General features: G+C 42.2%; 6 protein-coding genes across 22 annotated transcripts; 2 read left to right on the top strand and 4 right to left on the bottom strand.

Moving 5' to 3' along the window:
• Window positions 1-38160: 38160 nt before the first annotated feature.
• On the bottom strand, window positions 38161-66182 carry LOC118387824 (M-phase phosphoprotein 9-like). 3 transcript variants are annotated; one of them, XM_035776581.2, is made up of 24 exons: window positions 66053-66167; window positions 65467-65671; window positions 65056-65348; window positions 64784-64931; window positions 63392-63481; window positions 59906-60715; window positions 59535-59607; window positions 59201-59304; window positions 58889-59008; window positions 51518-51996; window positions 50636-50785; window positions 50464-50551; window positions 50153-50368; window positions 49824-49871; window positions 49646-49710; window positions 48208-48309; window positions 47783-48007; window positions 47492-47667; window positions 46730-47032; window positions 46527-46647; window positions 46260-46333; window positions 44957-45150; window positions 41861-41929; window positions 38161-39507 (listed from the first exon to the last, which is right to left on the bottom strand). In XM_035776581.2, the coding sequence occupies exons 3-24, from the start codon at window positions 65310-65312 to the stop codon at window positions 39406-39408; spliced, it is 4014 nt and encodes a 1337-aa protein (XP_035632474.1). In that variant the 5' UTR covers window positions 65313-65348; window positions 65467-65671; window positions 66053-66167; the 3' UTR covers window positions 38161-39405. The 3 variants fall into 3 exon arrangements, with proteins under 3 accessions (XP_035632474.1, XP_052360603.1, XP_035632473.1); XM_052504643.1 differs by having other exon boundaries at window positions 47537-47667; XM_035776580.1 differs by lacking the exon at window positions 65467-65671 and having other exon boundaries at window positions 66053-66182.
• A 3579-nt stretch (window positions 66183-69761) lies between these two features.
• On the bottom strand, window positions 69762-71927 carry LOC118387823 (cyclin-dependent kinase 2-associated protein 1-like). The gene is made up of 4 exons (XM_035776579.2): window positions 71760-71927; window positions 71059-71174; window positions 70783-70909; window positions 69762-70628 (listed from the first exon to the last, which is right to left on the bottom strand). The coding sequence occupies exons 1-4, from the start codon at window positions 71824-71826 to the stop codon at window positions 70561-70563; spliced, it is 378 nt and encodes a 125-aa protein (XP_035632472.1). The 5' UTR covers window positions 71827-71927; the 3' UTR covers window positions 69762-70560.
• Window positions 71928-72984: 1057 nt separating this feature from the next.
• LOC118387822 (protein strawberry notch homolog 1-like) lies at window positions 72985-102370 on the bottom strand. 3 transcript variants are annotated; one of them, XM_035776577.2, is made up of 32 exons: window positions 102038-102370; window positions 100263-100379; window positions 99642-99719; window positions 99129-99365; window positions 98780-98906; window positions 97494-97594; window positions 96436-96526; window positions 95339-95499; window positions 95079-95212; window positions 94881-94971; window positions 94548-94709; window positions 94210-94345; window positions 93882-93987; window positions 93378-93531; window positions 93104-93286; window positions 92789-92886; window positions 89536-89681; window positions 86648-86848; window positions 86382-86570; window positions 85988-86157; window positions 83241-83372; window positions 82627-82762; window positions 82242-82354; window positions 82047-82118; window positions 81869-81968; window positions 77289-77363; window positions 77042-77188; window positions 76667-76761; window positions 76450-76536; window positions 75437-75651; window positions 75087-75280; window positions 72985-74884 (listed from the first exon to the last, which is right to left on the bottom strand). In XM_035776577.2, the coding sequence occupies exons 2-32, from the start codon at window positions 100377-100379 to the stop codon at window positions 74742-74744; spliced, it is 4191 nt and encodes a 1396-aa protein (XP_035632470.1). In that variant the 5' UTR covers window positions 102038-102370; the 3' UTR covers window positions 72985-74741. The 3 variants fall into 3 exon arrangements, with proteins under 3 accessions (XP_035632470.1, XP_035632471.1, XP_052360601.1); XM_035776578.2 differs by having other exon boundaries at window positions 86648-86845; XM_052504641.1 differs by lacking the exon at window positions 102038-102370 and adding an exon at window positions 100901-101141.
• A 756-nt stretch (window positions 102371-103126) lies between these two features.
• Window positions 103127-114224, top strand: LOC118387821 (N-lysine methyltransferase KMT5A-A-like). Of its 4 annotated transcripts, none has more exons than XM_035776572.2 (7): window positions 103127-103407; window positions 104061-104211; window positions 104743-105031; window positions 108264-108351; window positions 111226-111285; window positions 112871-113061; window positions 113226-113444. In XM_035776572.2, the coding sequence occupies exons 1-7, from the start codon at window positions 103399-103401 to the stop codon at window positions 113302-113304; spliced, it is 867 nt and encodes a 288-aa protein (XP_035632465.1). In that variant the 5' UTR covers window positions 103127-103398; the 3' UTR covers window positions 113305-113444. The 4 variants fall into 4 exon arrangements, with proteins under 4 accessions (XP_035632465.1, XP_052360602.1, XP_035632464.1 ...); XM_035776571.2 differs by having other exon boundaries at window positions 103132-103407; window positions 104746-105031; window positions 113264-114224; XM_035776570.2 differs by having other exon boundaries at window positions 103132-103407; window positions 113264-114224.
• Window positions 114225-135920: 21696 nt separating this feature from the next.
• LOC118387819 (mitogen-activated protein kinase 10) lies at window positions 135921-220762 on the bottom strand. 10 transcript variants are annotated; one of them, XM_035776559.2, is made up of 14 exons: window positions 220488-220762; window positions 202165-202236; window positions 189674-189843; window positions 186190-186319; window positions 185755-185813; window positions 183686-183824; window positions 183370-183535; window positions 169380-169451; window positions 166489-166671; window positions 156448-156572; window positions 148117-148143; window positions 146933-146996; window positions 146415-146492; window positions 135921-140052 (listed from the first exon to the last, which is right to left on the bottom strand). In XM_035776559.2, exons 1-14 carry the CDS (start codon window positions 220488-220490, stop codon window positions 139910-139912), a joined length of 1431 nt encoding a protein of 476 aa, XP_035632452.1. In that variant the 5' UTR covers window positions 220491-220762; the 3' UTR covers window positions 135921-139909. The 10 variants fall into 10 exon arrangements, with proteins under 10 accessions (XP_035632452.1, XP_035632456.1, XP_035632451.1 ...); XM_035776563.2 differs by lacking the exon at window positions 169380-169451 and adding an exon at window positions 181407-181478 and having other exon boundaries at window positions 202148-202236; window positions 220488-220761; XM_035776558.2 differs by lacking the exon at window positions 169380-169451 and adding an exon at window positions 181407-181478 and having other exon boundaries at window positions 220488-220761.
• A 37382-nt stretch (window positions 220763-258144) lies between these two features.
• On the top strand, window positions 258145-283076 carry LOC118387818 (kelch-like protein 8). The gene is made up of 10 exons (XM_035776557.2): window positions 258145-258221; window positions 265080-265308; window positions 265670-266218; window positions 266469-266655; window positions 266916-267059; window positions 272154-272265; window positions 272384-272552; window positions 278347-278506; window positions 280821-281022; window positions 281287-283076. The coding sequence occupies exons 2-10, from the start codon at window positions 265102-265104 to the stop codon at window positions 281408-281410; spliced, it is 1854 nt and encodes a 617-aa protein (XP_035632450.1). The 5' UTR covers window positions 258145-258221; window positions 265080-265101; the 3' UTR covers window positions 281411-283076.
• Window positions 283077-288358: the final 5282 nt, after the last annotated feature.

Here is a 288358-nt window from a genome sequence, read left to right as displayed (position 1 = left end):
AGTTAAAAGAATAGGATTACGCCAGTGAGTCAGATGAAACTATTCAAGAATTAGACATCCTTTAAATGCTTTTTGGTTGCGTCTTCAACCAAACACAATTCAATAATAATTTTGTAATACAATAAATAGCCTAAGTTAAGGCTCTTACAAACTAATATAACACTATTTATTGAACTTAAAATTAGTAACATTTCTCACCAGCCGTGATTTTGGGCAGCGCCATATTAAGACATGTGACTGTTCCTAGTGCAAAAACAATGTCCTATCCCGAGGCTTGAGCAAATGACATTACTAAGTTGCTCCCGAATGTACTATGTCAGGACATGGAAATCGATTCTATCGTAGTCCATGTGGGTTTTAATGACATTATGAAGGCAGCTCGTGAACAGTTGAAACTGGATGTTAAAGAGCTGATTGATTGATTCCCCGCTAGACACTAATAAAAGACCCATCATATCTGGCCCTGTGCCCTCTCTGAATCGTGGCATTGAGCGCTCTAGCAGGACTCTCTCTCTTCACATCTTGCTAAGTGATTATTGCAGTTCAAAGGGTGTTACTTGTTACTTTTGTTGACAATTCCGACACCTTTTGGAAACAAAACACGTTTTATAAAGAGGATGGGTTCCTGGATCATTTCACAGCATTATAAGGCTACGTTATGACAATGACTTATGAATGACCCAAGCCCAGCTCAGCTAATCCCTACCATTGTGACGCAGAGTTGTCATAATGCTTAGGCAAATGTACATTATACCAGGGGTGTTGGTAGACACAATGTAAGTAACCTAATTTATGTCCCTCTAACTACCCTGAATGCCTCTGCTGATCCTACCGCTATTGTATGCAGTAATCACGTGCCTACGGACCAACGTTACGCTGTTAGCACTGAGGTGGTGTTGCCCAAGCAGGGAGTCCACTGTGTGCAGCTCACCCTGCACTAACATGAATAACATGAGCATGTCTACTTCTCCTAAGCTTCCCAGTAAATCAATGAAATCAAGCAAGCATCCCAGAAAAGTGCTAAAAAATAGCCCACAGTAAAATATGTAGCTTAAGAAACAAGGTTCATGAAATGAATAACAAATAAGTCTAGCTGAACAGCCAATTGGCAAATGTACTGCAAATTGAAAAATTATGTGACTAAACTGAATAAAAAGAACAAACTATACTATGAAACAAAGATAAATTATATGAAGAATTGCAATAAAAAAAAGCTCTAGAGCACCTTAAATTACAATTTGTGCAAAAAGGCAAACTCAGCACCACCATTCACTGACTCAGATGGCTCATGATCACAAAACCCACTGATATTGCCAATTACTCTAATGATTTTTTTAATTGGCAAGAACTTAGGCATGACATGCCAGCAACAAACGCTGACACTGCACATCCAAGTATAACTTATCAAATAATGAAAGACAAGCATTGTAATTTCTAATTCTGTAAAGTGAGTGTGGAAGAGGTGAAATAATTATTGTTGTCGATCAACAATGACAAGCCACCAGGGTCTGACAACTTGGCTGGAAAATTACTGAGAATAATAGCGGACGATATTGCCACTCCTATTTGCCATATCTTCAATTTAAGCCTACTAGAATGTGTGTGCCCTCAAGCTTGGAGGGAAGCAAAAGTCATTCCGCTACCTAAAGAATAGTAAAGCCTCCTTTACTGGCTCAAATAGCCGACCAATCAGCCTGTTACCAACCCCTTAGTAAACCGTTTAGAGTTACCCTAGATTGTAAACTGTCATGGTCAAAACATATCGATACAACAGTAGCTAAGATGGGGAGAAGACTGTCCATAATAAAACGCTGCTTTGTCTTCTCAACAGCACTATCAACAAGTCTGGTCCTACAGGCCCTAGTTTTGTCAAACCTGGACTACTTTTCAGTCGAGTGGTCACGTGCTACAAAGAGAAAAGTACATTTGGCTCAGAAAAGGGCAGCACAGCTGGCTCTTAAATGTAAACGGAGAGCTAACATTAATGACATGCATGTCAATCTCTCATGGCTCAAAGTAGAGAAGAGATTGACTTCATCACTACTTGTTTTTATAAGAAGTGTTGACAAGCTGAATGCACCGAGCTGTCTGTTTAAACTACTAGCACACAGCTCAGACACCCCATGCATACCCCACAAGACATGCCACCAGAGGTCTCTTCACAATCCCCAAGTCCAAACCAGACTATGGGAGGCACACAGTACTACATAGAGCCATGGCTACATGGAACTCTATCCCACATCAGGTAACTGATGCAAGCAGTAGAATCAGATTAGGTAAAAACGGATAAAAAGACACCTTATGGAACAGCGGGAACTGTGAAGAGACACACACACACACACACACACACACACACACACACACACACACACACACACATACACACATACACACATACACACATACACACATACACACACATACATACATACATACATACACACATACACACATACACACATACACACATACATACACATACACGTACGCAGACTGTGTAACACCCAATCTACATACACGTACATTGTAATATTGTTGTATAGTGGTATCACTCATTTGGTATTGTAGATATGTAGTGGTGTAACGATATTACACGATACACTGTTTTATCTTTTGTTTTATGTGTGATCCAAGTGCCTTAATGTGTTTGGAACCCAGCAAGAGTAGCTGCTGCCTTGGCAGCATCTAATTGGGATTCTTAATAAATACAAATACATCGATGGCCACATTTTGATGTTAGCCTGATGTAACTACAAATGTATTATTATGTAATCATAGAATCATAAAATAGCATGCACAGATCGCAGGTCTGCGGAGATCTTCAGCATTGATCCTTGCACTGTACTTTGAATGAATGTAATTTCAACTGCAATCCGGTTCATTTGGTTGTGCTATGAGATGCAGCACAGTGATAAATATTTGACATTGTAGTCCCATTGGAATTTGGTTGTATATTTAGATGGTTGAAAGCATCGTGGTAACCCATTAGGATTTCAACAAGCTCCTGTCTTTTTGAGTGGGTGAATAAAGGTTGAAATCTCATTGATCAGCATCTCAACCAAATATGAACAAAATGTCCACGTTGAAATGACGTGGTGTGCCCAGTGGGGAGTGTCTTCTAAATGACTAAAAATGTAAATGTTTTAAAAAAAATACTCAAATGAACAGAACATTTGTATTTAAATAACAATTCATTAAATATGCATGTATTTGAACCCAGGTCTGTTCCTTTCCTCATCTCGCCTTTGAAAACGTGACATAGGTGGGGGAAAGCTACATGGTAGGAAGCCTACTAGGAGTCTGCTTTCACTTGTCCAGTGGTTTGACATTGACAGCAGTGCAGAGGGAGAAAAGGAGCCGTGGAGAGGAAGCCACTTTAAACTACTGAGATGCCCAAAGTACAAGAGTGAAGGACGGAGAAGTGTTGAAACGTGAGAAAAACAATGTCATGGACAGAAAAGTGGAAAAAGAGTGTTTCCAGGAATCTGCCTGAAGATTGAAAGTTTTGTGCTGAGAGAAACAGTAAAGCCCAGGCACCAAGGACAAATAGATAAGAAGTTGGGTTTTTTTAAGAAAAGAAAAAAATATCCCGGGAGCCAAAAGAGAGTTCCTTGGTTACAGTATCTGAGCCTGAAGACATGCATGGAGGGACAGGGAGCCCGGGAAAGATAGAAAGAGAGAAATATGGAGACAAATGAGTGTTAGTAAGTAATGGTTGCATGCTGTGCTGGGCTGGAAGCTGAGAGGGCAGGAGAGACCGAGAGTACCACAGGAATAGTAATGTCTTGGCTTTGCTGAGGTCTGATTTCTGCTGGGCCCCAGTTACCGCTGAATATTTTATATGATACCGCAAGGTTAGCAAAAAAGACACACAACACACACACACACACACACACACACACACACACACACACACACACACACACACACACACACACACACACACACACACACACACACACACGAAACAGGTCCTCAAGGTCTACACTGCAGAGTCAGTCTCTTCCAGCCATACAAATTATTACTTCAGCCAAAGGAAACCAGGTGTGTGTGTCGGCCTAGTATGTGACCAATAAGGGACAGTAATGTATCAATAAGTACCAATTATATACAGCTTATGAAGCACAGTCCACATTGCAGCTCTCCAGTCTTTCACATGGACATACTGAATAGGACCAACATAAGGTGGCTCTCCATCCTACTGTCTGTTGTCCTCGTTTCTCCCTGTGTTTAGTCTCTAAATTTGGCACACACACACACACACACACACACACACACACACACACACACACACACACACACACACACACACACACACACACACACACACACACACACACACACACACACACACACACACACACACACACACACACACACACACACACACACACACACACACACACACACACACACCACTACTACACCAATCGAGGAGATAAGTACTTTACACCAGTGTGATTTGGTTAAGTAAAAATACTTGAAAGTACTACTACTAGTTTTTTGGGGGTATTTTTTACTTTACTACATTCCTAAAGAAAAGTATGTACTTTTTACTCCATACATTTTCCCCGACACCCAAAAGTACTCGTTACATTTTGAATGCTTAGTAGGACAGAAACATATTTTAATTCACACATTTATCAAGAGAACATCTCTGGTCATCCCTACTGCCTCTGAACTGGCAGACTCACTAAAGACATGCTTAGTTTCTAAATTATGTCTGAGTGTTGTAGCATCCCCTGGCTATCTGTAAATATATTTTAAAAAACAAGAAAACGGTGCCATCTGGTTTTCTTAATATAAGGAATTTGAAATTATTTCAACTTTTACTTTTGATACTTAAGTATATTTGAGTAATTACATTTACCTTTGGTACTTAAGTGTATTTAAAACCATTTAAAAAAAACTTTTTCTCAAGTAGGATTTTATTGGGTGACTTTCACTTTTCACTTTTATCTCCCTCACCAACTTCAAACATCTGCTATCTGAGCAGCTAACCGATCGCTGCAGCTGTACATAGTCTATCGGCAAATAGCCCACCCATTTTTACCTACCTCATCCCCATACTGTTTTTATTTATTTACTTTTCTGCTCTTTTGCACACCAATATCTCTACCTGTACATGACCATCTGATCATTTATCACTCCAGTGTTAATCTGCAAAATTGTAATTATTCGCCTACCTCCTCATGCCTTTTGCACACAATGTATATAGACTCCCCCCCCCCCTTTTTTTTCCTACTGTGTTATTGACTTGTTAATTGTTTACTCCATGTGTAACTCTGTGTTGTCTGCTCACACTGCTATGCTTTATCTTGGCCAGGTCGCAGTTGCAAATGAGAACTTGTTCTCAACTAGCCTACCTGGTTAAATAAAGGTGAAATAAAATTTAAAAAATAAAAATAAAACAAGTCATTTTCTATTAAGGCATCTTTACTTTTACTCAAGTATGACAATCAGGTACCTTTTCCACCACCGCAAAATCAGCAGTGTAACATTGTCATGGAAACACTGGCTGGATCATTTGGACTTTTCTTTCTCCATTTCCCTCCATCTCTGCCTCCCTTTCTCTTTTTGACTCTTTCCATCAATCTCTGCCTCTCTCTTTCTCTTTTTGACTCTTTCCATCAGTCTCTGCCTCTCTCTTTCTCTTTTTGACTCTTTCCATCAGTCTCTGCCTCTCTCTTTCTCTTTTTGACTCTTTCCATCGGTCTCTGCCTCTCTCTTTCTCTTTTTGACTCTTTCCACTGCCTCTCTCTTTCTCTTTTTGATCAATCTCTGCCTCTCTCTTTCTCTTTTTGACTCTTTCCATCAGTCTCTGCCTCTCTCTTTCTCTTTTTGACTCTTTCCATCAGTCTCTGCCTCTCTCTTTCTCTTTTTGACTCTTTCCATCAGTCTCTGCCTCTCTCTTTCTCTTTTTGACTCTTTCCATCAGTCTCTGCCTCTCTCTTTCTCTTTTTGACTCTTTCCATCAGTCTCTGCCTCTCTCTTTCTCTTTTGACTCTTTCCATCAATCTCTGCCTCTCTCTTTCTCTTTTTCCATCAGTCTCTGACTCTTTCCATCAGTCTCTGCCTCTCTCTTTCTCTTTTTGACTCTTTCCATCAGTCTCTGCCTCTCTCTTTCTCTTTTTGACTCTTTCCATCAGTCTCTGCCTCTCTCTTTCTCTTTTTGACTCTTTCCATCAGTCTCTGCCTCTCTCTTTCTCTTTTTGACTCTTTCCATCAATCTCTGCCTCTCTCTTTCTCTTTTTGACTCTTTCCATCAGTCTCTGCCTCTCTCTTTCTCTTTTTGACTCTTTCCATCAGTCTCTGCCTCTCTCTTTCTCTTTTTGACTCTTTCCATCAGTCTCTGCCTCTCTCTTTCTCTTTTTGACTCTTTCCATCAGTCTCTGCCTCTCTCTTTCTCTTTTGACTCTTTCCATCAATCTCTGCCTCTCTCTTTCTCTTTTTGACTCTTTCCATCAGTCTCTGCCTCTCTCTTTCTCTTTTTGACTCTTTCCATCAGTCTCTGCCTCTCTCTTTCTCTTTTTGACTATTTCCATCAATCTCTGCCTCTGCTTTTTGACTCTTTCCATCAGTCTCTGCCTCTCTCTTTCTCTTTTTGACTCTTTCCATCAGTCTCTGCCTCTCTCTTTCTCTTTTTGACTCTTTCCATCAATCTCTGCCTCTCTCTTTCTCTTTTTGACTCTTTCCATCAGTCTCTGCCTCTCTCTTTCTCTTTTTGACTCTTTCCATCAGTCTCTGCCCGTTCCTCTGTAAGTCTCCCTCTTTCGCCTTTCTCCATCTGCTTACCCCAATCACCTTCCCTCTCTCTGTCTTTTATTCTCATTGCAAACAAATGACGGCAGCCACTGCCACGCTGCTGCTGATGTCACTGGTTACCATGGCTACCAACCTCTCAGCTGTGACGCTGCCCCAGAGGAGAGATGTGTTTGTGGGTAAGGTTTACAACGTTTACATTAACATTAAAACAGGCAGCACATGGAGCTCCATCAAGTGTTGGTCTAGCAGACCGTATTCCTTCAGGGGTCACCAGGTGACCTAATCACCCATAATCCTCTAGGATAATGTCCTGAAGTCACATCACTGGTTGGCTGCGACTGTCCTAGGAAAGATCTGCTCTTCAAAAGTAGCTACTGTACCGTGGGTTCGTATCCACAAAACCAACTAATATTTTGAACAGAACAGAGACTGTGTGCAAAACATTGGAGACAAGCATATGGAGAGCCAGCTGGCCTTAGAAAGCGCCCATTAAATTGGTGATCTGAACCATGAACACAACCAGACACCATGTTACACACACAAACACACACACACACACATGCGCAAGCAAGAACACACACAGCTCACATCACCACCTAACACCTGATCTAGGGTCAGTAGGGCTTCTGGGTCACAGCAACAATCTGATGACTCTCTGACCTAGACCACTGTTTTAGGATGATGGTATATTCCGTAAATGCTTCGTGAACATGTTGTATTCTGCATGCAGTATGTTAGCCATGCTATGCTAGGTATTGTATCCTGATTGATGCATGTTAGCCATGCTATGCTAGGTATTGTATCCTGATTGATGCATGTTAGCCATGCAATACTATGCTACATGATACAATTGAAGTCGGAAGTTTACATACACTTAGGTTGGAGTCATTAAAACTCGTTTTTCAACCACTCCACACATTTTTTGATAAAGTCGGATTGGACATCTACTTTGTGCATGACACAAGTAATCTTTCCAACAATTGTTTGCAGACAGATTATTTCACTTATAATTCACTGTATCACAATTCCAGTGGGTCAGACGTTTACATACACTAAGTTGACTGTGCCTTTAAACAGCTTGGAAAATTCCAGAAAATTATGTGATGGCTTTAGATGCTTCTGATAGGCTAATTGACATCATTTGAGTCAATTGGAGGTGTACTTGTGGATGTATTTCAAGGCCTACCTTCAAACTCAGTGCCTCTTTGCTTGACATCATGGGAAAATCAAATGAAATCAGCCAAGACCTCATGATAAAAAAGGGAAGCATGGGGGTGGCAACCTCATGTTGTGGAGGTGCTTTGCTGCAGGAGGGACTGGTGCACTTCACAAAATAGATGGTCACATGAGGTAGGAAACTTATGTGGATATATTGAAGCATCAGTCAGGAAGTTAAAGCTTGGTCGCAAATGGCTCTTCCAAATGAAAGTTGTGGCAAAATGGCTTAAGGACAACAACATCAAGTTATTGGAGTGGCCATCACAACACCCCGACCTCAATCCCATAGAAAATTTGTGGGCAGAACTGAAAAAGGGTGTGCGAGCAAGGAGGCCTACAAATCTGACTCAGTTACACCAGCTCTGTCAGGAGGAATGGGCCAAAATTCACCCAACTTATTGTGGGAAGCTTGTGGAAGGCTACCCGAAACATTTGACCCAAGTTAAACAATTTCAAGGCAATGCTACCAAATACTAATTGAGTGTACATAAACTTCTGACCCACTGGGAATGTGAAATAAAAGCGGAAATAAATCATTCTCTCTACTATTATTCTGACATTTCACATTCTTAAAATAAAGTGGTGATCCTAACAATCCTAATTTTTAGTAGGATTTAATGTCAGGAATTGTGAAAAAATAAGTTTAAATGTATTTGGCTAAGGTGTATGTAAACTTCCGACTTCAACTGTATATGTATTCTGTGTGCTGTATTTTCTATGCTAGCCAGTAACCACCCACCTGGATCATGTAGAGCTGGGCGATGCGGTACTCCTCCACGCTCATGGGCATGGGGATCCGGTACTCCTTGATCAACATGGTGGCTGGTGGTAACAGGGGGCTGGGGGGCAGAGAGTCGTCTCTACCCAAGCAGCAGCAGCATCAAACAGCCACGATGGAAAGCATCATGGTTCAGACCTGTAGGAGGAGGGAAAAGAGTTACACTGGGTGAGAGGAAACCTTGTAGTATTTGATTTGGTCAAGTCTATGTGGTGAGAACTATCAGTAGTCTCAGATGTCTGTGTGATGACACACACACACACACACACACACACACACACACAGGGTAAGAAGAGAATACTTGACACTGAATAACATAATCACATATAAATCCTTAATCCAATCAAGACAACACTTCCTCTTCACATCTTGTGTGTGTATATGTCCTCAGTCACCATTCAGCCCTGAATCAGATATATCAAAACATTTACCTACTAATCAAATATTGATATTTTTTACAAGTCCAAATTATATCCAATGTTCTAGCCACTTCCCAGTAACGTCCATAGTAAATGCCAAAAGTTATTCCTGAAAGTCAATGTCCCTATTCACCGTAGAGGTGCAGTAACAGCAGTCTGCTAACAATGCAATTCCACAATCGGCAAGGCCCAGGCATCAAGCATCAGCATCCAATCAGTGTCCAAGTAATGACAAAACAAAATATAAACAACGTTTCCTTCAGTAGAGGTCTGCCCAAGCCTCCCAAGAGACAAGGCAGCATGGCAACACACACAGATAGACAGGAACGAGTTAAGGGAGTCATATGACTGAGGTGGCTTAATGTAAGGCAGATTAAACACACAGCACCGCACTTCGTTACACAACTCTGTCTAATAGCAGAGGAGAGAGAGAATGGAGGGAGGGAGAGAGGGGAAAAGGGTAGAGTGAGAAAGAGAGGGGGGGTTGAGTGAGGAAAGTAGAGATTGGAGAGAGGGGTTGGAAGGCTGCTCGAGGGGTAGAGCATGTGTGGGAGGGAGGGAGAGAGAGAGAGAGAGGGAGGGGGGCATAATCACTCCAGCCCAACAGATTAATAGAGACAGAGGCTAGTGGAGTGTCACAGGGAAGCAGAGGCAGAGAGAGGCAGAGAGAGGCAGAGAGAGGCAGAGAGAGGCAGAGAGAGGAGAGAGAGAGAGAGAGAGAGAGAGAGAGAGAGAGAGAGAGAGAGAGAGAGAGAGAAACAGGTGGTCTTGGATTAAGATTGGGTTAGAGCATACTGGACACGAACAATGTGATACAGTATGTCAATGGCTTAAAGTTATTGCTGCCCAAATAACGCAACAATCTACGTCATTGGCTTAACAGGATTCCCCCTCCCCAAAATTGCTACATGTCATTGGCTTGAAACCATTCCGCACTAACGTCATTGGCTTAAAATGATTTCCATTATAGTTAACTACATTAATGTGAGCTGCTGTTCTAACGGAGGTTTAATTTGATCAAAACATGTAGCTAGCACACACACACACACGAAATCTGACCACAGCAGAAAAGTATTAGTCATATTATAACCAAGTGTCTCTTTGAAGTTTCACTATTTCCTCTATATGAGAGCACTGAAAATACTGAATGTATTGTATTTGCACTGCGGTAGGGTATTGTATTTGCACTATAGGTATTGTATTGCTGGACCAGAGACAGGACAAGCCAAGCTGTGATGTATCGTATTCAGTCTTCAGTAATACGCTGGAGCACTTAGGCTGGACACAAACACATTAAAACTGCTAGGGTCTGCCTTGGCAGTGAGCAGGCCACTTCCAATACATCTTATACCACAGCCAGTGTGTGTGTGTGTGTGTTTGTGCATTCGTGTGTGTCCCTGCGTGTGCCGATGTGCATGTCTCTGTGTGTGTGTGTGTGTATTGTTTTGGGGTCTGTTCCGGGCCAATTCCATTCCATCCTTCATGCCAACCAATGCAGGAGGGATTTTACTGTCAGCTGGTGAGGTAGCCTAATGCTTTTCTCCTCAGCGTCCGTCTGTCATATCCTCTCCCTATGGGGACTGAGGTGGCTGAGCTCCAGAATGGTGATTACTTTGGGGGATGTCCACTGCTGGGTCCAGCTGAGATTGTTGCAGTGCTGCCCAGTCTGAAAACCAAAACCTTATTCTATGGAACTCACTGGGAGTCTGGTTTTCACACTGGGGCAAGCCATATCAGCTCAATGTACTGGACATCTCATACATATTTTACTCAGTCAATGGGTTTAATATAATATATTAGAATGACTCTTGTGAGGTCAAAACACCATTTCACAAGGCCATGGGTCTATTATTCTGTCCTGTGGAACATTGCTAGGATGGCAGTACTGTCGGTCGCAGAATCATACTACCATAATGAACTATATACTGTATATATACTGTATATATATATATACAGTTGAAGTCGAAAGTTTACATACACTTAGGTTGGAGTCATCAAAACTCGTTTTTCAACCACTCCACAAATATATTGTTAACAAACTATAGTTTTGGCAAGTCGGTTAGGACATCTACTTTAGTTATTTTTCCAACAATTGTTGACAGAGAGATTATTTCACTGTATCACAATTCCAGTGGGTCAGAAGTTTACATACACTAAGTTGACTGTTGCCTTTAAAATTCCAGAAAATTATGTCATGGCTTTAGAAGCTTCTGATAGGCTATTTGACATCATTTGAGTCAATTGGTGGTGTACCTGTGGATGTATTTCAAGGCACACCTTCAAACTCAGTTCTTCTTTGCTTGACATCATGGCAAAATCTAAAGAAATCAGCCCCCTCAAAATTGTAGACCTCCACAAGTCTGGTTCATCCTTGGGAGCAATTTCCACATCCATGAAGGCACCACTTCATCTGTACGAATATTAGCACGCAAGTATAAACACCATGGATCCACGCAGCCGTCATACCGTTCAGGAAGGAGACGCGTTCTGTCTCCTAGAGATGAACGTACTTTGGTGCGAAAAGTGCAAATCAATCCCAGAACAACAGCAAAAGGACCTTGTGAAGATGCTGGAGGAAACGGGTAACAGTAAAACGAGACCTATATCAACATAACCTGTAAGGCCGCTCAGCAAGGAAGAAGCCATTGCTCCAAAACAGCTTACAGTTGGTAGGCAATTAAGGTCACAGTTATGAAAACTTAGGACACTAAAGAGGCCTTTCTACTGACCCTGGAAAAAACCTAAACAAAAGATGCCCAGGGTCCCTGCTCATCTGCGTGAACATAGGCATGCTGCAAGGAGGCATGAGGACTACAGATGTGGCCAGGGCAATAAATTGCAATGTCCGTACTGTGAGACGCCTAAGACAGAGTTACAGGTAGACAGTACGGACAGCTGATTGTCCTCGCAGTGGCAGATCACCTGTAACACCTGCACAGGATCGGTACGTCCGAACATCACACCATCACACACAGTGGGACAGGTACAGGTGAAACTGAAAACATAAAATCTCGTACAACGCTGTGTACTACTCCCTTCACAGAACAGCACAAAGTGGCTCTAACCAGAATAGAAAGAGGAGTGGGGGGCCCCAGTGCACAACTGAGCAAAATGACATTAGAGTGTCTAGTTTGAGAAACAGATGCCTCACAAGTCCTCAACTGGCAGCTTCATTAAATCGTACCCGCAAAACACCAGTCTCAATGTCAACAGTGAAGAGGCGACTCTGGGATGCTGGCCTTCTAGGCAGAGTTGCAAAGAAAAAGCTATATCTCAGACTGGCCAATAAAAGGAAAATATGAAGATGGGCAAAAGAACACAGACACTGACTTGACAGAGGAACTCTGCCTAGAAGGCCAGCATCCCGGAGTCTCCTCTTCACTGTTGATGTTGAGACTGGTGTTTTGCGGGTAGTGTTGAATGAAGCTGCCAGTTTTCTCCCCAATTTTGTGGTATCCAATTGGTAGTTACAGTCTTGTCTCGTACGGAGACGAAGATCGAGATCCATGCGTCCTCCAAAACCAAGCCACTCTGCTTCTTGGCACAATGCCTACTGAACCCAGAAGCCAGCCGCACCAATGTGTCGGAGGAAACACTGTACACCTGGCGACCGTGTCAGCGTGCACCGTCCCTGGCCAACCACAGGAGTCGCTAGTGCGCGATGGGACAAGAACATACCTGCCGGCCAAACCCTCCCCTAACCCAGCGACACTGGGCCAATTGTGCACCGCACAGTGGGTCTCCCGGTCGCGGCCGGCTGCGACAGAGCCTGGAATCGAACCCAGAATCTCTAGTGGCACAGCTAGCACTGCAGTGCCTTCGACCACTGTGCCATTTGGGAGGCCTTTGGGAAAATCTATTTCATCAATTTTAGAATAAGGCTGTAACGTAACAAAATGTGGAAAAAGTCAAGGAGTCTGAAAACTTTCCGAATGCACCATACATGAATTGATCTTCAATCTTTCTATTCTGTGAATATGGACGAAATCTAATCTATTACATAAAAAAATGTCATCTTTGACTGCAATATCTCTGCCGCAGAATGTCAGATCCTCACAAGGTAAAGTGCGTATTGTTCAGATGTGTCTTTCTGAATAGAGGGGATCTACACTGTCTAAGAAAGATATTTGGTCGCTAATGTCCACGTTTGACTGTCTGAGAAAGGTATTTATCAAACATGGGCATTAGGAAACATGTTTTTTTTCTGTGTATATGCATGAATTAAAGCATAATATTGATGACAAAAGTAAAGTTTATTCTATACTCCAAGTACGTGTGTATGATTCATTAGTCAGTTTATATTGATATGTTCAGGACATTTGGTTCAAATCTGTGACTGTCCTTTTTGGTTGCTAGTATATTTTACCTCTTTAAAATTACATTACACTTTTAATATCTCTGGCCCAGAAAGTCAGATTTTTACTAGATAAAGTTCTGGTTCAGTGGGGTCTCCTACAGTTTTCTCAGGGGTTCTATGTATTAATAGACTAGTACTTGGTGGTGCTATCGACCACAACTGTAGCAGAAAACACATTTTTATCCATTCTGTATTTCTGCATAGCATTATAACTTTATCAAACGTAACTATGAATTCCTCCATTCATTAGTGTAAGTGTCTATGTTTGATATTCCACTAAGGTTTTGATGAGAATTTCAGGAAATTTTACAAAAAAAATATATATTACTGATTCCATTATGCCCATTGAAAACCCATTGCAAATTGCCTAATATTATTATTATAAAAAAAAAAAAAGGAATCCAGCCTAACTTTGTGTACAACACATCCTTTTTGATCTAGCATGGATAACAACCTGTAACAAGCCAAACAAATGTAAACTTGTGTGAACCCCTAATAATAATAAAAAAACAGTACAGTAGAGATCAGTGATGGCTCCCACCACATCACAAGCCTCCATTCCACTGAAACACATCACTGCTGCCCCTGAAGCCAGACAGACAGACATGCCAGACTTTTATCAATGTTTAACAGCATGTGATCAATACAGGCTTCAGTGGCAGGATCACCAACAACAACACAACTCCGGCAGCACACACATTCACGCGCAACACAATCAGGCTCGGCTAAAACGTACAGTAGCTAACCTAAAGCGGACGTCCAGCCTCCACCTACAGCCTCACAAGTCAAGGTTCTAGCATGAAGAATGAATGTGATAATATGGTGTATGGCAACGCACTACGACTAGTACGCCACACACTCCACTTGTTTCCCCCTAAAAACAGTCATACTCCAGGGCTGCATGTATCAACAGTCTATAGTGGCATCCTCTCCTCCAGTCCTTTCCTCAGTCTGCATCTGACATACAAGAACACACACAGACATTGACACGGACCAAACCAAAAACAGATCAAACTGATAACAGAAGAGCAGTCTCAGAGCAATGCGTTTTACCTTTCAGAAGCAGGAAGGCAGTTCGACAGCTTGTCATAACCAGCAGATCCAATCAACAGTGACTGAAGGGCCATCTCATCTCCCGCACTCATCCCCATCAGCCAAGCAGCCTGACGTCCCTACAGTATCACCACCCCCGACTTGCCTTAGTCTGGTTCTCCTACGTTGTTGTTATTGTTATTGTCTCTGCTGTTGTTGTGTTGGTCTGTGGTCTCGTCAGCTGTGATGTGGCTAACGCAGCAGGACAGGAGCGCTTGGTGTGAAACCAGTCATCAGAGGGGGAAAAAACCCAGAAGACATCGATTCGCTCTCTCTCTTCCTCTTTTCCCCTTCCACACTTTATTTTTTTTATTTCCTCCCCGTCTCCACCTCCTCTGGAGCTAGGAAGCCCAGTTACCATGGAGATGCATGAGGCTGTGATGTGATTGGTCAGTGTTGTTATGATGCATCGAGTCAGGGATGGCCCACTGGTTATTCAGTGCGAATGCACTCCTTCATTCCTCAAACTCTCGCACACACTTACACTTCTTCCTGTCTCTCCCATCTCTCTCTCATCATTGCTCTTCCTCATTCGTCCTCTCTTCCCTTGTGAATGTCTACCTCTCGCCTGCTCTCCATACATCTCCTGCGATCTCTTGTGACTTGGTAATGGTATTCATAGGACTAGGAATTGGTGTTGTTAGCTGATCTAAACAGATTCAAGTCCTTTCCTGGAGAATGTGCCACACTCACACACAGAGTTTGGATTCCTCATAAACAGAGGTACACTGTCCAGCATCTCAAAAACCGAGGTCCGTTTTGAATAGGGTAAAGGCATGCAAACATACTGTAGCCTAAGTAGAAAGTACCCCTTTGATCAGTGGACCCAGAGGAAAATGACTTCACACATGCCGGGTGTCATAAACCATGTTCCTGGAATATTCGGCCTCCCTAGCCTGGTGTTGTATTGCATCATTTGAATGAGCCTCTGCCTTGAATCACCACGTGTCTCTCACTTTGACTACCAAATCTCTGAACCATGCATTACTTTTCACCTTACCCATCAATCACCCCCCAGTGATCTCACTCCAAATATTGTATGTAAATGCTCATAGGCCGTCATTGAAAATAAGAATTTGTTCTTAACCGACTTGCCTAGTTAAATAAAGGTTCAATCAAAAAAAAAAATGTATAATTGTAATTTATAATGCTTTCAAATGCATATAGATTATTATACAGTTGAAGTTGGAAGTTTACGTACACATTAGCCAAACACAGTTTTTCACAATTCCTGACATTCAAACCTAGTAAAAAGTCTAAAGTCAGTTAGGATCACCACTTTATTTTGTGAAATGTCAGAATAATAGTAGAGAGAATGATTTTGTCAACTATTATTTCTTTCATCACATTCCCAGTAGATCAGAAGTTTACAAACACTCAAGTAGATTTTTGGTAGCATTGCCTTTAAATTGTTTAACTTGGGTCAAACGTGTTGGGTGAATTTTGTCCCATTCCTCCTGACAGAGCTGGTGTAACGGAGTCAGGTTTGTAGGCCTCCTTGCTCGCACACACTTTTACAGTTCTGCCCACAAATCATCTATAGGATTGAGGTCAGGGCTTTGTGATGGCCACTCCAATACCTTGACTTTGTTGTCCTTAAGCCATTTTGCCACAAATTTGGAAGTATGCTTGGGGTCATTGTCCATTTGAAAGACCCATTTGCGACCAAGCTTTTGATGTTGCCATCTATTTTGTGAAGTGCCTCCAACAAAGCACTCCCACAGCATGATGCTGCCACCCCCGTGCTTCACGGTTGGGATGGTGCTCTTCGGCTTGCAAGCCTCCCCCTTTTTCCTCCGAACATAACGTTGGTCATTATGGCCAAACAGTTCTATTTTTGTTTCATCAGACCAGAGGACATTCCTCCAAAAAGTACAATCTTTGTCCCCATGTGAGGTTATAGTCTGGCTTTTTTAATGGCGGTTTTGGAGCTGTGGCTTCTTCTTTGCTGAGCGGCCTTTCAGCTTATGTCGATATAGGACGAATTTTACTGTGGATATAGATACTTTTGTACCTGTGTCCTCTAGCATCTTCATAAGGTCCTTTGCTGTTATTTTGGGATTAATTTGCACTTTTCGCACCAGAGACAGAATGCGTCTCTTTCCTGAGCGGTATGACGGCTGCATGGTCCCATGGGGTTTATACTTGCATTCGATTGTTTGTACAGATGAATGTGGTACCATCAGGGGTTTTGAAATTGCTCCCAAGGATGAACCAGACTTGGAGGTCTACAATGGTCTTAGCTGATTTCTTTTGATTTTCCCATGATGTCAAGCAAAGAGGCACTAAGTTTGAAGGTAGGCCTTGAAATACATCCACAGGTACACCTCCAATTGACTCAAATTATTTCAATTAGCCTATCAGAAGCTTCTAAAGCCATGACGTCATTTTCTGGAATTTTCCAAGTGACTTTCCAAGCTGTTTAAAGGCACAGTCAACTTAGTGTATGTAAACTTCTGACCCACTGGAATTGTGATACAGTTAATTATAAGTGAAATCATCTGTGTGTAAACAATTGTTGGAAAACTTACTTGTGTCATGCACAAAGTAGATGTCCTAACCGACTTGTCAAAACTATAGTTTGTTAACAAGAAATTTGTGGAATGGTTGGAAAACGAGTTTTAATGACTCCAACCTAAGTGTATGTAAACTTCCGACTTCAACTGTAAAGCAGCTAGCTAGCTGCTATCCGTGTGACTATTGGCTTACGTTGATCCCGGAGCAAACATAAATTATTCCAGAGCTGTTACTATTACCAGCCTGTTCAACCTCCCTTTCGTGTTTTCTGAAATTCCCAAAGATTGGAAAGCAGCTGCGGTCATCCCCCTCTTCAAAGGGGGGGTGGGGGGGGGGGGACACTCTTGACCCAAACTGCTACAGACCTATATCTATCCTACCCTGCCTTTCTAAGGTCTTTGAAAGCCAAGTCAACAAACAGATTACCGACCATTTCGAATCCCACCATACCTTCTCCGCTATGGAATCTGGTTTCAGAGCTGGTCATGGGTGCACCTCAGCCACGCTCAAGGTCCTAAACGATATCTTAACCGCCATCGATAATAAACAATACTGTGCAGCTGTATTCATTGACCTGGTCAAGGCTTTTGACTCAGTCAATCACCACATCCTCGTTGCTAGACTCAATAGCCTTGGTTTCTCAAATGATTGCCTCGCCTGGTTCACCAACTACTTCACTGATAGAGTTCAGTGCGTCAAATCGGAGGGCCTGTTGTCCGGGGCTCTGGCAGTCTATGGGGGTGCCACAGGGTTCAATTCTTGGACCGACTCTTTTTTCTGTATACATCAATGATGTCGCTCTTGCTGCTGGTGAGTCTCTGATCTACCTCTACACAGACGACACCATTCTGTATACTTCTGGCCCTTCTTTGGACACTGTGTTCACAACCCTCCAGACGAGCTTCAATGCCATACAACTATCCTTCCGTGGCCTCCAATTGCTCTTAAATACAAGTCAAACTAAATGTATGCTCTTCAACTGATCGCTGCCTGCACCTGCTAGCCCGTCCAACATCACTACTCTGGACGGTTCTGACTTAGAATATGTGGACAACTACAAATACCTAGGTGTCTGGTTAGACTGTAAACTCTCCTTCCAGACTCACATAAAACATCTTCAATCCAAAGTTTAATCTAGAATTGGCTTCCTATTTCGCAACAAAGCATCCTTCACTCATGCTGCCAAACATATCCTTGTAAAACTGACCATCCTACCGATCCTCGACTTCGGCGATGTCATTTACAATATAGCCTCCAATACCCTACTCAATAAATTGGATGCAGTCTATCACAGTGCCATCTGTTTTGTCACCAATGCCCCATATACTACCCACCACTGCGACCTGTAAGCTCTCCTTGGCTGGCCCTCGCTTCATACTCGTCGACAAACCCACTGGCTCCAGGTAATCTACAAGACCCTGCTAGGTTCGCGCCCAGGCTCTGTCGTAACCGGCCGCGACCGGGAGGTCTTGTGGGGCGACACACAATTGGCCTAACGTCGTCCGGGTTAGGGAGGGGTTGGCCGGTAGGGATATCCTTGTCTCATCGCGCACCAGCGACTCCTGTGGCGGGCCGGGCGCAGTGCGCGCTAACCAAGGTTGCCAGGTGCATGGTGTTTCCTCCGACACATTGGTGCAGCTGGCTTCCGGGTTGGATGCGCACTGTGTTAAGAAGCAGTGCGGCTTGGTTGGGTTGTGTATCGGAGGACGCATTACTTTCAACCTTCGTCTCTCCCGAGCCCGTACGGGAGTTGTAGCGATGAGACAAGATAGTAGCTACTAAACAATTGGATGAGAACTTGTTCTCAACTTGCCTACCTGGTTAAATAAAGGTGAAATAAATCAATAAAATAAAATGCTAGAAGTCACACGTGTCAATCAATCACGTTTGAATGCGTCCCTCTGTTACTTGCCTGACATGTCAAGGAGGGCCTGACAGATGAGTGGGCTAAATCACAACCAGATCTGGCAACCTGGCTAGAAAGGAAGGAGGACATTATAGATTGGAGAAGTGATTTCTCATTCATAGCAGCAGCCAACCTTAGTCACAGTCTCTCACAGTTTCTCTCTCTCACAGTCTCTCTCCCCTTGCTGACAGGTCTCCACCCAGCACACATAACCACAGTCTATCCAGCCACCCGGCAATGTCTGGTTAACCCAATCAGCCAGCCAGCTTGGACAGTCTACTGTAATATCCAGAGCTCAGGTCCAGATCACAAAGGCTGTGATGTTCTAGGCCCATCTCTGTCACCTTGTGACATACCTATGAATCACTCTGCACTTGCACTACTCTCCCAATGCAATGTCACCACCATCCGCTTGTTGACAAGGCAAAAGGTTTAAAGGTTCTCAATAAAAGGAATCTGTGGATAATGACACATCCATTATGTTTGAGTAAACAGATAGTAGACAGACACATACCGATAACTACAGTGTAATCTACTTGCTTAGGCACCTTAGTCAGCTGCCACCGTTGAAAACATACCAGGAAGGAGACAGTTGACAAGTGAACTAGTAGACAGTGGGCGGCGGTTCTCTTGTACACAGTTAGTTACAAAACACAGAAACCTAAAGGCACAAAGAGTAGTTCTGACACACGTCACATCTACATGATCTCAATCTCTTTTGACAAAACCTGGTATCAGCTCTGCCCAGATGCTAAAAGACACCTTCCTCTTTCTCAGTTTTGCAACACCCATGTTGAAGCTAAAGACTTAGTGTAGTATAGAGGGCTTCCTTCCTTCTCTATTTAGTAGAGAGAGGAGTCCAAATAAAAACAGTCCAACTAGAATAAAATAGAACACCTTAAATTTACCATTTCCTTCTCACGCACAGACAGCCAGGAAATGGATCCCAATTCGGCATACAATTCCGCAACAGTCCTCTCTCCTCTAGGAATTCTACCTTTTCCTCTCAGCCTGGCCTGAGTAATGAGCCTGGACCCACATACCTCTGATGTCATCGTCATACAAGCCCAACGTCACTATATCAGAGGGGGTGGGGTGGGGAGACACAGGGAGGTGAATGAGAAGGAACGTGCCCCTGGCGTGCGGTGTGTGTGTGAGAAACTGTATGTGTGAGGAGGGGTGGGAATAGATGATGAGTGAAGGCAGTCTATTTTTAGCTCAAGAGGAGGAGGGGGTTCAGTTGTGACGCGACATGCTCTGATGCGTCTGATCTCTCTCCCTCTCCCTTCCTCTCCACCGTTTATTTGAATGAGGCAATAAATCACTCTCTCTCTCTCTGGAAGGAGGGGAGCTGAGATAATCGTCAGACGCTCACTGTTCAGCCAACCATCCATTTGCCTCCCTTCACCCCTCTCTCCCTCCCTGCCTGCTTCTGCTCAGAGCTATTAAAAACGCTCCATTTGGGTCTCTGGTGGAGAGAGAGAGAGAAGCCAGTGAAAACTAAGGCATTCGATTTCCCATCCTGATGCAGTTTTTCATATCACCTCCACTGCTGGAGCGGGATTGGAAAAGCTTCTATTTCTTGGTGGCTATGGGGGAAGTGGTAGGTATTGTGCAAACACACCCACACACACAGAAACACACACACAAAGTTGTATTAGAACAGACTGTGTCAGTAGGCACATTGATGGTCAGTCAAACATATCAGCTATGATCATGGAGTTTCTCATCTCCTGCCAGGCTGTCACTCTAGTCTGATCTATCACCTTTACTGGGAAATATGCTTTCATCAACAAAGATTGGTGATTTCATCAACACCCTTCTCTCTACTGAACTCCCCTCTGGCTCGTCACGCCTTTGCTTCTGAAATCGTTTATGGAAACTAAGTGCAAATATTTGGAGCTGGTGGGAGAGAGTCAATCAATCAATCAAATGTATTTATAAAGCCCTTTTTACATCAGCTGATGTCACCAAGTGCTATACAGTAACCCAGCCTAAAGCCCAGAGTGTGGGGGTGTGAAGAGACTGTCACAAGACCTCTGTCTGTGTTGTATATATTCTATAATCCCAAAATGAAGACAAGAAAATGATGCAATCAACTCTGGACCAAATGACTTAGTCTGTCTGTACGTAGCAACCATCAGACAGACTTTTAAACATTCAACCTTTTAACGGCGTTAGACTAGGTGTTGTGTCAAGCCACCGAAGAGAACTAGTACATGGCTTACAGTCCTGACGTTAGCCAGTTTCTCCTGTCTACCCTATAAGGGCATTCAGAGACCTTTCGTCTGAATTTCAGAACTGCTGTGTGTTTGACAGTTTTTAAACAGCGGCCATTTAAGGAACTTTAATAAGCACAAAACACTAGAAACATCGGAGGTAAATTACTGTTGTGTTTGTATGGTAGAAAGTGGAGAAAGAAAGTTTGTGGCGTATTCATGCTAGCATCCCCCTCACACCGTCCTAGACGCCATAGTGGTTCTCTGTTAACCAAGTTGAGAGAGGGAGGAGAGAGTTTGTGTGTATATGTGAGAAAAAGAAATGGAGAGAGAAAGAGCGATAGAAAAAGAGAGCGAAATGAAGGCAGAGAGAGATGAATCAACCACAGAGAGTGGGAGCAACGCACGCGCACTATTAGCATTACTGTCTGGCCAGGGTCCAATGGTCTGAGCCTGGGTAATATACAACCTGGCCTGGCCGTAGCGTATGTGTGGATGTGTGTGTGTGTGTGTGTGTGTGCATGTGTGTGTGGCTGATGAAGCTTCTACTAAGACCAACGGCCCGTATCCTATTAAAGCGACCATTAATAACAACAGACAGGGAGAGAGTGTAGCCCGTGCGCGGTCACACACACACACACACACACACATTGCCCTACACATACACACACACACACACACACACACACACACACACACACACACACACACACACACACACACACACACACACACACACACACACACACACACACACACACACACAAAGGGAGAGGACAAGGGAAGATAACACCCTGGACTAACTTTTAACTAACGGACGGACGCTTCAACTGGGTATCCGGTATAAGAGTGTACGATAGGAGGCTGTACATATGTGTGCAGGTGTGCGTGTGGTGTGGTTTTACTATCCTTGTTAGGACCAGGAGGCTATTTTAGGCTTATGGATTAGGGTTAGAATCAAGGTTAAGGGTAGGCCTAAGGGAAATAGGATTTTGATTGGGAATAAATGTGTTGGTCCTCACAAGGATAGTAAAACATGTGTGTGGACGTGCATGCAGGAGGAGGGGGTTGGTTCTTGTGGGGACCTAAAATCCCCCAAAGTCCCCACAAGGGTAGTAAAAGAAGGAAAATTCTCCCTCGTGGGGACATTTCACACATCCCCATGAGGACAAAGGCTATTTTAAACTTAGGGGTTAGTGTTACAATTAGGGTAAGGGGTTAGTGGTTAAGTTTAGGATTAGTGGTTAATGTTATGGTAAGGGTTAGGTTTAGGGTTAGGGAGAATTGGAATTTGAATGGAAATTAATTTTAGGTGCCCATGAGGATAGAAGTACATAACATGTGTGTGTGTGTGTGTGCATGCAGTGTGTGTGTGCGTGAATGTTTGATGAGGGTGTGACACGCCTGGCTGGGTTTGAACAAAGTGAAGAGATTGGTCATTAGAGTGAGTGCTCAACAGAAGGTAGGCAACACACACACACACACACAGGTAGGTAATGAGAATGAGGGCTTTTGATGCGACCTACAGTTAATGTTACACTCCCATAACCTGCAAAATGGAGGCCAGGCAAACATCAGAAGAACACAAACAGTTCCTAAGTCATACCCTCACAATGATATGTAAGCCAGCAACAGCATTGTATTATTACAGACACATTATTCAGTACTCCAAAATCAATCAATCAATCAATCAAATTGTATTTATATAGCCCTTCGTACATCAGCTGATATCTCAAAGTGCTGTACAGAAACCCAGCCTAAAACCCCAAACAGCAAGCAATGCAGGTGTAGAAGCACGGTGGCTAGGAAAAACTCCCTAGAAAGAATGGCTGCATGATTGACATACAGGGCCTCCCGAGTGGCGCAGTGGTCTAAGGCACTGCATCGTATTGCGAGCTATGCCAATAGAGATTCTGGGTTCGAGTCCAGGCTCTGTTGCAGCCGGCTGCGACAGGAGGCCTATGGGGAAGCGCACTATTGGCCCAGCGTCGTCTGGGTTAGGGGAGGGTTTGGCCAGGCAGGGAAGTCCTAGTCCCATCGCTCACTAGAGACTCCTGTGGCGGGCTGGGCACAGTGCACGCTGACACAGTCGCCAGGTGCACGGTGTTTCCTCCGACACATTGGTGCGGCTGGCTTCCGGGTTAAGTAGGCATTGTGTCAAGAAGCAGTGCGGCTTGGTTGGGTTGTGTTTTGTAGGACACACGGCTCTCAACCGTCGCCTCTCCCATCTATGTTGCAGTGATGAGACAAGACTGTAACTACCAATTGGATACCACAAAATTGGGGTATCATTACAAAACCGGATGAGATTGCCAAATACTTTAATTATTTTTTAATTGGAAAGATAAAAAAATGTAGGCATGACATGCCATCAACAAACACTGACACTACACATCCAAGTATATCTGACCAAATTCTGAAAGACACAAATTGTAATTTTGAATTCCGTAAAGTGAGTGTGGAAGAGGTGAAAAATGTCATTGTTGATAGACGACAAAACAAGCCACCAGGGTCTGACAACTTGGATGGAAAGTTACTGAGTATAATAGAGGACGATATTGCCACTCCTATTTGTCAAATCTTACATTTAGCCTACTAGAAAGTGTGTGCCCTCAAGCCTGGAGGGAAGCAAAAGTCATTCCGCTACCTAAAGAATAGTAAAGCCTCGTTTAATGGCTCAAATAGTCGACCAATCAGCCTGTTACCAAAAAAAAAATGTTTGACCAGATACAATGCTACTTTACAGTAAACAAATTAAGAGACTTTCAGCATGCTTATGGGGAAGGACATTCAACAAGCACAGCACTTACACAAATAACTGATGATTGGCTGAGAGAAACTTATGATAGAAAGGAAGCTGTTTTGTTACGACTTCAGTGCGGCTTTTGACATTATCAGTCATAGTCTGCTGTTGGAAAAACGTATGCGTTATGGCTTTACACCCCATGCTACATTGTGGATAAAGAGTTACCTGTCTAACAGAACGCAGAGGGTGTTCTTCAAAGGAAGCCTCTCCAACATAATCCAGGTAGAATCAGGAATTCCACAGAGGCGGCAGCGTAGCCTAGTGGTTAGCGCGTTGGACTAGCTAGTAACCGGAAGGTTGCGAGTTCAAACCCCTGAGCTGACAAGGTACACAATCTGTCGTTCTCCCCCTGAACAGGCAGTTAACCCACTGTTCCCAGGCCGTCATTGAAAATAAGAATGTGTTCTTAACTGACTTGCCTGGTAAAATAAATATATATATTTTTTTAAAAGAGCAGCTCTAGGCCCCTTACAATTTTCAATCTTTACTAACGCCATGCCACTGGCTTTCAGTAAAGCGTGTCTATGTATGTGGATGAATCAACACGTCAGCTACTACAGAAACTGAAATGACTGCAACACTTAACAAAGAGCTGCAGTTAGTTTCAGAATGGGTGGCAAGGAATAAGTTAGCCCTAAATATTTCAAAAACTAAAAGCATTGTATTTGGGACCTCAACTAAATCTTGTAATAAGTCATGTGGAAATTGAGCAAGTTGAGGTGACTAAACTGCTTGGAGTAGCCCTGGATTGTAAAGTGTCATGGTCAAAACATATTGATACAACAGTAGCTAAGATGGGGAAAAGTCTGTCCATAATAAATATGGACAGACTGCTCTACCTTCTTACCAGCACGATCAACAAGGCAGGTCCTACAGGCCCTTGTTTTGTCACACCTGGACTACTGTTTAGTCGTGTGGTCAGGTGCCACAAAGTGGGACTGAGGAAAATTGACCTTGAACAGGGCTCAAAGTCGAGGAGAGATTGACTTCATCCATACTTGTATTTGTGAGAGGTGTTGACATGTTGAAAGCACTGAGCTGTCTGTTTAAATGACGAGCACACAGCTCAGACACCCATGTATACCCCACAGAGACATGCCACCAGAGGTCTCTTCACAGTCCCCAAGTCCAGGACAGACTATGGGAGGTGCACAGTACTACATAGAGTCATGACTACATGGAACTCTATTCCATATCAAGTAACTGATGCAAGCAGTAGAATCAGATTTTTCAAGACATAAAAATACACATTATGGAGCAGCTGGGACTGTGAAGCAACACAAACATAGGCACAGACACACACACACACACACACACACACACACACACACACACACACACACACACACACACACACACACACACACACACACACACACACACACACACACACACACACACACACACACACACACACACACACACACACACACACACACACACGTGGATTTTGTGTTGTAGATATGTGGTAGCAGCTAATGGGGATTCATAATAACTAAATAATAATTTTTTTTTTAAACGTAGTGGCGTGAAGTTTCCCCTAGACATAAAAAAAAAGCACGTCAATTTGGGTGGCGCATGCGGTGGTAAAACAGTTACAGGATGTTGCCAATGCCATCTTACTGAAAACGAGGCATTTTGGAGACGAGACGTGTTAAGCCAGTAAGCTGGTTGTGACGTAAAAGACAGGCGTATTTCAGTAATAATACCATTTATTTTATCTTCTTCAAAATAGTTCCCAGGAATAGCAGTTGTCAGAGTAGATTTTTATTTATTGACATTTTTTACAGTCTCTCCTGATGACAAAACTATTAACGCCTCTGTCATATACTTTCCCCCACATTCTCACCCATTTTGCTTCAGGACATGAGAGCCTAAAAGAAAGACATTTGTGGGGGGATATATGGAGAGAGAAATGCACAGGGTCTGATTAACAAATAGGTATAATTGTGGCACTTGGTAGGACAATGATGTGCTTTGACTAAGAGGAGAGGGTGTATTTTTGCAGTGTTAAGCCACAAATGTATGTTACTCACATACAAACACCCATGGGGTGGTGCAAATAGGGAACCAATGACTATTGAGTAAGTACACCGTTATATGACACCTATTTACGAAAGGGAAGCCCTGCATCATTTCATAAGGCATTCACACACACACACACACATCCACCCTCCCACAAACACACGCACACCCCACTCGTGTCTCTGTAACTAGCGCGGTCATTGTTGACTCGACTATACAATAACAAATAACTTACTTTTGGTTGACTATGCAATAAAATAAAAATCTTGCCCATGAAAAAAATCTATATTGTGATGGCTCCAGTAGAGAGCGGCTGCCACAGCTCTGTAATAAAAACAACCTAATGAGTGTGACTTAGAACCAGACAAGCTGAATGGAATAGTCATTCATTGGCTGGAAAGCCATGTTCAATGGTCTGGAATCCCCGTGTTTACCCAGCTATAAATAGCCTCTTGGTGGGGATGACATGGCATCCTGTGACAGCTTCTCTCTCCCTCTCCTCCCCCTCTGGCCTGGCTACAGCAATGGAGATCCTGCTGCCGCTGATGGAGTCCACAGTCTTATCGAAAGAGGGGAGGGATGGCAAGCGGGAGGGGGAGACGAAAGGCGGCAATCAATAGTATGACTCATTGTTTCTGCGCTGGCTGCTTCCTAACAGTATTCATAATACAAACCTAATTATTCTGCCTTGATAATCACACACAGCAGAGCTCTCTGTTCATCCAGACTCCGCATACATAATGCCAGTCATTCTGTCTGAGAGAGGAAGGAATAAGGGCCATTTCATAGAGCACGAAGGCATTTCTATGTATTGAAATAGGCCTGGGTTAACTGTAATTAGGTGTGTTAGGTGAAGCGGGGTGTAGAGGGGACTGGAGCGGAGAGGCGCCAGGTTCCCTTGAGCCCAAGATACAAATTAACACACACCCCTCAAGGCTGAAACAGGCAGTGTTCTCCTATGGGAAGGCTGCTCCCCACTGTCTGTAGAGTAATTACCTTAAAGGGGAAATCTGCAGTTTCCACATTCATTTTTCGATTGATAGATTCATCATATGCACCCATTGATTCTTGAAGAATATATCTTACAAATGCCTATCATTTTGATATCATGGATGGTCAGCCCTTGCACACATAGCTCTGTCTGTCAATTTGAGCGTGGTTAGATTTCTCCTGCCCCATCTTTACAGAAACATTGGTGGGGAGAACGCATTGACTATTATTGACTCAACTGCGGATTGCCCCATTAAACTCCCAGAGGAAGCAGGCCCCTGATCAATGTTCCCTCAAATGTTTGGGGGCACGGAGTAAATTTCAGGTCTGCTGAGCGCAAATTCTGTGCAACTTCCAGCGATGTTCACTCTGAACACGGAGGCTGTACCCGCTTTAAGTTACAGTTTTAACAGTGGCCAAGTAGGCTACTGTGGCGATTTGATCATAACGTAGGCCTACTGGAGTGACCTACCATTAAAAAAAAACAATGGAGAAAACACATCCCATAACATTTTAACACGGAAATAGCTGTTCTATCATATAACTTATTCAAGCCTGTTTCAAAATACAACACTGCCCCTTTAAGACATGAAAAAAAAATACTCTACCTGACTAGCTTCTCAAAGATGGCTAGAAATGTACATGTTTTGTGCTCTTGTAGGAAGCAACCACTCCCCCATTGCTAACTACAAATGATCTAACTGGGATAATAACTCACTAACTAGCAAAGGATATGAGCAAAATGTGCACAAGTGGCATATACTTTTTCTTTGATCTCAAAACAATCACATCTACTCATGACCACTGCTGTAAACACAGTCCAGTTGAAAGTAAACAGCACAGATCCATATATGGCAATGTTCTACTTGCATATAGGCCTACTGCAGCTCTGATTGGTTATGCCGCACCGGTCTGTGAAGAGTACGGGCTGAGTCTTGCTTGTCGATGCAATAGAATCCTACTCCGATGCGTTCTGCCTACAACAAAATCTATTGCATAGTTCACTTTGTTTCAGTATGTTTTATTGAAAGTGGCTAATATTGCGTTGATTCGAGGGACACGTTAACTAACAGGGAAAACTTTAGAAAGTTGAGTGAAGCTGCGCGGCAGTCTCCGGGCTACAGCGCGAAGCTTAGAGGGAACATTGCCCCTGACACACAGCTACTGTGTACCCTGCACACACACACACACACACGATACAAATAGGCGAATACACACACAGTCCCTCCTAAGAACGGTAACAGACATACGCTGATGCACGCACGCAGGTGCACAAATCTAACAACCCAATATTGTGTGACCTATAAGAAGTAGGTGGGGTAGAAAGGTGGGTCCCCACTGTCGATGCAGAAAAAGCTCAGTGTGTCCCCCAGTGATGTAGTGGTGTATTTGGTCATATGGTGAGATACAGAAAAAGAACACTATTCCAAAGTGTTACTTTTCTGTATCTGGTCCTGCTGTGGTGTGTGTATATATCATAGAGATAGATAGAGGACTCTAGTGCACAAAATCCTGCTTCAGAATGGGCAGCGCCATTGATGATTTTCAACATTTTGAAGTAGTCAACTGGATGAGACTTCCTATGGGTTAAGGAAGGATCACATAATTCCTATCTAGGTCATCAGGAGGGATCGGTTAATGAATTATACTCTTGAGCAAACCTTCCATAACTGCAGGTGGCAGTATGCACCCTTTCAGTTTGTTTACCAACTCATAGAAGTAGTGGAAGAAGAAAATGTACTACTTCAAATTGGAGATAGCCTCAATGGCGCTGCCCAAGCAGATGCCATAATGGGACAGATACAATGTTGCGTCCTCTAACTAACTCTATGGTGGACATTCAGTTCCTCATTGAAAGCAGTGACCACACCAAAAGAGAAATAATACATTGTCATGCCTTTTTTGGAGAAATGCACCATTTATGCTACAGAGACTGAGGATAAAGCTGTTAAGCTGTCCTGATATTTTTTTTAAACTACTACTGCACAGGCATGCACATACAATAAGCCTCTAACAGAATACCTTGTTATAGCTGACCGTGAGTGTTATCAAAGTTGCTTTAGTGTGAAGATATATAGAAACTGCTTCGCCAATGGAAATCTTAAGGTTAATTGCCTAACCTCAGTTCTCTGATATTATGAGTGAGATACATCATATGCGGGGGATTCGCTAAGGATCGCCTACTCTCAGAATTAGCCACCAAAAGCGTCTGTCAGAGACACCTTGCTTAAAAAGAGCCACTCTCCCGCCCTCTGGTTATTCTCAAGCATGGTTCACTTCCTCACGCTCTTGCGAGCAGGGGAATGAGGTGAGATATATCACTCATAATATCAGAGAACCGAGGTTATGCAAATTCTCTTTCAATTATTTGTTTACGATATCTCAGATGTGGGGATACGGCCAACTCCCATAATACAAAACATGCTCTCCAAAGCCAGGGTGGCCCCAACGTCAGCAACCCCCTGAGTTCCCGAAACTAAGGGAGTACGCACTGAGAAGGAGACGACATAAGGGACGTGCCCCCCTTAGAGATGACACAACAGTGAAGGGTAAACTATATCACTATCTGGGCCTTGGCAGCCTGAGAAAAACGGCTATTGGACCTTAACAATGATTAACCTTCCATCTGTCCCCCAAAAATCATGCAAGGAGCATTGAACCATTGAAAACAGAGCAGGGAGGAACAATCTGTTGACGCCTCGATTACCCCGACACTGCATTTTGGCACACCAGAAGTCCATTCATTTCAAATGGAGCGCTGCGTTTTCCTTCTAGCACTGTGTTGCAGAGGCAGTTGCCGTGCGTTCTGTGTGGTGCATATGTTGGATTTATCTAAACTATGCGTCAAGCTGAATGAGTAGATGACTTGACAAAAATGGTAGCAGAAGGTGAATGTTGAACTTTTGTTGCGCACATATCCAGATGATACTGCGTTACATTTTGCGCAATGACGCTGCCGGTGTGATCAAGGCAGTGGCTGGTACTCCTTTCCAAGAGTCGCGGGCCTGTCTCTTTCCTCTCATCGAGGAGGCTCAAAGATGAGGGGAAGGCCCTATTCCCTTGCTCCGTGTAGCTAGAAGAGGGAGGCTATGCAACATAGGAGAGAAAGAAAACACCGTCACCACATTTTTCCTGGATGTGTCTGCTCTTCTATCCCAAACGGTGTGGTCACTGTTTTGGGGATGCGGTCTCCTAGGGCCCTCAGAGGGTCATCGATTCTACCTGGCTGCAGCAAGTCAGTCTGGATAGTTGCGGGCGGCAGGCTCTCTCAGGACACGTCACTGACTCACCCAATGATGAAGACAGGGATATGGGCGATACTCTCTGCTAGTGCGAATAAGATATGCTATAGGCCTAGACTACTATTGAGTTGAGAGTTCTGATAACTAAAGAAAGTTTAGAGTTGTTTCTTTGTCTTTTCTCCTTTGTGTTGTTCCCGATTATATTTTGGAATATTGCGATAGGCCTTATTGACATAGGCCTAGGACTATTTTAGATGTGTTTCACTGACATTCCGCACCTCAACAATCAGCTAGGCCAGGGACAGGCAAATATCTGAACACTATCTTCAGGGGCCACAGTGGCTCCTGTTTTTAGTTTTCACATACAAACGGTATATATCCAAACTCAGAATAAAATATGCTGCACAAAACTAACATGGTAGAACGTTTATTTTGATTGCCAATTTTCTGCATTTATCAGAGTCCCATCACATGAATTGATTTGATATGTGTCCATGTAAAAAAAATTACTAGGGAAATTGTTATTCTTGCAAAGCATGCAAACTCGACATGGGTGAAAACACCATCAAATTAAAGCTGACAGTCTGCACTTTAACCTCATAGTTATTGTATCATTTTACATCCAAAGTGTTTGAGTACAGAGCCAAAATAACAACAAATGTGTCACTGTCCCAACACTTTTGGAGTTCACTGTATTTCAGCAGCGTTGCAGTTCTTGACATACTCAAACCGGGGCGCCTGGCACCTACTACCATACCCCGTAAAAAGGCACTTAAATCTTTTGTCTTGCTCAATTACCCTTACACAATCCATGTCTCAACTATCTCAAGGCTTAGAAATCCTTTGTTAACCTGTCTCCTCCCCTTCATCTACAGTGATTGAAGTGGATTTAACAGGTGACATGAGTAAGGGATCATAGCTTTCCTGAACAGCTTCTATTCCCAAGACATAATACTGCTAAATGGCTAACAAAATCTCTATGCACAATCACAGGACTCTACATACTCACACACACTGACACTCCAATACACTTAATTTACTCACACACACAACATGTACACACATTTATACTGACGCTACACACATGCGCACACATACACTACATTACCAAAAGTATGTGGTTACTTGCTCATCAAACATCTCATTCCAAAATGATGGGCATTAATATGGGGTTGGTCCCCCCCTTTGCTGCTATAACTGTCTCCACTCTTCTGGGAAGGCTTTCCACTAGACATTGTTGGAACATTACTGCAGGGCCTTGCTTCCATTCAGCCACAAGAGCATTAGTGAGGTTGGCCACTGATGTTGGGCGATTAGGCCTGGCTCACAGTTAGTGTTCCAATTCATCCCAAAGGTGGTGTTCGATGGGGTTGAGGTCAGGGCTCTGTTTAGGCCAGTCAAGCTCTTCCACACCGATCTCGACAAACCATTTCTGTATGGACATCGCTTTGTGCACGAGGGTATTGTCATGTTGGAACAGGAAAGGGCCTTCCCCAAACAAAGTTGGATGCACAAAATCATCTAGTATGCTGTAGCGTTAAGATTTCCCTTCACTGGAACTAAGGGGCCTAGCCTGAACCATGAAAAACAGCCCGAGACTATTATTCATCCTCCACCAAACTTTACAGTTTGCACTGTGCATTGGGGCAGGTAGCGTTCCAAACCCAAACCCAGATACGTCCGTCGGACTGCCAGATGGTGAAGCGTGATTCTACACTCCAGAGAACGCGTTTCCCTTGCTCCTGAGTACAATGGTGGCAAGCTTTACACCAGTCCAGCTGACGCTTGGCATTGCGCATGGTGATCTTAGGCTCGTCTGTGGCTGCTCGGCCATAGAAACCCATTTCATGAAGCTCCCGATGAACAGTTATTATGCTGACATTGCTTCCAGAGGCAGTTTGGAACTCGGTTGTGAGTGTTGCAACAGAGGACAGACGAACGCTACGCGCTTCAGCACTCGGCGGTCCCGTTCTGTGAGCTTGTGTGGCCTCCACTTCGCAGTTGAGCCGTTGTTGCTTCTAGGCGTTTCCACTTCACAATAACAGTTGACCTGGGCAGCTCTAGTAGGGCAGAAAATTGACGAACTGACTTGTTGAAAAGGTGGCATCCTATGATGATGCCACGTTGAAAGTCACTGAGCTCTTCAGTAAGGCCATTATACTGCCAATAATTGTCTATGGAGATTGCATGGCTGTGTATCCCTTGCACATTGTAAATATGGTATTGAAACTGACCCTGTATATAGTATGCTACTTACTTCTCATGTTCTTATTTCTATTTCTTGTTTGTTATTGTTCTACCTTATGTTATTTTTAGCACTACATTGATATTGATTACTGCATTGTTAGGTTTAGAGCTTGCAAAAAACACATTTCACTGTAGGCCTACTTATGCGTGTGACATTAAAACTTAACTTTAACCTAACAAGACCATGGTCTCCTAAGCCTGTACCTCCAGGCTCTGAAACACCCAAACAAGTCAATTCTGGAAAAAGCTGGATCTCTGCTAGCCATGACCCTATAACTCTGATTAAGGGGAAGATTGCTCAGAAAATCGGCGTACGTTTACTTCGACTATGACCTTACGCTAATTGTGACCAACAGAGTAAAGTGTTTACTTGACTAAATGTCATAACCGGCCAACTCCCATAATCAGTTTAATATCGAATTATTATTTCAAAGTTTAAATCATGCTCTCTGGTGTAGTAATTGAATTATTTCTGTAGACAGGAGCAATTATATAATTTGAATATTCAATTCAATGTACTTTTAAGTAGCCTAATGCACGCGCCTCCTACACTTTTTGCTATTGTTTCAAGTCAAATGTCAGCACCCAGCCACCCAGCCAGTGAAGGTAACAATGTAAACCGGTTTCCTAGCAACATCTGTCGCTACCTGGCCATTTTTCATCCTCACCATTCCATGCCTTACTGTTCGAGCGGCTGTACTCAACCAAACACCAAATCAAGATGATAAGAACACTCACCTGCAATATGATAGAAATTCGTTACTGCAATTCTCCCAACGCGCTGTTGGATTTCCTGGAATTTGTCAAAATACACGTAACACAACGTACACGTTGGCTATGAAATTGCTTTACGATAACCAATAACACCTTACATCAAATGACAGGCTACCCCAGTAAATGTGTAAATAATTCTGCATCTATCCACGTATTTTCCTCCCATAGCGGCAGTGCTGTCAAATCATCGAGAGTCCTGTCGGTTCACTGTCTTGCCTGATCACGACTCGCACCGAAAAGAGGAACACAATTATATATCCCCAAGACCTATCTGCATCATGTTCGGTTGACATAGCCTATTTGTCCGGCCATTCTAGTCTGAAAACCGCGAATAAAGCCAGCCTAGCTACATTCTTCAACGGACATCGCGATGCTTTCATGACATTCCACTTATTTGGATGTGCACTTGCTGTTTCCCCTTTGAGAATAAAGCTGACAGCGAATGTTCATTCTGTCTCTCTGTGCTTTTCAATGACAAAGACATCGGACTCGAAACATTCTCCTTCTGGAAAATTACGTAACAAATTACCCGTTGTGGTCGTAGGCTACAGGTTATGTTCCTTGCCCATCCACATCATATGCCACTGACTTCATATGTCTTGTAGTAGGCTAGACAGAAAGCGCCCCACAGTGGCTATATACTGTAATCGCAGACCTGGACTGTGCCTCTACTACGTACAGTGTGCAATTATGTGTACAATCAAACATTATGGATATACTGACAACATTACATGTCTCTCCGCCCTAACAATGGGAGTCGTTGTCCCCAAAGCGACACAGTGTGATGTCTCGCTCCCGCCTATGCTTTCTTTGGTGGACACGTCTCATTATTTACAAATTTGATGGAAGGTTGTTGACGTCAAGCGCCTGTATTCAATGGAGTGCGATGCTATGCTACTAGCCTCATGCCATGAATAGGCTTTGCATAGCGATTTCGAGAAAACTCCGGTATAAAGTGTTTTTATCTAAGTTGCCGGGATGTCACTTTTCTTATTTATATCAGTACACTCTTAACTTAAACATTACGAAACTTCTAAATAAGCCAATATTAGTTGTTGTTGACCAAATTAGACGCTCTCATTGACCTCCGCCGAGTTGGGACTCTATTTTCATTTCCCTCTCTGAAATAAAATCTGGATTGCTGGTGCTATGTATTGGCCATTGAGTCATTAAGGCCACCGGTAGGACATATTGGCACTCCACAGTAGGATCAGTCCGCAATATAGGAATTCATGGAATTCTACAGTATTTCAATGAAAGGACAAAATTACACCAATTATTGTTGAAGTGGGGACAGCAACATTAATCATTTAAAAAAACGATACTTTAGGGATTTAATTTGTATTTATTTATATATTTGTATGTTTAGCTCACATAATATAATTGAAAATGATGCATCAAGGTGTCTGTAATAGAGTAAACGTAGCAGAAAGCAATGTAGACATTAATAAAAAAACATTTATATAGCTTCCACCGGTGAGGGAGGCTTGGTGGCTACAACACAGCACCACCTATCAGTCATTTAGTCTAAGAGTGAAATGCCTACTTACATACAGTCCTTCCCAACAATGCAGAGAGATTTTTTTTTAAATAAATAATATACAAATTAAAGAATAAAACTAGGAATACATACAAAATGAGTAATGATAATTTGGCTATATACACAGGGCACCAGTACCTAGTTGATGTGCCGGGGTACGAGGTAATTGAGGTATGTACATACAGTGCATTTGGAAAGTATTCAGACCCCTCCCCCTTTTCCAAATTTTGTTACATTACAGCCTTATTCTAAAATTGATAGAATTATACACTACATGCTCGTCAAACATCTCATTACAAAATGATGGGCATTAAGAGGAAGTTGGTCCCCCTTTTGCTGCTATAATAGCCTCCATTGATCATCCTTGAGATGTTTCTACAACTTGAATGGAGTCCATCTGTGGTAAATTCAATTGATTGGACATCATTTGGAAAGGCACACACCTTTCTATATAAGGTCCCACAGTTGACAGTGCATGTCAGAGAAAATACCAGCCATGAGGTTGAAGGAATTTCCCATAGAGTTCCGAGACAGGATTGTGTTGAGGCACAGATACGGGGAAGGGTATCAAAAATATCTGCAGCATTGAAGGTCCTCAAGAACACAGTGGCCTTCATCATTATTCAATGGAAGAAGTTTGGAACCACCAAGACTGTTCCTAGAGCTGTCCGCCAGGCCAAACTGAGCAATCATCGGAGAAAGGTCTTGGTCAGGGAGGTGACCAGGAACCCGATGGTCGCTCTGAATCAAAATGAATGACTGCCCAGAATTAGCCCAAGTACATCGGGCCATTTCCGTCTACCGGAATTCAACAGACTTTGCAGGAATCATACTCGAATCCCCCCCAGAAGTAGCCCGGTGCAAATATTTATAAATGTATACACAATTACCCGATTTAGTCATTTTAAATATTATTATTACACATACAAATTATACCCATCCACCCAAAAAATACTTGTGTCGGAGGAAACACCATAGACCTGGTGACCGTGTCAGCGTGCATGCGTCTGGCCTGCCACAGGAGTTGCTACAGCGCGATGGGACAAGGACATCCCGGCCAGCCAAACCCTCCACTCACTCGGACGACGCTCATGGGTCTCTCCCTCCACTAACCCATGTGCGTCGCCTCATGGGTCTCCCGGTTGCGGCCGGCCTGGGTATCGAACCAGCATCTGAAGCAACGCAGTTCGCACTGCTATACAGTGTCTTGGAGTGCTGCGCCACTCGGGAGGCTCCATCCTGTTTTTAATTCTTATCAATTGCCTTGCACAAAGTATCAAAATACAAAAATTAAAATTCTACTTAACAGGACTCTTAAAGAATTGAATTGAAATGTTAATTGTATTTTTTGATCACAGAATCAATGAGAAAAAAATGAGAAAATAATGTTAAGTGTTAATTATATAAAGCAGCCCATGTAATCATCTGCCAGAGAGTAGCTACAATCAGCCAGAGCCCCAAGTAATACATTTGGGCCAGATAACTCACACCGGAATCAGCCTGAGCTCAATCCCCGCATCCTAGCCATAAGTAATAGTGCAGAAGGCGGCCCAGACTCGAGCCACATGACGTCGGCCAAGTCTGACTTTCAGCTGGCTGAGTCTGACTGTGCTAGCTGGGCAGATGGAAGCCACTCCTCACTAAAAGGCACAAGACAGCTTGCTTGGAGTTTGCCAAAAGGCAACTAACCAGAAAGAGTCTCTGGTCTGATGAAACCAAAATTGAACTCTTTGGCCTGAATGCCAAGTGTCTCATGTCGTGGAATATTCTAATCAAGTGAGAGACTGTCATTTCTTCAAACAATCATCTTTATTCAATATCGATCAATTATTGCAATAATGAGGCTGGTTGACCCCACACCCTTGGGTGTTGGACCGAGAAACCCAACCTTAACACAAATGCAAAGTACTATAAAGCTCACACTAAAAAATGCTTAGTCATGATTGGGTCCAACCATCCCATGCAGATTGGGGCATCATAAACAACTCTAGGTTAATCCGGTCATTATCTGCATAGGGTTGTTGTCGTCATAACCCAATCCTGGTTTAGTTTCCAGATGCAAGGATGATTTTGAGACAATGAGGGATTGTTCTACTCCTAAGCTATCCCTAGCTAACACATTATTGTCTATGTAATGCAGTCTTTAACTCATTTGTCAGCTCAAGCCATCTCTGGTGCCAATACGCCAAGATTAGCTGCAGGGATCTAGAGCGACCATAAAAACACAGACATTAGCATTAGCATAGAAAACACATACATTAGCATAAGAAATGTCTTACTGTTAGTCAAATTTAAAATGTTAACCATTAATATCAAATAAATTAGGTAAATGCATCTTTCCCTCACACAAGTCTGGAGGAAACCTGGCACCATCCCATTTTTCTAACCTTTATTTTACTAGGCAAGTCAGTTAAGAACAAATTCTTATTTTCAATGACGGCCTAGGAACAGTGGGTTAACTGCCTGTTCAGGGGCAGTTAGACAGATTTGTACCTTGTCAGCTCGGGGACTTGAACTAGCAACCTTTCGGTTACTAGTCCAACGCTCTAACCACTAGGCTACCCTGCCGCCCCAACGGTGAAGCATGGTGGCAGCATCACGCAACGGGGATGTTTTTCAGCGGCAGGGACTGGGAGACTCGTCAGGATCAAGGGAAAGGAGATTCTTGATGAAAACCTGCTCCAGAGTTATGGGTTAATGTGTGCAGATTGATTTAGGGGAGAGAAAAAAATAGAATAAGGCTGCAATGTAACAAAATGTGGAAAAAGTCAAGGGGTCTGAATACTTTCTGAATGCACTGTATATAGTCTTGATAACCCACAGAGACCCAGGTGTTGTAATAAAGTAAGCGTTATTTATTGAAAGAACAGTACATTTTAGTTCCAGTGAAGTTCATGTCATGTCATTCATTGCCAACTGCAAAAAAACACTACATGGCCAAAAAAACTGAAACAGTGCAAATACTGTAGAAATGCATTACAATAAGACGTTGCTTCAAGCAATGTCCATTTGTGGAGCAGTGTACTTGTGTGTAATATTTCAAATGTGTGCTGGTTTCAATTTGTGCAGGAAGTCCATAGTATACTAGGAAGAGAAGGGGGTTAGGTACTGATGTAATCCTTCCCTTCACAACAGAATTAACACAAAATAATGTTCAAAGGAGATAAAATATATAAAAATGGAAAAAGGCAAGCAACTTCAAATTTTCTAATATACAAGGTTTTTGTAAAAGACTTTCATGTAATGATGGAACTGGGAAAAACAATGGCTTGGGCAAACTTTTTTTATTGAACGTTTTAGGCTATCAAGATTATTATATTTTTAATGCACCAGGAATAAACATAGTAATGAACACAATTAAATGTAATAAATACAATTTTATGCAGTGTACAAGGAATAAAAACATATCAAAACGATGCATAAAAATGTATACCTAGACGGAGATGGCAGTGGACCATTCCAGATGGGTTAAATGTCTCTACTGGATATTAGGATGTTCTGCCGTTCATATTGATCCATAGATGGCTGATAAAAATAAAAATCGACATAATTTACCTGAATATGGAAAGTAAAGCATATATTATCTCTTTATAACGTCTAAAAAATTAAACGACTTTACAAATCTGTGCATTTCTAAAAATATACTCCTCAAAGTTGTGAGCTCTTCCAAACATATAGAAAAATATCCCAGAGTTTTGTGTGTAAAAAAGACTGTGGGTCATGTACAAGTGATCTGTGATACAGAGTTAAGAGCAGGTTGACCTTTATTGTCATGAGTTTTGCCCCGGAGGCAGAACTGAACGGTTTCCGCTAGATGGGCCAGCTGCAAAGTCAAATTTGGCAAAATAATAAAAATGTATGAAAACAAAAATGTGCTTTTTGGTCTTCATTTAAAAAAAATGTTCAACTTTATAATCATCATCTCCAGCACCACCTCAACATCAACATATGTGAAAATGGCACATTTATATGTTTTGTATTAAAAAACCTAGAGGAAGATGTGTTTCCAATGACATCATCAACCAATTAGTAGACAATTGGTAGGCAACGCCTACTCACAATTGGTTAAAGTCCCACGATGCACACCGATGTCGTCATCGGAAACACTTATCTTCCTCTATATTTTTTACTACAAAACATAGAAACGCATACATTTCATATATGTTGATGTTGGGGGTAGTGCAGACGATGAATACGAAGTTGAAAAATGTTGAAATGTCCCTTTAACGTTAGGCATTAGGGTGAGCAGTATGGTTAAGTTTTAAATCAGATTTTATGACATTGTGACTGTGCCAGCTAGTGTGACCACTGCAGAGCTGCTTGAGTCATCTCAATAAAATGCCAACCTGCGAGTTAAGAGAGAACAATCAGGGTTCTTTATCCAACGACATCACAGAAAACGGTGATATTTATTCATCTATAACTAGGAACAGGAGTTTTTCCTGACCATGCGGTCTGACCAGGAAAAGCCCTAGACCCTACCTATGGGCGTCATCTAATAAAAACATTGCTATATGTTGGCAGAGGAGCGTAGAACGTGGAACCTCTTCAGGGTCATGCGGATGGAACCCAGGTCACGGTTTACGCTCTCTAGACGCTTCTCTAAGGCCACCTGAGGAGTAGGGGAAACAGTCATTTAGCTGGAATAGCATAAACATTCACACATAGGGTACACAAAGATGTTTGTTTTAAAGTAATATCCCCATCTATACTATTCAATTACCTCAATTAGTCCATTTCATCAAACAAACACGTTCATGACAAAATAAAAGATCACATTTAGTCTAGGGATGCACAAACTATCGGGAAGTATATCGGAAGATATTAGCTAAAAATGCAAACATAGGTGTGCACGTCAGCTTTGACTTCGGTTCTTCACGTCGGCGTTAAACTAGACATCAAGCCGACGCCGATGTGAAAAACCGAAGTCAAAGCTGACGTGCACATCTATATATACAGTTGAAGTCGGAAGTTTACATACACCTTAGCCAACTACATTTAAACTCAGTTCTATTTCACCAGACCAGAGGACATTTCTCCAAAGAGTACGATCTTTGTCCCCTTGTGAAGTTGCAAACCATAGTCTGGCTTTTTTTATGGCGGTTTTGGAGCAGTGGCTTCTTCCTTGCTGAGCGGCCTTTCAGGTTATGTCGACATAGGACTCATTTCACTGTGGATATAGATACTTTTGTACCCGTTTCCTGCAGAATCTTCAGAAGGTCCTTTGCTGTTGTTCTGGGATTGATATGCACTTTTCGCACCAAAGTACATTCATCTCTAGGAGACCGAACAAGTCTCCTTCCTGTGCGGTATGACAGCTGCGTGGTCACATGGTGTTTATACAGATGAACGTGGTACCATCAGGCATTTGGAAATTGTTCCCAAGGATGAACCAGACTTGCGGAGGACTACAATTTGTTTTTGAGATCTTGGCTGATTTCTTTAGATTTTCCCATGATGTAAAGCAAAGAGGCACTGAGTTTGAAGGTAGGCCTTGAAATACATCCACAGGTACACCTCCAATTGACTCAAATTATGTCAATTTGCCTATTTTCTGGAATTTTCCAAGCTGTTTAAACGCACAGTCAACTTAGTGTCTATAAACAATTGTTAGAAAAATGACTTGTGTTATGCAAAAAGTAGATGTCCTAACCAACTTGCCAAAACTATAGTTTGTTAACAAGAAATGTGTGAATTGGTTGAAAAACTAGTTTTAATGACGCCAACCTAAGTGTATGTAAACTTCTGACTTCAACTGTAGGTAGATGACGTAATGACGCCACGAAAAATACAGCGCTACACAGAACAAAAGCAGAAAAATACTAAGCGCGCACTTCCAACAACTAAACAAGTTCAAGTCGAGCAGTCCGAAAATTTCAGCGAGACAACTCAAAAGGCAAAATCCATTAACGCCAAGATAATGGAATTCATTGCCCTTGACAATCAACCGTTCTCTGTCGTGGATGATGTTGGCTTTTGCCGACTGATCGAGCACCTTGAGCCCCGGTACACACTACCAAGTAGGCGCTATTTTTTGGATGTTGCCCTACCGGAGTTACACAGTATTGTTGAAATGCACATCTATGATCTACTGCTATTAGCTTCACGACTGACATTTGGACCAGCGATGTCAGCCCCATGAGCATGCTGAGTCTGACAGCACGGTGGGCCGACGAGGATTTCATACTGAGGTATTGTATGCTCAAGAATGTGCTGGTTCTCATACCGCTGCTGCCATTTCAATGGCATTTGAGAACATCTTGGAAACGTGAACACACTCCTCGCGCTATTCTAATAACTGACTGGAGAAATAAGCTCATCAACTGCGTCTGCAGCAGACGTGATACCCTATGTCATGGCATTGAAACGCCTGCTCAACAAAACTGCCGACACAGACCGTGGGGGTAGCCTAATGGGGCGACAGGCATTCTCTCTCTGAGCCTCTTTACTGTGTCACCACCATGCTCGATGCTAGGTACTAGGACCGCCATTTCGATGCAGACAAGAAACAGGGTTTACGTGAAATGTTAGACACAGCTGGACAAGATGAAAATGGACAGTGACAGTGTGCACCGAGGAAGAGGAGCCATGACAGAAGAGGCCACGGACAGACAGAGCTGAAACTTCACTGCTTGACATGTATGATAAAATCCTGGTTGAGACTGAACAAATTAACAACGAAACAGCACAGCAAGTAAAATAAATAGGTTTTGATTATGTTTTACTGGTAATGGGGACATACGTAAATGCCAACAAAATAACTTTGTTGTCAGTGTTTAAACTATTTAACTGTACTAGAATGCTTAAAAGGCCGCTACAATTTTAAGTATCTGTATAGTTTATTTTTTTGGCATATCGGATATCGGCCAAAAGTTTCATATCAGTGCCCTAATTTAGACCCAATCACGCCTCACTAATATGTAACGAGGCCCTGCATCGTTTGGTGCGTGTGACTGTGACCTTACCTCATCTAACCTGGTCTGCAGGCTCACCCTCCCACCAGATCCAGGCATCCGGCTCAACGCTGACTCAATCTGCACAAAACACACCCAAATGAATTAATTACATAAATAAATATATATATAAACTAACCAACAATTTCACAGCACTAAGATTAAATCAGATGAACCAAGCAGGCAGGCAGGCCGCGCTGCACTGTGTGTGTTGCCCTAGGCAGAGGCGGGAGGATACTTAAGGCTGCTGAAGGGTAAAGGGAAGGAGAAAGGAGTTTGCACCCCTCAGTCATAACAGAGCAGGAGAGGCAGGACAGGGCTGGAAAGGATAGAGTAGGACAGGAAAGAAGTTATAAATAGACATCATTGAGAGAGGAGTGGTTATAAAATCATAAAGCCAGGTAATACTGTAGAACTGTAGAACAGATCCAATAGAGATTAGTGAAGTGTGATGTCAAAGGACTGCCTTGGTCATTGATAGATATACGGCATCAATAAAATAGGACTACATCATCGACAACAGCTCAGCCTTCAACACCGTAGTACCCTCCAAGCTCATCATTAAGCTTGGGGCCCTGGGTCTGAACCCCACCCTGAGCAACAGGGTCCTGGACTTCCTGACAGGCCGCCCCCGGGTGGTGAAGGTAGGAAACAACACCTCCACTACACTGATCCTCAACACAGGTGCCCCACAAGGGTGCGTGCTCAGTCCCCTCCTGTACTCCCTGTTCACCCATGACCGCTGCGCCACGCAAGCCTCCAACTCAATCATCAAGTTTGTAGACGTCACAAAAGTGGTAGGCCTGATCACCAACAATGACGAGACAGCCAACAGGGAGGTGGGGGCCCTGGTGGATTGGTGCCAGGAAAATAACCTCTCAATCAAGCTCAACAAACCCAGGAGCTGATCGTGGACTTCAGGGGGAGCACGCCCCCATCCACAAGAGATTGAAAAACAGCTTCTATCTCAAGGCCATCAGACTGTTAAATAGCCATCACTAGCCGGCCTCCTACTCATTTCATTTGTACATATCGTATTCTAGTCAAATCAATCCTATTCAACTATTGCTGTAATTATACACTGTACTATCCTAAAGATATACTAAATATTCTATCCACATACTCTCCATATATCCCACCACATACATACAGTGCCATGCGAAAGTATTCGGCCCCCTTGAACTTTGCGGCCTTTTGCCACATTTCAGGCTTCAAACATAAAGATATAAAACTGTATTTTTTTTGTGAAGAATCAACAACAAGTGGGACACAATCATGAAGTGGAACAACATTTATTGGATATTTCAAACTTTTTTAACAAATCAAAAACTGAAAAATTGGGCGTGCAAAATTATTCAGCCCCCTTAAGTTAATACTTTGTAGCGCCACCTTTTGCTGTGATTACAGCTGTAAGTCACTTGCGGTTTGTCTCTATCTGCACATCGAGAGACTGAAATTTTTTCCCATTTCTCCTTGCAAAACAGCTCGAGCTCAGTGAGGTTGGATGGAGAGCATTTGTGAACAGCAGTTTTCAGTTCTTTCCACAGATTCGATTGGATTCAGGTCTTTTAATTTAATTACATTTTTTTTATTTTTAATTTTACCTTTATTTAACCAGGCAAGTCAGTTAAGAACATATTCTTATTTTCAATGACGGCCTGGGAACAGTGGGTTAACTGCCTGTTCAGGGGCAGAACGACAGATTTGTACCTTGTCAGCTCGGGGGTTTCAACTCGCAACCTTCCGGTTACAGTCCAACGCTCTAACCACTAGGCTACGCTGCCGCCCCACGGACAATGACTTGGCCATTCTAACACCTGGATACGTTTATTTTTGAACCATTCTATTGTAGATTTTGCTTTATGTTTTGGATCATTGTCTTTGGGACGGAGATTTGTCTTCCAACGTCTCAGGTCTTTTGCAGACTCCATCAGGTTTTCTTCCAGAATGGTCCTGTATTTGGCTCCATCCATCTTCCCATCAATTTTAACCATCTTCCCTGTCCCTGCTGAAGAAAAGCAGGCCCAAACCATGATGCTGCCACCACCATGTTTGACAGTGGGGATGATGTGTTCAGGGTGATGCGCTGTGTTGCTTTTACGCCAAACATAACGTTTTGCATTGTTGCCAAAAAGTTCAATTTTGGTTTCATCTGACCAGAGCACCTTCTTCCACATGTTTGGTGTGTCTCCCAGGTGGCTTGTGGCAAACTTTAAACAACACTTTTTATGGATATCTTTAAGAAATGGCTTTCTTCTTGCCACTCTTCCATAAAGCCCAGATTTGTGCAATATACGACTGATTGTTGTCCTATGGACAGTGTCCCACCTCAGCTGTAGATCTCTGCAGTTCATCCAGAGTGATCATGGGCCTCTTGGCTGCATCTCTGATCAGTCTTCTCCTTGTATGAGCTGAAAGTTTAGAGGGACGGCCAGGTCTTGGTAGATTTGCAGTGGTCTGATACTCCTTCCATTTCAATATTATCGCTTGCACAGTGCCCCTTGGGATGTTTAAAGCTTGGGAAATCTTTTTGTATCCAAATCCGGCTTTAAACTTCTTCACAACAGTATCTCGGACCTGCCTGGTGTGTTCCTTGTTCTTCATGATGCTCTCTGCGCTTTTAACAGACCTCTGAGCCTATCACAGTGCAGGTGCATTTATACAGAGACTTGATTACACACAGGTGGATTGTATTTATCATCATTAGTCATTTAGGTCAACATTGGATCATTCAGAGATCCTCACTGAACTTCTGGAGAGAGTTTGCTGCGCTGAAAGTAAAGGGGCTGAATAATTTTGCACGCCCAATTTTTCAGTTTTTGATTTGTTAAAAAAGTTTGAAGTCCATTGGAACTCCCAGTAGATTTGAAAGGGTTTGGATGGATATGATAATAATGGTCTGGTAGGCCAATTCCATTACATTGCTTATGGTCATGCAATCTTTACAGATCTACTGGGCTGTGGGTTTAGGGGCTAGGGGTTTAGGTATGGGTAAAAAAGCATTTTGTGCTTGGTCTTGTCGATATTGTACATCGCTCGTGAGCGGCATGTCCTCTCTATTGTGAGGGTTTAGATTAATAACAAGAGCCTTGTAACAGTCTGTCTCACCTGTTGTTTCTCCATAGTGAGCTCGTCAAACAGCCTCTCAGCGTCGGCCAGGGAGTGGAGGTCTGTCCCGGGGTCCTGGAGGTCTGAGCCTAACCCCCCAGCCCCCTGCTCCTCCCAGCCCAGCCCACACACCCCCTCCTGGGGCTCAACACTGCCCGATGACTCAACTGAACCACCAGATGACCGCTGGGTGGCTGGAGGAGAGAGAGAGAAAGAGGGTAGTAGTGTCCCCCTTAGCATTTTTCCTATTTTGTTGCATTACAATGTGTAATTTAAATAGATTTATTTGGATTAGTGAAGTGAAGTTTAAAAATGACTTGTTTCAAAAAATTCTAAACAAAATACAAAACGGAAAAGTGGTGCATGCATATGTATTCACCCCCTTTGCTATGAAGCCCTTAAATAAGATCTGGTGCAACCAATTACCTTCAGAAGTCACATAATTAGTTAAATGAAGTCCACCTGTGTGTCACATGATCTCAATAGATATATGCCTGTTCTGAAAGGCCCCAGAGTCTGCAACACCACTAAGCAAGGGGCACCACCAAGCAAGCAGCACCATGAAGACCAAGGAGCTCTCCAAACAGGTCAGGGACAAAGTTGTGGAGAAGTACAGATCAGGGTTGGATTATAAAAAAAAGATCAGAAACTTTGAACATCCCACGGAGCACCATTAAATGCATTATTCATATATATATATATATATAAAGAAATAAAAATATATCCGCCGATTGATCGGTATCGGCTCTTTTTGGTCCTCCAGTAATCGGTTTCGGTGTTGAAAAATCATAATCAGTCTACCTCTAATTTAAATGTCTTGGAATGGCCTAGTCAAAGCCCAGACCTCAATCCAACTGAGAATTTGTAGTATGACTTAAAGAAAGATCGGTGTACACTAGCGGAACCCATCCAATTTGAAGGAGCTGGAGCACTTTTGCCTTTAAGAATGGGCAAAAATCTCAGTGGCTATATGTGCCAAGCTTATAGAGACATACCCCAAGAGACTTACAGCTGTAATTGCTGCAAAAGGTGGCGCTACAAAGTATTGACTTTGGGGGGGAGTGAATAGTTATGCACGCTCAAGTTATTTCTTGTTTGTTTCACACCCCAAAATATTTTGCATCTTCAAAGCAGTAGGGATGTTGTGTAAATCAAACAATACAACACCCCCAAAAAAGTATATTCTAATTCCAGGTTGTAAATCAACAAAATAGGACAAATGCCAAGGGGGGTGAATACTTTTGCAAGCCACTGAACACACTAACCAGGTGTCAAGAGTGTAAAACAACATTGCTTCTTTTACCTTCTGAAAACAGTCTCTTCCTGGGGCTGGAGTTGTGGAAGGAGTGGTGTCTCTGGTCTGGTGCCACGTCAAACCTGAAACAGACAATCACAAACCTGAACTCTGAGGCTAAAACATATCAAACACGGTAGGGAAAATGCGTCAGGAATAATGAGACACAATAGCTGGAGAAGACACACCTGTAATGAACAGGATGAAAACAAAATCAAGGGTGCACAGATTCAGCTTAGGACCGGTCCTGTCGTCCAGGGGTACTTAACCTCGTACCTGTTGTGTAGCTGCTGTTGTCGTGGTGGTGGGTTGCCAAAGGCGGTGGAGTAGTTCTCTGTAGGACAGCGTTTGGGGCTGGATTTAGCCGACTGAGGCGTCATCAGGGTCTCTCTCTTAGCTAGAACATAACACTAGATAAGTTCAAGAACCCTACACAATGAACTACACAAGGAAATAGCAGTGAAAATGACATGACGCACTGGGTGTGGTAGGGGGGAATGTGGTCCTCTGGGCACGGGGGGGCAGAGAGGAGGACCTGTGGCCTTCTGGAGACAGACTTCTCTGGGCTCTCAGCAGACACACTCCCCTGAATGTCCCAGGCGCAGCCCTTCCAGGAGAAGCCACACCCTGGGGAGGTCCATCCCTGCCTCCATTCAGACAGACCATGCCTCTTTCAGATCCGGACGCACCACTCTCCTGTCCAGTCCCGCCCCTGTCCTGAGTTGGTGGTTCTCTGTGGTTTCTCTCTACGAAGCCAACAGTGGGCCTCCGGCTGCCCAGCCCTGCAATAGACAGATACATAGAGACAGCTAGTTAATAATAATCGTGTCCCCTTCGGGGAAATCTGTCTTGCATCTCAACAAACACCACCACAGCATCATCACATAAGTTAAAGTATACAGCTCAAAAACAGACTAACAATTTAAAAGACTTCAGAGTAGACTAGAGAATCAAACACGTCCTCTAGCTTTTAGAGAACTTTCTTAGAACTGACAAGATCATGTTAGTTTGCAAAAATCACTCAAATTTCACGAGACAGAAAAGCTTAAAATGCTGGTTTCAGATTAACTAAAAAAAAACATATCCAAAAGGCTGAGGGGAGAATACAACCTCCAACTTTATGACTGGAGCCAATGACTGAGTTATGCTATACTGTTCTAGCACCGTGCTGAGGACGGAGTGAAGAGAATGAGTTGGTGAGTAAGCGGAGGGCCTACTGTGGGATGAGGAGTGTGTCTTACTGGAGGCCAGTGAGAGTGAGTCAGAGGTACAGTGGCTGGTCTTACAGGGGGCCCGGTCCTCAGTGGTTCTGGTCTCATCCAGCTCTATCAGGGCCCTCATCAGTGGGGTCAGAGGCCCCCGAGTCTCCTTCACAACCTCACCCCTTTCCTGCTCACGCTCTGGAGGGGACAAACACCTACAGGACAAAACAGGACCCGGGTGAGTTAAACTGGTCTGATTTTTAATCAGGGTTAAATCAAGGGGAAAGGGGATTAAAAGGAGGTATTCCAAAGTTAACACTGCAACCATACCTCCTGCTGCCAGTGTGGTCTGTAAAGTGGCCCGAGCTGCCTGATTGGTCAGTTTGAGGGCAAGGGGACATCCTGTAACTCTGTGATTGGTCAGTTTGAGGACTGGGAGTCTTCCTGGTGCTGTGTGATTGGTCGGTTTGAGGGCAAGGAGAAATTCTATCGGTGGATTCTGGTTGCCACGGGTGTTTGCTGGGCGAAAGCAACAGGTCCGGATGGTGGTACAGACTGGAGAGGGATAACAGTAACAACAAATACAGTCAGACAAACAGACAGACAGGAGAGGGTTAACAACAGTGACAACAGCTAGAGTCAGTCAGAGAGACAGGAGAGGGTTAAAAATAATAATAACAGCTATAGGTCAGACCTGCTTTGGGACCTAACGGAAGCACAACATGTATGCATACGTGGAGGAGAGGAGACCGTACCCAGCTCCAGAAGGCTGTGTGTGGTTGTGGACAGCCTGGCGACTCCTGACCTGGTTCTCATGCTCCAGCTGATTCACCTGGCTCTCCAGCTTACAGACCACCCTGAGGAGGCGGGCCACAGACAGATACAGGAAAGAGAGTGTGGGTGATCGAGACATGTCAATTACAGGATCGCCACCGGTGCTGGGACAAAACACACTGATAAAGAAAAGCTGGCACATGATACATCTATTCTTTGTTTGCCAAAATAGATAAGTCACACCGAAAGAGAATAACTCCTCTCTCAGTCAAAAGGGATTCTTCAATCTGTCACTCTTGGCCCGTATTCACAAAACATCAGGGAAAATGTCCTAGGAATCATGTTAAAAGCTGTTTTAAGACGACAACAAAAGCTCCCAGCTCAGAGGTTTTAGGATCATTTTAAGACTGTCACACAGGGTTATCGTCTGTAGACGGCTGTGCAAAGAAAATCTATTAAATCCTTTTAAATCTCAGGCTGTAACAACAAACTGTGGAATTAAGTCAAGGGGTTCGAATACTTTCTGAAGGCACTGTAGGGAATTCAATAATCAAAAAGAAAAACATGTTTATTTATTCGCCTCGTGGTTCTAAGTATTTAGGCATGTCATATTATTATATAAAATATAGGCTACATGTGAAATAATTTTGAAAAGCGCAAGAGATACTGTTGCATGTAGGTCCAGATTATTTATGGAGTGATCATATAAAAATATCAAAACATTTTAACACCACCAAAGCAATTGCTTGTGGCACGGGAACCACTGACTCACTGCATTTCTCCATTGTTAAAAACCCTTTCTGGTAACTTAACAGGTTAAGACAGCTCATGAGCTCTCCTAAATATCTGTCGACGAGGTGGAACTGGAACTTAAGACTAAAGAGGCTTCATGCATAGCTTTTATTTTGAGCCATAAGAGTAATAATAATAATAATATATGCCATTTAGCAGACGCTTTTATCCAAAGCGACTTACAGTCATAGGAGTGAAGTCTCTATTCTCAGCACTTACGACACATTTCAAAAAACACTCAACAACTGGATGTCCGATTCGGACAAATTACATAACTCTGAAAAGGAATTGAAATACCCCAAAATAGTATTTGAACCCAGGTCTGATCATGACAAAGACATTTCAAAGTAAATATCTTCACATTTTCTCTTTGAAAATACAAGTAGCTGAATATTGGAATGTGTTTGGAAATACACTTGGAAAGTATTGGCATCTATTTGAAAACACTCAAATACACAAGACGCTTGTATTTGAAAACACCTTCAAATAGAACTAGATTTTCGACCACGTTATTTGAAAATACTCAAATAGGGCTATTTTTTAACCCAGGTCTAGTTATGATTTGTCTAGCATATCTACCTTGTAGATGTTGGTTTTCAGGTCTTGGTGTTGGATGCTTGATGTTACCTTTTTAGTTCAGAAACCTGCTCGTTGGCATCAAACAGCTTGTTCTCTGTAGACACCAGGTTGTCCTGTTGATATAGAACAAAAAGGTTAGAACCAGAACAACGTGTCACCTGTTATTCTTGAGGTGGAATAACAGCGAAAAGGACAATAGATTATACTAATAGAATAGTTCCGTTACCTTAACCCCCCCGTGGTCTTTCTTCAGAGAGTCATACTCTCCCAGAAGCTAGGGAGACAAAAACCCACAACCCCTGAGTCATCATGACCACACACACACACACATTGGAGTGTGTCTATTAAACCTTTGTGCTACAGCCAAATAGCTTATGACAAGGTCCCTTGCACACATCCAGCGGGTACTGAAAGAGCTGCTCAAATAAGAGACTGGTGTAAGAGACGTAGAGGTAATGTTCCCCAGAAGTTCTGTAGGTCATCTCCCAAACTACAACACCTAGAAAGTAGTCTTTCCCAGAGGGTCAGCTAGTCTGGTATAACATCAGAACTCACGTCCTGCAGCATCTTGTACTCCCTCTCCCTCCTGGCCTCCTTATCTTGCGTTTCTCTGCAGGCGTTCTCCAAAGCCTCCTCTAGCTGCCGGACCCGGGTTCTGAGGCGGCCGGCCGAGGAGTCCTTCTCCCTGCCTGACTGCCTGCTTTCGTCCAATCGCTGCTGCAGGGACGTTGCCGTGGAGCAGGCTGTGTCGTAGCGCTCTGGCCAGTCAGCCTGAAAGAGACAGCAGAGCTCGTCACACACACACACACACACACACACACACACACACACACACACACACCTCTAAGGGTATAACAGTATCCTACCAGTTGTTTCTCTAGGATGGTGTTCTTGTTCTCCAGCCCCTGGATACGGCTGCTTGCTTCAGATAGAGCTCGCTCTAGCTGAGCACACCTGGTAATACAACATCCACGACTTAGATCTCACACACACACCAACCTTCCCCCAAACACACCCACCCACACTCTCCGCCACTACCTCTGTCTGAGTGTGTGGTTGCTCTGCTCCAGGTCGTGAGGCAAGTCTCTCAGGTCCAGTTTGTCCCGGAGGACTTTGATCTCTGCCTCGTAGTAAGCCTTCAGATCAGCTACATGACGAGTGTGTTTCTCCCTCAGCTTCTCTCTCAGCCTGGAGAAAGAGGGGAGAAGAGAAAGAAGGGTAAAGAGGAGGAATGGGAGGAGAAAGAAGATTAGTAGTACTCAGTATGTATCAATTACCTTAGTTATTCTACTACTTGTTCCTCTGATTTATGCCCTAAATAATATTAGTGTGGCCCCAGAGGAGTCATGCCCATAGGGGGCACAGGGGCATGTGCCCCCTCTGATTTCCCAGAATTTTAAAAAAGGGTTTAATTTGTTGGTTCTATGTAATACTACAGTGGTCTACAGTGGTTTACAGTAATACATAGCAATTTTATGAAGTTGGCTTTAGCTAGCCCAGATAGGTTCCCAATCACATCACCAGCTGCCAAGAAGCCATTTCAGGCAATCAAGTTAGTTAGACAAGCTAGCTACTCTATCTTAGCTAGCATGCCTGCTGGCAAGGTTGGTAGACTTTAGAAAAGCGAGCAATTACTAAATGTACTGAAAAAGACACTCCTTTCAATCTTTTACCCAGATTTTAGTCATAAAAAATAACCACCAGTCAGGATACACACAGCTCAAGAAGTATGCTTAGATATGCAGAAAACAAAACATTTTTTTAACGTAGAATTAAGTATAATTATGGCTCTTGATTGCAGAACAAAAATTATTTCAAATTTATGAAAAATTATAACTTGTCGACCTCTCAGCTATCCTCAGGGACTTTTGCCCCTCAGATAAGATATATAAAAACATAACCAGCCCTCTGGCCACTCACAGAGAGACGATCACAGGGTCTTCCAGTGACGCCGCTTTCTCCATACGAGGGCCGCTCCGGGAGTGTGTGTGAGAGTGCGTCTGCCTCCCAGACACAGCCAGTTGCTTCAGGGTGCTGGTGTGTGTGTGACTCCCCTCCTCCTCGCTGGCCTGAGTGACTAAGGCCTTGCGTTGCTGGCTGCTGGGGAGCATCAAGGGCTTGGAGGTAGAGGGGGGCGACGGGGCTGGTTTTATCCGAGGAGAGGCCACTCTGGCTAGGGTAGGTGCAACGGCGGAGAGGCTGGAGGCGTTGGAGGCGCAGTCTGTGTCCCCGGGGTTGGCACTGCCCTCAGCCATGCTGTCTGGGCTGACAGGGGTGTCAACGCGGGGGTAGAGCTGCGGCTGGGTGGGGTAGGAGGGGCTGCTGAAGTGGGAGGGCGAGGTGAAGCCGGAGGTTCGATCTGATTGACGGAGCTGAATAGTGGGATCGAGAGTTAACACCTAGAACAAAGAGAAGGGTTAGAGCAGGTGTCTGTGTGTGTTAGACGATATATTGTTTATATTGTATACCGGGGTATTTTGAAATACCGACAGTATGATTTTCAATACTGTGGGTTGGGGACAGGGCACGTGCTACGCCACTGCTTATAACTGCAAGTAGAACTATAAGAAAAGTAAGATATGTCAAATTAATTATATCCAGCTCAGAGCTCCAGCTATGAATTTGGTTTACTAAACGTCAAGATCAAGCTTCTTGGGTACAGAAGAGACATTCAAATCTACTCCTGGATCAAGATACCTGTTAACTAAATTGTTTTGTGAAAAAAAAAAAATTATACAATTCTGGAAAAAATTTAAAAGACCACTGCAAAATTACGAGTTTCTCTGGTTTGACTATTTATAGGTATGTGTTTGGGTAAAATTAACATTTTTGTTTTATTCTATAAACTAAACTACTGACAACATTTCTCCCAAATAAAAATATGGTCAATAAGAGCATTTCTTTGCAGAAAATGACAACTGGTCAAAATAACCCCCAAAAATGCAGACCTTGAAGAATGCAAAGAAAATAAGTTCATATTCATTTTTAGACAACACAATACTAATGTTTTAACTTAAGAAGAATTCAGAAATGAATATCTGGAAGAATAACCCTGATTTTCAATCACAGCTTTCATGCATCTTGGCATGCTCTCCACCAGTCTTTCACATTGATGTTGGGTGACTTTATGCCACTGCTGGCGCAAAAATTCAAGCAGCTCGGCTTTGTTTGATGGCTTGTGACCATCAATCTTCCTCTTGATCACATTCCAGAGGTTTTCAATGGGGTTCAGGTCTGGAGATTGGGCTTGTCATGACAGGGTCTTGATCTGGTGGTCCTCCATCCACACCTTGATTGACCTGGCTGTGGGGCATGGAGCATTGTCCTGCTGGAAAAACCAATCCTCAAAGTTCTTACAGGACAACCTTCAACCGTGCCTTGATTCATGTGTCCTTCACAAAGACAAATCTTCCCGATTCCAGCCTTGCTGAAGCACCCCCAGATCATCACCCATCCTCCAACAAATTGCACAGTGGGTGCGAGACCTGGAGTGGCCTACAAGCCACAGTGTCTCGCACCCACTGTGAAATGTTACAGTCCTGGAATTTTGCTTAAATCTTTTAGCTTATAACAGTGAACCTTTTTGTGGGATACACATAAGGCAATTCTAGGTCTTGTGGCATACTTGGTTAAACTATTCCCAAATCAATGGAATTGCAACCCTCTGCATGAACAGTGCATTCTTCCATCACATGTACAGCTGAATCTCAAGATCTTGCACACTAATGAGATGCTATTGCGCTCACACTACTACACTGTCTGGGCCAAGGACTTCATGCTTTCTGGTAAGTTTTGATTACAATACTGGGTGGGGTGAATAAATATATGTTGTATGACATTCATGATCTTTTGTTAACTAGCCTACAGGAAAGTGTGTTTAAATAATTTCTAACTTGTTAACAATTTCTGCTAGTTAGTTTTTGCTACCATGTGGGTTTTAGCTTGCTTGAGCCTGTTAACTTCTTTGGGGTAGGGGGCAATATTTTCACATCCAGATGAAAAGCATGCCCAGAGTAAACTGCCTGCTATTCAGGCCCAGATGCTAGGATATGCATATTATTAGTAGATTTTGATAGAAAACACTGAAGTATCTAAAACTGTTTGAACGATGTCTAAGTATAACAGAACCCATATGGCAGGCAAGAGCCTGAGAAAATATCCAACCAGGACGTGGGAAATCTGAGGTTTGTAGGTTTTCAAGTCTTAGCCTATCCAATATAGTCTGTGGGGTCATATTGCACTTCCTACGGCTTCCACTAGATGTCAACAGTATTTAGAACCTTGTTTCAGGCTTCTACTGTGAAGTGGGAGAGAATGAAAGCTGATTGAGTCATGTGTCTGCCAGAAGGCCATGTGCTCAGTCAGGCGCGCGCCCGTGAGAGTTAGCTCCATTCCCTTTCATTTCTAAAGACAAAGGAGTTCTCCGGTTGAAACATTATTGAAGATTTATGATTAAAACATTCTAAAGATTATATACATTGTTTGACATGTTTCTATGAACTGTAATAAAACTTTTTTGACTTTGTCTGGACCTAGTGCCTGCGCATTTGAATGTACTAAATGCAAACAAAAAGGAGGTATTTGGACAAAAATGGACTTTATCTAACATTTATTGTGGAACTGGGATTCCTGGGAGTGCATTCTGATGTAGATCAAAGGTTAGTGATTCATTTTATCTCCATTTCTACTTTTTGTGACTCCTCTCTTTGGCTGGAAAAATGGCTGTTTTTTTTTGTGTCGTAAAGCCTTTTTGAAATCAGACACTGTGGTGGGATTAACAACAAGTTTATCTTTAAAATGGTGTATAATACATGTCTGTTTGAGGAATTTTAATTATGAGATTTCTGTTGTTTGAATTTGGCGCCCTGCACTGTCACTGGATGTTGGTCAGGTGGGACGTCAGCGTCCCACATACCCTAGAGAGGTTATCTAAGGAGTGTTAATTCACCTCTGTCCATACATGTCACTTTAAAGCATTTATCTTACAAAGGAGATGTTTAATCTAACTGCTTAACTTTTATCTGTACATCGAATTGTATTTTATTTTTCCCTCATCTTTACAGGAAAATGCCACCGGCAGCATCGGATGTGTGGAGACATTTAACTGCAGCTAATGTAGAAGGAAAAGCTGTGTACATTTGCAAATACTGTGCCAAATCATATGTGAAGAATGCAACAAAGAGGCAGAATCATCTGGCCAAGTGCATAAAGTTCCCTCAGCGCTCACAACAAGCAACCTCTGACAAAAGTCCCTCAACTTCTATTTGAGATAGAAAATGATGCACATTGGTGCGGCTGGCTTCCGGGTTGGATGTGCGCTGTGTTAAGAAGCAGTGCGGATTGGTTGGCTTGTGACAACAGCTCATGGTCCTCCTGGAATCAGAAGTTTCATTTTTATTAGATTTTTTTTACCACCTTTTTCTCCCCAATTTCTTAGTATCCAATTGTTAGTAGTTACTGTCTTGTCTCATCGCGACAACTCCCGTACAGGCTCGGGAGAGAAGAAGGTCGAGAGCCATGCATCACAACCCAACCAAGTCGGAGGAAACACCATACACCTAGCGACCTGGTCAGCGTGCACTGCGCCCGGCCCGCCACAGGAGTCACTAGTGCGCGATGAGACAAGGACATCCCTACCGGCCAAACCCTCCCTAACCCGGACGACGCTAGGCCAATTGTGCGTCGCCCCATGGACCTTCCGGTCGCGGACGGCTGTAGCCTGGGCTCGAACCCAGAGTCTCTGGTGGCACAGCTAGCACTGCGATGCAGTGCCTTAAGAGCACTGTTCCACCCGGGAGGCCCCGGAATCAGAAGTTTTTTGACTCAATGGAGGAACGTAGTCAGAGAAATGCTGATGAATGTCTTGCTCGAGTTGTGTATGCAACTGGTTCACCTCTGATACTCACAGGCAATGTGTATTGTATTGGAAGATATTTCTGAATGTTCTTCACTCAGCATACACCCACCCCTCCAACCAGACATGCTTTATCTACTCATTTGCTGGATGCAGAGTTCAGAGCTCAAGTGAAGGTCACGCAAACCATAGAGAAACCAGACTGTATTGCAATCATCTCTAATGGGTGGTAGAATTTTTGTGTGCAAAGAATAATTAACTACATCTCCACCCCTCAACCAGTATTCTACAAGAGCACAGACACAAGGGACAACAGACACACCGGTCTCTAGATTGCAGATGAGCTGAAGACAGTCAATGACCTTGGATCACAGAAGATAATTGCACTGGTAACAGACAATGCTGCGAACATGAAGGCTGCTTGGTCTGAAGTGGAGGAGTCCTACCCTCACATCACACCCATTGGCTGTGCTGCTTATGCATCGAATCTGCTCCTCGAGGACATCATGGCACTGAAAACAATGGATACACTCTACAAGAGAGCCAAGTAAATGGTTAGGTATGTGAAGTGTCATCAAGTTATAGCAGCAATCTACCTCACCAAGCAAAGTGAGAAGAATAAGAGCACCACATTGAAGCTGCCCAGCAACACCCGTTGGGGTGGTGTTGTCATCATATTTGACTGTCCTCCAGTGCCCTGCCCACTTCACTATTTCTCCAGGCAGAGGTAACTGCAGTTCTGAAATACATACAAAGCATGAAGACTTCTGCCTGAAGCCCATACACGCCGCAGCGTACATGTTGGACACCAAGTATGCTGGCAAGAGCATCCTGTCTGGTGCAGAGATCAACAAGGCCTATTGTGCCTCACCACTTTGGCCTGGATGAGGGCAAGGTTCTTGGCAGTCTGGCGAAGTGCACTTCCAAGCAAGGGCTTTAGGATGGAGATGCAACATGGTAGTCGTGCAAACATATCTAATCAGCCACCTGGTGGAAGGGACTTTGTGGATCTGAGACTCTTTCCCCTGTTGCCTCATACATCCTCCAAATCCCACCAACATCAGCCGCCTCAGAGCGCAACTGGTCCTCGTTTGGGAACACACACACACCAAAGCACACAACAGGGTGACCAATACAAGGGTTGAAAAATTGGTGGCTATCCGGGCAAATTTGAGGCTTTTTGAGCCTGACAATAAGCCGTCCTCAGTAAGGTTGGAAAGTGAAGATGAGGCCTCAGAATCTGATGTTCAAGAGGTGAACATTGAGGTTGTCCAGGGAGAAGACATGGAAACCTGAGAGGAAGACAACCAAAACTTTAGTTTCTAGTCTATCATTTAACAGATGTATGTTGAAAAGTTTTTGGGGGAGATGCGATGGATCATTGGGAATCATTCGGGATCATTCAAAATGTCCTTTTTGTTGTTCAGTAAAATCATCCCATATGAAAAGTAAATTCATTTAATTAAAGTTAAATTCGTAAATAAATAGTTATTTTTATATTTCTATTGGAAGGACTTAATCATTTGCAATTATGTCTCCTTATGATAAGGTAAAAAGTTTGTTTCTGTCACCATATGATAAGCTAAATATATCCAATGCAATGAACATTACATTTAAATGGTATTAATTTGCAAATCAATCTCACAACAACAGCAAAGGACGTTGTGAAGAGGCTGCAGGAAACAGGTACAAAATTATCTATATCCATAGTAAAAACAAGTCCTATATCGACATAACCTGAAAGGCCGCTCAGCAAGGAAGCCCACGGTTTGCACATGGGGACAAAGATCGTACTTTTTGGAGTAATGTCCTCTGGTCTGATGAAACAAAAATAGAACTGTCTGGACATAATGACCATCGTTATGTTTGGAGGAAAAAGGGGGAGGCTTGCAAGCTGAAGAGCACCATCACAACTGTGAAGCACAGGGGTGGCAGCATCATGTTGTGGGGGTGCTATGCTGCAAGAGGGACTGGTGCACTTCACAAAATAGATGGCGTCATGAGGCGGGAAAATTATGTGGATATATTGAAGCAACATCTCAAGACATCAGTCAGGAAGTTAAAGCTTGGTTGCAAATGGGTCTTCCAAATGGACAATGACCCCAAGCATACTTCCAAAGTTGTGGCAAATTGGCAAAGTCAAGGTATTGGAGTGGCCATCACAAAGCCAATCCAATAGAAAATTAGTGGGCAGAACTGAAAAAGTGTGCGCGAGCAAGTAGGCCTACAAACCTCACTCAGTTACACCAGCTCTGTCAGGAGGAATGGGCCAAAATTCACCCAACTTATTGTGGGAAGTTTGTGGAAGGCTACCTGAAACATTTGACCCAAGTTAAACAATTTAAAGGCAAAGCTATCAAATATTAATTGAGTGTATGTAAACTTCTGACCCACTGGGAATGTGATGAAAGAAATAAAAGCTGAAATAAAATCACTACTGTTATTCTGACATTTCACATTCATAAAATAAAGTGGTGATCATAACTGACCTAAAACAGGGAATTTTTACTTGGATTAAATGTCAGAAATGGTGAAAAACTGAGTTTAAATCTATTTGGCTAAGGTGTAAGTAAACTTCCTACTTTACCAGTATGTATATAAATGTATGTGTATACACACACACACATCAAAACTAGAAACACAACATGTATGCCAAAAGCTGATTAAACAGCACGATCATTACACAGGTGCACCTTGTGCTGGGGACAATAAAAGGCCACTAAAATGTACAGTTTTGTCACATAACACAATGTCACAGATGTCTCAAGTTTTGAGGGAGTGTGCAATTGTCATGATGACTGCAGGAATGTCCACCACAGCTGTTACCAGAGAATTCAATGTTCATTGATGTACCATAAAAACACTGTTTTCGAGAATTTGGCAGTACGTCCAACCGGCCATACGTGTAACCACGCCAGCTCACATCCGAGTACTTCTGTCTGTAATAAAGCCCTTTTGTAGGGAAAAACTAATTATCATTGGCTGGGCCTGGATCTCCATTGAGTGGGCCTGGCTCCCAAGTGGGTGAGTCTATGCCTACCCATGGCTACGCCCCTGCCCAGTCATGTAAAATCCATAGAAAAGGGCCGAAACTATTTATTTAAATTGACTGATTTCCTTATATGAACTGTAACTCAGCAAAAAAAAAAAATATATATATATATATATATATACACACTTATTTATTAAATGTTTTTAATTAGAAGCACAAAACCAGTTAGGCAACAGGGATCTTGATCCAGGATGGGCTTGAACGTCTCTGCTGTAAACAAGAAGATAGCTCAACTCTTTTTTTTATAGGACCCCTTGTGTGCACTTCTGGTAATACAGTATACCTCGGTATGGTACAGAAACGGTATGAACATCTGGATACCGCCCAACCTTAGTGTGTGTGTGTGTGTGTGTGTGTGTGTGTGTGTGTGTGTGTGTGTGTATACCTGTGGTGACGTGGGGCTGCAGGTGAGAGAGCGGTCCCAGTCAGTGTGTTTAGACTCAGTAGTTCTCTGCTTGCTGTGGTAGATCTCTCTGAGAGACCGCTTCTGGTCCTCTGGAGAGGTCTGGGAGACACAGAGAGAGACGCACAACAAACTAATACAACGGAGGGAGGTGGTGTCATTTGTTTTCATTTACTTGGGATTGAGGTCTGAAAACGATTTCCCTAAGAAGAGACTAACTTTTTCAGCACAATGAAAACAAACACAGTATTTAAGGTGGAACAAGTTTGGGTTGTCCTTTTGACCTTCACCTACCAGACTGATAGAGGCCTCCTGCAGCAGCAGGTAGGCTCCACTGTCGAAGCTGTCAGGTAGAGGGCGGTAGAGCTCACTCTCATCCAGGCGCCAGTACGTCAGACCTGAAGGACAAGAAGCAGACATGTATCACTACATTTTAACAACCTCTATACTAGACTGCTTTATAACTATGTTACTACAAGCACTTAGCATTATTGCTTTGACCGCATTCCAGAACTGCTGCTCAAGCAAAGGCAACAGTGTTATTCAACAAGGTAACAAGACCGCGCAGGATGTAGGCCAATGTTTAGAGCGGATACAAAAAGAGGCCTGTGTCTGTGTGTGTGGTTACCTGAGGCCTCAGACATGAGGCTGTCACTTCTCCTCAGAGGGAAGGAGTTGGTGAAGGTAGCAGCCGACCCATGCTGAAAACAGAGAGAAGAGAAATGAACATAGGAGAAGGAGAGAGAATGAGACCCAAAGCTAACTCCAGTGTTTTACTGTTTCCTTTTCATAATGCTTCCCCACAAGGAATCCTGTTTCAACTGACTGTGACGCATATAAAGCAGGGCAGACACAGTGACAAACAGACAAAATTCAAAGTGATATAACAAAACGCCAGCGCATTTTACTGACTCCAGTAATCCAAATAGTTTTACCTCATTTTATCCAGCTACTAAAAATTCAAAAGGAACCGGGTGCGTCGACTGGAGTTAGGTGTACCTTGTCCTGGAGGTCAGTGTTCTCCAGGGGGCTGTCTCTAGGGCTCTGCCTGGGGCTGGGCTGCTGATCATGGGAGGAAGAGGTCTGAGGGCCGCTCTGGCCCGGGAATGGGGCCTGGAGGGGTGGGGGGGAAGCCAGGGGAGGTTGGGCCTGCCCCGCTGTGCTCTTTTTGGGTTTGCTGCGTCTCTGTCTTTGAGCCCAGGAGGTCAGCGATTGGCTGGAGGTTCTCTGCTGCTCAGGTGGACTAGGATTGTCTCTAGGAGCCACCTCATTGGCCGAGGCACTCCTCTTCTGACCCTCCTGGCCAATCAGAATGGTCTCTGTGTAGTCCTGGAGGTGAAGGGACCAACCACACTCCTCTTTCCCCCGGCCTCGCTCCTCTACTCCCCCCGGAGTCTTTGTCGCCTCGAGCCCTGACCCCCAGGCTGACAGGGTCCCATACCCACTGCTCAGCACCGTCCCTGCCCCCTCAGCCCACCTCTCTCTTGGGGTGACCAGCCCTGGCCGAGGGGATGGGGGTAGAGGGAAGGTGGAGCTCAGAAAGGGTTGTGGGACAGAGAGGGAGGTGGGGGGAGCAGAGAGAGGCGGGTTCCCATTGGGAAGGTCCGTGGAGGGTGAGGGGTGGATGGTGGCAACAGCAGGGGAAGAGGAGTAGTCTGGGTGTGTCTGTGTGACAGTAAACAGCGTAGATTGGTAATCGTGATGTGTCTGTGTATTGGTGGTAGCAGTATATGGGTAATTGTTGTGGGTCTGTGTGCTGGTCTGGCGGTTCTGGAGCTGAACCAAGGCTTTGATCTCATCCTGAATCAGCTGGAAGAGGAAAATAATCACAGTGTAAACAGGCATCAGAACATGCATCTTTATGGATTCTAGAACAGGCCATGTATAGTTCAGAGCTGTACTTGGCAATAGTCAAATCAATTTTTTCTGGTCACATACACATATTTAGCGAATGTTATTGCGGGTGTAGTGAAATGCTTGTGTTCCTAGCTCCAACAGTCCAGTAGTATCTAACAATTCACAACAATACACACTAATATAAACGTAAACAAATAGAATTAAGAAATACTAAAATATTAGATTGAGCAATGTCGGAGTGGCATTGACTAAAATACAGTAGAATAGAATACAGTATATAAATATGACGTGTAAAGCAGTAGGCAAACATTGAAGTGACTAGTGTTCCACTATTAAAGTGGCCAGCGATTACAAGTCTATGTATACAGGGCAGCAGCCTCCAACTTGCAGGGTTGCGTAACCGGGTGGAAGCCGGCTATTTAACAGTCTGATGGCCATGAGTTAGAAGCTGTTTTTCAGTCTCTCGGTCCCAGCTTTGTTGCATCTGTATTGACCTCGCCTTCTGGATGATAGCGGGGTGAACAAGGCAGTGGCTCGGGTGGTTGATGTCCTTGATGATCTTTTTGGCCTTCCTGTGCCATCGGGTGCTGTAGGTGTCCTGGAGGGCAGGTAGTTGCCTCCGGTGACGCATTGGGCAGCCTCTGATGCACCACCCTCTGAAGAGCCCTGCGGTTGCGGGCGGTGCAGTTGCCGTACCAGGCGGGGATACAGCCCGACAGGATGCTCTGAATTGTGCATCTGTAAAAGTTTAGGGTTTTAGGGACCAAGCCAAATTTCTTCAGCCTCGTGAGGTTGAAGAGGCGCTGTCGCGCCTTCATCACCACACTGTCTGTGGCCCGTCAGGAAGTCCAGGACCCAGTTGCACAGGGCGTGGTTCAGACCCAGGGCCGCGAGCTTACTGATAAGCTTGGAGGGTACTATGGTGTTGAATGCTGAGCTATAGTCAATTCCTCTTGACCATGTGGGATAGGGCAGTGTGAAGTGCGATGGCGATTACATCGTCTGTGGATCTATTGAGGCGGTAAGCAAATTGAATTCGGTCTAGGGTGTCAGGTTAAAAGCCCACAGTCCTTGGTAGCGGGCCACGTCGGTGGCACGGTGTTATCCTCAAAGCGGGCGAAGAAGGTGTTTAGCTTGTCCGGAAGCAAGACGTCAGTGTCCGCAACATGGCTGGTTTTCTGTTTGTAGTTCGTGATTGTCTGTAGACACTGCCACATACATTGTGTCTGAGCCGTTGAATTGCGACTCCTTTGTCTCTGTACTGACGTTTTGCCTGTTTGCCTTACGGAGGGAATAACTACATTGTTTTTATTCGGCCATATAACCAGTCACCTTGCCATGGTTAAATGTGGTGGTTCGCACTTTCAGTTTTGCGTGAATGCTGCCATCTATCCACAGTTTCTGGTTTGGGTAGGTTTTAATAGTCACAGTGGGTAAAACATATCCTATACACTTCCTGATGAACTCAGTCACCCTATCCGTGCATTCGATGATGTTACACTCAGAGGCTACCTGAAACATATCCCAGTCCGCGAGATCAAAATAATCTTGAAGAATGGATTCCGATTGGTCAGACCATCGTTGAATAGACCTTTGCACGGGTACTTCCTGTTTGAGTTTCTGCCTATAGGAAGGGAGGGGCAAAATGGAGTAGTGATCAGATTTGTCGAAACGAGAGCGGGCCTTGTAGGCATTTTGAAAAGTTGAGTAGCAGCGGTCCAATGATTTTCCAGAACAAGTACTACAGTCAATGTGTTGGTAGAACTATGGTTGCATTTTCCTCACATTCTCTTTGTTAAAATCCCCAGATACAATAAATGCAGTCTCAAGATATGTGGTTTCCAGTTGCATAAAGTCCAGTGTAATTCTTTGAGGGTCGTCCTGGTATCGGCTTGAGGAGAAATATACTCGGCTGTGACTATAACCGAAGATAATTATTTTTGGAGGTAATACAGTCGGCATTTGATTGTGAAGTATTCTAGGACAGCTGAAGAAAAGGACTTGAGTTTGTGTTATCACAATCACCCGATGAGCAGTTAATCGTGAATCATACACCCCTGCCTTTCTTCTTCCCGGAGAGTTCTTTATTCCTGTCTGCGCGATGTACTGAGAACCCAGCTGGCTGTATGGACGGGGACAGTATATTCCGAGACAGCCAGAGTATGTTACAATGCCTGATGTCTCTCTGGAAGGAGATCCTTGCCCTGAGCTCATCTACTTTATTGTCCAGAGACTGAACATTAGCAAGTAATATACTCTGAAGCGGTGGATGGTGGGCACACCTCCTGAGTCGGACTAGAAGTCCACTCTGAATACCTCTTCTCCGCCGGCGGTGTTTCGAAGCAGCCTCTGGAATAAGTTCAATTGCCCTGGGAGGTACGAACAAAGGACCCAATTCCAGAAAGTCGTATTCCTGGTCATAATGTTAGCAAGTTACCACCGCTCTGATATACAAAAGTTATTTCCGGGCTGTATGTAATACCAACAACAAATCTGTGCTAATAATGTAAGAAATAACACAAAAAAAACAAAATACTGCAAAGTTTCTTAGGAGCTAGAAGTGGAGCTGCCATACCCGTCGGTGCCATCTTCCGTGAAAATCACACACACTTAAATAGTAGTACAAACCTGTATTTGGCACTGGTACTGTTCTTGCTGAGCCAGGATCTGCTCTTGGTACTGTTTCTCTACTAGCTGGAACAGATGCAGCCATCGACCCTGTTGAACAAACACATGTACACATCTTCAACATTAGGTCTGTACAGTACCATACAGAAAGTATTGGAAAAGATTTCCTCTTAAAGTTATGGGCACGTTTCCAGTGTGAATATAAATATGGCAAATAGTAAAATGTTCTGATTGGGGGGGAAGAAGTGTGACAGCTGTGAGTTAGGCTCGCAGAAGGGGTCTGTGTGTGTGGGGGGCATCCGGAAGCAGCTGTGCTCCAGTTATGATGTGAGAAAAGTGAATTAGTGGTACTATGCCATGCACCCAGGGAGGTGAGATGGTGGGGGAGGGGGTATGGCACCTGATATTACAGTCCATAAGAAACTAACTGATTCCCTTTTAGCGAGTCAGTTATTTGCACATTTTCAAACATAGGTTAAATGTTAATATTTTCTGGGCACAATAACAGACTTGGGTATGGGTTGCATCTCAAAAGTAATCAAGCCTGTGTTTTCAGATCAGGAAAGCTGTATGAGAGGAGAGGGCAGGAGGTCATTAAGACAATTGGGATAGATCCCATGTAGAGCTGGGAAGCAGGCATTTTGCTGACATCGTTCATTACGACAAGTTGCCTATACAAGTGAAATGTGGAGTTAGACATGAAATAAGTTTGTTAATATTGGTGATTGTTCATGGAACAATTGATGGCATACAACAATCAAACTAGACGTAGTAGTTTATAGGATAATAAAACTAAACAAAGTGGTGCACATTAATGTTATAAACTTACCATTCGATTTATTGTTATCAGATTAGTTCAGGCAATTTATCACAATATGGATTTTTGTCCATATCGCCCAGCTCTAGATCCTTGTATTTAAAGCTGGGGAATACAGTACTCTTTCCAGTGTGTTTTCCTCTGTGTGAGATGAGGTGGCATTGCTGCCAGCATCACAGTTGTCTATTCCCCACAAATCATGTCCTGTCTGAAGAGATCAGCTGCAGTTGCATGATGTGTGCAGTCTAGGGACCAAGTGTGTGTGTGCTGTCAGCTAAGATCCACAGGGACAGCAGAAGCGACAGAGGAGGGATAAGACTGCCGGCTGCCCAACGTGCTACAGGAGAATAATGACCACACCAGCTAACCCCAGTATCACCCTTTCCAGGGAGAAGTTTAGAGAACACACACAATCACACTTCCCTGACATACTAACTGCCACAGACATTTCTCTATCAGTGGCTGTATTACTACTTGGCAGTCGTTCCACACTAAATATATGGTATCCTATATATCAGTTTGTCTGTTGTCCATCCTACCCTTGCAGTTACACAATAGTCCAGACTCTTTCCTACCTCACAGTCCTTCCACATCTCCGGGTCAGTCTCCCCACTACTCTGGATCTCTTGGACCAGAGCTCTGAGGGTCTCCAGGGAGGAGGGGTTGATGAAGGGGAGACTCTTGCCAGGCCCAAAGGCCTCCTCCGTACTCAGACACAGGCTCCTGGGGAACACAGTACACAGGAGTCAGGAAAAGGGACTAGGTTGGATTACTCAATGCAGCACACGTATTTCAAAACCTCCTAATACACTGCCACCTCTAGTCAGAATCCACAGTCTCCACACACCTGATCTTGTGGGGGAGGCTGCATGCTGGTGTGACGTCTTCAGCTCTCCCATCTACGGTTCCCACTTCAGTCTTGGAGTTGGCGTTGGGTTCCTCTGTCCCAGACAGCCCCAACCCAAGTCCAAGTCCCAGCCCCAGGCCAGAGGCTGCTGAGGTTCCCTCTGAAGACTCGCTTTCCTTGCCCCCTTCCCCGGCATGGCAGTGGCTCAGGGCCCCCAGGCTGGACACATCCTCAGAGATACTGTCATCTGTGGACATGCTTATGGGCCCACAACCTGGGGGAGAGTCTGATACCTACAAGGGAGATAGAGGGAGACAGCTCTCCCTTAACCTACATGCTGGGTGGGGTGGGGGGGTTGACACTTGCAGGAGATCGAGGGGAAAGGTCTGAAGTTACGTATGACAAACTCACTTTTCATTGTGAACAGTCCTTTTAAACTCCAGAGTACAGACACGGACCAGGACTGTGATGTGAGATGAAATACAAGCAGGTGGCTAGGCCCTTTGGTGATGGTGACCGTAATCAAACTTTCACTTTAACTGGGGCAGTTTCATTCAAATAGTAACTTGCATACACTTGTTGGATAAGATTATAGCAGAAGCCTTGCAAGATATACCTGACAGGGGCATAAACCAGCAGTAAACATATGAGATCATCAAGCAGACGTATCTAACTACATTGCAAGCTAAATATAACTACCTGGATATCGTAGCTAGTCTCCTTCTGCTTGTTAGTACAGTATTAATCTTGCTATTGATTGACTGGCCAGTTGTTCGCTGGCTGTATCCTGCTGGCTAGCTAACTAACGTTGGTTAATCATGCTAACTGACAGGTTTGCAAGCATCAACGTTTACGGTTAGCTAGCTAAGAGTAATGTTACATCTTGAAAATGATTGAAACTAGCGCCTTCGTTAGGCTCAATAAGCACACAGTCGATTCATAGTTAATATGTAAAGTAGATTAATAAGACTTTTTAATAAAGCTCGCTTTAACTTACCAGTTAACTTGTAAAGTAACTTCACCCATATTTTACCTTCAACAATACTAGCCAGCTAGCTAGTCTACTGCAGCTAACGCTAGCTCGCTAGCAGTGCTGCAGCATAACGTTCAACAGCAAAACATTACGCAATATCTAACTGGCCGAATGAAATCGAAAACGAGTTATCTGATTGGCTGTCTCTCTCATTCAGCCATTATGATTTGCTGTGATGCACAGTGCAGTGTACATGATTGGTAGAACTTGTGGGAAATTATTCATTCGCTGCAGGGGTAGAGCAATTCAATTTAACACGCGGGAGACAAAATTGTTGTTACTACAACCTAACAAATATGCGATTGCTAAATTGTTATCTGCAATCAGGTTTGGGGTAGGTTACTTTCTAAATGTAATCCGTTACAGTTACTAGTTAGTTACCTGTCCAAATGATCATCAGTAACGTGATTTTGAGATTAACATACCGATTTTACGAGTTTGGATACTAGATCCAACAGTGCAGTAGAATATCACATAAACACAAATAATCTACAAATGAGAGAACGAGTCCAATTAACAATCCAATGAAGATAGGAGGGAGCACATGTCCGAATATAAATACGTGGTGTGTACAGACAGTATATAATTTGGAAAGAAAATGATATGTACAGTAGTAGCTATATTAGTTATTTCGAGAATACAGTATATACTGTAATGACCTGACTAGATCATAAATGAACAATTGTCCAGACAGAGGCTTGAGTTTGCGAATTGACGGTTTATTAAACCAACTTTACACAGGCTACTGTTTGGGCCGTAGCACACGCCAAATAGATGACAGATAACCCACAAGCCAATCGTGACCTTCTCTTGTGAAGCCCAGACGTAAAGAGAGAGAGAACAAAGGCTGAACCTGGTCTTAACTTCCAATGCTCCACCCCCCTGCCCAACCCCCTCCCCGCCACTCCGCCAACCACCAGGATGCCCGGCATCAGAACATTATTTAAAATGTTCTTGTGAGGAAAATCCACAACATGGATTCACAATCATAACGATTGGGAACTAATTTCACTCTGGGACGATTTTTCCAAGACATGTACCCTGCACATTCAGACTAATGCCCCATATGTAAGTCATTGAACGTCACCTCATAGGCTATTTTATGTACTGCTGCTAGCATAATTAGCTGTCAGGTGGTCAAGATAGCTTGCTCTCAGAGGTGTGCAGTTTTAACTTGCTTGTATAGCTAAATAAACGAATATAAAAGCTAGGTTTTAGCCAAAGTATAAACAACTTTCACATCTCCACTAGTTACTTTGACATTGTTCCAAGATGTTACAGGGCAGGTGAACTGGCAAGTAGCCAGCTAGTGATGGCTGTTCAACAGTCTGAATGCCTGGAGATAGAAACGGTTTCTGTCTCTGTCCCAGCTCTGCACCTGTACCGTCTCTGTCTGCTAGATGGTAGCAGAGTGAACAGACAGTTGCTTGGGGCCTTGCCAAATTTCTTCAGCCACCTGAGGTTGAAGTGGTGCTGTTGTGCCTTCTTCACCACAGTGTCAGTGTGGTGGGACCATTTCAGGTCATCAGTGATGTGCACGCCAAGGAACTTTAAGCTTTTGACCTTCTCCACTGTGCCCGTTGATGGGGGTGTGCTCCCTCTTCTGTCCCCTGTTGTCCACGATCAACTCCTTTGCGTTTTTTAGGTTGAGTGAGAGGTTATTTTCCTGGCACCAGTCCGCCAGGGTTATAACCTCCTCCCAGTAGGCTGTCTTATCGTTGTTGGTAAACAGGCTGTCATCAGTACATTTGAAAATCGAGATGGTGTCGTGCGTAGCCACGCATTCATGGGTGAACAGGGAGTACAGGAGAGGGCTGATCATACAGCCCTGGGTCACCCCCTATTTGAGGGTCAGTGTGATGGATGTGTTGTTTCCTACTCTCACCACCTGGGTTTGACCTTCAGGAAATCTAGGACCCAGTTACACAGGGAGCAAGCATTCTCACATAGGTATTCCTCTTGTCCAGGTGTGATAGGGCGGTGTGCAGTGCAACAGCGATTGCATCGTCCGTGGATCTGTTGGTAAGGTATGCAAATTGTAGTGTGTCTTTGGTGTTGGGCAAGGTGGAGATAATATGGTCCTTGAATACTCTCTCAAAGCACTTTATGATGACAGAGGTGAGTGCTACGGGGCGATAGTCATTTAGTTCCGATACCTTAGCTTGCTTGGGTACAGGAAAAATGGTGGACATTTTGAAGCAAGTAGGGACAACAGACTGGGATAGGGAGAGGTTGAATATGTCCGTAAACACCCCAGACAGCTGGTCTGCACATGTCGAAAGGCTCAAAACAGCTGTTTTTATATCATTTCTGGGTAACAATTAAGTACATAACTGTAATAGATTTTCATTAAAATGGACAAAAATAACTTTTTAGCAAAAAACTATTTCTCAAGCAAGAATTATGTTGAGACTGTCTGGGAGTGGTCTGAGTGGGGAGGGAAAAACAGAAAATGAGTTATTGGTTTAGGTTTGTAACTCTCTTTGTTATTTGTTGATTAACCAATTTACTGCACGGTGATGTCACCATGGAAAGCCGAAACTCCCGCCCATGCAAACCGGCTGATTACAAGGTCCTGCATATAGATTGTATTTCCCTGTATTATCAGGAAATAACACTGATCAATTTTCACACGTTTACAGTGTTACTTTCATCAGCTGTTGTACCATATGATATATAACAAAATAAAAAATATTTCTTAAAGAGGCATTAGACAAAAAGGATCCATCAAATGCATTTGGTGTGTCATCATAGTGGTCTCTGACTTGTGGTCATATAATTGCTTAAATGGAACAAACTTAAACTTGGCCTTTTTTCAATGATAAATTGAATGTCATTGAGAAAACGGAAAGGTGTCAATGTATTTTTTTTTCGACAAACACCCTTTCTGAATTTAAAAGTAATCCAATAAGTAATCATCTAGTTTTTCAAAAGTATCTAATGTGATTACAATATTTTTGCTGGTAACGTAACTGATTATGTAACCGATGTGAAATGGCTTGCTAGTTAGCGGTGGTGCGCGCTAATAGCGTTTCAATCGGTGACGTTACTTGCTCTGAGACCTTGAAGTAGTGGTTTCCGTACTCAGCAAGGGCCACGGCTTTTGTGGAGCGATGGGTAACGATGCTTTGTGGGTGTCAGTTGTTTATGTGTGCAGAGGGTCCCTGGTTGAGCCCGGGTAGGGACAAGGGTGACGGACTAAAGTTAAACTGTTACAATTAGTTAGTAAAAAATAAAATATCAGATTACATGTAACCAGTTACTCCCCAACCCAGTCTGCGATTGTAACATTGATAGCTATTGAATGTGTCTTACCTAGTTAAATCCTGTATTTATGGTAAATACTCAAATGTCTCTCGGACCCATTATCCTAGACTACATCATGTATTTGTTCGTCAACAGTTCAAATAGTGCTTGTTTTAGTCTTGCTGTAGGGGTTACGCAATGTTCAAGGAATGAATCACTGTAGATAAGACTAAATTAGTGGGTCTACTGTACTACTATTGCCCAGCTATCTCAATCATATTCCCTGTTTTCAACCAAGACTAGCTTTAACCTTAACCTAATCTATTCAACTGGGGACATAGAACCTTAACTCTCAGGAGAAAAATATTGATTATGAGACCACTTGGATGATTTTAACACATTTTCACATTCATTTCAAAACAATACAATTTGTATTGAAAATTCATTTTATTACACTGAGTAATAAATACATACAAAGATGCAAGTGTAACAGAGGTCAGTGTGCTGCTAACAGCTTAGCTTCCTCCACTGTCCGATTGCCCCGTATTGGGCTAGAACCAGTGATCATCTGCTTCTCAACGCACGTGACTGCCCTCCTTGTAAACGTGCAAACCGATTATTGAGCCATTACAAAAAGGTACACCTTGGATGGCTCCCATCAGCGACAATTCCAGCTAGCTGTGGAGTGAGTTTACGGTATGTTCTTAACTCCTACATAAGTAAGAGCATTTATCATTAATATCAAAAAAGAACCTCAACATGAATGAACCATCGTATTTGGCACTTTTCTGTCCTTCACTTGCTCACCCATGTGTTAAAAGGGTCTGGAATTAAGACCAAAGTCTATCAAAAAAAGAGTTCATCTCCTAGTCTAACCCTGTACAAGCCATGCAATGTCTACAATTAAACAAAGGCCATGGTTGACCTGTACATTTGCATGCAAAAATCACTATTTGTTATAAATATGAAGACAGGAAACTGTGACCCCAAAATGGGGCATAAGAAAAAAACAAATCCTTCTAATTCTGAATTCTATTCTGGTGTCCCCTCTCTCTCCCTTTCTCTAATTTTAACCTTTCAGAAACATTTTCTTGACCTTTTTAACCATCCCTCGTTTTTAATTTGTATTCCTATTTTTAGAGGATGTGCCATGCAGCAGTCTTTTACATGGTGAGTGCGAGTGTTGGGTGTTGGTTCTTCTGCAGGAGAGCGTAATATTTCTGTAGCTAGGACCTGGCATTTCTCTCAGTCTCTGCCAAGCACTCCCGCACCAGTCCCCTGGCATGGATGATACCTTTGGCGAAGAGGACACACCAAAATTAACAGTCATTCACTGACTGATAACTCTCTAACCAAGTTAAGAAGCGGACTATTGTATAGTCTAGAATATGCAGTTTGTTTCAACACACAATATAAGTATTGTATTAGTACAGAGGTTTCCACATTACCCCGTTTTAGTCTCTCCATGGCGCTCTTGCTGCCGGCGTAGGTGGGACGGATCTCCTTCCCCAGCTCCTCGATGATGGCCAGCAGCTCTGAATACTTACTCTGGGGCACCTGGTTGCCGCTGGATCCCTGCACACGGGGACAAGAGAGAGACAGATTACCAAAGGGAGATACATATGATGTAACAATTCATTTCTAATAACATGGCAATTTTATTTCCTGCATTGTAGAAGTAGCAGACGCAATGTGGGTGTCTTTCGGTCTGTGAATTCCTGTACCTGTGAGAAGCCCAAGGAGGGCGGTGCGTAAACATCATTCACCAGCGGCCTGTAGGACTGCAAAGTGGCCAAGTTGGCTGCAGACGGAGACTGGATGTTTCCTAGGATGTTTCCAACTGTTGGGAGACAAATACATCTAGGGTCAAATGTGATATTACAGATAACAGATAGTATAAAACAGGAGGAAAATAAGTTAATACAAATTCTACATATTGCATGTTCACATCGCCAACAATGCCCACAGTTGTCGTGGGCATGTTCTTCCCAATGCAATAAGCGTGGTCAAACACTAGATGTCCTCGAAGGGTCATAAAATAATACCCTAGTAGATCAATCAACAGCTCCGCGAGAGAATATCATGGAGGAAGCGGAAAAGGGCTGACTTAAGAAGCCAAAGTGATACATTTTTGTCACAATGTAACGATACCCTCCAGGACAGAATAGGACACAGAACGGGTATTATTTTTCGAAACAAGGGATTTCACACCTCTGCCCTTGTTTAGCCGATGCATATGAGGATGGGGCTTTTTTTTACATTAGTAATAATGGCGGATATGAATTAGCCTAGCGCTCAGGATCTGACCCTATATATATAACTGGACAAAAACTACAGTCTTTCTGCAGGTATTCTCCGAAACCCCGGTTTTAACACTCGATTTAGCGGTTGGATGGTTGGATTTTAACCGATATTTTTCCCTTACCCTGGTTCCCGGAAGTTCCTGGAATGTGCTGGTGGACATTGGGTTTGTAAGACATTCCGAGAGACATAGTAAATTAAAGAAATAAATTTGACCCGAAATTCGGTGAAGCGTCTGTCTCACTTTTTGTTTACAGCAACGGCACCCGGCAAATATGGCCGTCACTTTATATTGACACCCACAATGCACATATTCTATCACCACAATAATCAATTTGGGATAATCTGCCCTAAAATGTTTCAAACAGATTTCAGTACATTTTAAAATATTCCTAAATGTTATATTTAAAATTACTTTATGTAATAATTCACGTTGATCCCCCCCTACTTTTTATTGAAATGCACTGTAAATCCTCCTGCTCCACAGAACACATGAGCAACTTTGTTGCCATATCTCTGGACCACGTGGAACTTACATTTTAGACGAATTTGAAGCGTAATGGATGGACCATGCAACTATTTCATGAACTTCTTGAACATTTATTAATTCGTCTCAATTCCATTACTCCGAAAAAACAAATTGTCAGGTTTAAAACAATATAATGTGCCTATAAAAGCTCCTACATGTGATACTGGTGTGTGTAAAGTTTAGCCTATATAGACGCAGCCAGTTAAACTGTTCTTTAGACGATGACTCATGCAACAGTATTGCTTTTGCTCGGCAACACCAATTGGTAGTAGACCACCACAGCAGAACGGAAGAGGATATGAAACAGAAAACCAACTACATTGAAGGTAACCCGTCTTTGTCTGGGGAATGCATCCATTGTTCACACTTTTCCCTCCCAGAATGCCCCTCTGCTCTAATTATTAACAGCAGACATCTCCACTACAAGGCATGTGCGCACTGGAAGCCCCTCTTCTGAACTTTCTCCCGTCCTCTTGACCACGGTGTTATTTGGCCCGTGCTGACACGATGTAACGCCTCTCCAATTCGAGATGACGCGGTCAGGCTTGACCATTGGTGGACCGGCAGCGGCCAAGTTCTATGCCCCAATCATAACTTTCAGCCTCATTATCTATAGGAAGTTGTGGGAAAGTACAGACACAAAGTGATGGCCTGAGCTCTAAACACAAAAAAAGTAGTGGTGACATCATTGGCACAGAGTGATGCTTCTTTCATTAATAGCTCAAAATCCCGTTATGACTACAGAGTACATACAGCACATAAAACATTTAACAATAAGTATATACAAATATCAGGAATAAAAAAATAAAGTGAAACTGGATTCAAACTTTCTCCTTGGATTTATTGGTCATATGCAAGAGGTAGAAATCTTGCACTCAGTTAAATCATTTAATACAGATTATTTGTACAAATCAGTCCGAAGTGCAACTCGTGCAAGGATGAAACACTGTCCAAGTGTTTAACAAACGACTATGTAAGCAAAAAACGTCTTATTTCCAGATATGACAATATACACATTGGTATACCAAAAGGAGTATCCTCAACTCAACAGGCTGACCGTCATAACTAATTACAGCACTCCAAACCAAGAAAAGCTTTTAGAAATTCTTCAGCCCCCCCCTGTGCATCATGTCTCAAGTGATGAAAAACTGAAATCAGATGTCAAATTACCAGGGGCCAAGCAGTAATGTTACTGACTGGTGGAGAATGGAGGTTAGGTTCCAGTTCAGAATCAGTGAGGGAACAAGTGCCCAACCCCCAAAAACTCAATACCGCTGACTCCTAGGTACTTCATGGATATCTAAAGGATCAGATAGATATGAGTGAATATGCTAATGAGATCCACCTCACCCTCCAAGGTGCTATCGTTACCACATTGCATACACCTATCCAATCCACGCCAGCACATACAGGAGGTAGAAAGAAGCAAGTGGTCGGTTTGGAATTCAGCAACAAACTCTTTCTTGAATACTAACTTTTACTGTAGCAGTATTAAACAGCTTGTATCGACAAACAAGATCTATGACCTTCACAGTACAGTTGTATAATACCACTCCAGGATTGTTATCTGCTGTAGTTTGCCGTAGAGTTTGACAGTACAAGATGTTGAATCTGACGCCACATATTAAAACAGCCCGTGCCCGGAAATCTTTTGAATGCAGAGGAATTAATTTAGGAAAATAAACAGGTATTTTAAACCATACACGGTCACAGTTCTTAATAGTCAAGCTGTAAAAACAACTGCAGGTTTACGGGATACACCCATGTTTGATACACTTGTTAGTCAATGAAATAACACCCTATTAGCTATATGGTGCACAACGTACAGGTAGTGCGCTATCTAGGGAATAGGGTGGCATTTTAAGACTTGAGTCATGAGAGTAATTACTAAAATGAGGAAAGAAAGCAGTTGATGTGTCATGCATCTCAGGTAGACCGATTAGAAAATGTCAGTTGGCATGAAAAAAAAAAAAAAAAGGGTCACTAAAGCTTAACGAACCCCTGAGCACTGACCGGTCACCAGAAGAAAACAAAAACCTAGGTGACGCCCACTCCAGCTTTCAGTACAGAAGGCAGTGGTAGGAAGTCACCAACAGAAAGCACAGGGCACATTTACACAGAGCTTAGAGGGGGAGGAAAGAAAACAGAAACAGTCAGGCGTTATAATTATGCCTCTCTTCTCCACTGACATGCGTCCTCTCCCCCCTTCATCACCACAGCCTCTTCTAAATCTTCAGCTCTGAATCTCAGAGGAATAATAGTAGTCAAGCCAACTCCTCGAGCGAGACAGTCTCTTCTTTGGACATAAACCCTGAAATCTTAACACTGCCACCGCGGTTAAGCTACAGGGAGAACCACAACTCAGCGCTCGCAGCACCTCAGGTTCCTCAGGAGGAACGGAGAAGGAGCTAGGGAGAAGAGGGGTGGGGGTGGTGCTGCTGCTGTCGTGCCACAGTGCGGAGGTGGAGATCCAGATTGAAATATGGTCGTATCCCATCAGGTCGGGTCAAGAACCCAGGGCTTAGAGGCAGAGATGGGGTCGGAGCCCATCAGGTCGGACTGGGTGATGAACCCATGCTATGTGTTGTGTACGTGGCTGAGGCTCTGAGGGTGCAGCTGCTGCCACTTCTGCTGCTGCTGAACAGCCAGTTGCTGAGACTGGTCAGATGACGACAGGATGTTGGTCAGAGGAGAGACGCAGTTCGCTGGAATGATCAGGCCTGGACACAAGAGACGGAAAGATATAACCACATTCGCTAGCGTCCACATAGTTTAACCTCATTTTAACTTCATTTAAAATTTCAATTGTTGGGGAGGAGAGCAGCTTCTACTTTGGTAGATCACATTAAAGTGAACATTTTCAAAAGGGCAAAAGAAAATATTCTTCCCAAAACTCTTCAAAGACTTCCAGCATCAACTTACCCACAATCCTCTGCCCGTCCTCTGTTCTGAGGCGGACGATTTGCATCTTGACATTAGTTCCGCTGACGGAGGCCAGGACCCCCTCCACCTTGGTCCACACGCTGAGCACAGAGCCACACAGCACATAGTACGTCCTGCAGCGCAGACCCACCTCACACTGCAGACCCACTGACGCCTTCTTACAGTTACCACGCCTGGAGGGAGGAGAAAGGGTTTATAAACACACGATTCACTTCTTTCTTGACTAGTTCATACCACTATACTAGTAAAAGCTTAAAGCCGGATAGTGAACTTGATGACTCTGCCAAAACCACCACTACAACGCCAGTCATTGGAGAAACAGCACCTACCAGTATGCATGAGCGCAGATCTCAGCTGAAGACTTGTACTGGTCAATCCAGTGCTGTTTGGCATCATCTGAGAGCACCTTTTTACACTTCTTCTTGATGTCAGCGTAGGCTTCCAGTTTAAGCTGTTTTCCCGTATTAGGTCTATAGACCAGGAACAGCCTCTTCTTACTGTTCACCTCCTGCACCAAGATGGCCGTCTTCTTGTTGTTCCTTACCTAGGAATCAGCCAAATACAGCAGTGTTACAACTAGAGTTTTTTTGTTTTACAATGTTCTTAGATACATTTTATGGCACAAAACAAATATACAAACGTAAGCAAGGTTTGAAATGATTATGCTTTCGTCAAATATTATATTAGTTTGGGCTTCTTGCGTCCAATTCGCAGCCTACAATTTGTATTTATTTTTTGTAATTCTTACTCCCTTTTTTCTCTCCAATTTCATGATTACGATCTTGTCTCATCGCTGCAATGCCCCAACATGCTCGAGAAAGGCAAAGGTCGAGTCAAGCGTCCTCCGAAACATGACCCGCCAAGCTGCGCTTCTTAACACCCGCTTGCTTAACCCAGAAGCAAGCTGCACCAATGTGTCGGAGGAAACACCATTCACCTGACGACCGATGTCAGCCTGCAGGCACTCGGCATGCCACAAGGACTTGCTAGAGCACAATGAGCCAAGTAAAGCGCGCCACACCCCCCCTCCCCGGCCAAACCCTTGCCTAACCCGGGCGACGCTGGGCCAATTGTGCGCCGCCCTATGGGACTCGCAGTCACAGCCGGTTGTGTGGGATTGGACCCTAGTCTGTAGTGCCGCCGCAACACTGCGATGCAGTGCTTTAGACTGCTGAGGCACTCAGGAAGCCCTACAAATTTCAAATTACGTTCCGGCCACCTGACCAGCAGTTCAAGAAAAAAATAAATCTTCCCGTGGCTGAATCTAGTTGATGATCCCTGATGTATGTAAAGTTTGCCAAACTCAGTTGAGAAGACATGAAAGTTGTTGGTCTTTTGGTACCTGTACATAGAAGCCATCATCTGGTCCACTCTGCTCGGCCCAGGCATGGGTAGCATCCTCCCAGGACATGCCTCTCTCCACACTCACCTGAAAGACATTAGAGACAGTATTTACAACATGGAAAATGGCTACCAGTCCATTGGTGATATAAGATAAGAATTCCAGGTTAAACCAGTTTCTGTTGTCGCCTAGTGGGAAAAACAACAGTCAGTCGTACAGTGTAGAGCTCTACATGTCCTGAGGTGGAGTAGCCTGGAGTCAGGAACTTCTTGGCTTCAATCTTCTTCACCTTCTCATCCCCAGAACCCAGGTCTACAAGACAAGATAAACACCATTCTAATCAGTTGTATAATACTGCAGGTGTCATGCCCAGTAGAGTCCCTCATTCCCAGTAGAGTCCCTCATTCCCAGTAGAGTCCCTCATTCCCAGTAGAGTCCCTCATTCCCAGTAGAGTCCCTCATTCCCAGTAGAGTCCCTCATTCCCAGTAGAGTCCCTCATTCCCAGTAGAGTCCCTCATTCCCAGTAGAGTCCCTCATTCATCTGATTTAACAGGAGAAAAAAAGGAAAAAAAAGTTCCTCTCCAGTCTTACCCAGGATGCCCATGTCGTAGCGTCCGTTCTTCTTGGCGTTCTGTATGACAGCTGCCAGAGTGTCAGAGAAGTACTGGAACAGAGCGTTCTGCTCCTGCACTGCCATCCCTAGGATACGGTTCAGGAACTTCCCTATGTTGTTGTAGTCTGGGAAGGAGAGAGGAAAAGTGTTATGTACAGCAAGAAGCATACAATCTTAGACTTCCTATTGTAATCTGACAAGGCTTAAAGTTCAAGCCAGTCTCACCTTTGTCCAGAGACAGAATCCCTGATCGGTCCTCCACATTGATCAGACCCACTCCGATCAACCCATGACGGATCTCTGCCAGAGAACAGGATGAAGACCAGATCACGCCAGATGAAAGTAAGACCACAGCCACACACCAGAAAGGTTAAGTCAGTTTTTGGGCTGAGTCATTCAAGTGTGGATAGACACTATGAAAGAATCCCCAGTATCAAGCAGGAGAATGCAAATTCCCCTGGCTCAAAATAGGGATGGGCAAATCCACAATAACAGAATGATGCCGAGACTCAGCATCAAGGAATACCTTTAACAATTTCCACTGGAAAAACGTACAAAAAGAAACGCACTTTAAGTAGTGTTGTCACGATACAAACGTTTGACTATTGATATGATACCAGGCCAAGTATCACAATACCGAGTTGTATCGCGATTCCCCGGACGCTTGTTCTTATTTTTTCAACATTATGTGCATTTGCCACAACACTCCTGGCAATGATAGTCACACAATACAACACATATTGAATTAACTTCACACGGTATAATAGAATACGGCAAAGAATCGCTGATTTGCTCATATTTGCAAAGGCCTACCTATGATTTGGCTGGAGGATTATACATAACGATCTGCATGTGATTGTGGCAATAAGGGGAAAACACTGCATGAGCCCTTCTTTACTCTTCAGTTGACAGACACTCAAGTCTCCCTCTCTCACACACTGCTCTCGACCAAATGTCAAAAGTCACCAAAACAGAATTTAAGGCGCACCAGAAATACACAGAACAAAAATGCAACAATTTCAAAGATTTTTGTGAGTTACTCGGAAAATCAGTCAAATTGAAATAAATTCATTAGAACCTAAATCTATGGATTTCACATGACTGGGAATACAGTCATGTTGCTCACAGAAAAAGAAAAATCAGTCAGTATCTGGTGTGACCACCATCTGCCTCATGCAGCACGACATTTCCTTTGCATAGTTGATTAGGGTGTTGATTGTGGCCTATGGAATGTTGTCCCACTCTTCAATAGCTGTGCGAAGTTGCTGGATATTGGTGGAAACTGGAACACAGTCGTAGACATTGACCCAGAGCATCCAAAACATGCTCAACTGATGACATATTTGGTGAGTATGCAGGCCACGGAAGAACTGGTAAATTTCCAGCTACCAGGAATTGTGTACAGATCCTTTGCAACATGGGGCCGTGCATTATGTGCCAACATGGGGATTGCAACGGCACGACAGTGGGCCTCAGGATCTCGTCATGGTATCTCTGTGCAATAAAATTGCCATCAATAAAATGCAATTGTGTTCATTGTTTTTGTAGCTTATGCCTTGACCCATGGTGGCAGTGGAGCTCTCTGTTCACAACGTTGACGTCAGCAAACCACTCGCCCACACGACGCAGTACATGCTGTCTGCCATCTGCCCGGTATAGTTCAAACTGGGACACATCCTCAAAGAGCACAAACTGGAGAAGGTGAGAATTCTCTCTCTGAAGTCGGTTACGACGCCGAACTGCAGTCAGACGACGAGCACGCAGATGAGCTTCCCTGATTTGGTTTGACAGTTTTTGCATAAATTATTTTGGTTGTACAAACTGACAGTTTCATCATCTGTCCGGGTGCCTGGTCTCAGAAAATCCACCAGAAGAAGCCAGATGTGAAGCTCCTGGGCTGGTGTGGTTACATGTGGTCTACAGTTGAGGCCGGTTGGACGCACTGCCAACTTCTCTAAAATGACGTTGGAGGCGGCTGATGATAGATAAATTAGCATTAAATTATCTGGCAACAGCTCCGGTGGACATTCCTGCCAATTGTACGCTCCCTCAACTGGAGACCTCTGTAGCATTGCGTTGTGTGACAAAACCGCACATTTTAGTGGCTTTTTATTGTCCCCAACACAGGTGCACCTGTGTAATGACCATACTGTTTAAAAAAAATCCTCACTAAACAAAATTGGGATCTTTTATTTCAGTCGATGAAAAAACAAAAAAACAAAACACTTTACATGGTGCGCTTATATTTTTGGTCAGTATAGTTTAGGCTTACCTTCGGCCTATACTAATCCTACCTTTGAAACACATCTCATGACTAGCAGACCCTTCTCCTTTATTCCTGTGCAAATCAAATTTGCCTAGACCTACTGTCAAGTAAGCAGATTGGCTGGCTAGCTAGCAAACAACATGACTGAATTGTCTATCAAACCAGTAATTAACGACCTGGGATTAGTTGAACTGCCCACGATATAAAATGCAGGCGAAATCACTCAGAAAGAACAAAGGTACGTGCAGTAATATGGATCATATTTCTTCTACAGACATGCTTGTAACTTAACTATAAAGCTGCAAGCATGTCTGTCGCGAACCTGTGCTATATTTATCCTCTCGGTCACTCAGGCTGTGTGACAGCAAACTTGCAAAGCATACTCAGACTGGCCTATGCGATTGGTTATACCAGGTGATGAAATTATACAAATGTATCAACTTAGATTGGTGCAGCATGCAGAGTGATCTATCAAATGCACATGTATCCCCACCCGCCATCACAGCGAAATTACAGTACCAGTCAAAAGTTTACACACCTACTCATTCAAGGGTTTTTCTACATTGTAGAATAATAAAGACATCAAAACTGAAAAAAGACATGGAATACAGAAGCGCAAAGCAGAAGGGATGGCATATCGCTGCAGAATGCTGTGGTAGCCAAACTGGTTAAGTGTGCCTTGAATTCTAAATAAATTCAGACTGTCACCAGTATAGCACTTCCACAGCATCATACCTCCATGCTTTACGGTGGGAAACACACATGCGGAGATCATCCGTTCACCTTCTCTGGGTCTCACAAAGACATGGCGGTTGGAACCAAAAATCTCAAATTTGGACTCATCAGTCCAAAAGGCCAGATTTACACTGGTCTAATGTCCATTGTTCGTGTTTCTTAGCCCAAGCAAGTCTTCTTACTGGCATCCTTTCGTGGTTTCTTTGCAGCAAGTCGACCATGAAGGCCTGATTCACAGTCTCCTCTGAACAGTTGATGTTGAGATGCGTCTTGTTACTTGAACTCTGTGAAACATTTATTTGGGCTGCAATCTGAGGTGCAGTTTACTCTAATGAACTTATCCTCTGCTGCAGAGGTAACTCTGGGTCTTTCTTACTTGTGGCGGTCCTCATGAGAGCCAGTTTCATCATAGTGCTTGATGCTTTTTGCGACTGCACTTGAAGAAACTTTCAAAGTTCCGTATTGACTGACCTTCATGTCTTATAGTAATGATGGACTGTCATTTCTCTTTGCTTATTTGAGCTGTTCTTGCCACAATATGGACTTGGTCTTTTACCAAATAGGACGATCTTCTGTATACCACCCCTACCTTGTCACAACACAAGTGATTGGCTCAAATGCATTAAGGAAAACATTTCTACAAATTTAACAAGGCACACTTGTTAATTGAAATGCATTCAAGGTAACTACCTCATTAACTGGTTGAGAGAATGCCAAGAGTGTGCAAAGCTGTCATCAAGGCCAAGGGTGGCTACTTTGAAGAAACTTAAGTATAAAATATAAAGTTTGTTGAACACTTCTTTGGTTACTACATGATGTCATGTGTTATTTCATAGTTTTGTTGTCTTCACTATTATTCTACAATGTAGAACAGAAAAAAACCTAGAATGAGTAGGTGTCCAAACGTTTGACTGGTACTGTATATTTTAAAGACTGATGGAGGAATAGATGCACAAGAAGTGCAGACAAAGAGAAACAGGTGAGTGATGGCTGGTAGGGGATGTGGCTGGCTCATTACACAGGAGATGTGCATGAACTTGAAATACATTATTGGACTTGCGCATACAAGAGACTGGATGCTGTTGCTTAAAATGTATAAACCAAAAAATGGACTACATAAACCTTAATATAACCGGCGCTAGAGTCCAGGTTAGATCAGTATCATATGAAACGGTACTACAGTATTCTAAAATGTTGTTATCATAACGTTTTGGTACCGTGATATGTGGCATCTGTAGACAAAGGTCTCTCAATGCAATATTTTCCAGACTAGGTAGCTATTGTCCAATAAACATTCACGTGGGCGTGTTCTGGCAAATAAATGCATATAAAACAGTCAAGGATATTCGTATTGTAACAAAACTTGGTAAACATGTTGCAAACACTGTCAAGACTACATATGCAAGAACATTCATATCGACCAGAGTGGCGCTATAACGGGCACATGTCTATGTCTCGTGATCTGTTTGACTCAGTGATATAATTTGGCACACATGCTCAGGGATATGAGTCTAGCTAACCCATGCAATCTCAGACAACATTGGCCTGACTGACTAAAACTTGGGTGAATGACGCATCTTGCCATAGAGATCCTTCAATTATAATTTTTTTTTCTTATTGCCCCAAGGCTGCATCATAAGTGAGGGACAGCATTTTTACTGTTGCCTTGTTCAACTTGGCAATTATTGAGTTTTGTTTGGTAAACATTGTAAAGTTAACATCTGAGCCTTAGCATCATTCTGTTACCAAGGAATTGCCCGGACATAAATCCTATGACTGTATTACAAGATCTGTCCAGACACACCTTTGTAGAAATCCCCTTCGAAGTCCGAAGGAGGATTCACTAACGGAGAGTCCAGGTTGACAATAGACTTCATCACGATCTCCAGTGCATTTCTGCCATACTGTGGAGTGGAGCAGAAAGTTAGAAACTGAACCCTACACACACACACAGCGTGTTCCTATGTGGTGTATCTACTTACTTTGTTGTCAAAGTTGAACCTGCTGAGATCTCTTGTCTCTGTTGCTCTTCTGTCTCCATGCGTGAGGGCACCCTGTGGAATACACAGATCACATGTAGCGTCAGCAGCCAAACTTCAAGAATTCAAAAAGGGGGGATAATATCCATATTTTCAACTGGTCAGCTCAATTGAACCACTGATAGGACAGGTTCTTACCAGGCTCTCCAGTCTCTTGGCCACAATGGAGGCAAACCTCTGTTCCCCAGCCAGCTCAGAGATGAGGAACACATACTCTGGAGCTGTCACCTGGTTAGACCTGTGGGTCCTCCCTGAGAGAGGGAACGAGATGTCAGACAATGGTAGCATTGAGCAGAACACACATTTCATTAATTCTACATACCTACTAGTCCCATAGTAACAGAGTGGAAACCCCCAGACATGCCAGGTAAATTAAGTAAAATAAGCAACATTATTGAGAGGCAAGTAAATCCCACAAGACTAGAGTGAAGAATTTTATTTCTATAGCATTTTTCACAAAAAAGTCTCAGTGCTTCAGATTGTATGCGAGTAATGAAACTACAGCAAGAGCAAGATTTCTAACCAAACTGCTGTATGGCTCTGTCTGCACTCCAGGGCAGCTCCAGGGTCATGTGGACCCTCCTCCTCTGGTTCTTCACCCGCCGGTCAGCCTGCAGGGAGATACCGGAGCTAGCCGCCTCCGAGATGATGGCTATGTTCTGGAGAGAACAAGGTTAGGAATGATTCTGTGCTAATGGTTTGTGAACAATATATTCAACTGATGCTATACATTTGTGACTCAAACAAGGAGACTGCGCCACAACCTACATTTCTCAAGTCATTGTGCTTGTACACCTCGCCTAAGACAGAATCATGGTGTATTACTTTTCCCTCCTCTCAGGTAGCTAAACATATAGAGAAGTTGGCTCTGGGCTCTACCTCTTATAGTAGTACGGCGTCCCTGGAGCAAATTAGGGTTAAGTGCCTTGCCCAAGGGCACAGAGATTGTTCACCAGTAATTGAAAGGTCAATGGTTAAAAAACCCCAGAGCAAACAGGGTAAAAAAACATTGTAAAAATCTGCCAATGTGCCCTTGAGCAAGGCACTTAACACTAATTTGCAACACATTTCACTGCACCTACACATTGTGACAATTAAACATTTGTTTCTCCGATTTCTCTCCCAGTCCTCCCTTACTTTCTCTCCGTCCATGAACCTCTGTTTCTCTGTGAGGTTGAGGATCTCCACAGGAACATCCAATTCAGAGCGGGACTCGTAAGAGATGCTGCCGTCGTCGTTACTGACCACCCGACCTTTACGGCCTGTCATCTGGAATACAGCAGAGACAATGTGGGAACAAAACAAAAAAGGATAAAAAGAGACGTAAAGATAGTGAAAAAGGTCCAAATGTTGCTACCTACATTGTGGTTAGCGTTGTGAAGCATAAACAAAATAAAAATGGAACACGTTGACACACACCAAAAGCTGGGACTCCGATCTTGAGGATATATTATTTGCCTGCCTGTTATTCATCACCAGCCCCAAGTGTCAACATTTCTATTTTACACAACGTTTACACCAAACATCTTACAAGGTAAGCTTCTATTTGGACTGTGTTGGAGCAAATGCTAGATGGGGCGTATCAAATTAATCCTTACTAGCCTGTTGCCAATGTCATCTGATGATGTAGGACTTAATGGCAACATCGAGTGACTATCTTTGCGCATCAAAAATATGACGGCACCTGCTTTCGCGCTGTAGGCATCTATTACACAGGGGATTGGCTACTATGGCACCTTGACAGTCTTGTAGCAAATTATAAACTTGCCAGGGGTATTCCGTTGACCTGGGTGGGACAAAGCAAGGCCTAGAAACTTTTACGCGCAATGCAAACTATTGCTACCTGGCTCAGAGACGAGACGCACCCAGCACGCTACATTGTAAACAGATTTCATCTCTTTAGCATACTGGATTCACTTTAAGACTTTTTATAGCTAATTTACTATATGCATTTATTTTTTAGAAGTAGTCTGCTATTTGTGCTTTGGATTTAGTTTACATAGGCCCATGTAACAAGTCATTTCAATGTTAGACTACTTTGGAATTATATATTTTTCATAGTAGTTCACCGTTTGCTGTTCTAACTTTAATCCTTGTAACTTGAGGGGCCACTTAACTCATGGCCATTTGTGGTTCGCACCTCTGCCTTGGTCTCCAAAGTGTTTATGTTTGCATCTTGAGTGTGCTTCACACCTATGTGAGTCGCTTGGGGTTTGTTTTTTTAGTTTAAAGTAGTCGTTTTGTAAATTTAGTCAACTATAATTCTGTGTGTCTTACAACAATACAGACTTTTATTTTATTCACCACAGAGCAGAGGATGCAGAGGATTTGGATGACAACGTTTGGGAGCCACCCCTTCCCAGCGAGCAAGGTCTTCCCAGCGGTCAAGGTCTTCACCCCCCCACTGCCATGTCAATCACCCTGTCTGATGGTTCTACAGCCACTTTTCATAGACCTCTTGAAAAAGGATCTAGGGGCTTGTGGCACCATTCATCCTAACAGAATCGATTTCCCAAAGACCAAGGTAAACGACATGACAAAGACAGTGGAGAGGGGGACCATACGTTAGATCAAGACTAACAAACTGCTTTTTGTGAAATGGAAGGACACTAGGGAAGTAACCATGCTCACCTCACAGCATAAGGCATTCAATAACGACCATGTCTCAAGGAGGGTGAAAATTGCCAATGGGGCACGGGTGAGGACAAATGTCCCTATTCCTGTTTCTGTGAAGGACTACAATGCCAGCATGGGGGGTGTCAACCTATCTGATGCTCTGATAGAGGACCTGATAGTAGCCTTCAAGACCAGAAAGTGGGTTAAAACTTTATTTTTACCACAAGAGTATACAAAGCTGTCATGAAGGAAAGGGCAGGCTACTTGGAAGAATCTAAATCTAATTTTGATTATTTTTAACACTTTTTTGGTGAATACATGATTACGTGTGTGTTATTTCATAGTTGTCTTCACTATTATTCCACAATGCAGAAAATAGTACAAATAAAGAAACACTTGAATGAGTAAGTGTCTCCAAACTTTTGATTGGTACTGTCCATCTGTTGCTTTTATATTGTTCATTCAGTTCATTGTATGTGGGACTAATACATTGGATATGCCTAGGCTAAACGTTCAGGCACTTGAGGAACTTTTTTTTTCTTTCTTTCTTTACACACATGGATATCCCCTGTATGTCCCCGACACCACCACAATGTTTGAGGTTGGCGTTGTAGAAATTACACTGTTCATAGTGAACAATAACGTTTAGGCACATCCAGTGTGCAAAAACAGTGCAATTACCACATTTGGACACTTTGGAGAGGTTGAAAGGACACTAGAATGTACCCTGGACACCCCATAACACCACCACGTTAGAATGAGGTTGATACGGTAGAGATTGTGTTTTTATACTAAACAAGTAGAATTTAGGGATTGCAAATGTGTAATAGCACTGAAATTATCTAATTTACAGACATATGCCACTTTGGAGAGGTTTAGGGACACTTGGAAATGTCCTGTGACCACACCTGACTTACTAAAACATCTGCCCATTTCTAGTTTGGTTTATCAATCCCATTTTTTCCCCCTGCCATTGTTCACATGTTGTGGAAGCCATCCGATATGTATCCAGCTCTATAATTCACATATAGCTTGTCAATGTAAGATGAAATATAAAGTTTGTGTGCTTCATCTTGTGTATTCTGAACTATAACCCCTATCTATCTTCTGATCATTTACTCAATCCCCCAGACGTCTTCCTTCCAAATACACCATGTTTTTGCATGTCAGAATCATGTAATTACACAGGAATAGCAGTTAGTTTTGGGTATGTCAATTGAGGTGAAAATCTACATTTTGCCTTTACATCTAAGAGGTCAACCCGTTACCTCCGCCACATTGTCCGGTCCTCCCAGCTCGTCTATGAGTTCATCCAGAGTGTTGGGGGGTAGATCCTGAGCCAGCTTCTCCAGCTGGTCCAACAGATCTCTCTTCATCTGCTGAGCATCTTCCACAGCATCCTGACTGGTCATACAGCTGTCATCTGCCTCTACCTTGGCTGATGGAGGGATTAGAGGGAGAGAAGGTAAAAATAAAAATAAAAAGTTTTTTAAAAACGTAAATATTTTTTTTACCAAGTGTTGAATATCTTCATCTGCTCATCCTGGACTGGTTATACAACCCTAACTCATGCTTTGGAAAATACATAGATGGCAAAAGGGGATTTGCACAGACGTTCGACACGACACACCTATGGCAGGTGCGTTGTTGCTACTAACTCACCTATGGCAGGTGTGCTGGAGGTCTTGACTATGGGGGTGGTAAAAGCAGGCCTGATGGAGCCCAGACCAGAGGCTAACAAGGCACTGTGGATAGAGTCTGGGTCAATGCTCTTCTTCTTCTTTTTCTTCTTTTTATTCATCTTCTCCTTGCCTTTCTTCGCCTCTTTCCTCTTTCCAGACAGCCAGGGGTCTAAAAGAGGCAGAAAGTATAAGACAATGTTCGGTAGCAGTCAAACGTCTTCAATATCATCAATCTCCCTCGCTCACCATCCTCCTCATCCTCGCTGGAATCATCCTTGAAGGGGTTGAAGTCATCATCATCTTCTCCTGAGCTGACCGACTTGAAGCTGTCGTCACTCTCCGCATCATCCTTATCAGACTCCTCCGATTCGCTGTCGTCAGAGCTGCTCCCTGACAGACCACCAGACTTTCTCTTCCGCTTCTCTGGTTTCTTTATCTCAGCACCTGCTGGGAGAGAGGGAACATTAATTGGTAAACAGCCAAAACACTTTGTCTCCCACAATAAGGCCTTTTTAAAGATTCACTTCTCATCTGTGGAACAATAGGCCAGAACATTACATAACACCTAGGATGAGTCACAGGTTCACACAAAAACACTACTGGATAGGCGGGCCTCCCGAGTGGCGCAGCGGTCGAAGGCACTGCGTCGCAGTGCTAGAGGCTTCACTACAGATCCGGGTTCGATCCTTGCGACGACTTCGATCCTTACGCCGACTTCGGTCACCAGCTGTACAGTGTTGACACATTGGTGCGGCTGGCTTCCGGGCTAAGCGAGCAGTGTGTCAAGAAGCAGTGCGGCTTGGTGGGGTCAAGTTTCGGTGGATGCATGGCTCTCGACCTTCGCCTCTCCCAAGTCCGTACGGGACAAGACTAACTACCAATTGGATATCACAAAATTGGGGAGAAGGGAAAATATATATATATACAAAAGAAAAATGTCAAAAGAACACCAGATAGGCAAGTAGAGATCTGCTGAAGTAACCAGCTTTTTTCACAAATGTGCTTGTTAAAATCATCACCCATTGGCGAAGTAGGCTGTAATTCGATGATAAATTAACAGGCACCGCATTGATTATATGCAACACAGAACAAGCTAGATAAACCACCATGTGTAGTTAACTAGTGATTATATTAAGATTGATTGTTTTTTATAAGATCAATTTAAATGCTAGCTAGCAACTTACCTTGGCTCCTTGCTGCACTCACGTAACAGGTGGTCAAGCCTGCCACGCAGTCTCTTCATGGAGTGCAATGTAATCGGCGACAATTACCGATTGTTAGGAAAACTTGAAATCGGCCCTTCCGATTAAATCGGTCGACCTCTAGTGTATGTAGGCATCTGAGCTGAACCATAAGGGAAACTGGACAGCTACCACCCCACACACACTATTGATCTGAAAACACTCCAAATTAGCTTATTTTCTCCCGCGTCGACCATGCAAAGTGGGTAGCAAAAGTGATTCATGTCCTCGTTATGAAATTATCAACTTTACCCTGTATATCTAAAAATGACCATATACAATGATTGTTTCAAGAAAAAAAACTTTCAAAACTATTGCAGATGAACTTAAACAATTGAAGTCTCATGTAAGCCCTGATCAGCATGTAACCCACCTACAGCCAGATGAGAGTTGACTTGGGTGGTAGCTTAGGCGAGTTATATTCCGGTAAAACACCATTTTTCAACAGCGCATTTCATAAAAATAACCTAGCGAATTACATTGGTTGTCACTTAACTAATAAAGCCTTCTATTGCGCAAGCCATATTGCAAATATTTGAATGCTGAAGGTGACACGCAGATGTGCCAGATCAGGAATAGGCCTACCTCTCGTTGGACAGCGCACAATTGCGCACAGTTTGACAAGGCTACTGGTGTTGTTCGGCATGCAAAATGACTTGAAGATCAATGACTGTCAACCTAATTCCAGTGCCTTCAGAAAGTATTCACACCCCTTGACGATTTCCACATTTAGTTTTGTTGAACGGAATTTTAAACGGTTCACATTTGGATTTTGTCGTCGCTGGCCTACACAGAATAACCCATAATGTCAAAGTGGAATCACGTTTTTGGAAATGTAAAGCTGAAATGTATTGAGTCAATAAGTATTCAACCCCTTTATTATGGCAAGCCTAAATAAGTTCAGGAGTAAAAATGTGCTTCACACGTCACACGGACTCAGTGTCTGCATTAATAGTGTTTAACAGGATTTTTGAATGACCTTCTCTGTACCCCACACAATTATCTTTAAGGTCCCTCAGCCGAGCAGTGAATTCAAACAGATTCACCTACAAAGACCAGGGAGGTTTTCCAATGCCTCAGAGAAGATCACCTATTGGTAGATACATTTTTTTTTATTTAAAACATACATTGGATATCCAGATTTTTCAAGCAGTGGTTGCTGAATCATGTTATGGGTATGCTTGGAAGCGCTAGGGACTGGGGAGCTTTTCCAGGATAATTTTTTTTTAACGAACCGGAGCTAAGCACAGAAAATCGTAGAGCAAAACCTGGTTCAGTCTGCTTTCCACCAGACACTGGGCGATGATTTCACCTTCAGAAGGACAATAACCTAAAACAAATCTACACTGCCGTTGCTTACCAAGAAGACATTAAAAGTTCTTGAGTGGCCGAGATACAGTTGACTTAAGTCTACAGCAAGACCTGAAAATGGTTGTCGAGCAAAGATCAACAACCAATTTGACAGAGCTTGAAGAATTTTAAAAATAATAAAGATGGGCAAATGCTGCACAATCCAGGTGAGTTATTGACTCAAGGGGGTGTGTATACTAACCTAAATAAGATATTTGTGCATTTCATTTAATACATCTGCAACAACAAAAAAAAAATAAAAAAATATGTTTTCACTTAGTCATTATGGGCTATTGTGAATAGATGGGTAAGAAGGCATTTTGAATTCAGGCTGTAACAAAATGTGGAATAACTCAAGGGGTATGAATACTTTCTGAAGGCATGGTACAAAGTTTGTCAACCTGCGATTCGTAACCTTTGAATCGATTTTGGGTCCCGCGGACCAATGCAGTCATATCTTAAACATTTGAAACCAGGACCAATGAGTATTGAGTGAATCATTACAACCCTACTGCCTTCCCTCCAGTGCCTTCCCTCCAGTACCTTTCCTCTTCTTGCCCTTTTGCTCTGCGGCGGCCTCGCTGGGCGATGGCGTCTTCTTGACCGACAGGTCGATGCCCAGCAGACTGAACAGCTTTTGTCTGTCTGGAGCAGGAAAGTGCTTCTCTATCAAGGACTGCAGAACACCTCTGGGAGCGGAGAGGGCAAACACTTTGTTAGAGATAGTACTAGCATGCAGCTAGCTAGCATTACAGATGTACAATACTAGCCTCAATGTCACCAATAAGAAAAGTATCACAATAACAATCAACAATACATGTTAAATATAATGTCCTAATAGAGTCCAAGTTGTTTCTCAGTATGTTCTCTTCATACAGGGTATCTGCAGGTTGCAAGAAGTTTAACTTGGACTGCAATTTAATACAAATGTCAGCGTGCATCACACAGACGATAATATTCCCCATCAGAAACTAGCTGAGGAGCGGTCAACGCCGTTCTCATATTAGTCAGAGTTGAGTATTGATAACTGGTCATGCGATTTGCTCGCAACATTGAGGAGCCACCAGTCGATACTTGTAAAAATGTCAATTCAAAAAAACACTTTCATGTACCTCTTTGGCCTGTACAACTGCGCTCCTTCTGTGGGGTGATGACATTTTATTGAATAGACTTTTTCCGGATTTGTGTTGCTCAACTGGAGACGTAGCGGCCTTGACGTACTACGTAATCTGAGATTCAATTGACACAAGCGCATTCGTGCTGAGTGAGCATCACAAATGAGGAAACGGTCTGTGGTTGTATTCGATAAAAGTTTATTTAAAAGTATGAATTTCAGCACTGCAGTTAAGCAAACAGTTACAGGTAAGCATTTCCAGAATAGACATTTGTGCAAGTATCGACTGATGTTGACTTGATGGTGCTGCTAGGAAATCATGCAACCAGTTATCAATAGCAGCTATAATGATATAACCATGTAACCTATAACCACTGGAAAGAAATGCCTTTAAGTCAAACATAACCCGGTTTTACACAGTAAAATTGGGCTAACTCTCCATCTGGAGGACTAGGCCACTGGGTGTGCAGGCTTTCGAACCAGCACTGCTCAAGCACACAGTCAGCTTAAGTTCTTGGTGACAGGGGGGCAGAATTGAGTATCTTGGATGAATAAGGTGCCCAGAGTAAACTGCCTGCTACTCTGTCCCAGATGCTAATATATGCATATTATTAGTAGTATTGGATAGAAAACACTGAAGTTTCTAAAACTGTTTGAATGATGTCTGTGAGTATAACAGAACTCATATGGCAGGCAAAAACTATAGTTTTTCAACTCTTTGCCATTCCAATATAGTGTAAATGGGGTCATTTTGCACTTCCTAAGGCTTCCACTAGATGTCAACAGTCTTTAGAACCTTGTTTCAGGCTTCTACTGTGAGGTGGGGGCAAATGAGAGCTGGTGTGTCTGGCAGAGTGCCTAAGGCTCTGAGGCGAGGTCACGAGAGAGTTAGCTCTCGTTCCACTGCTTTCTACAGACATAGGAATTCTCCGGTTGGAACACTATTGAACATTTATGATAAAAACATCCTAAAGATCGATTCTATACTTAGAAACTTGTAAAACGAACTACGGGCTGTAATAACTTTTTGAACTTTGTCCGACGTTCGGCTGGACCTGAACGCACGTTTGGATTTGTTTACCAAACACGCTAACAAAAGAAGCTATTTGGACATAAATGGACAGTATCGAACAAATCAAACATTTATCGTGGAACTGGGATTCCTGGGAGTGCATTCTGATGAAGATCAAAGGTAAGTGAATATTTATAATGCTATTTCTGACTAATGTCGACTACACAATATGGCAGATATCTTTTTGGCTACTTTGTTGTCTGAACGCTGTACTCTGAATATTGCATGGTTTGCCTTTTCTGTAATTTTTTTAATTTTTTATTTATTTATTTAACACAGCGGTTGCATTAAGGAGAAGTGTATCTATATTTCCATGTCTAATAATTGTACTTTCATCGACATTTTTAATTAGTATTTCTGAAAAATGTGTGGCTCTGCAATATCACCGGATGTTTTTGGAACTAGTGAATGTAATGCACCAATGTATACTGAGATTTCTTTATATAAATATGCACTTTATCGAACAAAACATATGTATTGTGTAACATGAAGTCATCTGATGAAGAACATCAAAGTTTAGTGATTAATTTTATCTCCATTTGTGCTTTTTGTGACTGGAAAAATGGCTGAATTTCTCTGTGACCTAACATAATCATTTGTGGTGCTCTCGCTGTAACGCCTATTTGAAATCGGACACTGTGGTGGGATTAACAACAAGATGACCTTTAAAATGGTATATGATACATGTATGTTTGAGGAATTTTATTTATGAGACTTCTGTTTGAATTTGGCGCTCTGCACTTTCACTAGCTGTTGTCATATCAATCCCGTTAACGGGATTGCAGCCCTAATAATTAAGGAGAAGTATATCTCTAATTCCATGTATAACACTTGTAATTTCATCAACATTTATGATGAGTATTTCTGTAAATTGATGTGGCTCTCCGCACAATCACTGCATGTTTTAGAACTACTGAACGTATCTCACCAATATAAAAATTTGATTTTGATATAAATTTGCACTTTATCGAACAAAACATACATGTATTGTGTAACATGAAGTCCTATGAGTGTCATCTGATGAAGATCAAATGTTAGTGATTAGTTCTCTGTTTGTGACTCCTCTCTTTGGCTGGAAAAATGGCTGTGTTTTTATGCGAGTTGGTGGTGACCTAACAATCATTTGTGGTGCTTTCACTGTAAAGAGAGGTTAACATGGTCAAAGTCTACACACCCTGTATAGCTCTCCTGGCAGTATTATGCGATAAGATTATTACATTAGCTTACAACCAAAAAGTCTAATAAAATAATTCACTCATTCAGTGAATCGGGTATCAAACAGCTACCTTTTTGAAGTATAGCTAAGTTGGAGGGCTCTAGACAGACCTTTACCAGCACAAAGTAAGACCTAGTTAGCTATTTCATCTAACATGTTCAGGGAATGTATAATGGCACACACACACACACACACACACACACACACACAATTTGGATAGCTCACTAAAATCTTGAAAGCACACCCCCAGTATTATTTTGTGTTTCTTTTTGTTTAACGGAAACACTGCAGTCCTCTCCATTCGCAAAAAAGAACACCTAAAAGCCTTTATATCAGATTAATTCATTTTAAGACATTAAGGACTAGCGGACTCCCTGCCTGGGTGAAAACTTACTTTGCGGTGGAAACAAAGTCGTTCAGCTCTCCTCCTCCTTCCTCCAGGGCCTCCAGTGTTCTGGCCTCTCCTGTCGACTGAAGACCAATCACGACACACTACAGAGAGAGACATAGGCCTCTAGTCACACAGTCTGGGTTCACAGAAAACCATACAGGAGAACACCAGTCACCTCTCAAACCAACCACAATACACTAAAACCAATATGCATGTGGCAGTATTCCTAAACTTCTTACATCTGATGTAAAAAAGAATTATCTAGATTACTGCAATGACACTATCTCGTCTTTTTATCTTCTGAAATATCCCACCCACCTTTCCGTTTTTGACCTCCTCCCTGGCAAGCTGCACCACCCTGCGGACCTTGGAGGCAATGCAGAGGTACTTGAAGAACCTCTGGTGGGCCGACCAGAACTGACCCCACATGGACTTCTTCATCCGCTGCTCTGCCTCCATCAGGTTAGCAGCCGCCTGGAACTTCTCCCGCGCAGCCACCCACTGAAAGACAGGACAGGGTTAAAACAGAGTTTGTTTCTGAAAAGATCCTAGGGAAAATGGTAAAGGTTAGGATTAGGTCAAGGCTCCTTACCAGGCGTACAGACTTGTTGTACATCTTGATGTAGTGGGTTGTCAAGGGAACCTCTTCAATCTTGAACGTGACACCTGTGAAACTCAGCTGCCTGGCAATGTACATCCCCCTCAGCTTCATATCCATGGCAACTATCTCCATGGCACCAACACCTCTGAGGAAAAGGTAATGCAAGGGAGGAAAAGGTTTATTTGGAATAGATATTTCTTAAAGTAGAAAGTATTTTGTGATACACTAGACACCATATCAGTAGACACCATATCAGTAGAGATGGACAAGGGGAAGTATAACACGACTTCAGCAGAAGTTTCTCTACAAAACAGATGTATCTGCATATACATGTTTTGTATCAGTTTAAGGGTTGAAGACATTCTGCCTCTACAGACTCCACCTGCCAAGAGTCATAACTTCAAGATCCCTTGCTGCCTCCATTCTGTGGCCGTTTTTAAACCACAAATACGCTGCACCACTATGACGAGTTACTAGTGTGTCCGTCTCCCTCACCTGCGCTCTACAGCCTGGATAAAGTTGCTGAACTCTCTGAAAGGTGTCCCCTCTCCCCAGATTCCCAGCCGGTTCATGTAGGCCATGTTACGGGGCTCAGACGCACCTGAAAGAAACGTATCAAATAATGATAAAATACCACACACACAGATGGAGAACACTTCTGTTCATTTAGGTTATCATGTCTTGTACTATATTTCCCACCATCTTTTCCATATAGCGCACTTAGGCGCTACACAACAGATGGTTCAGGTAGAATAATGACTCTGCTCATCATTTGAAGCATGAAAACGCCAGCAGACTCCTCTCTAGGTGGTTAGTATCTTACCAGTGGCACTAGCGTACACCACCCGTGCCTTGGGCAGTTTGTTCTGCAGCTCCAGGACTGCCAGTCCAGTCTTGGTGGGTTTGGATGACCCGATGGGACAGACATTTTTGGCTTTGTGACACTCGTCATATACAATCTAAAAGGGGCTTGGATTAAGGAAAGGTGTTATTGTCACTAAACAACAGACACTTCCATCTACCGGTTACAACAACTCCTACTAAGGGCAGTTACAGATTACAAACTCATAAAGCATAAATGTGGACAAGTTGTATTAAGGGCAATTATGTTTTCTATGATTTGCTTTTACAGTAGTCATCTGTTGGTCAATGAAAGGATACGACTCCGTCAAAGTCCTCTCCACACCAGTGGAGCAGCTGTTTGAAGCGGGTCTTGTACTTCCCTCCAGACTGGCTCTCTCCGATCAGAGAGGAGTACGTAGCGAAGACCACCCCCTTCTTCACACTGCCATTGTGTTTGGACGAGATCTTACCATACTTAAACTGGGACAGACAAAATAGAATGGGTTTTGAGTGAAGGCGAACAACTCCTTGACATGTATGGAAACACGTCATTTTGGAAGGCAGATATGAAAAGCATATCCAGTGTGAAGGATCCTCTTGTAAGAAAAAAGCATGGAGAAGTACATCTGCACAAAGCGGGCAACCTCTTACCTTGTTTAGTGAATGGACCTGAATGTTCTTGGCTCCTATGTCTTTCAGATCCCTCTCCGCATCATACTTGAGGTCATTAGAAACACTGAACCTGTGAAGACGGAATAGCCTTTAAGAAATGGGTGTGTGTGAGTGTGTGTGTAGTTTCATCTTGTTTCATTGATGGGATGTATCAGGTAACCCTAGTTACAGTTTTACCAGAGTGACCTCTTTCTACCGAGGAGGTAGTTCTCGTAGATGATCCCAGCGATGGTCCGGCCCTTGCCTACTCCGGCCCCGTCTCCTATCAGATAGGACGCTCTGTCGCCATTAGGGAGGAATGTCTCATGTTGCTATGGAGACAAGAAACATTTCAGTATGTGAATGCTCATCTACACTAGTACATAAAGCAGTGCCAAGCTGTAGTAAGGTCTTTATCTGGCCATGTGAGCAGTGGCGTAAATGTGTAGGCTCTTTACCTGGGCAGCGTATGTGATGGCCTCCAGCTGCAGAGCAGACAGCCAGCCGCGGTCGACAGTCTCCTCTGGTATGGACATTCTGTACCAAACGTTTGGAGGCTTCACACTGGACAGGGAGCTGGTCTCCACCACTGGGTCTGGGTGACGCAGCCCGATCCTCACTGGAACCATCAATCAACAAATCAGCCAACTAACCAATCAAATATTTTTTTTCCCATTAAGCCCTCTGCACCCTCAAAGCAAACACTCAGTGTGCAACTCTGCATGGGCTCCACCCATCTTTCATCAGTCAATATTATTTGACTATGATAAGTATTAAGCCTTGTTCACACTTCAGGATTCAAAAGTGCAAAATCAGGTTTGTTTTTAAAAATCAATTTTGGAATACTGTCTGTCCAAACAGCAAGTGACCACATCGGATGTGTGCTTGCTCAGACTGTAGTCATTTTTTGACCTGGCTATGCTAGTTGCCATGGCAATAGCAGGTTTGTGTGCAGAGGCGTAGGCTGATTAGTGGTGCTCGTGCTCCCTCAATCCATCAGAAGTTGTTGTATAGCAAGCTACGGTGACAACGATGGAAGTCTCCGATTTGCATTGAAACCATAGTGGAAGAACACTTACAGCCTCAAAGGATAAACAAGATTATTTTCGGCTAGCCACAGCAGTCATCTAAGCTAGCTAGACATTTAGTTTGCTAGCAGATTCACTAATTTGCTGGTAAAGAATTAAGTTAATTAGCTACCACATACTTGTCAAACACTCAGAGTAGCTACCAAACAACAAGATATGCCAAATAACCGACTAAAAATCACACGAGGGGAAATTCAATTTGACCATTCAGACAAGTTCCATGGACAGGAATCAGATTTGTCTCCGATTTTAAACCACCTATGAAGGTGACTTGAAATATGGGATTCGATGCGATTTTTGGCTGTTCAGGTTACAGGAAAAATATCAGATTCAAAAACAGATATGTCCACCCCCCCCCAAAAAGTGGTTTGAGTCCCTTCAAACTGCCAGTGTGAACAAGGCTTAACAGCTTCAGTAAACGTGAAAGGAAACAAAATAGTTGTGAGCACTCAGCCAGTAAAGCTTACATTTCATAGGCATGTACTCAGCATATGTCTCAGCATGACCCAACTCTTCATCCTCCTCTTCCTCAGCCTCCTCCTCCATTCCTGGGAGTTTCTACACAAAGACATAATCACTTGTTACTAAGCTGTCTAAAGCATTTCACAGAAACTCAGCAGGCTATTAAATTAAATTCTCAGAAGGCTCTGTTGAATCCTAAAGAAAATAGTGATTATTAGGGAACCATTGTGTTGTTGCAGTTTATCGATCAGGGGGCTTCCACACCAAATTGGCTTGGAGATTTTTAATTTACCAAACGCCGGTGCTTTTTCCACCTTAGTTTGGACTGGTATGAACACTACCCGCGGTTGTGAGCAAACAAAACAGAGCACAGTGTTTCGCTCAAAAAGGGTGGTTTTGGTCCGATTCCATTAGTACCATGGTACAGTTCTCTGCAGGTGAGAATGCAGTCCGAACCAAACACAGGAAAAGAACCAGAGGAGTATTATTGCTTGTTTGACTACAAGCATTTGATGAAACGCACGCAATACCACAACTTGATATCTCTGAAACATTCTGTGAGTAGCAGGTTATTTATTAGCGCATCTGGGGGAGACGGGGGTTTATACCAGGGATGTGGCCACTGAATATAGCCTATTCATACCGCAGTTATAGCAGCTATTGCGCTGTTTCCTCCCACATTGTTGTTGGAAGACCAAAGCGAAAGTAATATGAAGTTTGGGGACGCGCAAGTTACACTTAATTGACAATCATAAACGGATTTAAAGCAAGCATTTTTCTCCAATAAACAAATGACTTGCATGAATGAACACATGGTTTTGTTAAGGCATTTTAGCTTGTCAGACATTTGGCAATGTGAAACCAACTCGAACAAATTAAGAAAAGAAAAAAAAAATACAGTAACAAAAATCTAACTCTGATTCGAACTATAGCTCAGAACTGTGTGTGAAAACTCCTTGAGACGACTAGTGTCTGTCATTGAACAGGGAGAACGGATTTTACTAGGACTGCTACGCCGTTCGCCTTTTTGGTCAAGAGTCAGCGATTGGACGACACCACTCACTAGTGTAGGTGAGAAGCTCCGCACTTTCATGTCGTCGTTCACCCAGATCCGAGCGACATCTTTACTTGACGCCTCCTTCTTTATCCCGTTGTTCAGTTCCGCTGTGAGAAGAGATACAGAAAGAATACAGAAATCATTAGTGGAAATAGAGACACGTCTAGTGACCACGTCCATTAGAAACAAAGACTTTCAGACATGTAGGCATGATTCACTTGAACAGCCCTTGCGCAAGGTCACTTCTAAAGACACCGGACTGCTTTCAGTTTCACACACTATAGAAGTCTAAACCAACCGCATACAACTGAAATCAAGTGGTTGAAAGTGCTTTGAAGGACTTTTTTATAACAACCCTTTTCAACGCTGTTACACGATAACACTAGAATCAGATGACACCAGATCTTGACCATACCTGGTTTATGGATCATCTTTGTCGAGACCAGTATAATTTCTGCGAGGATGAAAGCATTGAACACTCATTGAGCATGGACATGGTTGGTACACATTAATGATCCTGTGAGTGAAGTTAATCTGTACAGGGGAAGGGTTTTGAAATGGCTGTTATATCCTGATCAGCGCTTTCCAAACTTAAAGAGCAACAATTTGACAAAAACCGATACGGATAGGAAAGAGGTGAATGGATTGCACCCTGGGGCTCAAAATAACATGGCCTGAAAATGTATTCGACCAATGCGGTTGAACGTTCCGAGTGCCACTTCTCCCTCCATAGCAATTGCTAAGTAATGAAATTAACGCTTATGAGTAGTGCTGTTCGCATCTGATAGGTTTTAAAACCACGAAAAATGTCCGGTGAAAGCAGATATGCAGTTAGCTGACACTAATATACAGTCTTGGACAGACATTACCCCGAATGATAATCAGTAAAAACTGCTGAAATTCACTGCTCCGTTTTGCTTTGTTTAAAGCCGGTCATTTCACAGGGAAATGTCAGAGCGTCTCTCGTATTGTTACGTCGCCAACATTTCAAGAATAAATTCTATACGGGAGCTAACATGGCGACTCTTCTAAAAACATGGCCTAACTCTCTCTCTCTCTATATATATATATATATGGCTCTGGCCTCTACCCCAAGATTTGCACCTCTAAATATGAGCAGTTTTTCCCTCCACGGTGTCACCTCTGCTCTTAGAAAATGGTACAGAATATGTGAGAAAAAAATGGTAGTGAAGTGTTCATGTTCTCTCAGACACCAAAAGACGAATGGGAAAAAATAAACAATTTTGGAGTCATTGGAACCCAGCCAGGGTTCTATGAGGACCATGACTCACTGGTGCCTGTGGCTGTTGCCGTGGCGACCGGCTGGGCGATGTCTGGCGGTGGCTTGAGCCTCATGAGTTCCACCAGACTACTGCTCTTCATGGTGCTGCCGGTCCTCAACAGGTCCTTCAGCTGGATCTGACACAGAAGGAAATATACATGTTATTTCAAGAAAAGTTCTCGAGTTTTCCCTCTTTTTGTTGCCATTTTGCAGATGGCAGCATCGGAACTGAAAGGCATCTTAGCCCTTGTGACACCTACTAAAATCAGAGCATGCACACACACTTGTTTATTTCATATTTTCAGCTGCATTTTTGTACCCAATGCCACTCCCAGGGTAAAAGTGTTTCCTCCACTGACCTGCTCTCTGTTGGAAGGAACCACTGTGGAGACTGGGGAGGGGAGAGCAGTGGAGTAGGTAAGTGTGGAAGAGGATCCCCGCAGGGCTGAGGGAGCTGAATGGACCACCTTAGTGACTGTGATGGTGTGTCTGGCCGTGCCTCCAGTTGAGGGCTTGGTCACAACAATTGTTCCCAGTGATGGCAACTGATTCAGTTGATTTAAGACAAATGTGGTAGTTGAGGGCTGAGGCTTGTGCTGGTGGACCAGTGAGGAGGGACAGGGAGGAGAGGTTGAGATGTTATCACAGAAATTATACTGCAGTACAACACGCTAGATATTCCAATTCATTATGCAACTGGGTAGTTTAACACAAGGCATGTGTTTTTTTACGAAATATGTAGACGCAGCACAAATATTCTGTGTCCTTTTTAAGTGGAAACCAACAGGAGAAAACATTTTCAAACTGTTGACTGACTAGGTTTCTTGGTAAAAGCACACTGTAACCCATATTTTGTTGAAGAGAGTTCCTACCCTGATTGAGACTGCAGGTGTGGGTGGAGCCATTGCCTCCATCCCTGAGCCAACACCCAGGGCACTGATGGAGATGGACTGGAGGAGAGAAACAAAACTCACATCAGCACCAGAGAACACTAAACATCTGAAGCAGCAGCACCCGGAGTGACTTTTTTAAATTTATTTTTTACAAGGAGCATGTGTGCGCGCGCCTAAGTTGAAAAATGAAGACACACAAAGACATATTTGAGAATACAGGCCCTTTTCTTTGTAGTAATGGCGCAAGTGTGACAGTCATGAATCGGCACTCAGTGTATTCTCCATGGCACTCAGGGGCTGCAGTACAGTGAGGTAATCATTGCAAAAATTATCTGGACTATTTTTTTTTACACAGCAAACTATTTAGGCGCATACACAAGTAAAACGGTTTCACTGTAGAGCCCTGCCCAGGCTGTCCTTTAGTTATGTATTTATACAGATCAGAGGAGAGAATGCAACTACTGAGATGCTGGGAGGTCACTAAACTACTGAGATAACTATATTAGTTAAATGCTTTTCCATTCATTAAACTCAAAAGATGCAGAAGAGCTAGAAGCCACTTTGGACAATTGGGAAGATGCCTCCCTGTGTTTTACTTACCTGTGGGGTGGGAGAGGGAAGAGCAGCATCCTGAGGGTCAAAGTCGAACAGGTCGTTAGGGCAGATTCCGCTCTCGCTCAGGGCTGCCAAGAGCAAATCCTGTCCTGGATCCATCATCTGCAAAACAAATTGGTAAGTGACATAAGCAGGGGCCGAATAGGAAAACACAATCCACTGTTAGAGATCTAACCAAAATTGTTTTTGTCTGTAGTTAACTGTATTTTTCAACACTACTTGGTCTGTTATGTCGTACAGACAGTGGGCTGTGACAGCTTTTATTTAACAGTAAGCTGTCTAACACACCCTGATACAGCACACAAGTTCACACCAACAAATACAAGTATAAGAGCTCAAAGATCATTAAAAACTACACTATGAAAAAAAATACAAATAGTTACGAGTTTTGAATCAACTGCTTTCATGTAAAATAAGTAGCAACAGATATTTCTAAAACATACAATAGGACCTAATGCACAGCTCCATGTGGCAGACATGTGACCACTGAGAGACTGTTTACCTTGGTAATCCAACAGTTCATTCAATCATCAGACCATACATCTTCACTCAGCTGTGCACTAATAAAGTATGATGTTGGTTGCTGCTGCTACTAGTAATTAAAATAAATAAAAACTTCCCACCCAGAGCAGATGATAGCAACAGAATGTTGACTGGCATGTGGCACCGGCCAGGAAGCGTCAAGGATGTTTAGAAATGTTCGACAGTGGGTCCCAACTCTTAAAACACATCGATCAAGGTAGACTGCAAGAATATTCAGCAGTTACACACTTAAATACAAGGTGTACATCCAGGTGTGTGATATTGAGAATTTGTCTGGTTACAATGTGACCCGGACCCTGGCACGTGTTTGCACTTGAATTGCTCCCTACTCCGTAGTCTCAATTTCCTGGAGTGACGTCGTCGTTCGCAAGACTAGCTAACAGTAGCTAGCTAATGTCAAATCTAACATGTTCTATATATGCTTGCTGTTTAGATCAGGCTAAGACATTTAGAAGATTCATGTGGCTTGTACACATACATAGCTAGGAAACCACACACCCTCTAAAGTCAATAGCACTGCAGTATATTAGCTATATTACGTTAGCTACTTGAAACTCACCTGACCATTAACTAGCTAACGTTAACTTGGCTGAGCTGTCCACTGATTTGATCAATGAAGTTACTAACTAACTATGGTATCAATTTACATCGATATGCAACTGTTATGTGTGTGAAAAGCAACCTTACTATTCACGCGACAGCGGCGTAAACAAGTCCCATTCACCTTGGCATTTAAGCTAGTTAGCTTGCTGGATAACTTAACTATGTAGCTATGCCATTAGCTACTGCATTATAACGTTACTGAAACTGGCTAACCCCTACTGCCCGTTCTGAATTCTACTGCACTAAGAAAACAATGTACTAAAATACAACCCAAATAACACATTAGCTAACTAGCATCACTACTATTAGTAAGGTAATTATATCTACAGTAATAGTTAATGTTACAAAAGGAATTTCGCTAACGTTACTCTGGTTCGCTTTAAGTTATCTGGCTTGTTAGCTAATAGCGTACTAAGCCGTGTTGGTGTTATGCTCTGTCACGCCGTTAGCTAACAGCTAACGTTGCCGTTGCCGCGTTAGTTGCAATGCGAAGAGGACAATAAAATACAATTTCACGAAAACAACATGTCACAGCCTCACTATAAACACTTCACCGTGATCCTGGGGAAATCACCAACCATTTACAAATATTTGTGCCAGGCAACAACACTCACTTGGCAGTCAACGGGTGTCCAGTTTATCGCGGCGGTTACAGGGGCTGTTACCCTCTTCGCTCCGCTGTTTTCTAACCACCTTTCGCCATCTTTACCAAACGACCAGAGTCGCGTATTGGTCACGTGACGTTTAGCCCGAGAGCTGGAATTTTCAGGCGCGAATTCCTAGCACTCCGTCGATAAAAAATGATATCCAAGTGGCCGCGGGGCGTCCGTTGGCGATCAGCAATCGATAAAGAAAAGAATGTTGACATTTCAAGCATAATTTTAAACCTTACAGATTCCAGAAACAGAGTGCTAAACCCTCATCACGTGACCGCGTGAAGTCTTTGAAGGAAGTGACGTCCAGTCGACGTTTCCTCATTATGCAAAATATGTCATTGGGAACCCCCATTTTGGTAAGGTCAGGGTAAAACACTTGCTACGTTATTAGAGGTCTGTGTGACATGATTTCAAATCATGACGGCGTTAAGGTCTCATCCTTTGTGCTGCATGTTTATATATTGCACAAATCAATCAATCAGTAGTAACCCAATCTAAATCATAAAGAGACCCAAAAAGAAAACAGCAGCATAGAGGCAAGGAAAATCTCACTGGAAAGTCGAAACCTTGAGAAGGACCACTCGGATGGTGACCTCCCCGGCTGCATTACTTCATGCTTTTAATAGAATCAATAATAAACAGAAAATATATATGACATATAATAAAATATTTTACACAATCATTCAATGTTATACCGTGCAGTGTCAAAAGTATTGTAAAAATAATACAGAGAAACGATGAGGAAGACATACATTTTTGCAAAATCATGAGGTCTAGATAAAAAGGCAGTGTGAAAAGTTTGTTGACAAAATATAAAACAGCCACAAACGAAACCTGACACACCAACACCAAAGTACAGAGAGAGAGTTTAGACTGTTTTTCAATTTGTTGTTTACTCCGATTCTGTAATATACTTATTTTCAGACGGTAATTCTTTATTGAGGATGATGATAATGATTCATGTTGATTAATAAACTCCCCAAAACAATGTTAGACAGCGCCGCCTGCTGGCTCTGCTTTAGAACTACCGTCCCTTTAAATGTTACATGGCTCCCTCCCTTGAATGAGTTACATTAAAACATGGCGGAGGGGAGGAACTGTGGAAACTGCCTGGGCTGAATCATTTCAAAGGAAAACATACAAAAGTGACCTTTGTGGAGACGGAGGATAGTGTACGAAGGCAGCAGAGAGGTGGGATGACTGTTGTATGACGCTGGGGACATACGGGGAGACACGGCTTCTGGATATTGTTTTACTGCAACAGAAGAGTGGACCCGAAGCCTTTTTCGCATAAATACAAAAAACAAAACAATCCAGAAATGAACGGGGTAAGTTGGCTGTAACAATTCGTCAAATGTGTACTTTGTTATTTTACAAAAAAAATTGGTTACATTAATGTAGGACAATAGAGGGGAGTGGATTGTTATTTCTATGCTAGTTAGGTATTTGTTTTTAACGTTACTTGATCAATGTCCAACATTGTTGCATGATGTTAGCTAGCATGGTTAGCTAGCTAACTATACGTTATTCTCCCTACTCCAGCTAGCTACTCCTATCGGTTGAATAAGCAAATGGTCGAAATAAAAAGTTATTCGCTTTTAGTGGGCGAGGCATTTGTAACTCAAATATACAGCCACGTTTGCATGTTCTCGAAAACATGTTTGTCAGAAATAATGTGAATAAGCGAACGGTCGAGCTAACAACCAGGAGGCCCGTATGTTGTGCGGGTGTATTTAGTCATAGTTAGCCAAATTAGGTTGCTGGCTGGCGTCACTGCTAGTGTATTGACACGGGTCTCCTCATTTTCATGAGACCAGGTCAGGTGACTGCCAGACATTACTCAACAGTTGTTATAGTCGAATGTCCTCGACATTAACCTTTTTGGAAAATTAATTTCAACGTTGTGTTATTTACATTGTTGACGTCTCCACACACACAGCAACAGCAAATGATTGATGGTTTCCACCTCTTCCTTTGACAGGATATGGTACTAAACAGCCACTCCATCACTCTCCTGGGCCACAGCAAGTCCAAATCACCTGTCCGTGATGAGATGACCATCAAACTCATTCAGGAGGGAAAGTACGCTGGATGCTGCTCTATACAGAATGAAACACAGAGGCAAGCGGATGGTATGTAGTGTATTCATTGAACTACTGCAGTGCATGTCCTGTTCTTTCTATTTGCCTCTTTCCTGCAAGTCTACACATTCTGCCATCGGGTGGAGAGAAATGTTTGCAGTTTTAATATGATATCTGAGTGAGAGTGACTAACAAAATCAATGGGGCCATGTGGGTGGTAATTTGACCATGATTAGGCATTGCATGCCACCAGTTGCCCATACCTGGCCTAGATCAATGTGTATAGACATTTTGTGGCTTAGTGAATACTGAGTCAAATGTGTGTTTACATGAAACCTTAAACATGGCTGCATGATGAGGTTGGCTTCATGGTCCATCACTTCACCCCTCATTCAAAAATAACATTCTCATCACATCTGAGGCGCTGTGGGTTTAGTCTGTGGCATCTCGATATTATTTTTTTCCTCAGTTTTTGATAGCCCATTTTACATGAAATGTACAAAGCAATGTGAATGAGATGAAGCCATTGACATCAACGCTGTTATATCCTCATCTGACTTCCTCTTTGCTTGCCCCACCCAGCAGCCAGGAGACTGAACTCTGAGGCGGCATGCGTCCTGAAGCTGGCAGACATGGAAGAGAGCCACAGCCAGTGGACCAGCAGGACAGATGAGAACCAGCATCAGTCCTCCCAGCAGCTTCTCCACTTCTCCCCAGTCTCCTGCCTCCGTTCCCCAGCTGATGTCTCCTCCCCTCCTGCCCCCAGTAACATCACCCACACCCTACTCGCCAACAACACCGCTGCTCACCTCGCCAACCAGAGGAGGGACATCCGACGCAAGGCCAAAGGGAAGAAGTCAGCACTACGAATGTAAGCTCTCACTGGATGTCACACACAATCACATTTTGTCAGGTGTTTTTATAGCTAAAAAACACTTGTTACAATAGCTAGGGACTGTCAAATGCATGCACTAAACTGAAGCATGTGAATAATTATGTAAAAAGTGTGTATTAGAATTGGTGAACTGCAGAGTTTGTGCGTCTCCCATGTGCACATATTCGGAGTGAACTGAACTTGAGGTAGTGGTGGCTTTGTGAGAATTGTTATTTCAATCAAAATACTACTCATTAATAATATAATATATAATATATATATGCCATTTAGCAGACGCTTTTATCCAAAGCGACTTACAGTCATGTGTGCATACATTCTACGTATGGGTGGTCCCGGGGATCGAACCCACTACCCTGGCGTTACAAGCGCCATGCTCTACCAACTGAGCTACCGAGTAAGCCATAAAGCTTCATATGATGCCATTTTTTTTCTTCTCCCTTTTGTTTCATCACAAAACCAGAGAGCAACCTCTGTCTGAAGTCCATAAAGCATATTGCATGGAACAAACAGTTACATGGTCAAGCAAGTTAATGTTTCCTATGTTTTCGGACCGCTAAACAGCTATTGACTTAGAACCAAAAAGAGTTACCGCAAGTCACAAAGAAAACCGGAGCTGCCTCTATTCCAGCACCATTTCAACATCAAATCACCTATGCTTACAGTGACAACTAAAAGATAGCAAAAACAATAGTCTAATCAATGTAAAATTGTGATATGATGTGGCTGTCCATGCTTCTGATTTCTGTGTGAGTGCACGTACGTGCACGTTCGTGCAAGTAGAAAAAAACGGGCTAAAAATGCTTGCTCACAAGCCAAACTTCCTTTCATGAGCAACGTTAGCTAGTTAACGTTAGCCTTCTACATCTAGTTACATATTGAACTTCTATTCTCTCAGGCCAGGGGTAGGGCTGTGGCGGTCACGAGATTTCATAAGCCGGTGATTGTCAAGCAAATAACTGTCAGTCTCGCGGTAATTGACAGTTAACATAAACACAACATTAGCATCTCATGGCTTCCACACATAGCCTACAAGCCATTTTAAAAGTCTAATAAAGCCATGCAATATATCCTACACATCACAATAAACATGATTTATTTTAGACTGTTCCAAAGAAGCACGATATGAAGAAAATGTAGTCTATTTCAGAAGAACATAATAGCATACTCTTGAGTTGTCCTGATCTGGCTATGCCAAATGGCTGTGGGCTACACGAGTTCATTTAGCAGACAAGATTTGCATAAAATTCTGTGGCATTATTTTCTAATATGAATTAAACAAAGCTGAATAAAATATAAATTTCTCCAAATGATTTGAGTGAGTGTGCACATGTGGCTTTTCTGTGAGCTGTTAACAAATAAATAGTTACTCGTGTCTGGTTCATTTTGAGTTATTAATATAACTTCAGTTGTTTTACAAAAGTTGGGCTGTATGTTTTGATGTTTGATACATTGTAAGGCTGCATGATGAGACTAATGATGATGATTTGAAAAAAAGTATCTTGAAAGGCTTGAGCTCTGCTTTGTTTTTGTTTTTTTGCGCTGGCTGTACACACCATCAGTCTCATTCACAATTTGACAAGCACTTGATAATGAATTTCACGGCGGCATAATGCACCTAAAAAAATCCATACCTTTTGCGGCCCGGAGTGCTGCGTTGTGCCCTTCTCTGTGAGTGTGCAGCGCCTCTTACTCACATGGCTCAAATGGTGATAATTTATAATTCACAAGTGATAGGCTAATATTGTCACCCATCAGACAATTCTTGATTTAATCTTGTCTTTACTAAATAGTAAAGACGGCGACGGTGGGTTTGTGCCATTAGACAACGTTTTTGCCTGTGATGTCTGGTGAGGACCTGCCTTACAACAGGCCTACAAGCCCTCAGTCCAGCCTCTCTCAGCCTATTGCAGACAGTCTGAGCACTGGTGGAGGGATTGTGCGTTCCTGGTGTAACTCGTGCAGTTGTTGCCATCCTGTACCTGTCCCGAGGGTGTGATGTTCAGATGTACTGATCCTGTGCAGGTGTTGTTACACGTGGTCTGCCACTGCTCGGATGACCAGCTGTCTGTCCTGTCTCCCTGTAGCGCTGTCTTAGGTGTCTCACAGTACGGACATTGCAATTTATTGCCCTGGCCACATCTGCAGTCCTCATGCCTCCTTGCAGCACGCAAGGAACGTTCACACAAATGAGCAGGGACCTTGGGCATCTTTCTTTTGGTGTTTTTCAGAGTCAGTAGAAGGGCCTCTTTAGTGTCCTAAGTTTTCATAACTTTGACCTTAAATGCCAACAGTCTGTAAGCTGTTAGTGTCTTAACAAACTTTCCACAGGTGTATGTTCATTGATTGTTTATGGTTCATTGAACAAGCATGGGAAACGGTGTTTAAACCCTTTACAATGGTCTGTGACGTTAATTTGTAAAAATCCAAATCTCTTTGAAAGACAGGGTCCTGAAAAAGGGCTTTTTATTTAAATGTTTTAGTTCAGTTAATACAATATTTTAAAGTTCCTTGTAGACCGGCCATGTGTAGCCAATGCGGTTTTAAAGGACATTTATTTTGATCATGTTATTCTCTACCTACAGGCTGCAATGGTTTTTATTTGTTGACTTTATGTAGGTTATTTTTACATAGATGGCAATACAAGTTACTTTTAGGATTTTGAAATATGACTATTATAAATTAAATCTTTCCACAAATGTGCATATGAAAATCATAACTGGCATGCAGATTGGTAGAAATAGTAAGATAAATTGGCACTCCAAATGGAAAAGGTTTCTGACTCCTGGTGTAGCCTATTACCTACCGGCAACGTCAGGAGCATAACAGCCTAATCTGCCAAGGCCAGCAGCAGCGGGGAGGAAGAGGGTCAGGAACGTTGTATTTATTTTCATTTTTGTAAAAAATTCTCGTCTTGGTTTCTGGATCCCTCTTCAGTCATTTGTGTTTTAATGATTTAATCTGTGTGCTTAAAGCATCAAGCAAGCTCAGTAGCCTACATGTATAAAATACAGTTTTTTTTTTTTAAAACGTCAATTTCTAAAGAACAGACCACTGTAGGTCGGGGACAGATATATAATTGATGTACCACAAAGGGCTGCGATGTCTGTCTGTTGGACAATTTCATAAGAACATGGCTCATATGTGCCCGTATATGTAAAAAATGGTGTTTGTTAATTAATGCTAGTTCATACATTTTTTTTTTAAACAGAGCAGTGAGCAGGAATTCCCAAAACCGCAAAGTAACCGACTACTATCCCATAAGGAGAAGCTCCAGGAAAAGCAAAGCGGAGTTGAAGGTGAGCGCAAAGTACATTTATTACCTTGTAATATTTAAAGCATTGACCACTTCCATGCTGTTATATACCAAATATTTGGTGGTGTACTGTGCATATTATTGAGAGATAAACAGACCTAGTGTGAAATGAGGGCCATGTGTGGAATGGGTGCAACTCAATATTAGGTGTTCCTAATGTTTGTTTTACCCAGTGTATATTCCCAGTTCATCCAGTAGATCAGGGTTCCCCTCCCCCCGGGTGAACGTTTTGGGTTTTGCCCTAGCACTACACAGCTGGTTCAAATAACCAATTCATAAAGCTTTGTTTGATTCAGCTGTGTAGTGCTAGGGCAAAAGCCAAAACGTGCACCTGGGGTGGACACTTGAAACCAGTTGTGTTTGGGTAGTGATGGACTGTGCCAAAATTGCTGAATGTTTTTTGTTTGCAATAAGGCTGGACCTCTATGATTGTTTCAGATGAGGTCTGTGTTTCACAAGTTTGGCCAGTAGAGCAGGGGGTTCCCAAACCCTCTCACTCGGGCGGGGGGGCTGCTTCCTGCATTATCCCACGTCCCCATGCACACGCCATGTATATTTCTATGGGCTCAAGCACTGTTCATGATGAACTATTCACACCCTTTTTGTTGGTGGAGAGAATTTTTCAAGTTTTAATGCTTACTTCCTGCAATTCTGTACATTTTTCCATGTCTAATGTGTATTGATGTGATATTTGAGTGACAAATTACAACAATATCTATGGGCTAAAAAATAAATTAAAAAACACATTAGCTGACATGGGCTAGTTGATTTGGACATTTGACAAGTTCTAATATAGAGCTGGGATGATAAACCAGAAATGACAGACACTGACATTGCATTCCTCTTATGTTGGTGATTTTGCTCCACAACGTTCCTGTAGATTTGTTCTAAAACCATTATTTGGTCGACAGTAATGGCCCATGCATTATGTTGATTCCTGCTATGGAAGTGTCTGCCTGTCCCTGTTTTGCTGTCGGCTGCTGACTCAATCCCACTGCACACAGAGGAGGGAGTGATTCATTCTGAGAAGCACCGTTGCATAAAATACTATTGCGACAAATACATTTTCAAAGCAACTAATGTTTTAGTTACAGAGGAGAGTCACAGCTTTCTGTGAGTGTATATAATGTGTTTCTCACAACTTAATATTGGGTTCATGGCATCACTTTACAACTTGAGTAGGCTATGCAGTATGGGTTTTGAAGCGCCTACGGAGCCGAGTGGAGCGTGCCATTTTCACTTAATAGGCTTACATCTAGTGGCCTAGCACTGGACTGTTTTTGTAGGACGTTAGCCAGTAAATGTAATCTATCTATCAACAATATCATATTCAGAGTTAGCAATCTAGCTAAGTGTTTTGAGTTCCCACTTCCTCAAGTGGTAAATAATATAGCCTAAATGCCAATATGCACAAATTCTCTTATGAGCCCAAAATGAATCTGATCGTATTTGGATAGGTTACACATCAAAATACAATCATGCATTTTTCCTATATATATTATCATAGGCTACCATCTTTCTTACTTGGCACTGGAAATAATTGTCTAGAGCCCTGCCACCATTTAAAAAAAAAAAAAAATATTTTGTCGTATGTTATTGAGCAAAATAGTTAATTTATCACAGACTTTTTGTCCATATCCCCCAGCTCTAGCACCTCCCCGGGAAGAAAAAAAAATATTTATCTGAAGTTATCGTTTTAACATTGCACATTTTTTGCCCCTTCAATTTATGGATTTTTGTCCACATGGCCCAACTCTAGTACAGTAAATAAAGGTAGTGTAGTTCAGTGTTCAGAAAAGAGTACAGTACAAGAGCACACGAGTTGAGTACATTATACTGTACTGAACTATACTCTAATTTACTGTACTGAGCTCTACTATGTTGTACTTTGTTGCCCAAACTTGTGAAACATGGATGTCTATGATTTGGTCTGGACCAACCAAAATTGGTCTTGTTTGGTGAAAAATGTATTTATTTTTTGCATTTCTGTGTAGTACAGATCAGGGACCTATGATGAAGTTCTGTTACCGGGTGTAAATCCACCTCACTTAATGCAGTTAAATAACCAAAATATGTTTTTCAAAGTTGAGGTGTCATGTCATAGCTGACACTATTTCTGTAGACATCTTTTGAATCTTAATTTGGAGCAGATATGTAATTATTTTAAACTGAGGGAGATTTTACCTCAATTCTGTTACCAAACTTTGCATCTGCACAGTTCTTCTAGTAAGTGTTTGAAATGTTCAGTGTAAATTGTTAAAAGTTGTCCTTGTACAGAGTTGTATGATTTTGTTCAACTTTTTAAATCAATGGTTTTAGTTTGGCCATACATTTTAAGTGAAAAATTGGTGGAATTGCCCCAATACAGTATGGGGAGTATAGAGATACTGTTAACTGGTTCTCTGGCTGACTGCTATTGCCTGAACAGAGATTAGATGATGACTTTAAGGAATTAAGAATATTGGTCATCAAATAAATACTAATTCATGACTGAAATAATGTATTTCATATCAATAGAAAAAGAGGAAATGGCTGTTTACCCAATGGGGACCTGACAGTGTTCATTGTTTTTGTCTTTGGAATTTCCATTTAAAAAGCTAATTTTAATGTCATTTCATAATGCATTTGAAGGTTTTCAAAAATATTATCGAACGGAAATAACCAACACTGAACCAACCTCCAAGCACTAATCGCTCAGCACTAGTAACTTTGCAGTTTAACTTTTTTATTTAGAAAGGAGAAAGGTTCATAACATTTGAGATTAGCTATACTGCCATTAGCAACTGTGAATAAGGACTTGTGGAGCCAAATTTTACATTTCTTATTACATGTCCTCTCTGCTTGGATTCTCTTACAGTGTGAACAAAAGAAACACATCGACGATCTGATCATAAATGGGATTGAGGAAGGAATGGAGGTACACTCATTGGCTAAGCGCTGTGATCAATCTTAGAGGCCCTGTATTTGAAAACCTTGTTGCTATGTTCATACTGACATATCATGAAATGCATCTCTCACAGCTTTCAGAGAAATAGTGTGTGATACTAAGTTCATTTTATTATTTCAATAGACTATTGTATTCCATGAGTGAAAATACAGTACATTTGGAAAATATTCAGACCAAATGGTTGTTACATCACAACAGTTATTCTAAAATTGATTAAATCATTGTTTTAACTCAATCTACACACCAATGCACACTTGTATTAAGTAAATTGCAGATGTATTAAAGTATTCAGACCCTTTGCTATGAGACTAAATTGAGCTCAAGTGCATCTTGTTTCCATTGATCATCCTTGATGTTTCTACAACTTGATTTACCACAGTCCACCTGTGGTAAATTCAATTGATTGGACATGATTAGGAAAGGCACACACCTGTCTCTAAGGTCCCAAAGTTGACAGTGCATGTCAGAGCAAAAGCCAAGCCATGAGGTCGAAGGAATTGTCCATAGAGCTCAGAGACAAGATTGTGTCGAGGCACAGATCTGGGGAAGAGTACCCCAAAATGCCTGCAATCGGGGGAGAAGGGCCTTGGTCAGGGAGGTGATCAAGAACTTGATGGGCACTCTGACAGAGCTCAAGAGTTCCTCTGTTTAGATGGGAGAACCTTCCAGAAGGACAACCATCTCTGCAGCACTCCACAAATCAGGCCTTTAGTAGAGTGGCCAGATGGAAGCCGCTCCTCAGTAAAAGGCCCATGAGAGCCCACTTGGAGTTTGCCAAAAGGCACCTAAAGGACTCCCAGACCATGAGAAACAAGATTCTCTGGTCTGACGAAACCAAGATTGAGCTTTTTGGCCTGAATGCCAAATGTCACGTCTGGAGGAAAGCTGTCACCATCCCTACGGTGAAGCGTGGTGGCAGCAGCATGCTGTGAGGAGGTTTTTCAGTGGCAGGAACGGGGAGACTAGTCAGTATTGAGGGAATGATCAACAGAACAAAGTACAGAGATCCTTGATGACAACCTACTCCAGAGCACTCAGGACCTCAGACTGGGGAGAAGGTTCACCTTCCAGCAGGACAACGACCCCAAGCACACAGCAAAGACAATGCGTGAGTGGTCTCTGAATGTCCTTGAGTTCCCAGCCAGAGCTGAGACTTGAACCTGATCGAAACATCTCTGGAGAAACCTGAAAATAGCTGTGCAGTGACACTCTCCATTCAACCTCACAGAGCTTAAGAGGATCTGCAGAGAAGAATGGGAGAAACTCCCCAAATACAGGTGTGCCAAGCTTGTAGCGTCATACCCAAGAGGACTCTAGGCTGTAATTGTTGCCTAAGGTGCTTCAACAAAGTACTGAGCAATCTGTATGAATACCTATGTAAATGTGGTGATTTTAAGAACCTGTTTTTGTGTCGTCATTATGGGCTATTGTGTGTAGATTGAGGGGGGGGGACATTCGAATCCATTTTAGAATGTCTAACGTAATAATGTGGAAAAAGTCGAGGGGTCTGAATACTTTCCTAATGCGCTGTATATTTATTCCCCAAATGGTACAGGTGCAGCATATAGAGGGGAAGGGTCGAGGAGTGTTTGCCACCCAGTGTTTCGATAAGGGCCAGTATGTGGTGGAGTACCATGGTGACCTGCTGCAGGTCACTGATGCCAAAATGAGGGAGGCCGAGTATGCTCTTAACCCTGCCACTGGCTGCTACATGTACTACTTTCAGTATCTCTGCAAAACATACTGGTATGTCAAACCACTCTCTCTTATGTGTGTGGCATCTCTGGTATAGCCGCAAAACTATTTCAGCGTTCTCACTGCTGGCTGCTCACTAATGCAGTATTTGTTTTAAGTTTCATGATGTAATAACTTTTCAACCATAACAAACTGTTAGATTAACCTAATATCAGCGGCGGGGGGGGGTTTTCTCAACTGCATCTCCCTCTAGTGTGGACGCCACGAAAGAAACGGGTCGCATGGGTCGTCTGATCAACCACAGTAAGAACGGCAACTGTCAAACCAAACTCCATGACATCAACGGGATGCCTCACCTCATCCTGGTGGCATCGCGAGACGTCGATGAGGGCGAGGAGCTGCTCTACGACTACGGTGACCGCAGCAAAGCTTCCATCGCAGCCCACCCCTGGCTCAAACATTGATGGAGACATGATCCAGCTCAAAGAAAAGGGAAAATGCTAACAACACCTTGGTTTCTTAATAGATTGTTTTTTTTTTAATGTAAAAAATTGCCTTAGCAACAGAATGTGTCATCACATTTTTTTTCTTTTTTTTTTTGAAAGGGGGGGGTAGTTTGTGCGCTTAGTGGGGAGGGAGTTTTTGAGGAGGGTGGGTTAGGTTACAGTGACTTAAACACACATTTAGATTGAGGTACACCTTCTAAATGTCTGGTGACATCAATACTTTTAATATATTTATCAGTCTATGAAACATGCTAGTTTTTTCCAGCACATTTCTTTTTGTATATTTTGTATTACCGGTAGACCAGTGCTTCCACGGCATGCAGGTTGTAGTTCAGTGTTCTGCATTTTTATACAAAGTTTTTCTTAATTGGTTGTATGGTAGTTAGTTGCTAAGCAATAATTATATTTATGGTACCAGAACCCTTTCTGGTTGATGCAGAAAACAGAACTATTAGATGCAAACTTACGAGCCGTCTTTAAAAGTTTCCAAAAACTGGAATAGGATTCCAACCATTGAAACTCACACTTCATTTGAAATATCAACTTTATGCTATGTTATGTATAGTTGTTTTTATGAACTTGAACAAATCTGTACCTCTAACACACAAAGCTGTCAATGTCCACAAACAAATGCTCCATGAGGAAGTATTTAAATATGTATGCTGGGGTGGAGGCATCATTGAATAAACAGGTTTTATGCAAATTATACCCCAGCTTGCTTTTGTCATGAAGTCGGACTCTTCTTTTTGCATTTAAACACCTTGCTGAATTTGAGGACAATGGATTGATGATTTGTATAACTACTGTTCAGAGGGCGTCAGATCCCCTCTAATATTTAATGTTGATTGCATGAGGTTGGCTTAGTGAGATGCATTCCCGAACAGAACGTTCTAAATTAAACATTTCCCATGCGGACTGTTTTAGTGATGAAAAACATAGTTCCATTAGAAGTGGCCATCCAAGAAGGCTCAAGGTCATTGGCCACAGATAAAATGACATCAAATCACACATCTACAGTTGCTTTAATTAGACTGATCATGACATACTTTCACAAGTAGGCAAGTCCTTTTTAATCATTGTCATATGAAGAGAATGAGGAATTATAGATAAAACGTAGCAGTGCTCATCGGCCATTGGACATAGACATTACACAAGTTGGAATTCGCAAATTCAACAATGAGTTGTTTGGAAGGAGTCAGTGGCTAACTGCAAGTACTGCAAAGCAATCACTAGCCTACTTATTCAGTGGAGTGGGTGTGTGGTCCCATGTCTGGGTTTAAGGGTCTCTTTTCCAAGTTTAAAAAGGTAAACATTCAACATTGGCCATGCTGTCAATCCAGCATGACTTCTACCACGCTCAACACAACTGAAAACTCGGAACTGGGGAATCTGACTCTTGTGAGTTCAAGACCACTGGGAACTCTGGAAAAAATTTGCTCTGACTGGGAAAATACTTTTGAACAGTAATCCATCTCTGAATTGTAAATCAGGAACTCGGACCTGAAGATCACTGACATTCAACCTTGTTTTTTTTCAGTGTTCCCAGTTGTCTTGAAAACACCATAAATCCAGAGAATTCCAGACTTTGATGACAAAATTTGCCCACAAAAGGACTGCCTCGCCACCTTCCTGTTCAAGTAAGCACAGCACAAGGTGACTCCAAAAATGTATTGTATGCTGCGGCATAAATGATGTAATATGCCAGGGAGATATGTTACTGTAGTTAAGAAAGTAATACTAAGTGCATGTTGTGTAGTAAGCTGTTAGTAGCCCATGTACCTCACCCTAATTTGTTCCCTTCTCCCCTCATAATTTAGCCTATAACCTGTTTTAGAGCAACGTAATCATTGAATATTGTAAGAGCAACATCCATCAATGTCTTAATCGAAATCACGGAGTCCCTCTTGTCCGCTCGTCGTCCCCTTATACCATAGTTTGTACATCTCATCTCGAAAACACATTTGTTTAAGCAAATCAGCCATATCAGCTATGTTTTTTTTTTAAAGGCAGTAAATGAGGCTGAATGAACTGTTTCGCTGCCAAGACTCTGCTGATAGCCAGGTGTAGCAGTGGTAAGGTGTTGGGACAGTTTTATGTAGGCCCTAACAGTTTGTGGGCACTGTTTTTCACCGTTATAGTGTAATTTTTGTATTGTTTAGTGTTGTTTTTTGGCATAACAACCCCCCAAAAATTAAGTTTGCTCCACCAAGATTTACATCCTAAAATCGCCACTTTCAGCGTGACGCTTTGTGGATGACTCCCAATGTTAGGGTGGAGAGACAAGTATCTTGTTTGTACATCGATCATTTTTGCTTGCAACAATGACTTATGAGTAATGACCATGGCCCATCTCAATATAATATGCATCTCTAAACAAATATAAATGGTCAGATACGTGACTACATTCTGTGAGCTGTTTTTTAAATTTTTTTTTTTTTTTACTAACACTTTGTTTCTGCCACCACATTGCTTAGTGTCAGGGAGAGTAATGAACAACTGGAGTCCAGTGGCAAAAGTCTACGACCGTCACCCTCGCAAAGGCGGGCAGCATCAATGGCACCGACGTGGAGTCGCATGACCAGGCCGTCTGGAGGGTCTTGGTCTCCCGCTACAAACCCAACAAAGCCTTGGTGTGGGACCTGCTCTATTCATGGCCTGCTTGAACCCTCAAACAACGGAGGACAAGCTGATTTAAGTGTTCTCCAAATACGGGGACATCCGCCGGCTGCGCCTGGTGAGGGACCGAGTGACTAGGACTAGCTGCAGTTCAGTGGGAAGGACAGACTCTTCCGCAAACCCATCAACCTTCCTGCCACCATGAACCAGGAATTGGGTGGGAGAGAGAAGGAAGAGAGAGGGAGGAGCGCTATACAGAGAGAGGGACAGAGATATTGAGCTGTGATATTGAGCAGCTCCTTGAGCTGTGAGAGAGATTGCCGGAACTGGACAAGAAGCCGACATTCTCAGCTCACAGGGGGACAAACATCTACCTGGAGGTGAAAACATTCCCTACCAAATATGCCCCCTTAGGCACAACTATGACAAAACAGATACACCTACTGCTCATCCCTTACAGTAGTACTGTAGATTACATTATCACAAACCTCAACCCAGAGTCTCTCAGAATGTTCACAGTCAGCCCACTGACACCCTTATTAGATCACAGCAAAATCACAGCCTACTTGAACAGAGCAATACTCAATCATGAGGCATCAAAGCTGAACAAACTGTATACTACTGAGAAACGCTATAGACAGAAGGAAAGTAGTTCAGAAACATACCAACAACAAATCCAATCCCTTTTAGACAACTTCCTGGACAAAACATTTCACTGCAATAGCGAAGGTGTAAGCTTTATATTTGACCTTTCAACTTCCCTATCACATCCTAGAAATGTCAAGCAGACAACCTAAACAAATTAACAACAATGACATGGTTTGATAAAAAATGCAATACCCTAAGAAGGAAATTGAGAAACATATCCAACCAAAAACACAGAGACCCAGAAAACCCGAGTCTTCGCTATGGTGGAACAATACAGAAATACAATAAGAAAAAAGAACAAACAGCACGTCAGAAATCAGCTCAATGTAATTGAAGAATCCATAGAATCTAACCACTTCTGGGAAAATTAGAACACACGAAACAAACAACACAAATAGCTACAGTTGAAGTCGGAAGTTTACATACACTCAGGTAAGAGTAGTTAAAACTAGTTTTTCAACCACTCCACAAATTTCTTGTTAACAAACAATAGTTTTGGCTAGTCGGTTAGGACATCTACTTTGTGCATGACAAGTCATTTTTCCAACAATTGTTTACAGACAGATTATTTCATGTATAATTCACTGTATCACAATTACAGTGGTTTCAGAAGTTTACGAACACTAAGTTGACTGTGCCTTTAAACAGCTTGGAAAATTACAGAAAACTATGTCATGGCTTTAGAAGGTTCTGATAGGCTAATTGACATCATGTGAGTCAATTGGAGGTGTACCTGTGGATGTATTTCAAGGCCTACTTTCAAACTCAGTGCCTCTTTGCTTGACATCATGGGAAAATCAAAAGAAATCAGCCAAGACCTCAGAAAACAATTGTAGATTTCCACAAGTCTTTAAGCATCAGCTACCAGAGCAGCTTACAGATCATTGCACCTGTACATAGCCCATCTGTAAATAGCCCATCCAACTACCTCATCCCCATATTGTTATTATTATTTTTTCTCCTTTGTACCCCAGTATCTCTACTTGCACATTAATCTTCTGCACATCTATCACTCCAGTGTTTATTTGCTAAATTGTAATTATTTCGCCACTACGGCCTATTTATTGCCTTACCTCCCTAATCTCACTTCATTTGCACACACTGTATATAGACTTTCTATTGTGTTATTGACTGTACGTTTGTTTATTCCATGTGTAACTCTGTGTTGTTGTTTGTGTCACACTGCTTTGCTTTATCTTGGCCAGGTCGCAGTTGTAAATGAGAACTTGTTCTCAACTGGCCTACCTGGTTAAATAAAGGTAAAATAAAATAATACATTGGGTTTTTATCCAATTTTCTGAATTGTTGGTTGTTGAGTGGAACCCAGGACTCACAACCATAGAGGGCAATGTGTTCTATAACCAATTGAAGTACTTTTAGCCAGATCCTAATTGGGATGTTGAGTTTTATGTTCCTTTTGATGCCATAGAAGGCCCTTCTTGTCATGTCTCTTAGATCGTTCACAGCCTTGTGGAAGTTACCTGTGGTGTTGATGTTTAGGCCGAGGTAGGTATGGTTCTTTGTGTGCTCTAGGGCAATGGTGTCTAGATATCATTTTATTTGATGTCCTGGCTACTGGACCTTTTTTTGGAACACAATTATTTTTTGTCTTACTAAGATTCACTGCCAGGCCCCAAGTCAGAATATTAGTAGAGAGAATGATTTATTTCAGCTTTTATTTCTTTCATCACATTCCCAGTGGGTCAGAAGTTTAAATACGCTCAATTAGTATTTGGTAGCATTGCCTTTAAATTGTTAAACTTGGGTCAAATGTTTTGGATAGCCTTCCACAAGCTTCCCACAATAAGTTGGGTGAATTTTGGCCCATTCCTCCTGACAGAGCTGGTGTAATAATAATAATAATAATAATAATAATATATGCCATTTAGCAGACGCTTTTATCCAAAGCGACTTACAGTCATGTGTGCATACATTCTACGTATGGGTGGTCCCGGGAATCAGAACCCACTACCCTGGCGTTACAAGCGCCATGCTCTACCAACTGAGCTACTGAGTCAGGTTTGTAGGCCTCCTTGCTCGCACACGCTTTTCAGTTCTGCCCACAAATGTTCTATAGGATTGAGGTCAGGGCTTTGTGATGGCCACTCCAGTACCTTGACTTTGTTGTCCTTAAGCCATTTTGCCACAACTTTGGAAGTATGCTTGGGGTCATTGTCCATTTGGAAGATCCATTTGCAACCAAGCTTTAACTTCCTGACTGATTGATGTCTTGAGATGTTGCTTCAATATATCCACATACATTTCCTCCCTCATGTGGCCATCTATTTTGTGAAGTGAACCAGTCCCTCCTGCAGCAAAGTGCTGCCACCCCCGTGCTTCAGGGTTGGGATGGTGTTCTTCGGCTTGCAAGCCTCCCCTTTTTCCTCCAAACATAACGATGGTCATTATGATCAAATAGTTATATTTTTGTTTCATCAGACCAGAGGACATTTCTCAAAAAAGAATGATCTTTGTCCCCATGTGCAGTTTCAAACCTTAGTCTGGCTTTTTCATGGCGGTTTTGGATCAGTGGCTTCTAACTTTCTAAGCGGCCTTTCAGGTTATGCAGATATAGGACTCGTTTTACTGTAGATACTTTTGTACCTGTTTCCTCCAGCATCTTCACAAGGTTTGTTTGCTGTTGTTCTGGGATTGATTTGCACTTTTCGCACCAAAGTACGTTCATCTCTAGGAGACAGAACACGTCTCCTTCCTGAGTGTTATGACAGCTGCGTGGTCCTATGATGTTTATACTTGCGTACTATTGTTTCTACAGATGAACATGGTGTGTGGAAATTTCTCCCAAGGATGAACCCGACTGTTTTTTAAAAATGTCACCTTTATTTAACCAGGCAAGTCAGTTAAGAACAAATTCTTATTTTCATTGACGGCCTAGGAACAGTGGGTTAACTGCTTGTTCAGGGGCAGAACAACAGATTTGTACCTTGTCAGCTCGGGGGTTTGATCTTGCAACCTTCCGGTTACTAGTCCGACGCTCTAGGCTACCCTGCCCCCCCAATTGAGACTCAGCATGCAGAATTCTGCAAAAATATACTTAGTGTACAAAGCAAAACCTCAAACAATGCATGCAGAGCAGAATTAAGACTATTACCACGTGTTTTTCAACCTTCCCAACCAACGGTCGTTTTGACCACTTTCTGAGCTTTTTTGAGGAAAAAAGTTTGCATATTCGCATCAAAAGTTACAGGAGTTTAAGTAACATCACCAACATCAGTTTCTGTAACATTTTGGCAAGCAGTGTCTATTTTGACCAATACTGCAACAAGTTAGACAAGAAGTTAGAGTGAATGGGATATTTGTCTACTTCTCTGATATTCATAGCTGTGTGCAGAATCAAAATATTCCATACGGAACTTACGGTACAGCTGTTTTTGTTACTGCATTACCACGTGTTTTTCAACCTTCCCAACCAACGGTCGTTTTGACCACTTTCGGAGCATTTTTGAGGAAAAATGCTCTTCATAGAAAAAGGCGGATTTCAAATCGGGGCTACCAATCTGTAACTATAGCCGTTTTCGTAACCCATCGCCTCACTTTCAAGTGTCTGTAAATCATGCCAGCAGCAAGGAAATGTATTACTTTCCCAAACAACTATCGTTTTGACCATTAAACAAACAGTTACGCAAACATAGTTTGGCATATAATCTTCCTCTACTTCTCTGCTTCTCAAGGGCGGAAATGCTTTTAAAATTGGGTCTACCGTTCTCGAGGGAGAGCGATTTAAGAAACCCCTCACCTGCTCTTCACAAACAGCTCTCTGTGTCAATACTGATATTCCAAAACGGAACCGTTGGCTGGGATACACGCAGACGTTGCAGGGTTAAAATCATGAGGAGACACTCCTCCTTTTAACATAGTGCTATATATCATTTTGGCAGTATAAATGCCTTTTGTACATGGTTCACTGACTTTTGGGTTTGTAAACCGACTTCCATTGATCGTACATGACAAATGGACATAACATCCTGATATTGCAAATGAACAAAACATATGCCTTATTGACAAGTGAAAAAAAAATATATATATATATGATATTAAAATTTGACAAAAGTATGTTCATACAGTTCTTATATATGTGTAATTGACAAAATAATTGAAAGAATTTCGAAAAATGGTCCAGAAAGCACTTTAACCTCTTGGCATGCAGGCGTCTCATCTAGAGCACTGTAAATGCAAATGCGCTACGCTAAATGCTAATAGTATTAGTTAAAACTCAAACGTTCATTAAAATACACATGCAGGGTATTGAATTAAAGCTACACTCGTTGTGAATCCAGGCAACAAGTCAGATTTTTAAAATGCTTTTCGGCGAAAGCATGAGAAGCTATTATCTGATAGCATGTAACACCCCAAAAGACCCGCAGGGGACGTAAACAAAATAATTAGCATAGTCGTCGCTACACAAACCGCACAAATAAAATATAAAACATTCATTACCTTTGACCATCTTCTTTGTTGGCACTCCTAGATGTCCCATAATCACTATTGGGTCTTTTTTCGATTAAATCGGTCCATATATAGCCTAGATATCGATCTATGAAGACTGTGTGATAAACGGAAAAAAATAGCGTTTCATAACGTAACGTCATTTTTTTAAATTCAAAAAGTCGACGATAAACTTTCACAAAACACTTTGAAATACTTTTGTAATGCAACTTTAGGTATTAGTACACGTTAATAAGCGATAAAATTCATCAGGAGGCGATGTCAATTCTATAGCTGTCCGTCTCGAAAAAATGTCTTGGAGAGAGCTCGACCAAAACATCCGGTCGGAGACCGGAGGGAATCGATTCCCTTGATTCGGTTAGACCAAGAATCAAAGCTGAATCAAATGACAAGACTCTAGACAACGTGTGGAAGCTGTAGGCACTGCAACCTCGGCCTCATTTAATTCGGTTCACTTTGAACAATTCCTGGAAGTAGCGCAAGGATATTTATTTCCATTTTCACTGATCAGATTTTCCTGCACTTTTCGATTAAACGCACGTTCTGTTATAGTCACAGCCTTGATTTAACCAGTTTTATAAACGTCTGAGTGTTTTCTATCCACACATACTAATCATATGCATATACTATATTCCTGGCCTGAGTAGCAGGGCGCTGAAATGTTGCGCGATTTTTAACAGAATGTTCGAAAAAGTAGAGGGTCGACTTAACAGGTTAAGGGCTGATAAGTTGCAATCAACTTTGAATGAAACAACATCCAGTTGAGTGGTATTGGACACCGTGTATATGTTTTGTACGGTGCCAATATGTTCCCATTCATTTTTGTCCATTTCAGGGGGGGTGTTTTGTCCATTTCACACGTGACTCACAATTTTGAAACTCAATTTTGTACCTCATGGCCAGTACAGGGATCTAACCCACGACCATGGAGTTATTAGCACAACCGTCGAACAAACTGAGCTAAGTGGCCGCTGGCTAGGGAACACAATTGTTGAGATACTTACTTTCAGAGGAGCAGCGTAGCACACACCATTGAGGCCCACAAACAAAACTGTGGGCAGTTTCCTTGAAGGCAAAGCAGAGCATAAAGAAAGAACAACTACTAATACCAAAACACAGGATCGAACCAGGGATCTTTAGATCTTCAGTCTAACACTTGACGATACACACGCATGTGACTCACAATTTTGACAATCAAAATGTACCTTGCCAGTACAGGGATCGAACCCACGACCTTGCAGTTATTAGCACCACGCTCTAACCAACTGAGCTATAGCACACACTTGTTGAGGTAAACCGAGCCTCTGCAAGTGCTGGCGCGTAAACTAACAAGTCCACCAACAGATTAGCCTGACAAGACTTGACCCTCTTGGTTGCTCCTTGCGGCCCAAACGGCTAGGGAATTATCTCAAGTGGTAGAGTGCCTGCTTAGCATGCGAGAGGTAGTGCGATCAATGCCCACATTCTCCAAAAGCACATTTCTTTGTGGATCCAAGAAAGCTCCAGTTCAAACTTCATGCAGCCTTACTTTCAGAGGAGCAGCATAGCACACACTCTAACCAACTGAGCTAATCGGCCACTGGGTGCGGAGCACAATTGTTGAGATGAACCGAGCCTCTGCAAGTGCTGGAGCGCAAACAAACAAGTCCACCAACAGCATAGCCTGACAAGACTGGACACTCTTGGTTGCTCCTTGTGGCAATTCCAAACAACTGGGCAATTAGCTCAAATGGTAGTGCTTGCTTTGCATGCAAGAGGTAGTGCGATCGATGCCACAGTTCTCCAAAAACACATAGTTTTTGTGGATCCAAGAATGCTCCAGTTCACACTTCATGCAGCCTTGTCTTACCACAACCTACTGTCATGTAACAATGACAAGCAACTTTCATGTAACACTGATGTCACAATGTCAGATGAAAAAGACAGACATTACTTGCTTTCAGAGGAGCAGCGAAGCACACACCATTGAGGCCCACAAACAAAGCTGTGGGCAGTTTCCTTGACGACAAAGCAGAGCATAATGAAAGAATAACAACTAATGCCGAAACACGGGATCAAACCAGGGACCTTAAAATCTTCAGGATAACTCTCCCAACTGAGATATTTCTGCAAGTAGATGAAGTTATTTCTGTGGCACTCCTGACAATACACAAGCATGTGAGTCACAATTTGACACTTAAAATCTACCTCATGGCCAGTACGGGGATCTTGGGGTTATTAGCACCACGCTCAAACCGACTGAGATAACCTGCCACTGGCTACGGTGCACAATTGTTGAGATGTACCGAGCCTCTGCAAGTGCTGGCGCGTAGTAAACTAACAAGTCCACCAACAGAATAGCCTGACAAGACTGGACCCTATTGGTTGCTCCTTGTGGCAATTCCAACCTTGCTGGGGTATTTGATCAGATGGTAGGGTGCTTGCTTAGCATGCGAGAGGTAGTGTAATCGATGCCCGCATTCTCCAAAAGCACATTCTTTTGTGGATCCAAGAAAGCTCCAGATCACACTTCATGAAGCCTTGTCTTACGACAACCTACTGGCATGTAACAATGACAAGCAACTTTCATGTAACAATGTCAAATGAAAAAGAAAGAAAGACATCAAATCAAATTTATATAGCCCTTCGTACATCAGCTGATATCTCAAAGTGCTGTACAGAAACCCAGCCTAAAACCCCAAACAGCAAGCAATGCAGGTGTAGAAGCACGGTGGCTAGGAAAAGCTCCCTAGAAAGGCCAAAATCCAGGAAGAAACCTAGAGAGGAACCAGGCTGTATGGGGTGGCCAGTCCTCTTTTGGCTGTGCCGGGTGGAGATTATAACAGAACGTGGCCAAGATGTTCAAATGTTCATAAATGACCAGCATGGTCAAATAATAATAATCACAGGCAGAACAGTTGAAACTGGAGCAGCAGCACAGCCAGGTGGATTGGGGACAGCAAGGAGTCATCATGTCAGGTAGTCCTGAGGCATGGCCCTAGGGCTCAGGTCCTCAGAGAGAGAAAGAAAGAGAAACTTAGAGAGAGCATACTTAAATTCACACAGGACACCGGATAGGACAGGAGAAGTACTCCAGATATAACAAACTGACCCTAGTCCCCCAACACAAACTATTTCAGCATAAATACTGGAGGCTGAGACAGGAGGGGTCAGGAGACACTGTGGCCCCATCCGATGACATCCCCGGACAGGGCCAAACAGGAAGGATATAACCCCACCCACTTTGCCAAAGCACAGCCCCCACACCACTAGCGGGATTTCTTCAACCACCAACTTACCATCCTGAGACAAGGCCGAGTATAGTCCACAAAGATCTCCGCCACGGCACAACCCAAGGGGAGGCGCCAACCCAGACAGGAAGTTCACGTCAGTGACTCAACCCATTCAAGTGACGCACCCCAAATTGGGACGGTATGAAAGAGCCAGTGACTCAGCCCCTGTAATAGGGTTATAGGCAGAGAATCCCAGTGGAAAGAATGGAATCGGCCAGGCAGAGACAGCAAGGGCTGTTCGTTGCTCCAGAGCTTTTCCGTTCACCTTTACACTACTGGACCAGACTACACTCAATCATATGACCCACTGAAGAGATGAGTCTTCAGTAAAGACTTAAAGGTTGAGACAAAGTGTGCGTCTCTCACCTGGGTAGGCAGACCATTCCATAAAATGGAGCTCTATAGGAGAAAGCCCTGCCTCCAGCTGTTTGCTTAGAAATTCTAGGGACAATTAGGAGGCCTGCGTCTTGTGCCGTAGCGTACGTGTAGGTATGTACGGCAGGACCAAATCAGAAAGATAGGTAGGAGCAAGCCCATGTAATGCTTTGTAGGTTAGTAGTAAAACCTTGAAATCAGCCTTTGCCTTAACAGGAAGCCAGTGTAGGGAGGCTAGCACTGGAATAAGATGATCACATTTTTTGGTTCTAGTCAGGATTCTAGCAGCCGTATTTAGCGCTAATTGAATTTTATTTAGTTCTTTATCCGGGTAGCCGGAAAGTAAAGCATTGCAGTAGTCTAACCTAGAAGTAACAAAAGCATGGATTAATTTTTCTGCATCATTTGTGGACAGAAAGTTTCTGATTTTTGCAATGTTACGTAGATGGAAAAAAGCTGTCCTTGAAACAGTCTTGATATGTTCATCAAAAGAAAGATTAGGGTCCAGAGTAAAGCTGAGGTCCTTCACAGTTTTATTTGAGACGACTGTTCAACCATCAAGATTAATTGTCAGATTCAACAGAAGATCTCTTTGTTTCTTGGGACCTAAAACAAGCATCTCTGTTTTGTCCGAGTTTAAAAGTAGAACGTTTGCAGCCATCCATTTCCTTATGTCTGAAACACAGGCTTCAAGCGAGGGCAATTTTGGGGCTTCACCATATTTCATTGAAATGTACAGCTGTGTGTCATCTGCATAGCAGTGAATGTTAACAATGTTTTCGAATGACATCCCCAATAGGTAAAATATATAGTGAATACAATAGTGGTCCTAAAATGGGTTAAGTGCGGAAGACACATTTCAGTCGAATGCATTGTTGTACAAATTACTAGGTAACCCCCTTTCCTTTCCATACCTTAAGGGAACATTTTGACATTCGCCATATGGTTAGTGAGAAAGTCCATATTGCAAATGTACGGTCCCTTACCAGACGTCCGAAAACATTTGTAAAATTTGCGGACGGCGTCGGGCCGTGCGGCAGGGCCAGATCTACCGGGAAGTCATCAAACGAACTCTCTCGGACATTCGGTTTCCGTTTTATAAAATAATCAAATTTTGGTCATTTTTCCGCTGTCCCAATAAATCCCACAAGAGGGTGAATGGATTGCAAATGTACAAAACATCACGAATCAGGACGTGGCCTTATCTCCAAAACGGAAAAGACTTCAAAGACGAAACTTGGTGAGCGTAGGTTTGGCATAATGGGCAGTTGGCCCCAAACAAGATGGTGTCTAGACCTCAACGGTTTTTGAGTTATGGCCATTTTTCTGGGATTAAAGGTCCAAAATGAAAATAGAGCAATAATTTTTCCGCTTCATGTCAAAGTCAAGGAGCCTCTGGTGTCAATAAAAAAAGAACCAGCCATTTATCTATCGTCATTTAAGAGAAATCATACAATGTCAAATTGGTGATGTTCAAAAATATATATATATTTTTAAACAGTTACAGATCCAGTTGCAGCGTGTTCATACGAATCTTTTTAAAGTGTGCTTCGGAGCTCTGCGAGATTTCTGGGATTTTCTGAAATAACACACACTCACTAAACCCTCCGTAAATAAGTCAGTTCTTAAAATAAAGACTTAATCTCTTCAACCTATGGGGGCGCTATGTCATTATTGGATAAAAAAACGTGCCTGTGTTAAGCGCAATATTTTGTCACGAAAAGATGCTCGACTATACATATAATTGCCAGATTTGGAAAGAAAACACTCTGACGTTTTCAAAACTGCATAGATATTATCTGTGAGTGCCCCAGAACTGATTTTACAGGCGAAACCAAGATGAAACTTCAAACAGGAAATGAGCAGGATTTTTGACGCTCTGTTTTACTATCGTCTCCTTATATGGCTGTGAATATGCTGTGAACGAGCTTATGCGCTCTGCCGTTCGTCCAAGATGTCTGCAGCATTGTGACGTATTTGTAGGCATATCATTGGAAGATTGGCCATAAGAGACAACATTTGCAAGGGGGCCGTCCGGTGTGCTTTGTCTAAATTGCTCCGCAACTCCCAGTGGCACTCATTTCACCATGCGATACAGAGGGAGAAGCAGACTTCCAGGAATGATACATCATTGAAGATATATGTAGAAAAACACCTTGAGGATTGATTCTAAACAACGTTTGCCATGTTTCAGTCGATATTATGGAGTTATTTTGAAAAAAGTTTGGCGTTTTTATAACTGAATTTTCGTTTTTTTTTTGGTAGCCAAACATGACGCAGAAAACGGATCGATTTCTCCTGAACAAATAATCTTTCAGGAAAACTGAACATTTGCTATCTAACTGAGAGTCTCCTCATTGAAAACATCCAAAGTTCTTCAAAGGTAAATGATTTATTGAATGTTTTTGCTGGTTTTTGTGAAAATGTTGCCTGCTAATGCTAACGCTAAATGCTAATGCTAAATGCTAACGCTAAATGCTAAATGCTAGTTTGCTATGGTTGAGAAGCATATTTTTGAAAATCTGAGATGACAGTGTTGTTAACAAAAGGCTAAGCTTGAGAGCTAGCATGTTTGATTTAATTTAATTTGTGATTTTCATGAATAGTTAACGTTGCGTTATGGTAATGGGCTTGAGGCTGTAGTCATGATTCCGGATCCGGGTTGGCTCGACGCAAGAACTCAAAATTCTATAATTGCCTACCCCAAGGAGGATATGTGTTCACTTTCAGTGCCTTAAAATGGTGTCATGGGTGCTGTTTCCAAGGGTTCCCAAGGGTTAAAAAGGTCAGATCTTTTCAAAACTTCATGTGCGAGATTAGGCAACCCCCATGAACTGTAAATCAGTCATTTTTCCCCCAAAAATTCAAAGAAAAATTAAATCACAGACACATACAGCTTGGAAGGAGGGACATATTGGGGTGTCAGACTTAGAGTTCCGAAACTTTAGAAACCTGTTCTAGACCTCAGGTTGATAGTGCGTGGTGAGTTACGTGGCTCTAGAAGGTTCTCGGACCGAGAAACAGCCTTGTACATTTGCAATAACTTCAATTCATTTTTGCATCATGAAAATGACAACATTTAGAAATGTCCCAGAGTCACAAGACTAGGTGCATTATGACCGCCTTGGCCCATATAGAGGGACACCAACGTTTCTGTCCGATTGCTCATTCAAGGACCCCGTAGCAAGGCATGGAAAAAAGTGGATTTTCAGCACCAATTAGGGTCTTGCTCGGGCACCAAATGACCTATCGAGTCGAAACTTGGCATTCGGGGTCGCCTCACATAGGCCTACACATAATGTCAGGACTGGACCCGCAGCTAGAACGTAACTATGTGTTTTACATTTTTATTATGGTTTGAACAGAAGGCGTTGTGAATTTTGGGCCAGCTCTGAAGTATGTGATAGTTGGCTACTAAACGAGTTGGAAAAAGTGGGTTTGGTGTCAGTTTGTATCAGTTTGGTGTCAGAATGATATCTAATTGACTGATGGACGGTGACTTGCTGGTGACTATTGTCCATTTGCAATATGTTTAAACAGTGAGGTACCATCACCAAAGTGACATTCTGAAAGCAACCCTGACGAGTGATGGGGGAACCAGAATCAGTGCCCAGCCACCCCGAGTTCATCGGGCCAGTCAATTTTGCATTTCTGCAGGATTTTTGAGCATGACAAATTCGTGATGGTAAATGCCCATTCAAACATATTGCAAATGCACATGCACTTGCAAAATGATTCAACAGTGAAAAAAACATCACCAATTGGACACAACGAGCGATGGAAAGGAGCAACTATCACTGCCCGGCCATCCTGTGTTCCTCAGGCCAGTCAATTTTGCATTCCTGCAGGATTTTTGAGCATGTCAAATTCGTGATGGTACATGGCAAATGGACATAACATCCTGATTTGGCATTTTCAAATCTTTCATATTGCATTTGGATATTTCTTATGGCATTTGGCAAAAAAAAAGTGACTTTTGACTTCCTATGAAATCATATTGCAAATGGACAAAACATATGCCTTATGCACAAGTAAAACAACAACAAAAAAATATGATAATAAAAGTTGACAAAAGTATATTCTACAACTCTTACACATGATTAATTGACAAAAACTGAAAGAATTTCGAAAAACGGTCCAGAAAGTACTTTTTAAGGGGGTGATAAGTTTTTGAAAAAAAGTTCACATTTTCGACTATTGACTTCCTTATGAAATCATATTGCAAATGGACAAAACATATGCCTTATGCACAAGTTAATAAAAAAAAATATGATAATAAAATTGGACAAAAGTATATTCATACAGTTCTTACACATGTGTAATTGACAAAAGAAAACGAAAGAATTTCGAAAAACGGTCCAGAAAGCACTTTTTGAAGGGTTAGGTTTTTGATTTTTTAAAACTTTTTCAAAATTTTGCTTTTGGATGTTGACTTGTGTTGCATTTGCAATATGAAAAACTACGGTGGAGCACGCTCGCCACCTGTTGGATTTTTAAAGTGTTACACCTGGCATTTGCCATATGGCATTTGCAATCAACTTTGAACCATGCGACGCCGTATTGAGTGGTATTGGACACTGTGTATATGGTTTGTCCAGTGCCAATGACTTCCCATTCATTTTTGTCCATTTCAGGGGGGTGTTCCCTTACTATTTGGATGCCTCCATCTAGTTCCCAAGAGCAACAGATCGGTAAGTGAACTTTGCTTTCGAACTTTGTAATCATCTGTAAAGTTGTTTTATATGCAATCATACTAGCTAGCTAGTGATACAGGCTTTTTAACAAAATATGTATCTAGCTAGCTAGATGGTTAATGTGGTGTACAGTAAGGAACATTACCATTACAGTATTACTGAATGACAACTATATAGCCTTGTCACTACTAGTTGGTAAGTTGGTTGATATGGGGTGCAGTAGGCTACAATACAGCGACAATAGCCTTCCTACTCTTCTGTTATTCGTTGGGTCTGGAAATTGTTAAATTAGCTAATATTATAGAAAGATCACACATCCATGCAGCTGTGGTGGTGTCCAATTGTATTTATCCATACCATAGGTGCTCCAATGGATATGCCTTTTACTTGAGAGCTCTGACCTCTTTGCCAGGTCTGATGTTATTGATGTTATATTTGACCTGGTAAAATAAGCGAACGGTTGTGTGCACTGTCACTAGATAGAATTGTGTGGTTCGGTGGCATATAAAAAAATAGACATACAGTATATCATCAGCAATTCTCAATCAGATGAGATACACACCAACCCAAATGGAATTTCATTCATTCATAAATGTGGGCACTAATTATTGTTAATATTCCAATTCTCTAGGCCCTCCATTGCCAAACCTGAAGCTCCCTGTCCCCAGCAGGAAAGACCAGGAAAAAGTGTTGGCTTAAGGTACAACTTCCTATTGAGGAAATGTAAGATATCATATTTAGATTTAGAGTTACTGACATGAATAGAAGCATATACAAGAACTCTTTTAAATGTATTTATAAAGCCCCTTTTACATCAGCAGTTGTCACAAAGTGCTTTTACCGATACCCAACCTAAAACCCCAACGAGCAAGCAATGCATGTGTAGGAGCAAAGTGGCTAGGAAAAACTCCCTAAGAAAGGCAGGAACCTAGGAAGAACCAGTCTCTGAGGGGTGGCCAATCCTCTTCTGGCTGTGCTGATGGAGATTATAAAAGAGTACAGCCATTTAGGGTAGATTGTTCTTCAAGATGTGAAGAACTTTCATAGATGACCAGCAGTGTTAACTAATAATCAGTGGTTATATAGAGGGTGCAATAGTTCAGCACCTTAGGAGTAAATGCCAGTTGGCTCTTCATAGCTGAGCATTTAGGGGTTGAGACGTGTAGGTCCGGTAGAAGGAGACAGGATCAAACAGCAGGTCTGGGACAAGGTGGCACCTCAGGTGAGCCCTGAGCAGGTCAGGGTTCCAATAGCTGCAGACAGAAACAGCAGAGACTGGATCAGCAGCAAGACCGGGTAGACTGGGGACAGGGACAGCCAGGAGTCGTCAGGCCAGGTAGTCCTGAGGCATGGTCCTAGAGCTCATGTCCTGCATCCTTTATTTAACTTGAGTGTAGACAAAGCCTAGATTTGTAACTTCTCATGATTTAGCCTATTTTTCAATCCAGATCTGAGTATTTGATATCCTTTACACTGTACACTGTTGATAGTATTTTTTTCCAAAGCCAATCACTGAATGTCCTACTAGAAGGATTTGATCAGGTTGACACTTCTAAGTCATAATAACACAGAACACACACACACATTCTTTTTATCATCAATTTCTCTCAGTCAACCATTGGTCATTTGTGCTATGTGCTGTGCTTGTTAAATGTCCCTCCCTATAGGCATGCTGAAAGTAAAAAGTTTACTAAGGGTTGATAACAGGCTGCTTGGTCAGCTATTTGAGCCAGTAAAGGGGGCTTTTGTCACAGATCCCTCTGGAACTTTCATTGCGCACACCTGGCCCCTATTCCCACAGATTGTATTTGTAAAAATGTGACCTTTGTTCATGATGGTGGGGTCGATTATTGTTCCCATGTCCGTTGGTGGTGTGAGTACCTATGCGTTGGTGCAGCTGTTATGCTACGTGCTATATATACTGTGTATTATGGGTATCTTCAAGTGTCGGTCAACAAGATTTACCCTCGCTCTTTTGTTTGGGTACAGCCCAGTGTTTTTGTATACATGTTTGTTTTGGGTGTATTCCTGCGCCTGTCCTGCGCCTGTCTCCAAAAATTTATTTATACCAGCATGACAACTTTACTATTCTTAAGTAGAGGAATGACTTTTGCTTCGCTCCAGGCCTGAGGGCACACACTTTCTAAATCAAATCAAATGTTATTTGTTACATACACGTGTTTAGCAGATGTTATTTCGGGTGTAGCAGAGAGCTTGTGCTTCAACTTTGGTTGAGAGAATGCCAAGAGTGTGCAAAGCTGTCATCAAGGGAAAGGGTGGCTACTTTGAAGAATCTCAAATATAAAATATATTTTGGTTACTACAGGATTCCATATGTGCTATTTCATAGTTTAGATGTCTTCACTATTATTCTACAATGTAGAAAATAGTAAAAGTAAGAAAAAGCCTTGAATGAGAAGGTGTCCAAACTTTTGACTGGTACTGAAGTTCAGCTTTGCAGCAAGATTGAAATTTAATGGCCCCATTATAGCGGAGACCGCATTCAAGGTACTAAGCGTTGCATATGCAGTCTCAGTCAGAAATTACCTTTACATTTCTATTGCACAATCTGTAACGCTTCAGCAATACAGATTGAATAGAGAGAGCCCTATCACTCCTCACTTGGCCACATGTTAATGGGCTAAACACTCCCAACACTCCTAGGTTGGTTCTATTAAGGATAACAAAGGTTGAAAAGGCTTTGGCGGTATGCCATTTTGTCAGCCTGTTATTGTCATGCAAAAGACTTCTGGTCTCACAGGAATTGACCATTAATGAACATAACCACGTTCTCTAGGCCTCCAAGCATACAAGTAGCATACAAGTAGCATACAAGTAGCATACAAGCCACTGATGCACGCCTTTGGAACATCTACTTTTAAAAAAGTTTAATAAATCAATTGAATAAACACCATCACCATAAAACCATTATTTATTTTAGGCAGGTCTAAAGAAAAAACTATATTTCAGAAGAACAGAATATGAGTTGGCCTACTGCATGTTATCTGGCTACGCAGCATGCCATAAGCTTGTTCATTTAGCAAATACGATATGCTTAAGTCTCGTGCCATTATTTTATATTATATGATTTTAAAGTAAGAAGGATATAACTGAATTTAACTGAATAAAATAGAGAGGATATTTTTCCCATTCCGGAGAAAGAGTACGCATATGAATTGGCTATACTGAGTATTTGAAACAGGTCCTATATGCTAGATTTAGAGTTATTTGGCAACTTTAGCCATGAATGATACAAACTCTAGAATGCCTTAGAAATTAAAAGATATATGGGCTGCATGATGCATCTATCGGCTATTGATGATTTGGGAAAGTTGCAAATAAAGCTTGCACTCTGTTCCTTGTCTCAGGTTGCACACACTGTTCAAGTGATCATATGTTCAAGCATCAGACTTTTCTCAATTTAATCTCATCTTTAAGTCAAATCTTATTGGTCACATACACGTGTTTAGCAGATTTTATTGCGGGTGTAGCGAAATGCTTGTGTGTCTAGCTCCGACAGCGCAGTAATATCTAACAAGTAATTTCTAACAGTTTCATAACATATACAGAATACACACAAATCTAAGTAAAGAAATGGAATTAAGAATATATAAATATATGGACGAGCAATGTCAGAGGGGCATGGACTGAGATACAGTGGAATAGTATGGAATACAGCATATATGTACATATGAGATGAGTAATGCAAGATATGTAAACATTATTAAACTGACTAGTGATCCATTTATTAAAGTGGCCAGTCTATGTATATAGGCAGCAGCCTCTAATGTGCTCGTGATGACTATTTAACAGTCTGATGGCCTTAATGTTTTTCAGTCGCTCGGCCCCAGCTTGGATGCACCTGTACTGACCTCGCCTTCTGGATGATAGCGGGGTGAACAGGCAGTGGCTTGGGTGGTTGTTGTCCTTGATGACATTTTTGGCCTTCCTATGACATCAGGTGCTGTAGGTGTCCTGGAGGGAAGGTAGTTTGCCCCCAGTGACGCGTTGGGCAGACCGCACCACCCACCCACGACAATAGTGTGCACACACACACACAGATAGAAACATTCTCAATATAAAAAAAGCATACTCATTCCCAAGTTCAAAGTTAGTTTATTTTCAATTATATAATGTTTTTTTAATTTTTTTTTTTTACATACACTGCTTTTAAAATGTTAAGTGTTTTAAACAGGTTTCAGTTATTTTTTTCTCAGTTATTTATTTTCTTTGTTTGTTTTATTTGATTGGAATGCTAGCCTTTGGAGCTTGAGATCGATCGTCAACAAGATAAATTATTTTCAAAGTGATAACTATCATGTCAACTAAATGGTTCACTAACTTACATCAGAAAAAGAGAAGGAATGGGGAAAAAAATGGGAAACGCCCTGATTCAGATGAACCAAATCATCTGTTTAGATTTCAACTTCACATAACAACTCTCAACATCTACTATAATCTGTTCTGTTCCTAACATTATTAGCTATTCACAACATCAGCCCCTTGGTTTAACTATAATAATTGTTTCTTGCGCTGTTATAGTATGAACATCGAGAAGTAATAATGGACACTAGCATTGTTGTTTCAATGACTAGGATAGACTCATTTGAAATTAGTCAAAGATATTTTGGATGAATGTTATGCCAGATATCTTATGGCATAAATGCAATGGTTGAGCAATGCAGACAGGCCTCGTGGACAATTAATGAACTGTAAAGGCAAAATTTAATTTAGTCAAAGCTTTTGTGTGGTAGGTCTTTCACACACACTTTCAGTTCAAATGACAGAAATTATCATTCTGTATTGATACCCCTTCCCCAACCATAATGTACCAAACAAGTCTAGTTTTAATGTGACTGTACACAAATACACTGTATATACCCCTCATCATATTTCCAATGACATACTCTAAATAACAAGAACACACAACAGTTTAAAGAAAACCCTGACATTGACTCCTCTGCCCTGAGGGTCCTCATAACGTAGTGTACAAAGTTAAGGCCCAAAACATCTGAGAACATTGTTAAAATAACGCCCTTTGTCCACATGCCTTTTCCCATTAAATTCAGCTGACAAATTATGATTTATTTGAAGTCATAGGTATAGTAGGAAACCACATCGTTTACATTCATTTCTGACACCTACAGTACACACTGATGTGCTGGCTGTCTAAAAGAAGCAGTTGGAATAAAATAGGCCCACTTCCAGCACTTTAGAATATGTACTTTTCTGATTTAATGTGGTATTTCGTTTCCTGACACAAGAACAAGCCAGTTGATCAGAATATATCATGGAGTATGAGAAATTGCCATCTGTCTAGACAGAAAACTACTTTGAAGTCAGATTTTGCAGTAAAAAAATGGTGTAGATACAGCATTTTGACTTTGTAGAGCAGTATGGTGGAAATGAGTTAATACTACACACAAATCAGACAGAAGCTTGATGTGCTGTTGTACATTTTCCACTGGATGTTTTTAAATATAAGAACCCACGCGTTTATCATTATTATTACTGAAGTGAAGCGGGTCCTTGTTTTGAAAGACTGAATCTCTCACTAACAACTAAAACTGTACAGGGACGATCATTAAATGCAAAAATGTGTATTTGTTGTGAACTTTTTATCCTACACATACAAGAACAAAAACATCTTAAAATTTCTTCAGATAATATACCTGGCCATTTCAACAGATCAAAGATTTTTGACCAAATTTGTAGTTACTGAGTTTTGCCTTTGTAGGGCAAGCATAAACCAGTGGTAAGAAAATTGTTGTTAATTGATCTAAAATACTATATACATTAAAGTTCTACCCCGTTCTAAAACATTTCTTAGAGCCTGTGAACGGGAAGCCGAGCTCTATCCTGGATACATCTCAGAACCCCCTTTTAGCACTTTATTAGCTCTTTAAAGTGTATGCTTAGCTCTTTGAAGTGTACTGTACTGTATACAGTACTTACAAGTAATTGGCCACTTATTTACAGTATGGAGACATTAGAAATAAGGGTGTAATTCTAATTGAAACGTGACTATCAATATTACTTCTATAGGTTTTTATTAATTATGACATACTATCTATTTACAGTATTTATATGGTATTGTCCATGCAAGCAAGAAAGTTATACATGTTTGCTAATGCACTGGCTTGCAACAAACATGCAGGAATCCTTAACTATTTGAATGTCATAATAACAAGACAAATGCACACAATGAAACATTGCTGCTATCCCAACCAATCTCCCAATGTTTCCGTAAACTGTGCTTAATCTAGAAGTGTAGTAGATTAAACTACTACGTATGGATCTCATGCTTATATACAGTATACAAACAAAAGTAAAACTGATTATTTCATCCCTTTATTGAAATGTAAGGACACTGATCAAATAAGACATTTACAGATACAAAACAAAACCATACAAATTAGGAGGTATTCTGCTCAGTTGCTAGGTAACTATATAGGTCAGAAGAACATTTATATGATGATGACTATCTGATAACAAGTCCATTGTGTTTTAAAAAGTAGGTTTAAATTCTACATGATTTAGTTATTCAAAGATGCAACAATAACATGGTAATGGTCGTAGTATAGTTCCAATAGGGCATGGGCATTGGTCAGTAGTGGTGACTATGTGCATCTACATTATGTGCAGACAATGGGTGTGACATCATGCGGAATCAGATTGAACAGGACACGCTAGACACTCGGGTTTCAACATTTCTGGTAACTTTCCAAAAAATGTCCAGGTTTTCCAGAAAATCCTGGTTGGACAAGGGAATAATCAATGAGGGAATCTTCCAACTGGGAATCTTCCAACTGATATTTACGGAAAAACCCAGAATTTTGGGAAAGTTACCATAAATATTGCAATCCTAACAGACACCAACTTCAGATTCTACTTCAAATAATACCTAAATTCAGCATCTCAGTAATGGGGTCCGTCAATCTTTAGCTTAATTTCAGTGCACGCATCGTTGTATATCTAAGCTGAGGAAATGGCATCATTCCAAACAAGGCACTTCCCATTATTCTGATTCAGTCAATGAAAATAATAAATAAATCAATAATAAATAAACTTCCAGTTAAAAATTATATTTAACATGACTGGTTTTATAGGTAGTCGGTATATCATCGGATTCCCTTTTGACAAAATATGGCATTAAGGTAGTACTCATTCAATGTAAATTGAAATGGATGTAATTTGAGGAACAAAACTTTAAAAAATTAGGTAACCCCCCCCCCCCTCCAAACTGTTCTGTGCTTCTGACAGTAATACACATATAAGGGGCGACTGTCTCCTGAACTACTCTCCTTCACACCACAGTAGTGACACAGAAACAGAATGAGTGACCTTCCTGGTTGTGGTGAGGTGACATTGGGAATGACATGCAAGGCTGTGGGTGGGACTGTCTACAGACAGTGGAGTGGTGCAGGGATGCAGTCAGAAAAGATTTCATTTCACAAAAACACAAACCAACTACGAGAACTTAAGGTTCCAGCTCAGCAACAGGGTTTGGGTGAATTTACATGTCAATTCAGTTAATTCTAGTTCTTATTCCAATTTTCCTAGCCTAGTGGTTAGAGCCTTGGACCAATAACCGAAATGTTGCAAGATCGAATCCCCGAGCTGACAAGGTCAAATCTATCGTTCTGCCCTTGAACAAGGCAGTTAACCCACTGTTCCTAGGCCGTCATTGAAAATAAGAATTTGTTGTTAACTGACTTGCCTAGGTAAATAAAGGTAAAATAAAAAATGCATTTCAATGAGAAATGTGGAATTGGAATTTCAGTTGACATTCAGAATTGAATTGAAATGGAATTGAACCCAAACCTGCAGAAGATCACACACTGTATGTATATTTATATATCCATCATCAACCGAAGCTCCCCATCCACAGGTTTCGTTACCAATATGGTTGAAAAGAAGTTCAATTACATTAAATGGTATTAGAAACAAAAGTATTTATAGTTGTAATTTATCATATAATTAGTGTTAGCTTTTGTAATCATGCAGCAGGACTAAAAGGCAACGGGTCAAACTAAGGTGAAAGTTTAGGGGTCAAATGTCAGGGGTCAAGGTGGTGATGTCATGTGGCAAGGTGTGCTACAGAAGAACATCCAGTACTGACTGACTGCCTGCCTGCCTGCCTGTCTGTCTGTCTCTCTCTGTCTCTGTCTGTGTCTCACAGCTGTACAGAATTACATATTTACAAAGGGCGGGGGTGCTATGCAGTGTCGAGCACTAGCACTAACACCTGTGGAAATAATCACATGAAAACACACCAATCTGTGACCCACACAGGAGACAAACCCAAGGACCAAACCTAGAGGTTATTAAAACATAGCAATACAGTCACATAAGGGAAAGTGAATGGAGGTTTATACACTGCTCAAAACAATTAAGGCAACACTTAAACAACACAATGTATCTCCAAGTCAATCACACTTCTGTGAAATCAAACTGTCCACTTAGGAAGCAACACTGATTGACAATACATTTCACATGCTGTTGTGCAAATGGAATAGACAACAGGTGGAAATTATAGGCATTTAGCAAGACACCCCCAATAAAGGAGTGGTTCTGCAGGTGGGGACCACAGACCACTTCTCAGTTCCTATGCTTCCTGGCTGATGTTTTGGTCATTTTTGAATGCTGGCGGTGCTTTCACTCTAGTGGTAGCATGAGACGGAGTCTACAACCGACACAAGTGGCTCAGGTAGTGCAGCTCATCCAGGATGGCACATCAATGCGAGATGTGGCAAGAAGGTTTGCTGTGTCTTTCAGCATAGTGTCCAGAGCATGGAGGCACTACCAGGAGACAGGCCAGTACATCAGGAGACGTGGAGAAGGCCGTAGGAGAGCAACAACCCAGCAGCAGGACCGCTACCTCCGCCTTTGTGCAAGGAGGAGCAGGAGGAGCACTGCCAGAGCCCTGCAAAATGACCTCCAGCAGGCCACAAATGTGCATGTGTCTGCTCAAACGGTCAGAAACAGACCCCATGAGGGTGGTATGATGGCCGACGTCCACAGGTCGGGGTTGTGCTTACAGCCCAACACCGTGCAGGACGTTTGGCATTTGCCAGAGAACACCAAGATTGGCAAATTCGCCTCTGGCGCCCTGTGCTCTTCACAGATGAAAGCAGGTTCACACTGAGCACGTGATAGACGTGACAGTCTGGAGACGCCGTGGAGAACGTTCTGCTGCCTACAACATCCTCCAGCATGACCGGTTTGGCGGTGGGTCAGTCATGGTGTGGGGTGGCATTTCTTTGGGGGGCCGCACAGCCCTCCATGTGCTCGCCAGAGGTAGCCTGACTGCCATTAGGTAACGAGATGAGATCCTCAGACCCCTTGTGAGACCATATGCTGGTGCGGTTGGCCCTGGGTTCCTCCTAATGCAAGACAATGCTAGACCTCATGTGGCTGGAGTGTGTCAGCAGTTCCTGCAAGAGGAAGGCATTGATGCTATGGACTGGCCCACCCGTTCCCCGGACCTGAATCCAATTGAGCACATCTGGGACATCATGTTGGAGGATGCTTTAGTCCAGGTCTGGGAGGAGATCCCTCAGGAGACCATCCGCCACCTCATCAGGAGCATGCCCAGGCGTTGTAGGGAGGTCATACAGGCACGTGGAGGCCACACACACTACTGAGCCTCATTTGGACTTGTTTTAAGGACATTACATCAACATTGGATCAGCCTGTAGTGTGGTTTCCCACTTTAATTTTGAGTGTGACTCCAAATTCAGAGCTCCATGGGTTGATAAATTTGATTTCCATTGATAATTTTTGTGTGATTTTGTTGTCAGCACATTCAACTATGTAAAGAAAAAAGTATTTAATAAGAATATTTCATTCATTCAGATCTAGGATGTGTTATTTTAGTGTTCCCTTTATTTTTTTGAGCAGTGTGTATTGCTGTACAGTAATGTATGAAAAGGGCCCACTTTGCCACATCGACTGAAGAACATGCGCCTGCAAGGAATTTGGGTTACCAGCAGCCGGTCAATTTACACTTCACAGAAAGATGACTGTCTCAGTGTTTTTTTTGTGTTTTTTTTAATGGTGCCATATTTTCTGGGGAGGATGGGGTGTATAAGTAAAGTAACAAGAAGTTCATATTTCATTGTTTTTTCTTTTTGAATGAAAATGCAAGCTTAACTTTCATAATCATTATTCTTTACGTTTTCTTAAATCCCTTTTAAGATTATACTTTTTTTTTTTTTAATAATCTTTGTTCTTTTTCAGGTTTTGGTGGGTTGGTTGGTTGTTTGGACATTGCGTTTCACCTTCTGAAGAACATTGGGTTGCGCAGGCAGGCTGCTAGTCACCTGCAACACCCCAGTGGTCCTGCGGAGGTCTCCAGGCTGCTGTCAGTGTCTGAGGCCAGTGTCTGGTCGGTGGACATGGAGGAGATATCGTTGACGGAGGGGGAAGGGAGGCTCTCACCACTGCTGTTCACGGCTGCACCTGTGCTGAGGGAATCAACAGACAGCCGGGTTACAACGAACTAAGAGCCCCACAGACCAGGGTTGGGTTCATTTCCATTTAAATTCCAGTCAATTAAGGAAGTACATGGAAATTCAAATTCCAATTTACTTCAGTGCTTTTCAATTAGAAAAATGTGGAATTGGAATTCCGTTTGCCTTCTGAATTGACTGTAATTTTAATGGAATTGACCCCAGCCCTGCCACAGACACTACTGGACATTCTCAGTCAGTCACAAGCCTTATTGTGACACATAACCCCACACAGAAACTCGACACTCGGTCACAACACAACCAAATAGTAAACCCAGAAGCCCACATACAAACACATCACAGTGTGTCACCAGACAGGTGAGAGGCGAGTTAAGGCTGGGGTACTCTGTCGGCTATCTCCTTAAATACAATAATATCACATTAGTGTAATAAGAAGAATGTAATACTTTTATGTTAAGATGTAGTTCCCTATCTACCTACCTGTCTTTGGAAACATTACAGATCAGGGTGACATTTCAGCATTCACGTGCAACTTTTTACCACTAGATGGTGATACATTTCTGCAAACATACAGACATGCTTAGGCTACAGGACAGTATAGTACAGTACAGTATTTTAATGCACTGTAGGTACACAGTATGGATAGTAGCCAGACCATTTCTAATACAATATAAATATATTTGAGGCAAATGTCTTTCAATAGGCAGTCCTGTTTGTCTTAAGTTTCATCTTGGAAGCAAGAGTTTGGTGAGTGGACAGTTATGCTTTTAAGATGAATAAACGTTTGCCGGTGTTCTGGCTTGTTAGGATGTTTAACCGAGGGTTACATTTATACAAATGTTGAATTATACTGGGTTTGTTTTCCAATTATTTTTTTTAAATATATTTTTTTAAGTCATCCCAAGTGGATGGGGTTGGTCACGGGGGATATACATATATATATTTTTTATTATCCTTAAAATATGCATATTGCATAAGATACATAAGGTAACCGAGGTGGTTCCCTCCAGAATCCCTTCCCTATGTGTAAACTTGATTGTGTTCACCCTAGATAGAGCTCTACTGAGGTTCGGTTTAACATGGTAGTATTTTGCTCTAGTCTAGGAGAGGTAGATGCAGCCTTCCAACAGAGGTAAGGCCAGCATGGGGTTCCAAGGTTTTCTTCTGGGTATTTTGTAGTTTTTAGCAGTTTTTTAATTTTATTTATACAATGCTCAAAAAAATAAAGGGAACACTAAAATAACACATCCTAGATCTGAATTAATTAAATATTCTTATTAAATACTTTTTTCTTTACATAGTTGAATGTGCTGACAACAAAATCACACAAAAATTATCAATGGAAATCAAATTTATCAACCCATGGAGGTCTGGACATGGAGTCACACTAAAAATTAAAGTGGAAAACCACACTACAGGCTGATCCAACTTTGATGTAATGTCCTTAAAACAAGTCAAAATGAGGCTCAGTAGTGTGTGTGGCCTCCACATGCCTGTATGACCTCCCTACGACGCATGGGCATGTTCCTGATGAGGTGGCGGATGGTCTCCTGAGGGATCTCCTCCCAGACCTGGACTAAAGCATCCACCAACTCGTGGCGTTGGTGGATGGAGCGAGGTATGATGTCCCAGATGTGCTCAATTGGATTCAGGTCTGGCGAACGGGTGGGCCAGTCCATAGCATCAATGCCTTCCTCTTGCAAGAACTGCTGACACACTCCAGCCACATGAGGTCTAGCATTGTCTTACATTAGGAGGAACCCAGGGCCAACCGCACCAGCATATGGTCTCACAAGGGGTCTGAGGATCTCATCTCGTTACCTAATGGCAGTCAGGCTACCTCTGGCGAGCACATGGAGGCCCCCCAAAGAAATGCCACCCCACACCATGACTGACCCACCGCCAAACCGGTCATGCTGGAGGATGTTGCAGGCAGCAGAACGTTCTCCACGGTGGCTCCAGACTCTGTCACGTCTGTCACATGTGCTCAGTGTGAACCTGCTTTCATCTGTGAAGAGCACAGGGCGCCAGTGGCGAATTTGCCAATCTTGGTGTTCTCTGGCAAATGCCAAACGTCCTGCACGGTGTTGGGCTGTAAGCACAACCCCCACCTGTGGACATCGGGCCCTCAAACCACCCTCATGGAGTCTGTTTCTGACCGTTTGAGCAGACACATGCACATTTGTGACCTGCTGGAGGTCATTTTGCAGGGCTCTGGCAGCGTTCCTCCTGCTCCTCCTTGCACAAAGGCGGAGGTAGCGGTCCTGCTGCTGGGTTGTTGGCCTCCTCCATGTCTCCTGATGTACTGGCCTGTCTCCTGGTAGCGCCTCTATGCTCTGGACACTACGCTGACAGACACAGCGAACCTTCTTGCCACATCTCGCATTGATGTGCCATCCTGGATGAGCTGCACTACCTGAGCCACTTGTGTGGGTTGTAGACTCCGTCTCATGCTACCACGAGAGTGAAAGCACCGCCAGCATTCAAAAGTGACCAAAACATCAGCCAGGAAGCATAGGAACTGAGAAGTGGTCTGTGGTCACCACCTGCAGAACCACTCCTTTATTTGGGGGTGTCTTGCTAATTGCCTATAATTTCCACCTGTTGTCTATTCCATTTGCACAACAGCATGTGAAATCAGTGTTGCTTCCCAAGTGGACAGTTTGATTTCACAGAAGTGTTATTGACTTACATTACATTGTGTTGTTTAAGTGTTCCCTTTATTTTTTTGAGCAGTGTATTATAGTGATGGGGAAATATTTTAACACACAGGTTGTTCTGGCTAACCTCTATGGTCCTAATTGGGATGACGCTGAATTTTTCTCAGACCTCATTGCAACACTTCCTGACCTTAACTCTCATCATTTGATACTGAGTGGAGATTTCAATTGTGTATTACATCCAAGTCTCGGCAGATCTAGACCAAAGCCCAACAATGTCATTTCAAAATCAGGTGCAGTAATCAAATAATTTCTAGAATCCTATAATTTGTTTTATCCATGAAGCAGGAGCAATCGCACTGCTAAACAGTACTCCTTTTTTTTATCCAGTCCACCACTCATACACTATGATTGACTTTTTCCTGCTGGATAATATAATTATTCATTTTGTAACTAATAGCCAATATCACAGCATCATTTTCTCAGACCATAGCCCTGTCCAGCTAGATATCCGCTTTCCGGACAGTACTGCATCACAAAGCGCATGGCGACTTGACCCACTACTACTATACTGTAGTGCCTTTAACAAATACATATCAACTCACATTGATGTCTTTTTACAGATCAACTGCACTCCTGACGTGTCTCACTCTATCTACTGTGTGGGAGTCGTTAAAAGAATATCTAAGGGGCCAAATTATTTCATACACAGCGTATGACAATAAACAGCGCACTAAACTCTTATCGGAGCTAACTCAACTCATTCTAGATGTGGACAACAGATATGCCTCTTCTCCAATTCCTGAACTCTACAAAGAGACTGCTACACCAATCGGAATTTGACAATCTTTCCACTGAACAAACGGAGCAGCTTCTGTTTAAGTCGAGGCAGACATTTTATGAACACGGAGAGAAAGGTGGCAAGTTGTTCTCTCATCAGCTTCGCCAATCCGCTGCTAGCAGCACCATACCTGAAATGTGTGTTGCAGCTGATTTAACTTCTACCAATCCCAAATAAATCAACAATCAATTTAAGCAATTCTACTCTGCTCTTTACTTGTCGGTGGCTCTTCTTGACACATCTCGTATGCATGCATTTCTAGACAATCTGGACATCCCCTGTCTCATCTCAGATGAACAAACTAACATGGATGCCTCAATAAATGATGATGAAGCTACTCTGGCAATCCAGTCCATGCAGAGCAGTAAAGCTCCTGGGCCTAATTGCTTCCCAATTTAATTTTATAAAGCATTCTCCTCTAAACTATCCCCTAGGCTCAGCTCAATATACAATGAAATCCTTTCCAGTCAGAAACTGCCCCAGACATTTAACCAGGAGACCCATTCTGTTTTTCTTAAAAAGGACAAGAACCCCCTAGACTGTGGCTCATACCGCCCCATAAGCCTTTTGTGCTGCGATTATAAAATTCTCACTAAGGTCCTCTCATGCCGTTTAAAGACAGTGATGCTTAATATAATTAACTCTGACCAAACCAGATTTTTATCAGGTAGGCAATATTTCTATAATATGCGGCGGATATTTAAAGTTCTTTATTCTGCCCACTCAACTCGACAGCCAGAGGTCGTCATCTCTCTTTATGCTGAGAAGGCTTTCGACCGGGTTGAGTGGGAATATCTATTTACAGTACTAGAGAGATTTGGGTTTGGCCCGTCATTCCTTTCCTGGATTAAGATTTTGTACTCGTCCCCAGTGGCTTCTGTTCGCACCAAGAATGTGACCTCAAGCTACTTCCCTCTCCCACAGGGTTACGAATTGATTCATTTGAAATGACTCGTTCAGACATCTTACTGTAATATGCAGAACTCAAGAGGTCCTCATTAATCTTTCCTTTAGAGGATTAGATAGGGCTATTTCATTTAACTTCAGAGCAAATGGCTCTATATATAATTTCCTGTAGATTAAAATCTGATTGAGCTCGTTCTGTTTTCCCGGGCTGGAATTGACACCAGCATAACATGGTATGGCAGAATGGGTAACCCCTTGTCCCCTATGACATGGTTGTCTAAAAACATTAGCAGAAAACAAATAGATGAGGGGTCACCTTGTTCATGGTGTCCCACACAGCTGATTCAAAAACCAAGACCTGCACCCACGGGGGCCCCAGGACCGAGTTTGGGAAACTGACCAAGTTAAAGAGCAGAATTTTAAACTAAAGATACAAATATTTAAGCAAGTAGGAAGACAAAAGGTGTTTGGTTCTTGTAAAAGCCCTATGCTCCCATAGCGATAGAACAGTTTTATTTATTTGTATACTCCTATCTTCCTGGAGCAGACATTTAAGCTTCCTGTTGAATCTGTGGCGTTAAACTATCGTAGGTAGCGAGCAAACCTCAAGTCTTTGTCCTAGACAAAGCATCAGACTACGAAAGATGACCAGATACAAAAGATCTACTCTACCTGGTCTTGTGTGGCTCAATTGGTAAAGCATGACACTTGCAACACCAGAGTTGTGGGTTCGATTCCCAATGGGGGACAAGTATGAAAAATGAATGCACTAAGTCGCTCTGTATCTGTCTACTAAAATGTAAATGTAACAAGCCAGTTAAGAGAAAAGTGAGTTTGCTAAGGCTTGCTAAAACGATCCCTCTCGGTCCAGAGCATGCCAATGGTGGGGTGATCTGTAGGCAGACCAGTAATCTCCTGTTTGTGTCTGTAGCAGTGGGAGGCAGGTGATTAAAGGACAGTGGAATACATTTCATCTGACCTCCAATAAAACAGGGAGGCAAAAATCACCATTTATGGGTTCATACATAGATTGTGTCCAATAACAGAATAACATGCTTACTCTAATGCTATCCATCTATGTAAGCCCTGAGCCAAGTGGTGCTGAAAGGCAGGGCTTTAGAGCCTGGTACTGCTACTGCTGTGAAATATTGCCATCTGGGACTCTTCAGCTGCACTTTGGTAAACACTCCAATATTTAATTTTTTACTGAAAATGAGATGAGTTCTAGTGCTATTCTAGAATTGTATGGACCAAGGACCCCAGCCTTAAATCATGATATGTGACAGTGCATACACAGATGTGAAAAAAACATAGCCTACATGATATTTGCAGAGAGTAGGTGGATAGCAACCTTTTTAATCAATCCATATTAACACTGCTCTGTTACTCAACATAGAGTGGAGTCACATATATCTTTTTTAACACTTAATTGCATACAGTAATACCATTCAAATAAAGATTAATCACTAAACATACACAAAACATGCAAGTTTGGTCAAAAATGACCAAATCTACAGTTTAGATCAGGTGTGGGCAATTCCAGTCCCCGAGGGCCTGATTGGTGTCACAGTTTTGCCCCAGCTAACACACCTGACTCTAATAATCACCTAATTATGATCTTCACTTTAGAATGCAATTGAAAATCAGCTGTGTTGGATAGGGATGGAGAAAAAGTGTGACACTAATCACACCCTCTAGTACTGGAGTTGCCCACCCCTGGTTTAGATGGATACTTTAACATACAGATATAATTACTCATCTACAAATTCCTACAGATATAACACTTATGTAGCCTATCAATTATATTTGTCTCGGGAAAACAAGATGGGAGACAAAGACGCATGGGTCAACGCACAGATGGATTTCTGTTACAAGAAGACCCCAGTGATTATACAGTATTATTAAATCAACTTACAGAGGGACTAGGTTATGCACTGAGAGTACCTGAGGGAGAGGGTTGTCCCTTCACCACCCCGTTCTTCGTCCTCTCCTCAAAGTTCATCACCTCTTTGTAGATTAGTTCTGAAAAGAGAGAGAGAGCGAGCATGAGAGAGAGAAAGGAGAGGGAGAGACCAAAAGAAAAGGGGAGGAAAAAACATTAAAATACCAGCAGAGAAATCTATTCTCTGCTTTAGCTGTCTCTTGTTGTAAGTCTAATTACCATGGGAAGGCTACAAGGTCATTGGAAATGTTAATATACAAAGTTAGTAAACAGAAACAAGTAGAAAACAGATAGGAATACTTAATTGTTGACAAGCTTCTACAGTAGGTAACTAGATACACAAGAGAATAGAGAAAAGCAGTGAATGTAAGTTGGGAATTGTCTCCCTAGAGACCACAAACGTTACGACTTACAAATAATTTAGCTTTTATTCAGAGATCCTACCTTATTCAGAGATACTCCCAAAAGAGGCATCCATAGCAATATAATTAGTAACTATAAAGGAATATGACATGTTTACCTTTCCATTCATCGATAGAGTGTTCTCTCTCATCCAGCTGTTTGTCGTAGATAGCAGGAGGAGGCTGGAGGGAGAAAGATACATCGACTGTTTGCTGAACCTGGCTAACAGATTGGTGATATCTAAGAACTGCCAGTATCATGGCAGCATTTAAATTATCCCTTGAAAAGAATACAATTTAAAGTTTCAACTATAAATTAAATGACACGAGCTCTAAATATGTGCAACACTAGCCAAAATATGTAGTAGCCGCAGGCACGCACGCATGCATCCACACAATGCATGAGAGTTCTGTAAAATCATCAGAGGGGACATAATATACACTCTCAGCATCAGTTGCATGAGGTGTTTGAACAGCCAAACCCATTCACTGCACAGAACAAGTGTAAAGGTCAAGTAAAAGTAGAACAGAGATCATGATGAGAACAAAGAATGGTAAGACACAGAGGTGGGTTGGGATGACAATAGGCTACCGAATTGAGATGAAGAATGAAAGAAACGGAAGATATTTCTTACAATCTCTGAACAACTAAGAGAATCTTCTCTAGTTTTCCTTTATGATTAGATGATTGACAGGACGAAGGACAACACCTCTGGGGATGTAGTAATAATAATAATAATAATAATAATATTTAACTTGTAGAGCCTACAGACCAGGCCCTTCAAATATTTCCATATGAATATGTTGTTGTCTAACATCCAATAGGCATGCCAGCCTATATTGCTTTCCATTAGTGAGGAGAAAGCCACACAGACACAGCACAGCACATATACATTCTGCCGTGTCATCTAAAAGAAGTGTTATAATGCACAATAAAATGTAATATAACTTATAAATTCCCTTAGAAGTCATTATGTATGTGCCTTATAGAACATGTTACTGAGGGGTTTCTTTGGATGGTGCAACTTTGGTCATATTATATTGACCTATGACATATTATTTGTAAAGCTCTATATGCTGTACAGTTTTTATATGCTGTCCTATATACTGTACACTTACAACCAAAAAGGTAGCACCATTTTTCTAAGAGGTCATTGAAAAAGAGCTGAAGATTGGGTTTTGGACAGCCGCCCCAAAATATATGTAGTACAGTTTTGTACAGTCATATCTGGTCATATCATGTTTGCAATGCTCTATATGTTGTATGATATATTTCTCTTGAGGTAATATAGTTTTTATTTACCATTGATATTTGGACGAGATCCCTGGCCTTCATCAGCATGAAATGACAATAGAGAGGGGGAAAAAACAGTACAACATTGGTTTCAGGGAAATGGTAATGTCATAGATGGCCAATATAATATATATACAGTATATATACTGTATTTCACATCTATACATCCTCATATATGCTACATCAACTAGCATCGTCATGTAGGGTATCACTTTTTGGTAATATTTGCTATGATAAACTAAAATGTATGTTTTAACAAAAGAATGAGGCATGCTACAAATTAAATATATACATTAACATAGTCATAATACTTTAAAATGCATATTTCTATTTTCAAAGAAAGATATTATAGTGAAGTGGTGTGATTCGCTCTCAAATAAGGAAGTAACAATAAACTTGATCAATTTATTCATTGATCTTGTTGAGAGGCACTTCTTTTTATATAAAGTCGTAGCCTGAAATCCAAACTAATATACACTGCATTCAGAAAGTATTCTATTTCTACAGCCTTATTCTAAAATGGATTCAATATTTTTTTGTCCTCAGTCTAAACACAATAACCCATAATGATGAAGTGAAAACAGGTTTCTTGATATTTTTGCTGATGTATTAAAAATAAAAAACAGAAATACCTAATTTACATAAGTATTCAGACCCTTTGCTATGAGCATTGAAATTGAGCTCAGGTGCATCCTGTTTCAATTGATCATCCTTGAGATGTTTCTACAACTTGATTGGAGTCCAACTGTGGTAAAATCAATTGATTGGACATGATTTGGAAAGGCACACACCTGTCTATATAAGGTCCCACAGTTAACAGTGCATGTCAGAGCAAAAACCAAGCCATGAGGTAGAAGGAATTGTCCATAGAGCTCCGAGACAGGGACAGATCTGGGGAAGGGTAACAAAACATTTATGCAGCATTGAAGGTCCCTGAAGAACACAGTGGCCTCCATCATTCTTAAATGGAAGAACTTTGGAACCACCAAGACTCTTCCTAGAGTTGGGCCTTAGTCAGGAAGGTGACCAAGAACCTGATGGTCACTCTGACAGAGCTCCAGAGTTCCTCTGTGGAGATGGGAGAAACTTCCAGAAGGATAACCATCTCTGCAGCACTCCACCAATCAGGCCTTTATGGTAGAGTGGCTAGACGGAAGCCACTCCTCAGTAACAGGCACATGACAGCCCGGCTGAGGTTTGCCAAAAGGCACCTAAAGGACTCTGACCATGAGAAACAAGATTTTCTGGTCTGGTGCAACCAAAGCATCACTTCTGGAGGAAACCTGGCACCATCCCTACAGTGAATCATGGTGGTGACAGCATCATGCTGTGTTGTGGGGATGGTTTGCAGCGACATGGACTGGGATACTAGTCAGGATCGAGGGAAAGATGAACGGAGCAATGTGCAGAGAGATCCTTGATGAACATCTGATCCAGACTGCTCAGGATCTCAGACTGGGGCGAAAGTTCACCTTCCAACAGGACAACGACCCTAAGCACACAGCCTAGAAAACACAGGAGTGGTTTCAGGACAAGTCTCTGAATGTCAGAGAATCGCCAAGGCAGAGCCCGGACTTGAAACCGATCGAACATCTCTGATGAGACCAGAAAATAGCTATGCAGCGACACTCCCCAATCCAACCCGACAGAGCTTGAGAGGATTTGCAGAGAAGAATGGGAGAAACTTCCCAAATACAGGTGTGCCAAGGTTGTAGCGTCATACCCAAGAAGACTCGAGGCTGTAATCGCTGCCAAAGGTGCTTCAACAAAGTACTGAGTAAAGGGTCTGAATATTTATGTAAATGTGATACATTTTTATTTTATTTTATTTTTTTCACCTTTATTTAACCAGGAAGGCAAGTTGAGAACAAGTTTTCATTTACAATTGCGACATGGCCAAGATAAAGCAAAGCAGTTCAACACATAAAACAACACAGAGTTACACATGGAGTAAAACGAACATACAGTCAATAAATAATACAGCAGAAAAATAAGTCTATATACAATGTGTGGAAGGACCACTAGAGGGCAGGCTGGGCTCATGGATAGTAGCCCAACAAAGCATGGGAGACAAGGTAACCAGAGTCAATTAAGCACAGCTGACGGTACTAATGAGATACTCTCCTTCCCCTATAAAAGAGAGAATGGAAACAGCAGAGGGGGGAAACTATCTCTGGAAGATGGCCACCGAGAGAGAAGCTGTGCTGAAAGAACCACTAAGACGGTGACAAACCCGTGATTTATGTTTGTTGTAGTTTAAAGATTATCCTATTGTGTTCTTGTTTCATCTGGAGAAGAAGATGTGTGTTTTTCCTTGGAAGATTTTTCATTGATTATGTTAGAATGTTTTTGTTGACAAAATACCCTCAATAGAGAACCGTGTTCAATCAGAAAAATCTACTCCTGACTCGTTTATTCCACCTTCCCGCTTTATAGTGACGCCTAATTACTTGGTACACTCACAAATGTCAGCAAGTGAGGTGAGATAAGGGAGGTAAAGGAAAAAAAGGCCATGGTGGCGAAGTAAATACAATATAACAAGTAAAACACTGGAATGGTTGATTTGCAGTGGATAAATGTGCAAAGTAGAGATAGAAATAATGGGGTGCAAAATAAAATAAATACAGTAGGGAAAGAGGTAGTTGTTTGGGCTAAATTATAGATGGGCTATGTACAGGTGCAGTAATCTGTGAGCTGCTCCGACAGCTGGTGCTTAAAGGTAGTGAGGGAGATAAGTGTTTCCAGTTTCAAAGATTTTTGTAGTTCGTTCCAGTCATTGGCAGCAGAGAACTGGAAGGAGAGGCGGCCAAAGGAGGAATTGGTTTGGGGGGTGTCCAGAGAGATATACCTGCTGGAGCGCGTGCTACAGGTTGGTGCTGCAATGGTGACCAGCGAGCTGAGATAAGGGGGGACTTTACCTAGCAGGGTCTTGTAGATGACCTGGAGCCAGTGGATTTTGCGACGAGTATGAAGCGAGGGCCAGTCAACGAGAGCGTACAGGTCGCAGTGGTGGGTAGTATATGGGGCTTTGGTGACAAAACGGATGGCACTGTGATAGACTGCATCCAATTTATTGAGTAGGGTATTGGAGGCTATTTTATAAGGTGAATGCACCAATTTGTAAGTCGCTCTGGATAAGAGCGTCTGCTAAATGACTTAAATGTAAATGTTGTAAATGACATCGCCGAAGTCGACGATTGGTAGGATGGTCAGTTTTACAAGGGTATGTTTGGCAGCATGAGTGAAGGATGAGTGTTGCAAAATAGGAAGCCAATTCTAGATTTAACTTTGGATTGGAGATGTTTGATGTGAGTCTGGAAGGACAGTTTACAGTCTAACCAGACACCTAGGTATTTGTAGTTGTCCACATATTCAAGTCAGAGCCGTCCAGAGTAGTGATGTTGGACAGGCGGGCAGGTGCCGACAGCGATCGGTTGAAGAGCATGCATTTAGTTGTACTTGTATTTAAGAGCAATTGGAGGCCACGGAAGGAGAGTTGTATGGCATTGAAGCTCGCTTGGAGGGTTGTTAACAGTGTCCAAAGAAGAGACAGAAGTATACAGAATGGTGTCGTCTGCTTAGAGGTGGATCAGAGATTCACCAGCAGCAAGAACGACATCATTGATGTATACAGAGAAGAGAGTCGGTCCAAGAATTGAACCCTGTGGCACCCCCATAGAGACTGCCAGAGGCCCGGACAACAGACCCTCCGATTTGACACACTGAACTCTATCAGAGAAGTAGTTGGTGAACCAGATGAGGCAATCATTTGAGAAACCAAGGCTGTCGAGTCTGCCGATGAGGATGTGGTGATTGACAGAGTCGAAATATCAATTTTTATTTTAAATTCATTTGCAAAAAAATCGCAACCTGTTTTTGCTTTGTGATTATGGGGTATTGTCTGTAGATTGATGAGGGGGGAAAACAATTTAATACATTTTAGAATAAGGCTGTAATGTAACAAAATGTGAAAAAAGTCAAGGAGTCTGAATACTTTTTGAATGCACTGTACTACATTTAATTATTGGGAACATATATACATGTGCTTATCATGCACCATGCCAGTCCTTATGTACTGTATGTTTCACTGTATTACAGTTCAGGGAAAGCCATTCCTACTGTATTGCATTATGCATAGGCAAATAGGCCTACTTTGTGTGTGATGCATCTAAATAATTAATCAAGCAAGAGACAGCCTGCATATGGATTTTTCCCAATCTCACTATCATCTCATAATGACAAAGATCTTTAAGAGGGAATGACTATACTTAATACATAAGCACATAACCAGTGGACCTCAACAAATGCCTGCGATTATGCCTATTACGTTCCAGTAAGATCTGTCCTTATCACACAACTACCATCAATCACAACCCTTGGAGGAGAATGTAGTGTATTCTCCAAAAGTATCGACACTGTGTGTATGTGTCCTATTTGAGGAATCATGCACATTCCAGAAGGCAAAACAATCAGTTTAGCCTGTTGGGATGTATCTACAGTACATGATGGTCAGTAACATGCAAACATGTTTCTATGATTACACAATACCAGATAAGCCTAAGTGGGTCAGTGATGGCATTTAAAGGTCAAACCATGAAGACAAGCAGGGGTGACCAAAAAAGAAATATTATGAGATGTGGAAAAAAAAGAAGAAAAAAAAGGCACTCTCTCTGGACAGTTCCCATAGAAACCATTATGAGTGGGGAACTTAACATACAAAGAAAGCTGTCCATGTACCTACATTATATACACTGCTCAAAAAAATAAAGGGAACACTAAAAAACACATCCTAGATCTAAATGAATGAAATATTATTATTAAATACTTTTTCTTTACATAGTTGAATGTGCTGACAACAAAATCACACAAAAATGATCAATGGAAATCAAATTTATCAACCCATGGAGGTCTAGACATGGAGTCACACTCAAAATTAAAGTGGAAAACCACACTACAGGCTGATCCAACTTTGATGTAATTTCCTTAAAACAAGTCAAAAATGAGGTTCAGTAGTGTGTGTGGCCTCCACGTGCCTGTATGACCTCCCTACAACGCCTGGGCATGCTCCTGATGAGGTGGCGGATGGTCTCCTGAGGGATCTCCTCCCAGACTTGGACTAAAGCACCCGCCAACTCCTGGACAGTCTGTGGTGCAACACAGACGGAGGATGGATGGATGGAGCGAGACATGATGTGCTCAATTGGATTCAGGTCTGGAAAACGGGCGGGCCAGTCCATAGCATCAATGCCTTCCTCTTGCAGGAACTGCTGACACACTCCAGCCACATGAGGTCTAGCATTGTCTTGTATTAGGAGGAACCCAGGGCCAACTGCACCAGCATATGGTCTCACAAGGGGTCTGAGGATCTCATCGGTACCTAATGGCAGTCAGGCTACCTCTGGCGAGCACATGGAGGGCTGTGCGGCCCCCCAAATAAATGCCACCCCACACCATGACTGACCCACCGCCAAACCGGTCATGCTGGAGGATGTTGCAGGCAGCAGAACGTTCTCCACGGTGTCTCCAGACTCTGTCACATGTGCTCAGTGTGAACCTGCTTTCATCTGTGAAGAGCACAGGGCGCCAGAGGCGAATTTGCCAATCTTGGTGTTCTCTGGCAAATGCCAAACATCCTGCACGGTGTTGGGCTGTAAGCACAACCCCCACCTGTGGATGTCGGGCCCTCATACCACCCTCATGGAGTCTGTTTCTGACCGTTTGAGCAGACACATGCACATTTGTGGCCTGCTGGAGGTCATTTTGCAGGGCTCTGGCAGTGCTCCTCCTGCTACTCCTTGCACAAAGGCGGAGGTAGCGGTCCTGCTGCTGGGTTGTTGCCCTCCTACGGCCTCCTCCACATCTGCTGATGTACTGGCCTGTCTCCTGGTAGCGCCTCCATGCTCTGGACACTACGCTGACAGACACAGCAAACCTTCTTGCCACATCTCGCATTGATGTGCCATCCTGGATGAGCTGCACTAACTGAGCCACTTGTGTGGGTTGTAGACTCAGTCTCATGCTACCACTAGAGTGAAAGCACCGCCAGCATTCAAAAGTGACCAAAACATCAGCCAGGAAGCATAGGAACTGAGAAGTGGTCTGTGGTCCCCACCTGCAGAACCACTCCTTTATTGGGGGTGTCTTGCTAAATGCCTATAATTTCCACCTGTTCTCTATTCCATTTGCACAACAGCATGTGAAATTATTTTAAATCAGTGTTTCTTCCTAAGTGGACAGTTTGATTTCACAGAAGTGTGATTGACTTGGAGTTACATTGTGTTGTTTAAGTTCCCTTTATTTTTTTGAGCAGTGTATATCTTCACACCTCTAATACAAACAAGGCAAATGGAAACAGGCTTAAGGCACTGAGCTATAGGATTGAGCAAGGGCTACTAATCTTGGGCTCCCGAGTGGCGCAGTGATCTAAGGCACTGCATGTCAGTGCTAGAGGTATCACTGCAGACCTTGGTTTGATTCCAGGCTGTATCACAACCACCCATAGGGCGGCGCACAATTGGCCCAGCATTGTCCGGGTTAGGGTTTGGCCCGGGGTAGGCCATCATTGTAAATAAGAATTTGCTCTTAACTGACTTGCCTAGTTAAATGAAGGTCAAATAAAATAAATAAAATAATCTATAAGGCTGCCACTCTCATCCTGGCTACCCAGCTAGCACATTTGGTGCCTTGGGAATGTGGGAATGTATGTTTTTGGTTTCACATTGGTTATGGGAACAAAGCCATACCTTTCCTGACAGGTAAAACAGAACATTTTGATTTCCTGGGAATGTTTATTTTTAGGTTGCAGGGATGTTCTGAGAATGATCCTGTGAAATTGTATTAATTGAATAACTTCCTTAAAACTTGTATTTAATATTTCAATATGTTTTGCTGATGCTAAGAACAGAATGTTTTTAAATAACTGTTAGTAATGAAATACCATGAATATACATTTGTTTTTGTCAAGTTCCTTAAATGTGCTGAGAATTGTCCAATGCCAAACAACTATCCTGCACCATTCCCAAAAAGTTGTGGGAAGGTTGTATGCAAAATACAACCATGCCATCACCAAGCTCTAAGAAACATATGGTTCTCAAAACATTACAGTACCAGTCAAAAGTTTGGACACACCTATTCACACATATGGAATCATGTAGTAACCAAAAAAGTGTTAAACAAATCAAAATATATTTAATATTTGAGATTCACACTCTTGGCATTCTCTCAGCCAGCTTCATGAGGTAGTCACCTGGAATGCATTTCAATTAACAGGTGTGCCTAGTGTTATGGGATTATTAAATTCCTCTAACACCTAGTTATAAGTTAATTTGTGGAATGTCTTTCCTTATTAATGTGTTTGAGACAAGAGGGGGTATGCAGAAGATAGCCCTATTTGGTCAAAGATCAAGTCCATATTATGGCAAGAACAGCTCAAATAAGCAAAGAGAAATGACAGCCCATCATTACTTTAAGACATGAAGGTCAGTCAATCAGGAAAATTTCAAGAACCTTGAAAGTTTCTTCAAGTGCAGTCGCAAAAACCATCAAGCGCTATGATGAAACTGGCTCTCATGAGGACCACCACAGGAAAGGAAGACCCAGAGTTACCTCTGCTGCAGAGGATAAGTTCATTGAGTTAACTGCACCTCAGATGTGAACAGATGATCTCTGCATGTGTGGTTACCACCGTGAAGCATGGAGGAGGAGGTGTGATGGTGTGATTTCCTGGTGACGCTGTCTGTGATTTATTTAGAATTCAAAGCACACTTAACTAGCATGGCTACCACAGCATTCGGCAGTGATATGCCATCCCATCTGGTTTGCGCTTAGTGGGACTATCATTTCATTTTTAACAGCCCAATGACCCAAAACACACGGTGTAAGGGCTATTTGACCAAGAAGAGTGATGGAGTGCTGCATTAGATGACTTGGCCTCCACGATCACCCGACCTCAACCCAAATGAGATAGTTTGGGACGAGTTGGACCGCAGAGTAAAGGAAAAGCAGCCAACAAGTGCTCAGCATACGTGGGAACTCCTTCAAAACTGCTGGAAAAGCATTCCTTATGAAACTGGTTGAGAGAATGCCAAGCAAGAGTGTGCAAAGCTGTGATCAAGGCAAAGGGTGGCTACTTTGAAAAATCTAAAATTGTTTAACACTTTTGTGGTTACTACATGATGTGTGTTATTTCATAATTTTGTAGAAAATGGTAAAAATAATGAAAGACCCTGGAATGAGTAGGTGTGTCCAAACATTTGACTGGTACTGTATATGCTAGCTGGGTACAAACTCATCCACATAGAATGACGTCATTCGAATTCCTTCATTGCTTTTCCTACTCACCGCCTCCACCTCGGCTGGGTCGTACCAAACGTTGATGTAGGGGTGCTGTAAGGCTTCGTCCACTTGTATCCGCTTGGCTGGATCAATAATCAACATCTTAGACAACAGATCTCTGGCCTGGCTAGCTGTGGAGACAGAAATATAAGCAGATTCAGGTTCCATACAGGGTTCAGAGTCAAGGGAAAGGACATGAGAGAAGAAGAAAATCAATCAGCAATAACACACTGTATCAAACAGTCTGCATCTGAAATGGCACCTTATACTATGTAGTGCACTAAATTCGAATAGGGCTCTGATCAAAAGAGGTATGCGATATAGGGAATAGGGTGCCATTTCAGACACAGCCAAGGTGTGATACAATAGTTTACAGTGCCTTTAAGATTATCCCTCTGTTTGCACCACAGTCAAGGCTTAAAGGGGAATGGAAACACTTTAGGAAGTAAATCTAAGCAAAGAGATGTATTCAATTCACTAATACTAAACGTGCATTTAACATTAAAAAACATCTCTATATTCAGTATTTTGATCGTCAACAAGGTTTATTTGTGCTATGGTCAGCGCCCTTTTTTAATTGCCATAGTAACGACTGACGCCAGTGCGTCACTGGCAGGAATCAGCAAATTGTCTGTGGTATTGAGTCTTCGATCGAAGAGAGTGAGGTTAGGTGCAGACAACGAAGATGGCAACAACAAGTAGTAATTGAAACATGAACTGTATAGCGCCAGGCTGTATGAATTGGCAACAAAAAAATCCCTTGGTAAATTACCATCCTGCCCAAGGACCGACAACTTTTGAAGAAGTGGCTCCATGTCCTGAAGAGGAAGGACGTGCCAGCTTGAGCTAGAAGGATCTGCAGACAGCACTTTGCGGAGGCAGACTTCGCAATGAAGGGCACTTTCAATGCAGCAACCGGGAGTTTCCGAAAAGTGCAGGTTAGTGTGGTTACTGTGCAGGTTAGTACAGCATGCCAAACTGACCCCTAGGTGCCAGAGTGTTCCTGTGCTGCGGTGGAGAAGAGGTCCACCATCACTAAAGAGCTTGGAGCCCAGAAGGATTGCGCTCACGACCATCAGTATACAACCGAGTCCTGCCCCTATCGGCCATAGATGGAGCTGACGTAGAGTGAGATCAGTGAAGACCAGAACTCAGAGCGAATTAAAAAATACACATCGGAGTGGAATTGTTTTTCTACATCAACGGATGTGCGACCTTGTCCCAGTTCTGCTGTTTCGATTCTCTCTCTCAACCTGTGAATACTCAGCTATGAAAAGCCAATTGACATTTATTATTTTGATGTAAAAAGGGCTTTTGTAAAATACATTTGAGTGATTGATTGTTTGCTGTGCTGGATGCTGTCTGAGTAATGGGACGTTTTTATAGTATATGTAACATATTTTGGTATCTATTTAATCTGCATCTTAATTTCTTAAATGGCAATCAGTAGTAGAAACAATTACACAGTGTCTCCCTGCTCCTCTTGCGGTAAAAAGCTGAGGGATTGGGCTGGAGAAATGTAACAACTTTCAAATTCATAGACAGAGCTATAGATGCAAGGACTATGATCTGTACCCAGTTTGCTTTGGATACAGGCGTCTGCTAAATGGCATATATTATAGTCTACTTTGATTCTGCCAACTAGCTGCCCATAGTTACCATTCCTTTATTTGTTTATTTTTTGAATTTTTATCGCCAATTTCGTAGTATACATTTAGTAGTAGTTACTATCTTGTCTCATCGCTACAACTCCCGTACGGGCTCGGGAGAGACGAAGGTCGAAAGTTATGCATCCTCTGAAACACAACCCAACCAAGCCGCACTGCTTCTTAACACAGCGCGCATCCAACCCGGAAGCCAGCCGCACCAATGTATTGGAGAAAACACCTGGCGACCTTGGTTAGCGTACACTGCGCCCGGCCCACCACAGGAGTCGCTGGTGCACGATGAGACAAGGATATCCCTACCGGCCAAACCCTCCCTAGCACAGCGCTAACTGTGCCACCAGAGAGTTTGGGTTCGCGCCCAGGCTCTGTCGCAGGCCGCCGCGACTGGGAGGTCCGTGGGGCGATGCACAATGGCCAACCTCCCAATGGCCAATTGTGTGTTGCCCCACGGACCTCCCAGTCGCGGCCGGCTGCGACAGAGCCTGGGCGCGAACCCAGGGTCTCTGGTGGCACAACTAGCACTGCAATGCAGTGCCCTAGACCACTGCACCACCTGGGTGGTGGGGCTCGTATAAACACGGATGACGGCGCTGGCTGGGGTGATTGATCTCACAACCTATGCATTTTTCTCTTCAATACTCTCCAATCACCACGTCTAAAAGTGTGGCTACAGAGGCCTTGATGGTGTCCACAAAAATAGTACTGACCACACCATCAAACACATCCTCAGGCTGTGTACATGTAGGGTGTGTCAGGGGTCTTGCCAGTGGGGAGTAGAATGGTGTGCTGCGAGGCATAGAGTCCTTAGGGGCTGGCACCCATGACATATCGGAGTCGTGGTATGTTGTATGAATATCCATGGTATATGCTGAAATGAAGAACCGGAGGATTTATGGGCAGTCCTTTTATTGTTGAACCAGTCCTTTGGTATCAGGGCGTGGTTAACGCAGCTACATACTTAGTTTTCTTCGGGGGCTGACCCTTCTGAGGATGTCCCTTCTTGGGATTCCTTTGAATCTAAATCCTCAGGATTTGTATATATTATGCACTACCTTAGCCCAACAATGCTCTGCCGCTGTTGGCTCTGTACAAAGAGCGTCCATCAACTAACATTTTCAATTCTATTAGTTCCCAACTTTTAAAAAGAATAAGCATGCACAACCTAAAATCCCCGGTCAGGCCACCATCACAAATATTTTGGTTGCGGACTTCCTCGTTGCTGATATAGATCTCCACGCACCCACATGGAAGTCCAATCTTTCTTTGTATTTTCACCCTGTGAAATACTCTCTCTGAGGAGTCAGGGGCACCTTCCCAACGGGTCTGGTACCCCGTGAACACGCTATACCCCTTTGTGATAACTCTCAGTTTGGGACACACCACCTTGCGAAAAACCTGCCAGTCTTCAAGCCCGTAGTCCACTCCTAAAGTCTGGTCTGTATTTTCTTCTCCTTCGGCTAGGGTATAGAGTTTCACTCTACAGGCATGATAATCAAACTGATAATCCCATTGCTGTCCGTTAGACATCATCACTTGATCTTTCAGCAACGTTGCAGGCGGTATTTGGGTTCTGTACACATTTAGAAACCGCTGTTTTGGTGAAACGTATATTGTTGCTTTATACGCGGACCTTTTCTCTATGTTTCAACCGCGGTCCTGCTTCCGTTGTTAGTCATCACTGCTTCGCCGCTGATCACAGAATCCATGTTTACTATCTTTAGTGGTTTATCATGGTCGCTTGTGTTGTTCTGGGTCTTATTTATAATACGTCTTCCCCCAACACAATACCCCAGGACATTCCTGCTTCATAGACAACAGCCCTGAGGGCAATAAAATAGGGGGTGTGGGGCCATCCTCTTTGAAATGATTCAAACACCCCCCAGTTCAACGAGGTCCCTACACATCAATCATCATGACAACTTCAAAGGAATAGATGCAATATATGCATAAATTAACACACACTCTAACACGTGACAACAGGAACAAGATGCACTTATATGGGCATAACCAAGTGATAACTTCCCGCCAGGATGCCCTGACAGGATGCCCATATTTGGGCACGCCCTAGAGCACATGATAACTTCCCGCCAGGATGTCCTGACCGGATGTCCTGAGCATATTTTGGCATGCACACATTATCCGGACATAGGGTGCCGTCTACTGTATTCCGGACATAGGGTGCCATCTACTGTATACTGCGTGCCGTCTTCTGTATTCTCTCTCACCTCATCCAATTATCCCTTGTGCCCATAGGGTGAACTGGCAATAAACTGCTAGCCTGTATGCTCTGCAAACAAAATCATTAGAAATGTTAGCCTAATACCGAAACTAAATCACAATGTGTAATGGAGCACGCCCCATTATTGGTTAGAATGAGATTTCATGAATCATGATGCTGTCTGCAATTCGAACTCCGGTCGTCTAATCTAAAATGTAAATGTCATACCATCGCGCTGAACAGCGCTGGGGATAAACATCATTATAGGATGCTGATTGTATGTAATGAGCACCTATCCACTACGGATATTAACCTTAAACAATTTATAACCAAGCAACGTTTCACCAATTATTTAACTGGCATATCGCCTGCTGACTGGTTGAGTAACCTCTTCTGTGAGGAAGTCCTTCATAAGAACACGTCCAATAAATACATTGCCATCCAGACAGACTTACAGGAACCTCTGACTGGATGTAATACAGCCATCCTTCCGCTGGAATTTTGTAGAGAAATGGTGGTGATACAGCACAACACACACACTCCTCCTCAAGCCATTATCTGGCAGCATCCCCACTCACACCTGTTTGTGTTTGGTTACGCAGACCCTCTAGCTGAGGTGTTTCAGGCGGCATATCTGTGTTGTTACTACTACGAGAATTAAGTATTTGTTCTGGGGCACGATTGGCTCAAACATGAACGGCTTCAGTAGGTTTATTGTTTCCCTAACTAACATGATTTAATTCTCTGTAATAAACTAATTCTCAGACTTGGAGCTACTTGTGTTTACGGACATATTCAATCAATCCCTATCCCAGTCTGCTGTTCCCACATGCTTCAAGAGGGACACCATTGTTCCTGTTCCCAAGAAAGCTAAGATAACTGAGCTAAACGACTACCGCCCCGTAGCACTCACTTCAGTCATCATGAAGTGCTTTGAGAGACTAGTCAAGGGCCATAATCACCTCCACTCTACCTGACACCCTAGACCCACTCCAATTTTCTTACCGCCCAAATAGGTCCACAGACGATGCAAACTCAACCACACTGCACACTGCCCTAACCCATCTGGACAAGAGGAATACCTATGTGAGAATGCTGTTCATCGACTACAGCTCAGCATTTAACACCATAGTACCCTCCAAACTCATCATCAAGCTCGAGAACCTGGGTCTCGACCCCGCCCTGTGCAACTGGGTACTGTGCTGATCCTCAACACTGGGGCCCCACAAGGGTGCGTTCTGAGCCCTCTCCCGTACTCCCTGTTCACCCATGACTGCGTGGCCACGCACGACTCCAACTCAATCATCAAGTTTGCGGACGACACAACAGTGGTAGGCTTGATTACCAACAACAACGAGACGGCCTACAGGGAGGAGGTGAGGGCCCTCGAAGTGTGGTGTCAGGAAAATAACCTCACACTCAACGTCAACAAAACTAAGGAGATGATTGTGGACTTCAGGAAACAACAGAGGGAACACCCCCCTATCCACATCAATGGAACAGTAGTGGAGAGGGTAGTAAGTTTTAAGTTCCTCGGCGTACACATCACAGACAAACTGAATTGGTCCACCCACACAGTCAGCACCGTGAAGAAGGCGCAGCAGTGCCTCTTCAACCTCAGGAGGCTGAAGAAATTTGGCTTGTTACCAAAAGCACTCACAAACTTCTACAGATGCACAATCGAGAGCATCCTGTCGGGCTGTATCACCGCCTTGTACGGCAACTGCTCCGCCCACAACCGTAAGGCTCTCCAGAGGGTAGTGAGGTCTGCACAACGCATCACCGGGGGCAAACTACCTGCCCTCCAGGACACCTACACCACCCGATGTCACAGGAAGGCCTAAAGATCATCAAGGACAAAAACCACCCGAACCACTGCCTGTTCACCCCGCTATCGTCCAGAAGGCGAGGTCAGTACAGGTGCATCAAAGCTGGCACTGAGAGACTGAAAAACAGCTTCTATCTCAAGGCCATCAGACTGTTAAACAGCCACCACTAACATTGAGTGGCTGCTTCCAACACACTGACTCAACTCCAGCCACTTTAATAATGGGAATTTATGTCAAATATATCACTAGCCACTTTAAACAATGCTACCTAATATAATGTTTACATACCCTACATTATTTATCTCATATGTATACGTATATACTGTACTCTATATCATCTACTGCATCTTTATGTAATACATGTATCACTAGCCACTTTAAACTATGCCACTTTGTTTACATACTCATCTCATATGTATATACTGTACTCGATACCATCTACTGCATCTTGCCTATGCCGCTCTGTACCATCACTCATTCATATATCTTTATGTACATATTCTTTATCCCTTTACACTTATGTGTATAAGGTAGTAGTTTTGGAATTGTTAGCTAGATTACTCGTTGGTTATTACTGCATTGTCGGAACTAGAAGCACATGCATTTCGCTACACTCGCATTAACATCTGCTAACCATGTGTATGTGACAAATAACATTTGATTTGATTTGGTAAATTCAGCCATTTTTGGGAGTTCCAGCCTCCACTGACCGCTACGTACACATTACTCTTTTCACACTTTCATGCTGACCTGAACCGTAATGTGCTAGCTCAGATATGTTATTTTAATTTTGTCTATGGTGGATGCGTAACCAGGCCAGCTCGGCTAAGTAGTGTAAAAATGGTTTACCATAATTTTTGTAACACAGTTGGTGTAACACAGTAGCTCTAAAACAGTGTCTAACACACTCCCTCTCAAATACAATCTCTTTAACTCTTACGCTTCCTTACATCTCTACTGTGTCTCTGGCTGTGACAGCGTCCATTACAGCCTCTATGACACAGTGGGTGATTCCTCTTATCGCCCCTTTCCTGTGCCATGTATCTGCAGAGATCAGGCAGGCAGCAGGAAGCAGGAGGAATATAGAGTGATTCCTGTGAATTTCCTTCCCAAACATACAACATTAGCAGCAGCACAAGGCAACAACAACACACCAGAGCAGCAGATTTAATTATACTGTATTTAGGGAATTTGTCTTCCTTTGATATATCCTTCTAGGATATTCTCTGGTAGCCTAACGTAGGAATACTTCTTGGGAATATTTTTTTTAAAGATTTCTTTCTCAGGAAATGTAGAGGGAAATGTAGTGCATTACATCTTGGTTTTAAACATCTTCCTCTGAATTTATTTTATTTTTTAATATATATATATATTTGTGTTTACATTTGTGGGACTAACCTATTTGTATTATTTAAAATGTTAATTTTTTATTCCAAATATTTTTAAAATGTATTTTTTTTGCAAAGAGAAGTATTTTTTTATCTATATTTTTTTCTTCTTCATTTTTTGGTATTTCTGTCCTTAATTTTATTTTCAATCATTGGCATGTATTACCATTGACGTGACCACCAGACTACCCTCCACGCCTACCCAAGAACACCCCATCCTCTTCATCCCAAAACCTCAATGTGGTGGACACACAAAAACAAACAAGCAATTACTCTAACTACAAAAGCGCATAAAATAAAAACACCACAATAAAAAAAAATATAATATTATATATAATATAATTATAATATTATAATATAATATAACTGTCGATCAGGAGCACATTTCCTTTGTCTATGAAATCAGGCCCATCTCTCATGACGTGTTATTTGGTCCCACTTACCAGTAAAATCTTGTGAAAATCCCAGTTTCTTTTGAAATGAATCCTTCTAGTGTATAAAAGTGTTTGACAGTTATTTTGAAGTTTAAAAAGGAAAGCTTTCCCCAGCAGAATTAAGAGATGGTATATCATGTTGCTTCTATCCCTTAAGTCACCCAATATAACTGTAGGTGGCGATATAACAAAATTGTTTAGAACAGGAAGTAACCACTGTTTTACTTTTACCCAAAAGTTAGCAACTATTGGCCTCCCGAGTGGCACAGCGGTCTTGGGCACTGCATCGCAGTGTTGTGGTGTCACTACAGCCTGGAGTTTGATCCGGACATGACCGGGAGACCCATAGGGGGGCGCACAATTGGCCCAGTGTCGTCCGGGATTAGGGGAGGGTTTGGCCGGGGGGGCTTTCCTTTGCTCATCGCGCTCTAGCGTCTCCTTGTGGCAGGCCGGGGACCTGCAAGCTGACCTCAATCGTCAGTTGAACAGTGTTTCCTCATTGATGCAGCTGGCTTCCAGGTTAAGCGAGCGGCTGTTAAGGAGCAGCGCAGCTTGGCGGGTCATGTTTCGGAGGACGCATGGCTCGATTGTAAATGGATCGCAATTGGATATTACAAAATTGGGAAGAAAAGGGGATTAAAATTACAAACAAAACAAATGTTAATGTAAAAAAAAGGAATAATAAAGTTATGGGGCAATACCAGATTTGTATCAAATCCTCCACACCACTAAAATGGCACAAATGGGATTCTTTGATGCACCATCATCTTGTTAGTAGCCAGATATTTTTACAATATCTTCAACTGAAGATGGAGTGTAATGTTGTTTTATAAATAAAACCAAAAACCTGGTGTTTTCAAGGGATGGGAGTATCAAACTGCTCTTCCTAGAAAGAGTGGAATTTGTGTGTCAAGTCAACCAAAATGAAAATGGTATGGCTTCATTGATTTTAACTATAGTTTCCCATCTGTGAGATTTAATATGAGGTCTACAAACAAACAGTTTCTCTTTTCTTTCCCTTAACTTTTTCCCCCATTCTGTTGAAATTGCTGCCAGTAACTGATTGTTATTATAATTTGTACATATAAAGCAGGCAGACAGGCATCAAGGAATTCAGTCAATGTTCGATTGAATGTTAAAATTGGCAAAACGAGTGACCTAAGCGACTGAGCGTGGTATGATCGTCAGTGCCTGGCACGCCGGATCCAGTATCTCAGAAACTTCCTCCTGGCCTTTTCACACACAACAGCAAATAGGGTTTACAGAGGATGGTGCGACAAACAAAATGGTGGGCAAACACATCTTGATGTGGATGGTGGGCAAGACGGATGGTGGGCAAAAACATATTGTTGGTTAGAGAGGTCGAAGGAGAATGGCAAGAATCGTACAAGCTAACAAGCGGGTCACATAAAGACAAATAACAGAGCAGTACAACAGTGGTGTGCAGAACTGCATCTCGGAATGAAAAACTCGTTGATTTACTCCTAGAATTTAAAAACAAGAAGAAGCGGCTCCAGTGGGCATGCGATCACCAACACTGGACAATTGAGGAGTGGAAAAACATTGCCTGGTCTGAGTCCCATTTCCTGTGGCATCATGCTGATAACAGTGTCGGGATTTGGCATAAACAGCATGAGTCCATGGACCCAACCTGCCTGGTGTCAACGGTATAGACTGGTGGCGGTGGTTTAGGGACTGTTTGTCTGGAACACGTTAGGTCTCTTGATACCAAGTGAGCAACAATTGAATGCCACAGTGTATTTGAACATTGTTGCTGACCATAGAGCATCGAACGGGCTGTTTTCAGCATGAATGTACCGTGGTCCAATCTGCAACAACTGCATGATGTAATTGCGTCAACATGAACCAACATTCCTGTGGAACGTTTTCGACACACTGTATCCATGCCTCAAAGAACTCCGGCTGTTCTGGGGGGTCCGACCCCGTACTAGATGGTTGTACCTAATAAACTGCCTATTCCTATACAGCCTATGCCTATTCCACAGTGATTGATATTAAAATTCCCATTACTGTCAATTATATAATTTTTAAATCAAATAAAATGTTCCATCATCTGCATATAAGGACATTTTGGTTTCAAGCACAATAAAGTGAGTGGTCTCCAGTTTTTGAGGTGTACATGGCTTTTATATTGACCATTTGCCTCCTGCTACAATAGTAATGTAATCATCCCACCTCTTTAGGTGGTTGATAGTTACCCCGTTGAAATGAAAAATGTAAGCAGGCGAGAAAAGTTCATTTAACTTCTGTAAAAAAAAAAAAAAATGTAATTTTTAAAAATCAATTGGTATAACATCAAAAGCAGGAGATTTGCCTGAATTAATCTAACCAATTTAAGTGAAGCTATATTACTTAAATTAGGCTGGCACCTCGCGAGCCACATTGCCTCAAACTACACAACCTCCACACACATACTCTAAGGGCTGTAAAAGCATAGAATGAGAAATACCAGAATTATTAGGCTATAGAATACTTTATTGTCTCACTTACCTTTAAGTTTGTTGTGCTCTGAGTCTGCAGGGAAGAGGCAGTCGGGGAAAAGCTTGGGAAAGGTGAGGCCTGCGTATTTGGGTCTGTTCTCTACATAGTTACGGACAGTGGGCTGCAGCTTCTTCATAAACTCTGGTGAGGGTGTGCCCAGCTGCTCAATCACTTTATTCCATTGGTCGATATCTGATAGGGGGGGGTGGGGTTAAGAAAAACACACAACAAACCTGGACAGGACAGCACTCTGGCTGTCTCAAATAAAAAACATATAGGCTTTAATACACTAACCAATTGAAGGGGACAATTGCATAGGCCTACAATAGTCCTACAAGCAGATGCGTAAGAGCCACATTGGGACATATCACTAAATGGAGGGACATGAGCAAAGTTTAACAGTAACAGACAACTTTTCTATAATCTGCCATTTCTTAAACAAATTCTCTCTTCCATATTTAATTAGTTCAATCATAGTAAACAAACAGATTTCTTCCTATTCTGACAGTCAAACAGATGTTGATCAACATTGTGCAGTTGCGGTATGGACTGTGAGTGGGTTCACAAACGAACAAGTCCTTTTAAATCCTATAAATCACTGCAAAAAGGTGTCAACTTGTAGGGAGGGATTTCCAATGGAATGGAGTTGTGCATGGTCCTTGACAAATAAACAAATTAAATAGATAATAAAATATCTACATTGTCGACAATAAACACTAGTATAATATCTATACTGACGCAAAACTCTCCAGATGTACGTGTCAGAACAATGTATAGAGAGTCCTGTCTGAATGTACTATTGGTCAGAGACTTCACCCACCTCTCCTCATCTCATCTGCAATGGTAATTCCACTGCTTTAGTCTGCTATAAGAAAGATCCTATTAATACTAAAGCTTTTGTTATTACGTTATAGCCCTCCCCATTTCCCATAGCCTTAAAGGGGTTCCAAATGGCAGCCTATTCCCTATATAGTGCACTACTTTTGACCAGGGCCACTATATATGTAAGGACACACGCTGGAGACGAGAAGCAGGTACAGAGAATGAACATTTAATGGAAAACGGACTTCAAACAAAACAAGAACAGCGTCTGGACAGGGTGAACAAAACAACATTACAACAATAATGCTGACACAGAGAACAAAACTGAGGAACAGACAGATATAGAGAGAGCAATCAACAACGTGAATGAGTCCAGGTGAGTCCAATGAGCACAGATGCGCTTAATGATGGTGAAAGGTGTGCGTAATGGAGGGCAGCCTGGCGAGGGGAAGTGTGAGCAGGTGTGACAGTACCCCCCTCTAGGGGCACCACCCACCTGAGGCACCCCCGGTTCCATCAGCGGCAGCACCCAGACCCAACGTCACCACCAAAAACAAAAAACAATGCTTTGCATCAAATAGTGGTGTCAGCATTCTATAAGGACAGACCCTGGAGACAAAGAAGCAGGTACAGGGAGTGAACATCTAATAGAAAACGGACATCAAACATTACAAGAACAGAGTCTGGACGGGGGGAACAAAATCGACAAAAACGCTGACACGTGGAACAAAACTGAGGAACAGACATGTATAGAGGGGTCAATTAACAACGTGAAGGAGTCCAGGTGAGTCCAATGAGCGCCGATGTGCATAATGATGGTGTCAGGAGTGCGTAATGGAGGGCAGCCTAGTGCCCGAGGGGAAGCGGGAGCAGGCGTGAGAATATAGGGAATAGGGTGCCATTCGGGACATCGTCACAGTGCTAGTGAGCGGAGCCAACACTTCACTGGTGGGAATGATTTCCTCTTTGGTTTCCTAGCCCTTTAAATGATTTAAACGGTTTCCTAATGCTGGGTTAAATACGTTGCAAGCACATTTGTGTTTAATGTGGGTTTTAAAACTAGCAGATAGCAGATTGAAACAGCTCCTAGTTATCTCTCTAATTTATAACCATTGCTTTATGAATATGCAGATTATTCTACTGGTACTGTACAAAGTTCCAAATGCCAATTGGTGTGATTTTGTGTTAGATTGCTGTTTTTAATGCTGTTTTTATTGGGAGAGCTCGATTTCCATGTCATTTATTACAAATGGCAAATCAACTTGAAACTTGATTTGAATTATCAGCACTATTTTGGGATAGGAACAGAGGGGGAACGGATGGTGTGTGTGTTTGTGTGTGAGGGTGGCCAGGCCGAGGGGTTCTTTTTTCTCTCCATCTCCCACAGGTGGGTGCCAGTTCAAAGAGAGTGCCAGCAAGCCAGGGCAAACAGAAACACATGACCTCATCCTGCTGGAACGCCGCTTTGATTTCCTCTTTGTCTACATCATACTTTGGCAATCACATCTACACACTGCAGGAAAAGGAGTCCAATCTACACAATGCAGTGAGAGGAGCCTTGGCTTTCATTCCTTAAAATGATTCTACATGGATGTTAAGCTGTCTAATTTGATTTAAAAAATTGTTCCATAAAAGTTCCATATAGATAAATATTTTCATTTGTGTTGAATTAAAAATAAAGTATTGTTTTTTATACATATGAGTATCCCTCATCATGAATTTAGGCTATTTTCTAAATGTTCTGATTTTTTGATGGTCTTCAAACTGCTCATCTCGATGACAGACCTGATATATTGTAAAGGCTAGAAGAAGGCCAGAAGTATGTACGTGTAGCCATTGTGAAATCACGAGCTAGTTAGCTGTGGTAAACTAGTAGCACAGCCAATGTGTCGATGTATTGATACGAGTTACAGTCTACAGAAGGAGGCAAGGATACCTCTCAAAATGTTCTATATAGAACTGCTTTAAGGGCCATGCATGACGCTAGCCATTTAACCCTATACAGTATTTGGTTCTTCTAGCAGTGTACAGTATAGTGTTGATGACAGTACCAGAAGGAGACAAGGAGGCAAGGATACGGTCGATGCCTGGGAACAGCACTGTTCCTCTTATCACCTCTCCAAAGATGCAGCCCACAGACCACATGTCCACTGCAGCCAGACACAGTCCCATACCAGTCACCCAGCATACATGCAGATACATACATGACACATGTCACACAAACTCCATCAACCACACACTGCACGCAGACATGCAAAAAAAATCCATGTCTTTGTGAGTCCTGTCTGTCATGTAATTGCAAACATGTTATGTTTTGTTTACCACAACAATGGCTGTTAAACTTAAGACACTGCTGTCTTTGTCAGTTATTATCTTGCGGTGGTCACCAACCGGTCGATCGCGAGACATTCCTAGTCGATCACCAAATATTTCTTTATAAAAGCCAACGATACATTTTTTTTAAAATTTGTGTTTTGCGCTGTTGGCGGTAGATGCACCTGATTCAGAAGCGGTGTGAACTGGGTAGGCGAGGTGTTCACATTTGGGACCATTTCATTTGTCTTAAAAGACCAACTCTGCCTACCTGGTGGACCGGGAGATCTGTGGCTAAATAATGTGTGCCTACTGTGCTGGCCAATCCAATAGCTCAAATCACTGTACCTACAGGTTCCAAGACTCCGGCCAGAGCAAAGTTTGATACTAGCCTACCTGAGATTTCATAACTTTTAAAACCATGACCAGGGAGAGAATGTCAAAGAATACAGCAAAGAGCTGCTGTTTTTATGAGTTCACATTTAAGTTTTTATTAAGCACTGTGAACACATTTTCTTTTTTATATATATATATTTTATTTTTGCATTTTCCAATTAAGAACATTCAAAACAAAAGTGAAAAGATATTAGACAACAATAGGACAAAGTGACAGTAACAGACGAGTGTAAAAAAAAAATATATATTATAATTATATATACAAACATACAATAAGGAAAAAAATATATAATGAGACATTGGATCACTTGCCGTAGGCTACATATTATACATTACGTGTGAAACATTATGTGAGGATTATATAGAGATTCAATCAATGAGATGTGGGGGGAGATTCTCCATATAGTCAGTAAAAGGTTGCCAAATTCTGTAAAATGTCTTTATTAACTTATTCCTCAAGCAGTAAGTGATTTTCTCCAAAGGGATACAACTATTAACTTCCGATAGCCACATTGCAACTGGCAGGGAGGAATCCAATTTCCATTTCAAGGCAATACATTTCTTGGCAATCGCTAGCAATATTTCTGTTAGCTTTATAGTATGGCTTTGCCTAAGATTGGTGTTAGTAAAGTTGCCCAGTAGACAGACCTCCAGGTCTAAAGGGAATGCAACCCCGTGAATTGAGGATATGGCCCCTGCCAGAAACCGTGTAGTTTTGAACACTGCCAAGTGGAATGGAGGAATGTTCCTTCATCTGAGCCACATCTAAAACATAGGGAGGAGATATCTGGGTTGAACTTGTGCAGTCTAGATGGGGTGATATAGAGCTGATGGAGGAAATTAAACTGGATCAGTCTGTATCTGGAGTTCAATGTGGATGTAACACCATCCCTGCATAGGTCACTCCATAGACCCTCATCAAGATCAATACCCAGATCTTTTTCCCATCTAAGTCGGGGTTTATCTAGCTCAGGCAGTGTTAGTCCTGACATAAGAGCATCATATACACAGGAAATTGTCTTGAACAGTGGTTGGTCTGCGTGGCAGAGTTGTTCAATAGGTGACATCTTAGGTAGGTTCCATTGTCCCTTGAGAGTCACCCTAATAAAGTTTCGTAGTTGTAGGTAGCTCAAGAAGTCCCTGTTAGGCAAGCGGTATTTCTGTTTCAGCTTATCAAAAGACATAAGAACTCCCTCCTCGTAACAATGTTCCAGAAGAGTGATCCCCTTATCAGACCATGGTCTAAAGTTACTATTCTGGAAAAAAATAGGAATCAATCTATTGTTCCATAAAGGGGTTTTAGGGGAAAGAAATCCCCCTCATCCGAACAGCTCATGCAATTTGCACCATGCCAGGACAGAATGTATGATTAAAGGGTCGTCTGTGATGGTTTTTATACAATTTCTGTCCCATTTGTAAAACAATTCTGCCCCAGTGTCATCATTTACCTCAAGCTTTTCAATGTTCAACCATGAGGGAGAGGGACCATTGTCAAACCTCTGAGCCAGAAACCTAGACTGTGCAGCCCAGTAGTACATTCTAAAATTGGGGAGGTTTAACCTTTTAAAGCTAGGGGGCAGATTTTTCACCTTTGGATAAATAGCGTGCCCAATTTCAACTTCCTGCTACTCATGCCTAGAATATACAATATGCATATTCTTCATAGATTTGGATAGAAAACAATCTGAAGTTTCTAGAAATGTTTGAATCATGTCTGTTAGTATAACACAACTTATGTAGCAGGCAAAACCCTGAGGGCTAACTGTTCAGAATTATTTTAATTTTTTTCCCATCTCTCTTCCCTAAATTGTCTTTGCCATTGGAAATTTAATAGGAACAGTTCCTACCGCTTCCACACGATGTCGCCAGTGTTTGGAATATGGCTGAAGTTATTTCTTTGTCTTAACAGGAAGTAGGCCAACTTGGAACAGGGGATACATTTGTGAGTTGCACAAGATGTGGGGAGCAGAGCTTTTTCTTTTCGTTCATGTGTTGAATACAGATTGCCCCGTCTACAATTTGATCGATTATTAACGTTTAAAAATACCTAACGTTGTATTACAAAAGTAGTTTGAAATATTTTGGCAAAGTTTATAGGCAACTTTTGAAATATTTTGTAGTGACGTTGCATTTTTCTAAGCTGTTTTTTTATGGATCAAACTCGCTTTATAAAATTTACATTTTCGATATATATGGACGGAATTAATCGTACAAAAGGACCAATTGTGATGTTTATGGGACATATTGGAGTGCCAACAAAAGAAGCTTGTCAAAGGTAATGCATATTTAATATTTTATTTCAGTGTTTTGTGTAGCGTCTGCTACGCTAGCCCCTTTGTTTACTGCTGGTGAGGATGGCTGCAGGCTATCAGATAATAGCTTCATATGCTTTCGCAAAAAAGGCATTTTAAAAATCTGACATGTTGGCTGGATTGTAGCTTTAATTGAGTGTAGCTTTAATTGAGTATCTTACACGTGTGATTTAATGAAAGTTTGAATTTTATAGAATTTTATTTGAATCTGGCGCTCTGCATTTCCCCTGGAAATTGGCCAGTTGAGACGCTAGCGTCTCCCCTATGACTGTAATCAAGGGTCAGTTTATCCAGGCTAACCCTAGGGGTTTTTCCGTGCCAGATAAACCATCTGGTCAGCTTGTCGAGAGAGGGAAAAATGCTGCGGGAGCAGGGATAGGGAGAGATTGAAACAGATATAGAAATCTGGGCAGGACATTCATTTTAATTACATTGATTCTACCCAGTAGATTGAGAGGTAGGTCCATCCATTTACAAAGGTCACCCTCCACCTTTTGCAACAAACTGGCCAGATTGAGTTTATAAAGGTTGTTCAGATTACCATCCACCATTATGCCCAAATATGTGAGGCCCATAGGCGACCATCTAAAAGGAAACTTGTGCTTGATGGTATGATGGTCAAAGACAGACAACGGTAAGATTTCACTTTTATCAAAATTGACCTTATATCCAGAGAAAGAACTATAACACTGTAGTGGGATCTGCAAGTGAGAGAGGGAGTGTTCTGGGTTTGTTAGAAATAAGATAAGGTCGTCCGCAAAGAGTGATAATTTATAGGTATGGGGGCCCACCTCAAAGCCATGTATGTCAGGGCACGTTCTAATAGCCTCAGCCAACGGTTCGATGGCGAGGGCAAAGAGGTGGGGGCTAATTGGGCAACCTTGTCTGTTCCCCCTATAAAGAGGGAAGAGGAGGAAGTAATCCCATTGGTAGAAATATCTCAGTACCTCCAGGCTCTGATCAGGCCCTACACCCAAACAAGGGTACTGCGTTCATCCACCTCTGGCCTGCTCGCCTCCCTACCACTGAGGAAGTACAGTTCCCGCTCAGCCCAGTCAAAACTGTTCGCTGCTCTGGCCCCCCAATGGTGGAACAAACTCCTTCACGACGCCAGGACAGCGGAGTCAATCACCACCTTCCGGAGACACCTGAAACCCCACCTCTTTTAGGAATACCTAGGATAGGATAAAGTAATCCTTCTCACCCCCCTTAAAAGATTTAGATGCACTATTGTAAAGTGGCTGTTCCACTGGATGTCATAAGGTGAATGCACCAATTTGTAAGTCGCTCTGGATAAGAGCGTCTGCTAAATGACTTAAATGTAAATGTAATGTAAATGTATGTGTCTTGTGTGGGTGTGAATAAAAATAGTCGTCCCTATCCTGTGGGTGCAACTGTCTACAGATCTCTAGTAAATTGAGATCTTTCATGAATGACATGGTGAGCTTGCCGGCTTTGGTAATAAGTGAGGGTTTATCAGAGGACCTATCAAGAACTGTATCTAACCAAAAATTTAAATCTCCTCCAACCAGTAGCTATCCTGATGGTGCTTGAGTGACCTGAATGAAGACATTCTGAATAAACATATGGTCATCGAAGTTAGGAGCATAAATATTCAATAGGGTCCAAGACTCTGAAAACATATGCCCCTGCACCAAAACAAACCTAACAGAGGGATGTTGACGCAGAAGGGGATGTGTTTACTTATCAAAATTGCAGTTCCTCTTGCTTTGGAGTTAAAAGAGGATGCAACAACTTGTCCTACCCATTCCCTCTTCAATTTCTTGTGTTCACTGGCTGTAAGATGTGTTTCTTGTAAAAACACAATGTCAGCCTTTAATTTCTTAAGGTATGTATAGACTCTTTTCCTTTTAATTGGGCTGTTAACTTCTTCGAGATAGGGGGCGCTCTTCATTTTTGGATAAAAAAAACGTTCCCGTTTTAAACAAGATATTTTGTCACGAAAAGATGCTTGACTATGCATGTAATTGACAGCTTTGGAAAGAAAAAACTCTGACGTTTCTAAAACTGCAAAGATATTATCTGTGAGTGCCCCAGAACTAATGCTACAGGCAAAACCAAGATGAAGTTTCATACAGGAAATGCCCCAGATTCTGAAGGCGCTGTGTTCCAATGTCTCCTTATATGGCTGTGAATGCGCCAGGAATGAGCCTGCCCTTTCTGTCGTTTCTCCAAGGTGTCTGCAGCATTGTGACGTATTTGTAGGCATATCATTGGAAGATTGACCATAAGAGACATTTACCAGGTGTCCGCCTGGTGTACTATGTCGAAATTATTGCGTAATCTCTAGGTCCATGCGCGTTCCATTTCTTCAGAAGACAAAGGCAACTGCCACGAAGGATTTATCATCGATAGATATGTGAAAAACACCTTGAGGATTGATTTTAAACATCGTTTGCCATGTTTCTGTCGATATTATGGAGTTAATTTGGAAAAAAAGTTTGTGTTTTAATGACTTAATTTTCGTTTTTTTTCTTACCCAAACGTGATGAAGAAAACGGAGCGATTTGTCAACACAAATAATCTTTTTGTAAAAACTGAACATTTGCTATCTAACTGAGAGTCTCCTCATTGAAAACATCTGAAGTTCTTCAAAGGTAAATTATTTTATTTGAATGCTTTTCTGTTTTTTTTGTGAAAATGTTGCATGCTGAATGCCAGGCATAATCCTATGCTAGGCTATCAATACTGTTACACAAATGCTTGTTTTGCTATGGTTGAGAAGCATATTTTGAAAATCTGAGACGACAGTGTTGTTAACAAAAGGCTAATAAGCTTGAGAGCAAATAGATTGATTTCATTTAATTTGCGATTTTCATGAATAGTTAACGTTGCGTTATGCTAATGAGCTTGCGGATAGATTTACACAATCCTGGATACAGGTTTTTTTTCGTAGATAAACGTGACGCAGAAAATGGAGCGATTTGTCCTAAACAAATAATCTTTCAGGAAAAACTGAACATTTGCTATCTAACTGAGAGTCTCCTCATTGAAAACATCTGAAGTTCTTCAAAGGTAATTGATTTTATTTGAATGCTTTTCTGTTTTTTGTGAAAATGTTGCCTGCTGAATGCTAACGCTAAATGCTACGCTAGCTATCAATACTGTTACACAAATGCTTGTTGAGAAGCATATTTTTGAAAATCTGAGATGACAGTGTTGTTAACAAAAGGCTAAGCTTGAGAGCTAGCATATTGATTTAATTTAATTTGCGATTTTCATGAATAGTTAACGTTGCGTTATGGTAATGGGCTTGAGGCTGTAGTCACGATCCCGGATCCGGGATGGCTCAACGCAAGAAGTTAAGATCTTTTACATTGAATGTGACATATTTTAGTGGATTAAGCATAAATTGGGTTTCAAATATGTAATTGAATGGAAATCTATCATTTGTAGATAATTAGGAAATGTTTCAACTTTGGTTTGAACACAGAAGTGACCTATGTGTCTCTTTAGGAAGGAAACAATAAACATAGAAAAAAGTAAGAAAAAAATAAGAAAAATACCACCCACCCCGATTGTCAGACTAAAACACCAATCCCAACAATCAAACATGAATACACTTGTAGAGATACGTTGCTGCTCGCTTTCCATCTTGCTCTTACTAGCTAAACCTTGGCGTAAACTAAAACCTGCGAGCTCTCTAAGTTGAAAACAAACGTTGTGAATAGATATTTATGGTTGAATATTTACTGCCCACGGTAAGGACTGCTTGAGTCTCTTTTCGAAAGATTAACATAAATGAGGGGGAAAGCAGTGGGCCTAAGCCCACTTATTTGCTTCGCCCAGTGGATATGGACTAAACCAAAATATACTCTCCTGTAAATGTAATAGAACTCACCCCGGGAAGATACGGTTAGTTGAAAACAAACAAACTGCATTTTATCCCCCAGAGAGGCCGTCCTGGCTCAGACGTCGCTCAGTTCTTTGAGAAAAGTGTGCACTTCTCCCGGTGTCTTGAAGAGATGGCTTCGGCCTTTGTACTGAACTTTCATCCGCGCAGGGGGGATGAGGTAGCCGGTGATGTTCTTCTCCTTCAGTGCTTTGGCGGCAGGTCTGAACTGCTTGCGGCGTCTGGCGAGGTCCGCGCTCATATCCGGGAAAAGGCTGACCCTCTTCCCATCGATGGTGATGTCCCCTTTGGCTCTTGCGAGTTGCAGTATCTTCTCTCTGTCTTGGAAACGGAGGAACCTGATCAGGACGGCCCGTGGGGGCTCATCTGGCCGGGGTTTCGGCACTGATGTTCTGTGGGCGAGTACGATTTCCAGCGGCTTGGTGAAGTTGATTATGCATAGGACCTCTGGGATCAATTGAGTGAAGAAACGGACTGGGTCACGGCCCTCGCTGTCCTCTTTCAATCGCACCACACGGATTACTACTCTAGTTCTCCATCTGATCTACCTCGTTTTTGAGGTAGGCATTGTCCTTTTGCAGTTGTATCAAGACTTGGTCATGTCGAGCGATGGTATCTTCAACTGTGCTAATGCGCAACTCTGCCTCAGTCGTTCTCAAAAGGAGATCATTCATGGAGGATTTCAGGTCGTCAATGGAAGAATGGAGTTCAGCCGATTTCTTATCAATTTTCATAGAACGACCTTTGTTACCATCCTGAATTTCCCGGAGGAGAGTAGCCAGCATGTCGGCAGGCTCGCAAGAGGCTGCTGGGAGCAACAGTCTGGAACTGTTGTCTGAGTTATGAGGGCTAATGCTAATCTTGCTAGCTGTAGCGTTATCGTTGTCTTGGGAATCAACAACGTTTTGGTCGTCCTTCTTGCCTCTCGGTCGGGGGTCCATGGCTCTTTGGGAAGGTAAGTACTTGACAATTTATCAGCCGATGTTAGAATATTGTTTCAACGTTGTTATTTAAGTAAAAAATAAAAGTTATTCTAAGAGCTCGGTTTGTCAACGTTTGCTCAGCTCCGCCGCATCACGTGCTCCCGTGAACACTGTTTTTATTCATCATTATTACAAACATAAAACACGCTTCTCCCTACTTCCGCTCGCGCTGCAATGAATGAGTAGCCAAGTGTAATCGATAACCGTGCATTTTTATTATTAGCAGCTTGTCTTGTCTATTTTAATATTGATGAATATTTTACTTTCTCTGGTCATAGGAACAACATGAATTTTTGCACGAGGCAGATGCGGTGCAACTCGAGTTTCTCCAGGTGGAAGACGGTGTCCTCCCCTCTGTCTGGTCAGTCTCACCAGAGGAAAGGAAGGAGAGAGCAGGGACCGTGAGAGGCGGAACCTCTGCTGCTCTCTCTCTCCCTTTGCTGAGACTAATGCCGTGTTCAAAACAACTGGGAACTGGGAAATCTCCGACATCTGCAGAGTGTTTAAGACAACTGGGAACTGGGAATTATGTTTTCGAAACGATCATCCAACTCGGAATTCAAAGTCCGAAATTCATCTTTCTGAAGCGCAGACTTTCTTGACCTGAAGACCACTAACGTCATGATTTGAGGATTTGTAGCAATTGATCTAGCAAGAGTATGTGAGTAACGCCACACTGTCCTTGCTGGGCTTTTCTTAAAGCACAAATCATGCAGAAGAGGACTGTAGGTTCTTGTAACTTCCAGATTTCACTCTGCTGGCGTCTTGATTGGCATTGACTATCATGTTAGGATGATGACATATTGGCCCTTATAGTGCATTCTGGATTTCAGCATGAATACAGGTTTCTGAAGGGGCTCAACTCAATTCACTGTTGGTGAATAAATTAATATTTATGATTGATTATTACTTATGACTGATTGTCTAAGAGCCAACAAATATCCTTGTTTTGTCCTGGCATACGCCCTGATAGATGCACGCACACACGCACGCACATACACACACACACACACCCTCAAAGCTAGAATGCTAATTATTGCTAATTATCGGCATGCATGTTGCTCTCCCATTAGCTCCAGGGGACCATCCCTGCCATGCTGGGATATGTAACCTGGGGGGCATGGTGTACGGTGTCTGACCCCACAACACACTCCAGGCAGACGCACACGCTGCCAGAAATATTCCAATAAATATTCAGAGTGAGGGATGTCGCATTCTGCCAAAGGGGTGCCGAAATAAAATAGGTTAAATACAGGATGGATTCCCATAGAAATATAATTAGTCATTCCATGATGGATCCATGGCTTTGTCATCACATACTTCAAGTAATTCATTTATATAAACAGGACTTGGAGAAAAAAAAAAGTATTTTTTTAGGGGTTACTGAATTTATGGTGAATTATTGAAATGGTGATATAATATTATTAAATATATTATTTGAGCTATTAGAGGTGTTATGAAGCCAGCCAGTACAGTAGCAAGATTGGTTAGAGACAATAGAGCTACGTGGAAACCATTGTACCTAACAGAGGAGTACAGGCCACGTATTGATTTGATTCACCTTCAGGGAGTCAGAGTCATAGAGCTCTATTTTCGGCTGCCATTAACGCACGCTCTTTGGCAATTTTGACTTGTCAAAGCCAGGCGCCAGGGTTGGTAATTTACTTGTCTTATATCAGCTTACTTGTGCCGAGGAGGGAGGGGTGGAAATCATTTAGTTGTGTCCTTAAAAACGTGCACCAATGTGCAAATTTCAAGCAGCGCTACTGGTGACATACCAAAACCTGTTCTTAGCTGTAACTCAATTGGTTATGGCATCGATTTTGCCAGCGGAGTAGCCTGATCAATGATTATATGCTAATGTTTCATTAAAATATCACCAGCAGCAAAACAGTCAACAGACATTACATTTTTTTCTTTATATTTGGCATTATATTTGTCCATGCAGCTTCTGTGAAAGGTTTGGACTATTTATGCCCATTGAATGAAAGTTGTCAGTCACTGTAGGGAATCTGTTTAGGCACATTAAGTTATTATTATTTTTCCTTTGCAATTTATTGTTTTAAAAAAATAGTTTTTCCCTTCCTTTGTAATTTATTGTTTTTCCTTTGTGATTTTGTTAACAAAATGGATCTTCCACTTTCGTCTGTTGGACATAACAGTCAAATCGCGGGAATAGTGGAGCAGGTTGAGAGTTTCAAGTTCCTTGGTGTCCACATCACCAACAAACTAACATGGTCCAAGCACATCAAGACAGTCGTGAAGAGGGCATGACAAAACCTATTCAGGAGACTGAAAATATTTAGCATGGGTCCTAAGATCCTAAAAAGGTTCTCCAGCTGCACCATCGAGAGCATCCTGACTGGTTGCATCATTCCCTGGTATGTCAACTGCTCTGCCTCCGACCGCAAGGCACTAAAAGGGTAGTGCGTACGGCCCAGTACATAACTGGGGCCAAGCTTCCTGCCATCCAGGATCTCTATACCAGGCTGTGTCAGAAGAAGGCCCTAAAAATTGTCAGACTCCAAGCCACCCTAGTCTAAACCCTTAGGTTTGTTAAAATAGAGCTCATGGTAATAATATAAAAATAAATAGATTTGTCTGTTTATTTTTCTAAATGTTGTATCAATAGAAAGAGTGCACAGCATGCAATGAATATGTATTTTTTGTGATACAAATAACTTCCGTAATCTAACTGTTCATACCCTATATATACAAAAACATATGTGGACACACCTTCAAATGAGTGGATTTGGCTATTTCAGCCACACCCGTTGCTGACAGGTGTATAAAATCGAGCACACAGCCATGCAATCTCCATAGACAAACATTGGCAGTAGAATGGCCTTACTGAAGAGCTCAGTGACTTTCAATGTGGCGCCGTCATAGGATGCCACCTTTCCAACAAGTTAGTTTGTCCAAAAAGTTCATTTCTGGCCTGATAGAGCTGCCCCGGTCAACTGTAAGTGCTGTTATTGTGAATTGAAAACATCAAGGAGCAACAACAACTCAAGCACACAAGCTCAAAGAATGGTACCACCAAGTGCTGAAGCACATAGCACGTAAAAATCTGTCCTCGGTTGCATCACTCACTACCGAGTTCCAAAGCTTGCCGCCATTGAAGTACAAAGCAGTGGAAACGCGTTCTTTGGAGTGATGAATCACGCGTCATCTGGCAGTCTGACGGACAAATATGATTTTGTCGGATGCCAGGAGAACGCTACCTGCCCTAATGCCAACTGTACATTTTGGTGGAGGAGGAATAATGGTCTAGGGCTGTTTTTCATGGTTCAGGCTAGGCCCCTTAGTTCCAGTGTTGGGAAATCTTAGCACTACAGCATACAATGACAATCTAGACAATTCTGTGCTTCCAACTTTGTGGCAACAGTTTAGGAAAGGCCCTTTGCTGTTTCAGCATGACAAATCAAATCAAATGTATTTATATAGTCCTTCGTACATCAGCTGATATCTCAAAGTGCTGTACAGAAACCCAGCCTAAAACCCCAAACAGCAAGCAATGCAGGTTTAGAAGCACGACAATGCCCCTGTGCACAAAGCGAGGTCCATACAGAAATGGTTTGTCGAGATCGGTGTGGAAGAACTTGACTGGCCTGCACAGAGCCCTAAACTCAATCCCATTGAACACCTTTGGGATGAATTGGAACACCGACTGCGAGCCAGGCCTAATCACCCAACATCAGTGCCCGACCTCACTAATGCATTTGTGGCTGAATGGAAGCAAGTCCCTGCAGCAATGTTACAACAATTAGTGGAGCCTTCCCAAAAGAATGGTGGCTTTTATAGCAGCAAAGAGGGGACCAACTCCATATTAATGGAGATGTTCGACGAGCAGGTGTCCACATACTTTTGGTCATGCAGTGTCAAATTGCAAAACACGACATGCACAACTCTTGTTGAAACAAGACGTCATGTTATTGTATATAAACTGTTGCTCGTGGTAACGTGGCAGCGCACTCCGAGAACGACAAAGACACCTTCCCTGTAAGCTAACACAATGTAAATATACGGAATGAGTGAAATTATAATATGCAGTGCGATTTATGTAACTTTTTTTGAACAATTTCTGTGAGGTCGTACTTTATCGCAGCTCCCGTTTATTAAAAATGATACGGAGTGTTCACAGCTGTCTTTGCGAGGGGTAAAATGGCAACCTTATTCTTTGAACTAGCTCAACGGCCATTATTTACATTATCTGAATAAGGATACAGTCACGGCCAGGGAACAGGATTTTGTGACGCACCATTTCTCCCATAATGCACCCCACCGACCATATATCCACTGCAGGTACAAAGAGAGAGTGAGAGATAAGTCAGAGGTTAGCATTAGAAAAGAAAATGTAGGCTCTTTCTCAGTTCCTTTATCCTCGATCCCTTGCATCCTTTCTCCTCTCTTCTTTCTCAAAACTTATTAGAGGTGAAGATTCAAGGTCCCTGTTCGGAATATTATGAATAAATGACTAAACAATATTCTAATTTTAAATAGAACTGCAACTAAGTAAATTTATACTCTGTTTTATTATATCTGTTTAACAATATGAGTTCATAAGAAGGGATTATGTGACACGGACAAGGAGTAATTAAAGTTAATGAACACCATTTCAACTAGGCAGGGGAAGAATGGGTTGTGGATAAAGTAAGCAGATAGGTTAACGACCCTATGGTTGAACCGACGAAACTTAGCTCTGGGGTGTTTTAGATAAGGCAGTGAGTGCATTCCTAGGTTTTCTGTTAATTAGAGCTGTCAGCTAAGTGGTGATCGATAATGGTGAGGGTTCAAGAGATAATTCAGTTATGTTGTGTGACCTGTGAATGTGTTAGTGAGTTAGAATGAACTTTTAAACTCACTTAATTATAGGTCGGGAGGAGGGGCTTCATTCTAGAAGCAACGAAATGATGTCATGTTATTGTATATAAACTCTTGCTCGTGGTAACGCGCTCTGAGAATAAATTCTGTTACCTATTATTGATAAGTCTGGTCTCCGTCTATTTTATGCAAACAAGAATCTTACAAATTCTCATTAAAATAGATTAAGGGAATTCAATTAATGAAAACATATTGGAATAATTAAATTACAGTAACAGTCCCTCCCCTTGGACCTTCAAGTTCTCCTCCGATGCGTTTTGAGAATGAGGTGAGGAGATGATAGAGGGTGCAAGGAATCGAGGAATGAGGAATTAAGAAAGAACCCTTGTTGGTAGAGAGCTATCGGAAACAAAGTAATTTGAATGTGGCGGTTGATTATTCAGACTGAGAAATAATTAGTGTCAGAGAAGAGAGGTAGCATGCAGACAAATGACTATTCCACTAATAAAGAGAAGCAGGTAGAGTCTCCAGGGGCTTTGCTGGTGGCAGGAAATCCATGGTCTGCTCTCTCTGCCTATGTCTAGTCTAATTTTATATTTACCCAGGTAAGTTGACTAAGAACATATTCTCATTTACAGCAACGACCTGGGAAATAGTTACAACATGGGAAATAGTTACAGGGGAGAGGATGAATAAGCCAATTGGAAGCTGGGGATGATTAGGTGGCCAGATTGGGAAATTCGGCAGGACACCAGGGTTAACACCCTTACGATAAGTGCCATGGGATCTTTAGTGACCACAGAGAGTCATGACTCTCATTTAACATCCCATCCAAAAGACAGCACCCTACACAGGGCAATGTCCCCAATCACTGCAGCATTTTTTTAAACAGAGGAAGGAGTTCCTTCTACTGGCCCTCCAAAACCCCTTCCAGCAGAATCTAATCTCCCATCCAGAGATCGACCAGTACCAACCCTGTTTAGCTTCAGAGGCAAGCCAGGAATGGGATGCAGGGTGGTATGCTGTGAACCATACAACTATTCAGTAATCACCAAGGTCACCAGTTAAATACAGAGCTATAAAGGTTTATTTACACATTCATTTACTCAATCCATTCAATGGAGGCTAGAGTTAGCTACCGGAAGTACCTTTATCTAATTTCCAAAAGGGTACTTGGATTCGAAACACAGTGCATAAAATTAGGTGTTCAAGGCACACACTTGACCCCAACCCTGGCTGTTAGTGCAAGTGCATGTTACAATGTTAGAATGCGCCCAGCAGAGGTGTGTTACAGTATTAGAACACACTCAACCAGTAGCATTTTACAGTGTTAGAACACCGGAACACATTTTCAAACCTGTCTTACCGTTATCTTTGTACCCCATGCCCAGGATGACCTCTGGAGCTCTGTAGTACCGTGTCACCACGTACGGAGTCATCATGAAGCTGGTGCCTGCAGTCCTTGCCAGGCCAAAGTCCAGGATCTTCAGTGTACAATCAGACTTCACCACTATATTGCTAGGTTTCAGGTCCTTCAGACGGAAAATTTGATTAATTCTATTTCTAGGTTGGAGGACGTCTCACCATGTGTATGATGCCAGCGGAGTGCAAGTGTTTGATGCCACACACACATGCGTACAGTACACGTAAAGGCACACGCACTCACACACAGGTCTTCTCACCCTGTGTATAATTCCAGCTGAGTGCAGGTGTTTGATGCCACACAGCATCTGGTAGAGCAGGTAGGACATTCTCTCATGGTCTAGCTCCATCTGAATCACCTGGCATAGGTTGGCATCCATCAGCTCCATCACCAGGTACCTGGGATGGTGATACATACAGTTATAATATGTTTTCATAACTGGTAATGCACTGAGGCTGAGACTGGCTTTCTGGACACAGATTAAGACTAAAAAGCATGTTCAATGGAGAATATGGCTGTAGTAAAATAATCTCCAGAATGTCACTGTCATCTTTGCTTCAGAAAACCCTCAACACAAGAGAGACAGGGTAACACAAGGAGAGGATCTAATAGCCTACACTTCGGCATAACTGTTATAATAACGTTCACTGGAACAGAGGTCTAATAAAAGAGATGAGATGCTTCAACCCAAGAGGCCCTACTCTAATGTGGGCTCCCGAGTGGCACAGTGGTCTAAGGCACTGCATCTCAGTGCTAGAGGTGTCACTACAGACCCCGTTTTGATTCCAGGCTGTATCACAACCGGCAGTGATTGGGAGTCCCATAGGGCGGCGCACAATTAGCCCAGCGTCGTCCAGGTTAGGGTTCGGCCGGGGTAGGCCGTCATTGTAAATAAAAATGTGTTCTTGAATGACTTGCCTCGTTAAATAAAGGTTAAATAAAAAAACGTATGATTCCCACTCTAATCCCTACCACATTTCTTCTCTCCTTCCTCCTTTATTCCTCCTTTACATCTATTCTCAACACAATGGACACCACACTGCAGAACATCAATGGGAATCTACATACTCTTTCTCAAACATGTACATACTTAAAACATCTCTTGGGTAGGGGGCAGTATTTTCACCTCCGGATGAAAAGTGTGCCCAAAGTACACTGCCTGTTTCTCAGGCCCAGAAGCTAGGATAAGCATATAATTGGTAGATTTGGATAGAAAACAGAACAGATATGGCAGGCAAAACCCAGAGGACAAACCATCCAGGGGGGAAAAATTGAGGTCATAGGATTTTCCAATTGTTTTCTATGGGATACCCTTATTATTAGGAACCTGGTTGCAGTTCCTATGGCTTCCACTAGATGTCCACAGAACAATTTCTAAAGACTATGTTTTTTTGAAAAATGAAGAGGTAGTCCTATTCATTGTAAGTGTCACTCCAGGTGGACTCTACTGTTTTGGTGCGCGTGAACTGGACATAAAGAAGGACATTATAGAACAAAAGGACCATTTGTGATGTTTCTGGGACATTTTGGAGTGGCAACAGAAGAAGATCTTCAACGGTAAGGCATTAATTATGTCGCTATTTCTGACTTTTGTGGAGCACCTGCCTGGTTGAAATATGATTTTCATGTCTTTGTATGCGGGGCGCTGTCCTCAGATAATCGCATGGTTTGCTTTCACCATAAAGCCTTTTTGAAATCTGACACAACGGCTGGATTAACAAGACGTTAAGCTTTATTTTGATGTATAACACATGCATTTTCAAGAATGTTAAATATTTTAATTTGGTATTTTTGAATTTCGCGCTCTGCAATTTCACCAGATGTTGGCCAGGTGGGAGGGTGCCCATAATAAGTAAAACATTTTTTTTTACTGTACATAGAAAAGACCATACTTATTTAAATTGCTGTAATACATTTTTAATTTCAAGCACATACTTTGTTTAATTTTTTTGCTGTTTTGGATTGAAAACAAACTCCATTCCTCAGAGACACACCATTCCTTGCACTACCTTGCACTGACAAGCATGCTTCCTTCCATTCACTGTAGTATCAGCAATCTACACATTCATGAATCATCCAGTACAAAAAGACAGAGCCTGAGGCTTCAAATTATACTACACTAATATCACTTTCACTGACATCACTCTTAGTGGTTATTTTCTCAGACTGAGAATAATTTAACAAGAGTCTTGAACGTACATAATATAATCTTGCTCATCTGAAATCAGACATAAGTCTGATGAAACTAGAAATGTAATTGTCCTACATAAAGTAAATATAATCTCACGATTATTCTTTTTTCCTCTGAATATTGTTTACTGTACTTACACATCCTGAAAGTCTTCTAGTGATTTCTGTGGTGTGAAAACATTTAATAAACTGATGATCTGAAAAAGAAAGACAACAGAAAAAACCTGGGTCAACATTCAGTATCAGGTTAACCAAGTCCATCTACAGTAACAACAATAACAGCACATTGCTGATTTCTTTTGCCATATTGAAAACTGGATATAGGGACACAAGAGAGAGAGAGAGAGAGACAGGCAGACAGACAGACATCTGCTCTGTGAGGATTATATCCATGGAGGATTATATCCCATCATACACATTGCCCCAGGCAGGCAAGAAATGTATTCTGGTCACATACTCACTTTATGGGGAGGGGACTCACTCTATCAGCACCACAGAATCGGCCAATAAAAGACCACAAAACACCAGCTAGACTATCATCTTGTTATTTGTTTAACCATAGAGACATCTCACATTTTTGTGATTGACACATTTCATGAGCACCAGTTCCCTGTATGCCCTCTTGGCATGGGTCTGGTTCTGAAAGGGTCTGCTGAGCTTCTTGATGGCCACGTTTCTGTCGAGGACTGCATCGTACCCGGCACTGCAGAAAACACAGGACAAAAACAATGAATTAGAACCACAGGAATGTACCAGTCAACTTACTGCCGTGTTTTTTTTGTCCATTCTAGTCATTAAGTTTCTATATGACAAAACAGGAAGTGAGTCAGAGACAGCACATGACAGACAAATGAGAATGATAAGTGAAGTCCTGTGAAAGATTGAAGGGTTTGCTATTGATCAAGATCGGTGGTCCTGGGCTCTTCCAGGGCCTTTCTGTCTGTTCTGACCATGATTGTAAACTATGGTCCTTCTGTAGCTCAGTTGGTAGAGCATGGCGCTTGTAACGCCAGGGTAGTGGGTTCGATTCCCGGGACCACCCATATGTAGAATGTAGAATGTATGCACACATGACTGTAAGTCGCTTTGGATAAAAAGCGTCTGCTAAATGGCATATATTATTATTATTATTATATTATTAACTAGCCTGGTCCCTGATCTGGTTCTGCTGTATAGCCAACTTCTATGGTAGTTGTCATGCCAAACAGCACAAACAGATGTGGGACCAGGCGAGGGTGTAACCATCTAAAGCCATTTGTGCTGATATTAGAATTACATAGGGAATACCTGTAGATTGACTTTAATGCAGACTTCTGATGCCAGAGAAAATCCACCAGAACCACCAGTGTAGACATATCCTTTGGGGCCCTGGTCAATAGTAGTGCACTATATAAAGTGCCTTCGGAATGTATTCAGACCCCTTGACTTTTCACACATTTTGTTACGTTACAGCCCTACTCTACAATGGATTAAACAAAATCCTCAGCAATCTAGACACAATATCCCATAATGACAAAGCGAAAACAGAAATTTTTGATAATAAAAAACAGAAATACCTTACTTACATCAGGGCCTTCGCTATGAGAGACTCTAAATTGAGCTCAGGTGCAACCCAATGGTTGCAACCCAATGGTTCTACAGAGTTCCTCTGTGGAGATGGGAGAACTTTCCACAAGGACAACCATCTTTTTTGCAGCACTCCACCAATCAGACCTTTATGGTAGTGGCCATAAAGGTTGTCCTTCCTTTACTCCTCAGTAAAAGGCACATGACAGCACACTTAGAGTTAGCAAAAAGGCACACCTAAAGACTCTCAGACCATGAGAAACAAGATTCTCTGGTCTGATGAAACCAATATTGAACTCTTTGGCCTGAATGCCAAGCTTCACTTCTGGAGGAAAGCTGGCACCATCCCTACGGTGAAGCATGGTGGTGGCAGTCTCATGCTGCGGGGATGTTTTCAGCGGCAGGGACTGGGAGACTAGTCGGGATCGAGGGACAGATGAACAGAGCAAAATACAGAGGGATCCTTGATGAAAACCTGCTCCAGAGAGCACAGGACCTCAGACTGGAGTGAAGGTTCACCTTCCAACAGGACAACGACACTAAGCACACAGCCAAGACAACGCAGGAGTGGCTTCGGGACAAGTCTCTGAATGTCCTTGAGTGGCCCAGTCAGAGCCCGGACTTGAACCCGATCTAACATATTTGGAGAGATCTGAAAATAGCTGTGCAGCAAAGACCCCCATCCAACCTGACAAAGCTTGAGAGGATCTGCAGAGAAGAATGGGAGAAACTCTTCAAATACAGGTGTGCCAAGCTTATACCCAAGAAGACTCGAGGCTGTAATCGCTGCCAAACGTGCGTCAACACAGGACTGAGTAATGGGTCTGAATACTTATGTAAAATGTGATATTTCAGTTGTATATTTTTTTATACAATTGCAAAATGTCTAAAACCTGTTTTAGCTTTGTCATTATGGGGTATTGTGTGTAGATTTATGAGAAAAAAAAACAATTAAATCCTGTTTAGAATAAGGCTGTAACGTAATATAGAGTACCCTTTCAAGCATGTTTCTTTATTTTTACTATGTTTTACCTTGTAAAATAATAGTGAAGACATCGAAACTATGCAATAACGCATAAGGAATAATGTAGTAACCAAAAAAGTATTAAAAACAAATCCCCCCCCCTCCCAAAAAGAAAGAAATCTGCTTTAATATTGTGGATAGATTGTTGCTTCCATCAATGTAATTGTCTGCATCATTTCCAATCAACCATATATTTTGGGGGTAAATATATGTATCTATATACATACATAATAATATGAATATCTTATCTTCTGGGGATGAGTAGCAGACAGTTGAATTTGGGCATGCTTTTCATTCAAAATTCAAAATGCTGCCCCCTATCCTAGAGAAGTTAAGCACCAGCTGTCAGAGCAGCTCACAGGTCACTGCACCTGTACATAGCCCATTTTTAAATAGCCTATCCAACTACCTCATCCCCATACTGTATGTATGTATTAATCTTGCTCCCTTGCACCCCAGTACCTCTACTTGCACATTCATCTTCTGCACATCTACCATTCCAGTGTTTAATTGCTATATTGTAATTACTTCGCCACCATGGCCTATTTATTGCCTTTCTTCCCTTATCCTACCTCATTTGCACACACTGTATATAGACTTTTTCTACTGTATTATTGACTATGTTTGTTTATTCCATGTGCACACAGTCATGGAATAAACAAACATAGTCAATAATACAGTAGAAAAAGTCCATATATGTGTCGAACTGCTTTGCTTTATCTTGGCCAGGTCGCAGTTGTAAATGAGAACTTGTTCTCAACTAACCTACCTGGTTAAATAAAGGTGAAATACATTTAAAAAATAAATAAAAGTATGGTTCAGTTTGGCTGCATGGTGGCCCTTGATGGACGAGAAAAAACATTAATGCAAGCTCATTGGCTCATATAGTTTGAGCTACAGTCCTGCATTCAAAAGCATGGGTACATGGATGTTATGTACCAAATTTGGTACTGATCAGTTAAGCGGTTCTGGAGAAGAAGACGTTTAAAGTAGTCAACATCAATACAAATGGTCCAAAATACATCAATCGCATATTGCATGATCGGTTTGATGTTGAGTTCTGATATTTGGCAAGCATGGTAAAATGACAGAAGTAGTTCATCCTGGGGTGATGTGCCCTATTTGTCCTGATGGTGGTACAGTGGGCCCACAGCTTGAACCCCAGCATTGCTGCTTGCAGCTTTAATAATCAATTTGGTATTTTTCTACAACTCTTCATTAATCAAACTCAAGGTTTTAATCTCATACATACTGTACAAACACATATACAAATACACGTGCCACCTTGATACACAGTATAAATCTTTGCAAAGATCATAATGCAATGACCATACAGCCACACAACTCTATCTACTAACACATTATACATCAACCAAATATTAAGGTATACAGTTGGTTTTGCCACTATAATGTACATTTTCATTCACTACACTATAAAGAGTGTAAAATGAGGATTCCAGTACTCACCAGACGATTCCCTGAGCCCCAGAACCGATGGATTTTAGATTCTGGTAACGTTTGAGAACTGTGAAGGTGGAATCTCCTACTTCCACACTGTAGAACTGGTTGTCCACTTTGCATTTGCTCATGTTGTAATGCTTGCCAATGTATGACACATCCAATTGTTTACCAAAACCCTGCAGTAAACAAACAAACAAACAAAGGTCAGTGATGTCACTTTCACCTCTCTGACTGGCTCTACCACCAGTTGAATTATTACATTTAAGCAATTTGTTCGTCCATTGTGCGTTTATTCGTTCATTCAAATCCAATTCAAATGTTATTAGTCACACGCGCCGAATACAACACAGTGAAATGCTTACTTACGAGCCCCTAACCGACAGTGCAGTTTCAAAAAATACAACAAATACACTATATATACAAAAGTAAATTAGTGGATTCTGCTATTTCAGCCACACCCATTGCTGACAGGTGTAAAAAAAAAAAAAAAATTTTTTTTTTTTTTTTTTAAATCGAGCACACAGCCATGCAATCTCCTTGGTCAAACATTGGCCTTACTGACGAGCTCACTGACTTTCAATGTGGATGCCACCTTTCCAACAAGTCAGTTCATCAAATTTCTGCCCTGCTACCCCAGTCAACTGTAAGTTATATTATTGTGCTGTTTTGCTCAGCCGCAAAGTGGTAGGCCGCACAAGCTCACGGAACGTTTCCGCCGTGTGCTGAAGCATGTAAAAATCGCCTGTCCTCGGTTGCAACATTCACAACCGAGTTCCAAACTGCATCTGGAAGCAACGCAGCACAATAACTGTTTGTCGGGAGCATCATGGAATGGGTTTCCATGAACATGTAGCCGCACACAAGCCTAAGATCACCATGTGCAATGCCATGTGTCGGCTGGAGTGGTGTAAAGCTCGCCACCATTGGACTCTGGAGCAGTGGAAACGCGTCCTCTGGCGTGATGAATCACGCTTCACCATCTGACAGTCCGACGGATGAATCTGGGATTGGCGGATGCAAGAATACTACCTGCCCGAATGCATAGTGTCAACTATAAAGTTTGATGGAGGAGGAATAATGGTCTGGGACTGTTTTTCATGGTGCAGGCTAAGCCCTTTAGCTCAAGTGAAGGGAAATCTTAATGATGCAACTTTGTGGCAACAGTTTGGGTAAGGCCCCCGTGCCCAAAGCGAGGTCCATACAGAAACGGTTTGTCTCGAACAGTGTGGAAGAACTTGAATGGCCTGCACAGAGCCCTGACCTCAACCCCATTGAACATCTTTGGGATGAATTGGAATGCCGACTGCGAGCCAGGCCTAATCGCCCAACATCAGTGCCCGACCTCGCTAATGCTCTTGTGACTGAATGGAAGCAAGTCCCCGCAGCAGTGTCCCAACATCTAGTGGAAAGCCTTCCCAGAAGAATGGAGGCTGTTATAGCAGCAAAGGGGGAACAACTCCATATGAATGCCCATGAATTTGGAATGAGATGTTGAAAGAGCAGGTGTCCACATACTTTTGGTCAAGTAGTGTATATAATACAGTTATATTTTTGTTTCATCAGACCAGAGGACATTTCTCCAAAAAGTACGATCTTTGACCTCATGTGCAGTTGCAAACTGTTGTCTGGCTTTTTTTATAGCGGTTTTGGAGCAGTGGCTTCTTCCTTGCTGAGCGGCCTTTCAGGTTATGTCGATATAGAACTCATTTTACTGTAGATATAGATACTTTTGTACCTGATTCCTCCAGCATCTTCACAAGGTCCTTTGCTGTTGTTCTGAGATTGATTTGCACTTTTCACACCAAAGTACATTCATCTCTAGGAGACAGAACGCATCTCCTTCCTGAGCGGTATGGCGGCTGCGTGGTTCCATGGTGTTTATACTTGAATGTGGTACCTTCAGGCATTTGGAAATTGCTCCCAAGGATGAACCAAACTTGTGGAGGTCTACAATTTTTTTCTGCGGTCTTGGCTGATTTCTTTTGATTTTCCCATGACGTCAAGCAGAGGCACTGAGTTTGAAGGTAGGCCTTGAAATACATCCACAGGTACTCCTCCAATTGACTCAAATTATGTCAATTAGCCTATCAGAAGCCATGACATAATTTTCTGGAATTTTCCAAGCTGTTTAACGGCACAGTCAACTTAGTGTATCTAAACTTCTGACCCACTGGAATTGTGATACAGTGAATTTTCAGTGAAACAATCTGTCTGTAAACAATTGTTGGAAAAATGACTTGTGTCATGCAAAGTATATGCCCTAACCGACTTGTCAAAACTATAGTTTGTTCAACAAGAAATTTGTGGAGTGGTTAAAAAACAAGTTTTAATGACTCCAACATAAGTGTATGTAAACTTTCGACTTCAACTATAGATAATAAGTTGCATGGACTCACTCTGTGTGCAATAATTGTGTTTAATCAGATTTTTTTATGACTACCTCATCTCTCTACCTCACTCATACAATTATCTGTAAGGACCCTCAGTTAAGCATTGAATTTCAAACACAGATTCAACCACAAAATCCAGGGAGGTTTTCCAATGCCTCGCAAAGAAGGGCACCTATTGGTAGATGGGCACACATTGAATATCCCTTTGAGCATGGTAAATTTATTAAATATTTTGGTTGTTGTATCAATACACCCAGTCACTACAAAAAAACAGACGCCGCTCCTAAGTCAGTCACCGGAGAGAAAGGAAACCGCTTAGGGATTTCACCATGGTGACTAAAACAGTTACAGAGTTTAATGGCTGTAATAGGAGAACATTTAGGATGGACCAACAACATTGTATTTACTCCACAATACTAGCCTAATTGACAAAATGAAAAGAAGGAAGCCTGTACAGAATACAAATATTCCAAAACATGCATCCTGTTTGCCACAAGGCACTAAAATAATATGGCAAGAAATGTAGCAAAGCAATTCACTTTTTGTCCTGAATACAAAGTGATTTGGATTTGCCCAAAACATAACATCACTGCGTACCGCTCTCCATATTTTCAAGCATAAGGTGGTTTCATCATGTTATGTGTATGCCTGTAATTGTCAAGGACTGCGGAGTTTTTCAGGATTAAAAAAAATACTAAATATGGAGCACAGGCAAAATCATAGAAAAAAACCTGTTTCAGTTTTCCACCAGACACTCGAAGATGCCGAGTTACAGTTTGAAAATCTATGGCAAGACCTGAAAATGGATGTCTAGCAATGAACAACAACCAATTTGACAGAGCTTGAAGATTTAAGAATCATGTGCAAATAGTGTACAATCCAGGTGTGCAAAGCTCTTAGGCATTTACCCAGAAAGACAAAGGCAATTCTAACATCAACTCAGGGTTGTGATTACTTGTGTAAAGATATTAGATATTTCTGTATTTCACTTTAAATACATTTGCAAAGTTTTCTAAAAACATGTTTAAACTTTGTCATTACGTGGTATTGTGTGTAGATGGGTGAGATTTTTTTTTATTTCATCCATTTTGAATTCAGGCTGTTACACAACAAAATATGGAATAAAGGGTATGAATATTTTCTGAAAGCACTGTACAACTGACTGCTGTTGTTGGCACTACTTTCCTGAATTTATATTAAGACATTCTTATTCCCTCCATTTCCTCAATCCTTTTTCTGCATGGACATTCACAGACAACCATGAAAACAAAACATACAGTACAGTATTCTGTGGGCAAAGGACTTGCATGAGAGTGGGCGTATCATCATACATAACTAGCAGGGAGACATAACCAGCAGGCAGCATAAACCGGACAGGATAGGGATGCAACATGGTGCTGTGGGTATGTCTACGGTGTAGGTCTGCATTAAAACTCCATGTGATCCCAGTGGCCGGTGTAGTCCAGCCGCTGACCCGGCACACACATACAGTGAAAACCTCCTTCCATCAGCAAGGGCATTGAAGATGAAACGTGGCTGGGTCTATCAGCATGACAATGATCCCAAACACACCGCCCGGGCAACGAAGGAGTGGCTTCGTAAGAAGCATTTCAAGGTCCTGGAGTGGCCTAGCCAGTCTCCAGATCTCTACCCCATAGAAAATCTTTGGAGGGAGTTGAAAGTCCGTGTTGCCCAGCAACAGCCCCAAAACATCACTGCTCTAGAGGAGATCTGCATGGAGGAATGGGCCAAAATACCAGTGTGTGAAAACCTTGTGAAGACTTACAGAAAACGTTTGACCTCTGTCATTGCCAACAAAGGGTATATAACAAAGTTTTTTTATTGAGATAAACTTTTGTTATTGACCAAATACTTATTTTCCACCATAATTTGCAAATAAATTAATAAAAAATCCTACAATGTGATTTTCACCACATCAATTGCAGCTGGCAGTGGCGGACTGGCCGTCGGGGCCCCCGGGACATTTCCCGGTGGCCTGAGGGTTGCTTTGGCCTGCCGTGAATAGTCAACTTGACCAGCGATAATATAGCAAGCAGGAATGAGTTGAAGGAGAATCCACGCATCAGGCGCGACTCTCACTCTCTCGCTGCAGTGTCCCCTCACAAGGGTGCGCACAGCGCACATAGCAACCGTCTACCTGCTTGTCTACCGATAACATTTTAGACAAGCTTCAGGTAGAACTTAAGAGCACAAACCTAAACATGTAGGCTATGATTTTAGATTATCAGTAGGACTGTAATTGGGGGGGGATACAATGACTGCACAAGTAATACAAGTTTTAGTTATTCTCATATGAGAGAGAGGGAGAGAGAGATTCAGAGAGAGAGAGAGAGATTCAGAGAGAGAGAGATCAGAGAGAGAGAGAGAGAGAGATTCAGAGAGAGAGAGAGAGAGAGAGAGAGAGAGAGAGAGATTCAGAGAGAGAGAGATTCAGAGAGAGAGAGAGAGAGAGAGAGAGAGAAAGAGAGATTCAGAGAGAGAGAGAGAGATTCAGAGAGAGATTCAGAGAGATTCAGAGAGATTCAGAGAGAGAGAGATTCAGAGAGAGAGAGAGAGAGAGAGAGATTCAGAGAGAGATTCAGAGAGAGATTCAGAGAGAGAGAGAGAGAGAGAGATTCAGAGAGAGATTCAGAGAGAGAGAGAGAGATTCAGAGAGAGAGAGAGAGAGAGAGATTCAGAGAGAGAGAGAGAGAGAGAGAGAGAGAGAGAGAGAGAGAGAGAGACTGACCTCAACCCAGAATCTCTCAGAGCGTTCACAGTCAGTCCACTAACACCCCTATCAGACCACAGCAAAATCACAGTCTACTTAAACAGAGCAATACTCAACCACGAGGCATCAAAGCCAAAGGAACTGAGTAACATTAAGAAATGCTATAGGTGGAAGGAATGCAGTTTGGAAACCTACCAAAAAACAATTAGGCAACAACAAATTCAATCCCTTTTAGACAATTTCCTGGGTAAAACGTTCCACTGTAATAGTGAAGGTGTAAACTTGGCAGTAGAAAATCTTAACAGTATATTTGACCTCTCAGCTTCCCTATCAAATCTAAAAATCTCAAATAGAAAACCGAAGAAAATGAACAATAATGACAAATGGTTTGATGAGGAATGCAAAAATCTAAGAAAGAAATTGAGAAACCTGTCCAACCAAAAACATAGAGACCCGGAAAACCTGAGTCTACGCCTTCACTATGGTGAATCACTAAAACAATACAGAAACACACTACGGAAAAAGAAGGAACAGCATGTCAGAAATCAGCTCAATGCAATTGAAGAATCCATAGACTCTAACCACTTCTGGGAAAATTGGAAAACACTAAACAAACAACAACACGAAGAATTATCTATCCAAAATGGAGATGTATGGATAAACCACTTCTCCAATCTTTTTGGTTCTATAACAAAGAACAAAAACATATACATGATCAACTACAGATCTTAGAATCAACTATTAAAGACTACCAGAACCCACTGGATTCTCCAATTACATTGAATGAGTTACAGGACAAAATAAAAACCCTCCAACCCAAAAAGGCCTGTGGTGTCGATGGTATCCTCAATGAAATGATCAAATATACAGACAACAAATTCCAATTGGCTATACTAAAACTCTTTAACATCATACTTAGCTCTGGCATCTTCCCCAATATTTGGAACCAAGGACTGATCACCCCAATCCACAAAAGTGGAGACAAATTTGACCCCAATAACTACCGTGGAATATGTGTCAACAGTAACCTTGGGAAAATCCTCTGCATTATTATTAACAGCAGACTCGTACATTTCCTCAATGAAAACAATGTACTGAGCAAATGTCAAATTGGCTTTTTACCAAATTACCGTACAACAGACCATGTATTCACCCTGCACACCTTAATTGACAACCAAACAAACCAAAACAAAGGCAAAGTCTTCTCATGCTTTGTTGATTTCAAAAAAGCCTTCGACTCAATTTGGCATGAGGGTCTGCTATACAAACTGATGGAAAGTGGTGTTGGGGGTAAAACATATGACATTATAAATTTGGCAAAAAACACACACATTTCTTCACACAGGGTCGTGGGGTTAGACAGGGATGCAGCTTAAGCCCCACCCTCTTCAACATATATATCAACGAACTGGCGCGGGCACTAGAAAAGTCTGCAGCACCCGGCCTCCCCCTGCTAGAATCCGAAATCAAATGTCTGCTGTTTGCTGATGATCTGGTGCTTCTGTCACCAACCAAGGAGGGCCTACAGCAGCACCTAGATCTTATGCACAGATTCTGTCAGACCTGGGCCCTGACAGTAAATCTCAGTAAGACCAAAATAATGGTGTTCCAAAAAAGGTTGAGTCACCAGGACCACAAATACAAATTCCATCTCGACACTGTTGCCCTAGAGCACACAAAAACTATACATACCTTGGCCTAAACATCAGCGCCACAGGTAACTTCCACAAAGGTGTGAACGATCTGAGAGACAAGGCAAGAAGGGCATTCTATGCCATCAAAAGAAACATAAATTTCAACATACCAATTAGGATTTGGCTAAAAATACTTGAATCAGTCATAGAGCCCATTGCCCTTTATGGTTGTGAGGTCTGGGGTCCGCTCACCAACCAAGACTTCACAAAATGGGACAAACACCAAATTGAGACTCTGCACGCAGAATTCTGCAAAAATATCCTCCGTGTACAACGTAAAACACCAAATAATGCATGCAGAGCAGAATTAGGCCGATACCCACTAATTATCAAAATCCAGAAAAGAGCCATTAAATTCTACAACCACCTAAAAGGAAGCGATTCACAAACCTTCCATAACAAAGCCATCACAAACAGAGAGATGAACCTGGAGAAGAGTCCCCTAAGCAAACTGGTCCTGGGGCTCTGTTCACAAACACAAACATACCCTACAGAGCCCCAGGACAACAGCACAATTAGACCCAACCAAATCATGAGAAAACAAAAAGATAATTACTTAACACATTGGAAAGAATTAACAAAAAACAGAGCAAACTAGAATGCTATTTGGCCCTACACAGAGAGTACACAGCGGCAGAATACCTGACCACTGTGACTGACCCAAAATTAAGGAAAGCTTTGACTATGTACAGACTCAGTGAGCATAGCCTTGCTATTGAGAAAGGCCGCCGTAGGCAGACATGGCTCTCAAGAGAAGACAGGCTATGTGCTCACTGCCCACAAAATGAGGTGGAAACTGAGCTGCACTTCCTAACCTCCTGCCCAATGTATGACCATATTAGAGAGACATATTTCCCCCAGATCACACAGATCCACAAAGAATTCGAAAACATATCCAATTTTGAAAAACTCCCATACCTACTGGGTGAAATTCCACAGTGTGCCATCACAGCAGCAAGATTTGTGACCTGTTGCCACGAGAAAAGGGCAACCAGTGAAGAACAAACACCATTGTAAATACAACCCATATTTATGCTTATTTATTTTATCTTGTGTCCTTTAATTATTTGTACATTGTGTATATATATATATATATATATATATATATATATATATATAATATGACATTTGTAATGTCTTTACTGTTTTGAAACTGTTGTATGTGTAATGTTTACTGTTAATTTTTGTTGTTTTTCACTTTATATATTCACTTTGTATGTTGTCTACCTCACTTGCTTTGGCAATGTTAACACATGTTTCCCATGCCAATAAAGCCCTTGAATTGAATTGAATTGAATTGAGAGAAAGAGAGAGAGAGAGAGAGAGAGAGAGAGAGAGAGAGAGAGAGAGAGATTCAGAGAGAGAGAGAGAGAGAGAGAGAGAGAGAGAGAGAGAGTTTCAAAGACCAGTACAGGGGAAAATAGATTCGCAATTCGACACATACAACAACACAGAGTTACACATGGAATAAACTAAACATACAGTCAATAATACAGTAAAACAAAAGAAAACAAAAAGTCTATATACAGTGAGTGCAATATGATAGATCGGCAGAAGATGAATAGAGATATTGGGGTGCAGAGGAGCAAAATAAATAAATACCAGTATGGGGATGAGGTAGGTAGGTAGATAGATGGGCTGTTTACAGATGGGCTATGTACAGATGCAGTGATCTGTAAGCTGCTCTGACAGCTGGTGCTTAAAGCTACTGAGGGAGATGTGAGTCTCCAGCTTCAGAGACTTTTGCAATTCGTTCCAGTCATGGGCAGCAGAGAACTGGAAGGAAAGAAGACCAAAGGAGGAATTAGCTTTGTGGGTGACCAGTGAGATATACCTGCTGGAGCGCGTGCTACGAATGGCTGCTGCTATGGTGATCAGTGAGTTGAGATAAGGCGGGGCTTTACCGAGCAGAGACAAACCCCTCAATGTGTCATTCCCAATGTATTCCACTCCAAAGATGGCACAAACAGAAAATGTCTGACATACAATGAAGTAACTCACTTCTGCTCAGTATGTCTTGCGTTTGCAAAACCTTCAGCCAGTGATAGTGCATTTGTCAAAGGAGGCATGCAGGCCCATCAGAGAGTACAGGAACATGAGAGAAGCAAGACCCCTAGAGAAAGTGCAGAAGCCTTTTTCCACAGAGCCAGCAAGCAGACTTCCGTCAATCATGGCACGTTGCTTGAGCTTATATTGTTGTTAAGCAAAATCAGAATCATTAGAATGTTGATTCAGCAGACAATTGCTGTTGAAGTGAGAAAGGCAGGGATGTTTTCAATACAAATGGACACAACACAGGATTTAACATCCAAAGACCAGTGTGCAGTAGTTCTGCGATATGTCACTGATGTTGTCCACGAGAGACTGATTGCGGTCATTGACTGTGAGTCATCGACTGGACAGTACTTAGTGGACCTTGTGAAACAGCCCCTTGAGAAGATGGACATAGATATCAAACAGTGTGTTGGTAATGCAACAGACAGAGCAGCTAATATGCAGGGACAATACAGGGGCTTCTCTGCATTGCTCACAGTAGAGTCTCCTAACCAAGTACACATATGGTTTCACTCACATGTCCTCAACCTTGTGAGAACTGACACCACTGGGGTTGTTGTGGCAAGTGAATCCCTTTTCTCACTACTGAATGACATTGCAGTGTTCGTTCGAGATTCCTACAAGCGCATGAAGCTATGGGAGGAAACCAGTGAGGACAGGAGACACAGACGGCTTGATGTAATTGGTGAAACACGCTGGTGGGCCAAAGACGAGGCCTTGAGGGAAGTATTTGGAAGCTTTGCAAAGTCTGACCGTGCACTTTACACGGATGTGGTCATCACTATGGAAAGAATTGAAAAGGATGTGACCATAAAACCTGCCTGCCGAAGCAAGTCCCAAGGGTACAATGATGCTCTCCTAAAGTATGAAACCATACTTACAGCTGAGGTTTTTCTCAGGATATTTGAGCAGATATCCCCTCTCTCTAAATACTTGCAAACAAGTGGCATGGACATCGTAACAGCACAGCACTTGGTGACGGGAACAGAGGATAACCTGAGAAAGTGTGGCCGAGACTTTGAGGGTGTGAAGAAGGCAGCAGACAACTTTGTTGAGTGGGACAATGGCATTCTGGAGGAGCAGCAGGACTGTGATGCCAAAGCTCAGACTGCTCTCCCAGAGAAGAGAACAAAAAAGAGAAAATCAGGTGAGTCGGCAGAAGACGAGCCCATTGCTAATGCAGACATGGATTACAAAATCAAGATCCACATGTGGTACTGGACACTGTTGTTGAAAGTATTCACCTCATTTATGCAGCAAATGCAGTGCCGTGAGACAGCCATGAAGGAGCTCAGCAAATGGAATTTGATGAACATGCCACTGTTGAGGCATTGCAGGGTGAACTGATCAGCCTTGCACAACAGTGGGAAAGACTGACACAGTCAGCATTGGAGGAGTACAACACCAGGGCCGCCGCCACCTGTGATGAATCAGCGGAAGGCTTTGAGGATCCTGATGAAAGTGTGGAGTTGGTGAGCAGAAGTTGTTCCACGTGTAAAAACTGCCCGATATGCTGCTATCTGCTCACGGATGAGTATCACATCATTGGTTTGGGCTACAAGTTCCTCCTCACTCTATCCATCACTCAGGTGACTAGTGAGAGGACCGCAGTTATGTAGCCAACCCTGAAGTTCGTGAAGAACCACCTAAGAACCTCCCTCACTCAAGAGAACCTTGAAGCATTCCTTTTGATGGCAACAGAGAAGGATACTCTTATGGGACTTGACAAAGATGACATCATTGACAAGATGGCAGAGAGCAGTGAGTTACTTCGCCGCCTACTGGTTTACTAGTGGTAATTACTTACGGGTTACTCTGAAGTAGTGATGCTATGACTCTTCCTTAACAGGCTGAAATGGGTGAAAGAAAATTTGCTGTTGAGTTAAAGCTTTTGTACAGAGGCATGTTTTTTTGGACTTTCATATTATACTTGCAGTTATGTAGCCAATGTTCAATTTCATTGACTCAGTGTATAGATGTGTTTATGTTTGTGCTATTTGCTTTATGGACACCAGTGAGTGGACATTGTAATCTACATTTTTTTGTAGAGGGGTGCTTTTTCAACTTTTGTATTATACTTACTTACATTGTTGTAGCTTATGTTCAAGTTCAGTGAATGTGTGTGTGTGTGAAGTTTTTTGATACTTTTGATATGCTTGATGCTTGAATATAAAGATAATCATTTGAACATTTGAGCTAACTCTGTATATCACCTTCTCTTTTTTTAAATGTAGGCTAATAGTTTTGTGTGTCTAGCCTTTGTGTCTAGCCTTGTATGTGCTATGATTGGTGTATTCCTAGTGAGTTTTTGAGGGTGCACCCATAGCCATAGCTTACCTTGAAAACTCAGTGTTCAGATGGGACTGACCAACAAGTAGCCTAAGTGTTTGTATTTTATAATGTGCATAACTTTCTTCCCAGATGAACATAGTGGCCAAATGTATAACTAGTTCAGTATCCGTTACGTCAACAAATAGGGTTAGCCTACAAAATTAGCGGTCTGGTGGTTTGCGTGAACAGGATGGCCTGGGATGGAGTCAAATTCCCAGCCTGAATTATTATTTTAGTCCGCCCCTGGCGGCCGGTAATGTAATGACTTTGAAGTCTCTGCAATAGTGTGTGGTTTCATAGCATATCGGGCCTAGCCATGTGTGGCCTTTTCCCATGATCTAAGGGCGCTCTCTGATTGAATTTCTCTGTAAGATTGTCACGAATCTCGCCGAAGACGGTGCCTCTTCCTGTTCGGGCGGCGCTCGGCGGTCGTCGTCGCCGGCCTATTAGCTGCCATCGATTCCCTTTCCGTTTGTTTCTGTTTATTGGGTTTAATTGGGTACACCTGTTTTGAGTGAGGTTTTGTTTGTAGGCTATTTAATGGCACTAGGCCCGCTGGGTATTTGTGCGGGCTTGTTTCCTGTTATCGATGTATGAGTGTTATCAGTATTTTTCCGGACAGGTTTTAGTCAGGTGTATTTTTGGGACGGGTTGTTTCATGCGCCCTGGTGTTTTGCATGTCGTGGAATCACAGTCTATGGAATAAAATATCCACGTACTGAATTACCAGCTCTCTGCGCTTGACTCCTCCACTCGCCATCATTAGAAGTTGTAACAAAGATTTGAATAATTCTCATTTAAATAAATTTTTAAGGCTAACCACATTAGAATGATGTTTAGATACAAAGATGATATTATAATATATATATATATATTTTTTTGTATGTATAGTTTTTCTTCGCGATTATGGAAATTCTCCCGGGACCCCATTTTCACAATAGGTGGCCCAACATGGGGTCATGACCCCTGGTTTGGGAATCACTGATTTATTAACACTAACGCTAACACAAAGTAGTTAGCTACAGCACATACAGTATAGGACACGGCTACAGTACCTGTTGGGTCATCATATGACACAAACACACCATTGATTTGGATAGATGGTACACTTGCCACAAAGCCTGTTTTAGCATGGGTGGCCTGTAGAAGGTTTTCATCACCACCATTTTAAGGCAGACCTAGTCCCTCAATAGTGCTAACACTCTTTCCAGCTCTATGAAACAGACATAACACTAATGAAGAGGAAATGGAAGTGAATGAATACTGTACCTTATTTTACCTGTAAGGAACACACACCTGACAAAAGGCTATTTTCACATCTAGGACTGGTTCACCGCAGTAATAGAAGAAATGCCTGCTCATAAATACCTGCAATACACAAACAGAGGAGAGAGGAGAGGTTAGAGATTTGAGGTTCATTCATTTATTAATCCTTGTTTTACCAGTTAGGTTGCCTGAGAACACATTCTCTACAGCAACAACCTGTGGAAGGTAGAGGAGAGTGGGGGTCTCTCAGATCTGTGTGTACGGTAGCCAACTTGTATGGGAGTTTGGGATGACAATGACTATAGTAGTTGTCAAGACACTGGGCGAAAAGGGATATCTTTACATGACACGTTTTTTTTATATTCTAGAGAATAGAGACCATTTTCAATCCATAATTTGAGTTTTGTGGATATGCACCATATCCTATACCTGAATCCAGATGTGTCTTTTAGACACACAGTACCAGTCAAAAAGTTTGGACACACCTACTCATTCAAGGGATTTTCTTTATTTTCACCATTTTCTACATTGTAGAATAATAGTGAAGACATCAAAACTATGAAATAACACATATGGAATCATGTAGTATGTTGCATTTATATTTATGTTCAGTATAGATAAAAAAGACAAAATTATGTTACAACTTCCTCTGGTCTCCTCTTACTAATAGTGAGTGTGCAACTTCCAAACAATGTCCCCCACTCTTCCTTAACAGCGAATCAAGGAAATTCTGATGAGCACGACAACATTTTGGGATATTTTTCAACAAAAGTAAAGAACAGTAATTTTACGAGTAAAACAGGAAACCCAGGTTTCAATAGGCAACTAGATATTAATGTGTCATGGAAGGAGTGTGGACATATGGCCTGGCGAAGCGGTTTTTAGGGGCTGATAATTATGAGTTTTTCACTCTGCTGGAAATTACGAGTCCTCATTGTCAGAGACCGAGTAAAGAAAATGCAGACACCAAGACAAAACCTAGGTACTCAATATGGATTCAGGACTAAGACCGGTCTCAAGTCCTGCAACACTGCAAAGAAGCACAAAAAAAAATGAAAGTAAATTGCAGCAGCAGACATATAAAAACAATGAATACAACAAGCTGAAATCCTGGCAATTTGACTCATCTGTACACAATGGCTGCCTGGTATTATGATGCAATGATTTCCATGGTAATGTAGAATGTTCACTCAAATTGTTAACTGATGTGGCTCATGCTACAGAATGTATTTTTAGTAAGGTCAGTTGAGTTGAATCAACAAATCACAGCACATATTGATAAGTACACTTGCTTTTACTTCCTGCTTTTACTTCCTGCTTTGCTCTTATGGATACACTCGCAATGGCCGCCAGTCCACTCATTATGTCATTGTGTAGTTCGCCGTTTTCTTTGGTAACTGTGGTATACGTGGGATAAACGCCTCCATTCTGTACATTAGCTTGGAAAAATGAACTCCCTGAAGGGACTCAGCACTGCCTCGTCTCTTATTTCCAAGTTAATTTACAGAACGTCTATATCCCTTACATAGTATAGTGGCTGAGCATTGGGCAGCATATTACTAAAGTAGTGATCCTTTATTTGGCCCGAATATTTCTGGCCATCCTATTCTCCCCAGTAGGACCCTACGCTATATATACAGGTTATATCTCTGAGGTTAGAGTACCTCGTGATAAGCTGTAGTCCACACTACCTACCAAGACTTTTCCTCTATATTTTTCGTAACTCTCTATTTACCACCACAAACCGATGCTGGCACTAAGACCGCACTCAACGAGCTGTATAAGGCCATAAGCAAACAAGAAAGTGCTCATCCAGAAGATGTCGTTCCTAGTGGACCTGGACTTTAATGCATACAAACTTAAATCTGTTTTACCTCATTTCTACCAGCATATCACATGTGCAACCAGAGGAAAAAAACTTTAGACCAGCTTAACTCCATGCACAAAGACATATAATTCTATCCTCCTGATTTCTGCTTACAAACAAAAACTAAAGCAGGAAGTACCAGGGACTCTCTCGATAGAGAAGTGGTCAGATGACACAGATGCTACGCTACAGGACTGTTTTGCTAGCACAGACTGGAAAATGTTCCGGGATTCATCCAATGGCATTTAGGAGTATACCACCTCAGTCACCGTCCACACAGTGATCGTAAGTACATATCCCAATCAGAAGCCTTGGATAGCAGGCAACATCCGCACCGAGCTAAAGGCTAGAGCTGTCGCTTTGAAGGACTGGGACACTAATCTGGACGCTTATAAGAAATCCTGCTGTGCCCTCAGATGAACCATCAAACAGGCATAGCGTCAAACAGGACTAAGATTGAATCCTACTACACTATTACGGACTACAAAGGGAAATCCAGCCGCGAGTTGCCCAGTGACAAGCCTACCAGACGGGCTAAATGTCTTTTATGCTCGCGTCGAAGCAAGCAAAACTGAAACATGCATGAGAGCACCAGCTGTTCCGGACAACTGTGATCACGCTCTCCGTATCCGATCTCGATGTAGCCGATGTGAGCAAGACCTTTAAACAGGTCAACATTCACAAGGCCAGACGGATTACCAGGACGTGTACTCCGAGCATGCGCGGACCAACTGGCAAGTGTCTTCACTGACATTTTCAATCTCTCCCTGACCGAGTCTGCAATACCTACATGTTTTAAGCAGGCTACCATAGTCCCTGTGTCCAAGAACGCGAAGGAAACCTGCCTAAAATAAGTGCTTTCAAAGGCTGGTCATGGCTCACATCAACATCATCATCCCGGAAACCCTAGACCCCCTCCAATTCGCATACCACCCCAACAGATCTACAGATGACACCGTCTCAATCGCACTACACACTGCCCTTTCCCACCTGGACAAAAGGAACACCTATGTGAGAATGCTGTTCATTGACTACAGCTCAGCGTTCAACACCACAGTGCCCACAAAGATCATCACTAAGCTAAGGACCCTGGGACTAAACACCTCCCTCTGCAATTGGACCATCCTGAAGGGCCGCCCCCTGGTGGTAATGGCATCCTGATGGGCCGCCCCTAAGTGGTAAGGGTAGGCAACAACACATCTGCCACGCTGATCCTCAATACAGGGGCCCCTTAGTGGTGAGTGCTCAGTCCCCATCCTGTACTCCCTGTTCACCTACGACAGCGTGGCCAAGCACGAATCCAAATCAAATCAAATGTTATTTGTCACATACACATGGTATGCAGATGTTAATGCGAGTGTAGCGAAATGCTTGTGCTTCTAGTTCCGACAATGCAGTAATAACCAACAAGTAATCTAACTAACAATTCCAAAACTACTGTCTTATACACACAAGTGTAAGGGGATAAAGAATATGTACATAAAGATATATGAATGAGTGATGGTACAGAGCGGTCAATAGGAAAAAATGGGCAGTCAAGATACAGTAGATGATAAATGATCAGAGGTCATGTACAGGTATATATACATATGAGGTGAGTATGTAAACAAAGTGGCATAGTTAAAGTGGCTAGTGATACATGTATTACATAAAGATGCAGTAGATGATATAGAGTACAGTATATATGTATACATATGAGATGAATAATGTAGGGTATGTAAACATTATATTCGGTAGCATTGTTTAAAGTGGCTAGTGATGTATTTTACATCCTTTCCCATCAATTCCCATTATTAAAGTGGCTGGAGTTGAGTCAGTGTGTTGGCAGCAGCCACTCAATGTTAGTGGTGGCTGTTTAACAGTCTGATGGCCTTGAGATAGAAGCTGTTTTTCTCGGTCCCAGCTTTGATGCACCTGTACTGACCTCGCCTTCTGGATGATAGCGGGGTGAACAGGCAGTGGCTCGGGTGGATGTTGTCCTTGATGATCTTTATGGCCTTCCTGTAACATCGGGTGGTGTAGGTGTCCTGGAGGGCAGGTAGTTTGCCCCCTTAGATAGGCAGGGCAGGTGATGCGTTGTGCAGACCTCACTACCCTCTGGAGAGCCTTACGGTTGTGGGCGGAGCAGTTGCCGTACCAGGCGGTGATACAGCCCGCCAGGATGCTCTCGATTGTGCATCTGTAGAAGTTTGTGAGTGCTTTTGGTGACAATCCGAATTTCTTCAGCCTCCTGAGGTTGAAGAGGCGCTGCTGCGCCTCCTTCACGATGCTGTCTGTGTGGGTGGACCAATTCAGTTCGTCTGTGATGTGTATGCCGAGGAACTTAAAACTTGCTACCCTCTCCACTACTGTTCCATCGATGTGGATAGGGGGGTGTTCCCTCTGCTGTTTCCTGAAGTCCACAATCATCTCCTTAGTTTTGTTGACGTTGAGTGTGAGGTTATTTTCCTGATACCACACTCCGAGGGCTCTCACCTCCTCCCTGTAGGCGGTCTCGTCGTTGTTGGTAATCAAGCCTACCACTGTTGTGTCGTCCGCAAACTTGATGATTGAGTTGGAGGCGTGTGTGGCCACGCAGTCGTGGGTGAACAGGGAGTACAGGAGAGGGCTCAGAACGCACCCTTGTGGGGCCCAGTGTTGAGGATCAGCGGGGAGGAGATGTTGTTGCCTACCCTCACCACCTGGGGGCGGCCCGTCAGGAAGTCCAGTACCCAGTTGCAAAGGGCGGGGTCGAGACCCAGGGTCTCGAGCTTGATGACGAGCTTTGAGGGTACTATGGTGTTAAATGCAGAGCTGTAGTCGATGAACAGCATTCTCAACACCATCATTAAGTTTGCTGACGACACATCGGTGGTAGGCCTGATCACCGACAACGATGAGACAGCCTATTGGGAGGAGATCAGAGACCTGGCAGTGTGGTGCCAGTACAACAACCTCTGCCTCAACGTGAGCAAGACAAAGAGCTGTTCATGGACTACAGGAAAAGGAGGGCTGAACACACCCACATTCACATCAATGGGGCTGTAGTGGAGCAGTGTCCACATCACCAACAGACTATCATGGTACAAATACACTAAGACAGTCGTGAAGAGGGCACGACAATGCCTATTCCTCCTTAGGAGACTGAAAAGATCCTTAAAAAATTATACAGCTGCACCATCAAGAGCATCCTGATCAGTTGCATCACCACCTGGTGTGGCAACTGCTTGGCATCCGACAGTAAGGTGCTACAGAGGGTAGTGCGTACGGCCCAGTACATCATTGCGGCCATGCTACCTGCCATCCAGGACTTCATTACTAGGCGGTGTTAGAGAAAGGACCAGTCACCCAAGTCATAGGCTGTTCTCTCTGCTACCACACGGCAAAACGGTACCGGAGCGCCAATTCTAGCTCCTTAACAGCTTCTACCCCCCAAGCCATAAGACTGCTGAACAATTATGACTCACCACCTGATTCGGTCTTATGTAGCAACATTTGCAATTGTTTGTTTTTGTTTTTTACATACAGCAACGTTGTTATCTAGTTGCGTCGTGATTGGCTCAGTGTTCTGTCACTCAAGTACAAAATCTACGGTTTGTACTGCCATAGATTTACATTAGAAGTCCCCATCCAAGAAGACTCAAGGTCATTGGCCACAGACAAAATGACGTCAAATCATGTTAAATCATATTTACAAATATTAACAGGACTAATTGGCCAATAAACTTTGTATGGAAAATAACAAACAGGAAGTTGTAAAAGACTTGAATAAATCAAATATATTCTCAGTATATACTATTCTGGCAACAACTCTATTTTCTATAACAAAACTCTGGTTTAACTCTACTCTAGCCAACCTATTGCCTGCTCTCCCCCCAGGCAAAAGCCAACTGAGCACCTAAGTACTCGTTCCAGGAACTCCCTTCAGCTAGGAATGATAGCCCCAAAACATATTTCTACCATAAATGCGTAATTTCCCATGGACATACAACATCATAAACAACAGTTTTATATACACACACACTTCAATAACTTGTGAAATAACTTCTTCTTTAAGTCACACAATGCACATTCATGAAGTAATTCACCCCCGGGATAATTCATCACTTTGGATATTCTCGTAGTCTAATTTGCCTCTTGCGTAATGCACACCAGCACTTAAACAAGGAGACAGAGCGGGTCTTCAGACAAACACACAAGGTAGGTTAACAGATATGATTATACTCTACAAATACTTTGATCATTGTTCTAATAATATATTTCATATTGCTAGAGCATGTACATTTAAAATGGGCAGCTTTATACACAATAGAAAGATGGTTAACAAGTTACATTGTTTTAGTAACTGGCTTGCACAACAAACAGTCAACTTTGTTGCATTATGTCAAAGTATTGTTGGCAAACGGAATGCGCTATGCTACTCAATGCAACATATTCTATTTTGTTTCAGGATTCTTGGCTTATACATTGAAGAGATAGAATAGAGTCTTTCTTCAACCAATCATTTGTTTCAGTGTCATTGTCTACAAGTCATGTACATATGCTCCATGACACCAATTATCCTACATATAAAAACAAAATGCATGACACAATTCAAGGCCTTCAAGAGGTCATTTGAATTTGAAGAGGTATAAATAGCAAAAACACAGCTCGAATAGCTTTTGTGTTATTCACAGACACACACACACGTCACTCTCTCTTTCTTTCTTCCAGCTCTCTCTCCACGTCTCTCTCTTCCTCTATATCCCTCCCTCTGTCAGTGTGAACGATGGCGCTGTAGGACGGAAATGGAAACTTGCTGATGCTGCATTTTCCCGAGGGCTGGAACATGAACATGGATAGTGAGTCTATTTAGCACATTCTTAAATCAACCTGAAACATAATCAAGCTGGATGCTAGGGCCGGAGCAACCCACTTTGAACATCTAGCCCTTCAGTGAGCAAGCAGCGAGCAGTGAGCAAGCAGCGAGCAGTGAGCAAGCAGCGAGCAGTGAGCAAGCAGCGAGCAGTGAGCAAGCAGTGAGCAGTGAGCAAGCAGCGAGCAGTGAGCAAGCAGTTCCGCACAGACTTTAAACATAAGTAAATCACTTGCAATTATCTGTAGCAATAATATTATATTTTTACTGCTAAACATTCTGGTTTAATGTGCTACTTATAATGTAGAACTGTAGTTTGAGAAATTGTGACCTACATTTGTGAATGTCTTCACATGAGGACAATAAAGCATACTATTGAATTCCACTGAGCAATTAAACTTGTCCTCTATTCAAAGAGGACAGAAGGTACAGCAAAAATGTCTCAAGTTATTTCAAGCCCATTGTTCCACATAAAGACGTTGTATTATATTATATCATGAAGGTGGTGGTGCACATCAGGATCAGTTTCACTGTGGCTTTCAGTCCAGATTGATGCTGTCTGTTAAATCCTTTGATGGCCCCTGCCTTGCTGTGTGACCCCTTAATGAGATTGCTCCCGTTACAGATGTGATGCTGCTGCTTATCATAGGAGAGGACTGGGCAGAGACAATACACACACACACATAATCCCTCTCCCTATGCTGCTGCTTATCATGGGGAGGGGCTAGGCAGAGATGGCTACGTCCCAAATAGCATCCCATTCCCTACATTGTGCACTATGGGCCCTGGTCAGAAGTAGTGCACTACAGTGGTTGCTTCACTAAAAGTTTTGTGATTATGCTGCAGGACTTTGAGGTCATTTGTGGTTTAGTACGGTACCCTGCGTCACCACTTCATTGCGCAAGGGGGAGTTAGAGCATTGATTATGCTTTTGGGTCATACTGTGTCTCTAACTGACAATGAACTGGGCGACATAAACCTAAATATAAACTGATAATTGTGCATGATTTCAGTATTATTTACTAAAACTGTTGTTGCACTAAGATTTGTATTATTTTATTTTGTTAGGATTATTTTGCTCTTACTGTAGAACTATACGCCACTCCCGACCGGTCATATTATACAGCGCCTGAATGGCGCAACGGTCTAAAACACTGCATAGCAGTGCAAGCTGTGTTGCTACAGATGCTGGTTAAATACCTGTGCCGCCCCCAAATGGGTGACCCATGAGATGATTGTAGGTTTATCTCCCTCTAAAAAGATAAATACATTTTAAAAAACTGCCTTTATTTACAAATTAGTCAAAGTCTCAGCCCATGTTCAAGAATGGCATTTTCCCTCGCTCATTTTACGTTATTTGAAAACTAAATAATCTCCAAAATATTGTTATTTTATAAACAAAGCGATTATTATTATTGTTATTATTATTAATGATGAATTTAGAATTATATAAAAGCCCATTGGATATTCTCACAGATATATCATTAACCCTGTTATTAGCAGGACAATATACAGTGGGGCAATAAAGTATTGTCAGCCATCAATTGTGCAAGTTCTCCCACTTAAAAAGATGAGAGAGGCCTGTAATTTTCATCATAGGTACACTTCAACTATGACAGACAAAATGAGAAAAAAAATCCAGAAAATCACATTGTAGGATTTTTAATGAATTTATTTGCAAATTATGGTGGATAATAAGTATTTGGTCAATAACAAAAGTTTCTCAATACTTTGTTATATACCCTTTGTTGGCAATGACAGAGGTCAAACATTTTCGGTAAGTCTTCACAAGGTTCACACACTGTTGCTGGTATTTCGGCCCATTCCTCCATGCAAATCTCCTCTAGAGCAGTGATGTTTTGGGACTTTCAACTCCCTCCAAAGATTTTCTATGGGGTTGAGATCTGGAGACTGGCTAGGCCACTCCAGGACCTTGAAATGCTTCTTACGAATCCACTCCTTCGTTGCCCGGGCGGTGTGTTTGGGATCATTGTCATGCTGAAAGACCTAGCCACGTTTCATCTTCAATGTCCTTGCTGATGGAAGGAGGTTTTCACTCAAAATCTCACGATACATGGCCCCATTCATTCTTTCCTTTACACGGATCAGTCGTCCTGGTCCCTTTGCAGAAAAACAACCCCAAAGCATGATGTTTCCACCCCCATGCTTCACAGTAGGTATGGTGTTCTTTGGATGCAACTCAGCATTCTTTGTCCTCCAAACACGACGAGTTGAGTTTTTACCAAAAAGTTATATTTTGGTTTCATCTGACCATATGACATTCTCCCAATCTTCTTCTGGATCATCCAAATGCACTCTAGCAAACTTCAGACGGGCCTGTACTGGCTTAAGCAGGGGGACATGTCTGGCACTGCAGGATTTGAGTCCCTGGCGGCGTAGTGTGTTACTGATGGTAGGCTTCGTCACTTTGGTCCCAGCTCTCTGCAGGTCATTCACTAGGTCCCCCCGTGTGGTTCTGGGATTTTTTCTCACCGTTCTTGTGATCATTTTGACCCCACGGGATGAGATCTTGCATGGAGCCCCAGATCGAAGGAGATTATCAGTGGTCTTGTACGTCTTCATTTCCTAATAATTGCTCCCACAGTTGATTTCTTCAAACCAAGCTGCTTACCTATTGCAGTATTTCAGTCTTCCCGGCCTGGTGCAGGTCTAAAATTTTGTTTCTGGTGTCCTTTGACAGCTCTTTGGTCTTGGCCATAGTGGAGTTTGGAATGTGACTGAGGTTGTGGACAGGTGTCTTTTATACTGATAACAAGTTCAAACAGGTGCCATTAATACAGGTAACGAGTGGAGGACAGAGGAGCCTCTTAAAGAAGAAGTTACAGGTCTGTGAGAGACAGAAATCTTGCTTGTTTGTAGGTGACCAAATACTTATTTTCCACCATAATTTGCAAATAAATTCATTAAAAATCCTACAATGTTATTTTCTGGAATGTTTTCTCTCATTTTGTCTGTCATAGTCATAGTCAAACTAAAACAATGTAACTTCTAATGGCAGCTTTATGCTTCGTTAATAAAATAATTATAAAAATACTCTCAAAATTACTATGATTATTTAGTTACGTATCCATAACTAATTACTATGGAAAAAAATATCACTGAATTAGAGAAATATCCTCCAATCCTCTATATGTAATTATTTACTGAGAGTTACATCATATTTTTGGATATACTGTAGGCGTAACATAGGCGACATGAGTCTCACTAGTGTTGAGTATTTGAACCCCAGTCTCCCGCGTGCCTGCATTCTCTAGTACAGCCACTATTGAAGGCTATCAAATGCTTCTCAAAGATGTCCTCTGGTGGTCAAACTAGCACTAACTATCATTAATGGTACCAGTCTTTCACACTTAAAAATAAATGACTTAAATGTAAATGTAAATGTAATAACGTGCCATAGAATTCTGCGGCACCGTGCAAGCTGTGCCGCAGTACGCTGCAACTTTTAAAGGACAAACCACTGTATATAGGGAATAGAGTGCCATTGGGGATGCACACAACTACAATATGGCTACCTGGCTGGCTTAGCATTCGTCAGCTGGGTGGGTGCATAGAGACAAAATAAAAACCCCATCCAGTATTTCCATCGGCTCAAATCAATGTATGTAACCTAATAACTGTAGCTCTCTGTAGAGCATATTGCTTTGGTTCTCAACAGACAGTTGCGATCTTTACTGTATTCACATTTTATTTATTCAGGGAAAACCCATTGAGACCAGGGTCTCATTCACAAGGGTGCCCTGATCACAGTAATACAACAATCAATATAATATGAAACAAAACAGCAATCAAAACAATGTTAAATAAAATTAATTTAGGGCTGACGCCAATTAGTTGACAGGTCAATTATTTGGTTGATAGGCTGTTTGTCGACCAAACTTTTTTTTGTGGAGCAGCAGTAGCAAATATATATATATATATATACAGAAGATATGTTTTTTTTATGGCACACGAGACGAGACACCTGTCTGATTCGTACCCATCTCAGTAAAGAGGCTGAGACAAAAACCATTGCGGAGGCTGTGTGGATGGCATGGTCCAAGAAGAAGAGTGTCTACAATGTACAATGCAAGTCTCTATAAATTGTACAATGCGCTCCCTCACGCCAATTTGTGCACATTCAATGTTTCATAACTTCATTGTGTGAATTGTTTGCCTTGATTGTTAGTCTCTATCAATTCCCCATTACATATATAACCAGTAGTAGCCTACATGTACCGTTAATTAATATGATTTCTAATATACTGTATAATGTTTGCTTGGTTATGATCATTTCTGTTAATGCATTCAATATACAGTTGAAGTCGGAAGTTTACATACACCGTACATTTAAACTACATTTTTCACAATTCTTGACATTTAATCCTAGTAAAAATTCCCAGTCTTAGGTCAGTAAGGATCACCACTTTATTTTAGCAACGTGAAATGTCAGAATAATAATAGAGAATTATTTATTTCAGCTTTTATTTCTTTCATCACATTCCCAGTGGCTCAGAAGTTTACATACACTCAATTCGTATTTGGTAGCATTGCCTTTAAATTGTTTAACTTGAGTCAAGCATTTCAGGTAGCCTTCCACAAGCTTCCCACAACAAGTTGGGTGAATTTTGGCCCATTCCTCCTTACAGAGCTGGTGTAACTGAGTCAGGTTTGTAGGCCTTCTCGCTCAAACACGCTTTTTCAGTTCTGCCCACAAATTTCCTATTGGATTGAGGTCAGGGCTTTGTGATGGCCACTCCAATACGTTGAAATTGTTGTCCTTAAGCCATTTTGCCACAACTTTGGAAGTATGGTTGGGGTCATTGTCCATTTGGAAGACCCATTTGCGACCAAGCTTTAACTGATGTCTTGAGAAGTTGCTTCAATATATACACATAATTTTCCATCCTCATTATGCCATCTATTTTGTGAAGTGCACCAGTCCCTCCTGCAGCAAAGCACCCCCACAACATGACACTGCCAACCCCGTGCATCACGGTTGGGATGGTGTTCTTCAGCTTGCAAGCGTCACCCTTTTTCCTCCAAACATAACGATTGTCATTATGGCCAAACAGTTCTATTTTTGTTTCCTCAGACCAGAGGACATTTCTCCAAAAAGTACGATCTTTGTCCCCATGTGCAGTTGCAAACTGTAGCCTGGCTTTCTTCTGGCGGTTTTGGAGCAGTGGCTTCTTCCTTGCTGAGCAGCCTTTCCGTTTATGTCGATATAGGACTCGTTTTACTGTGGATATAGATACTTTTGAACCTGTTTCCTCCAACATCTTCACAAGGTCCTTTGTTGTTGTTCTGGGATTGATTTGCACTTTTCGCACCAAAGTGCGTTCATCTCTAGGAGACAGAACGCATCTCCTTCCTGAGCGGTATGATGGCTGCTTGGTTCCATGGTGTTTATACTTGAGTACTATTGTTTGTACAGATGAACGTGGTAACTTCAGGCATTTGGAAATTGCTCCCAAGGATGAACCAGACTACAGAGGTCTACACATTTTTTTCTGGGGTCTTGGCTGATTTCTTTGGATTTTCCCATGATGGCAAGCAGAGGCACAGAGTTTGAAGCTCGGCCTTGTAATACATCCACAGGTACACCTCCAATTTACTTAAATGATGTCAATTAGCCTATCAGAAGATTCTAAAGCCATGATATAATTTTCTGGAATGTTCCAATCTGTTTAAAGGCACATTCAACTTAGTGTATGTAAACTTCTGACCCACTGGAATTGTCATACAGTGAATTATAAGTTAAATAATCTGTCTGTAAACAATTGTTGGAAATATTAATTGTATCATGCACAAAGTAGGTATCCTAACCGACTTGCCAAAACTATAGTTTATTAATAAGAAATTTGTTGAGTGGTTGAAAAATGAGTTTTAATGACTCCAGCCTAAGTGTATTTAAACTTCCGACTTCAACCTTATTATTATTCCAGTCTTTTACCGTTCCCATTGTCAGAGTGGACACGTTGTTTACAGAGCGCACAATCAATGCTACACAAGATTTGGTTCATTTTGTTTAATTTACGAGTTTTGTCAATTTAGTCACCGTCTTTCGTTTGGAGTGCTACTGTCAATGTTGAGTAAAGACATGCACCTGATTACGCATAGACGTAGGCCTATAGACTACCTGGCCTGTGCGCAAATGTAGGCATATAAATGTGCCTATTTGGGGATCTGATAGTATTTCTGATTGGCTTAACGCACCACCACTAATGAGCTGTGGAGCTTCTCAAAGTAATGTTTTCTTCACCTCAAACAGCAAGCAAATTAAGTCTTTAACATCCATTGAGAATGGCAATAGTTCCTCAATGTATTTGAAAAATCATTCCAGCACTCTCCCTTTAGATAACCACTCAGCGTGAAAGGGATAAAATACAATACTCTGATCCAGGGGAAACGTCATAAAATAAGTCTACCTGATGAGCTCGTATCTTTTGCCAAAATAGCCTACAGCTGTGTCTGTCCCGAGTTCACTGGAAAATCTGAGGGCCCTGAATATTTCATACAATGTTGCTAGCAAGAGCTTCTGGCTGGACCAGTTGATAGTTGATACAGTGTTTCAAGTTGATTTCAGACAGGCATGTATGTGATCCATAGGATATATTTTTTTTATCAGGATATTTTCTACCTGCAATGCAATGATTTTATTTGTTGGCTTTATATGTAGTCTATTTTTATATACAGTGGGGCAAAAAAATATTTAGTCAGCCACCAATTGTGCAAGTTCTCCCACTTAAAAAGATGAGAGAGGCCTGTCATTTTCATCATAGGTACACTTCAACTATGACAGACAAAATTAGAAAAATAATCCAGAAAAATCACATTGTAGGATTTTTTATGAATTTATTTGCAGATTATAATGGAAAATACATATTTGGTCAATAACAAAAGTTTATCTCAATACTTTGTTATATACCCTTTGTTGGCAATGACAGAGGTCAAACATTTTCTGTACTTGCACAATTGGTGGCTGACTAAATACTTTTTTTCCCCACTGTATGTAGTGGTGTAATGTTTAATATTTTGTTTTATATGTAATGTAAGTGCTTTAATGTTTGGACCCCAGGAAGAGTATCTGCTGCCTTGGCAACAGCTAATGGGGATCTTTAATAAATACAAATACAAATGACTTTAGGATGCAGTTAAGACATTGACTCCTTGTTTCTAACCTTTGACTTTTATGATTATGTTTCCAAACACATTTACAACAATTTGTCAAAGGCCAATTTGCAGTCTGTCGCTACCTCTTGAGGTGTCAAATTTACAAAAACACATTATTCAAATGTCTGTTCTTATTTTCATATTGCAACATTTAATTAGTGACCAGATCAGACTTTCCTACTACAGTATCCTCATCATTATCTCTTCTTCAATACACACTGATGTTTGTTCCATAACATCAGATTGTATCATACGCCAAGAGCCACAAATGAAAAGCAAAGCAGGCTACACCAAGACGGCCACACTTAATGCTCAATTGAATCTATCAATCAATGGCTTGAAAATTGCCATTGAGACCACTCCATGGGGGGAATTGGAGCATACCTCAAAATCAATGTTGATGAATTGTATATGTTTATCTAAGCCCACATTACATTACTTGAAACAGCAGGATAAACATGAGGATCTTGTATAGCCTATGCTTCAAATTAAACAACGTGAATAGTAACAATAATCAAATACTGTATTATTTATATTTAATCTAATTGTCTTTCCAATTAGACTTTGTAAACAATTACCGAAAGCCTATTGATGAAGAAGAGGTTGAACCTACTAGCCGTATAAAGTGCACTAAATAGAGAATAAGGTGTCATATGGCACGCAGCCCTACGTGGGTCTACTGTATCTCTTAGGAGGATAGCAGCACATTCTAACCTGCACGCAAATAAATGAATTGATTAATTGTTAAGTTGCTCTCGGCAGCACTTCTTCCCATTCATAGTGTTCAATAATTTAGCCCACAAGGTTACAGTCTTTCAAACCTTCTCTCTTAAGCTTTGTATGCATGCAATGGGCTGTTCAGTAACAACCTTTTGGCTAGTGCTTACTCGTGGATTGTACATCTTCCCTTTTTACCATGCTATACAGCTATACAGTATTCACCAGTATCATATGCAATAGGCTGTAAAGTAACACACATTTTGGCCCATGATGCCACCTCTTGGCATTGCACAGTATCCACTTCAGACATAGGCTATCTTCTTCGTAATATGTCATCATGTTGCCATCGACATAGGTGACATATACAGTACCAGTCAAAAGTTTGGACACACCTACTCATTCAAGGATTTTCTTTATTTTTACTATTTTCTACATTGAAAAATAATAGTGAAGACATCAAAACTACGGAAAAACACATGGAATCATGTAGCAACCAAAAAAAAGTGTTAAATATATTTGAGATTATTCAAAGTAGCCACCCTTTGCCTTGATGACAGCCTTGCACACTCTTGGCATTCTCTCAACCAGTTAATGAGGTTGTCACCTGGAATGCATTTCAATTATTTGAATAACAGGCGTGCCTTGTTAAATGTTAATCTGTAGAATTTCTTTCCTTCTTAATACATTTGAGCCATTCAGTTGTGTTGTGACAAGGTAGGGGTGGTATACAGAAGATAGCTCTATTTGGGCCAAGTCCATACTTCTATGGAGGATAAGTTCATGAGAGTTATCTGCACCTCAGATTGCAGCCCAAATAAATTCAGTAACAGACACATCTCAACATCAACTGTTCAGAGGAGACTGCATGAATCAGGCCTTCATAGTCGAATTGCTGCAAAGAAACCACTACTAGAGGACACCAATAAGAGACTTGCTTGGGCCAAGAAACGTGAGCAATGGACATTAAACCCGTGGAAATCTGTCCTTTGGTCTGAGTCCAAATGAGAGATTTTTGGTTACAACCGCTGTGTCTTTGTGAGACGCAGTGTAGGTGAAAGGATGATCTCTGCATATGTGGTTCCCACAGTGAAGCATGGAGGAGGTGGGATGGTGTAGGGGTGCTTTGCTGGTGACACTGTTAGTCATTTATTTAGAATTCAAGGCACACTTAACCAGCATGGCTACCACAGCATTCTGCAGCGAAATGCCATCCCATCGGGTTTGCATTTATTGGGACTATCATTGGTTTTTCAACAGGACAATGACCCAACACACCTCCCAGCTGTGTAAGAGCTATTTGACCAAGAAGGAGAGTGATGGAGTGCTGCATCAGATGACCTGGCCTCAACAATCACCCAACCTCAACCCAATTGACATGGTTTGGGATGAGTTAGACCACAGAGTAAAGGAAAAGCAGTCAACAAATGCTCAGCATGTCACGGCTGGCTGAAGGACTGGACCAAGGTGCAGCATGGTAAGCGTACATTTGAACTTTATTTCAAAATGACGCCAACAAAACGAAGAACAAAAAAACAACCGTGAAGCTTTGGGCTATGTGCCCTGAACAAAGACAAACCGTGACGCTTTGGGCTATGTGCCCTGAACAAAGACAAACCGTGAAGCTTTGGGCTATGTGCCCTGAACAAAGACAAACCGTGACGCTTTGGGCTATGTGCCCTGAACAAAGACAAACCGTGACGCTTTGGGCTATGTGCCCTGAACAAAGACAAACCGTGACGCTTTGGGCTATGTGCCCTGAACAAAGACAAACCGTGAAGCGTTGGGCTATGTGCCCTGAACAAAGACAAACCGTGACGCTTTGGGCTATGTGCCCTGAACAAAGACAAACCGTGAAGCTTTGGGCTATGTGCCCTGAACAAAGACAAACCGTGACGCTTTGGGCTATGTGCCCTGAACAAAGACAAACCGTGACGCTTTGGGCTATGTGCCCTGAACAAAGACAAACCGTGAAGCGTTGGGCTATGTGCCCTGAACAAAGACAAACCGTGACGCTTTGGGCTATGTGCCCTGAACAAAGACAAACCGTGACGCTTTGGGCTATGTGCCCTGAACAAAGACAAACCGTGAAGCGTTGGGCTATGTGCCCTGAACAAAGACAAACCGTGACGCTTTGGGCTATGTGCCCTGAACAAAGACAAACCGTGACGCTTTGGGCTATGTGCCCTGAACAAAGACAAACCGTGAAGCGTTGGGCTATGTGCCCTGAACAAAGACAAACCGTGAAGCGTTGGGCTATGTGCCCTGGACAAAGACAAACCGTGAAGCTTTGGGCTATGTGACCTGAACAACTACAAAGTTAACTTCCCACAAAACAGGTGGGGGGAAAAGGGTACCTAAGTATGGTTCTCAATCAGAGACAACAATAGACAGCTGTCCCTGATTGAGAACCATACCAGGCCAAGACATAGAAATACAAAACATAGAAAAAAGGACATAGAATGCCCACCCACGTGACACAGCATATGTGGAAACTCCTTCAAGGGTATTAGAAAAGGATTCCAGGTGAAGCTGGTTGAGAGCAAAGCTGTCTTCAAGGCAAAGGGTGGCTATTTCGAAGAATCCAAATAATTTGTTTAACACGTTTTTGATTACAACATGATTCCATATGTGTTATTTCATAGTTTTGATGTCTACACTATTATTCTACAATGTAGAACATAGTAAAGATAAATAAAAACCCTTGAATGAGTAGGTGTCCAAACTTTTGACTGGTACTGTAAAACTATAATGGTTGAAGGCCACTATTTTGACATATTCTAACGAGACCTTGTTTTCTCATTGTACCAAGATCACCACAACAACTTAATGGCTATACAGTATATTGACCACCTTAAAACGGATGATTGTCTCATTCACATAGCATAACACAACTCAGTAAGAAGCTCCCATTCATATATTGACAACTCCAAAACAATCAGTGTGTTTTGCTGTGTTCAAATTTCAAGCACCTGTTACTGTATCAATAATGTATTCAATCTCTTGAGATTCAATCTCATGAGATCTCTCACATCTCATCATGCATTGTGCAATAATATGTCAGGTGGTCCATTCATTCATGATCTTTCTGGACTAGTTTGTAAATGTGCACTTATATAACAGAGATGCATTGATGCAAAGTCATTCTGTAGAGTCCATAGCCCACACAAGGTTCAGCTGACATCTGAGAGTGGGTGCATAGGCCTATCTATAAAGTCCTGGCTGAATGGTCTACCGTTTAAATTGATCAAATGTAAGTTAAATGTAGCCAGGCCCAGATCTAGCCTTAAGTCCTATCGTGATGCCTTATAAACGCGAAATAATATAGCATTCATTGATGTATTGACATGTTTATATTGCAATATTGTTGCTATTATATTCTCAATTGTTGATAGGCCTACATACTAACACATCAGCCTCGTGATAATGAAAGGGATGTTATGAAATGTCGGTGCATGTATAGGCAGGACCATCAATCAAGGGTAGAAAAAAACATCCTCGTGGACAACAACATTTGTGTCCTGCATCAATAACATATCAAATCAACACCTAATTAATTCCATCCCTGACCACATATTTATAACAAACACTGGACAAGTCAAATCAAAAGAGGTTTTGTTATTGTCGCTGTCGCGTTCTAAGACTGAAAGAAACACCATTAGTCGACGTCATTAACCTTAGAGCAATAATCATCACCCCATCCGTCAGCAGGTTCCCGCTGCATCAACATCACTGTTCCACCACACCGAGCAAACATACCATTCCGTGCCAGCTGACGACGATCCTAGGCCGGTGACAGTTCTGTTCAAAACATTCCGACGAGAGACATTTAACGACTTAGCACGCACAGAAAAATAAAAGTGAACATGGAGATAACTAGAAATAAATGCAGCGATGGAAGAAAAAAAATACCGGTATAGCCTAGAAATTACGATTGCAATGCTGAATCACTCCCCGTTTACCGTCTTGTAAGCATTATGCTGCAAGATGCTGGCTGTACCATTGGGAACGTACCAGAAAGGAGGAGGGACAGAAAAAAGAACGGGGTTAGGGAAAGAAATTGCTATGGCAACCTAAGGGAGCACATGTGACGTCATACCCAAAGCATAGCCGGGAATGGATGGGAGGGGTGTGCATGAAGGAGAGAAGCTCGAGCTTCCCTCTCTCTGATCCTGCGACGTCCTGCCAGTGCGCTCAAGATATGCGGGGAGGCGGTCAGGCGCGCTTAAGATTCCACCCTCTGGCCATATCATAGGTCTCACTCACTCATTCCACACACAGCTTTCCCTTTTGAGTTTATAAACATTAAAGGATGCATTGCACACACATAAAAATATTTTAAAGGAATACTGATTTAATATATTTTTTACCAGGTAAATTGAATGAGAATGCATTCACATTTACAGCAACAACCTGGGGAATAGTTACAGGGGAGAGGAATGAGCCAATTGGAAACTGAGGATGATTAGGTGGCAATGATGGTATGAGGGCAAGTTTGGGAATTTAGCCAGGACACTGGGATTAAGACCCCTACTTTTACAATAAGTGCCATGGGATCTTTAGTGACCACAGAGAGTCAGGACACCCATTTAACGTCCCATCCGAAAGACAACACCCTACACTGGCACACAATATATTCAATGGTGATGTAGCCTACCTACTGTCTTCCTTCCAAATGAACATTGTACCGAGATCCCTTGAACAAGCACACATTTGCAAATCTGATAGTATTTGCAATTATTATTTTTTTACCACTAGAGGGCAAATAGTGAGCTAGAACCAGGTGACCTAGCCCAAACTGAGGAATGAAGTCCTTGATGCTAAATTACTTCCTGCCTATAGTTGATGTGTTAGTGCTCATCGTTGTTATTTTTAACTGCTATGCTAAAAAGGCTTTTGTTGATCATATAGATACTTCTGAGAGACATATAGGGATATGGGCATCACACAATACAACTGGGGTCCCCAATTCACCCATGGGCCGAATTTTCCTTGAGCGGATTATTTGGGGGCTGGAACATAGATATAAATCATTTGGAAACTGCAGATTTACTGCAAGAAACCCAAACTGATCAAGTATTATTTGCACTATAACGGTGACAAACAGTGCCTACAAACTGTTAGGGCCTACATAAAGCTGTCCCTCTAGTAGAGTCCCAACAGCAGTCCCAACACCTTACCACTGCTACACCTGGCTATCAGCGGAGCATTGTCTGGCAGCGAAACAGTTAATTCAGCCTCATATACTGCCTTTTAAAAAATCCTCATGACACAAATATTAATTTCCACAAAGTTTGCTGCTTCAGTGTCTTTAGATATTGTCAGATGTTACTATGGAATACTGAAGTATAATTACAAGCATTTAATAAGTGTCAAAGGCTTTTATTGACAATTACATGAAGGTGATGCAAAGAGTCAATATTTGCAGTGTTGACCCTTCATTTTTAAGACCTCTGCAATCCGCCCTGGCATGCTATTAATTAACTTCTGGGCCACATCCTGACTGATGGCAGCCCATTCTTGCATAATCAATGCTTGGAGTTTGTCAGAATTTGTGGGTTTTTGTTTGTCCACCCGCCTCTTGAGGATTGATCACAAATTCTCAATGGGATTAAGGTCTGGGGAATTTCCTGGCCATGGACCCCAAGTATCGATATTTTGTTCCCCGAGCCACTTAGTTATCCCTTTTGCCTTATGGCAAAGTGCTCCATCATGCTGGAAAATGCATTGATCGTCACCAAACTGTTCCTGGATGGTTGAGAGAAGTTGCTCTCGGAGGATGTGTTGGAACCATTCTTTATTCATGGCTGTGTTCTTAGGCAAAATTGTGAGTGAGCCCACTCCCTTGGCTGAGAAATAACCCCCCACATGAATGGTCTCAGGGTGCTTTACTGTTGGCATGACACAGGACTGATGGTAGTGCTCACCTTGTCTTCTCCGGACAAGCTTTTTTCCAGATGCCCCAAACAATCGGAAAGGGGATTCATCAGAGAAAATGACTTTACCCCAGCCCTCAGCAGTCCAATCCCTGCACCTTTTGTAGAATTTCAGTCTGTCCCTGATGTTTTTCGTGGAGAGAAGTGGCCTCTTTGCTGCCCTTCTTGACACCAGGCCATCCTTCAAAAGTGTTCGCCTCACTGTGCGTGCATATGCACTCACACCTGCCTGCTGACATTCCTGAGCAAGCTCTGTACTGGTGGTGCCCTGATCCCGCAGCTGAATCAACTTTAGGAGACGGTCCTGGCACTTGCTGGACTTTCTTGGGTGCCCTGAAGCCTTCTTCACAACAATTGAACCACTCTCCTTGAAGTTCTTAATGATAACTGGTTGATTTAGGTGCAATCTTACTGGCAGCAATATCCTTGCCTGTGAAGCCCTTTTTGCTCAAAGCTATGATGACGACACGTGTTTCCTTGCAGGTAACCATGATTGACAGAGGAAGAACAATGATTCCAAGCACCACCCTCCTTTTGAAGCTTCCAGTCTGTTATTCAAACTCAATCAGCATGGCAGAGTGATCTCAAGCCTTGTCCTCGTCAACACTCACAACTGTGTTAACGAGAGAATCACTGACATGATGTCAGCTGGTCCCTTTGTGGCAGGGCTGAAATGCAGTGGACGTGATTTTTTGGGATTCAGTTCATTTGCATATTGTAAAGTGACTGTTCTACTGGATGTCATAAGGTGAATGCACCAATTTGTAAGTCGCTCTGGATAAGAGCGTCTGCTAAATGACTTAAATGTAAATGTAAATGTATTAATTTGCCTATAACTAATCATAATTACATTTATTTTGACATAAAAAAGAGAATACTTCAAAATGAGAAGATCCTGCCATGGAAAAGACAAAGTGAAAAGGAAGGGAAATAATTCACACCGTGTAGCAGGACACTTTCACCTGTGGGGTCTTTGTAATGCAGGTTTAATAGTTATATTTTCAATAATGAATGGTTAGCTGTTATGTGACAATTAGGTCGAAAACTCTATTGTATTTTTTGGTGTAGATGGCCAAGGTAGTTGCACAGAACTTTCCCAACATCTCCTCCAAAATTGATATAGAACCTTCACAAAAACACATGAAGTAACTGTGAAAAGAAATGGCTGAGGATATACTAAAAATGTCTGGTATGTAATGACATTTAATTCTAAGTAAATGCAAATTCTTTATTTTTATGTAGCTGTGTGGGACAGCCATATGTTCAGTTCATGCCTATGATTTCAGATTTCAACAAGCCAACAACTGCTTCATGTGTGCCACTGATAAAGAACCTGGATGTGGCACAAAGACTTACTGGGTTAGTAACTTTATTTAACATGTTTATAATCTTTTGACAACAGTGACACATGTAAGACATTTTATGAAATAACAAAATGGATGGCTAATTCGTCATTCTGCATTGATATTTGATATTATTTATAACGTGTTATGCTTTGTTTTGTTTTAGATTGAATGTTTTGCATGCCAACGGTAGTTCTATTTGCTGTGCCTAGGAATGAAGACAAAGGAGTTCAACAGAGTAAAGAACACAAACTGGAAGTGCAGTCTTTGTTGTTGAAAATGTATGCTATTCCCCATCCACACCGAAGAGGCTCTGAAATGTACATCAACCAGGGATAAAGAAAAAGTTAACACTAAAATGTTTTGTACTTATTTGAAGTAAAGTTTCAGATGAAAATTGACAAACTAAAGGGTGAGCAATGTGTAGGCCCACTGAGTGGACATTCTGAACCTTGTTTGAAGTCATTAGGTCACATGACCAAGGAGCTATTGATATTTTTAATTTTAAAAAAAATCATGGAAAATCATGTGAGTGTTAGGGATCTCATCCTCCTCTTCTGAGGAGGAGAAGCGAGAAGGATCAAAACGCAGCGTGGTAAGTGTCCATAATGTTTATTTTACAACATAAACTTAACACTACGAAATACAAAACAATAAACGTGAAATGAACAAAACAGTCCCGTGTAGCGACAAACACTGACACGGAAGACAAACACCCACAAACCAAAAGTGAAACCCAGGCTACCTAAGTATGATTCTCAATCAGGGACAACAATTGACAGCTGCCTCTGATTGAGAACCATACTAGGCCGAACTCACAAAACATAGAAAAACAAACGTAGACTGCCAACCCCAACTTACGCCCTGATCATACTAAAACACAGACAAAAACAAAGGAACTAAGGTCAGAACATGACAGTGAGATGAAAATTGACAAACTAAAAGGTGTGCAATGTGTAGGCCCACTGAGTGGACATTCTGAACCTTGTTTGAAGTCATTAGGTCACATGACCAAGGAGCTATTGAAATTCAAATGTAAATAAAAGTGTGTACTAATTCAACTAGGAATACAATAAACATTTCCACACGTTTATTAGCTTTAGAAAGCAAATTAATGTCCAAATCGTGTAAACAACACCTGTGCAATGTTGTGTGCAATTCTTCCATCATCATGACACTTATTGAAGACTGTGGCTCAAGTGGTTTGAAAGCTATTGGAGGTTTGAAAGAGCGAATATACGTTGAATATCCAACTTGAAACGGTCTTTACCTCAGTTGTTGGTCAATGTGCGAATCACTCTTCCTAGCGTATTTTCAGAAGGTAGAAAGAAAGTGAACTGACGGTTCGTAACGTTTGAATCAATTATATGACCAATGCTACATTTTGATCGATTCGGTGTCTCGCGGACCGATGCACTTGTATCTTAAAAGCATTTTAACCACCCCAAGTACCATACCGGTTCACTTTTTATGTGTTCGGTTCTGTTTCGATTTAGCACACTTTGGGTTAGCTGTGTGGATCAACTGTTTTGAGGTCTCCCGACAGCTGCTTGATCCAATAGAACATTTGTGGGCAGAACTGAAAAAGCGTGTGTGAGCAAGGAGGCCTACAAACCTGACTCAGTTACACCAGCTCTGTCAGGAGGAATGGGCCAAAATTCACCCTTCAACTTATTGTGGGAAGCTTGTGGAAGGCTACCCGAAACATTTGACCTAAGTTAAACTATTTAAATGCAATGCTACCAAATACAAATTGAGTGCATGTAAACTTCTGAACCACTGGGAATGTGATGAAATAAATACAAGCTGAAATAAATAATTATCTCTATTATTCTGACATTTCACATTCTGAAAATAAATCGGTGATCCTAACTGACCTTAAACAGTGGATTTTTACCAGGATTAAATGTCAGAAATTGTGAAAACCTGAGTTTAAATGTATTTGGCTTAGGTGTATGTAAACTTCTGACTTCAACTGTAATTTCTTCCTCAATCTAAGCAATACCCCATAATGACAAAGTAAATAGTTTAAAAAAAAAACATGTTTGCAAAAAATAAAATGGAAATATCACATTTACATACGTATTTAGACCCTTTACTTTGTACTTTGTTGAAGCACCTTTGGCAGCAATTACAGCCTTGATCTTCTTGGATAGGACACTACAAGCTTGGCACACCTGTATTTGGGTGGTTTCTCCCATTCACCTCTACAGATCCTCTCAAGCGCTGTCAGGTTGGGTGAGAAGGGTCGTGGCAGAGATATTTTCAGGTCTCTCCAGAGATGTTAGATCGGGTTCAAGTCCGGGCTCTGGCTGGGCCACTCAAAGGGGCCACTCAAGGACATTCAGAGATTTGTCCCGAAGACATTCCTGTGTTATCTTGGCAGTGTTCTTAGGATCGTTGTCCTGTTGGAAGGTGAACTTTCGCCCCAGTCTGAGGTCCTGAGCGCTCTGGAGCAGGTTTTCATCTTTCCCTTGATTTGACCTTCAATGCTGCAGACATTTTTTGGCACCCTTCCCCAGATCTGTGCCTCGACACAATCCTGTCTCAGAGCTCTGCGGACAATTCCATGGCTTGGTATTTGCTCTGACATGCACTGTCAACTGTGGGACCTTATATAGACAGGAGTGTGTTCCATATCATGTCTAATCAATTGAATTGACCACAGGTGGACTCCAATCAAGTTATAGAAACATCTCAAGGATGATCAATGGAAACAGGATGCACCTGAGCTCAAATTGGAGTCTCATAGCAAATGTCTGAAAACTTATGTAAATAAGGTACTTGTTTTTACTTTTAATAAATGAGCAAGCATTTCTAAAAACCTGCTTTCACTTTGTCATTATGAGGTAGTAGTTTGTAGATTGTAATCAGGAACATTTTTATTAATCCATTTTAGATTAAGGCTGCAACGAAATGTGTAAAAAAGGAAGGATTCTGAATACTTCCCGAATGCACTGTATGCTTAGTTTAATACAGAGAAAACAAACTTAAAGATACCAAAAACGATTTAGTCCACTCAATGTGTTTAAATATCATGTGGCTGTCCATGGTACTGATTTCAGTCTGTGTGTATGTGTGTGCCCGCAAGTAAAGCAAGAACTGTTGACTCACCCTACTTAAGACTAGTTGATCGCCATTGCCATCCTCCCCTTTCATGTTGGCAAAACGGTCTGTGGCACTGTCATACAGTACACTTTTAGTTTTTGTTGTCATAGGCTACCTAGCTAAAATGCTTGCTAGCCTAACTTCCTCGCATGGACAACAATGAACCAGCTAAGTTATCTAGCTAGTTACCGTGTGCCTACTAGGGTACATATTAAACTTCAAATCGTCTCAGGCCAACACAACATATTGTTTAAAAAAACATGTTTTGAACTTTTCTCCCTTTTTCTCCCCAATTTCGTGGTTTCCAATTGGTAGTTACAGTCTTGTCCCATCGCTGCAACTCCCGTATGGACTCGGGAGAGGCAAAGTTCGAGAGCCATGCGTCCTCCGAAACACAACAAGTGCAAGTTCACTAGCTAAATTGCCATAAATGTTTAATGGTTTTTGACCTGTTTCCAAATTAATGTAATTGGTTCAGAGTTTGTTTTGATATTTTAACCTACGTGTCGTGATCGCGTTTGGTATAGGGTGACAAAATACATTTTTGCACGATGGCGCACGCACGCAGCTGGTTTGGGTTCCGTGTTAGACCACTGCACCACTCGAGAGGCCAACATATTAATTTATGGTTAGATTGAAATCGCAGTCATAATCATTGGCCAGCACAAATAATTAAGTCAAAACCACAAGTCCCCATATCCATCCATGGCTTAAGAAAGTGACGATATAGCAAGCTTGCTACTGCAGGACAACACAAGCAGACCAATCTTATAGAAACAGAAAGGGGGCATTGCATATTTTTTACATATATATATTTTTCTTACTTCTGAGGTAAACCTGTGCAAACATGAAACATAAACAAAGCTATGAGTTCAATTTGCAGAAAATGTAATACAATAATATTTAAAGTATTCCAGTTGTAAACCTTTTCAAACTAACTTCTTCAAGCATTATCCAGACAGTCTGTATGTTTCTCAGTTCACCATGCAACAATTCACTGCCTCCGTCTTCACAAGTTCCGTGCCAGGAACACCAGCCTATTGACAGTTTCTGGCTGCAAAGTTGCCCTGTGGCCTGTGACCACATTGACCCCAGTGCTAAATGCTCTCTCAGAGAGCAAACTTGTGGCAGGGATGCATATGTATTTCTTTGTCAGACAACTCACTTGTGGGAAGTTGGATGCTTGAACTCGCCACCACTCCAAAGGATCAGCCTCACTGTCTGCTGCCATCAGAGTGTAGCTGTCCAGCTCTTGCTCGATGACCTGTCTCTGGGTTCTTAAGGCAGGTGCATTACTGGTTTCCTAAAGAAGCTCCAAAGGCATATCTTGGAATTCTTTGCTGATTGTGGAGCAGTGACAGCTTCTTTCTCTCTCTCTGGTTCTCTTCAAGAGAGAAGTCTCCCATGGCTGTGTTCCCTCCCTCCCGTTTTTTTGAGTTCCCAGTTGTCTTGAACACTCTGAAGTTGGAGATGTACAAGTTCCCAGTAGTTTTGAATGCTACATATGGGAAGTGCACTTCAATTACCAGTTGAGAAATCTCAATTGTAGCCCTTCTTAATTGTGGCCATCAAAACAGTTTAAGACACGATTGCAATTAGAATTGTTGCCCAATGTTTGGGCTTATACAGTAAAAGCACGTTTCGCACCAGCAGCAATGAACAAGCGGTTTGGGGAGCTGTGGCAGCACTCGTGGTACATCGACTGGTATGTCATTAAATTAATAGGCTAACAACAATTGGCTGGCACCAACTTTATTTAAAATCAGATTTTCTTTTTATTGGTCAAAAGGCAGCTATTACCGGCTAATGGAAACCCTGGACCAGAGCCTTCTGGGCCCTGGTCAAAAGCAGTGCACTATATGGGGAATAGGGTGTCATTTTATCACACATCCACACATCCAGTGTATCACACATCCAGTGTGATAAACCCCAGTTGCTGGGCAGGGGTGACAAAGGTTTACTTTTAAATCAACATTCACAAGGCCGCAGGGCCAGAAGGATTACCAGGATGTGTACAACGAGCATGCGCTGACCAACAGTGTCTTCACTGTTATTTTCAACTTCTCCCTGTCGGAGTCTGTAATACCAACATGTTTCAAGAAGACCATAACAGACCCTGTGCCCAAGAACACTAAGGTAACCTGCCTAAATGACTACCGACCCGTAGAGCTCACACCTGTAGCCATGAAATGCTTTGAAAGGCTGGTCATGGCTTATATCAACACCATTATCCCAGAATCCCTAGACCCACTCCAATTTTCATACCGCCACAACAGATCCACAGATGATGCAATCTCTATTGCACTCCACACTGCCTTTCACACCTGGAAAAAAGGAACACCTACTGTATGTGAGAATGCTATTCATTGACTACAGCTCAGCGTTCAACACCATAGTGCCCTCAAAGCTAATCACTAAGCTAAAGGACCCTGGGACTAAACACCTCCCTCAGCAACTGGATACTGGACTACCTGACAGGCCACCCCCAGGTGGTAAGGGTAGGTAACAACACAGGGGCCCCTCAGGGGTGCCTGCTCAGTTCCTTCCTGTTCTCCCTGTTCACTCATGACTGCACGGCCAGGCACGACTCCAACACCATCATTAAGTTTGCTGATGACACAACAGTAGGCCTGATCACTGACAACGATGAGACACCCTATAGTGAGGATGTCAGAGATATGACCATGTGGGGCAAGGACAACAACCACTCCCTTAACGTGATCAAGACAAGGGAAATTATTGTGGACTACAGGAAAACGAGGACTGAGCACGTCCCCATTCTCATTGACGGGGCTGCAGTGGAGCAGGTTGAGAGTGTCAAGTACCTTGGTGTCCACATCACCAACAAACTAACATGGTCCAAGCACACCAAGACAGTCATGAATAGGACACAACAAAACCTATTCCCCCCTCAGGAGATTGAAAAGATTTGGCATGGGTCCTCAGATCCTCAAAAGGTTATACAGCTGCACCACCGAGAACATCCTAACGGGTTGCATCACTGCTTGGTATGGCAACTGCTCGGACTCCGACCGCAAGGCACTACAGAGGGTAGAGCATCACTGGGGCGAAGCTTCCTGCCATCAGGACCTCTATACCAGGCAGTGTCAGAGGAAGGCCCTAAAAATTGTCAAAGACTCCAGCCACCCTAGTCATAGACAAAAATGGGTGGGCTATTTACCGATGGACTATGTACAGCTGCAGCGATCGGTTAGCTGCTCAGATAGCAGATGTTTAAAGTTGGTGAGGGAGATAAAAGTCTCCAACTTCAGCGATTTTTGCAATTCGTTTCAGTCACAGGCAGCAGAGAACTGGAAGGAAAGGTGGCCAAATGAGGTGTTGGCTTTAGGGATGATCAGGTGGGTGTTGCCATCGTGACCAGTGAACTGAGATAAGGTGGAGCTTTACCTAGCATGGACTTGTAGATGACCTGGAGCCAGTGGGTCTGGCGACGAATATGTAGCGAGGACCAGCCGACTAGAGCAAACAGGTCGCAGTGGTGGGTGGTATAAGGTGCTTTAGTAACAAAACGGATGGCACTGTGATAAACTGCATCCAGTTTGCTGAGTAGAGTATTGGAGTATTGGATACTCTAGTCACTTTAATCATTTTACCTACATGTACATATTACCTCAATTACCTCAACACCAGTGCCCCCACACATTGACTCTGTACCGGTACCCTCTGTATATAGCCCCGCTATTGTTATTTTACTGCTTCTCTTTAATTATTTTGTTATTATTTTCTCTTATTTTTGGAGGGGTATTTTCTTTGGAGGGCTTGTAAGTAAGCAAGCATTTCATCTGTTGTTTTCAGCGCATGTGACAAATAAAATTTGATTTGATTTTAGAATACAAAAATCCTATGAATCCCATTGCGACATGATGCAAGTAAATGATAGGACAACTTTATAACTAGGAATTATTAGGAAAATTGCAATCCCACTACTGTGCTAAAACAGATTATGTCATGAATATCATACAAAATATCACTGGGTAAGTCTCTTAAATCTTGAAGCTTATCCAACACGAAGCACAAGACCAAAAATGCCAAAGTAGGCTACAAAAAAGTAGACCAAAATCGTTCCAATCCCAATTAAAATGCAACGGCTGTTTAGTGTATTGAATGGTTGGCGTTAGGACCATCGCTCAGAGAATCTGCCAGCCTGCCTGCCTTTCTCCCACTTTAAGAAAACAGAGACCGTGCCAGTTTTTACCCCTAAACCTTAAGACTCATGAACAGGAAATTAAATGGCTACCCGGACTATTTGCATTGATTGTCCCCCCCACCCAACCTCTTTTACAGTGCTGCTCCTCTCTGTGTATCATATATGCACAGTCAATTTAACTATTGTGGTAAATGTGGGGTGTTGGGTTGAGCGTGCAGAGATTGACACAGAGACAGGGAGGCTTTTGTCAGAAAAACAACTTTACTTAAGACAGAAAATAAATATATCAAATAAATAACTCAGGTTTAGCTCAGTCTTCCTTCTCTCGCTTAACTGGTGTCCAGCTCTCTCCCGCAGTGTGCCATCGTGCTCCTTTTATTTAGCCTCCACGGCTGGTTTGCACTTTCCTCTAATTACCTCCACTTAGCTGTCCGTGTCGGGGTGCCCAGCTCCCGTATTCCCAGCAGAGGGAGACAACATCACCTCACGTACCTCCCCGCTAATTACCTTCCCTCAGTGTTGACCTCCTGGGATACCACACAATACATTCATGTACATATGTACAGTATAGGATCCAACCCTATCACAGAGTGAATAAATGTAGAGCGTTTGTCAATTTTAAGAAAAAAATATTAAGTGACAGTTTCATCAGTACGTGCTTAAAGAAAGTCATATCACAAAGATCACAGATGACAGTGCCCACCAAATCTATGACAATAGAGAATGAATTGTAAGTACCAAAGTGTGTTAGATATTAAAATAATATCTGAAAATGTCAGTTGTTGAATATAATACTTATATTTGAAATAGCAATTTATGATATATGCCGTTGAAGAATATTCCATGTACCAACACTACATGTAGGACGGACATAAATTATTCCCACATACAGTATACACATACATAGAAGCATTTTTCAGCTATGATTTTACCAGTCAGAATCCAGAATGGATATGACAATGGGGGAGCACAGGATGTAATACACCCTTACAACAATCTACTTTTTGATCTTCTTGACTTCTTATCTGGTAAACTGCTACTGTGTGTCAAAACAAGAGCCCCAATTAGGGGTTAGTGTACTCCAGTAAAAAAAAGTCTGGTTTAGATTCAAAACTACTGCCCTGTATCCCTGTTCATAGGGGCATGAGAGACTAGTCAGTGGTAGAATTTAGTTGGCACGTTATTGGCCGAAACACCCTCAGAACCACAAGGTTGAGGTTACACATGGACAGTAATTAGAAATTATATATTTTTTGCATTGAAGCATTGTCTTCTAACTGTCCAAGAATAGGATCCAAAGTGTTAGGAAATATTTGTACCCATAAATACAAAGGAGGATGTCTCTCCTCATACCTCTTTAGTCAGACTGCCAGACTGTGTAAAAACTTTATGATGGAGCCAGCAATGGAGTTCCCATTGACCCAGCACCACAGAGCCAATTGGGAGAAAATACCCAGATCAAGGGTGCCAATTGAAAGTCAAGGAGTGTGTCTGTGCCTTTTGGATGACTCTCTCTTTACAGAGAACCCCTGTGGTTCAAGTCAAGATCTATCCTTCCTCTTTCAATCTGCTCTGCGCATGTCTGAAAGTGACAGAGCCAGCAGCCAAGTTTTTCACAGTATGTCATAAAACATTATTACACTTATGAATGTAAGTAAAATGCAAATATGTATTAGATCCAGAAGATTGGAATAACTAAGACAGGATTTTGAATGCAGCATGTTCCGATTCCTCCTTCTCTTTCTGTACAGCAGGGTCAACCAAAAACACTTGGCCTGATGGTTCATGCAGATACTGGGGAAGCAATATAGAAATGTATTGATCCCTTAAATGATTTTACTATTAAATTACCCATATCACAACCATCATAACCCTTCACAAAATGTATCTAAATCAATTTTGGAAAAATGATTTTACTCACAATGAACTACCAGTGGTTCTGGTTCTCATTCAAGAAACTCATGACAGCATTGTAGTTACTGAAGTTCACCTGAAAATATTTCACATACTTGCCACTAAGCCAAAAATATTTTATCAATAGTTCATCTTTTACAATTCCACTAACAGATTGTATCAGTACCTTGGGAAGACTTTGCTTGCATACTAAACTTCTTTCTCCATTTAGAATGACTAGGGCTGAGAAGTGATTTAGGATGTAAATCTTTGTCCCGTAACTGCAGCTTTTTGTGGTTGCTTGAAAGTACAATTTGATTGTCTGTGCAAGGAGAGAAACTAAAACCACAAATGCTTTGAATGTTAAGAACATTATACAAATAATTAAGAATTTTCTAAAATACATAGATATTTCAGAGAATATTGGTTAGTTGGGATTGTTTATCGAGATTTAAAACAAAAGTAATTACATTTGCCTTTGTATTTATTTGTCTAATATTCTGGCTACATGCAATTTTAATGGGTCATTGTCATATACAGTTGATGTCGGAAGTTTACATACACTAAGGTATGAGTCATTAAAACTAATTTTTCAACAACTCCACAAATTTCTTGTTAAACATACCATAGTTTTGGCAAGTCGGTTAAGACATCTACTTTGTGCATGACGCAGGTCACTTTTCCAACAATTGTTAACAGACAGATTATTTCACTTATAATTCACTGTATCACAATTCCAGAGGGTCAGAAGTTTAAATAGACTAAGTTGACTGTGCCTATAAACAGCTTGGAAAATTCCAGAAAATTATGTCATGGCTTTAGAAGCTTCTAATAGGCTAATTGACATCATTTGAGTCAATTGGAGGTGTACCTGTGGATGTATTTCAAGGCACACCTTCAAACTCAGTGCCTCTGCATGACATCATGGGAAAATCAAAAGAAATCAGTCAAGACCTTAGAAAAAAAATTGTAGACCTCCACAAGTCTGGTTCATCCTTGGGAGCAATTTCCAAACACCTGAAGGTACCACGTTCATCTGTACAAACAATAGTACGCAAGTATAAACACCATGGGACCACGCAGCCGTCATACCACTCAGGAAGGTGATGCGTTCTGTCTCCTAGAGATGAACGTACTTGTTGCGAAAAGTGTAAATCAATCACAGAACAACAAAGGACCTTGTGAAGATGCTGGAGGAAACAGGTACAAAAATATCAATATCCACAGTAAAACAAGTCCTATATTGACATAACCTAAAAGGCTGCTCAGCAGGAAAAGTACGTGGATATATTGAAGCAACATCTCAAGACATTGGTCAGGAAGTTAAAGCTTGTTCGCAAATGGGTCTTCCAAATTGACAATGACCCCAAGCATACTTCCAAAGTTGTGGCAAAATGGTTAAGGACAACAAAGTCAAGGTAATGGAGTGGCCATCACAAAGCCCTGACCTCAATCCAATAGAACATTTGTTGGCAGAACTGAAAAGCATGTGCAAGCAAGGAGACCTACAAACCTGACTCAGTTATACCAGCTCTGTGGTGAATGGGCCAAAATTCACCCAACTTATTGTGGGAAGCTTGAGGAAAGCTACCTGAAGCGTTTTACCCAAGTTAAACCATTTAAAGGCAATGCTACCAAATACGATTTGAGTGTATGTAAACTTCTTACCCACTGGGAATGTGATGAAAGAAATAAAAGCTGAAATAAATCATTCTCTACTATTATTCTGACATTCTTAAAATAAAGTGGTGAACCTAACTGACCTTGGACAGGACATTTTTACAAGGATTAAATGTCGAGAATTGTGAAAACTGAGTTTAAATGTAGTTGGCTAAGGTGTATGTAAACTTCCGACTTCAACTGTACATATCAAATAAAATTGTATTGGTCGAATACACATTTTGTGTAGTGAAATGCTTATTTCTAGCTCCAACAGTGCAGAAATACCTAACAATACAAATTACACACAAATTGCCAAAATTAAAAGAAAGGAATTAAGAAATATTAGAACTAGCTATATATACCTAACTAGTCAAATGTTTGGACATACCTACTCATTTAAGGGTTTTCCTTCGTTTTTTGTATTTTCTAGTAAAGACATCACAACTATGAAACTACACATAATATGGAATCATGTTGTAACCAAAAAGTGTTAAACAAATCAAAATTGTGGAGGCCAGGTCATCTGATGCAGCACTCTATTATTATTCTTGGTAAAATAGCCCTTACACAGCCTTGAGGTGTGTTGGGTCATTGACCTGTTGAAAAACAAATGATAGTCCCACTAAGCGCAAACCTGATGGGATGGTGTATCGCTGGAGAATGCTGTGGTAGCCATGCTGGTTAATTTTGCCTTGAATTCTAAATAAATAATTGACAGTGTCACCAGAAAAGTACACCCACACATCACACCACCACCTTCATGCTTCATGGTGGGAACAACACATGCAGAGATCATCCGTTCACCTGCTCTGCGTTTCACAAAGACATCGGTTGGAATCAAAAATCTCACATTTGGACTCATCAGACAAAAAGACAGATTTCCACCAGTCTAATATACATTGATTCTGTTTCTTGGGCCAATCAAGTATCTTCTTGATATTGGTGTCCTTTAGTAGTGGTTTCTTTGCAGCAATTTGACTATGAAGGCCTGATTCAAGCAGTCTCCTCTGAACTGTTGATGTTGAGATGTCTGTTACTTGAACTCTGAAGTATTTATTTGGGCTGCAATATGAGGTGCAGTGAACTCTAATGAACTTATCCTCTGGAGTAGAGGTAACTCTGGGTCTTCCTTTCCTATGGCTGTCCTCATGAGAGCCAGTTTCATCATAGCGCTTGATGGTTTTGCAACTGCACAAGTTCAAAGTTCTTGAAATTTTACGACTTAACTGGCCTTCATGTCTTAAAGTAATGATGGACTGTTGTTTCTCTTTGCTTATTTGAGCTGTTCTTGCCAAATATGGACTTGGTCTTTTACCAAATAGAGATATCTTCTGTATACCACCCCTTCCATGTCACAACACAACTGATTGGCTGAAAAGCATTAAGAAGGAAAGTAATTCCACAAATGTACTTTTAACAAGGTACACATGTCAATTGAAATGCATTCCAGGTGAAGATGGTTGACAGAGTGTCCAAAACTGTCATCAAGGCAAAGGGTGGCTACTTTAAAGAATCAAAAATCAAAAATATATTTTGATTAAACATTTGTTCTGTTATTTCATTGTTTTGATGTCTTCACTATTATTCTACAATGTAAAAATAGTAAACATAAAGAAAACCCTGGAATGGGTAGGTGTGTCCACCGTTTTGACCCGGACTCAATATATAAGCAACATTTCTGCTGAGGTTTATTTCTGTCTGTAATAATCTATAGATTAGGGCATAATGAATTTATTTCAATTGACTGATTTCCTTCTATGAACTGTAACTCAGTCAAGTATTTTTTTGTTCATTATACCTGTATATGCTTTCCCATCGAATGAAGAAGGTATGATATGGAGCAAAGTTTATTTTGCAGAGTGCAGACTGTCATGTGAAGCTTTATATTTAGCTATCACCTCGTAAGTATGACTTTACATGCGTTGTTGTCTACTGCCTGTCAGCAACAGCACTACGCATTCGTCATCAACTTAACCACGCCCACAGTTCATCAGCGGACGCAGATTGGTCTGATGCAACTGTGATGGGAAAAGGCGGGATTAATGCTCACGCCTTTGCTGCCCTTCCAGACTGCAATCCTTGCAGCAACATTCCTGTAAACTTGCGAGATCAGGCAGCTTAGCGAGGCTAGCTTTATTGTCCACTGTGTGAATTCTGGATTGACATGGAGGAGGTTCAAAAGGCCCTGCTGCCTGCTTTCTCTGTGTGACTGGATGCCAGAATTTTTGACTATACTATCACTTTCATGTACGTATATTCCAAGACCCATCAACTGCTGTAGAATACATTGTTTTTCTGAGAATGGCAATAACTTAAAGTTTGAGCTGCATTTATTTAAGCAAAGACTGAAGTCAGCTGCTACTCTTTATGGTTAATGTCACACCCTGACCATAGTTTGATTTGGATGTTTCCTGTCTTTGTGTTTGTTGCACCAGATAGGGCTGTTTCGGGGTTTCCACGTTTATTGTTTTGTATTATGTTCATGTTTAGTTTTCTTATTAAAAAACATGAACTTCAACCACGCTGAATTTTGGTCCGCCTCTCCTTCCCAGGAAGAATCCCGTTACAGAACCACCCACCAAAACAGGACCAAGCGGCATGGTAACGAGCATCAGCAACAGCGTTGCAAAGAGGAATGAACATGGGAGGACGAATTGGACGGTAAAGGACCCTGGGCACAGCCAGGAGATTATCGCCGCCCCAAAGAAGAGCTTGAGGCAGCAAGGGCGGAGAGGCACTGGTATGAGGAGGCAGCACGGCGGCGTGGATAGAAGCCCGAGAGTCAGCCCCAAAAATGTATTGGGGGAGGCACATAGGAAGTGTGGCGAAGCCAGGTAGGAGACCTGCGCCAACTTCCTGTGCTTACCCGAGGGCGAGAGAGACCGGGCAGGCACCGTGTTATGCTGTGGAGCGCACGGTGTCCCCAGTGCGGGTGCATAGCCCGGTGCGGTACATACCAGCTCCGCGTATCGGCCGGGCTAGAATAGGCATCGAGCCAAGTGCCATGAAGCCGGCTCTAAGCATCTGGTCTCCAGTGCGTCTCCTTGGGCCGGCTTACATGGCACCAGCCTTGCGCATGGTGTCCCCGGTTCGCCTGCATAGCCCAGTGCGGGCTATTCCACCTCGCCGCACTGGCAGGGCGACTGGGAGCATTCAACCAGGTAAGGTTGGGCTATCCGGTACCACCTCCACGCACCAGCCCTCCGGTGGCAGCCCCCCGCACCAGGCTGTCTCTCCGTCTCATCCCTACAGGTGCTCCCGCCTGTCCAGCGCTGCCAGAACCTTCCTCCTCTCCAGCGTTGCCGGAGTCTCCCGCCTGTCCAGCGTTACCTGAGCCTTCCTCCTCTCCAGTGCTGCCGGAGTCTCCTGCCTGTCCGGCGCTGCGAGAGCTTCTGCCCCTCAGTCCAAAGGCGCCAGAGCTCCTCCGTCCAGCGCTGCCAGAGCCTTCCTCCTCTCCAGCGCTGCCGGAGCCTTCCTCCTCTCCAGCGCTGCCGGAGTCTCCAGTCTGCTCAGCGCCGCCTGAGCTGCCAGTCTGCCCAGCGCCATCAGAGCCGCCAGTCTGCAAGGAGCCGCCAGTGCCGCCAGTCTGCAAGGAGCCGCCAGTGCCGCCAGTCTGCCAGGAGCCGCCAGTGCCGCCAGTCAGCCAGGAGCCGCCAGTGCCGCCAGTCAGCCAGGAGCCGCCAGTGCCGCCAGTCAGCCAGGAGCCACCAGTGCCGCCAGTCAGACAGGAGCCGCCAGTCAGCCAGGAGCCGCCAGTGCCGCCAGTCAGCCAGGATCCGCCAGTGCCGCCAGTCAGCTAGGATCCGCCAGTGCCGCCATTCAGCCAGGATCTGCCAAGGGTAGGTAATCCTTCTCCCCCCCAACAAGATTTAGATGCAAGTGGCTGTTCCACTGGTTGTCATAAGGTGTATGCACCAATTTGTAAGTCGCTCTGGATAAGAGCGTCTGCTAAATGACTTAAATGTAAAAATGTAAAATCTGCCAGAGCCGCCATTCAACCAGGATCTGCCAGAGCCGCCATTCAGCCAGGATCTGCCAGAGCCCCAGTCAGCCAGGATCTGCCAGAGTCGTCAGCCAGTACGGAGCTACCCCTCTGTCCCGAGCTGCCCCTCTGTCCCGAGCTGCACCTCTGTCCCGAGCTGCACCTCTGTCCCGAGCTGCCCCTCAGTCCAGTGGGGTCATGTAGAAGGGTCGCCGTGGTTAGGAGGCCACGGAGGCGGACAATGAAGCGGACTAAGACTATGGTGTAGTGGGGGCCATGTCCAGCAGCAGAGCCGCCACCGCGGGCATATGCCCACCCAGACCTTGGGGGGAGGGGGGTACTGTCACACCCTGACCATAGTTTGCTTTGGATGTTTCCTGTCTTTGTGTTTGTTGCACCAGGGCTGTTTCGGGTTTTCCACGTTTATTGTTTTGTATTATGTTCATGTTTAGTTCTCTTATTAAAAAACATGAATTTCAACCACGCTGCATTTTGGTCCGCCTCTCCTTCCCAGGAAGAATCCCGTTACAGTTAAACTCTTGAGTATAAACTTTCTACTCATATATAAGATATTGTGGGCTAATACTCATGCGCATGTTTATGGAATGCTGAGTGAAGGATTTGCTATGAGAACCAGATGTGATCGAAAGAAACTTCTTACACAGTTACAGAACGTTCTCCCACCACCATCAAAACAACAACCACCAGCATTGAAATGCATGCTCTGCTGGTTCCTTGGTTAGCCAATAGGAATGCCAAAGACAGTCCATTGCAGCATTCTAAGGACCTTGCAAAATTCCTGGAAAAGGTTTCTCATACTTCCCTTTCATCTACATAAACTCAGCAAAAAAAAGAAACGTCCCTTTTTCAGGACCCTGTCTTTCAAAGACTTTATAAAAATCCAAATAACTTCACAGATCTTCATTGTAAAGGGTTTAAAACACTGTTTCCCATGCTTGTTCAATAAACCATAAACAATTAATAAACATGCACCTGTGGAACGGTCGTTAAGACACTAACAGACAGTAAGCAATTACGGTCACAGTTGTGAAAACTTAGGACACTAGAGAGGCCTTTCTACTGACTCTGAAAAACGCCAAAAGAAAGATGCCCAGGCTCCCTGCTCATCTGCATGAATGTGCCGTAGGCATGCTACAAGGAGGTATGAGGACTGCAGATATGGCCAGGGCAATACATTGCAATGTCTGTACTGTGAGATGCCTAAGACAGCGCTACAGGGAGACAGGACGGACAGCTGATCATCCTCGCAGTGGCAGACCAAGTGTAACAACACCCGCACAGGATCGGTACATCTGAACATCACACCTGCGGGACAGGTACAGGATGGCAACAACAACTGCCCGAGTTACACCAGGAACGCACAATCCCTCCATCAGTGCTCAGACTGTCCGCAATAGGCTGAGAGAGGCTGGACGTGTAGGCCTGTTGTAAGGCAGGTCTTCACCAGACATCACCGGAAACGACGTTGCCGATGGGCACAAACCACCATTGCTGGACCAGACAGGACTGGCAGAAAGTGCTCTTCACTGACGAGTCGCGGTTTTGTCTCACCAGGCGTTTATCGTCAAAGGAATGAGCGTTACACCGAGGCCTGTACTCTGGAGCGGGATCGATTTGTAGATGGAGGTTCCATCATGGTCTGGGGAGGTGTGTCACAGCATCATCGAACTGAGCTCGTTGTCATTGCAGGCAATCTCAATGCTGTGCGTTACAGGGAAGACATCCTCCTCTCTCATGTGGTACCCTTCCTGCAGGCTCATCCTGACATTACCCTCCAGCATGACAATGCCACCAGCCATACTGCTCGTTCTGTGCGTAATTTCCTGCAATACAGGAATGTCAGTGTTCTGCCATGGCAAGCGAAGAGCCCAGATCTCAATCCCATCGAGCACGTCTGGGACCTGTTGGATCGGAGGGTGAGTGCTAGGGTCATTCCCCCCAGAAATGTCCGGGAACTTGCAGGTGCCTTGGTGGAAGTGTGGGGTAACATCTCACAGCAAGAATGACAAATCTGGTGTAGTCAATGAGGAGGAGATGCACTGCAGTACTGAATGCAGCTGGAGGCCACACCAGATACTGACTGTTACTTTTGATTTTGACCTCCCCCCACCCTTTGTTCAGGGACACATTATTCCATTTATGTTAGTAACATGTCTGTGGAACTTGTTCATTTTATGTCTCAGTTGTTGAATCTTGTTATGTTCATACAAATATTTACACATGTTAAGTTTGCTGAAAAATAACGCAGTTGACAGTGAGAGGACGTTTCTTTTACTTTCTTTTTTCTTTCCAAGACCCATCAACTGCTGTATTCACTATTCACAAAACTGTCTCTAGGCCTAATAGACTAGTTGTATTTGCATGTAGGTCTCGTGTGTATACTTGTGTTCCTGACTCTGCCCTACTTTTACCAATAGTTTCGTCAAGTTCTATCTTGTGGTGGAAATAAAGCAATTAATTGCAGGATAATTCAGCGAGAGTAGTGACCATAGTACAACCCAGCCCAGTTAAAGTAACTGCCCAGTTTTTCCAAGTTTCAATGAAATATGACGTATAATTACTTAATAAAATTTGAGTGAAATAACATTTCCTCCAAAAATGTTTTAATTATGTTAAAAAGCAGCTTTTCTGTGTTGGAATGGTGTGGGTGTATACCGGTCATACGTATTTTTTCTTCATGCAAGTCGACTGCTGATTAGCCAGCTCCTCCTCCTCTAGACCGCTGATTGGCCAGTTTATCCTCCTCAAGATTATGTCATCATATCTAATGAGGAGATAGCAAGCATTTTTTAAACTGTTTGTTTGAGATACACGTTAGAGGTATAGTTTCAGTGTTTTTCTATTTATTTATTTATGCTTTGGCCACAATTGTAATTATGGGACGAGTGAACCAAGATTATTTGGGTATGAGTTAACAGAATATTAACTTCTATAAAGCAAGATTTTCACTGGACAGTTACTTTTAAAACCTGTTAAATATAATGTAAAATGTTGATTTCTGCCTAAATTATTTATGAGGGCAATTAACAATACCTAGTAATGCTTATACTTACAAATATATTTTTTTTAATCACCTTTTAGGTAAAAATAGTTATAAATAGCTGAGGTGTAGTCACTTTTGTGGACACCATCAAGTACACAGTACAAATATGAAAAATCATGATTTTTTGCTATTCAACAAGTGGATTGAAAGGCTTTCTAATTATAGTAACGATCAAATGATAAACTACTAACTATAATATTTCACCTCATAACTGCAAAATAAATGTGAACATACTTAGTGGCAATACACAATTGGCTGCATTTCATATAAATGGGAACAGAGCATTCTATGCCCAGTGCCCTCTGAGCGATGCAGAAAAGCTATTCAAATGCCTGCTGACTTCAGCTTTAAGCACCAAATGTTTTCCCTCTGTGACCAAGAGAAAGGGGACTTGTTTCAATTCTACAAAAACAAAAAATGTTGAGAGCACTAAATCCATCAGAGAACATCACTGCGAGATGATACTGTGTTTGCTGCAATCGCTAGGCTCTCCCATTTCACATGCTACATTATAAGCAGAGCTGTGATGCTCACAGGCAGAGGAAATGTGATGTGTCGCTCCCTATGCAAATCATTGGTCATATTTCACTTACTGCATCTCAGATGAGAGCTGAGAAAAGCATGTGAAGCGAGACAACCAGAGCGTTCACTGAGTGCACAGAAAATGATGTTGCAATATTCACAGAGCGCTCTGTACACACACACACAAAATGTACACCAAAAACGGCCTATCCCCAGGTGTGGACCTAGACCAGAAATCGTCCCGGACATTTTCTAACACACCAGCCCATTTTTCCCCCCTAGAGGCCCCTGCAACGACCCGTTTCTTACCTTGAAGCCACCCATTATTAGCCAGATAATGATAATTTTGGGCAAACTAAAAAAAGTTAGACTGTTCAACTCGGCTAAAAGTGGACCAGCCAGAGGGCCAGTGCACCCCTGCCTATCCCTGTTCTAATAGGCTGTTCGTACATCTGGCACCTTCATCATTCAGATGCTTGTAAAATGGATTTCGCAATGTCAAATCATAGGCATTATTAGTTGAGTGACAACCAATGTAATTTGCTGGGTCATTGCTACCAAATGCACTGTAGAAAATTGTTTAACCAGTGTTTTGTAGCCTACCGGAGTGGATACAACTCACATCCAACTGCTGCTTGGGGTTTTCAATCATTCAGATTGTATTTAGATTGTTCAGGTTCACCATAAGAAATAGTTTTCATAGTTTTGTTTTAAACAGTCAGTGTATTTTGTCATTTTAACATGAACAGAGTAATTTCATTAAGGACAGCAATAATTTCACATTCATTGGTCAGAGCGGGAGAAGCTCTCTGTAAAATTCCAAATATCTAAACAATTCACTTTCAAGACTGGTGAAAGCCAATGCTGCATTATACTAATTGGCTAAACGCCATGCTTATTTCTAAGTGTAGATATCGACATAGTACTCAAAACATTTTCAATCTGCAAAAATGACAAGTTAATCAGTGGGTGATGGCATTTTCAGGTAAGTGGGGGACAAAAAGCCCAATGTCTCAGCACATACCATTGACACATACACACACACACACACACACACACACACACACACACACACACACACACACACACACACACACACACACACACACACACACACACACACACACACACACACACACACACACACACACACACACACGGCAACTCAGCTTAGAGAAGTCATCTCAGATTCAGACAGAGGCCTGAGCTCCAATCAGCAGTAGATATTAATTTAAAATTGAAAATGAATTGAGTTCATGCAAAAAAATGTTAGTGCATCGAACCGAATCGCATCAATTCGTTCCCCTCATCAAACCGAAACGCACCAAATTGTTTCAAATTAAAATGTATCTGAGCCCATGTATCTAGATGCTTATTGAATCCTTCATGAAAGGAGAGATTCACATCCAGGGAAATGTTTTTTTTTCTTTTCCATTTGATTTATTTATTTTATAATTATTTTAGCTTAATTTAAAATAAGGGGAATTTTACAAGGAGAAATATTTGTTTTTGAATCTTCAAAATATTTGTTATTATTCATTTCCATGTCGGCTCTATGAGCAAAGGATCTCAATTTCAAACTCTCAAAAAAATTCTAAGGGTTTTATGTAGTTTCTTGCAATAGCCCTCTATGCCGTTGCAGATTTTTTTTCCTCAAAACTGTGATTCCTAAAAAGAAAAATGTCTCGGGATTTTGTCAACTCCGTCAGATTTGTCAATCTTTAATTCATGAATGAGCATCAGTCAGCTATACCATAAGGACCCACTATTCATGTCCTCATTACATGTTGTGTAACAAGACCACTCATGGTCTGTAAAGTTCTCTAGTTTGATAGATTTAAGTCAACAATATTGAAATCAACATGGCCACAACTGTAGACCGTCAACTCCATCTCCCTGATAGATTAAGGCAGAATATGAATTTTGTTTCAGATATGTTTATTTTAATTAGGTTTTGGTCATAAAGGAACTGAGGAAAAAAATATTTGCTACTTTGAATGAAGAGAAATGACATTTTTGTCAAGTCCATCAGATTGCAGAATTATCTGAGAATTTCTCTGTTTTTATTCGGGATTTTATAATGAATACATTTCCATATTTTACAAATGTTTGTGTTAAACTTATTTTTGGAGGCAAAAATATGTCTGTTGAGTATCTGATAACTGTTAATGACTCTGTTAATGACTGTTCTGTAACATCTCCTTAATCTATTGAAATATTTGCTGTGCGAGATTTAAGGCATAATTTTGGATTTATAAATGCTTTATGTTCTGAATCTAGAAAAACATGCAAAAATGCTGGTGCATTATATAGTACTATAAAACAAAAACAAACATTTGTATTACATATTTGAATAATCTGTTACAATTACACAATCAAGGCATTTAAACACACGTGTTGAACAATAAATGTACAAATCTAATGCTTTTTATGGTGTCTGACGGAGTTAACATAAATCCAGTTGCATTTTATGAAGTAAAAAAAATACAAAAAACAGGTTGTCTCTTTACATGTTGTGATAGCTGATAATTTGATCTATCAAAATATATATTTGAAATTACAATTTTAAAAAGTTGATAGTCCCAATTTTCAAGAATCCCTGAAGTTCATCATATCGGATTATAAATACACTTAAGGCGTTGTGTTCGTGCTTCATAGAAAGTGTTGCCAAAAAGTTTTGTGATTATGTCGTCAAAGCCTGTTAAGTTGTTTAGTTTGAGATAGAAACTGGGACCGAGCTAGCATGAAACAGTACAGTTTGTGCTGCTTGCTGCTATTTTTAGAGCCCTAGCTTGCTACTCGCTGACCCTCTGCCTGATCATTTATCTGAGTCCCAAACCCTTATAATGAAGTTTCCGTTTGGCCTGCATGACTGCAGTAGTCTAAGCCTGTGTATGTGGTCTCTCCTTCAAGGTCATTCGCACGGTGTTTGGGTTGTTGGACTGTCTTTTTGACACTGTTGAGTTCAATAAATGTCTAGTATTGGTGTTGCCATGAAACTGTTTACATACCCTACATTGTGGCCTCCCGGGTGGCGCAGTGGTTAAGGGCAGCGCCCAGACTCTGGGTTCGCGCCCAGGCTCTGTCGTAACTGGCTGCGACCGGGAGGTCCGTGGGGCGACGCACAATTGGCCTAGCGTTTCCCGAGTTAGGGAGGGTTTGGCCGGTAGGGAAATCCTTGTCTCATCGTGCACCAGAGACTCCTGTGGCGGGCCGGGCGCAGTGCGCGCTAACCAAGGTTGCCAGGTGCACCTGCATTACTGCGTTGTCGGAACTAGAAACACAAGCATTTCGCTACATTCGCATTAACATCTGCTACCCATGTGTATGTGACAAATACATTGGATTTTTATTGATGTCACTTGTAAATCCACTTCAACCAGTGTAGATGGAGGAGAAAGGTTAAAGAAGGATTTTTAAGCCTCGAGACAATTGAGACATTAATTGTGCCATTCGGAGGGTGAATGGGCAAGACAAAATATTTAAGTGCTTTGAACAGGGTATGGTGGTAGGTGCCAGGTGGACCGGTTTGTGTCAAAAACTGCAACGCTGCTGGCTTTTTCACCCTAAACTGTTTCCCATGTGTATCAAGAATGTGGGGGGGGCCTTGAAATACATCCACAGGTACACCTCCAATTGACACAAATGATGTAAATTAGCCTATCAGAAGCTTCTGTTATACTAAAGCCATAAAATAATTTTCTTAAACAAGCTGTTTAAAGGCACAGTCAACTTAGTGTATGTAAACTTCTGACCCACTGGAATTGTGATACAGTGAATTATAAGTGAAATAATCTGTCTGTAAACAATTGTTGGAAGAATTACTTGTGTCATGCACAAAGTAGATGTCCTAACCGACTTGCCAAAACTATAGTTTGTTAACAAGAAATTTGTGGAGTGGTTAAAACGAGTTTTAATGATTCCAATCTAGGTGTATGTAAACTTCCGACTTCAACTGTACATGTTTATTAAGAATTGGAAGAAGCAGTTTCAGAAACTCAACAAGTGCAGTGTCTGGGTGCTCCTTATTAATCACATCAGGCCAACAAATATATGTAGGTGTTGGGAGGTGTGTCGTAGATAAGGTATGGAAGTCAGACAGAATTTCCTCATGGAAAACTCTAGTAATGGAAAACTAAGTGATTCACAGGAATGCATAAACAAACAAGGTAAATGTGGTTACAAGAAATGATAGGGGAATGTGCCCTAGTGGGCTAAACCGGCATGGCAGCTTATTAGACAAAAGGGGAAGTGGGGGTCGACTAAGAAGTCACTACAGAGTGATAATTATAACAATTGAAATGCTAATCCTTTGCACATGAACGCTCACTCATTCGGGAACAATTGCAATCAATCAATATATCTACGCTCAGTGTGTCGTCTTGATCGCCGGTGAAAAGTTTGTTTCTGTTGGAGAGCTCTCTCTCTCTCTCTCTCTCTCTCTCTGTCTCTCTCTGTCTCTCTCTCTCTCTCTCTCTCTCTCTGTCTCTGTCTCTGTCTCTGTCTCTGTCTCTGTCTCTCTCTCCCTCTCTCTCTCTCTCTCTCTCTCTCTGTTTCTCTCTCTCTCTCTCTCTCTGTTTCTCTCTGTCTCCGTCTCTCTCTCTCTCTCTCTCTCTCTCGGTTAGAGGGGATAGTTCAGAGTGACATTCATTAATTTGTTATAGAATGGATGTTTCGGCGGTTGTCATTCTTCGCGTTCAATGATACCGAATTCCTAGCTGCAGACTAGTAATTAATATCAAAGACTTGTTCTTATTCTGTTGGTATCGATAGTCTAAGATTTTAACCAACTGGTGTGGTTAAAAGATTCAGCAATGGTCTACAACCTTTGTCCTCTCCTAATGGAGAAAACATGGTCTGGTGATAATTTCTCAAAGTTGGTTTTATTCGGAATTGCAGAAAAGGGGCTGTCCCAGGATGCCTGACCCTTACTGGGCTCAGGGGCGGTCCTCTGATTTAGTTCAAATCAAAAGGGAATATCTGAGACTATTATATAAACAGCGTTATGGTAATATGGCCACACCGTCTCCCATGAGCTTCCCCAAGTTGTAACAAACGGACCAGTTCGTAGCTGGATTCTTCACCGATCTTTTATACTTTCTCCGGAACATGAAATTTGTTCGTACCTCAAGTTCTGCGAGGTGGACGAAATTCCTTTGTGCTCTATGAAAATTTACTCTGCCTCTTATACTATGTGGCCATGTGGCAGAGTCTTCTCGGGAATTTACAACCTCTCTCTGACCACAGCAGCCTAGTTGAAGGCGGCAAGGGGGAGGCAGGGAGAGGGGGATGGGGCCTGCTATACCCAAAGAGGGCAACGTCATGACAATTCATACCTGCTATTGTGTAAGGTTTACTTGTGGGGTGTATGATGTTTAAAAACAAATCTTCAGGCTTGGGTCCTTTTTTCTCAATAAACTGCCTGTTGCTCAGGCCCTGAAGCCAGGATATGCATGTAATTGGTGCCATTGGAATGAAAACACTCTGAAGTTTATAGAAATGTTTAATGAATGTAGGAGACTATAACACAATAGATATGGTAGGAGAAAATCCAAAGAAAAACCAACCGTAATCTTTTTGGGGAGAGCGCATGCTCTTACAATGGAAAGTATAGGGAAATAATTGCTAGCTCCCAGTATGCAATTCCTATGGCTTCCACTGGGTATCAGTAGTCTTTATTCAAGGTTTCAGGCTTGTTTCTTCCAAAAGATGAATGAGTTTAATGAGTTTTAGTACAAGGACACCTGCTTGGAAATTTGTGTGTGCGCGTGCCATGAAGACAATGATCACCTGCTTAAGCTTCTTTGGGATAGGGGACAGTATTCGGAAGTTTGGATGAATGAGGTGCCCAAAGTAAACTGCCTGTTACTCAGGCCCAGAAGCTAGGATATGCATATAATTGGTAGTATTGGATAGAAAACACTCTAAAGTTTCCAAAACTAAAATAATGTCTATGAATATAACAGAACTGATATGGCAGGCGAAAACTCGAGGACAATCCATCCAGGTTTTCTTTTCAGTTCACCCCTGATTACCATGGCTGTCAATGGGAATATAAAAGGAATAACTCCCAGATTGGGACCCTTTGGGACCCTTTGGGACCCTTTGGATTACAAACAGAGGAAGATCGTCAAAGGTATGTGATTTATGTATCGCTATTTCTGACTTTCATGATGCATCTGCTTGGTTGGATTTTTAAAAAAATGCTTTTGTATGCGGGACGCTGTCCTCAGGTAATCGCATGGTATGCTTTCGCCGTCAAGCCTTTTTGAAATCTGACAAAGCGGCTGGTTTAACAAGAAGTTAAGCTTTTAACTGATGTAGAACACTTGCATTTTCATGAATGTTTAATATTACGAATTTTGTATTTTTGAATTTCGCGCTCTTCAATTTCAGTGGGTGTTGTTGAGGCCGGGCGCTAGTGGTACGCCATTCCCAAAGAGGCTGTTATTGGTTTCCCATTGAACATACGTTTATGAAATATTAGTTTGATTACATTTTAGGGTATCTGAGGATTAAATAGAAATATATTTTGGTAGATTTTTGGATTCCTATCTTGGCATGTTGAACGAGTGGATTACTCAAATCGATGGCGCCAACTAAACAGACTTTTTGGGATATAAAGAAGGATTTTATATTAGTGATGAGTTGATACAAACTTTCTCAGGCATTTAACCTTGTCACCATGTCCAGATAGATATGTCTAATGTAGAACAGATATGCTTATCTGAGTCGTTTAGAATAAGGAATCAGGGCAGATCTATTTATTGCATTTCTATCTGCAACATTTCCTCATCCCTGTCTTCTGCAGACTGTATGAATGTGCAACCACAGAATTAGAATGAGATTTTAAAAATAAATATATTTTTAAGGTATTAAGTAAAATGCCTTTATTTGAATGGCACTCCCTGACCAAGGCCATGCAGACAAAAAGCACCAGAGTTATTTAATCTATGCATTATAATTATTACACTACCGTTCAAATGTTTGGGGTCACTTAGAAATGTCCTTGTTTTCCAAGAAAACATACATGAAATGAGTTGCAAAATGAATAGGAAATATAGTCAAGACGTTGACAAGGTTATAAATAATGATTTTTTAATTGAAATAATAATTATAATAACTACGCTTTCGTCAAAGAATCCTCCATTTGCAGCAACTGCAGCAATTACAGCCTTGCAGACCTTTGTCATTCTAGTTGTCAATTTGTTGATGTAATCTGAAGAGATTTCACCCTATGCTTCCTGAAGCACCTCTCACAAATTGGATTAGCTTGATGGGCACTTAAGTACCATACAGTCAAACTGCTCCCACAACAGCTCAATAGGGTTGAGATCCGGAGAATGTGCTGGCCACTCCATTATAGACAGAATACCAGCTGAGTACTTCTTCCCTAAATAGTTCTTGCATCGTTTGGAGTTGTGCTTTGGGTCATTGTCCTGTTGTAGGAGGAAATTGGCTCCAATTAAGCGCCGTCCACAGGGTATGGCATGGCGTTGCAAACTGGAGTGATAGCCTTCCTTCAAGATCCATTTTACCCTGTACAAATCTACCACTTTACCACCACAAAAGCACCACAGACCATCACATTGCACATGCTTGACAGATGGCATCAAGCACTCCTCCAGCATCTTTTCAATTTTTTCTACATCTCACAAATGTTCTTCTTTGTGATCCGAATGCCTCAAACTTGGATTTGTCTGTCCATAACACTTTTTTCCAATCTTCCTCTGTCCAGTGTCTGTGTTCTTCTGCCCATCTAAATATTTTATTTTTATTGGTCTGAGATAAAAATAAAAATAAATCTTTGCAACTCTGCCTTGAAGGCCAGCTTCCCGGAGTTGCCTCTTCACTGTTAACATTGAGACTTGTGTTTTGCGGGTACTATTTAATGAAGTTGCCAGTTGAGGACTTGTGAGGCGTCTGTTTCTCAAACTAGACAATTTACCCCTTTTACCAAAGAGCAACTTTTATCTACAAAGGCCTACTATTGTGTACCCTAGCGGCACTTCCCTTTATTCTTTTTTCTATCAGGTTTTAAAAGTCCAATGCAGTCATTTTCATCTCAATATATTATTTCTGGGTAACAATTAGTACCTTACTGTGATTGTTTTCAATTAAAATTCTAAAGCAATTTACAAAAATAGCTTTAAAGCAAAGAGCAATTTCTCAAGCAATAATTTTGTTAGGACTGTCTGGGAGTGATCTGAGCAGGGAGGGGAAAACTGGCTGTTGGTGGCAGAGAGAATTGGAACTCTTTCTTATTTGTCTATTAACTATACTGAACAAAAATATAAATGCAAGATGCAACAATTTATATGATTTTACTGAGTTACAGTTCATATAAAGAAATCAGTCATTTAAAATAAATAAATAATGTCCTAATCTATGGTTTTCACATGACTGGGAATCCAGATATGCATGTGATGGTCACAGATACCTTAAAAAAATAGGTAGGGGCGTAGATCAGAAAAACAGTCAGTATCTGGTGTGACCACCATTACCCTTATGCAGCGGGGGGCAGGTAGCCTAGCTGTTAAGAGTGTTGGGCCGGGAACCGAACGGTTGCTGGTTCGAATCCCAGATCTGTTGATGTGCCCTTTAGCCCTTAACCCTCTTGTAAGTCATTCTGGATAAGAGTCTCTGCTAAATTTACAAAAATGTGAAGCTAAAACGCAGTGTGACATATCTCCTTCGCATAGCAAACCACTCACCTACACGATGCCATACACAGTGTCTGCCATCTGCCCAGTACAGTTGAAACCGGGATTCAAGTGCACACTTCTCCAGCGTGCCACTTGGTTATGACTCCGAACTGCAGTGAAGTCAAGACCCTGGTGAGGATGACAAGCACGCAGATGAGCTTCCCTGAGACTGTTTCTGACAGTTTGTGCAGAAATTCTTTAGTAGTGCAAACTCACAGTTTCATCAGCTATGGTGGCTGGTCATCATATGATCCCACAGGTGAAGAAGCCGATGTGGAGGTCCTGGGCTGGTTACATGTGGTCTGCGGTTGTGAGGCCGGTTGGACGTAATGCCAAATTCTCTAAAACAACGTTGGAGGCAGTTTATGGTAGAGAAATTAATATTAAATTATCTTTCAAACAGCTCTTACACTAAAAATGCTTTATCATCATTTTCAAAATGTCACATTATTATTATAACCTCATAGACAGCTTGGCTAACAGCATCACGAAAACAATGCGTGCGCCTCAATCGGCCAGAATGATGTTGTGATTTTGGATGGCCAGATAGCTAGCAACAATGACAAGAAGCTGACATGTGGGGAATTGTAGGTGGCTCGTTTCAGCTAGTTTTATATTGTTCTTGATACCATGTCTTGTTTTGACTGATGCCACGTCTTTGCTAATATAATATAATATGACATAATATGGCAATATATTTGACAGACAACAAGTGCTCATTGTGCAAATTTATTTTGAATAAACATTGTCAACGAAATATAGTTTACATGTTGTCAACAACCTAAGCCAACCCTGTCTGTTTTGCCCCACAGTTGTGCATGCGTCAGTTTTGTAACTAAACAACCAACACATCTATAGCGTGAAAATACATAAACTCAGCGAAAAAAGAAAAGTTCTCTCAGCATCAACTGCTTTTATTTTCAGCACACTTAGCTTGTAAATATTTGTATGAACATAAAAATATTCAACAACTGAAACATAAACTGAGCAAGTTCCACAGAACTGGAATAATGTGTCCCTGAACAAAGGGGGGATCAAAATCAAAAGTAACACTACGTATCTGGTGTGGCCACCAGCTGCATTAAGTACTGCAGTGCATCTCCTTCTCGTGAACTGCACTAGATTTGCCAGTTCATGCTGTGAGATGTTACCCCACTCTTCCACCAAGGCACCTGCAAGTTCCCAGGCATTTCTGGGAGGGAATGGCCCTAGCCCTCATCCTCCGATCTAACAGGTCCCAGACGTGCTCAATGGGATTGAGATGCAGGCTCTTCGCTGGCCATGGCAAAACACTGACTTCCTGTCTTGCAGGAAATCCCGCACAGAACGGACAGTATGGCTGGTGGCATTATCAAGCTGGAGGGTCATGTCAGGATGAGCCTGCCAGAAGGGTACCACATGAGGGAGGAGGATGTCTTCGCTGTAACACACAGCGTTGAGATTCCCTGCAATGACAACAAGCTCAGTCCGATGATGCTATGACACATCTCCCCAAACCATGACAGAACCTCCACCTCCAAATCGATCCCGCTCCAAAGTACAGGCATAACGTGTAGCGCTCATTCCTTGGTGTAACGCTCATTCCTTGGATGATAATCACGAATCCGACCATCACCCCCTGGTGAGACAAAACCGCAACATGTCAGTGAAGAGCATTTTTTGCCAGTCCTGTCTGGTCCAGCGACGGTGGGTTTGTGCCTATAGGCAACGCTGTTGCCGGTGATGTCTGGTGAGGACCTGCCTTACAACAGGCCTGCAAGCCCTCAGTCCAGCCTCTCTCAGCCTATTGCGGACAGTCTGAGCACTGATGGAGGGATTGTGCGTTCCTGGTGTAACTCGGGCAGTTGTTGTTGCCATCCTGTACCTGTCCCGCAGGTGTGATGTTCAGATGTACCGATCCTGTGCAGGTGTTGTTACATGTGGTCTGACACTGAGAGGATGATCAGCTGTCCGTCCTGTCTCCCTGTAGCGCTGTCTTAGGCGTCTCACAGTACGGACATTGCAATTTATTGCCCTGGCCACATCTGCAGTCCTCATACCTCCTTGCAGCATGCCTAAGGCACATACATGAAGATGATCAGGGAGCCTGGGCATCTTTCTTTTGGTGTTTTTTTAGAGTCAGTAGAAAGGCCTCTTTAGTAGTGTCCTAAGTTTTCATAACTGTGACCTTAATTGCCTACCATCTGTGAACTGTTAATGTCTTAATGACCGTTCCAATGGTGCATGTTCATTGATTGTTTATGGTTCATTGTACAAGCATGGGAAACAGTGTTTAAACCCTTTACAATGAAGATCTGTGAAATTCTTTGGATTTTTATTAATTATCTTTGAAAGACAAGGTCCTGAAAAGGGGATTTTTTTTGTTGTTGCTGAGTTTTTATATATATATATATATATATATATATATCACACAGGAAACTCAGTTCTATGTAACTAATTTCTATGTCCTTCCCATGCAGGTTGTCTGAAGGTGCAGCAGACGAGGGGCCGGTAGGAGCAGAGCAGATGCTCCAGCGACAGTGCGAGACTCCACTGTCGCTGGTTGTCCCGAGCCTCCCTCTTTGCCAGGAGATGAATTATTGCTGTCCCCAGCCCACCTGGCAGTGCAGCACTGCTCCAGTTTCAACTGTTCTGCCTGCGGCTATGGAACCCTGACCTGTTCACCGGATGTGTTACCTGTCCCAAACCTGCTGTTTTCAACTCTCTAAAGACAGCAGGAGCGGTAGAGATACTCTGAATGATCGGCTATGAAAAGCCAACTGACATTTACTCATAAGGTGCTGACCTGTTGCAACCTCGACATGACCCTGCTGGTCATCTATGAACATATGAATATCTTGGCCATGTTCTGTTATAATCTCCACCTGGCACAGCCAGAAGAGGAATGGCCACCCCTCATAGCCTGGTTCCTCTCTAGGTTTCTTCCTAGGTTTTGGCCTTTCTAGGTACTTTTTCCTAGCCACCATGCTTCTACACCTGCATTGCTTGCTGTTTTGGGTTTTAGGGTGGGTTTCTTTGTTTGTGACATCAGCTGATCTACGAAGGGCTTTATAAATAATTTTCATTTGATTTGCTCACATCCACTACCACACTCACTACCATACCTCAAATCTAAGGTAGCCTCCCTACCTCTCAGGTGTAGAGCTGGATCAAAGCTGTCTCCTTGAATTGTGTCTTTGTGAAACACAGCTACTGCATGATTCGATAGAACATGTTGTAGGCCTTATTTACAGCACAACATAGGTACAGTATGTGTTTGTAACTCAACCTCTTCTTACTCTGTACACTGCTTTTCCCCACTGTAGAATTTATTTTGTCCTGAATTTGTGAAGATGATGAACGAGCCATGTGCTGCCTTAACTGTTCCTTCTTCAATAATGGTGAGACTCATTACATCAATGCGTTTCACACAGGCTACTGGAGCGAACTGATTAGAGACTGGTTGTGGAAGTGAAGGTTATGTCAGTGGAATGGAATGGGTCCTTCCTCTCCTCTTCAGATCTTGGTTCAACCCGTATTTGCTTTTATTTGAATCATTTAGCTGTTCATACATACAGTTGAAGTTGGAAGTTTACATACACTTAGGTTGGAGTCATTAAAAATTATTTTTCAACCCCTCCACAAATGTATTGTTAACAAACTATAGTTTTGGCAAATCGGGTTAGGACAACTAACTTTGTGCATGAAACAAGTGATTTTTTCCAACAATTGTTTACATACAGAATATTTCACTTATAATTAACTGTATCACAATTCCAGTGGGTAAGAAGTGTACATACACTAAGTTGACTGTGCCTTTAAACAGCTTGGAAAATTCCAGAAAAGTATGTCATGGCTTTAGAAGCTTCTGATACGCTTATTGACATAATTTGAGTCAATTGGAGGTGTACCTGTTGATGTACTTCAAGGCCTACCTTCAAACTCAGTGCCTCTTTGCTTGACATCATCAGAAAATCAAAAGAAATCAGCCAAGACCTCAGACAAAAAGTCTGGTTCATCCTTGGGAGCAATTTCCAAACGTCTGAAGGTACCACGTTCATCTGTACAAACAATAGTACGCCAGTATAAACACCATGCTTTGCTGCAGGAGGGACTGGTGCACTTCACAAAATCGATGGCATCATGAGGATGGAAAATTGTAAGCTTGGTCGCAAATGGGTCTTCCAAATGGACTATGACCCCAAGCATACTTCCAAAGTTGTGGCAAAATGGCTAAAGGACAACAAAGTCAAGATACTGGAGTGGCCATCACAAAGCCCTGACCTCAATCCAATAGAAAAGCTGTGGGAAGAACTGAAAAGCATGTGTGAGCAAGGAGGCCTACAAACCTGACTCAGTTATACCAGCTCTGTCAGGAGGAATTGGCCAAAATTCACTCAACTTATTGTGGGAAGCTAGTGGAAGGCTATCTGAAACGTTTGACCCAAGTTAAACAATTTAAAGGCAATGCTACCAAATACTAATTTAATGTACAGTAAGGGAATAAAGTATTTGATCCCCTGCTGATTTTGTACGTTCGCCCACTGACAAAGAAATTATCCATCTATAATTTTAATGGTTGTTTATTTGAAAAGTGAGAGACAGAATAACAACAAAAAAATCCAGACAAACGCATGTCAAAAATGTTATAAATTGATTTGCATTTTAATGAGGGAAATAAGTATTTGACCCCCTCTCAATCAGAAAGATTTCTGGCTCCCAGGTGTCTTTTATACAGGTAACAAGCAGAGATTAGGAGCACACTCTTAATGGTAGTGCTCCTAATCTCAGTTTGTTACCTGTATAAAAGACACCTGTCCACAGAAGCAATCAATCAATCAATCAGATTCCAAACTCTCCACCATGGCCAAGACCAAAGAGCTCTCCAAGGATGTCAGGAACAAAATTGTAGACCTACACAAGGCTGGAATGGGCTACAAGACCATTGCCAAGCAGCTTGGTGAGAAGGTGACAACAGTTGGTGCGATTATTCTCAAATGGAAGAAACACAAAAGAACTGTCAATCTCCCTCGGCCTTGGGCTTCATGCACGATCTCACCTCGTGGAGTTGCAATGATCATGAGAATGGTGAGGAATCAGCCCAGAACTACACAGGAGGATCTTGTCAATGATCTCAAGGCAGCTGGGACCATAGTCACCAAGAAAACAATTGGTAACACACTACGTCGTGAAGGACTGAAGTCCTGCAGCGCCCGCAAGGTCCCCCTGCTCAAGAAAGCACATAAACATGCCCGTCTGAAGTTTGCCAATGAACATCTGAATGATTCAGAGGACAACTGGGTTGTTCGATGGTTCATTTGAGGGCATTGAGGGATTTCTATAAACGTCCGGATTAGTCTCCCGCTCCTTGAAAGCAGCAGCTCTAGCCTTTAGCTCGATGCGAATGTTGCCTGTAATCCATGGCTTCTCATTGGGATATGTACGTACAGTCACTGTGGGGTTGACTTCGTCGATGCACAAGATGGTGTAGCCCTCAATGCCATTGGATGAATCCAGGAACATATTCCAGTCTGTGCTAGCAAAACAGTCCTGTAGTGTAGCATCCGTGTCATCTGACCACTTCCGTATTGAGCGAGTCACTGGTACTTCCTGCTTTAGATTTAGCTTGTAAGCAGGAATACAGAGGATATAATTATGGTCAGATTTGCAAAATGGAGGGCGGGCGAGAGCTTTTTATGCATCTCACGTCAACACATCTGCGTCATTTTTAAGAAACCTTTACTCCTCCCTTCCCTTTCCCATATTATAGTATGTTAAAATTATCCGATGATCTATGAGAATGTATGAAATGCCTGTGTTTTATAAAGTGCCATATAAATGATTCTGCTGTCTACTGAGCTATAAAAAAATAGGCGCTTATTAAAATAGGTACGTCTACACACACTCCTGTGTGGAGGCAGGCACCATCAGAATACCTTACTTTAATATTGGTAATGACCTTTTGGTTCTTTCACATTTTAATAAAAAATATATTATTTTTTGCCATTTTTATATTTTTATATTATTCTCTCACGTTTTCCATCTGACTCTTTGACCTTTTAACATTGGAGAGCGCAGTGTGATAAACTCTGTAGGTCAGAAATGGTAAGAATCGTCAAATGCATTGGAATGGAATAAAAGTTCACCAGCAGCCTATGATTAGGGCTTGGAATGAGGGCTACATAACATGTTGGAGATTTGGAGTCATACTTCTGGTCTGATGTTATTCAATATGTATTAGCTGCCATGTAGGCCTATGTATAAACATATTATTTTTTTAGGCATCACTCTGATCACCTTGGTAGTCCCTGTAGCGTTGGGTGTTTTTGTGAACTACAAGTGGCCCAAAGCAGCAAGGAAGATCTTGGGGTATGTCAAATCTGTCTACTTTTTAGTATCTTGTTATTGTCATGCTACAAATCCTCAGACACTGGCTTACTGGCATCCCTGTCTGTCTATTTCACGCTCTCTGTAGGTGGGTACTGGGTTTTGAAGTCTTCTCCTGATGGTAGTAGGAATTGAAGGGGCTGTTCTCTACCGAGGCTCATGACATACAGACACCTCCATTCATTTTATGAGTCATCTTCCTTGTGTTATACAACGAGTAGCCAGCAGTTGAAGCTTACATTTTTCTGCTTTCATGCTTAAATTCATTAGGATGTCTACGATGTAATTATTTGCAAACAAGACACTCTAGTTTGACACTGAGAAATATGTCTATATCTCTCTCTATTCTTTCCTGAAACTTCTATTTTGTGTGGGGTAGGGGTTTGCATACTTTTGTCTTGCCAAGGGTGGCAGAATGTCCAGGACCTTTCTAGAATAAGTATTTACGAGCAAACTCCAAATATCAAACCAATATCCAAACTAAAAAGAAATGTAATGCAGCGTATGTGTTTAATTTATAAGATGTACTTTTTTGAAGTAATAGATAACGCATGTATTATTTACTGTATCTTACAATGTTAACATGTTTCATATGATGACAACTGCGCTGTGCTGGAAGTCGACCACATTTCCCATAAAGCATTGCAAATCACAACATCTTTGCCAAAACGAATCGAATTGGTTATTTCTTCACTGCAAGAAATGCAATTGGATTGAAGTGTGCATGGATTTGTACAAACTGAGGTAACAGAAAAAATACATTTGTTTCATGTAGATTGTCTCAAAGTTTCCATGTATTAAATGTGCAGCAAGGCTGGCATTAATTCGTTTCCTCCACATCTTGCACTAGTGAGTTGATGTCAACAAGTTCAGGATATTGTCAGCTAGCAAGCTAACGTTGGCTAACTTTCCTTGTTGTTAGCTAGCAAAAATATACGGCAATAGCTAACTATTATTTTAAGTTTCCCATACTGCTACGGACTTACTTGCACTGCAAAATAAGAGAGACGCAGACTTTCTGACATCTAACGTTAGACGCTTGCAACCTGTAAAGTTAGGTAACGTTTGCTAGCTAGTTTGCTCTAGCATCCTATTTACCTAGCTAGTATTAGCATGTTAGCTAGCGTAACAATAAACATAACTAGGTGAGCTTATTTGGTTAAACACATAAATATGGAGCAGGTGGATAGTTGGCTAGCTATGGTTTGGTTGGTTGCCAAAGACTAACTAGCATAGTAAGCAAGGTGTTGGTTGTCCAGAAGGTCAACTTTACCTTCTCAATGCCATTTGTCCATAAGCCCTGAGACATGCTGTAATTGCTCTCTGGCCATGTGTCACTGAACATACGGTCATACTGTAACAACAGTGCTGTTTTTTACTTATTCAGTCTTCAACCTCATTCAGAGAGATATTTATTGGTCGATGGGTCAGGGTAACTTTAACACATGGCAATGGGACACATCTGCTTAGTAAAATCATGGTGGATGAGACGGGGCAGCCTAATTCACCTATTGCAGAGAGACTCACATAGAGAAACATGGCTCTAAAAACTGAAGATGTCATTTTTCAGTTCTGGGAAGTAGATTAAGTAATTAGATATGACAAAAGTAGGTTGATATGGTGGCGTGTTTGCTTTGTGTGTGTCTCATCATGGCTACACATGTCACTTTGCACAGTGGAAATCCCTGATTCAAAGCTGGCACACTGTCAAACAGTTGGTAATGAGCCTTGTCTCTCTCTCTCACACACACACACACACGGATAGAAAACCCCAACTGTTGGGGGACTGAATTTTAATAAGGGTATGGGTGCAGTGCACTTGCTTTCAACCCTAGTCAGTTAATTTACAGTACCAGTCAAAAGTTTGGACACACCTGTTCATTCAAGGGCTTTTCTTTATTTTTACAATTTTTTACATTGTAGAATGAAATGAAATAACACATGGAATCATGTCGTAACCAAAAAAAACGTTAAACAAATCTAAATATATTGTTAGATTTGAGATTTTTCTGAGTAGCCACCCTTTGCCTTGATGACCACTTTGCACACTTGGCATTCTCTGAACCAGTTTTACCTGGAATGCTTTTCCAATAGTCTTGAAGGAGTTCCTATAAATGCTGAGCTTTTGTTGGCTGCTTTTCTTTCACTCTGCGGTCCAACTCATCCCAATCAATCTCAGATGTCTGTTACTTGAACTCTGAAGTGTTTATTTGGGCTGTAATCTGAGGCTGGTAACTCTAATAAACTTATCCTCTGTAGCAAAGGTAACTCTTCCTTTCCAGTGGTTGTCTTCATGGGGCGGCAGGGTAGCCTAGTGGTTAGAGCGTTGCACTAGTAACCTGAAGGTTGCAAGTTCAAAACCCCAAGCTGACAAGGTACAAATCTGTCGTTCTGCCCCTGAACAGGCAGTTAACCCACTGTTCCGTCATTGAAAATAAGAATTTGTTCTTAACTGACTTGCCTAGTTAAATAAAGGTAAAATAAAATAAATAAATGAGAGCCAGTTTCATCATAGCGCTTGATGGTTTTTGCGACTGCACTTTAAGAAACTTACAAAGTTCTTGACATTTTCCGGATTGGCTTACCTTTATGTCTTAAAGTATTGATGGCCTGTTGTTTCTCTTTGCTTATTTGAGCTGTTCTTGATGTAATATGGACTTGTTTTTTTACCAAATAGATCAATCCTCTGTATATCACCCTGATTGACTCAAATGCATTAAGAAGCAAATTCCACAAATTAACTTTAACAGGGCACACCTGTTAATTGAAATGCATTCCAGGTGACTACCTCATGAAGCTGGTTGAGAGCATGCCAAGTGTGTGCAAAGCTGTCATCAAGGCAAAGGGTGGCAACTCTTAAATATAAAATACTCTTTCTTTGGTTACTACATGGTTCCATTAATTTTATTATATAATGTAGACAATAGTTAAAAATAAATAAAAAATAACCCTTGAACGAGTAGGTGTCCATACTTTTGACTGGTACTGTATGTAATTTTCAATACAGTCATTGCCTACAGTTTTATCAGTATATGTCTTTTAGACAGACTAAGATGGGATGGTTTCTAGATTTAATGAGTTGTCAAGGAAATAAAGAGCCTTTAAATTTTTATTTAATTTAACTAGGCAAGTCAGTTAAGAACACGTACTTATTTATAATGACGGCTTACACCAGCCAAACCGGATGACGCTGGGCCAATTGTGCACCGCCCTATGGGACTTCCAATCACGGCCGGTTGTGATACAGCCTTGATTCATACCAGGGTGTCTGTAGTGACAAATATAGCGCTGAGATGCAGTGCCTTCGACCACTCTGCCACTCAGGTGCCCTTTGACCACATTATCTCTGCAGTATATGTCTTCTGCCCTTTTAGAGCTTGGTAAAATACTGAGGCGGGGGGTGTTGTCACATGGAATCTATTCAGTGCCAAAAAGCTCACTAGAGGCCACATAATCTGTCAAGTGTGGGTGGAAATGTGTTCTTGTTTGTGATGCTCCATTTTCAAGCTGTGCCATATTTGTTTGGCAGGAGAGAGACCTCCACACTGGGCTGGGGCTCAATGGCATATGTCCTACATCTCTCTATTGCCAACAGTGTCATCATACATTGAGCCTCCTGTGAAAATTAGCCTGACCTCTTTTTCCATTGAGTGTGCACTTGTGAGGGAGAGAACAGAACAGACTCAACTTGAGCATTTGGTTGGCTGTAGGCCAAATGTACTGTTCTAAAGTCCTCTACCTTCTCACAAGCTTTCTGAATTGTCCTGATAGGGCAATTCGATAGTAACAGAATTGTGCTGAGACTCAGATTGTTCACTTTTAAAATGTATGCCAAACAAAAACTATTGATTTCAAAGTTCAACAAACCATACAACTCCATGCACAAGGACTACTTTTAACAATTTACATTTTACAAAAACACATTTACTGGAAAAACTGTGTAATGCAAAATGTGGTAACACAATTTCTGTAAAATCTCTCTCTAACCACGTTTTCCAATGAAAGATTCAACGATGTTTGCAGAAATAATGGGGTGTCAGCCAGGATGTCAGTTAGCCGGCAATTTAGCCTGCAATTTGCCGGCTTTCGGACTATTTAAATAAAACTGTTGCTGGCCAAAAGTACTGGGAGGAAAGAAAATCCTATTGCAAAATAATGCTTTTTATTCATTAATAGAAAACCAGTTGACTTAAATACCATCATGTTTATTGTTCTAATTTGCATAATTTAGTGGAGGTAAATTGGTCTGTGTATTTTTGTTAGTCACCATGTCCCATTCAAGTGCATGCAACAAGTTATTAGTGCGTCACCCACCACTACAATGTGAGCTGGAGGCAGTGTGCATTTTGAGATCATTCTTAATTGTTTGAAACTTTAATTTTTTATTTCATGTTATGAGGCATGTCTTACCTTGCTTCAAAGTAGCTTGTAGGGAAAATCCAACCGTGGAAACTATTTTTATTTTCATAAAGACTTCATAAGCGGCGTGTGAGTTTTAAATTTATTCTACTGCCAGTTATTCTTTTCATATGCACATTTTCATGGAACAGATTAATTTAAATAATAATTGTTTTTATTTCTCAATCATTGTCATGTGGGTAATAATAAAATCGTAATTAAAATGGTAATCTAAAAGTCTAATGCGGGATCACCAGCCTCTACCATATGGACACATCGATACACTGGTCCATTGGCAGCTAAAGAAATGAGCGCATGGAACTCGTAGCCTATAGGCCATTGCTCATTCACACCGAGGATTAGTGATTATCGAGGTGGAGCCAGAAGCATACCACCCTGCATCCCACTGCTGGCTTGCCTGGGAAGCTAAGCAGGGTTGGTCCTGGTCTGGCCCTGGATGGGAGAGCAGATGCTACTGGAAGTGGTGTTGGAGGACCAGTAGGAGGAACTATATCCTCCGGTCTAAAACAAATATCCCAATCCCCCAGGGCAGTGATTGGGGACATTGACCTGTTTTGGGTGCCGTCTTTTGGATGGTATGTTAAACGGGTGTCCTGGCTCTCTGTGTGATCTTTAGTGACCATGGTTCTTATTGTAAAAGTAGGGTGCTAACCCCGGTGTCCTGGCTAAATTCCCAATCTGGGCCTCATACCATCATGGCCACCTAAACATTTATTTTTAGTATTTTTATTTATTTAACCATTTATTTTACTAGGCAAGTCAGTTAAGGACTAATTCGTATTTACAATGACGGCCTACAGTGGGTTAACTGCCTTTTTCAGGGGCAGAACATTTTTTTTTTACCTTGTCAGCTCGGGGATTTGATCCAGCAACCTTTTGGGTTACTGGCCCAACGCTCTGTTAGGTTCTAATTCTCAGAGTAAAAACTCAACGGACACATTGAAAGCTCAAACCAAGTTTTTATTCTTCCCAGAGGGTCAATACAAGACATGGTTTCACCCGTGAAAGTATACATATGCCACTTTGGGTGGAGTTTCCTCTTTATCGCTAAACATTGCATCATTATTGCTAGGGATGGGGCTGAGTGATAACGGTTCCTCCCCTTATCAGTATTGCCACGTGACCATTTTCCCTGCACTCAGCCCCTCCCAAGCTTCATTATGGCACCCCTAATGTCTCTTTTATAACTAATGATTAGGGATGCATGATATATCGGAATCGTCCGACATTAGCTAGAAATGCCAATATCGGTATCGGCCGATGCTGTCCAGTTTATTAACGCCGATGTGCAAAACCGATGTGAAAGCTGACGTGCATACCTAAACTCAGAAAAAAAGAAACATCCCTTTTTCAGGACCCTTTATTTCACATATATTTTGTAAAAATCCAAATATCTTCACAGATCTTCATTGTAAAGGGTTTAAACACTGTTTCTCATGCTTGTTCAATGAACCATAAACAATTAATGAGCATGCACCCGTTGAACGGTCGTGAAGACACTAACAACTTAGACGGTAAGCAATTAAGGTCACAGTTATGAAAACTTAGGATACTAGAGAGGCCTTTCTACTGAATGAAAAACACCAAAAGAAAGATGCCCAGGGCCCCTGCTCATCTGCGTGAATGTGCCTTAGGCATGCTGCAAGGAGGTATCAGGACTGCAGATGTGGCCAGGGCAAGAAATTGCAATGTCCATACTGAGACTCCTAAGACAGCGCTACAGGGAGACAGGACACAGCTGGTCATCCTCGCAGTGGCAGACCACATGGAACAACACCTGCACATGATCGGTACATCTGAACATCACACCTGCGGGACAAGTACAGGATGGCAACAACAACTGTCCGAGTTACACCAGGAACGCACAATCCCTCCATCAGTGCTCAGACGGTCCGCAATAGGCTGAGAGAGGCTGGACTGAGGGCTTGCAGGCCTGTTGTAAGGCAGGTCTTCACCAGACATCACCGGCAACAACGTCACCTATGCGCACAAATCCGACTCCCCTGGACAGCACTGTCAAAAAGTGATTTTGTCCTCCCCCTTGTTCAGGGACACTTTGTTCCATTTCTGTTCGTCACACGACTGGAACTTGTTCAGTTTGTCTCAGTTGTTGAATCTTGTTATGTTCATACAAAATTCAAATATTTACCAATGTTAAGTTTGCTGAAAACTGAAAATAGGATGTTTCTATTAACATACAGTAGCAAGAAAAGGTATGTGAACCCTTTGGAAATACCTAGATTTCTACATCAATTGGTATTAAAATTGGATCTGAACTTCATCGAGGTCACGACAATAGACAAACACAGTCTGCTTCAACTAATAACACAAATGAAACACTGAAGGTGCTGGAGGAAACGGGTACAAAATTATCTCTAGATAATATCTAATAATATCATCAACCATGTGATTATGATTGATTGTTTTTTATAAGATAAGTTTAATGCTAGCTAGCAACTTAACTTGGCTTACTGCATTGGCATAACAGGCAGTCTCCTTGTTGAGTGCAACGAGAGAGAGGCAGGTCGTAATTGCTTTGGACTAGTTCACTTTCCCCCAAGCTGACAAGGGGAAATCTGTCGTTCTGCCCCTGAATGAGGCAATTAACCTCTTGAAGCTAGGGGGCACTATTTTCATTTTTGGAGAAATAATGTTCCCAGAGTAAACTGAGTATTTCTCAGGACCAGATGCTAGAATATGCATATCATTGACAGCTTAGGATAGAAAACACTCTAAAGTTTCCAAAACTGTAAAAATATTGTCCGTGAGTATAACAGAACTGATATAGCAGGCGAAAGCCTAAGAAAAATCCAATCAGGAAGTGACTCATGTTTTGAAACCGTTATGTTCTTATGCACCCCTATTGGCCATTGAAAGGGATATCAACCAGATTCCTTTTTCTACGTATTCCCTAAAGTGTCTACAGCATTTTGACGTAGTTTCACGCCTTTATGTTGAAGAATGAGCGTAAACGACTACATGGCGTAAGTGGCCAGCTGAGGGCTCTATTTAATCTAATAACAATTAAACAGATAATGATTCGATAAATAGCATTCATCACATTAATGATAGTCAAGTCACGACAGTGCTCATGGGTCCTTTAACATGTTAATGACAGATTTATTGTTTGAGAGCATTTTTTTCATATTGTATCTCCCATTCGTTTTGAACACTCTTCCCTAGGTTTGGCTCCCTGTAGACGGTGATGGCCCCAGGTGATATGGTGCCGGAACATGCCAAGCAGCATAAGCTCAAGCAGGAGAAGGAGAATCTTCAGAGCACCACCAGGCCTGATGGAGACTCTGAGCCAGATGGATCTTTTGTCTTTGAGGCCCACGGGGCATGGAAGGACTTCCACAACTCTTTGCGCCAGTTCTACGAAGTGGGGGAGCTCTGTGATGTTACACTGAAGGTAGGCAAAGTATGGCCCTGTTGTCACAATACTCTTCATACTCAGTTAGCCATATCATGATAGGAAAAGTAAGTAAACATGAAACTGAAGTGTCATGTGTGACGACAAAGCCTTTTCATGTCTGTTTTTGTGAAGTTTAATGGAGACCAGTTAGGCCTATTGAATCAAATTAGTTTGAATTGTTGAATAGTTGGTGAAAGCCCTCGTCTCTTTTATTTAAAAAAAAAAGGCTCAATTGAACCAACTGAAGCTTGTGGAATGAATAGCTCAGGGAATTAATAACTTTTGAGCTGACATTAACTTGTTTCTGCCCTTTCTCCCTCCCTCTCCCTGTCTTTCTCTCTGTTCTCACCATGTTCAGGTGGGAAGCAGGCTGATACCATGCCACAAGCTGGTGCTGGCCTGTGTCATTCCTTACTTCAGGGCCATGTTCTTGTCTGAGATGTCAGAGGCCAAACAGGACCTGATAGAGATCAAGGACTTTGACGGAGATGCCATCCACAACCTGGTGCGTTTTGCCTACTCCTCCCGCCTGACCCTGACTGTGGACAACGTGCAGCCTCTTCTCTATGCAGCCTGTATTCTGCAGGTGGAGCTGGTTGCCAGGGCCTGCTGTGAGTACATGAAGGCACACTTCCACCCCTCCAACTGTCTGGCTGTCCGCACCTTTGCCGAGAGCCACAACCGCGTCGACCTGATGGACACGGCGGACCGTTATGCTTGCGAGCACTTCCATGAGGTGGTGAACTGTGAGGACTTCCTGTCCGTGTCGCCTCAGCACCTGAGAACCGTGCTGTCCTCCAGCGAACTGAACATCCAATCTGAGACACAGGTTTACAATGCTGCTGTCAAATGGCTGAAGGCCAACCCCCAGCACCATGAGGCCTGGCTGGACCAGATCATGACTCAGGTCCGATAGTAGTCGCACACATCTCAGTCTTTGCATTTTAATGAATTCTCAGATGTAGGTATGCTTGTTGGTGGTTATGTGTTTCTGTGTCTACATTGACTTTGTTGTCTGTTTATGGAGTTTTTGCATTACCACTACTCCTGTGTGTGTTGTTTGAATCTGTGCTGTGTTACCCGGCTGCCCTGCAGGTGCTTCTGTGTTTTATGTCCGAGTGTATGTTAACTCTGTGGTATATATGCGTGTCCTGTAGGTGCGCCTCCCCCTGCTCCCAGTAGACTTCCTGACAGGCACGGTGGCCAAGGAGGAGATGATCAAAAGAAATCTGAGCTGCCGGGATCTGCTGGATGAGGCCAGGAACTATCACCTGCACCTCAGCAACAAGATGGTGCCTGACTTTGAGTACTCAGTCCGCACCATACCTAGGAAACATACTGCAGGTAACAGACTGGTTGCCTGTCCAACTATTACGCAGTCAGCTACGTAATAGGGTTGAGCTTGTACAATGCAGAACAATGATCAAGAAAAAGCTGGAATTCCTGCAATTCTTCATGTCACTTGTATTTATTACGAGCCTGACAAATAACAAAACCTTCGGTCTTTTGATTCCTCTGAGTGTATATTTATATGTTGAGCTGGCATTGCAGTGTTGTTTCTTTCACTGGTCCTGCTCTGACCTTTGCCCCCCAACTCTCCTCAGGTGTATTGTTCTGTGTTGGTGGCCGGGGAGGTTCTGGTGACCCGTTCCGCAGCATTGAGTGTTACTCCATCAGCAAGAACAGTTGGTTCTTCGGGCCTGAGATGAACAGCAGGAGACGCCATGTTGGAGTAATTTCTGTAGGAGGTGAGAGATGGAGGGATGAGAAAGGTGAAAGGAGAGATGGTGAATAGATGGATATAGGACTCTAGTGGCCAAAAGCATGGGTAGCACCATTGAGGACTTTCATCATTTTGAAGGAGTCAACAGGGTGGGACTTCCAATGGGTTAAGGAAGGATCAAATGACTCCAACTGGGTCATCAAGAGGGATCAGCCAATGAATTACACTTGTGAAGAAGAAAATTGGAGATGGCCTCAATGGCATTGTCCATGCTCTGACGCCTTAATTAGACGGATACAGTGATGCAATGTCTATGGTGTTGGGAGAACATGGATGCAGCGACTCAACGATATACATCGGTCCCCAGTTCAATTGTTTAAGATGCAAGTGCATCAGTATGCGGGAGCCAAAACCGATCCAAATGACAACCGATTACAACGTTACAAATTGCAAGTTCACTCACGTTTTTTACTCATTCTTTTTTTTCTGCCTTATTCCAAAAATACTTATTTTTGAATTGAAGCATCCTCCTTCAGCTTCTTGAACTTGTATGCATGTAACTGCGTATGACATTGATCTACAAGTCAGATAACAACTGTTTGCACAGTGTGGGAGATGCAGCTGCTCGTGCCAACGAGAGGTAGGCCTACCCTATCCCTTTTTCAAATATTCGTAGGCTATGTCTGCGTGGCACCTTTAGCATTCAGATGTTTGTAAAATGGCTTTTACAATATTAAATCATGGGCTTTATTAATTGAGGGATAACCCATGTAATTTTCTGAGTCATTGTTACCAATATGCTGTGTAGGCTACCGGAGTGGACACATCTCACATCTTGCTGATTGTACATCTAGCTGCTGATTGGGGCTTTTTGACTGCCAGATTCTCCATATGACATTTTTTGGTAGTTCTCCTTTAAACAGTCATTTTCACATGAACAGGGTAAAGGTGTAATTTCATAACAAGGACAGCAATCATTTTTGCAAGCCGTACTGGTCGGAACCAGAAAAGACAGCAGCTCTCCTCTGTAAAGTTCCAAATGGTCAAAAACATTTGCTTTTGAGACAGAGGTGAAATCTGAAGCTGTTATAAAAATGGTTATTTAACGGTCAAAAGTTTGGACACACTTACGCCATTCAGTTTTTTAAACTGTTTTCTACATTGTAGAATAATTGTGAAGACAAACTAAGAAATGACATATAGGAATCATGTAGTAACCAAAAAAGTGTTAAACAAATCAAAATATATTTGAGATTCTTCAAAGTAGCCACCCTTTGCCTTGATGACAGCTTTGCAAACAATTGGCATTCTCTCAACCAGCTTCATGAGGTAGTCACCTGGAATGCATTTCAAATAACAGGTGTGCCTTGTTAAAAGTACATTTGTGGAATTTCTTTCTTTCTTAATGAGTACACACTTTTTCATTTCCCCGCTGTATCAGACCAACAAAAAAAAACATATCAGTATGGCTCTAGTCATAATTTCTCAAGGTAAGTGTTGACATATTACTAGGTCAAAAATGTTTTATCTGCAACATGACAAGTTAATCAGTGGGTGATGAGGATTTCAGATAAAAAGTGGGGGGATGAAAACAACTTTCCCATCTTATAGTGGTAGATGGTCAGTCTACACTATTGCATCATACATGCAGGCGAAGCATATGTTTTACTATTGTTACAGGCTTTGGTTTTTCAATTATGTTTTGAGGTTGGACTTTAGCACGTATGGCTCGTTATCACTTAGGGCGCACCGATTGGCATCACCTCGTTAGTCATTATGTGGTTGCATCTTTGAAACCTATTCTTGCTTTTGACAAACCTTTCTGCAGGGTTCTGGTGGATTGCGTTGGTCCTTTGCCCAAAGCCAAGACGGGTGGTAACCAGTTTCTCTTAACCATTATGTGTGCTGCCACTTGTTTCCCTGAGGCCATTCCACTGAGGAAAATCCCAGTATCGTTAAGGCCCTGGTGAAATGATTTTCAACGTTTGGACTTTGTAAACTTTGCAGCGTAGAAAGTTGTTCAGGGATCTCTTGGTTTTAGTCCGAATGAACTTGTGTTTGGACATCATGTCAGACTTTCAGCACACTTATAGGAAAGGACATTCAACATTTACAGCACTTACACAAGTGACTGATGATTGGCTGAGAGAAATTGATGATTAAAAGATTGTGGGAGCTGTTTTGTTAGACTTCAGTGTGGCTTTTGACATTATCGAGAGTCTGCTGATGGAAAAACATATCTGTTACGGGTTTAGACCCCCTGCTTTATTGTGGATAAAGAGCTACTTGTCTAACAGAATACAGAGGGTGTTCTTTAATGGAAGCCTCAAACATAATCCAGGTAGAATCAGGAATTCTCCAGGGCAGCTGTCTAGGCCCCTTACGTTTTTCAATCTTTACCAATGACATGCCACTGGCTTTGAGTAAAGCCAATGTCGTGACTTTACTTTTATTAATCCAATGACTGTTATTTATCGAATCAGCAAACTATTTTAACCTTTTTGGGATAGGGGGCAGCATTTCCACTTTTGGATGAATAGCATGCCCAGAGTGAACTGCCTCCTACTCTGTCCCAGATGCTAATACATGCATATTATTAGTATTGGATAGAAAACACTGAAGTTTCTGAAACTGTTTGAATGATGTCTGTGAGTATAACAGAACTCATATGGCAGGCGAAAACCTGAGAAAAATCCAACCAGGAAGTGGGACATCTGAGGTTTGTAGTTTTTCAAAGCTTGGCCTACCGAATACACAGTGTCTATGGAGTCAAGTTGCACTTCCTACGGCTTCCACTAGATGTCAACCGTCTTTAGAAACTTGAATGAGGATTCTACTATGAAGGAGGGGCTCATGAGACCTCTTTGAATCAGTGGTCGTGCAGAGTGCCTTGGTCTCATGACGTGCGCTCCCGACAGAGTTACCTCTCATTCCAGTGCTTTTCTTCAGACATATGAATTCTCCGGTTGGAACATTATTGATGTTTTATGTTAAAAACATCGTAACGATTGATTCCATATATTGTTTGAGATTTTTCTAAAGCACTGTAACAGAACCTTTTGAGTTTTTGTGCTTGTCCAATACAGCAAATGAAAGATAAACATCTTGTTAATCTACCCATCATGTCTGATTACAAAAATGCTTTACAGCGAAAGCACAACATTGGATTATGTTAGGTCATAGCCAAGTAAAAAAAGAAAAAGCAATTTTTTCCAGCCAAAAAGCAGAAATAGATCAAATGAATCACTAACCTTTGATGATCTTCATCAGATGACACTAATAGGACTTCATGTTACACAATACATGTATGTTTTGTTTGATAAAGTTCATATTTATCAAAATATGAGTTTACATTGGCGCATTACATTCACTAGTTCCAAAAACATCCAGTGATTTTGCATAGCCACATCATTCAACAGAAATACTCATCATAAATGTAGATGATAACACACATGGAATTATACATATACCTCTCCTTAATGCAACCGCTGTGTCTGATTTTAAAAAACTTTACGGAATAAGCCAGCCATGCAATAATCTGAGACGGTGCTCAGAAATATGTCACAATAGCCGCCATGTTGACATCAGCATAAACAGGAAATTACATAAATATTCCCTTACCTTTGTTGATCTACATCAGAAAGCACTCCAGGAATCCCAGGTTCACAATAAATGTTTGTTTTGTTCGATAATGTCCGTTATTTATGTCCAAATACCTTTTGTTAGCGCGTTTGGTATACATATAGACAAACGCTCATTCTGGTCATGTATATATATACTCGTTATTATTTACATTTCTTGTTGCTTTTTGATTAAACTTGTTTAGTCTTTAGTTTACTTAGTAAATATTTTATCAAATATATTTATTGAACTGCATTTGATTTCTAGATAAGCATGCCTTTGTCTGATCTTCCCTGTTTTAGTTTTGCTCCACCATTTTGGTTTGCTTCCTGTCTTAAGTTTGGTGTGGGTTTTTATTTTTAATCTGCCTCTTCTTAGGCAAATTTAGTGGGTGCTCACGATGGGTGTCTTTTTAGGTTCCAGTTGTTGCTACTCAACTTTCAGTGGACAACCCCGTGAGTGTCTTTCAGAACCCTTCCTAATACTCCACCTGTTTTTGTTGTCTGTGCCTCTTTGTACCTCCTAGCCTTTGTCCACGTGGGGACCTGGAGAATCTTCCTTGTTTTCGTATCCTTTCGGGGATTTTCAATACCCATGAGGATCATATACAAGCGCGCACAAGCTCAGAGAATTCAGCTCAGACAGATTCCGCTCAGCTCCTGAGCTCCATCAGTATCAGATATTAATTTGGAATGGAATGTGTTTGCATCTAATCAAACCGAATCGCATCAATTTGTTCCGCTAATCAAATCGCACCGAATGGTTTCAAACTAAAAATATCGTTCCTGTATTGTATCAGAGCCCATGTACAGTATGTGTATGTGTGTATCGAATTGTGCTTGTATGGCGAGATGCACATCCCTAGAGATTAGCCTTCATATGATGGATACATGTTGGTTCAGTTCAGTCGTGTGTTTTCTCGTAGGTGCATTATAGAATCTCCCAGGGATGGTCTGAGCACAGAGACTGATAGTTCAGCTTGCTTCCACTCTAAAAAGCCTATTCGCTTGAAATGAACTAGCTTCAGGCTATGAACAAAACAGGAGAAAAGCATCTACAGCTCTTCTTTGGTATCATTCCACACTAGAAGCTTTTCTTAAACACTTTCAGGGAAGTCGGATTTGTGGAATTCCAGATATAATCATTGACCAGTACCTGTCCTGGAATGTGATCAGTAAGCCTACCATCAATTCTACATCCTAAACCATAGAGGTTTCCATAGTTAGGATTGTTTCCCCTGCACAGTTGAGTTCAGTCTTATATGGATGGATGGATGCATAGTCGGGTTATGAGGGTCTAGTAGTCCTAACCTAGCGTTCCTTGTGTTCCTTAACCTTGTGTTCATCTTGGTGCTTTGTAGCTAAGTTAGAGCATGATGCTTGGAACAACGGGATAATGAGTTTGTTTCCCGGGACCACTTGTACGTAAAATGTATGCAAGTATGACTAAGTTGCTTTTGATCATAAAACAATTCATTATTTACTATATCCTTCCTCAGGTAAAGTGTATGCAGTAGGGGGCCATGATGGTAGTGAACACCTGGGCAACATGGAGATGTTTGATCCTCTCACCAACAAGTGGATGATGAAAGCTTCCATGAACACTAAAAGGTATGTAATGTCTGGCAAAAGGCAAATTAAGTAGAAATGTAGTTTTACAGCCAAAAGATACCTAATTATACTCACACTCATACTACTCATACTGAACTATTTTCATTGCTGTGTGAAGGAGAGGCATAGCTCTGGCAGCTCTGGAAGGTCCTATCTACGCCATCGGTGGTCTCGATGACAACTCCTGTTTCAACGATGTAGAGAGATATGACATCGAGAGCGACCACTGGAGTGCTGTGGCGCCCATGAACACGCCCCGAGGTGGAGTGGGCTCTGTGGCCTTAGGGGTGAGAACAAGACACTCTAGACACCTGGCTAGACTGATCATATACTAAACTCAGCAAATAAAGAAACGTCCCTTTTTCAGGACCCTGTCTTTCAAAGATAATTAATCCAAATCCAAATAACTTTACAGATCTTCATTGTAAAGGGTTAAAACTGTTGCTCATGCTTGTTCATTGAACCATAAACAATTAATGAAGATGCATCTGTGGAACGGTCGTGAAGACACTAACAGCTTACAGACAGTAAGCAATTAAGGTCACAGTTATGAAAACTTGGGATACTAGAGAGGCCTTTCTACGGACTCTGAAAAACAGCTAAATAAAGATGCCCGGTGTCCATGCTCATCTGCGTGAACGTGCCTTAGGCATGCTGCAAGGAGGCATGAGGACTGCAGATGTGGCCAGGGCAATACATTGCAATATCCGTACTGTGAGATGCCTAAGACAGCACTACAGGGAGACAGGACGGACAGCTGATCATCCTCGCAGTGGCAGTCCTCACCAGACATCACCGGCAACAAAGTCGCTTATGGGCACAAATCCACCGTTGCTGGACCAGACAGGACTGTCAAAAGTGCTCTTCAAATCAAATCAAATTTTATTTGTCACATACGCATGGTTAGCAGATGTTAATGCGAGTGTAGCAAAATGCTTGTGCTTCTAGTTCCGACAGTAATAACCAACAAGTAATCTAACTAACAATTCCAAAACTACTGTCTTATACACAGTGTAAGGGGATAAAGAATATGTACATAAGGATATATGTATGAGTGATGGTACAGGGCAGCATAGGCAAGATACAGTAGATGGTATCGAGTACAGTATATACATATGAGATGAGTATGTAAACAAAGTGGCATAGTTAAAGTGGCTAGTGATACATGTATTACATAAGGATGCAGTCGATGATATAGAGTACAGTATATATGTATGAGATAAGAGATGAATAATGTAGGGTAAGTAACATTATATAAGGTAGCATTGTTTAAAGTGGCTAGTGATATATTCACATAATTTCCCATCAATTCCCATTATTAAAGTGGCTGGAGTTGAGTCAGTGTCAATGTCAGTGTGTTGGCAGCAGCCACTCAATGTTAGTGGTGGCTGTTTAACAGTCTGATGGCCTTGAGATAGAAGCTGTTTTTCAGTCTCTCGGTCCCAGCTTTGATGCACCTGTACTGACCTCGCCTTCTGGATGATAGCGGGGTGAACAGGCAGTGGCTCGGGTGGTTGATGTCCTTGATGATCTTTATGGCCTTCCTGTAACATCGGGTGGTGTAGGTTTCCTGGAGGGCAGGTAGTTTGCCCCCGGTGATGCGTTGTGCAGACCTCACTACCCTCTGGAGAGCCTTACGGTTGAGGGCGGAGCAGTTGCCGTACCAGGCGGTGATACAGCCCGCCAGGATGCTCTCGATTGTGCATCTGTAGAAGTTTGTGAGTGCTTTTGGTGACAAGCCAAATTTCTTCAGCCTCCTGAGGTTGAAGAGGCGCTGCTGCGCCTTCTTCACGATGCTGTCTGTGTGAGTGGACCAATTCAGTTTGTCTGTGATGTGTATGCCGAGGAACTTAAAACTTGCTACCCTCTCCACTACTGTTCCATCGATGTGGATAGGGGGGTGTTCCCTCTGCTGTTTCCTGAAGTCCACAATCATCTCCTTAGTTTTGTTGACGTTGAGTGTGAGGTTATTTTCCTGACACCACACTCCGAGGGCCCTCACCTCCTCCCTGTAGGCCGTCTCGTCATTGTTGGCAATCAAGCCACTGTAGTGTCTTCTGCAAACTTGATGATTGAGTTGGAGGCGTGCATGGCCACTCAGTCGTGGGTGAACAAGGAGCACAGGAGAGGGCTCAGAACGCACCCTTGTGGGGCCCCAGTGTTGAGGATCAGCGGGGTGGAGATGTTGTTACCTACCCTCACCACCTGGGGGAGGCCCGTCAGGAAATCCAGTACCCAGTTGCAGAGGACGGGGTCGAGACCCAGTGTCTCGAGCTTGATGACGAGCTTGGAGGGTACTATGGTGTTGAATGCCGAGCTGTAGTCGATGAACAGCATTCTCACATAGGTATTCCTCTTGTTCAGATGGGTTAGGGCAGTGTGCAGTGTGGTTGATTGGAATGGGTCTAGGGTGTCAGGTAGGGTGGAGGTGATATGGTCCTTGACTAGTCTCTCAAAGCACTTCATGATGACGGAAGTGAGTGCTACGGGGCGGTAGTCGTTTAGCTCAGTTACCTTAGCTTTCTTGGGAACAGGAACAATGGTGGCCCTCTTGAAGCATGTGGGAACAGCAGACTGGTATAGGGATTGATTGAATATGTCCGTAAACACACCGGCCAGCTGGTCTGCGCATGCTCTGAGGGCGCGGCTGGGGATGCCGTCTGGGCCTGCAGCCTTGCGAGGGTTAACACGTTTAAATGTCTTACTCACCTCGGCTGCAGTGAAGGAGAGACCGCATGTTTTCGTTGCAGGCCGTGTCAGTGGCACTGTATTGTCCTCAAAGCGGGCAAAAAAGTTATTTAGTCTGCCTGGGAGCAAGACATCCTTGTCCGTGACTGGGCTGGGTTTCTTCTTGTAGTCCGTGATTGACTGTAGACCCTGCCACATGCCTCTTGTGTCTGAGCCGTTGAATTGAGATTCTACTTTGTCTCTGTACTGACGCTTAGCTTGTTTGATAGCCTTGCGGAGGGAATAGCTGCACTGTTTGTATTCGGTCATGTTACCAGACACCTTGCCCTGATTAAAAGCAGTGGTTCGCGCTTTCAGTTTAACGCGAATGCTGCCATCAATCCACGGTTTCTGGTTAGGGAATGTTTTAATCGTTGCTATGGGAACGACATCTTCAATGCACGTTCTTAATGAACTCGCACACCGAATCAGCGTATTCGTCAATATTGTTATCTGACGCAATACGAAACATGTCCAAGTCCACGTGATGGAAGCAGTCTTGGAGTGTGGAGTCAGCTTGGTCGGACCAGCGTTGGACAGACCTCAGCGTGGGAGCCTCTTGTTTAAGTTTCTGTCTGTAGGCAGGGATCAACAAAATGGAGTCGTGGTCAGCTTTTCCGAAAGGGGGGCGGGGCAGGGCCTTATATGCGCCGCGGAAGTTAGAGTAACAATGATCCAAGGTTTTACCACCCCTGGTTGCGCAATCGATATGCTGATAAAATTTAGGGAGTCTTGTTTTCAGATTAGCTTTGTTAAAATCCCCAGCTACGATGAATGCAGCCTCCGGATAAATGGTTTCCAGTTTGCAAAGAGTTAAATAAAGTTCGTTCAGAGCCATCGATGTGTCTGCTTGGGGGGGGGGGATATATACGGCTGTGATTATAATCGAAGAGAATTCTCTTGGTAGATAATGCGGTCTACATTTGATTGTGAGGAATTCTAAATCAGGTGAACAGAAGGATTTGAGTTCCTGTATGTTTCTTTCATCACACCATGTCTCATTAGTCATGAGGCACACGCCCCCGCCACTCTTCTTACCAGAGAGATGTTTGTTTCTGTCGGCGCGATGCGTGGAGAAACCCGCTGGCTGCACCGCCCCGGATAGCGTCTCTCCAGTGAGCCATGTTTCCGTGAAGCAAAGAACGTTACAGTCTCTGATGTCCCTCTGGAATGCTACCCTTGCTCGGATTTCATCAACCTTGTTGTCAAGAGACAAGACATTGGCAAGAAGAATGCTAGGGAGTGGTGCACGGTGTGCCCGTCTCCGGAGTCTGATCAGAAGACCGCCTCGTTTCCCTCTTTTTCGGAGTCGTTTTTTGGGGTCGCTGCATGGAATCAATTCCGTTGACCTGTTTGTAAGACAGAACACAGGATCCGCGTCGCGGAAAACATATTCTTGGTCGTACTGATGGTGAGTTGACGCTGATCTTATATTCAGTAGTTCTTCTCGACTGTATGTAATGAAACCTAAGATGACCTGGGGTACTAATGTAAGAAATAACACGTAAAAAAACAAAAAACTGCATAGTTTCCTAGGAACGCGAAGCGAGGCGGCCATCTCTGTCAGCGCTGGCGAGTCGTGGTTTTGTCTCACCAGGAGTGATGGTTGGATTTGCGTTTATCGTCGAAGGAATGAGCGTTACACCGAGGCTTGTACTCTGGAGCGGAATCATTTTGGAGGTGGAGGGTCCGTCATGGTCTGGGGCGGTGTGTCACAGCATCATCAGACTGAGCTTGTTGTCATTGCAGGCAATCTCAATGCTGTGCGTTACAGGGAAGACATCCTCCTCCCTCATGTTGTACCCTTCCGGCAGGCTCATCCTGACATGACCCTGCAGCATGACAACGCCACCAGCCATACTGCTTGTTTTGTGCGTGATTTCCTGCAAGACAGTGTTCATGTCAGTGTTCTGCCATGGCCAGCGAAGAGCCCGGATCTCAATCCCATTGTACACGTCTGGGACCTGTTGGATCAGAGGTTGTGGACTAGGGCCATTCCCCCCAGAAATATCCGGGAACAGGTGCCTTGGTGGAATAGTGTGGTAACATCTCACAGCAAGAACTGGCAAATCTGGTGCAGTCCATGAGTAGGAGATGCACTGCAGTACTTAATGCTGTAACAGATACTGACTGTTACTTCTGATTTTGCCCCCCCCCCCCATCCCCCCCTTTGTTCAGAGACACATTATTCCATTTCTGTTCGTCACATGTCTGTGGGACTTTGTCTCAGTTGTTGAATCTTGTTATGTTCATACAAATATTTACACGTTAGGTTTGCTGAAAATAAACGCAGTTGACAGTGAGAGGACGTTTCTTTTTTTGCTGAGTATATTATGGATCAAGTGTTCATTAGGGCACACCATAGCAACATTTTTCAAAACATTGTGCAGCAGAAAACAAGTGTCTTTCATTCCGATAGTTCTTCCCTGTTTTGTGCCTAGTTGACACGGCCCAGGTGTTACATCACATTTATACATACACTCATCACACATGACATCCTCAGATGCTTGTACAACCATTGTTTTATCACTAACATAGAGTAAAGAGGTGTTATCCCCCGAGCTGTTTGTGATTTGAAGTCTGTGTTCGTGTGCATAATAACAGGCCATAATAACAGTTAACCCTATCAGTCCAGAGACCCCAGCAAAAATCTGCTTTTCACTTATCTGACTTTCATTTAACTGCATGTCATGCCCTTTTTACTCTATTTAGCCTCACAATGAAGAGTTTTACCATTTTCTTTTCAGGTCAACCAGGGCTCAAGTAGAACACAAAACAAGTTGACATAAACAGTTGCATTCATGAGTTTGATTGACCAATATCAATAAACAAATAAGGTCCACCCTGATAGATGAAGGTACAGAAATTGTTTGCTCAGTGGGAAATTAATATACATACAGTCAGTGACAAGTTTGTGGAGTTTGACAGCAACTATGTGATCTTATTACAGTATTTTAGACTATGTCCTTGGATTTCCTATGATCTTTTATGTAGATGAACCCATTAACGTCTAACGACTCTTGTGTAGCTTGTGAGCATCATTAGTTACATGAGCATGTTTGTGCATCTTTTCGTAGTTCTTAATGTGTAGCTCAAACCATTCTGACCTGGCCCCAGGTCCTTGTCTCACAAACGCCACTCTAGCTCAGCCCTAGTTAATCACACATACTAATGAATGCAGCAGAAATAGATGAATCCAATGGTACAACCCAGAAGTCTGTAGCTCAAACACACAATGTTTAAAAGGGGTTAGAAGTCCAAATCACACTGGTGTCGTGGTGGAACTCAATGGGTTAATCCTCTCCTCCCCTGTCAGAGTTAGACCTTTATGTTAACACTCTCCTGTCCTGTCAGAATCACGTGTATGCTGTGGGGGGTAATGACGGTGTGGCCTCTCTATCCAGTGTGGAGAGGTTTGACCCACATCTCAACAAGTGGACAGAGGTCAGGGAGATGGGCCAGAGACGGGCAGGGAACGGAGTCGGCGAGCTCAACGGGTGTCTCTATGTAGTGGGTAAGAAGACAGCTCAGCACCCCTGCAATTACATTTTAGTAATCGTGGGAGGGGGGGGGGACTATGGATCTGTCTCTGTATGTACGTTAGTCACGCAATATCTGGCACCAGCTGACCAATTTTTTTTTTTTTTTTAATTGTATTTTTAAACTTGAGTGAATGATACATCATGCAGTAGAGAGCTGGCATTTACAAAATTACACTGATTTGCCCAAGGGGGGACGCTAGAGTAATCGACTTGAATTCTGTACTTTGAACAAGCATTTCTCCTGTCCTGTTCAATAATTGTCATTAATTGGCCCATCTGCCTGAGATGGCGCTGCATAATTTGTGGGGGATGACATGTTTACTGTTTAGCAAATGGTCTTATCCAGAGTGACTTACAATTAGAGGTCGACCGATTATGATTTTTCAACGCCGATACTGATTATTGGAGGACCAAAAAAGCCGATACCGATTAAATGGCCGATTTAAAAATATAAAAAAATAAAAAAAGTATTTATTTATTTGTAATAATGACAATTACAACAATACTGAATGAAAACGTATTTTAACTTAATATAATACATCAATAAAATCAATTTAGCCTCAAATAAATAATGAAACATGTTCAATTTGGTTTAAATAATGCAAAAACAAAGTGTTGGAGAAGAAAGTAAAAGTGCAATATGTGCCATGTAAGAAAGCTAACATTTCAGTTCCTTGCTTAGAACATGAGAACATATGAAAGCTGGTGGTTCCTTTTAACAGGAGTCTTCAATATTCCCAGGTAAGACGTTTTAGGTTGTAATTATTATAGGAATTATAGGACTATTTCCCTCTATACCATTTGTATTTCATTAACCTTTGACTATTGGATGTTCTTATAGGCACTTTAGTATTGCCAGTGTAACAATATAGCTTCCGTCCCTCTCCTCGCTCCTCCCTGGGCTCGAACCAGGAACACAATGAACACAACAGCCACCCTCGAAGCAGCGTTACCCATGCAGAGCAAGGGGAACAACCACTCCAAGTCTCAGAGTGAGTGACGTTTGAAATGCTATTAGCGCGCACCCCGCTAACTAGCTAGCCATTTCACATCGGTTACACCAGCTTCATCTCGGGAGTTGATAGGCTTGAAGTCATAAACAGCGCAATGCTTGACGCACAACGAAGAGCTGCTGGCAAAACGCACGAAAGTGCTGTTTGAATTAATGCTTACGAGCCTGCTGCTGCCTACCACCGCCCAGTCAGATACATGTATGCTCAGTCAGATTATATGCAACGCAGGACACGCTAGATAAACTAGTAATATCATCAACCATGTGTAGTTAACTAGTGATTATGATTGATTGATTGTTTTTTATAAGTTAATGCTAGCTAGCAACTTACCTCGGCTTACTGCATTCGCGTAACAAGAAGTCTCGAGAGGCAGGTGGTTATAGCGTTGGGCTAGTTAACTGCAGAGATCTCGTCCCCTGAACGAGGCAGTTAACCCACCGTTCCTAGGCCGTCATTTAAAATAAGAATGTGTTCATAACTGACTTGCCTAGTTAAATAAAGATTCAATAAAGGTGTAAAAAAAATAATCGGCCAAATCGGTGAGAACTTGTAATCGGCCATTCCGATTAATTGGTCGACCTTTACTTACAATCCGTGCATTCAATCAAAGTAGGTAAAACAACCACATATCGATTCACCACATCATTGGAAACAAAACCTTCTTCTCATACTTCACATCATTCCACTGGCTGCTTATTGCTATGGGTCACATGCTTCCCCCCACTCGCACACCACTACACACAATAGTTGTTGGCTTGTAAACATGAAACAGGAGGGAGAAAAGTTATTGTTTTGTCAAGTTGGTTGCTAATTAAAAGCGATCCATATGGATGGGGTAATTTTATTGTGTTGCTGAATTTGAAGAATCATCTAAAGCTGTTTCAGAGCTCTGGCCTGACTTTTAGCTGACCTTAGTTTGCATGAGTCAGCATTGATGTGTTTGGAGGAGGAAAAGCTACTGATAACCTCAGTCTATGCATTGACCTCAGTGGATGGAGTAGCTCTTTATTGAATGTCTGCAGCTTCACTGACTGCATAATGCTATTCAAGACTTAAACAAGATATCACACTGTGGATTGATATGTGACTTAGACTCTGTTATTCAAAGCAATTTACAGTGAGTGCATAGATTAGTATGTTTGTGATCCCTGTGGGAATTCAACCCACAACCTTGGCGTTTCTAGCACCACACTCTTACCAACTGAGCCAGCTTTTCAAGAGTACAACTTAGGCTTGTATTTGATTCTGTCTTTCGGTCTGTCTGCGCTGTCAGGTGGTTTTGATGACAACTCCCCGCTGAGTTCTGTGGAGCGTTTTGACCCCCGTCTGAGTCGCTGGGACTACATCTCTGAGCTGACCACGCCCCGGGGCGGAGTGGGTGTGGCCACGGTTATGGGTTGCCTGTTTGCGGTCGGAGGTCACAACGGGAACATCTACCTCAACACAGTGGAAGCCTTTGACCCCCGTATGAACAGGTGAGCTGGAGCTGGATGGGAAGGGGTTCTGTTCAGGTGAGACACATGGGTTGTATCGGGTCAGCTAAATCAAGGAAACCCATTTTATAAAAGAGTATCTCTGGCCTACTAGACCACCACCTGTACACTGGACACTGTTTATAGTATCCTTTTTTTTTTTTTTTTTTTTTTACAGTTGAAAGGAAATTCTACATTTTAGAGCAGCTAGTCTGATGTTGACGTTTATATTGATCTGTGTGTGTGTGTGTGTGTGTGTCTCCTCAGATGGCAGCTGGTGGGGTCGGTGTCTCACTGTCGGGCCGGCGCAGGAGTGGCTGTCTGCTCCTCTCACATCAGCCAGATCAGGGACGTGGGCCAGGGCTCCAGCAACGTGGTGGACTGCATGTGACCTTTGATCCCTGAGCTGACCACACCGACCAACTGCACGAGCAGACCAACCCAACCCAAGCACTCAACCACACTGTCACTGAACAGGAGCACTAGTGGTTGTTCCTTTAAGCACTGACTGGAGGGTTCTCCCCAAAGATTGTAAGAGGAGCGCTGCACTACCTTGTGAACTAGCTGCGCCACTTTGAGAAATAAAATACTTAACAAATAAAGTTATCATATAAGGCAACTGTTTTTGCTCTAGATTGCAAGAAATGGCACTTACAGGTGTTCAAAAACCTTTATCAAGTGAAAATGGCTGATAGTTGAGCTTCAGACATCATATTAAACAGGCCTTGAAGATCAACTTGTATGTTAAGAGCAACAAGTTAGTACTTACAATGCATTCGGAAATTATTCAGACCCCTTGACTTTTTCCACATTTTGTTACATTACAGCCTTATTCTAAAATTGATTAAATAGTTTCCCCCCCTCATCAAGCTACACACCATACCCCATAATGACAAAGCAAACCATTTTTGAAAATATCACATTTACATAAGTATTCAGACCCTTTGCTCAGTACTTTATTGAAGCATCTTTGGCAGTGATTACAGCATTGAGTCTTCTTGGGTATCTTCTTGGCACAACTGTATTTGGGGAGTTTCTCCCATTCTTCTCTGCAGATACTCTCAAGCTCTATCATTTTGGATGGGGATCGTCAATGCACAAGTCCGGGCTCTGGCCGGGCCTCTCAAGGACATTCAGAGACTTGTCCCGTAACCACTCCTTCGTTGTCTTGGCTGTGTGCTTAGGGTCGTTGTCCTGTTGGAAGGTGAACCTTCGCCTCAGTCTGAGGTCCTGGACGAATGTATGTTTTTAAAAATACATTATAAGTGACCCATACACTGAGAAGACCTTATCTGTTTTATAGGCTTACTGCAAGTAGGCTAAACACAGACAAGACAGAAAGATAAATGCGGTAAGAGACCCACTAAAGCAGCACCCGCCCCCTTAAGATTCTGAGCCTGTCTTGCAGGGTTGGTCTTACAAATCCAAAGCCCCTGGATTGGTGAGCATAATATACAAGGAATTTCTCAGTGCTGCTAATGAGAACATTGACGACCTTGTACCTAGCGGTGGGAATTCCTGTGAGGTGCCCACACCCAGGTAGTGACAGTACTGGTCGTACAGTCAGAGAGGGGGCAAATTATTGTGGCCCTGATAGCACAAAATAATCAAAGAACTGCACAGAAATGCTTGGGAAAATGGTCACATCGGGAGACGTGTATGGTGTGTATCAGATCTCCATCAGCTAGGACTTGACATTGGTTAATGAAATATCCCCATTATTGCAAAATCTTGCATGACTCTCAAACTGCTACAACTGTAAATGCATTCGCACATCAAGTCCTTTCATGAGTTGGACTCAGGAATGGAACAACTTGAACATCTGAGCTTGTGGTTGTTTATGGGGGAAGGGTGGGGAGAGTGTGTATTCCACATCTGTTGCTGTGGATTAATGATGTTAAGGACAAAATAGGATGAATCACAATAACTGTTTGCCAAAATAATTGCTTGCCAAAAATGTAATTGTTGTAATGGCAATCCTGGTTACAGGTAACAATCCTTAGCATGAACTGCCTACATTATTATGCATATTTTAAATTAAATTAAGATATGCAATATTTGTATCTTATAACTGTATATAATACAATCGAGGTGAGGGCGTTGGCAAGGATTTTGGTGGTTGATCTGCTAATGTTCTGTGGGTGGAATTGTGTGCTCTTTTCAAAGGATGGGTCCCAATCTTTCAAAGGCCCTAGGATCCAGGCACCTCATTTATAAAAATAAAAAAATCTTAGATTTATACTTGAACTTAGTTGTAAACTCATTTCCGACAGTGTGCTTACGTTTGATTCATAATGGATACTGAGCATAAAAAAGTTGCTTACGCAGGTTCTAAGAAGCCCATTTGTAACTTACGTACCTGTGATATATCAATCTCAAATTAACTTAAAATTGACAGCACCTGAACGTGCCTTACAATCAGCGATTTCCCCTTATAGAATGCTAACACAAATGAGGATTTAGTCAGGAATCGCCATGGACCACATGAGAAAAGCAAGCTTTTTGGAAGACGAGATCACAGCGACCGTAGAGGAGATTGAAGTTAGGCAACATGTATTATTCGGTGGACAAAATAGTGGGTTGACAAACAAAGCCAAACGGGTAGCTTGGGAGTTTGTCACCGCTGCAGTGAACGAGGTGGGGCAGCAAGACCGAGGCTGATGTGGAAAAAAGGATAGCCATACATAACCAGCAGGAAAATCACTAACGTGAAGTCTATACTTTTCGTAGAGATAAGATCATTTCCACTACAAAGTAAGGTTTTATAAATAACTACTTACACGTGGTTTTCTGCGTAAATCGTACTTAAGATCGAAATTGATCATCAGTCTGTTTTTATAAATGAGGCCCCAGAGGGACAGGGGAAAGTTTTAGCAGGTGGAATAGTGGAGAACAATCGGAGGTTTACTTAGCAGCAATGCAAATAGCAAGGTACAGCTATATGGACACTCAATCATACTTTTGAATGGTAAGTTTACAAACATGTTATAATAAATAGAATTGAAACTTGTATCTCATTATGGTGAAACAGATTTGGCTCATTAATCTATACGGTCCAAATAATGGTGATCCACACTTCTTTGGAAATATATACAGCACCAATCAAAAATTTTGACACCTACTTATTCCTGGGTTTTTCTTAATTTTTTTTACTATTTTCTACATTGTTGAATAATAGTGAAGACATCAAATATTATGAAATAACAAATATGGAATCATGTAGTAACCAAAAAAGTATTAAACAAATCAAAGTAGCCACCCTTTTCCTTGACAGCTTTGCACACTCGTGGCATTCTCTGAACTAGCTTCATGAGGTAGTCACCTGGAATTCATTTCAATTAACAGTTGTGCCTTGTTAAAACTGAATTTGTGGAATTTCTTTCCTTAACTTCTTATGGTATAGGGGACGGTTGCGTCCCACTTGGGCAAAACACAGAAAATGCAGCGCTGCAAATTTTTAAAACTATATAAAAATCAAACTTTCATTAAATCACGCATGTAAGATACTCAAAAAGCGTAACTCGTTGTGAATCCAGCCAACGTATCATATTTGGTCCTTTTGTTCGATTAATTCCGTCCATATATATATATATATCCAAATGTCAATTTATAAAGCACGTTTGATCCAGAAAAAACAGCTTCCAAAAAACACAACATCACTACAAAATATTTCAAAAGTTGCCTATGAACTTTGCCAAAATATTTCAAACTACTTTTGTAATACAACTTTGGGTATTTTTAAACGTTAATAATCTATCAAATTGTAGACGGGTCTATCTGTTTTCAATACAGGAAGACAACAAGCCAAGCTACTTGTGCAACTCTCAACAGTGTTACGCAGTTCCTAGATGGCCGTACTACTTCATTGCACAAATTAATAACCTCAACCAAATTCCAAAGACTGGTGACATCCAATGGAAGCGGTAGGAACTGAAAACAAGTTCCAAAGAAATACCGTTTCCCAATGGGAACTCACTGAACAGGCAGAGACCTAAAAAAAAAATCGGAATGGTTAGTTCTCTGGGTTTTGCTTGCTACATAAGTTCTGTTATACTCAGACACGATTCAAACATTTTTTGAAACTTCAGTGTTTTCTATCCAAGTGAAAATGCTGCCGCCTATCTCAACATCAACTGTTCAGCGTAGACTGTGTGAGAAATGGTCGCACTGCAATACATTTTAATAGAAAGTTAGCAAAAATAGATAAGATCTTGCTAACATGGTAAGGAAAATACCTGTCTGTTTGTGGGAAAAATCACCCTGATTAACTTTAGTCATATCCCAGTTGACCTATTTGCTTATGTCCTTGCCTACACCAAGCGAATTGTTTTTGAAATTATATTAGTAAAAATAATCAAGCCACACCAAATTAAATGGGCCTATTTATATAATGAATATGAATTCAGAGTTCAGAAATTATTAAAAATTAGACCTCACTAAAAATATAAATATTAAAAGCTGCACTTAAATCTGAACTGGTTCTCTAGCAGATTAGTTAAAATTGTTTAAAGAATTGACTTTTTCCTCTTTATTCAGATTACAACTTCTCACTTTTGGTTATTTAAAAATGAAATCAGCTCCAAAATTAGGCTGTTTTTAAAACAAGCCATAGAAAGTTTTTGCAATTTCAGTTTAATCCACCAAAAAAGACGGAACAAATAATACAAAAAATATGATGGTTAAACTCAAATACACGAATTGATCAACAACAACAAAACATTTGGGGAAAGAATGTTTAAGGTATAATCTTTGTAAATTATATCATAAATAGGACTGGTGGAGTTATGTCACACAGGCAGCTAACAAAAATATATGGAAATGTCTGTCTAAACAGAAGTACAACCAACTAATTGCAGCATTACTGGAAAAATCAGAGAGGAAGGTAAAAGGGGAATAAAGTAAGGAACTTGTCTGTCTGCCCTGCATTAAAGACCAAAATTAGTTATAGAAAATTGTGCTAAATTAAATAGTATACCAGTTTCATTGAAGGACTATATGTGCTATATAGATTGCAAAATAGTTGGGAATAGATTTTTTTAATGTACCGATTCCATGGCATACGGTTTATGAGCTGATAGACCAAACGACGCCGGATTCATAACTTAGAATTTTCCTATTTAAATGATAGAAAATTCCTGCAACCAATGTACTATTATATATTGGGGATACAACCATCCCACCTCTGCAGATTTTCCTGAGAAGAGAGAATGATTAGATCATTTGATTTAGTACTCTCCATATGTAGCCTGTTTTTCGTCGCAGGTTCAGGAATGGCTGAAGAATTGTAACATTTACCTGGAGCTACCTCTGCAAATAGCACTGCTGGGTGATTTGAAAAGTAATAGTCAATCGATCAATAATATAACACTTTTAGCAAATTTTTATCTTTAATTTTTGTGAAACATCACAGCACAGTGAACTTTTGTGAAACATCACAGCACAGTTGATAAATATACAAAACATAACTGAATCGTGTTAAGAAATGCATGTGAGGGGTTGAGTGGAGCTGGGTAAAATATACTGAGTCTGTAAAATGTATATACTGTAGATTCAGAACTTTGGTGAAACAGCACAGTTAAAAATATATGGCAAATAGAAATCAAAACCGGATGTTCTAGAAATAGATGGGAAGAGTTGAGGGTAGCTGAGTGATTGAAAACATTATGAGCCGTTCTCCCCTCAGGAGCATCCACTGCACTACATTTACTGAAGAATTGTTATATATAGATCCAAGATTGTTCTGCTATGGGGACAAAAGTTATATATTACTTTTTTTCAGACATTGTAATTGTTAAACCATGCCCTATAATTGATTAGTATGAATTATTAATAGGTAGTGGCTATGGGTCTATCTATGATTGAAGTGTGTGTAGGGGCAGTGGTCACCAACTATTTTCCACACAACCACACATCTACCTCATATCTTCAGAGCTCTCCCTCATCGGACCATGAGGGTGTCAGACTCCGGACCCTTCATCAGCCATGATAGATTCTACGGCTGGCTTGGGTCAATTCGGGCCCCACCTCCCATCAGTCCTCGAGGATTCTTCTAAACCACTCGAGGCAAAAGAAAAGCCGGACCTCCTCAGCCATTTCTCCAGCTGTCGTCATAGGCAGCTCTATGGTGAGAAACATCTCGGTTCCTGGGAAAAAACCCTGTGCTATCCTGGAGCTCAAGTAAATGACATTACACAGCTGCTTCCTACCGTTCTATGACAGCTGTTGGGGGCTGACACTGTTGTGGTCCATGTGGGGTCAAACAACATTAGGAGAACTAGCTCGTAATATAAGGGCACAGGGCGAGACCCAGATGCAGACACGGGAGGCAGATGGTTTGAGTCTCTGATATGTATTACAATCCAAGGGGTAGGCAAGAGAATGGTTGTGGACAGGCAAAAGTTCATAAGGTCAGAGTCCAGGAGGTACAGAGGGGCAGGCAGGCTCGAGGTCAAGGCAGGCAGTATGGTCAGGCAGGCAGTTGGATGCAGAACGCCTTCCAGAATCGGGACAAGAACTGAGGACCCCGATCCGAGACCATGTCAACCGGGAGTCCATGGAATCGGAAAATGTGCTGCCCCGTGAGCTGGGCCGTCTCTTTGGCTAAAGGTCACTTGGGAAGAGGTATGAAATGGGCGTCTTTGGAAAACCATCTGACGGGGGAAGCTCAGTGACAAAATCCAGGGAAATATGGGACCAGGGGCGATGAGGGACAGGGAATAGCTGAAGGAGGCCAGACGGAGCTTGCCGCGGAGCCTTGCTTTGAGCGATCACCATGCATGCGGCGACAATGGCCAAGAAACCAGGAGCCATGATGGGCCACCAGAAGCGTTGTTGGAGGAAAGCCAGAGTACGACGAGCACCAGGATGACAGGTAAGCCTGGAGGATTGAGCCCATTCCAGGACCTGAGGCCGGGCTGAATCAGGAATGAACATCTGGTTAGACCCCCCCCCATGGTAAATAACAGGGCCCAAAGAGCTTGCCTTGGGTTGAGGCGCTTGGCAGTGTGGAGGTATTCTCAATTCTTATGGTCCGTCCATACCAAAAATGGATGATCAGCCCCTTCCAGCCAATGTCTCCACTCCTCCAGAGCCATCTTAACAGCTAGGAGTTCCCAGTTCCCAACATCATAGTTCCTTTCTGCAGGGTTGAGTCGATGGGACATGAAGTCACAGGGATCAAATCAAATCAAATTTATTTATATAGCCCTTCGTACATCAGCTGATATCTCAAAGTGCTGTACAGAAACCCAGTCTAAAACCCCAAACAGCAAACAATGCAGGTGTAAAAGCACGGTGGCTAGGAAAAACTCCCTAGAAAGGCCAAAACCTAGGAAGAAAC

This window comes from Oncorhynchus keta, unplaced genomic scaffold, assembly GCF_023373465.1.
Source record: "Oncorhynchus keta strain PuntledgeMale-10-30-2019 unplaced genomic scaffold, Oket_V2 Un_contig_20057_pilon_pilon, whole genome shotgun sequence".
Taxonomy (NCBI): domain Eukaryota; kingdom Metazoa; phylum Chordata; class Actinopteri; order Salmoniformes; family Salmonidae; genus Oncorhynchus; species Oncorhynchus keta.
Note: the sequence above shows the minus strand (reverse complement) of the source record. Positions and strands in the feature narration are given on the sequence as shown.

Coding starts and splice junctions, on each gene's coding strand:
- LOC118387818 (XM_035776557.2), top strand. CDS start 265,102: ATGGCCCCAGGTGATATGGTGCCGGAACATGCCAAGCAGCATAAGCTC. Junction 267,060..272,153: donor TGGAGTAATTTCTGTAGGAG/GTGAGAGATGGA, acceptor ATCCTTCCTCAG/GTAAAGTGTATGCAGTAGGG. Junction 278,507..280,820: donor CGGGTGTCTCTATGTAGTGG/GTAAGAAGACAG, acceptor CTGCGCTGTCAG/GTGGTTTTGATGACAACTCC.
- LOC118387823 (XM_035776579.2), bottom strand. CDS start 71,826: ATGTCTCTCGGAATGTCTTACAAACCCAATGTCCACCAGCACATTCCA. Junction 71,175..71,759: donor AGGAACTTCCGGGAACCAGG/GTAAGGGAAAAA, acceptor GTCTCCCAACAG/TTGGAAACATCCTAGGAAAC. Junction 70,629..70,782: donor CATGGAGAGACTAAAACGGG/GTAATGTGGAAA, acceptor TCTTCGCCAAAG/GTATCATCCATGCCAGGGGA.
- LOC118387819 (XM_035776559.2), bottom strand. Junction 183,825..185,754: donor CTAGAAGACTTTCAGGATGT/GTAAGTACAGTA, acceptor TCACCATCCCAG/GTACCTGGTGATGGAGCTGA. Junction 146,997..148,116: donor ATCTCGTCCAAATATCAATG/GTAAATAAAAAC, acceptor TTCTCCCTCCAG/CCTCCTCCTGCTATCTACGA.
- LOC118387822 (XM_035776577.2), bottom strand. CDS start 100,379: ATGATGGATCCAGGACAGGATTTGCTCTTGGCAGCCCTGAGCGAGAGC. Junction 98,907..99,128: donor TTCCTTCCAACAGAGAGCAG/GTCAGTGGAGGA, acceptor CTTCTGTGTCAG/ATCCAGCTGAAGGACCTGTT. Junction 95,500..96,435: donor TGAGTACATGCCTATGAAAT/GTAAGCTTTACT, acceptor TGATGGTTCCAG/TGAGGATCGGGCTGCGTCAC.
- LOC118387821 (XM_035776570.2), top strand. Junction 105,032..108,263: donor AAGAAGTCAGCACTACGAAT/GTAAGCTCTCAC, acceptor TTTTTTAAACAG/AGCAGTGAGCAGGAATTCCC. Junction 108,352..111,225: donor AAAGCAAAGCGGAGTTGAAG/GTGAGCGCAAAG, acceptor ATTCTCTTACAG/TGTGAACAAAAGAAACACAT.
- LOC118387824 (XM_035776580.1), bottom strand. CDS start 65,312: ATGTCCACAGATGACAGTATCTCTGAGGATGTGTCCAGCCTGGGGGCC. Junction 49,711..49,823: donor AAGACCACGGGGGGGTTAAG/GTAACGGAACTA, acceptor CTATATCAACAG/GACAACCTGGTGTCTACAGA. Junction 41,930..44,956: donor TCACTATGGAGAAACAACAG/GTGAGACAGACT, acceptor TGTTTTGTGCAG/ATTGAGTCAGCGTTGAGCCG.